Below are 288,358 nucleotides of genomic sequence, written 5' to 3'. Positions count from 1 at the left end.
CACTGCAACTAAAGTAGTGTGGCCATAAAAATTAAATAGCTGCTAAATGTTGATAGGCATCAATACATTGACTTAATCATCATACATCTCAAGTTACTAAAATTAAAAAGATGATAAGAATTAAACAAATTATAGCTTTATTTAAAATAACTATTATTATTAATGATAAAAAATTAATATATCACTTAAAGATATATACATGTTAAAAAAAAATGTGTAACAAGATTCTTGATCATGGAGATTCACCCCCACTTTATCATGGAGATTATTAATATGTAAATAAGATTTGTTACAATACTATGGGCTAATATCATGGCTTATCAATATCACATACCAAAAAATCATAACTCATTTCATATGACACTTGTTCATGTGGAAATTAAAAGGGAAAAAAACATAATTACTTTGAAAATAAATCTCAGCCTTTGATTTGTGTATACTATAAAGAATAATTTATAAATAGACTCGGTTACAATACCATGAATTAATTAATATCACATGCCCAAAAATATAACTCATTTTATAGACATTTCATGTGACATTTTTTTAATTAATAAATTGAATTAAAAAGGAAAAATAGACATAACTATTTTGAAATAAATTTCAGCCTTTTATTTATGTATACTATTAAAAAAATTCTATAAAGATTAAATACTTACAATCTATCTAATAGTTATGGTTAACAAAATTAAAATTCTAGAAACTTAATAATTATGGCTAATAAATTCAAAATTCTAAAATCCCTATTCCAAAAATCATGGTTATAGACATAATTATAATATATTCTTATCTATTCAATATATATATATATATATATATTGGTGAGTGAAAGTTAAGAACATGTGTCTCTTTTTAAGAGGTTATAAATTCAAAACCATAAATCTTCTCTCACAAATAAAAATATCTTATACACCAATTTAATATATAATTTAATCATGACCTTAAAATCTAATAATAATAATAATAATAATATATAAATGTTTAAGAACAATACATATGCCATATCCTAAATTGGGGAGGCTGCAAAGCAAGGGAATGTGCACTTACATATAACCATAATTAAGTGGAAAGGAGGCTGCAAAGGAAGGGAATGTGCGCTTGCATATATCCATGATTCATTTGGACCCTAGCAAAGTTGTTTACGGGTCAAAATACGTTTACACTCAATCTAAACTGTCAGACCATCACGAAGGGATGTCATTTAAAACCTGCATACATACCTATATCTTTTAATAATTGTTTATAAGGATCTTCGTAGTTTTGGAATTTGCATCACAGACTACAGATGACTCAGTGAGTTGGGGATAAGATGACTTTTATAACTCGGTGTTTGACACGTAGGAGACTCAGTTCGGAACGAAACCGGTGTCTACTTCTGATCACCTGTATTGTGTAACAACTGTGTACCAGTTTGATTACTATAAATACAAAGGCAGGGCAAGCCTAAATTACCATGCCAAGCCAATTCAATTCAAGCATCATGGCCACTCAAACACCAGTTGTCTTCGTCCTTTATTGCATTTTGGGTGTAAATCTTCTCATCATGTTCCCAAGTTTAGCGTTAGGTTGCACCAGCTGTGTCCATCAATCTAAACTAGCCTATTATGCTTACCAAGGGGCTGTTGATGGTATTGACTTTATTGCTATCTGATTTTATTCTTAACTATTTTCAATAATTATCCCATTCATGAAGTAATCACTTTGTTTGATATTATTGATGCAGTTGGCGCCTGCGGATATGGATCATTTGCAGAAGACCTCTATTGCGGGAATGTAGGAGGATCCAGTCGCGATCTCTACAGAAATGGCGTTGCGTGTGGCGCATGCTATCAGGCAAACCCTACAAATATTGCATAGTCCTTATTAGCCTGGAAGATTTTAGACATTCGGTGTTGCATCTGGACATATATATTATAATCTAACATAGGGATTTGCCAGATATTACAGTGAATACCTTGTTTTAATTATTCCAGATTTCATCCTGGACTTTGCAGATGAGATGCACAGACTCCAAATTATGCAACAAGTCAGGGACTACAATAGTGGTGACGGACTTCACAGAGAGCAGCCAAACAGATTTTGTTGTAACCCGCAGCACATTCTCAAGCATGGCACTACCAGATCAAGGGGACCAGCTTCTTAAGGCCGGGATTATAGATATCGAATATAAAAGGTAATTAGAGCATGGCCTTAATCTGTTTCTTACACATCCAGCCCAGTAGGGGGTTAACATGTCATTAATTAATATCTCTAAATGTATGTATATTTCTGAACCTGATTGACAGGGTCCCTTGCCAGTACGAGGACCAGAATATGTCGGTGAAGGTGGACAAACTGAGCCGGTATCCTAACTATCTTGCTGTGCAATTTCTGTACCAAGGAGGCCAGACAGACATAGTTTCTGTGGATGTTGAGCAGGTACGTAGTTTATGAGGGTGCAGTTAGTAAAGTTTTAAGTGGGGAAGTTTGGTTTTCACAAATCTTCAGTTTAATCCAGAGGAAAACTATATATATGTTTGAAAACTACTCCAGACAAAATTTCTTCAGTTGAGTTAATAAATTAATTAATTAATGCAGAGCTGTATGAATTTGTAATATGTTTATAGGTGGGTTCTTCTGAGAAGCATGACTTGAAGCGAAACTATGGCGCAGTTTGGGACATAGAGAATCCGCCAGAGGGTCCTCTGCAGTTTGGATTTGTGATATTCAGCGGGTACAATGGGAAAAGGGTGTGGCCGACAAAGCCTGTGCTTCCCTCTGACTGGAAGGTAGGGGGTGTTTATGATTCTGGACTTCAAATCAATGACGTTTCTTTGGAGAAGTGTAGTCCGTGTGATGACAACGGCGGTGGATGGGGCCACTCAGCAATACCATGAACAGACGTATAAAAATTGTCAACTGCGATCGTACATGGTTGAATCCATGGATTCAAGAAGCTAATGGGGAAACTCAGATCGCTTTGTCTTTGAATCAACGTTGTAGAGAAGTCATCATCACCACTTTGTATATGTAATAAGTGTTATAAATAAAGTTTCGCAGGTTGGCGTAATTTGTTTGTTCAACTGCAAATAATGATGGGATGAAATGCATATTAATAGTATAACTGTTATAATATTTGATGAAGTATAAATATCAATATTATAATTGTTATATTTTAAACCGTAATAAATTTGAAATTAATAATAATTTATACAAGTTTCATGGATTATAAATAAAATAACTCTCATGTATTGGGAAAAACCACATCAGCACTTCTTTTATTTCGGGCAGAAATTAGACCAGCTTGAACTTGTGAGCTCAACCTCTAATCGCTCTTTTTACTAGGGATAAATTTATTTCCTATTTAATAAAAAATATTATTTTATATATATAGCTATTCATCTGGTCCCAAAATTCTCTCACCACTTTTGTATGAAACTATTTACGGTTTTATAAAGCTCTTGATTATCTCTTATCAAGATCTTTGTTTACATGTTAATTGTATGAATGAAACTAGTTATGGTTTTATAAAGTTCTTGTTTATCCCTCAACAAGATTTTTGCTTACATGTTAACTTGGTTTTCAATGTGAATTTAATGTCTAACATCAATGTGTTTTTTCTAAGAGAAAAGTAAGGTTTTTGGCAAGATGGATTACATTTTGATTATCACAATTTAATACATACTTTTCTTGCCGCAAGTCTAGTTCTTTCATGACCCATCAAATCCAAATCATTTCCTTGCATCCCTTAGTAGTATATTTAGCCTTTGTAGTAGAAAAAACCACCACATTTTGTTAGCTTATAGCTCCTCTAAATGTGTTTATGTAACTTGTTGTGGATTTTCTAGAATCCATGTCACCTCCCATATCAACATCTTTGGATGTTTCATGAAGAACACACATTATTACTTTAGAAGCACTGATACAATATGATGATTGATTGTGGAAACCTACATATAAAAATCTATAAATCCTTCCAATAAAGTATCAATTCTTCAAAATCACAAATAATAAAATTGAGCCTTTAATGTATCACAACACACATTTAACCACATTTCAATGTTCCTTACTTGGATTTGTAAGAAACTTACCACTCACATTGAATGTGCAATGTTAGGGCAAGTGCATGCCATTGCATATATTAAACTTCATACAGCTTAAACATATCAAATCTTGGAAATTTCTTATTTTTCTTCAATGTTACAGGGGTGGTGTACTTACAGTTTTTTCTTTAGCCATATTAAAACTTTTCAATACATTTCCAAGATATTTCCTATGTGATAGCCATAATTTCTTTATTTCTATGTCAAGTATAATTTGCATCCCCAAATTTGGCATGCAACTCCTAAATTCTTCAGGGAAAAAACATGGTTTAGCTCTTCTTTTAATCCATTAATCATCAATTTATCTTTTCCAACCATCACATGTCATCAATATATAATAATAAGGTATTGAAATTGTCATTTTCATCTCTCTTAACATATACAATGATCTGCATTTAATCTTTTAAAACCATGTTCAAGCATAAAATAGTCAAACTTTTTATGGTATTGATGGGGGCTTGTTTTAGCCCATATAGACTCTTCTTTGACCTGCAAATCAAATATTTTTTACCCTTTTAAACAAAACCTTCTGGTCATTCCATAACTATCTCCTATTCCAAATCGACAGGTAGGAAGGTTGTATGAACATCTAATTGTTCTAATTCTAAATCTAGAGCAACTACAAGACCAAGTACTATTTGTATTGATGACATTTTAACAAATGGGGAAAAATATCTTTAAAGTTAGTACCTTTTTCTTGTCCAAATATTTTCACCACTAATATTACTTTGAACCTTCATTTAGTTAATCCTTTCCTTCATGTTCTATTCGGTACACTGACCTATTCTTTAAGACCTTTTAGCCTTGTGATCTTTCACCCAAATCTCATGTCTTATTGTCATGTAAGCATTTTATCTCCTCTTCCATAGCCTTTTCCCACTTCATACCATTTTCTCCTTCACATGCTTCTTGCAAAGAAGTAGGTTGACCTTCATTAACAAATCAAATATAGAGTAAGGGGAAATACCTTTGTGAAGGTTTATGTGGCATCATAGACGTGTGAAATGACAAATTTTGTAGTGATATTTTTCTTAATGGTTGATTATTTTCTTCTTCATGTTCTTCTTATTATTGTTCTTCATTTTCAATTTCCTACTCATTATTTCCATGAATTCCTTATTGTAATGTTGGCTGATTTTTGTGTTGTTCCTCAACAAATTTATGTTTCTGCACATCTTTGTTAACAACTTAAAAAAAAATTATTCGTTAGATTTTAAGCTTATGTGGTCTTCTTTTGGAAAAATGTGATTTAGATCATCACAGTATTATGTACATCTTGTCAACATTTCGAATCCCAATGGGGATCCATCTTCAGGACAAAAACTGAGTGATTGATTGAAAGAAGAGTTAACCGACCAAAAACCGAATAAATACCTAATGAATGAACAAAAATATTAAAAAACTTACTAATTCTAAAACTTAAATAAAACTAAACCTACATTAATAAAATGAATATAAAATAAATAATAATTAATTATAAACAATTAATCTATTTTAATTAATTTATAAGTAATTAATAATTTTATTTAATTTAGGAAAAATTAATAACTTTACACGATGAAATTGATAAATAATAAATTAATTTTATTTATAAATAATTTTTATTAATTGAAAATATTAATAATAATAAATTATTTATTTTATAATAAATTTATGAAAATTGGTTGAAACCTAATTCATTTAATAATAATAATAATAGAATTTTAATTTATTGTTGAAATAGATAATTATTAATAAAAATTAATTTTATTTATAAATTAATTTTAATTTTTAGTAACTAATTATTTTTTTAAGTTGTGGTTCACGATCACTGAGTGGTCGCTACATCCACGGAAAATATCGGGGCAGTTCCACCCGAAGGGATCTGCCCGTCGGCCAATCTTAACAGGCCTAGACCCGAGGACGTCGAGGAGATTTGACCCCGTGACCTCCCAACTGGGAAAGTACTTAGCAACGGAAACTCGACCAATTGAGCTATCCCTTGGGGCTTTTAGTAACTAATTATTATTAATAATAGGAAATTTATTTATTTATTTATAATTTTTTTTATAAAAATTCTTGAAACTTAATTCACTTATTGAATTGAGACTTCTGTGATCCATATCAATTTGTTGAGGAATCTTCGGCAAAAATCATATAGAAAAACTTTTGTCGACGCGTTTCGAACCAGCCAATGTGGTTCATCATCAAGACAAGTTGAATGAGCAGATCTTACTAAGCACATTAAATAGATAGGGCAGAGAATCCCATGACTTAATGGTTAACAACCAACAGCTAGAATTGATTGGATAATGGCTAGATTGACTCAGATAAAGGGTCAATTAATTTTTTTTTTCTTATTCATTTTATTATTTTAATTAATTTTAAATTAATTTTTTGTTTATTATTTTTTGGTTCTTAATATTAAAATTAAAATGTAAGGGACAATGTTAGAATTAATATATAAATGTTGTAAATATATTAATGAATATAAATTAAAATGAATTAAATTAAAAGTTTATGTAAAATAAATTAATTTCAAAAATATATTAGTTAGTAATAAATAAAAAAAGGAGTAATAGTTAATTATATTATAGTGTTATAATATTAAAATTAAAATAGTAAATTAGCTTTGAATTATAAAATAAATTAGTTCTAAATTTATTTTATGTGAATTAAAAATAAAATTAATAAACAAGAGTTTAGTTAAAAAATATTAGTTAGTAATAAATAGAAATGGTTAATATATATATATATATATATATATATATATATATATATGAATATTCGCCCAAGAAATATTATAATATTAAAAAAAAATTAAATTAGAATATTAGTTTTAAATTTAAAAAAAAAAGAAAAAAAAGAACAAATAGTTTAAATTAATAATTGAAATTAGTAAGTTTATAAATAAATCAAGATTAAATAAGAAATCACCAAAAAAAAAAAAAAGGGCGGAAAAGAAAGAAGACGACTAGAAGGAGAGGGCTGGGACCCAATAATAATTTTATTTATTTATTTATTTGTAATAAATAAATAAATAATTTTTAATATTTTTAATTAATTAAATTAATAAATTTTACTAGTGTTTTTACTAATATTTTTGTTATTAATAATTATTTATTTAGTTATTAATAATTAATTATCTATTTTTAATAAATAAATAAATAATGATTATTATGAATAAATAATCATTAATAATAAATTATTTATTCATTAAATAATTATTTTATTTCTTTATTTAATAGAATAACTAATTAATGAATTAATTTGTATGTTAGTTAAAATGTTTATATATAATTTATATATTTTTAATGAGATTCAAGGTAAGGAAATAGGGTTATACCTGGGATACTATATTTCAGAAGATCTTGAAGTGTTGATATGCCTAATCAGGGGAAGCCAATTTTCATTGATCTCATTCCCACCATCCTTGTTGAGGTTATGTGGATATTTCATAATCTCAAGTGTTTTTTTTATTTTTCTCTTTTTATAATGATCTTCCCTAGCGATAATTTTTGTGTTTTCTAAACAAACATGATGCTTGGTTTTCAAGGAGTGCTCTGCACAGGTTGAACCGCGTGATCTCCCATTATTGATATCTGCTTCGTGCTCTTTAAGTCTTTATTTAAAGAGCGCCATGTATCTCCAATATAACCTCTGTCGTAAGAACAATCAATCTTATAAACTCCCTTAAGTTATTGTTGATCGATGCTATCCTTGACAGGCCTCATTCCTTGCTTAATTGTTCCACATGTCATAAACTGAGTGAATATGTCTTTCTTTCTTAAAATATTAGTGATCTTACGTGTGACTCCTTGAATGAATGGAAGTTAAACTTTTCCATAGTTATCTCAAGAGCGCTTGGAGGACCTTTCCTTCATCTCTTTTTATATCTCTCTTAATATCCTTCTCTTTGTATCATATATCGTTAAAAACAATTTTTAGTTCTTAATCTCTTCATTAACATGATCATAGTCGAATATTCTAAGGGCCCTAACAACAAGAGTGTTAAGGACACCAAATTTTGTGGATGGATGATGGTACGAATCAGCATGAAGATAGCTTTCAGGGTAGGTTTTCTTCCTGAAGACTTGGTGTCCCAAAGTACCATCCCCCTTTTTGATAAAAAGGACATCTAAAAAAGGAATTCTGCTATTTTCTTCAAACTCCATAGTAAACTTAATTTCTGATGAGATAGAGTTAAGATGATTGAAAAACTTCTCAAGCTCAGCACAACCATGAGTCCATTTTAGGTTGGTGTCGTCAACAAATCTCTTCCACCATGCTAGTTTCAAAGGGTACGAGTCAAGGGTTTTTCTCTCAAAATACTCCATGTATAATTGGCAACATCCCTACTTCTGATAATTCTCCTTTTTAGAGGATCCCGCAACTAGTAACCTAACTCATTATCAACATATCGTAATAAAATGCATTTAAATGACTTTTGTTCCAATTGGACATTTGTTCTTTATAAATATGCACATACCCTTCACAATCAAAAAATTTCAAGTGAGTGTAGCTTAAATCTTTATTAGTCCATACCTTTTCTAGAATGCCACCATCGAGTGAATTTCTGAGAGAGCGGTGAAATTGTGAGAGAGTGATTTATTAAGTAGCATGTTGTGTGAACAACTTTTGTCCAAAGATATTTAGGAAACTAGAATTTGAAAGCATACATCCCACCTTTTCGATTATCATATGATTCATTCTCTCAATCGTTCTACCATTATTTGTTCTAATGTATCTCAATAATTAGTTAGCTTCTCTTTCAACAGCCACATGAAATTTCATAAAAGTATCTAGAACTTAATATTTTCTCTTAATAGGGAAATCCCACACCTTTTTTGATGCATCATCAATAAAAGTGACAAAATAAGAAGCTCCTCCTAGTTATTTTATATTAATTGGGACACAAATATTAGTGTATCAAATCTAATATTTGTTTATCCCTTTTATGGCTATCTTTTATAAATGATATCCTTTTTTGTCTACCCATAATAAAATGTTCGTAAAATCTAAACTATGTAGCTTTTATATCAAGCAAAAGATTTTGCTCAACTAGAACTTTTAGTTCTCTTTCAACCATGTGCCACAAATTTGTTGTGGAATCCTCCCTTATAACCACAACACCATTTTACTTTTGCAACCTTGATTTTAAGGTTTAGAGAGTTCATATTTTCTTCCCTGTTTTCGAACAAATCTTTCTTGCGAACAAGACTGATCTCCCTAGATCTAATACCCAGAAATAAAATAAAAACAAGACAGGAATACATAACTTTCCCTAAGTCTATTTCCATCAAATCATAGATGGAAAAAGAAGAGAGATAAGCTCATATGTTTTTATCAAGGTTTGTCCTCACTAGTTTCTCAAGATGTTGTAGGTTCCAACCTTGTCCTCAATTCTCACTATGAAAATACCTGCAGATAACACAAACAAAAAAGCATAAAATCACATCTAATCCAAATATAATTTGTCAAGGCTTATATATATGATCAAGGAGATATATACCAAAAACCATGAAACATATACAATGATTGTGGGAAATCAATATATAATTGTATTATCATAAAGGAAATGGTTACAACTTGATGCATTGATGCCGTAGAGTTCCCTTCCAATGATTCATTGTTTCAATACCTTGTTTTCAAAATCTTTAGGATCATAAGTTGGATACTTTAGTAGAGTTTCAATAAAAATCTTAGAGCCAAAGCCTTTTTGAAATCAACCAAGCGTTGTATCTCAATGAAATATGGTTATATTTATAGATTTAGAGGAGGATAAGAAAATAAGGTTATGATATAGTCAAACTAGGGATGTGATCCAGATCCAAACCAATCAGGATAGATGCCATCCACGAGGATTGTCTTATAGAATATTCTTGTTCTTTTTATTTTTTCTTTTGTAAAATAAATGTCACATTTTGAATGAGAAACCTATGATAGTGTCACATCTTGTAATTATGCAACGTATGACAATAAGATATGTCACACGTTATTACTGTGCAACCTGCAACATCCTCTTGAATTAGGTTTTTTAAAGGAATTTGAACAAGATTTTTCTCCTTTAGGGAGAGGATATTCTTCCATCTTCTCAAGGATTAATGAAAATAATGCTTCGAATGAGGAAGGATAGGGGTATGGCATTAATTTCCATAAATGACAAAATAACGTGGAATAGAATGACCACTAAATTATGAAGTTAGAAAGGGATTGATAATTCAAATACTTTGTCATGCAAAGACATTGAAACAATGAATGGGTCAGTTGGAAACCTTCCAACAACAATCAATGAGGTATAATATAATAATATTATCTTTGAGCTAGGCATTCCCATAGTCAGAATAAAAGTGACTAAAAGCATATTTGATGGCTTGCAAAGATCCATGTCAAATGACAAAGGTCATGGCCACAAAACATACATCGTGGATCCATGCCCACATCACTCAATATGAACATAGCCACCAGACATACACTATGGATCTATGCAACTTTCATAAATACTCAAAAGACTCCATTGTAACCTAGATGGAACAAACATAATCCAGGGTCTTCGTTGCTATCTTTTCAAAGTGAAAATATAACCATGCGAATAAATATGTTGAGGTCAAACATGGTAGAAATTGTCTGATTACGAGCCAATGATGAAAATCATTAACAGACATGAAAGAATCCACCAATAATGAAAATGGCTCTTAAGTTGCTCAAGTATATTCTATTAAGTGTTAATAGATGATATGAAGTCAAAATCTCATAGAATCATTTGATCAAAGGTCATTGATGCAAATCTATTGTCGAAGGTGAGGAACCCTACCATTAACGCATGCCAGCTCCAAGGTATTGAATGGTCTCTAAATCAAATTATCCTATAATGTGTTAAAGTCGAGAGGAAGTGATTCGTTGTAGGAGGGCCTCAATGTATCTCTTAGCAAAGACTTGAAAGAGCTACAAATATGTGAATTAAAACAAAGCACATATTGATTTAGGACTTACTCAGGGATGGCTGACATGATAGAAAGCTTAAGAACTATGAAAAACTAGCTAACTCAAGTTGAACATCTCTTGAACATATTGTCGACATGATAATTATCTTGGAAACGCTAACTCACGAAAGGGATCAAATAACAAAGTTTAATAGTTTTGAAGGAATATGATCGACAAGATACAAGCGGATTTCCCAACCTTGACACAATTAAAGAGTGAAAGGGTGTCATGTACAAGAGTGACTTGCTACCCTAAAAATATCCTCCTGGTTCATGTGCAAAGGACCCAACTCCTATTTCTTCCTTAAATTATTAGTGGTCTACAAGTCTACTAGTTCTTTTGGTCTTATCTTATGTTTTATATTGTCTCGATATAACTAGAACTTTTAGTTTTGTTTCTAAGTTTCCTTTTGGAGTATAGATGGGTTATTTTCATGGTTTCCCTAGAGTGCTTTGTAAGGTAACATAAATGCCCTTAAATATAGATTCTCAATTGGGTGTTTGTATGGAATTTTTTCCGTAAAGACTCTCGGGTTATCTGAAAATAGTTGTGTTAAGTTGGGGTGCCTCTACCTCTCGATGTATTCCCACTTAACTAAAATTCTACTCTATGGATTGGGATAGTAAAGTGGTTGGGTCCGGTTGCCTATAAATAGTAGGAGTCCCCCTATATGATAAGAAGAAACAACATTGCATGGTTGACCTACATAATTTGGATTTGAAGACATTTTGAGGAAATAAAGTTTTTTAATTTACAAAGAAAAAAGAAAGTTAAGGCATTGTGGAATGACAATAGTTGGTATAAATATTTCTAAATATAGATTATCTAAGTTTTTAAGTGCTTATAAATTTCATAGTTATGAGATTAATTTTAAAATAGTTTTTTTCTCTTTTCCAATTGCAAGTTTTTTGTGGTTTAAAGGTAAAAATGAATGAATACTTATTTATTATTGTTTTAATTATCATGGGAGGGGTGCTTATTTTAGAATATGGTTTGATAATTTTAAATCTAATTATTAATAATTATTAGGTGGATGGTATAGAATTAACCTCCACAAAATATCTATAAAATATTTTTAGTAATTGAGATAGAGGATTGAGATTTATCTCTAAATTACTAATGACTTTTTACTATTCAATTTAATTTAAAAAAATGTCATATTTACAATTGTTAGATTATGTTTCCATTTATGCTATTGAACTCTTATAATTTATTGTTACTTTATTGTGCTTTTCTTATTACATGTTTTTTTAAATGTATATATGTTTAGCCCATATATTAATTTTTTTATAAATAATAATAATAATAATAATGTTAAAATTTAATTAATATATATGATTCTTTCAAACCTTCTCAATGTTAGATGTATTTCATTTTGATGTTTACTATGATTTCATCCCTATTGATTTTTTCCAGCTATTCAATTTATATGACCACACTAATATGTAGATCATGATACTTCCAATTTTACATTTACAGGAGCCCATTGGGGGGAGCTCAAAAGATAATCACAAGTACTATGTAAAACCATGTGATACAAGGTTCAAATCCTTCTTGGGTCAAGCCAACAAAAAAAAATCTACTTTGAAAAAATGTTTAACTCTACTTTAGAAGTATGCCTAAGTTTTTTTCAAACCCACTTCTCAATATTTTTAATATTAATTTATGAATTTGTTTAATCATTCAACTATTATTTTTATTTTGTATAATAAATATCCAATTAATACTAAGATTGTAAAATGTAGATGTATATAATTTTACTATAACTTAAATAGATATATATTTAATTATTATAATTGGTAATAAATTCTTTAATTTTAAATTCTGTAATGTTAAATTTAAATTTAATTTAAATAATTTAAAATCCACTCCATTCTATTTTGGAATAGGATTTTCAGGGTTTTGATTTAATTATCAATATTTTTTTAAGAAATGGGTAGGTTTTGTTCTATTAAGTCAATATGGTTTGAAAGCTAGAACCTTTTACAGCTAATACAAAAGCGTCTTCTACTAAATCCAAAAATAGCAAAAAACACATGAGACTCCAACATTTCAGCTACATACTATTGCTATGACATAATTAATCTTATATATATGCTAGAAGGCCCATAATATTTATGAAAAATTAAATAACATAGATTAAAACAAAGAGATAAGAATAGTCTTCAACCATTGCACCAAGTGCAAAAATGACCTCATTTTCATTGTCTTCTATTATGGGAGGCACAAATTTGTGGTCAGTTCCTCACACATTTCATCAACCCTCATCACATGTTGTGTTGGTACATCTATCTAGGGCGCCCCAACCTTTGCAACTATCACTTTGTTTCCTTTGAGAACTAGTGCTTCTTTAAGAGGGATTAGTTGTTCAAGTTTAAATTCCAGATGATCAAATGTGACCTACATGTAGCCATTTTGGTCTAGAGCAGACCAATTTTCTAGTACAACATAGCAAGTTGGGTTTGCTCTTCAACATTCTTCATTTCTCCTTATCTTGAAATAAAATTATGATACATTCCATGGTGGTTATCATATGGACTACATGTTGACTGAGATCATTACCCTTTTCTCACTATGGAAACTCCATTTTGAGGCTAACACTTTGTTCCTTTCTACCTTCTACAATCATGGACAACCAAACTCGAATTTTTTTATACACACTAAAGGAAAATACTTCTTTATAATGATGCATGTATGGCCCTACTGAAGACATGCTTCTCTCATCAATTTTGTAACAATAATATTCCTTGTACATTCTCCCTTTCAAGCAATCATTTCTTGTTTTAATTCCTCTATCATAAATGGCCACCTTCATTGAACCTAGTTTCTTCAATCAAAATTACGATATATCAGAGATATGATTTGGAAATACCCCACAAGCCTCCATATTCAATAGAATTACAATTGTAACCTCACAGACCTGGCCCTTCTAGACTCATGCAACATACATGAACTTCAAGATTTGCATATCCTTTATACATTCTCCTCTTCATCCATTCCTTTCTGGAGTTAATACTTAGGCCAACTCCATTAAATTCCATAAATCAAATCAATATAGCTAGGATCCAGGGATACAACTAACAAACATTCATGTCCCTTCATATTTAACATGGTTGAAGGTCTTATTTTACTTGTCTTGAATCCTTGTGTTGGACACATGATCCCTTAATGCGAGCTCACAAACCTAATGATCAAGTTTAATTAAAGTTTGGAAAATCAATATTAGGAGGATCATTAACCCAATTTGGGATTTTGACACTTTTCCAACGAGTTTCGATGTTGAAAAATGTGCAACAAGAAATTCTAAATTTAGAAAGTGCTAAAAATAGATCTACTAAAAATAGCAGTTTGGCCACCTTGGGTGAGAGGTGAAACTACTAAAAATAGAAACTTCTAAAAATAGCATTTTTGGGTCCCTTCCTATTTTTAGCAATCCCTGGTCTAACTATAGGAAGTAAAAACGAATTTGGTCTTAACAGCAGTTTAAAATATTAATTAATTAATTCTCCATGAGTTAATTAGTTAAGGAAAAGCAAACTTGAAGTCTTTGTGAGAACATGCAATTATTTCTCCACTAATTGGGGAATGTGTCCTTGATTTGTTCCACTGATTGAGGAATTAAGGATGAGCTCTATACTGAGAGGATCAGTTGACTTAGTTTAACTTAGTCAAGTTCAGTTAGCTTAATTTAACACATTGTTAAATTAATGAGATATAGTTTGTTGATGCTTGCATGCATGTGACAACTATTATTTTCAGATAATTATGTATTCACTCATGGATAGCTGATGCATGTCAGTTCTATCAGAGACCCAGTTGAGATCAGATGTGGGACAGTGTACTATCAGTTGGATGAATATTTTTCCTATAAAGGAAGCTCATCCATGATGAGGATTTATCTCCTTCAGGTTTGTGCAGTTAGATCAGAGGTTAGTGAGTCTGTGAAGAGGCCAGTTCACACAGGTGGCAGCACTGGACCCCAAGGAAACTACACAAGGAAATAGGAGGCTTGGAGGGTAGAGGAGAAGGTTTGTGAGAAGTCTTTGACTATCTATGAGAAGTAGAGGGATTGTACTGAGAGCTGGATAGTTTTCGAGCTAAGGCTTTGTGTAATCCAGACTATATTTCCACTTGTATGATAATAAAGAGATGGGGTTTTAGGCAGGTGCTTTCCCTGGGCAAATTCTTCTGTGTTATGTGTGATTGATTACTTCTTATCAGTTATATGTGTTCTTATTGATGTTGCTCATGGTTGACTAAGCTTCTGCTAAATTGTTTGTATAAGTAGATCAAGTGTTTTGTTTTAGTACATTGCATTACTAGGTTGATCTATAGGTGGGAAATTTCTACATGGTATTAGAGCTAGCTGATTTGTAGAAAAATTTCTACATGGTATCAGAGGTAGCTGATTTGTAGAAAAATTCTACAAAATTCTACCTTTCCATGTAAGCCATTAAGCCTTCAATTCTCGTTATTGGATATTAATCCCCTATTAATAATGCTAGAGTCTATTTACTCATGAGATATATTGATCTACCCTCCTTAAACCATCTTGTTCCATCTCTCCTTGCTTGAGATTGGCTCTATGATTTTCCAGTGAATCTTAAACAGTGTTGGTATTTCTTTTGACATTGAAAAACTTAGTGGTTTCAAATTGAGGAATGTGTAGACTTATTCTATGAAGCATGGGTGATTGTAATGATGAAGGGTCTGCTTTAGTTTTGTGCTCTCGCTTCATAACCAACATTGAATCATCAAACACCATCAGATGTTGGATTTTCTATGTGATTTACAATTTTAATCCATGCCATAGGGCTAATAATTCAACCTTATTGTTATATGTAATTCCTAGGCCCATGCAAATTTAGTCTCTAATTCTTCATCGTGGTGAAAAATAACACCTCCCACTCTTGTCACCCCAATTTAATTATTAAAATTTATTAGGTGGATGGTTGGGATTTAATTTCCATATAATATTCTATAATATTCTTAGTAGTATATGAAAATCAAAGGTTGAGATTTATTTTCAAAGTAGTTTTTATTTTTTTGACCTTTCGATTAAATTAATTAATCAAAAAAATTGTCATGTGAACATGTGTCATATGAAATGAGTTATGATTTTTGGGCATGTGGTATTGATAATACATGATATTTTCCATGAGGGATTTACTCAATGAACCTCTAACATAACACGTGTGTTTGTGACATACTAAACAATACCCTTAATTTGACTACATATTGGAAAATATCTCTGAAAATTTACTTTATTTAACCCCCTACCTATAAGAACCCAAGATACCTTCCAAATTTAAAAATCCCTTACTTTCACTAGATATTGTAGGTATTCATTTTTTCATTAATATTTTTTACACCCCTTTACATTTATATCCCTTTATTTTCATTAACAATGGTAAGAATATTCTGCACCTAGAAAGAACAACCTAAATACTAGGTAGCAGAAAACTTAAAAGTTTCAATAATAAAGAGAAAGATATAAGTTGGTTGATTTACAAATACATATTGCGGATGATTTGAATGGAAAACACATATTTTTTAACTCTCAATTGTATCTATCTTCTATTGAATACCAAAACTACAATAGTTCAAAACAAAACCTCGATATCCAGCACAATGGCACACCTTTCATCTCGCTTATAGAATAGGAAGAGGAGAGAAATTATAATGAATATGGACACATGCAAAATCCTATCTAGTTGGACTTTTCCAAATCAAGCCCTAACCTGATCACCTAGTGTACTATAGTTGCATGGTAAGAGTGCCAAGTAAGTGTGTCTCCATCAAGAGATGAACTGGAGCATGCAAGCATGCATCCCTTCCTTGAGATCTGTGTTTGCTACCTAATATGGGAATTTCTCATGCATAGGTATTCTAATTGACTAAGGATCTGCAACCTCTTAGTAAGAATAGATCATGCATGCTATAAAAAAATAAAAGAAATCTCTAATAATAGAAAAACTCTATCCAAAACCAAAATTGCTAAATTTGAAACAACATCTAAACTGAAATTAACTGAAGGTATGACATGTGTGACCTTATCATGCATGCACCTTCTTCAAAACAATATTCTATTTTACTATCTCCTGTGGAATGTATGTGCCCTCAACCAAGCAATAGTCGATATCACTATCTCCTTTAGTTTCATTCAACCTATTCATCACTAATGTAAGGAAAGGGTGAAGGTGCCATATCTATTGTCTTCTCTACAACCCCATCATTGGGAGGATCACTAGTTGAGCAACAAGTAAAAAATCCTAACACACACATTAGACATAGATCACAAAGGTATTAGTAATGTGATGCATGTTTTTTCTAGAGAAAGGTTGCTTGGGAGTGGGAGCAGAAGCGGGAAGCGGGAGAAGAAGTGGGAAGTGAGAGTAGAAGCGGGAAGTGTGAGTGGAAGTAGAAGAGGGGAGTGACATTTTCAAAATCTTCCATGTCGGGAGCGATTTTGGGAGTGGATTTTATACAATATATATTTTTATATATTTTGCTTCATATATGTCAACAAAAGCATGTAGAATGATGAATTTGTGATAAAAACATAAAAACATGGATTAAACCATATAACATCATTCATCTAGTAGTTATAATCTTCATCAACCACAGGTCCACAAATTACAAGTTCTCATTTATATAGCATGTAAGGGTGCACATAACCAAAATAACATCGAGTGAAATCTATCTCTGAACCAAAAATACATCAAAAAATAGGCTTTGGATGGCCTCTAGCATCCAAAATAATCATGCTACAATAAATACCTACATATCATCAAAATCATTGCCTATCTTGGTATCTTTGTCATTAGTATCACCCTCTAAGCATTAACATAAGATAGAAATAAGGTAGCATGCCAAGTCAATATTTTGTTTAATTGACGAGTACATTTTTAGTAGGGTCATGATAGAGGAGTTTGAGGGCTTAGTTATTTTGATGAAATACGATTTCCATACCCTAGTACGTGACAAAATCCAATGGAAACATTGCAATCCCCCCGATCCTAAAATATTGAAAAACTAATATGTCTACTAGATTTTGAGTGAGATCTAAAATTCTACTTTCTCCATATGAAATCTAATGAGGTTAGAACCACTTTGAAACATCCTGAGTCATTTCATGTTAATGTTAAAAACTTAAGTAAAAGGATGAAAATGAAAGATAAGGAGAATGCCACTTTGACTTTAAGAATTTAACATTATCATGAATTGCATGCCAATATTAGGGCCATAGGCTTGAATATTAGGCTACTGTGGAGGTAATATTACCATATTTTTTTCTTTCCCCCTCCCACTCCCAATACTCCCACAATCCTCCTGAACCACTATGTCTCCAGCCCACTTTTGTTTTGCCTCCGGGTGGCCAATTTATTGTATAAACAATACCTTATAATACACATATTGATATACAACATATAAAAACTCTTTACCCCCCTATTATATGTTCAATATATTATTTCATTTTTTCCTCATTTTTTATGCCCCAATATGAATGCACGTGATATGGTATTGCTTTGCCAGTGAAGCCCCTATGGTATCTTCACATGGTATTATAACAAGACCTATTTATATATTAAAAATATCCATGATAAAGTGGGGGTTTATCTCCATTGTTAAAAATTTTGTTACATTTTTTAAAATGTATGTATTAATTCTTTTTATCATTAATAATAATAATAATAATTTTAAATAAAGTGATAATTTGATTAATTTTTATGATTTTTATTTTATTTTATCAATTTGAGATGTATAATGAAGTAAGTTTTTTTGTGCTTATTATGGATTATTCCTATCAGCATTTACCAACCGTTTAATTTATATGGTTGCACTAGTATTTACAATATTTAGCATGCATGTGTGTAAAGAGCCTAATTGGTTCTTTATGTTAATTAACCATGATATTTGTCAATCTCATGCATGGTCAATGTCTATTATGTTCTAACTATATGAGACATAATAATTATTTTACTTAATATAACAAAAGTTTGCTCTGCTGATTTATGTCTCATGGTGATGAATACAATGATATATACAACATTATGTTTCTTAAAATGCATTAAAGTTTTGTTTGTTTAGATGAATATGATTAAATGCTAACTAATTTGGATTCTACACTTCCATTAATATCCAACATTCTATACATTAGTTAATTGACAAATATTCAGGTGAGACATCCTTAATCTAAAGGGTTGAATATGTCAACAAACTAGACTAGTGTGGGGAATTGTTCGACATCTGCATATTCAATGTCTATCATAGAGCCAATTAGGACCACATATTCTTTGTCTATATTAGTATAAGAAAACATCACTTAATTATAAGAGTGACAAAAAAATTTCACTTAATTTTTATGGACCCTATCCAATTCTCAAATGTATTGGGTGTGTTGCTTAAAATTTTCCTCTTAGTCCACTATAAGATCTACCCAAAAATTTCATGAGAAATGCTTGAAGAAAATGGTATGTTTGAATTGCGAATTTGAAATTGTCCTCCTAGAACTAGATGAAGAGGGTTCCATTTGGCTACAATAGGAGGCATTTGTAGAGAAAAGATAACATTCTCTATCCGACATATGTTAGGTCCCTATAATACTGGTGTAGCCCCCTTTATTGTTATTGTTAGTGTGCCCCCCTTATTGTTATTGTTAATGTAGCCTCCATATTGTTATTTTTGTGCCCCATAAAATCCCACTATTTGTACTATTGTGCCCTTACATTATTATTTTTATGTAGGGTCTAATTATATTGTGACCCCTTAGACTCCTATATGTATAAATGAGGTCTTATCGTTTGTATCATCCAAGAATTGTTCATTTACGTGATTTAAATGAGGTTTTCCCCTCAAAGAATATAACTTTCAAGTCGTTGATCTATCTTTTCTTCTATTTCATGATCCAGTTGCATAACATTTGGTATCAGAGCTTTGGATTCTAGGATTTGATTGCTTCAAATAGGTCATCCTGGAATTTTTGCTATAACGTTTTTTCTACGAGGATTCAAAAGCTGAAATTTTTACTACATGGATCCAAAATATTGGTGAACTTCATGTAAAATTTTAGATCTTGGTTCGCTATATTTTCAGAGATATGGTCTGAATGATTTAGGGGTTTTTCAGGCTCCAGAATTCAATCTCAAACACGTGACCTAGGGAAAACGTCATAAATTTGTTTCTAAACATTGGATTTGAATTCCGTAAAAAGTAACTAAAATTGCATTGATTTTACTTTTCCTTCTATAATTTTCAGGGTTGAAGGTCAAAACAGTGACATGTGGCATTTTTTACAAGTTTTCTCTACTGAACTAGTCTATAATTAGGCCATCATGGGATATCGAGCATAACATTTTCATGAAGAATCAAATTTTGGTTTGACCTGTGCAATTGAAAAGAAGACTCAAAGGGATACCATATGATTAAATTTCAGACCTTGAAGATCGAAAATTACAAAGATATAATAGTTTCAATATCAAGCTCCTAAAAAGAAATAAAAAAGTGTTAATTTTTTAAATTTTGCATAATTGTTGTTTGAAAAATCAGTTTGAAGTGATTCAAAGGGCATAGTGAAGCATAAACATAGTTGTTTGATTCCAAAATGCCTTGAAACAAAAAAATGGATGCACCTAGTAAGCAACCAAAAATCTCTACTATGTTGCATGAAGAAGAGGAAGAAAAGAAACATGATATATCAAAATTATGAGACCAAGAGCAACAAATTTCACTCTCGCAAAGAGTAACAAAAATGAACTAGAAGCTAAGATGGATGGTTTAGAAGAAAAAATAAAAGGCAACATGGAAGGCTTTAAGGATGGTTTAGAAGTAGATATGGGAGTTTTTAAAGTAGACATGGACTTGATGAATGTCAAATTGGAAAGGTTGACAAGGTAATCTATGAAAATAATGATAAGGACAAAAGGAATATGAATCATGATTTTAGAGACTCCGATGTTGGGTTTAATACTCATCACATTCCAAATATCGAAATGAGAAAGTTTGATGGCAAGGATCCGATAACATGGATACTATAGAAGGAGCAATTCTTTGATCTACATGACGTGTCACACACAAAAAAGGTACAAATTGCATCGCTATATTTAGAACAAAACTAGTTTGTGTGGTATCGATGGGTTTGTTCTCATAAATCAATTTTTGTTTCGACAATTTTTGTGGAAGAATTGGTAGAACAGTATGAGGACATAAAGAGAAATACCTTCTTTAGCCAATTTATAAATCTTAAACAAAAGGGTTCAATGACAGAGCATACTCACGACTTCCAAAGATTGAATATCAAGTTAAATGATATTCCAGTGGAGCATAGGATTGACGCCATCATCGAGACTTTAGAGGATAACATCCGACGTGAGGTTCACCTTTGGGAACATAATCCATTAGAGAAGGCATTCAAGGTGGCAAGAAAAATTGAAAGAAAAATTAAGGCAACAAGGCGATATACCACTCACAACTATAAAGATGTAATTGTTGTTTCTCCTAGCCTCCCACAACCTAAAACATTGATGCCACAACATCTGGAGGAAAAAAAAAAGAAAAAGGGCTTTGTTATAGTTGTGATACCAAATACACTAAGGTTCATAAGTGTGTTGAGAAGAAATTATTTTACATGGATTGTGAATAGGAGGAAGAGAAGGAACAAGAAACAACAAAAGAAGAGGATCTACATCAAGAACCAACCCTATAGAAAGAAGAAATTAATCCAACCATATCTTGTAATGCATTGGAAGGAATTACCACTCCTTAAACTCTGAAGATACAAGGATATATTAAGAATAAAAAGGTAATATTGTTGATCGATTCTAGTAGTACCCATAATTTTATTCATTGTACGAAATCCAAGGAAATAAATTGCTTTCTACATCTAACACAAAGAGTATCAAGTGATGGTTGTAAATGAAGAAAGTATAAATTTATCAAGGAAGAGTCATAATATCAATCAAATCATGGGGGAATATGTATTGAATAGTCCAATGTTTTCCATTCCAATGAGTGATGTTGATGTTGTATTAGGAGTACAATGGTTCCAATATTTGGGGACAATAACTTTTAATTTTCAAGAACTTTTCTTGAAATTTTCCTAGGAAGGAAAGGAAATTGAATTAAGGGGCATTGTATGGAAACCGGGGAATTTAACCAGCTCTAATGGCATGACAAATATTTTGAAGAAAGAAAAATAAGGCATAACTGCACAATTATGCTCACTAGATGTTCAAACATCGGAATAATCTATTTCTCTAGATCTCCAAAGAATATTGGACAATCGTTCAAAGGTATTTGAGACTCCCAAAGGCTTCCCACCTATTTGTGGTCATGATCATACTATTCACTTGATTACAGGAGGTGTTCCTCCATACATAAGGCCTTATAGATATCCCTATGCCCAAAAGAGTGAAATTGAATGTATGGTTGTAGAAATACTAGAGGTTGATATAATTCAACCTAGCCAAAGTTCTTTCTCTACTCCAGTAGTATTGGTGCATAAGAAGGATGCATCATGGTGTATGTCTCCAGATTATAGGGAGCTCAAAAAGCTCACTATTAAAGATAAATTTCCCATTCTTGTCATTACTGAATTATTGGATGAATTACCTAGAGAAATTTACTTCACCAAGCTAGATCTTCGTTCAGAATATCATCAAATTAGAATGAAGACTGAAGACATTCCAAAAACAACATTAACAATTCATGAAGGTCATTATGAATTTTTGGTCATGTCTTTTGGCCTTACTAATGCACCTTCCACATTTCAAGGTTGATGAATTCCGTTTTCAAACCCTTAGAAAATTTGTGTTAGTATTTTTTGATGATATATTAATCTACAACAAGATTTGGAAGGATCATGTTCAACATGTTGACAAGGTGCTCAAACTATTGGAAGAGAAACAATTATATGAAATAACCTCCAAATGTTTCTTTGGAGTATAGAAGGTGGAATATTTAGGTCATATTGTATCTCATGAGGGTGTTAAATTAGACCCTAACAAAATTAAAACCATTAAGGAATCGAAAATCCCCACAACCCTAAAACATCTTTGAAGATTTCTCGGGTTGATAGGGTATTATCACAATTTTGTTAATAATTATGGGAGAATATCAACATCTCTAACAACATTACTGAAGAAAGATGCATTTTATTGGACATCATAAGCAACTAAGGCCTTTAAACATCTTAAAGAGGCAATGTCCCAAGCACCGGTCTTAACTACACCAGACTTCACAAAAACTTTTAGTATGGAATGTGATACCTTCGGAAATGGAATTGGTTTTGTTTTAATGCAAGAAAGAAGACCCATTGCTTTTGAAAGTCGTCAAATCAAGGGAAATTATTCACACAAACCTATTTATGAGAATGAAATGTTGGCAATACTACATGCACTAAAGTAATGGAAACCTTACCTAATGGGAAGACAATTCAAGGTAAAAACACATCATGATAGTCTTAAATACTTTTTGGAACAAAGATTATCTTTAGAAGAGCAGAAAAATGGGTCACAATGATATTGGTTTATGACTTTGAAATCATCTACAAAAGAAAAATGTTGTTGCAGATGCACTCTCAAGAAAGGATAAAGATGTGGAAGCATTTCTCTGTTCCATTTCTATTATCCAACCTGATTGGATAACTAAAACAAGGAATGAATGGGAGAATGAAAAAGAGGTACGGACACTCATTCAAAAGTTACAGTAAGATCAAAGTAGATTTGATACATTTATCTGGAAAAATGATTCATTATGGTACAAAGATTGCTTATATCTATTTAATAATTCTCAACTCAAACAAAATATTCTTTTGGAATTGCACACCTCCACCTTAGGAGGGCACTTGGGATTTTTGAAAACTTATCACATGGTCAAGAAGGAATTTTTTTCGGATGGCCTTAAATTTGACATTCAAGAGTTTGTGGCAGAATTTTTAGTTTGCCAACAAAATAAAATTGAGACAATTAAGATGTTGGGTATGTTACAACCTTTAGTCATTCCAAGTCAGCATTGGGAGGAGGTCCCAATGGATTTTATCATAGTTTTACCCAAGTCGAAGGAAAGAGTGTCATTGTGGTGGTAGTTGATAGACATACCAAGTATGCAGACTTTTGTGCATTATATCGTCCTTTTTAAGTCAGTACAGTTGCTACTACATTTATGTGAATAATTAAAAAGCTACATGAAAACCCAAAGATTATTGTAAGTGACAGGGATCCCACTTTCACTGGAAATTTTTGGACAAGATTATTTTCTTGTCTTGGTACTTAATTAGCTCATAGCTCATCTTATCATTCAAAATCTGATGCTAAAAGTGAGATAATGAACAAATGTTTGGGAGGATATCTTTGTTCTTTGTATCTGATAAACAAACACAATGGGTCAAGTGGTTACCTCTGGCTGAATGGTGGTATAACATTTCCTTCCAACTACAACAGAAAATGACTCCATTTATGGCACTTTATGGATATCACCCCTCATCCATCACATCATCTTTAAGATAAAATTATAAGGTTCAAGCAGTGGAAGATCACAAGCATACAAACAAATGTCCCTCAAGCAAGCTAAGAAGGAAAATAAATTATCACCCAAGTACTATGGTCCTTACAAGGTGTTGCAAAATATTGATACTGTTTCATGCAAATTGGAGTTGACTGCATCTTCTTGAGTGCACCAAATTTTCCATGTTTCATGCTTAAAGAAGGTTCTTGTGACAAGCTCGTAGTTCAAACAATATTTCAAAAACTTGACAAAGAATGAAAAATCATATTAGAACTAGAAGCAATCACGGAAACAAGAAACCAAGAGCTATAGAATCGATTAATTTTAGAGTATCTCATTAAGTGGAAGAACTTATCCACTGAAGATTCCACATGGGAGGATGTGAATTTTATATAGAAGCAACCAACACTACTCAAACATTGACGAAAATACTTTTCTTGAGGAGAGAGGCTTGTTAGGTCCCTATAATACTAGTGTAGCCCCCTTATTGTTATTTTTAGTGTAGCCCCATTATTTTTATTGTTAATGGATCCCCCATATTATTATTGTTGTGCCCCATAAAAGACCATTCTTGTTACTGTTGCGCCCCTACATTATTATTGTTATTTAGGCTCTGATTATATTGTGACCCATTAGACTCCTATATATAGAAAGGAGGTATTTTCACTTGTATCATCCAGGAATTGTTCATTTGTGTGATATAAAGGATCTTGCCCCCTCGAAGAGGCAAATTTCAAGTTGTTGATCTATCTTTTCTTCTATTTTTTTATTTGGTTGCATAACGACATATTATCTAAGAAGCCTTGATCGAGTAGAAGGATATGTGACTTGAATATGACACTTGGGAATTATTTGTGTTCTTACATTAGTTTTCACAACTCTCAGCCTTGAGGACACATTACTTTTGAAGGGGTAGAGCATGTTAGGGTTCCACCCTAGCTCTTATGGTTAGGGAAATATGTTGTTACTTAATGTATATTAGTCGTTTTTTAAAAGTAAGGTCTACTAAGTAGTTTATTTAAACCCATTCATGAAGGAACGCTAAATGGATAGGATTTGGGATAGATATAAACTATTTATAACTGTAGAAGCTATGTAATTGATTACTAGTTGATTAATATTGTATATGATTTCTACTTAATTAGAGGTTTCCCACTCAAAGAATAAAGTCAACATTGCCTAATATTTATAGTGCCAATAAAGATTTTCCTCTTGATACTACTTCAATACTTTGGTTTTTCTTTGATTTTTTTTTAGTTGTCAAGGTACACCACAAAGTGTTTTCCAAGGGATGAAAAAAAAATGTGATTATGTTAAGGTTAAACACATGTTATTTCATGATAGCCTAATTTGAATCAAACGCATTATCTCACAACGCAGGATTTGCCACATGAGTAGGGGGTTTCTATTTCTTAGGATCAATTGGGTCCTTCATAGATATTTAAGGTTTTTGACTACTGTTTAGAGGATAGAACCTAGTTTTTATGTTCTTTCTCTCTTTGCAATATTGTTAGTGATATAGACATGCAAGGCCCCTTATGTTATTCATGAATCCTTCATATTTCAATTTCTTCTTCATCTCACCCCACAAAAATCGTTATCTATCTACAATCCATATATCTATTATACTTGAATACCTTTCTAAGGTGTTTCAATTAATGTTTCAAATAATCACCAATGATTGTTTTCATGAAAAAAGTGATGAATATGTTAAGAACCATGGATTTTTGTAAAAGATGATGATGAGAATTAGGTGTAAATATTGATTAGTAATAGATTATTAAACGATATGTATTATTTAATACACATTTTTATTTATGAATATATGGATATAAATACATCATATGTGTAAGTCTACAAGGGGTTAGCTCAATTGGTTGTCATCAATGTTGTTGAGAATTTAGATAGCTCAAAAAAGTAATAAGAGAAAGTTAATTAAGGTAAATTTCCCTTATTAAATTTGATTATTATTAATTGTTTATATATATATATATATATATATATAAATTTGATTATTATTAATTGTTTATATATATATATAGATATATATAGATACATTTTAAAATTAAAAAAATAATAATTAAAAAAATATTTAATTAAAATGCATACATTCACATGACTATTATACATTATTTTCCTCCAGGGCTTTGGATTGATGGTGAATGGACACTTCTTGCGATACGATAGGTCACTGGTTCAAATCCTCATGGGTGCTTACCTACCAAAAAAAGACTATTATACATTATTTTAAAAGAATGCTGTCAAAATGAAATATATATAGATTTAAAAAAAAATCATTTTAAAATTACAAAAATAATAATTAAAATGTATACATTCACATTGCTATTATACATTATTTTAAAAGAATTATCAAAATGAAAAATTATTTCTAAACAATTAAATGGCATTGGTGATAATTCATTAAATTAAAATAAAGCATTGGTGATAATTCATTAAATTAAAATAAAGCTAAGGATAGAATCAAGCATATTAGATAAAATGTCCTTATGATAAGGATCGTCTTGGGAAAGGTGAGGTTGGGTAATGCCATGGAGGAACTTTTTATATATAAATAGGCCTGGGCCTCAGCTTTGCAATGATAAATCGGGCATTACAGACACTTGTGGAGAGCCCACTACCTTGATGGTTGCAAGGTAGGTGCATCAGGTGGCCCCAGGTTTGCAATGCCAAATCCTGCAATAGCAAGTCAAATTTCCTCTTTTTGGCCCCTTAAGGTGTAATGCCAATGGTTGATTATGCTCGTACTGTTCAGTGTCCAGACACTGCAATTTTTATTAAAGACTCAATTCTGAGATATAGAATTTTTAAACGTTAAGGAAGCTAAAAATATATTATAATAGATAAAGCAAAGTGTATTATAGGTCAGCTGTAAGGGGAAGCCATTATAAGTCAGGTGTAAGTGGCAAGAGGAGTGTAATGGAAGTCAATGTCAGAAAAGAGAGTTATTCCATGAAAGGGAATCTAGACTTACTCCATTTGTCTCTGTGTCATTCATTCTGGGCCAATGGTGGTCGCTTGTAAGTCAATATACGTTTAAACTTAGATTTATGGTGGGGAATGCATCTGGTTGCAACTTCGAATCCCACTCAGGGTTTTAATGCCAAACTAAACCTGCGACAATTTCGAAGGAATATTGTTTGTCACATGTAACATGCTTACATACCAATATTATTTTAAGTAGGGGGTTGGCAGATCTTTTTAAAATCTCGACCAAGGTAAACTTGATGCTCTTGACGGTGTGACGTATATATACTTATTTCCATTTGCCATTCCAAGCACCTGGTGCTCCACTTTCTTCCCTGCTAAATCAAATTAGAAAATTGCAGGTTAGAATACAGAGCATCAATGATTAGGGATAAGATATTAACATTTATAACTCATCCTCTCCTTATATTGAGAGCGATGGCGGCCTTTTAGTCGAGAGTTCTCTTTCATTTTACTTATTGGGTGGGGGGCTTATGGTCGAGCCTGCTTGCGCATCCTTACCGTCAGACGATGACAGAAGGAAGCCCTTACTGCCAGAAGAAAGAGTTTACCTTCACAGGCGAGTCACCATCACAACTTTACACATCCACCAGTGTATGGAAACCTTGATTGGTTAGACATTGTGTAAAATGAAAAGATTCAGAAAGATTGAACAACAGTTTAAGATGATCACATGACCACATGGTGTATATTAGATTTTTGAAAATACTATTATTATGAAAGAAGAAAGTTACAAGATTAAGGTGTATATTAAATTTTTGAAAATACTATTATTATGAGAAAAGAAAGTTACCAGATTAAAGTTTGAGACAAACTCAGCCATACATTTGAGTGATATTTAGTGAAAGTAAAATCCTCACCTCCATCTAATGAGATATTACACTGATAATAACCTTCCACTTCCTTTTTTAATGTTATGATTTTTTATTATCCTGCTTTAGAAAAACATTACCATACGGGGGCAGATAGAGTACATCTCAAATGTTTGCGATCCCTATGCGGGAAACCGGATTAACTCATATCTATCATTTCTGAAAATCGAATCAATAATCAAACGAAATGTGAATGGTGACATTGTGTGAATTGAAAAGACTCGGGAAGATTGAAGAATCGTTTAAGATGACCACATTGTGTGTATTAAATTTTTGAAAATGGTATTATTATAAGAAGAGGAAAGTTACAAGATTAAGGTTTGAGATAAACTCAGCCAAACAAATATTTAGTAGAAGTAAAATTCTCACCATCCTTGTAATGAGATATTACACTGATAATAACCTTCCAATTCCTTTTTTAATGTTATGATTTTTTATTATCTTGATCTAGAGAAATATTACTATATTGGGGCAAACAGAGTACATCTCTAATGCTTGCGATCTCATATCTATCATTTTTTGAGACAAACGGAAAGGAAGAAGTTGCTACATCTTTTTCGGTAGCGCGAACCTTGTTTTCTCATTTCAAATGATGATTGCTTCAGAAACGTGAAATTCCCTACCTCTTTGATCCACGATTTATAAAACGAAATACCACAGTGATGCTGTCAACAAGATACCAAAAATTTCAAAACAGAGAAGTATATTCACCATCACCAATCTCCATCTACACACTGCTGTAATTCATATGCACACAAGATATGAACACACCGCTGTAAGAGAAAGTGGGTTGTGCAGCACGTTAAAGAGTTGAGTCGGTTGAAAGAAACAGGTAGCTCTTCAGTATGTGATGGAGATATTAATGGGTCAGTGGCGGAATTATCTTCCCATGTTAATCAAGATACATTCTAGAAAAACTGCAGTTGGCAACATATCAATCACATACTGAATATACATGAGCATTATACTTGTTTATGAGTGTGGTCAGTCTTTCAATGATACATGAGCATTATAGTTGTTGTGAACTGTGGAAGAAGGGAAAGTTATATGTTTTTATATAAAAAAATTATTTTCATAAATGGATTATTGTATAAAAATAAAAAAATGTTTATGTATTTTAATTATAGTGGCCGTGGATTTGTTTATTATGATTTTCTTAATTAGAACAATTATATTAAAAGCATGAATATGATTGATATAGTTTAATTTTTTATTTGCATTTACTATTGATAAATATATATCTTGGCCTTTCTCCCTACCACATGAGTGTGGTCAGTGTTTCAATGATACATGAGCATTATACTTGTTTATGAGTGTGGTCAGTCTTCAAATGATACATGAGCATTATAGTTGTTGTGAACTGTGGAGGAAGGGAAAGTTATATGTTTTTATATAAAAAAATTATTTTCATAAATGGATTATTGTATAAAAATAAAAAATGTTTATGTATTTTAATTATAGTGGCGGTGGATTTGTCTATTATGATTGTCTTAATTAGAATAATTATATTAAAAATATGAATATGATTGATATAACTTATTGATAAATATATATTAAAAAAAATTATTACAACAAAAATATTATTATTAACTATATATAAAAAAAAACTATTATAACAGAAATATTATTATTAATTTTGATTTTACTTAACTATTAAAAATTTCAAATTTAAATAAAAAATATTGAAAAATTTCTATCCTTTATAACCAAGATATAATTTAATTTTTTTTAAAATTAAATATATTTTGAAAATTTCTAAAACTAAAAATAATTAACAAAAATAACCATAATCAACTAATATTATTAATAATTTACTATAATAAATAATCCACAATTTGTAAAACACAATAACCCCTTAGTTTATCCAGACATGGGGGCAGTCAAATCAACCACTGAAATAAAAATAGAGAAAAAATTGAAGACAAATAAATATATTCATCATCAGCAATCTCCTTCTCATGGATCCTTCATGGATATATATATGAGAGAAACATTGCTGTAAAAGTAAGTCGGTTGTGCAGCACATTAAAAAGTTAAAGTCGATTGAAAGAAACAGGTAGCCCAGCAGTGTGTGGTGTCTATATTGCTGGGTAAGTGGCTTCCCTTGTTAATGACGATGCAGTATAGAAAACGGGATTTGGTAACGTATCGATGGCGTTGACCTTTCACTGCTATAAGTGTGCTTTCAGTTCTTCAATATAAATGAAAATTATGGACTTTGCAAGAAAATATAGAAGTATGTGTTTTTTAAAATATATATGGTTAATGAATGTAAGTTGAAGAGTGGCAATAATGATGAAGAAGATAGAGGTTTGTTTTATAAAAGAGTTATTTTTGATTTTGTGAGTAACATTAAAAATTATTATAGTGGTGGTGGACGTTGCAAGAAAAGAAAGTTAATATGTTTTTGGGTATGTGTTTTTTAAAATATATTATTGTTAATGAATGTAAGTTGAAGAATGGTAATGATGATGAAGAAGAAGATAGAGGTTTGTTTTATAAAAAGAGTTATGTTTGATTTGGTGAGTAAGATTAAAAATTAAATGTTTTTAGATTGGATGATTTTGTGGGAAGAGTAATTATGTTAAAGTATTTTTAGATTATTTTTATTATATTTTGTTTTTATTATTTTTAGTGGGCAAGTTTGGTTTATCAGGCTTGCTTGCTGACTCTACAATTTACAATAAAAAAATTTGGTATAAATAATCACAAATGTTTAAACAAAATTAAATGTTATTAAAAATAATCTCAATCATTAATAAAAATATCATCTACTTAATAATTATAAAATCTATTTAATTTAATATATGAAATTAAGAATAAATAATATTAACAAACACATAATTCTATTAATGATAATATTAACAATTAAGATAAAAGGATATTATGAGAAATGATGGGGAGAATGATTGATACTCACTGCAACTAAAGCAGTGTGGCCATAAAAATTAAATGGCTGGTAAATGTTGATAGGCATCAATACATTGACTTAATCATCATACATCTCAAGTTACTAAAATTTAAAAAATTATAAGAATTAAACAAATTGTAGCTTTATTTAAAATAACTATTATTATTAATGATAAAAAATTAATATATCACTTGAAGATATATACATGTTAAAAAAAATGTGTAACAAGATTCTTGATCATGGAGATTCACCCCCACTTTATCATGGAGATTATTAATCTGTAAATAAGCTTTGTTACAATACTATGGGTCGATATCATGGCTTATCAATATCACATACCAAAAAATCATAACTCATTTCATATGAAACTTGCTCATGTGGAAAAATTTTCTAATTAATGAATTTAATTAAAAGGGAAAAAAACTTAACTACTTTGAAAATAAATCTCAGCCTTCGATTTGTGTATACTATAAAGAATAATTTATAAATAGACTATGTTACAATACCATGAATTAATTAATATCACATGCCCAAAAATATAACTCATTTCATAGACATTTCATGTGACATTTTTTTAATTAATAAATTGAATTAAAAAAGAAAAATAGACATAACTATTTTGAAATAAATTTTAGCTTTTTATTTAAGTATACTACTAAAAAAATTTCTATAAAGATTAAATACTTACAATATGGTTAACAAAATTAAAATTCTAGAAACTTAATTATTATGGTTAATAAAATTAAAATTCTAAAATCCCTATTCCAAAAAACATGTTTATATACATAATTATAATATATATATATATATATATATATATATATATATATAAAGTGAGTGAGTCTAATAGTTAAGAATATGTGTCTCTTTTTAAGAGGTCACAGATTCAAAACTATAAGTCCTTTATCTCACAAATAAAAAATTCTTATATACCAATTTAATGTATAATTTAATCATAATGTTAAAAGCAAATAATAATAATATATTAAAATTCTTATATACCAATTTAATGTATAATTTAATCATAATGTTAAAAGCAAATAGTAATAATATATAAATGTTTAAAAACCATACATATCCCATATCCTAAATTGGGGAGGCTGCAAAGCAAGGGAATGTGCACTTGCATATAACCATAATTAAGTCGAAGGAGGCTGCAAAGGAAGGGAATGTGCACTTGCATATATCCATAATTCATTTGGACCCTAGCAAAGTTGTTTACAGGTCAAAATACGTTTACCCCCAATCTAAACTGCCAGACCATTACGAAGGGATATCATTTAAAACATGCATACATACCTATCTCTTTTAATAATTGTTTATAAGGATCATCATAGTTTTGGAATTTGCATCACAGAATACAGAGGCTGAGTGAGTTGGGGATAAGATCACTTTTAAGTGTTTGACACGTAGTAGACTGAGTTCGGAACGAATCTTGCAAAACCTGTATTGTGTATACCACCCAAGTAACAACTGTGTACCAGTTAGATTACTATAAATACAAAGGCAGGGCAGGCCTAAATTACCATGCCAAGCCAATTCAATTCAAGCATCATGGCCACTCAAGCACCAGTTGTCTTCGTCCTTTATTGCATTTTGGGTGTAACTCTTCTCATCATGTTCCCAAGTTTAGCGTTAGGTTGCCCCAGCTGTGTCCATCAATCTAACACCAGCTGTGTCCATCAATCTAAACTAGCCTATTATGCTTACCAAGGGGCAGTTGATGGTATTGACTTTATTGCTATCTGATTTTATTCTTAAATATTTTCAAAATCTTATTTTTCAATAATCATGCCATTCATGAAGTAATCACTTTGTTTGATATTATTGATGCAGTTGGCGCCTGCGGATATGGATCATTTGCAGAAACTCTCTATGGCGGGAATGTAGGAGGATCCAGCCGTGATCTCTACAGAAATGGCGTTGCGTGTGGCGCATGCTATCAGGCAAACCCTACAAATATTGCATAGTCCTTATTGGCCTTGAAGATTTTAGACATTCTGTGTTGCATCTGGACATATATATTATAATCTAACGTAGGGATTTGCCAGATATTACAGTGAATACCATGTTTTAATTATTCCAGATTTCATCCTGGACTTTGCAGATGAGATGCACAGACTCCAAATTATGCACCAAGTCAGGGACTACAATAGTGGTTACGGACTTCACAGAGAGCAGCCAAACAGATTTTGTTGTAACCCGCAGCACATTCTCAAGCATGGCACTACCAGGTCAGGGGGACCAGCTTCTGAAGGCCGGGATTATAGATATCGAATATAAAAGGTAATTAGAGCATGGCCTTAATCTGTTTCTTACACATCCAGCCCAGTAGGGGGTTAACATGTCATTAATTAATATCTCTAAATGTATGTATATTTCTGAACCTGATTGACAGGGTCCCTTGCCAGTACAAGGACCAGAATATGTCGGTGAAGGTGGACAAACTGAGCCGGTATCCTAACTATCTTGCTGTGCAATTTCTGTACCAAGGAGGCCAGACAGACATAGTTTCTGTGGATGTTGAGCAGGTACGTAGTTTATGACGGTGCAGTTAGTAAAGTTTTAAGTGGGGAGATTTGGTTTTCACAAATATTCAGTTTAATCCAGAGTAAAACTATATATATATGTTTAAAAACTACTCCAGACAAAATTTCTTCAGTTGAGTTAATAAATTAATTAATTAATTAATGCAGGTCTGTATGAATTTGTAATATGTTTGTAGGTGGGTTCTTCTGAGAAGCATGACTTGAAGCGAAACTATGGCGCAGTTTGGGACATAGAGAATCCGCCAGAGGGTCCTCTGCAGTTTGGATTTGTGACACTCAGCGGGAACAATAGGAAAAGTGTGTCGCCGACAAAGTCTGTGCTTCCCTCTGACTGGAAGGTAGGGGGTGTTTATGATTCTGGACTTCAAATCAATGACGTTTCTTTGGAGAAGTGTAGTCAGCGTCATGACAACAACGGTGGATGGGGCGACTCAGCAATACCATGAACAGACGTATAAAAATTGTCAACTGCGATCGTACATGGTTGAATCCATGGATTCAAGAAGCTAATGGGGAAACTCAGATCGCTTTGTCTTTGAATCAACGTTGTAGAGAAGTCATATCACCACTTTGTATATGTAATAAGTGTTATAAATAAAGTTTCGCAGGTTGGCGTAATTTGTTTGATCAACTGCAAATAATGATGGGATGAAATGCATAGTAATAGTATAACTGTTATAATATTGGATGAATTATAAATATCAATATTATAACTGTTATATTTTAAACCGTAATAAATTTGAAATTAACAATAATTTATTCAAGTTTCATGGATTATAAATAAGATAACTCTCATGTATTGGGAAAACCCACATCAGCACTTCTTTCATTTCGGGCAGAAATTAGACAAGCTTGAACTTGTGAGCTCAACCTCTAATCGTTCTTTTCACAAGGGATGAATTTATTTCCTATTTAATAAAAAATATTATTTTATATATATTGCTATTCATCTGTTCCCAAAATTGTCTCACCACTTTTGTATGAAACTAGTTACGGTTTTATAAAGCTCTTGTTTATCCATTAGCAAGATCTTTGTTTACATGTTAACAATGTTAACTGATTTTTCAATGTGAATCTAATGATGTCTAACATCAATGTGTTTTTTTAAGAGAAGAGTAAGGTTTTTGGCAAGATGGATTACATTTTGATTATCACAATTCAATACATATTTTTCTTGCTGCAAGTCCACTTTTCCATGAACCACCAAATTCAAATCATTTCCTTGCATCCTTTAGTAGTATATTCAGCCTTTGTAGTAGAAAAACCCACCACATTTTGTTATCTTATAGCTCCTCGAAATGTGTTTATGTAACTTGTTGTGGATTTTCTAGAATTCATGTCACCTCCCATATCAACATCTTTGGATGTTTCATGAAGAACACACATTATTACTCTAGAAGCACTAATACAATATGATGATTCACCATGGAAACCTACATATAAAAATCTATAAATCCTTCCAATAAGGTATCAATTCTTCAAAATCACAAATAATAAAATTGATCCTTTAATGTATCACAACATACATTTAACCACATTTCAATGTTCCTTACTTGGATTTGTAAGAAACTTACCACTCACATTGAATGTGCAATGTTAGGGCAAGTGCATGCCATTGCATACATTAAACTTCATACAGCTTAAACATATAAAATCTTGGAAATTTCTTATTTTTCTTCAATGTTACAGGGGTGGTGTACTTACAGGTTTTTCTTTAGCCACATTAAAACTTTTCAATACATTTCCAAGATATTTCCTATGTGATAACCATAATTTCTTTATTTCTATGTCAAGTATAATTTGCATCCCCAAATTTGGCATGCAACTCCTAAATTCTTCAAGGAAAAAACATGGTCTAGCTCTTCTTTTAATCCATTAATCATCAATTTATCTTTTCCAACCATCACATGTCATCAATATATAATAATAAGGTATTGAAATTGTCATTTTCATCTCTCTTAACATATACAATGATCTGCATTTAATCTTTTAAAACCATGTTCAAGCATAAAATAGTCAAACTTTTTATGGTATTGATGGGAGCTTGTTTCAGCCCATATAGACTCTTCTTTGACCTACAAATCAAATATTTTTTACCCTTTTAAACAAAACCTTCTGGTCATTCCATAACTATCTCCTATTCCAAATCGACATGTAGGAAGGTTGTATTGACATCTAATTGTTCTAATTCTAAATCTAGAGCAACTACAAGACCAAGTACTATTTGTATTGATGACATTTTAACAAATGGGGAAAATATCTTTAAAGTTAGTACCTTTTTCTTGTCCAAATATTTTCACCACTAATATTACTTTGAACCTTCATTTAGTTAATCCTTTCCTTCATGTTCTATTCGGTACACTGACCTATTCTTTAAGACCTTTTAGCCTTGTGATCTTTCACCCAAATCTCATGTCTTATTTTCATGTAAGCATTTTATCTCCTCTTCCATAGCCTTTTTCCACTTCATACCATTTTCTCCTTCACATGCTTCTTGCAAACAAGTAGGTTGACCTTCATTAACAAATCAAATATAGAGTAAGGGGAAATACCTTTGTGAAGGTTTATGTGGCCTCGTAGACGTGTGAAATGACAAATTTTGTAGTGATATTTCTCTTAATGGTTGATTATTTTCTTCTTCGTGTTCTTCTTATTATTGTTCTTCATTTTCAATTTCCTGCTCATTATTTCCATGAATTCCTTATTGTAATGTTGGCTGATTTTTGTGTTGTTCCTCAACAAATTTATGTTTCTGCACATCTTTGTTAACAACTTAAAAAAAAAATATTCGTTAGATTTTAAGCTTATGTGGTCTCCTTTTGGAAAAATGTGATTCAGATCATCACAATATTATGTACATCTTGTCAACATTTCGAATCCCAAAGGAGATCCATCTTCAGGACAAAAACTGAGTGATTGATTGAAAGAAGAGTTAACCGACCGAAAACCGAATAAATACCTAATGAATGAACAAAAATATTAAAAAACTTACTAATTCCAAAACTTAAATAAAACTAAACCTACATTAATAAAATGAATATAAAATAAATAATAATTAATTATAAACAGTTAATCTATTTTAATTTTAATTAATTTATAAGTAATTAATAATTTTATTTAATTTAGAAAAAATTAATAATTTATAAGTAATTAATAATTTTATTTAATTTAGAAAAAATTAATAACTTTATACGATGAAATTGATAAATAATAAATTAGCTTTATTTATAAATAATTTTTATTAATTGAAAATATTAATATTAATAAATTATTTATTTATTTATTTTATAATAAATTTATGAAAATGGCTTGAAACCTAATTCATTTATATAATAATAATAATAATAATAATAGAATTTTAATTTATTGTTGAAATAGATAATTATTAATAAAAATCAATTTTACTTATAAATTAATTAATTTTTAGTAACTAATTATTTTTTTTAAGCTGTGGTTCACGATCACTGAGTGGTCACTACATCCACGGGAAATATCGGGGCAGTTCCACCTCAAGGGATCTGCCCGTTGGTCAATCTTAATAGGCCTAACCCCGAGGGCGTCGAGGAGATTTGACCCCGTGACCTCCTAACTGGGAAAGTACTTAGCAACGGGAACTCGACCAATTGAGCTATCCCTTGGAGCTTTTAGTAACCAATTATTATTAATAATAGGAAATTTATTTATTTATTTATAATTTTTTTTATAAAAAATCTTGAAACTTAATTCACTTAATTAATAATAATAAATTTATTTATTTATTTATTTGTAATAAATAAATAAATAATTTTTAATGTTATTAATTAATTAAATTAATAAATTTTACTAGTGTTTTTACTAATATTTTTGTTATTAATAATTATTTATTTAGTTATTAATAATTAATTAATTATTTTTAATAAATAAATAAAAAATGATTATTATGAATAAATAATCATTAATAATAAATTATTTATTAATTAATAATTAATTATTTTATTTATTTATTTAATAGAATAACTAATTAATGAATTAATTTGAATGTTAGTTAAAAATGTTTATATATAATTTATATATTTTTAATGAGATTCAAGGTAAGGAAATAGGGTTATACCTGGGATACTATATTTCAGAAGATCTTGAAGTGTTGATATGCCTAATCAGGGGAAGCCAATTTTCATTGATCTCATTCCCACCATCCTTGTTGAGCTTATGTGGATATTTCATAATCTCAAGTGCTTTTTTTATTTTTCTCTTTTGATAATGATCTTCCCTAGCGATAATTTTTGTGTTTTCTAAACAAACATGATGCTTGGTTTTCGAGGAGTGCTCTGCACGGGCTGAACCGCGTGATCTCCCATTATTGATATCTGCTTCTTGCTCTTTAAGTCTTGTTTTTAAAGAGCGCCATGTATCTCCAATATAACCTCTGTCACAAGAACAATCAATCTTATAAACTCCCTTAAGTTGTTGTTGATCGATGTTATCCTTGACAGGCCTCATTCTTTGCTTAATTGTTCCACATGTCATAAACTGAGTGAATATGTCTTTGTTTCTTAAAATATTAGTGATCTTATCTGTGACTCCTTGAATGAATTGAAGGTAAACTTTTCCATAGTTATCTCAAGAGCGCTTGGAGAGGACCTTTCCTTCATCTCTTTTTATAGCTCTCTTAATATCCTTCTCTTTGTATCATATATCCTTAAAAACAGTTTTAAGCTCTTAATCTCTTCATTAACATGATCAGAGTCGAATATTCTAAGGGCCCTAACAGCAAGAGTGTTAAGGACACCAAATTTTGTGGATGGATGATGGTACAAATCAGCATGAAGATAGCTTTCAGGGTAGGTTTTCTTCCTGAAGACTTGGTGTCCCAAAGTACCATCCTTATTTTTGATAAAAAGGACATCTAAAAAAGGAATTCTACTATTTTCTTCAAGCTCCATAGTAAACTTAATTTCTGATGAGATAGAGTTAAGATGATTGAAAAACTTCTCAAGCTCAGCACAACCATGAGTCCATTTTAGGTTGGTGTCGTCAACAAATCTCTTCCACCATGCTAGTTTCAAAGGGTATGAGTCAAGGGTTTTTCTCTCAAAATACTCCATGTATAATTGGCAACATCCCTACTTCTGATAATTCTCCTTTTTAGAGGATCCCGCAACTAGTAACCTAACTCATTATCAACATATCCTAATAAAATGCATTTAAATGACTTTTGATCCAACTTGCACCTTTGTTCTTTATAAATATGCACATACCCTTCACAATCAAAAAATTTCAAGTGAGTGTAGCTTAAATATTTATTAGTCCATACCTTTTCTAGAATGCCACCATCGAGTGAATTTCTGAGAGACCGGTGAAATTGTGAGAGAGTGATTTATTAAGTAGCATGTTGTGTGAACAACTTTTGTCCAAAGATATTTAGGAAAACTAGAATTTGAAAGCATACATCCCACCTTTTCGATTATCATATGATTCATTCTCTCAATCGTTATACCGTTATTTGTTCTAATGTATCTCAATTATTAGTTAGCTTCTCTTTCAATAGCCACATGAAATTTCATAAAAGTATCTAGAACTTAATATTTTCTCTTAATAGGGAAATCCCACACCTTTTTTGATGCATCATCAATAAAAGTGACAAACTAAGAAGCTCCTCCTAGTTATTTTATATTAATTGGGCCACAAATATTATTGTATCAAATCTAATATTTGTTTATCCCTTTTATGGCTATCATTTATAAATGATACCCTTTTTTGTCTACCCATAATACAATGTTCGTAAAATCTAAACTATGTAGCTTTTATATCAAGCAAAAGATTTTGCTCAACTAGAACTTTTAGTTCTCTTTCAACCATGTGCCCAAGTATTTTGTGCCACAAATTTGTTGTGGAATCCTCCCTTATAACCACAACACCATTTTACTTTTGCAACCTTGATTTTAAGGTATAGAGAGTTCATATTTTCTTCCCTGTTTTCGAACAAATCTTTCTTGCAAACAAGACTGATCTCCCTAGATCTAATACCCAGAAATAAAAGAAAAACAAGACAGGAATACATGACTTTCCCTAAGTCTATTTCCATCAAATTATAGATGGAAAAAGAAAAGAGATAAGCTCATATGTTTTTATCAAAGTTTGCCCTCACTAGTTTCTCAAAATGTTGTAGCTTCCAACCTTGTCCTCAATTCTCACTATGAAAATACCTGCAGATAACACAAACAAACAAGCATAAAATCACATCTAATCCAAATATAATTTGTCAAGGATTTTATATATGATCAAGGAGATATATACCAAAAACCATGAAACATATACAATGATTGTGGGAAAACAATATATAATTGTATTATCATAAAGGAAGTGGTTACAACTTGATGCATTGATGCCATAGAGTTTTCTTCCAATGATTCATTGTTTCAATACCTTGTTTTCAAAATCTTTAGGATCATAAGTTGGATACTTTAGTAGAGTTTCAATAAAAATCTTAGAGCCAAAGCCTTTTTGAAATCAACCAAGCGCCGTATCTCAATGAAATATGGTTATATTTATAGATTTAGAGGAGGATAAGAAAATAAGGTTATTATATAGTCAAATTAGGGATGTGATCCAGATCCAAACCAATCAGGATAGATGCCATCCACGAGGATTGTCTTATAGAATATTCTTGTTCTTTTTATTTTTTCTCTTGTAAAATAAATGTCACACATTTTGAATGAGAAACCTATGATAGTGTCGCATCTTGTAATTATGCAATGTATGACAATAAGATATGTCACACATTATTAGTGTGCAACCTGCAACATCCTCTTGAATTAGGGTTTTTTAAAGGAATTTGAACAAGATTTTTCTCCTTTAGGGAGAGGATATTCTTCCATCTTCTCAAGGATTAATGAAAATAATGCTTCGAATGAGAAAGGATAGGGATATGACATTAATTTCCATAAATGACAAAATAACATGGAATAGAATGCCCACTAAATTATGAAGTTAGAAATGGATTGACAATTCAAATACTTTGTCATGCAAAGACATTGAAACAATGAATGGGTCAGTTGGAAACCTTCCAACAACAATCAATGAGGTATAATATAATAATATTATCTTTGAGCTAGGCATTCCCATAGTCAGAATAAAAGTGACTAAAAGCATATTTGATGGCTTGCAAAGACCCATGTCAAATGACAAAGGTCATGGCGACAAAACATACATCGTGGATCCATGCCCGCATCACTCAATATGAAAATAGTCACCAGACATACACTATGGATCTATGAAACTTTCATAAATACTCAAAAGACTACATTGTAACCTGGATGCGACAAACATAATCCAGGTTCTTTGTTGCTATCTTTTCAAAGTGAAAATCTAACCATGCGAATAAATGTGTTGAGGTCAAACATGGTAGAAATTGTCTGATTACGAGCCAATGATGAAAATCATTAACAGACATGAAAGAATCCACCAATAATGAAAATGGATCTCAAGTTGCTCAAGTATATTCTATTAAGTGTTAATGGATGATATGAAGTCAAACACTCATAGAATCATTTGACCAAATGTCATTGATGCAAATCTATTGTCAAATGTGAGGAACCCTACCATTAACGCATGGCAGCTCCAAGGTATTGAATGGTCTCTAAATCAAATTATCATATAATGTGTTAAAGTCGATAGGAAGTGATTCGTCGTAGGAGGGCCTCAATGTATCTCTTAGCAAAGACTTGAAAGAGGTACAAAGATGTGAATTAAAACAAAGCACATATTGATTTAAGACTTACTCAGGGATGGCTGACATGATAGAAAGCTTAAGAACTATGAAAAACTAGATAACTCAAGTTGAACATCTCTTGAACATATTGTTGACATGATAATTATCTTGGAAACGCTAACTCACGAAAGGGATTATATAACAAAGTGTAATAGTTTTGAAGGAATATGATCGACAAGATACAAGCGGATTTCCCAACCTTGACACAATTAAAGAGTGAAAGGGTGTCATGTACAAGAGTGACTTGCTACCATAAAAATATCCTCCTGGTTCATGTGTAAAGGACCCAACTCCTATTTCTTCCTTAAATTATTAGTGGTCTACAAGTCTACTAGTTCTTTTGGTCTTATCTTATGTTTTGTATTGTCTCGATATAACTAGAACTTTTAGTTTTGTTTCTAAGTTTCCTTTTGGAGTATAGATGGGTGATTTTCATGGTTTCCCTAGAGTGATTTTTAAGGTAACGTAAATGCCCTTAAATATAGATTCTCAATTGGGTGTCTATATGGAATTTTTTCCGTAAAGACTCTCGGGCTATCTGAAAATAGTTGGGTTAAGTTGGGGTGCCTCTACCTCTCGATGTATTCCCACTTAACTAAAATTCTACTCTAAGGATTGGGATAGTAAAGTGGTTGGGTTCGGTTGCCTATAAATAGTAGGAGTCCCCCTATATGATAAGAAGAAACAACATTGCATGGTTGACCTACATAATTTGGATTTGAAGACATTTCGAGGCAATAAAGTTTTTTAATTTACAAAGAAAAAATAAAGTTAAGGCATTGTGGAATGACAATAGTTGGTATAAATATTTCTAAATATAGATTATCTAAGTTTTTAAGTGCTCATAAATTTCATAGTTATGAGATTAATTTTAAAATGGTGTTTTTCTCTGTTCCAATTACAAGTTTTTTGTGGTTTAAAGGTAAAAATGAATGAATACTTATTTATTATTGTTTTAATTATCATGGGAGGGGTGCTTATTTTAGAATATGGTTTGATAATTTATAATCTAATTATTAATAATTATTAGGTGGATGGTATAGAATTAACCTCCACAAAATATCTATAAAATATTTTTAGTAATTGAGATAGAGGATTGAGATTTATCTCTGAATTACTAATGACTTTTTACTATTCAATTTAATTTAAAAAAAATGTCATATTTACAATTGTTAGATTATGTTTCCATTTATGCTATTGAACTCTTATAATTTATTGTTACTTTATTGTGTTTTTCTTATTACATGTTTTTTTAAATGTATATATGTTTAGCCCATATATTAATTTTTTTATAAATAATAATAATAATAATAATAATAAAATTTAATTAATATATATGATTCTTTTAAACCTTCTCAATGTTGGATGTATTGTGAGGTAAGCATTTTGATGTTTACTATGATTTCATCCCTATTGATCTTTTCCAGCTATTCAATTTATATGACCACACTAATATGTAGATCATGATACTTCCAATTTTACATTTACAGGAGCCCATTGGGGGAGCTCAAAAGATAATCACAAGTACTATGTAAAACCGATACAAGCTTCAAATCCTTCTTGGGTCAAGCCAACGAAAAAAAATCTACTTTGAAAAAATGTTTAACTCTACTTTAGAAGTATGCCTAAGTTTTTTTCAAACCCACTTCTCAATATTTTTAATATTAATTTATGAATTTGTTTAATCATTCAACTATTATTTCTATTTTGTATAATAAATATCCAATTAATAATAAGATTGTAAAATGTAGATGTATATATTTTTAATTTAACTTAAATAGATATATATTTAATTATGGAGTTGTCTATAATGCGACTTTTTGGAGATTCCGGTGACGAAATCCGGCGGAAAAAATTGACGTTAAATCTTGATTTGTTGAAGTTAAAATGGTTTTTTAATTGCATATTTGGATTCAGCACCGTGAAAAACCCCTGGGACACTTTGATTGTGCAGAAACTAGCTATCAAACTTGCGATTCCAATAAATTGCTACCGGATTTTGACCGAAAAACCCCACCGGAAAGGCTTCCAAAAAGTCTCATTATAGACAACTGCTTTAATTATTATAATTGGTAATAAATTGTTTAATTTTAAATTTTGTAATGTTAAATTTAAATTTAATTTAAATAATTTAAAATCCACTCCATTCTATTTTGGAATAGGTTTTCAGGGTTTTGATTTAATTATCAATATTTTTTTAAGAAATGGGTAGGTTTTGTTCTATTAAGTCAATATGGTTTGAAAGCTAGAACCTTTTACAACTAATACAAAATGCGTCTTCTACTAAATCCAAAAATAGCAAAAAACACATGAGACTCCAACATCTCAACTACATACTATTGCTATGACATAATTAATCTTATATATATGCTAGAAGGCCCATAATATTTATGAAAAATTAAATAACATAGATTAAAACAAAGAGATAAGAATAGTCTTCAGCCATTGCACCAAGTGCAACAATGACCTCATTTTCGTTGTCTTCTATTATGGGAGGCACAAAGTTGTGGTCAATTCCTCACACATTTCATCAACCCTCATCACATGTTGTGTTGGTACTTCTATCTAGCGCGCCCCAACCTTTGCAACTGTCACTTTGTTTCCTTTGAGAACTGGTGCTTCTTTAAGAGGGATTAGTTGTTCAAGTTTAAATTCGAGATGATCAAATGAGACCTAAATGCAGCCATTTTGGTCTAGAGCAACCAATTTTCTAGTACAACAGAGCAAGTTTGGCTTTCTCTTCAACATTCTTCATTTCTCCTTATCTTGAAAGAAAATTATGATACATTCCATGGTGGTTATCATATGGACTACGTGTCGACTGAGATCATTACCCTTTTCTCACTATGGAAACTCCATTTTGAGGATAACACTTTGTTCCTTTCTACCTTCTACAATCATGGACAACCAAACTCGAATTTTTTTATACATGCTGAAGAACAATACTTCTTTATAATGATGCATGTATGGCCCTACTGAAGACATGCTTCTCTCATCAATTTTGTAATAATAATATTCCTTGTACATTCTCCCTTTCAGGCAATCATTTCTTGTTATAATTCCTCTATCATAAATGGCCACCTTCATTGAACCTAGTTTCTTCAATCAAAATTACAATATATCAGAGATATGATTTGGAAATATCCCACAAACCTCCATATTCAATAGAATTACAGTTGTAACCTCACAGGCCTGGCCCTTCTAGACTCATGCAGCATACATGAACTTCAAGATTTACATTTCCTTTATACATTCTCCTCTTCATCCATTCCTTTCCGGAGTTAATACTTATGCAATTATAGGCCAACTCCATTAAATTCCATAAATCAAATCAATATAGCTAGGATCTAGGGATACAACTAACAAACATTCATGTCCCTTCATATTTAACATGGTTGAAGGTCTTATTCCACTTGTCTTGAATTCTTGTGTTGGACACATGATCCCTTAATGCGAGCACACAAACCTAATGATCAAGTTCAATTGAAGTCTGGAAAATCAATATTAGGAGGATCATTAACCCAATTTGGGATTTTGACACTTTTCCAACGAGTTTCCCTGTTGAAAAATTTGCAACAAGAAATGCTCAATTTAGAAAGTGCTAAAAATAGATCTACTAAAAATAGGAGATTCGCCACCTTGGGTGAGAGGTGAAACTACTAAAAATAGAAACTTCTAAAAATAGCATTTCTGGGTCCCTTCCTATTTTTAGCAGTCCCTGGTCTAACTATAGGAAGTAAAACGAATTTTGTCTTAACAACAGTTTAAAATATTAATTAATTATTTCTCCATGAGTTAATTAGTTAAGGAAAAGCAAACTTGAAGTCTTTGTGAGAACATGCAATTATTTCTCCACTAATTGGGGAATGTGTCCTTAATTTGGTCCACTGATTGAGGAATTAAGGATGAGCTCTATATTGAGAGGATAAGTTGACATAGTTTAACTTAGTCAAGTTCTGTTAGCTTAATTTAACATGTTGTTAAATTAATGAGATATAGTTTGTTGATGATTGCATGCATGTGACAACTATTATTTTCAGATAATTGTGTATTCACTCATGGATCGCTGATGCATGTCAGTTCTATCAGAGACCCAATTGAGATCAGATGTGGGATAGTGTACTATTAGTTGGATGAATATTTTTCCTATAAAGGAAGCTCATCCATGATGATGATTTATCTCCTTCAGGTTTGTGCAGTTAGATCAGAGGTTAGTGAGTGTGTGAAGAGGCCAGTTCACACAGGTGGCAGCACTGGATCACAAGGAAACTACACAAGGAAATAGGAGGCTTGGATGGTAGAGGAGAAGGTTTTTGAGAAGCCTTTGACTATCTATGAGCAGCAGAGGGATTGTACTGAGAGCTGGATAGTTTCCGAGCTAAGGCTTTGTGTAATCCGGACTATATTTCCACTTGTATGATAATAAAGAGATGGGGTTTTAGGTAGGTTCTTTCCCTGGGTAAATTCTTCTTTGTTATGTGTGATTGATTCCTTCTTATCAGCTATATGTGTTCTTGTTGATGTTGCTCATGGTTGATTAAGCTTCTGCTAAATTGTTTGTATAAGTAGATCAAGTGTTTTGTTTTAGTACATTGCATTACGAGGTTGATCTATAGGTGGGAAATTTCTACATGGTATTAGAGCTAGCTGATTTGTAGAAAAAGTTCTACATGGTATCAGAGGTAGCTCATTTGTAGAAAAAATCTACAAAATTCTACCTTTCCATGTAAGCCATTAAGCCTTCAATTCTCGTTATTAGAGATGAATCCCCTATTAATAATGCTAGAGTTTATTTACTCATGGGATATATTGATTTACCCTCCTTAAACCATCTTGTTCCATCTCTCCTTGCTTGAGATTGGCTCTATGATTTTCTAGTGAATCTAAAACGGTGTTGATATTTCTTTTGACATTGAAAAACTTACTGGTTTCAAATTTAGGAATGTGTAGACTTATTCTATGAAGCATGGGTGATTGTAATGATGAAGGGTCTGCTTTAGTTTTGAGCTCTCGCTTCATAACCAACATTGAATCATCAAACACCATCAGATGTTGGATTTTCTTTGTGATTTACAATTTTAATCCGTGCCATAGGGCTAATAATTCAACCTTATTGTTATATGTAATTCCTAGGCCCATGCAAATTTAGTCTCTAATTCTTCATCGTGGTGAAAAATAACACCTCCCACTCTTGTCACCCCAATTTAATTATTAAAATTTATTAGGTGGATGGTTGGGATTTAATTTCCATATAATATTCTTTAATATTCTTAGTAGTATATGAAAATCAAAGGTTGAGATTTATTTTCAAATTAGTTTTTCTTTTTTTGACCTTTTGATTAAATTAATTAATCAAAAAAATTGTCATGTGAACATGTGTCATATGAAATGAGTTATGATTTTTGGGCATGTGGTATTGGTAATACATGATATTTTCCACGAGGGATTCACTCAATGAACCTCTAACATAACACGTGTGTTTGTGACATACTAAAAAATACCCTTAATTTGAATACATATTGGAAAATATCTCTGAAAAATTACTTTGTTTAACCCCCTACCTATAAGAACCCAAGATACCTTCCCAATTTAAAAATCCCTTACTTTCACTAGATATTGTAGGTATTCATTTTTTCATTAATATTTTTTACACCCCTTTATATTTATATCCCTTTATTTTCATTAATAATGGTAAGAATATTCTGCACCTAGAAAGAACAACCTAAATACTAGGTAGCAGAAAACTTAAAAGTTTCAATAATAAAGAGGAAGATATAAGTTGGTTGATTTACAAATACACATTGTGGACGATTTGAATGGAAAACACATAGTTTTTAATTCTCAATTGTATCTATCTTCTATTGAATACCGAAACTACTATAGTTCAAAACAAAACCTCGATATCCGGCACAATGGCACACCTTTCATCTCGCTTATAGAAAAGGAAGAGGAGAGAAATTATAATGAATATGGACACATGAAAAATCCTATCTAGTTGGACTTTTCCAAATCATAGCCCTAACCTGATCACCTAGTGCACTATAGTTGCATTGTAAGAGTGCCAAGTAAGTGTGTCTCCATCAAGAGATGAACTGGAGCATGCAAGCATGCATCCCTTCCTTGAGATCTGTGTCCCCTACCTAAGATGGGAATTTCTCATGCATAGGCATTCTAATTGACTAAGGATCTGTAACCCCTTAGTAAGAATAGATCATTCATGCTATAAAAAAATAAAAGAAATCTCTAATAATAGAAAAAATCTATCCAAAACCAAAATTGCTAAATTTGAAACAACATCTAAACTGAAATTAACTGAAGGTATGACATGTCTGACCTTATCATGCATGCACCTTCTTCAAAATAATATTCTATTTGACTATCTCCTGTGGAATGTATGTGCCCTCTACCAAGCAATAGTCGATATCACTATCTCCTTCAGTTTCATTCAACCTATTCATCACTAATGTAAGGAAAGGGTGAAGGTGGAATATCTATTGTCTTCTCTACTACCCCATCATTGGGAGGATCACTAGTTGAGCAACAAATAAAAAATCCTAACACACACATTAGACATAGATCATAAAGATATTAGTAATGTGATGCATGTTTTTTCTAGAGAAAGGTTGCTTGGGAGTGGGAGCAGAAGCGAGAAGCGGGAGAAGAAGTGGGAAGTGAGAGTAGAAGCGGGAAGTGTGAGTGGAAGTAGAAGAGGGGAGTGAGATTTTCAAAATCTCCGATGTTGGGAGCGATTTTGGGAGTGGATTTTATACAATATATATTTTTATATTTTTTGCTTCATATATGTCAACAAAAGCATGTAGAATGATGAATTTGTGATAAAAACATAAAAACATGGATTAAACCATATAACATCATTAATCTATTAGTTATAATCTTCATCAACCACAGGTACACAAATTACAAGTTCTCATGTATATAGCATGTAAGGGTGCACATAACCAAAATAACATCGAGTGAAATTTATCTCTGAACCAAAAATACATCAAAAAATAGGCTTTGGATGGCCTCTAGCATCCAAAATAATCATGCTACAATAAATACCTACATATCATCAAAATCATTGCCTATCTTGGTATCTTTGTCATTAGTATCACCCTCTAAGCATTAACATAAGATAGAAATAAAGTAGCATGCCAAGTCAATATTTTGTTTAAGTGACGAGTACATTTTTAGTAGGGTCATGATAGAGGAGTTTGAAGGGCTTAGTTATTTTGATGAAATACGATTTCCATACCCTAGTACATGACAAAATCCAATGGAAACATTGCAATCCCTCCGATCCTAAAATATTGAAAAACTAATATGTCTACTAGATTTTGAGTGAGATCTAAAATTCTACTTTCTCCATATGAAATCTAATGAGGTCAGAACCACACTGAAACATCCTGAGTCATTTCATGTTAATGTTAAAAACTTAAGTAAAAGGATGAAAATGAAAGATAAGGAGAATGCCACTTTGACTTTAAGAATTTAACATTATCATGAATTGAATGTCAATATTAGGGCCATAGGCTTGAATATTAGGCTACTATGGAGGTAATATTACCATATTTTTTTCTTTCCCCCTCCCACTCCCAATACTCCCACAATCCTCCTGAACCACTATGTCTCCAGCCCACTTTTGTTTTGCCTCCGGGTGGCCAATTTATTGTATAAACAATACCTTATAATACACATATTGATATACAACATATAAAAATTCTTTATCCCCCTATTATATGTTCAATATATTATTTCATTTTTTCCTCATTTTTTATGCCCCAATATGAATGCACGTGATATGGTATTTCTTTGTCAGTGAAGCCCCTATGGTATCTTCACATGGTATTATAACAAGAACTATTTATAGATTAAAAATATCCATGATAAAGTGGGGGTTTATCTCCATTGTTAAAAATCTTGTTACATTTTTAAAAATGTATATATTAATTCTTTTTATCATTAATAATAATAATAATTTTAAATAAAGTGATAATTTGATTAATTTTTATGATTTTTATTTTATTTTATCAATTTGAGATGTATAATGAAGTAAGCTTTTTTATGCTTATTATGGATTATTCCTATCAGCATTTACCAACCGTTTAATTTATATGGTTGCACTAGTATTTATAATATTTAGCATGCATGTGTGTAAAGAGCCTAATTGGTTCTTTATGTTAATTAACCATGATACTTGTCAATCTCATGCATGGTCAATGTCTATTATGTTCTAACTATATGAGACATAATAATTATTCTACTTAATATAACAAAAGTTTGCTCTGCTAATTTATGTCTCATGGTGATGAATACAATGATATATACAACATTATGTTTCTTAAAAATGCATTAAAGTTTTGTTTGTTTAAATGAATATGATTAAATGCTAACTAATTTGGATTCTACACTTCCATTAATATCCAACATTCTATACATTAGTTAATTGAAAAATATTCAGGTGAGACATCCTCAATCTAAAGGGTTGAATATGTCAACAAACTAGACTAGTGTGGGGAATTGTTGGACATCTGCATATTCAATGTCTATCATAGAGCCAATTAGGACCACATATTATTTGTCTATATTAGTATAAGAAAACATCACTTAATTATAAGAGTGACAAAAAGTTTTCACTTAAGTTTTATGGACCCTATCCAATTCTCAAATGTATTGGGTGTGTTGCTTAAAAATTTCCTCTTAGTCCACTATAAGATCTACCCAAAAATTTCATGAGAAATGCTTGAAGAAAATGGTATGTTTGAATTGTGAATTTCAAATTTGTCCTCCTAGAACTAGATGAAGAGGGTTCCATTTGGCTACAATAGGAGGCATTTGTAGAGAAAAGATAACATTCTCTATCCGACATATGTTAGGTCCCTATAATACTGGTGTAGCCCCCTTTATTGTTATTGTTAGTGTGCCCCCCTTATTTTTATTGTTAATGTAGCCTCCATATTGTTATTTTTGTGCCCCATAAAATCCCACTATTTTTACTATTGTGCCCTTACATTATTATTTTTATGTAGGCTCTAATTATATTGTGACCCCTTAGACTCCTATATATATAAATGAGGTCTTATCGTTTGTATCATCCAAGAATTGTTCATTTATGTGATTTAAATGAGGTTTTCCCCTCAAAGAATATAACTTTCAAGTCGTTGATCTATCTTTTCTTCTATTTCATGATCCAGTTGCATAACATTTGGTATCAGAGCTTTGGATTCTAGGATTTCATTGCTTCAAACAGGTCATCCTGGAATTTTTGCTATAACGTTTTTCTATGAGGATTCAAAAGCTAAAATTTTTACTACATGGATCCAAAATATTGGTGAACTTCATGTAAAATTTTAGATCTTGGTTCGCTATATTTTCAGAGATATGGTCCAAATGATTTAGGGGTTTTGCAAGCTCCAGAATTCAATCTCAAACACGTGACCTAGGGAAAACGTCTTAAATTTGTTTCTAAGCATTGGATTTGAATTCCATAAAAAGTAACTAAAATTGCATTGATTTTACTTTTCCTTCTATAATTTTCAGGGTTGAAGGTCGAAAAAGTGACACGTGGCATTGTGTACAAGTTTTCTCTACTGAACTAGTCTATAATTAGGGCATCATGGGATATCGAGCATAACATTTTCATGAAGAATCAAATTTTGGTTTAACCTGTGAAATTGCAAAGAAGACTCAAAGGGATACCATATGATTAAATTTCAGACCTTGAAGATCAAAAATTACAAAGATATAATAGTTTCAATATCAAGCTCCTAAAAAGAAATAAAAATGTGTTAATTTTTTAAATTTTGCATAATTGTTGTTTGAAAAATCAGTTTGAAGTGATTCAAAGGGCATAGTGAAGCATAAACATAGTTGTTTGATTCCAAACTGTCTTGAAACAAAAAAATGGATGCACCTAGTAAGCAACCAGAAATCTCTACTATGTAGCATGAAGAAGAGGAAGAAAAGAAACATGATATATCAAAATTATGAGACCACGAGCAACAAATTTCACTCTCGCAAAGAGTAACAAAAAATGAACTAGAAGCTAATATGGATGGTTTAGAAGAAAAAATAAAAGGCTTGAAGGATGGTTTAGAAGTAGATATGGGAGTTTTTAAAGTAGACATGGACTTGATGAATGTCAAATTGGAAAGGTTGACAAGGTAATCTGTGAAAATAATGATAAGGACAAAAGGAATATGAATCATGATTTTAGAGACTCAGATGTTGGGTTTAATACTCATCACATTCCAAATATCGAAATGAGAAAGTTTGATGGCAAGGATCCGATAACATGGATACTATATATGGAGCAATTCTTTGATCTACATGATGTGTCGCACACAAAAAAGGTACACATTGCATCGCTATATTTAGAACAAAACCAGTTTGTGTGGTATCGGTGGGTTTTTTCTCATAAATCAATTTTCATTTCGACAATTTTTGTGGAAGAATTGGTAGAACAGTATGAGGATATAAAGAGAAATACCTTCTTTAGCCAATTTATAAATCTTAAACAAAAGGGTTCAATGACAGAGCATACCGACGACTTCCAAAGATTGAATATCAAGTTAAATGATATTCGAGTGGAGCATAGGATTGATGTCATCATCGGGACTTTAGAGGATAACATCCGACATGAGGTTCGCCTTTGGGAACATAATCCATTAAAGAATACATTCAAGGTGGCAAGAAAAATTGAAAGAAAAATTAAGGCAACAAGGCAATATACCACTCGCAACTATAAAGATGTAATTGTTGTTTCTCCTAGCCTCCCACAACCTAAAACATTGATGCCACAACAACTGGAGGAAAAAAAGAGAAAAAGGGCTTTGTTATAGTTGTGATACCAAATACACTAAGGTTCATAAGTGTGTTGAGAATAAATTATTTTACATGGATTGTGAATAGGAGGAAGAGAAGGAACAAGAAACAACAAAAGAAGAGGATCTACATCAAGAACCAACCCTATAGAAAGAAGAAATTAATCCAACCATATCTTGTAATGCATTCGAAGGAATTACCACTCCTTAAACTCTAAAGATACAAGGATATATTAAGAATAAAAAGGTAATATTGTTGAGCGATTCTAGTAGTACCCATAATTTTATTCATTGTACGAAATCCAAGGAAATAAATTGCTTTCTACATCTAACACAAAGAGTATCAAGTGATGGTTGTAAATGAAGAAAGTATAAATTTATCAAGGAAGAGTCATAATATCAATCAAATCATGGGGGAATATGTATTGAATATTACAATGTTTTCCATTCCAATGAGTGGTGTTGATGTTGTATTAGGAGTCCAATGGTTCCAATATTTGGGGACAATAACTTTTAATTTTCAAGAACTTTTCTTGAAATTTTCCTAGGAAGGAAAGGAAATTGAATTAAGGGGCATTGTAGGGAAACTGGGGAATTTAACCAGCTCTAATGGAATGACAAATCTTTTGAAGAAAGAAAAATAAGGCATAACTGCACAATTATGCTCACTAGATGTTCATACATCGGAATCATCTATTTCTCTAGATCTCCAAAGAATATTGGACAATCGTTCAAAGGTATTTGAGACTCCGAAAGGTCTCCCACCAATTTGTGGTCATGATCATACTATTCACTTGATTACAGGAAGTGTTCCTCCATACGTAAGGCCTTACAGATATCCCTATGCCCAAAAGAGTGAAATTGAACGTATGGTTGTAGAAATACTAGAGGTTGATATAATTCAACCTAGCCAAAGTTATTTCTCTGCTCCAGTAGTATTGGTGCATAAGAAGGATGCATCATGGTGTATGTCTCCAGATTATAGGGAGCTCAAAAAGCTCAATATAAATTTCCCATTCTTGTCATTATTGAATTATTGGATGAATTACCTAGAGAAATTTACTTCACCAAGCTAGATCTTCGTTCAGAATATCATCAAATTAGAATGAAGACTAAAGACATTCCAAAAACAACATTAACAATTCATGAAGGTCATTATGAATTTTTGGTCATGTCTTTTGGCCTTACTAATGCACCTAATGCACCTTCCACATTTCAAGGTTGATGAATTCCATTTTCAAACCCTTAGAAAATTTGTGTTAGTATTTTTTGATGATATATTAATCTACAACAAGCTTTGGAAGAATCATGTTCAACATGTTGACAAGGTGCTCAAACTATTGGAGGAGAAACAATTATATGAAAAAACCTCCAAATGTTTCTTTGGAGTACAGAAGGTGGAATATTTAGGTCATATTGTATCTCATGAGGGTGTTAAAGTAGACCCTAACAAAATTAAAACCATTAACGAATCAAAAATCCCTGCAACCCTAAAACATCTTTGAAGATTTCTCGGGTTGATAGGGTATTATCACAATTTTGTTAAGAATTATGGGAGAATAGCAACATCTCTAACAAAATTACTAAAGAAAGATGCATTTTATTGGACTTCAGAAGCAACTAAGGCCTTTAAACATCTTAAAGAGGCAATGTCACCAGACTTTACAAAAAAATTTAGTATGGAATGTGATACCTTCGGAAATGGAATTGGTTTTGTTTTAATGCAAGAAGAAAGACCCATTGCTTTTGAAAGCCGTCCAATCAAGGGAAATTATTCACACAAACCTATTTATGAGAATGAAATGTTGGCAATACTACATGCACTAAAGTAATGGCAACCTTACTGTTGGGTAATTTAATTGCTTAAATTGCTTTCATTAAATTATCAACCAGGGAAACTCGTAAGCTTGTGATGATGCCAGCAAAATATATGCGGGAGTAGGCAACTAACTCTATGTCTAACTAAATTATTTACGATTCAATATAATATGCAAGGGAAGAGGCTCCTAATTGAGGAGGTCCTGGTTGTCCTTCCCTACAGTATTATAGATTGAAAAGAAATCATTGATTACATAAAACTAGAAACTTGAAATAAAGACAAGAGAATGAACTTTAATTGTTGTTCAGATTCAAATAGGGAGAAATACTAACTTAGTCTCTTGATTTTCCCCTCATATACTAATCCAAACTAAACTAAGATTCATTCATAAGCATAAGAAATGAAATGACTTGAAACATAAAAGAAAAAGAATGAATCTCAATTATCATGCAAATCAAATGGAGAGAGAGAGCCTAACTTAGACCCTTGGATATCCTCTCATATGCTGATAAGATTTTAATTTAAAACTCATTCATCAATCACAAACAAATCCTCAAACATCTAAGCAATGAAATAAGATCTATTATGAAATAAAATGTTCCTTTGATCCTTTTAGAGTGAGCTCAATTATCCTAATAACAAAGTGACAAGCTATTCCATAAATTCATATCCTACATTAACACAATTTATATCTAAAACTATATAATGGAAATTTATGTAAAATGAAGCTTTATTCTATTCCATCATAAATTGGATACATGCTCCAAGAGTCCTCCCTTTGGAATAGAGGAGGCACTCCTATTTATACAATGGGATGAGATAACAAACTCATAATGATGATCCACTAATCTCTCTTTAGTTCCATACATTTCTCAACCATCTAGACACATAACCCTATCCTCCATGATCTCCTCCATGAGGTCCATGATCTTCTCCATGAGATCATGATCTTTTCCATGAGGCTTATCTTATCAAATTCTAATTTGATCATTCAAGGCCACATAAAGATGCCCTGGAAGCTTCCTTTGTACCTACACATGTCAACAAACTCATTCTAATTGTTAGGTATAAGTATAAGCATATTATTTTCTAAAGTTTAACCATAAATGCACTTAAAAATCTTAAGAATTAATAAACTTTGGAAAATCATAGTTATAACCCAATAATGAGGTAAATGTAATGATGTGGAGGTGGAATGGAGGTGACATGAAGGTAAAATGTGAAGATATTGGTGAATAATGGGGTGAGAATAAGGACAATTTTGAAGCCCAACACTTACCTAATGGGAAGACACTTCAAGGTAAAAACATATCATGATAGTCTTAAATACTTTTTGGAACAAAGATTATCTTTAGAAGAGCAGAAAAATGGGTCACAATGATATTGGTTTATGACTTTGAAATCATCTACAAAAGAAAAATGTCGTTGCGGATGCACTCTCAAGAAAGGATAAAGATGTGGAAGCATTTCTCTGTTCCATTTCTATTATCCAACCTGATTGGATAACTAAAACAAGGAATGAATGGGAGAATGAAAAAGAGGTACGGACAATCATTCAAAAGTTACAGTAAGATCCAAGTAGATCTGATACATTTATCTGGAAAAATGATTCATTATGGTACAAAGATTGCTTATATCTATTTATTAATTCTCAACTCAAACAAAAGATTCTTTTGGAATTGCACACCTCCACCTTAGGAGGGCACTTGGGATTTTTGAAAACTTATCACATGGTCAAGAAGGAATTTTTTTCGGATGGCTATAAATTTGACATTCAAGAGTTTGTGGCAGAATTTTTAGTTTGCCAACAAAATAAAATTGAGACAATTAAGATGTTGGGTATGTTACAACCTTTAGTCATTCCAAGTCAGCATTGGGAGGAGGTCTCAATGGATTTTATCATAGTTTTACCCATGTCGAAGGAAAGAGTGTCATCGTGGTGGTAGTTGATAGACATACCAAGTATGTAGACTTTTGTGCATTATATCGTCGTTTTTAAGTCAGTACAGTTGCTACTGCATTTATGTAAACAATTAAAAAGCTACATGGAAACCCAAAGATTATCGTAAGTGACAGAGATCCCACTTTCACTCGAAATTTTTGGACAAGATTATTTTCTTGTCTTGGTACTTAATTAGCTCATAGCTCATCTTATCATTTGAAATCTGATGCTAAAAGTGAGATAATGAACAAATGTTTGGAAGGATATCTTCGTTTCTTTGTATCTGATAAACAAACACAATGGGTCAAGTGGTTACCTCTGGCCGAATGGTGGTATAACATTTCCTTCCATACTGCAACAGAAAATGACTCCATTTATGGCACTTTATGGATATCACCCATCGTCCATCACATCATCTTTAAGATGGAATTATAAGGTTCAAGAAGTGGAAGATCACATCGATCATCAACAACAAGTTCTCTAACTCTTAAAGGATAGCCTCACTTTGGCGCATAATCGAAAGAAACAACAAGCAAATGAACATCGTACTAAAAGAAGTTTTGACGTAGGCAACTGGGTATTTTTACGGTTACAAGAATACAAACAAATGTCCCTCAAGCAAGCTAAGAAGGAAAATAAATTATCACCCAAGTACTATGGTCCTTACAAGGTGTTGCAAAATATTGATACTGTGGCATGCAAATTGGAGTTGACTGCATCTTATTGAGTACACCCAATTTTCCATGTTTCATGCTTAAAGAAGGTTCTTGTGACAAGCTCGTAGTTCAAACAATATTTCAAAAACTTGACAAAGAATGAAAAATCATATTGGAACTTGAAGCAATCACGGAAACAAGAACACAAGAGCTATAGAATCGATTACTTTTAGAGTATCTCATTAAGTGGAAGAACCTATCCACTGAAGATTTTGCATGGGAGGATGTGAATTTTATATAGAAGTAACCAAAACTACTCAAGCATTGATGAAAATACTTTCCTTGAGGAGAGAGGCTTGTTAGGTCCCTATAATACTAGTGTAGCCCCCTTATTGTTATTTTTAGTGTAGCCCCCTTATTTTTATTGTTAATGGATCCCCCATATTATTATTGTTGTGCCCCATGAAAGACCACTCTTGTTACTGTTGTGCCCCTACATTATTATTGTTATTTAGGCTCTGATTATATTGTGACCCATTAGACTGCTATATATAGAAAGGAAGTATTTTCACTTGTATCATCCAGGAATTGTTCATTTGTGTGATATAAAGGATCTTGCCCCCTCGAAGAGGCAAATTTTCAAGTTGTTGATCTATCTTTTCTTCTATTTTTTGATTTGGTTGCATAACAACATATTATCTAAGAAGCCTTGATCGAGTAGAAGGATATGTGACTTGAATATGCCACTTGGGAATTATTTGTGTTCTTACATTAGTTTTCACAACTCTCAGCCTTGAGGACACATTACTTTTGAAGGGGTATAGCATGTTAGGGTTCCACCCTAGCTCTTATGGTTAGGGAAATATGTTGTTACTTAATGTATAATAGTCATTTTTTAAAAGTAAGGTCTACTAAGTAGTTTATTTAAACCCATTCATGAAGGAACGCTAAATGCATAGGATTTGGGATAGATATAAACTATTTATAATTGTAGAAGCTATGTAATTCATTACTAGTTGATTAATATTGTATATGTTTTCTACTTAATTAGAGGTTTCCCACTCAAAGAATAAAGTCAACATTGCCTAATATTTATAGTGCCAATAAAGATTTTCCTCTTGATACTACTTCAATACTTTGGTTTTTCTTTGATTTTTTTTTAGTTGTCAAGGTACACCACAAAGTGTTTTCCAAGGGATGAAGAAAAAATGTGATTATTTTAAGGTTAAACACATGTTATTTCATGATAGCCTAATTTGAATCAAACACATTATCTCACAACGCAGGATTTGCCACATGAGTAGGGGGTTTCTATTTCTTAGGATCAATTGGGTCCTTCATAGATATTTAAGGTTTTTGACTATTGTTTAGAGGATAGAACCTAGTTTTTATGTTCTTTCTCTCTTTGAAATATTGTTAGCGATATAGATATGCAAGGCCCCTTATGTTATTCATGAATCCTTCATATTTCAATTTCTTCTTCATCTCACCCCACAAAAATCGTTATCTATCTACAATCCATATATCTATTATACTTGAATACCTTTCTAAGGTGTTTCAGTTAATGTTTCAAATAATCACCAATGATTGTTTTCATGAAAAAAGTGATGAATATGTTAAGAACCATGGATTTTTGTAAAAGATGATGATGAGAATTAGGTGTAAATATTGATTAGTAATAAATTATTAAACGATATGCATTTTTTAATACACAATTTTATTTTTGAATATATGGATATAAATACATCATATGTGTAAGATTAGAAGAGCTAAAGGTTCCTCTCGAGTTGAGAGCTGCCGCTATAAGGTTATACGAGAATGTAATTGCCAAGCTAAAGAGCAATGAAGGGTGGTCGAAAGATATTAAGTGTAACATCGGAGTTAAACAAGGTTGCCCCCTCTCCCCTACCCTATTTGGAATTTACATCGATAAGCTCGAAGGCTATTTAGAGGAAGCAGGATGTGATGGCACGATCTTAGCTGGGATAGTCGTCATCCTTCTTCTTTATGCTGACGATATTGTTCTTTTGGCAAGGTGCCCGTCTGATCTTAATAAGAAACTCAGGCTTCTTAAGGATTTCTACTCTACCATGGGTATGACTGTTAACACTGACAAAACAAAAGTTATGATTATCAAATCCAAGAAGGACACTTATGCTAATTTTATGTATGACAATAATAACTTGGAGGAAGTGTATTCTTACAAGTACCTAGGAATTGATATTCATCACAAGCTCAACTGGAACCATAGCATTGAGAAAAGGATTAATGGGGGGTGTAAAGCTTACTTTGGTCTTGAAAATAATTGTAAAATAGTAAACCTTGTAATGTGGGATAAAAAGAAGTTCCTCTTTGAAACTTTAGTCACTCCTGTTATCTTATATGGCTGTGAGGTTTGGGGTTGCAGCATTTCCAGAGAATCATGGAGAAAGATTGAGCAAATCCAGAAGCGTTTTATAACTTATAACCTAAAAATTAAAAGTAATACACCCTATCCTATTCTCCTTATAGAAGCAGGTCTTTCCCCTATTGAGAGCGTAGCTATGCTTAGGTTTATGTTGTACAAGCACAAAATCAGTAACATAGACAATCATAGACTTCCTAAGCTAGCTTTAAATTCTAGCCAAAACCACCTAAGGCTCAATCGAGGGTGGCATAAAGACACAAGGGCCTGGTTAAACTATTGGGAGATCAACGAAAATGATGCATTGCAAAACATAAATAACATTAAAGATATTGTTACTTCTAAGTTCAAAGAAAAAACTGTGGTGTGAGAAAGTCTTAGAGGCTAAAAGAAAATTAAGTTATTATAAGAAAGTCATCAACCCGACCCTAGAAGATCAAAAGTATCTCTCTATTTTAACTAGCTCAAAGAAGAAAACTAATATAGCAAAGATTAGAACGAATTCTCATGAGCTCCATAGTGAAACAGGTCGTTGGGCAGTTCCTAAAACGCCATGGACGGAAAGGATTTGCCATATATGTGAGAATAGGAACATCGAGGATGAAAACCACTTCCTCTTAGAATGCCCTGCGTATAACCACATTAGATCTCAGTTTCACAATCTTTGTTACAATACTGACCTTCCTAGCCTTTTACAATGTCAAAATTATAGTGAGCTCGGGAGGCTTCTCTCCAAGCTTTTTGAGCATAGGAATAAAATCTTAAATCAACATAGATAATTTGTTTCTTTAGGTCCAATAGACCATTATTTGGTCTCAGTGGACGTTAATCATCATCATCATCATCATCAAGTCTACAAGGGGTTAGCTCAATCGGTTGTCATCAATGTTGTTGAGAATTTAGATATCTCAAAAAAGTAATAAGAGAAAGTTAATTAAGGTAAATTTCCCTTATTAAATTTGATTATTATTAATTGTTTATATATATACATTTTAAAATTACAAAAATAATAACTAAAAAAATATTTAATTAAAATGCATACATTCACATTACTATTATACATTATTTTGCCCCCAGGGCTTTGGATTGATGGTGAATGGACACTTCTTGGGATACGATGGGTCACTGGTTCAAATTCTTATGGGTGCTTACCTACAAAAAAAACTATTATACATTATTTTAAAAGAATGCTATCAAAATGAAAAATTATTTCTAACAATTAAATGGCCTTGGTGATAATTCATTAAATTAAAATAAAGCTAATAACAATGGAGAAATTATTTAATAACAAAATTACATTGAAGCAGAGCATATTTATTGAAAAATGTTTCAAATCCTTTCTTATTCTTTAACAAGTTTAATATATGAAATTTCCAAAAATCCACCTGTTACAAAGGATAGAATCAAGCATATTAGATAAAATGTCCTTATGATAAGGATCGTCTTGGGAAAGGTGAGGTTGGGTAATGCCATGGAAGAACTTTTTATAGATAAATAGGCCTGGGCCTCAGCTTTGCAATGATAAATCGGGCATTACAGACAGTTGTGGAGAGCCCACTACCTTGATGGTTGCAAGGGAGGTGCATCAAGTGGCCCCAGGTTTGCAATGCCAAATCTTGCACGGCAAGTCAAATTTCCTCTTTTTGGCCTATGTTTCTTTAAGGTGTAATGCCAATGGTTGATTATGCTCGTACTGTTCAGTGTCCAGACACTGCAATTTTTATTAAAGACTCAATTCTGAGATATATAATTTTTAAACGTTAAGGAAGCTAAAAATAAATTATAATAGATAAAGCAATGTGTATTATAGGTCAGCTGTAAAGGGAAGCCATTATAAGTCAGGTGTAAGTGGCAAGAGGAGTGAAATGGAAGGTGTAAGTGGCAAGAGGAGTGTAATGGAAGTCAATGTCAGAAAAGAGAGTTATTCCATGAAAGGAATCTGGACTTACTCCATTTGTCTCTCTGTAATTCATTCTGGGTCAATCGTGGTCGCTTATAAGTCAATATACGTTTAAACTTAGATTTACGGTGGGGAATGCATCTGGTTGCTACTTCGAATCCCACTCAGGGTTTTAATGCCAAACTAAACCTGCGACAATTTCAAAGGAATATTGTTTGTCACATGAAACATGCTTACATACCAATATTATTTTAAGTAGGGGGTTGGCAGATCTTTTTATAATCTCGACCAAGGTAAACTTGATGCTCTTCACAGTGTGACGTATATATACTTATTTCCATTTGCCATTCCAAGCACCTGGTGCTCCACTTTCTCCCCTGCTAAATCAAATTAGAAAATTGCAGGTTAGAATACAGAGCAGAAAATTGCAGGTTAGAATGCAGGGATAAGATATTAACTTTTATAACTCGGTGTTTGACACGTAGGTTCTCACTAGGGATGCCGTTTATTTAATTTCAACATCATATTCCCTGCCACAGACGAATCAGGCTACTTTTGATCGGCTGTATACTACCAGGTAACAGCTGTGTACCAATTGGATGACTATAAATATGAAAGCAGGGGAAATCAAAATTGGGACTAGAGGCCATTTCAATTCTTTCTCTCTGGGAAGAAATCTTGCATCATGGCCACCAGAACACCAAATTTCTTCCTGTTTGGCAGTTTGGGTTTCATGCTCATCGTTACAGTCCCAAGTCCAGTGTTAAGTTGCAGCAGCTGCGTCCATCAGTCTAAACTCGCCTATTACGCTTACTCTGGGTCCGTCAATGGTATTGCACAATCCCTAAAACTATATGCGAACAATATTTGACAGTGGTAATAAATTTATCATTTCCATGGTGTAATTACTTTGTTTGGTATTGTTATTGCAGTTGGGGCATGTGGATACGGATCATTTGCAGCAAAACTCTATGGTGGCAATGTGGGAGCTGCTAGTTCCGATCTCTACAGGAATGGCGTTGGGTGTAGCGCTTGCTATCAGGCATGGCATAGTCATAGTCCTTATTGGCATATTGCATATTTAAAAGTTGTTGCCATGTTTCAATAATTCCAGATTTTTTTCAGGATGAAAAGGCTAATGATATTTGTAAGACGATCTATTGAATTTGCAGATAAGATGCACGGACCCCAAATTATGCAACAAGTCAGGGACAACAATAGTGGTTGCGGACTTCACACAGAACAACCAAACAGATTTTGTAGTATCACGGAGCACATTCTCAAGCCTGGCAATCCCAGATAAGGGCTCCCAGCTTATCAATGGTGGGATTATAGATATCGAGTATAAAAGGTATACAGAGAATTTAAACCAACACAAAGTTTCAATTTTGAGTTTAATTCAATTGCAAATTTTGAAAGTATTGGTTTCCAAATTATTTTGGAATAAGATAGAAAGTCTAATTCCATTTACTAGGATTCCAAAACATTTGCAAAATCTACCATCAAAATAAAAATGGCAATTGGACATTTTTTTTGAAATATCATGATGAAACTCTTCTATTTCTTAAAAAACAGAGCATAAGTGTCTCTGAGCATATACATGAGGAACTTGATTGGGTACTGTGAACAGGGTCCCTTGTAGCTATTTCTTAAAAAACAGAGCATAAGTTTCTCTGAGCATACACATGAGGAACTTGATTGGGTACTGTGAACAGGGTCCCTTGCCAGTACAAGGACCAGAATTTGGTGGTTAGGGTGGACGGAAGTAGCCAGTATCCTCACTATCTTGCTGTGCAATTTCTGTACCAAGGAGGCCAGACAGACATAGTTTCTGTGGATGTTGCGCAGGTAAATTAGTCCATGACATTATTTTGTGAAAACTGCATTTAGAAAACTGATATGCTAATTAATTTATCATTTGTGATGTGTTTGTAGGTGGGTACTTCTGGGTGGCATTACATGACACGCAACCGTGGTGCAGTGTGGGAGATACAGAAGCCACCAGGTGGTGCTCTCCAGTTTCGATTCGTGGTAACCAGCGGGTACGATGGGAAATGGTTGTGGGCCAAAAAGGCTGTGCTTCCCTCCGACTGGAAATCAGAGGGTGTTTATGATTCTGGAATTCAGATCTGTGATGTTGCTTTGGAAAATTGTAGTCCATGTGATGACAATAACAGTGGATGGGCCGACTCACCATGAATATATATGTATGAATGCAACCAACACTCAGACGCTGTGGAATCCATGGACTGACAAATGAACGGGCTTTGCACACAGGTGATCACCACTTTCTATATATAATAAGAAAACAGAATATGTATTAGTGGCATGCACTGGTGGAAACCCTTGTACCATTTATCCATCAAATGGAAGTGCGTTTCGGTTTATTTCCTTTCATATTTATTTAATTTATTGCATACTAACGCTACTTTTAAATGAATATTCATATCACCGTTGCAATATCAAATATCAAGTAGGCTAGTACCAAATATAAAATAGACTACTTTTGTCCCGTATATTAAATAATTGTTCAGCATGGATAAGAATCAAAATATTTATTTCATAATAAATTATCAAAATAATTAATTTTTTTAAATTATAAAAATTAATTAAATTTTAAATAGAAATTAATCCATAAAATTAATTTATTGGTGATGTAAATCATAAAATTTTAAGTTCAAATCAAATATATATAAAAAAATAATGGACTTTGTTACAAGGTAATATCATGGCTTACTCATATAACATACTCAAAATTATTTTTCATTTCATATGACACATGTTAATATGTCGTTTTCTTAAATTAATCAATTTAAATAAAAAGACAGAATTGACATAATTACTTTTGAGATAAATATCAACGTTTGTTGCATGATGACTATTATGGAGCTTAAATCATTACCATACACCTAATAACTAGCATTTGCACTAGACGTTGCAAAGAAAACGCCGTAAGGCATAAATTTAGTAAACAAAATTTCATGAGATATATAAAATAACTGAATAAAATTTAGTAAACAAAATTTCATTCAAAGTTTGAAGATAAAGAGAAATCACTTACATTATACCTTTGAGAAAGATTATGAGATATAGAAAATTACTAAATTAAAATTAGTAAACAATATTTAATTCAAAGTTTGAAGATAAAGAGAAATCACTTACATTATACCAACCTATAATTAGTTAATAAAAACAAAGTGAGACTTTAAATATGTCCTTGGGTCAAGAATGTTAAAGTATGTTAGGAAGGTTAAAAAAAATTAAAAAAAAAAAAAAAAATTAACAAATGCAAGCAAATGTTTATACTTTTCTTTTAACATGGTCAACAATCTTAGTACCTGGAAGTGTTCCATAACTCGATTTTAGCAGAGCATGGAGTTTTGATCTGTTGTATTAATTATATTTTGGATATTTTTAGTGTCCTATGAATATTTATGACATAATCTCTCCTAAGATCAAATCTTATTCTTTATCAACAAATCTGAAACTATCTCCTTCCTCTGGAGAGAGCTTCTAGGGCAACTTTTCAGAATTTGAGATATCTAATCTGCACAAATATTTTAAAAATTTGGTCATCTATGTATCGGTGAAAATGGGCGGTCTATACAATAGTTTCCGGCATGGAATTATTTTATTAAAATATATAATATTTCAAAATATTCTAAGAATTTGGAATTCGTAAACACAGTGTTTAGTAAATACAAAATAAGAATTTATTTTTCTAAATATATAATATTTCAAAATATGTGAGGAATTTGAAATCCAATTAAATTCATAAACTCATTTCTAGGTAAATACAAAATAGCTTTGCAACTTACACTAGCTTTGCAACTTACACTGTTAAATTAAATTAAATTTATTAATCATTTAATTTTTTTTAAGGATTAAATTAAATAAATACAAACACATATTAATACATTTTGATTCATGGATTTGGAACTAACACGAAAAGAGGGTAGATAATTAAGAAGATATGTTTCATCCTTTGAGCGATTTTCACTTTCTTCAACTTGGAATTTTGTACATTTGAAAATTCATTCAAAATCTTCCAGAACTTTCTTTGCTAAATTAAATTCAGCTTGGACGTCCAGAGTTGGAAAGAGGTTGATTCCTCCCAGGCTATACAGTACCCCATCTGAAAAGGCTCCGAGATGAAATCGATGGGTTACTGGTAGAGATGTCCATGAAAAGTTGGGACTTCTCGTAGCATTTGCCAAACTCCAGAAGGCGAGGAATTGCCTTTGTGTTTGTTTCCAAGGAAACATCATATCTATAACAAAGCATGATTTTAATTGTATCTGTGGTGAGCAGATTGCACATGACATGAAAATAAATGTATAAGCGAAGGAATGGTATGTTTTTTTGGAAACTCATTTTCATGGAAATCGTTTATATAATATAAAAATCTAATATATAATTTCATAATAAATCATGTATAACTGTTATATATATCATTTTTTTAATAATACAAGTACCTTTCATCAAATGTTGTGGTGGCAATCTCCACTTCCTTTGTGAGAACATCGACAATATCTTTTTCAATTACCAGATTTTGTTTCATGTCTCCAGTGACAGGGACCAGTATTTTCAGCATGAATTACTGGAATTCATTGCCATGATTTTCACGCAACGAGTTGAATAGCTCAGTGTTCAATGACCATATCTTTTTCAATTCCCAAATTTTGTTTCATGTCTCCAGTGATAGGGACCAATGTTTTCAGCATGAATTCCTGGAATTCATTGCCATGAATTTCAGGCAACCAGTTAAATAACTCTGTTCGTAACTTAATTTTCAAATCATTAGAGATGAACTTAACGTCCCATAAGTCTGCATTATTAACATGTCAAAATAGATTTCTCTACGCATTGAATTGTAAGTGGTGGTACTGGGAATATGCCCACACCGCATCATGGTTTCAAAAACCATGGCCGCTTCATCGGCTCTATTCTGGAGACAAAGGGCATGAACTGCAGTGCCGAAAAAGCTCTTATCTGGAAATCAATTTCTGCTCTTCATGACATGCAGAAAATTCAATGCCTCATCGACTTGGCCTAACTTGAAAATTAAGTAACATACTAGTTACCAATGTGGTAGTCTTTGGTTCCTTGATTCCTGACTCTATGTCGTGTGACAAGGAAAGCCTCACCGTATTGGTCTTTAAATTATTATCTAATTTAGACATAAGGATGACCACTGGAAGCCAATTTTGCTTCATTATGGCCATTTGTTCTTGATACATTTCCAGCAGCATATGGCCCCACTCGCTGAAACACCACAAATGACACCTTCAATGTAATTATCTTTATACTAGCACCACAGAATACAATCAACAGAAGATAAAAGTCATGAAGATAGAAATCATGAAGACATATAATCAGTGCATGGATTGATAAAAGGATACCACTTATTCATACCGAAATGTCCACAACCCATACACCAACACAAGCTTGATTGTATGAACAACCAAGAAGCTTTCCTTCATGTATGTTGAGGTCAGCCAATTTAGACTAACCAACATCGATTGCATCATAGCATTTTAAAGGTTCCCAGGAAAACACTTGCTATCCAATGCAAGATATTTTACAAATGGCCCTTATAAGAGGATTAAAAGAATTGCCACCCCAAACATTTTAATACTAGCATAGATAAAATGCATTGCACCAAAAGAGGCCCCCACCTTCAAACTTTCATGCAATCCAGTTAACAGATTCCTTCCATCCGGATTGAAAATCAATGCACGGACTCCAATTGTCTGAAATACAAACACACAACCATTCATGGTAAACATGCAGTAGATATGTAAACTATAAAGCATACCTACATTGAAAGATCATTTGCCAAAAATAAAAACATGTATACACAATGAATTGGCAGTGTTGAACTTAAATCTTGGCTTGGTCTCGTAGCTTTGGGTGTCTACAGGTAAATGTTGTGAATGCTCTACTATTTCTCTTGTCTCCTTCTAGAAGATAACCTCTTTTCTTTTCTTCCTGCACTTCTCCCTTAGGCAGAAAACTTGTTCGCCAACTGCCCCACTCTCAACTTACCCCGGAAAATATATCATATAATAATGTTCTTATCAAGATTCCCAGTAAAATTAAATAGAGTAGACTAAAAACTGCCCATGGAAAAATCATTATGAGCCCAAATGTAATAGATTTATAACTCCAAAGATATATTATGATACAAAATTTTAGGTAAGTGCATTATTTTGATAACTGCACTAAGATACAAAAAGAGAAATACTGTACTATGATCTAGCATCAACAGATGACAGCACACAAAATACTGCATACTATCAACAGGAATAGTCAAATGTACTATTATATGCCACTATTCCACTAAAAAACAAATTAAAAATGGTAATCTTAAATATTAAATCCTTAAGCCGATAAAACAAAAAAAAACCTGGAAAACCACCTGCACTCATTTTAAAATCAGATTCCATCTGCTTGGCTAAACGAGTGATAAGGCAATTGCAAAAATATTCCATAAATCATGAAACGAGCATTGACAAGAAACAAATCATCTATGAAACTAGGAAGTGTCCGGGGTTTCCCCAAAGGTTTTCCATGGAAGTGTCTGGGGTTCCCCCATAAGGTTTTTCATGGAAAAAAAATGTCTCGTGTCAAATGACAACAAAAATACGTCAATGGGACTAAAAGGTAACAATCATACAAGGTATTGTGTAAAAGTGCAAAAGCAAGATAATCCCTACTAACAATTCTCGCTTAGAAAATATTAGGCAGGCTTATGTACTAAAGCGAAAAGACACAACTTCAATATTAGGTAATAAAGAAACTACACACATTAGCACAATTGTCATCTTGGTCAAATTTAAGAATTTTCTCTTTCTTAAAGGGCTAATGTTAAGTTGAAGGGTAAATGGGGGATCAAGGTATAATGGTGTTTCTTATTCAATGTAAGAACATTAACAAAAACATGCATTTGAATTTTTTCCAGAGAAACCAGAGAAATTATTTTTTTTTACAAAAATTGTATTCAAGGTTATGTTGAGGAAACATTTTAATTGATATGCAAATGTCCCTTTATATTAAACATAAACTAACCTAATATTTATTTATTATATTCTAAATACACAAGAAAAGGCACTCATGCCTGCCAAGTGCTTAATGTTGCAGTATATGTCAAGCACCAGGATTAATGCAAGTGGAATACAAGAGGACAGGAAAACATAGTAGAATGAAATGGGGGAAAAGAAAAATAGAGAGAGAGAAGGCAGAACAATATGATGAGAAGAAAATAGGAGATAACGGTTGTAAAAAGTTCAAGTACTTCACATAAATCTTTCAAAATTCAACTTTTTGCAGAACTTGACAAGTAAAATATACACTTTTTTCTCCAAACAAATTTAAAAATTTTGAACTATAGAGATAAGCATTCTGTACATTCATATTTCAGGGGAGAAATACGTCATTGCTTTAAGCAAGGTCAAATATTATTCATAATATCAGTGCAAATAGGAGATAACAGTTGTAAAAAGTTCAAGTACTTCCCATAAATCTTCAAAATTCAACTTTTTGCAGAACTTGACAAGTAAAATATACATTTTTTTCTCCAAACAAATTTAAAAATGATGTATTGCTCTGTTATGGAGACAAAGGGCATGAACTGTAGTTCTGAAAAATCTCTTATCTGGGAAGCAATTTCTGCTCCTCATTACCTACAGAAACTTCAATGCCTCATCGACTTGGCCTAACTTGCAAATTAAGTAACATACTAGTTACCGATGTGGTAGTCTTTGGTTCCTTGATTCCTGACTCTGTGCTGTGTGACAAGGAAAGCCTCACCATATTTGTCTTTAAATTATTATCTAATTGCTAGACAGATGGATGACCACTGGAAGCAATTTTGCTTCATTATGGCCATTTGTTCTTGATACATTTCCAGCAACATATGGCCCCACCCGCTGGAACACCACAAATGACGCCTTCAATGTAATTATCTTTATAGTAGCACCACAGAATACTATCAACAGAAGATAAAAGTCATGAAGACATATAATCAATGCATGGATTGATAAAAGGATACCACTAATTCATACCGAAATGTCCACAACCCATACACCAACACAACTTTGATTGTATGAACAACCAAGAAGCTTTCTTTGGTGAAAATTTGATTATCTCTTACAATATGCCAAAGAAATATGTTACATGCACAACCTTGAAATGAAACTGAGGTTACCCCAATGGAAGTCCTTATGCCACACCTTGCAATGCAAACTGCATGCAGGACACACTCTAAAACCATTAAGCCTGATGAATCAATAAACAAATCTGTAACATTTTTTACTTGGTAGCAAAAGCCCAAATTGATTAACTTCCTCCACTTACAAATCTGATCTCGTAATCTTGTTCATCAACATTATGAACTATTGAACGCTTGACAATTTTTCCAACTCCTAGTGCTGATAATATCTGGCCTTGAAGAGTTTAATCAAAATGATGTCCATGCATACCTCAGGAATCGACACCCTGCCAAAATGCATCCCAGTTTCTCCCATAAATGTCCATGTTGGTAATATCAACAAAATAACCCGCTAACACCTAGTTCACCTTGCCGCTGCTCCTTTCTCCACTGCTCTTCTAAAGGATCTGGACTCCTCATAATCCTCTGCATTCTCATAAAACCAAAAGCATATCTGATTAGCCATGTAGTTACACAGTGTTCATGATCTACATATTGATCCAATAACAATTTCCATAATAATGCTAACAAATGACACAACCATTAAAAATTAAAGCCTTGTACCTATCATGATCATGTCGAGCTGGATATGTTGGCATAAACTCTTGATTTTGGCAGTGGAACCTCCCTAAACCATTCATGCCTGAGGGCTTCTTCTGCTGTTATTCGCTGCACTTCATTGAACCACAATCAGTTTCAAACAGCATAATACCAAACACTATTTAGTATTTATAACTAAGATCCCCAAAATCAGTTAAGCAAATCAAAATAGAATAGAAAACAACTTAGGGTTAACTGAGAATTCTTACAAAGAATTTATATGGCAGTGAACTAATGCTGGCCCCATTTGTCTGCAAAAAATGTGGTAGAACACGAAATTGGAAGACAAGGTAGCAAATGCTCTGCCATGGAGACACAAAAGGTTTTCTGATTTCGTGCGATGAGTAGCAAACCCTCCGTCATGGAAGAAGGAGACGATGGGCAACAACTTTGCAGTTTCGACATGAATGAAGAGAGGAATCTGCACTCCTGTCGGGGCATCAAGGAGAAATAGAACACTATTAAACACATATCCAATACCAATCGTAGAGGGTATAGGGCTCTGCCTTTCCGCTCCTGTGGTCAAGCACCTGGAAGTAGAGCTGAACAAGAGCGATCCAGGTAATGCCGAGAAGGGCTAGGTTCATCTGAGCGTGCGAGTATATTTTGTAACTAAATTTTTAACTAACTTAACACTGGTCGAATGAATTGGATGGCTCAAATTATTTTAATCGTCTAACACTGAAATCAAGGGCCCACTAATGTACACGTACATTGAGAGGAGAGTTGATTTTAGAGGGGAACGCCTTACAGCGTAATTATTGATAAATAAATCAAAATTTTGTAAGGCTTATTGTTATTATTATTACTAGCAATTACACTAGATGTTGCAAAAGAAACGGCAATAGCATATAACACTAATTAATGCTTCTTTGACAATGGTTGAAATATTGAAAAATATCAAAAAAACGAAGTCCATACTACAATGAGATATTATTTTATTTTTGTTAATATAATATTATAATTAAAAAAATTTCCCACCTAATATATTTATAATTTTATTTAAGTTCCAATTTAAGATATAAAAATTTTGGGTATTGAAAATAAAATAAAATTACTATTATTCTCCTTACTTAAACTTAATTTGCATATACAATTAGATTTAAAAAATTGTTTCAATAATTATTAACCAATAAAGTCAAACTTTATAATCTTGACGTACCAACATATTTCCTCACTTCAATAAAAACTTCTATTCCCTCACATAAAAAAACTCATATAAGGATTATATGAAATTTACATACTTAGGGAGACTCCACTTGCCCTTGCCGTGGCCTTCCAAAAGAAATAAATGAGGCGCATGCATGGTAATTTTGAAATCGTGAAATTATTTAAATATATTTTATTTTATTTTATTTGAAGTTCCAAATTTATTTTATTTTATTTGAAGTTCATAAATTTAGATTAATAATACATATAATTAATTTTTTAAAATTTTAATAATAAGTAAATAGATGTAAATTTATAACAAATCAAATATCATATATATAGTTAAAAAGATATTATTATTATCTTACTTAAATTTAATTTTGTATTTACTATTAACTTTAAATCTTAATAAAATCAAATTTTATAATTTTGTCTTATTAACATTTTTCTCCACTTCAGTAAAAACTTGTATTCCTCGTATAAAGATTATATAACTAATGATAAATAAATTTAGACTAATGATAAATATAACAAACTTTCTAAAACTTTTTAATAATAAGTAAATGTAAATTTATAACTAATCAAATACCATTTATATGGTTAAAAACATATTACTATTCTCCTTAATTAAACTCAATTTTGTATATATATAATTAAAAAAATATTATTATTATCTTATTTAAATTTAATTTTGTATTTTTTATTAACTTTAAATCTTAATAAAATCAAATTTTATAATTTTGTCCCATTAACATTTTTCTCCACTTCAGTAAAAACTTTTATTCCTCATATAAAGATTATATAATTAATGATAAATAAATTTAAACTAATAATAAATATAACTAACTTTCTAAAACTTTTTAATAATAAGTAAATGTAAATTTATAACTAATCAAATACCATTTACATGGTTAAAAACATCTTACTATTCTCCTTAATTAAACTCAATTTTGTATGTACTATTAAATTTAAAAGAACTTTGAATATTTATTATCCCCTGAAAATCAAACTCCATAAACTTGAGCTGCCAACATATTTCCTCACTTCAATAAATAAAATTATTCTTCACTTTAAAAAGAACTCACATAAAGATTATATGAAAGTTGCTTATATATGGAGACTCCACTTGCCATGACCTTCCAAAAGAATGAAATCATGCATACATTTGGTAATTTTGAAATTATGAAAACATTTAAATATATTTATTGTTTTATTTGAAGTTCCAATTTTTTTCTAGCCATAATTATTTTAATATACAAAAAAATCTTATGATTAAAAATAAATTTAGATTAATGATAATTTATAAATATAACTATTTTTCCAAAAATTTTAATAATAAGTAAATAGATGTAAATTTATAACTAATTAAATGTCATTTATATGGTAAAAACTAGCGTAGATCCATCTTAACCCCAGATCTATCAAGTGCCGAGAGGGATCAAATCTCTCCAGGTGAAAACCTCTTTTTTTAGTGCAAAAGCAAAGGTTTGCACCTCGAGAGATTTGATCCCCCTCGACGCTTGATAGATCTGGAGTTAAGATGGATCTAGGCTGGTTTCAAGACACTCAAGAACCAATCCAATACTTTAGACAACTTTCCCTTGGGTCCCACTGAATTTTTGGACAACTTAAGACTTAGTGGCTCTCATGCTATATACATGATAATGTTCACAAACCCAAAGTCGCTCTCATAGGTTTGCTTGCGAGCGACCAGAGACTAATTTGTTAGTGCCATGCCAATGATCCTAGGATTTGAGCCACCTTTTCAGGCCAAGAGCCTAGGTCACTACCCAGAAGTTCTTGATACCTTCAAAACAGTAAAATAACATGGAAATGACAATGCTAAAGAAAATACTTATTTGAGACTTTGACTGCACCCCTACTAGACATGACAAACATTTTCTCAAACACTTTGTAAATATGTAACCTACAAGTGTAAATAACAAATTTGAGCATAGGGGTCTCATACTTATTTGAGATTCGCTATGAAGCATTATTTCCTTTTCACATTAGTTGTCACTTCATCCATTAGGTCATAGATACATTGTTCTTTCACATAAAAGTAGAAACATGATGAGATCCATACATAATTGGTGTCATAAAACATATAAATAACCAACATAATAGAGACATAAATATCAACGAAATCACAGCCATATACACCACATATAATCCATCATAATACTCATAAAAATAATACAAGAAACAACCTTTCATTAATGATGCAAAATCCAAACCTGGGATGGGAATTCCATGTTCCACCTGACCGTAGAGTAGCTGAGTCAAATCTCTCTCCATCCAATCACCCCCGTGCCATATTCCAAGCATGAATATGGGATTTCTTAGAACACATCAATAAAAAACCATCTATGGCTTCTAGATGCCACCCACCTCAACCCATCAAACAATGATTCCACCTCACGGTCGGACATCACCAAAACCATCATCTGATCGGTCTCTATCCCAGCCTTCTAGGGATCAAGAGCATTTGTTCCAACTTGTCTCCCATGACTAGTAACTCAACTCATGTCTGTTGCCGGGCTCCAGAGCGTTTGCCCAACCAAGGCTCCAGGACTAGTAACTCAACCCACAACTGTTGTGGGGCTTCCAGAGCATTTGTCCAACCAAGGCTTCGAGGACTAGTAACTCAACCCACCAAGGGCTTCCAAAGAATTTGTCCAACCAAGGAATATAGGACTAATAACTCAACCCAAGTTGTTACAGGGCTTCGAGAGCGTTTGTCCAACCAAGGCTACAGGACTAGTAACTCAACCCAAGCCATTACAAGGCTTTCAGAGCGTTTTTCCAACCAAGACTTTCAGGAACTAATAGTTCAACCCAAGCTAAGGAAACATGAGAACCAACCAAAAAAAATAAGGAAATAAACCCAGAATCTCCATGGCTGTCTAGGAAATGGCAAGGCTAGGAAAATCCACTGTCAATCCAGGCAATCCTCCATGCCAGTGATAGATCATAACCAAGAAACCACGTCCATGTGCCATTCATGCCAAAACTAGTGAGGAGAACATACATGCAACTCGGTACCTGCAAGCAAAACTATTGTAGCTGTTAATCTGAATGCCTTCTTGCACTTTCTTGCTCTTCCTTTGCCTTTTTATTCCAAAAATACCAGTATGCCACACCCTCCAAGAGTGCTCCAAGAAAACTCCAAGTATCCAAGAGTATGAGAGAGAGAAAATAGAAGAGAGCTCCACCAAAACCTGTCAAACGCTTACCCACTGAGCCTCATAAGCCTTTTTATCAATGAGGCCTCTATTTTCTTCATTTTCCATTATTTTCCTTCAGTTTCCTCCTCACATGCAACCTATGACCTTTCACCTCCTTTTTCTCTTAATTTCCATTATTTTCATAAATAAATGCCAATTAATGTCTCATGTCTTTCCAAAACCTTAGCCATTGTCTTTGCCAATTTTCTTAACCATAATGAACTGAATCAACACCCACTAGGATGTTTCAACATGGAATATATGTCCCATCACTCTGGCCATATATATTTTTACATGGAATTTTCATCAGGGTTGTTATAGTTGGGTAAGGTGTGTCGAATTTGGTCAGCGTTGAACAAGTGTGTCACGATTTGTGACGAAAGCTATTTTGGGGTTTCTGGTAGTGTGGATAGAGGCAGCAAAGTGCTACACGATTGTGGCACGATATTGAGAATTTGGCTAAGTGTACAAGCTAATTCAGTTAGTTTCACGACTTGCTGTAACTTGTACTTTGTATAATATTGAAGATTTTATATAACAGTTGGGCAGAGTTTACGGGAGTTGCCCCTCCCAAGTATAAATGTGTTATATTTGTCTTGATGTGATTTTCGCTGCATATTGATAAAAGATAATTGAAGAAGATAAATTAATTCTATTGCATTATTGTGAACACTTGTTTGGAAAATTGACTAAGTCTTTAAGTAGGCGTAGACCATGTATTCTAGTATTGATGAAAAGAAAGAGTATGACAATGCCGCATCTGCCTATTTGTGGTTAGAAAACTACCACCAAGATATAAACGTGACAATATCTATCATGAATATAAATTATAATTAATATTTGAATTAATCTTAATTTTAAAATTAAATTATTATTAATATGCCGTAAAAAAATTATATTAAAAATTAAAAATATAGTAATTCTAAAAATGCAACATCAATATTTTTTATATAAAAATATAAAAAATTATTAAATATTTAAATAAATAAATTATATTTAAAAAGAACTCTAAATGGATTTTGTAAATAAATTAATAATGTCTGTATTAGTGGCCAGAGTTGATTGAAACTACCTCGATTGGACACTTCAAGCGTTTATATCCAACTTGATAACAACGGAAAAGTATTTTGAGTATCTCATCACGCATGCTATGTTTATTTTTCATCAAATACTTTAAATAAAGATGAAATGATACTTTATATTTCAAGTGAGTAGATGTTACTTCATAGACATATTATTTAATATTTCAAAAGAGAAAATGCATACGCCAATGAGAGTTTCGTTAACGCTTAAGAAAAGGATCCTATAGTGTGTGATCTCATTACATATCGTTGGTCCACATTTCGTTTATATGTCGAGAGGTAATGTCTTTGTCTATTATTTAATAACTTGTTTTTATAGTTGTCGACTTTTCTATGATGACACATTTTAATGATATAATATATATATATGACGCATAATATTATATAGTATTTCATAAATATTTAGAGTGGATAGGTGTACGGTTTATTAAAGGGTATTGTATAAAAAAATAGTTTTTTTTAATAATTTAATTTTAAATATGATAAAATATTTTAGGTAAATGAGTGAATGAAAAGTTCAATTTTAAATTTTAAATTTTAAATTTTCAAAATATTTATTTTCCAAAATTTTATAAATTTTATTTAACAATTTCAAAAGTAATTAAGAATTAAATTTTTCAACTTAAAAACCAAAACAATATAACCCTACTTTAAATAAATATAAAAATGAAAATTATTGCAATGACCTTCTTATCTCAATAAAAGAAAAAAAGATAAGTCCATATTTGTAATGATAATGATAATGATAATGGTTAACGTCCACTGAGATCAAATTGGTCTATTGGACCTATAATTTTCTTAGTTCTTAATTGGTTGGCTCCTCGTATTTCTTGGCGAGATTGGTGTTGTAGCTTTCTTTCTTTTTTTCTACGGTCTTCCAACCTCCTTTCTCTTGCATCTCCATCTCTTCTGGTTCTTGGGACATTGGTGTCTTCGCTTTGCAATCTATTGTGTTCGTCCTTTTGAAGATAGTCGAAGAAGAAGTTTGGTCTAGGAGATTTGCTTTGCTGTTAAATGAAGATTTATTTTGTGCGGTATTCGAATCCTCATAACTGTTGATGCTTGAGGGGTCGTCGAGTTCACTTTTTTTTGTTGGGCGGGGTTTTCGCTCGCTTGTCTTGAGAGTTGTTTATTTCTTGCCCGATTTCTGGTGATTCAGAGTTTTCTCTAGAGTATTCTTCTTTGATGACAGTGTAGTGTTCTTTTTGTGCTCCTTCCACCATGTAGATCTGTGGTGGTTTTTTCTCGCAGAATTTTTCTGGGAGGCTTTTGGGCAATTTTTCACTAGATGACTTGTCTCAAAGCAGGATCAACATCTGAAGAGGACACTTTCATAATTGAGTTTGGTTCCGCACATAGTCTTTACTTGTTAGGTTTATTTCCGCTGGGAATCCAGCGCTGAAGACCATTTCCATACAGATGCGTGCATAGGTGGTTCGGGCATATTCTTCTGTTTCTGGGCACCTGCAGTAAAATTTCCCAATTGCATTTCCAATGGCTTTTAGCGATGAGAGATTCCAGAGATGCAAGGGTAGGCTTGGAAATCTCAGCAGTGAGGTTATGGCTGCTATTGAGGGATCGAATGATGGGTTCCATGGCTTCATGAATAGGCCCGAGTTTTCCCAAAACTAAGGGTTGGAATCTAGAATATATTGTGTGCTTTCAGGATTTTCAAAATCTACTATAAAGAAACCCCTAACATAGGGGTAGATATTAATTTCATCAGAAATGACAAGCTTCCATGCCTTCGAGATCCAATTGTGGAGAGCTGTTAACCGCAGCAAAAAACCACTGAAGTAGCAGATTAGAGCACTTTCAGAAAACTTCAAAGCCTCATCAAGTGAGGCCTAGACCACCTGGACAATGAGCTTTGGGGTTTCACTGACGATATGGGCAAGAGCTTTCCCTCTAGAAACAGACGAAATTGAGCCGGCAACTATTTTCGCGAAGGTGGGAGCCATATTTTACTTGCCTGTAGAACCCACCCGCTGAGAAATAAGGCAGAAGATTAGATCTAGATCTAGCAGCAAAAGATTGAACATGGGGTTAGTCTATGAAATAGAAGATTAGATCTAGAACCCAGTCGGAGACAAATAAGGCAGAAGATTAGATCTAGATCTAGCCGCAAAAGATTACATGTAAAACCCAACCACAGAGTCTCAGTAAGCCTTTTAATCCTAGCATTGATAAGAGAGGAAAAAACATGCCACTGGGCACATTGCCTTCATTCCAAATCACAGATGTTTGATCCAAAGCAGTGCCGCAGGTTCTGTTAAAAATTGCCGCAGAGAGAAAACATAACATACACCACAATAAAAAAAACACCAGTGAAAACCAAATTTTGATCACAGTATTAAAGAGGAGATAACATGCTTCAATCCAACCACTGTAAAATTAGCCGAACCTCCCCTACGATCCCATTGTCATAATCCTCGGATTTGAGCTGGAGCTAGACTGCATACCGCCGAGAGCGGAAAAGCACGAATAACTTCAATGTACTTTTTAAGAGTAAACTTCATAATCCTTTTTCTTTAATTAATAATATCTACCCGAAGGAATTTCTATCGTTTAATTAAGAAACCAATGTAGCATGAAAAGTGCCTTTGTTTTCCTAGCTATTCCGGATTGAGATTTGATGTTGCAGCACCTATTTGAATGAATATGCATGATTTATGTTTTAGATTTGTTGGTGCAACACTGATATGAATATAAGTGTTATCATGCAATAAATTAATCTGAAACGAAATAAACATAATTTTCATTAATCTATAATTTTCATCATTACATCAAGTGATTTCTATGCAAAGCTTATTTGAATCCATGGATTTGACCGTGTATCAGTGTTGGCTGCAATCGTATATATGCTCATCGTCATTCCGCCCATCCACTGTTATCATCATCACATGGACTACAATTTTCTAGAGCAACGTCACTGATCTGATTTCCAGTCGGAGGGAAGCACAGCCTTTCTCGCCCACAACCATTTCCCATCGTACCCGCTGCTTACCACGAAACGAAACTGGAGAGCACCTCCTGGTGGCTTCTGTATCTCCCACACTGCGCCATGGTTGCGTGTCATGTAATGCCAGCCAGGCGTGTAAAAATTCCAATTAACAGCCCAAGATTATCAATACCAAATATTTCACATTCACAACTTAATATGTTGTTTAAGATGACATACCTTGACTAACAGCGGAAGATGTAATGGCTGCCATCTTCTGTCTTCTGTCTTCTGTCTTCTTCTCAGAATTCGGTTTCTCTCCTCTTGCCCTCACTTCCTTTATGTGCTTCTTGATGGAGAAGAATGCAACTCTTGTGTGGGAGAGAGAGGACCCAATCCTTTATATATTATTTAACTCTAATCTGGTACGTCCATCATATACCAATTCAACGCTTAAGATCTAATGCTTTAGATTAGAAACTGCTTTAGTGCTTTAATGCTTTTAACGCTTTTAACGCTTTAATGCTTTAATCGGGTCACATTAAGATTTAGAAACTGCAGATTTCTAACATTCTCCCACTTGACCCGATTATTCATAATATTAAGTGTTGAACATCATACTATGATAAATTGCTGAGAGTTATGGCGGTTGTGCACTATTAATTCAATGCATTCCCTTCCATATACTACAATACCAGCAATCCATCAATTCATACTCATAATTTATATAAAACATCATAATGGTCCACATAATGTCTTATATCATAATGATTAAACATAATATCTTTATAAGACTCTTTCTTGTTTAAAATTACATAAAATACGTACTACTTCATTAAAACAAGAGACACATAATTGTATATCAGAAACACATAAAAGAGCTCAGAATGTCACACATCAATTATTATTAATACAACCAAGACCCATTCTTTGAACATGTTCCTTAAATTGTCTTGGTTGTAACCCTTTCGTCAAAGGGTCTGCAACCATAAGTTCTGTCCTGATGTGCATGATTGACACTCTTTGTTTCCGAACCTCATCTTTCACAACAAGATACTTCAGATCTATGTGTTTGGCACCTTTAGAGTACTTGTCGTTCTTTGAGAAAAATACTGCTGCAGAGTTATCACAATAGATTTTCAGCGGCTTGCTAATGGTGTCGACAACCGCAAGTCCTGAAATAAAGTTCCGCAACCATAATGCATGAATTGTGGCTTCAAAACATGCCACAAATTCTGCCTCCATAGTGGATGAAGCAATGATAGTCTGTTTCGCACTTTTCCATGATATGGCACCTTGAGCAAACATAAACAGGTAACCAAAAGTCGATTTTCTAGTATCGATGCATCCAGCAAAATCTGAATCGCTATATCCAATCACCTCTGATTCATTGGATCTTCTATACATGAGCATGTAATCTTTCGTGCCTTGTAAGTACCTCAAAACTTTCTTTGCAGCTTGCCAATGTTCCCTTCCTGGATTACTTTGATACCTCCCTAACATACCGACTGCAAAGCTAATATCCGGTCTAGTACAGGTTTGAGCATACATTAGGCTACCAACAACAGATGCATATGGAATTGATTCCATTTCCTTTCGTTCAACATCATTCTTGGGACATTGCATGAGATTGAATTTATCACCTTTCTGTACAGGAACTATTCCAGGTGAACACTTACTCATTCCAAATCTCTCTAGAATCCTTTCGACATATCCTTTCTGAGACAATCCCAATATTCCTTGTGATCGATCACGGAATATTTCTATTCCAATCACATAGGATGCCTCTCCCATATCTTTCATTTCAAAGTTCGTTGAGAGAAATTCCTTAGTCTCATGCAATATACTTAAATTATTTGCAGCAAGCAAGATGTCATCAACATAAAGGACCAGAAAAATAAACTTGCTCCCACTGATCTTTTGGTATATACAGTGATCAACCGTATTTTCCTTAAAACCAAAAGATGTAATAATGGTATTGAACTTAATATACCATTGTCGGGATGCTTGTTTAAGCCCATATATTGACTTCTTAAGTTTACACACCAATTGTTCTTTACCTTCTACAGAAAAACCCTCAGGTTGATCCATATAAACATCCTCATCAAGATCTCCATTCGGAAAGGCTGTTTTCACATCCATTCGATGTAACTCCAAATCATAATGAGCTACTAATTCCATTATTATTCTTAGTGAGTCCTTTTTCGAAACAGGAGAAAATGTCTCCTTGTAATCAACACCATCTTTCTGAGTGTAACCCTTAGCAACAAGTCTAGCTTTATACCGTTCGATATTACCACTAGAGTCGTGTTTGGTTTTAAAAACCCATTTGCATCCGACTCTTTTACAGCCATGTGGTAACTCAACGAGATCCCAAACTTCATTATGTTGCATGGATTTCATTTCTTCTTTCATGGCATTAATCCATTCCTTTGACTCTTTACTTTCTACAGCATGTGAAAACGAAACTGGATCCTTATTAATTCCAATATGATAATCTGATTCTTGCATATAAACCACATAATCATCAGAAATAGCTGACCTACGATTTCTTTGAGGTCTTCTTAATGCTACTTGTTGTGGTTCATGCATATCAGTATTATGTAAGTCATTTCCTTCAGGAAGTACTTCTTCATTTATATGTTGTTCATTATCATCATGCTGTTATACAACAACTGGAACAACATTTGGAGTAATAGTAGATGGAGGAACTATTCTAGGCAATGTAACATTTACCCTTGTTTCCTTTATTTCTACTATTTCTCTTCTAGTACTCCCACTGACTTCACCATTCTCAATGAATCTTGCATTACCAGTTTCTATAATTCTTGGACTATGATTAGGACAGTAAAACACATACCCTTTAGATTTCTCAGGGTAACCTAAAAAATACCCACTGATCGTTCGAGAATCTAATTTCTTTTCATGTGGATTATAAATTCTCGCTTCCGCTGGACAACCCCAAACATGCAGGTGTCTTAAGCTAGGTTTCCTGTTAGTCCATAACTCAAAAGGAGTCTTTTGAACAGCTTTACTAGGAACCCTATTCAACAAATAATTAGCGGTTTTGAGAGCATACGACCACAAATTCTTAGGTAGTGTAGAATCTGACATCATACTCCTAATCATATCCATTAACGTCCTATTGCGCCTTTCTGCTACACCATTTTGTTGTGGTGTACCTGGCATTGTGTATTGCGCACATATGCCATGACTTTCGAGGAATTTTGCAAATGGACCTGGACACTGGCCTGACCATAATATTCACCACCTCTATTAGACCTTATGATTTTCACCTTTTTATCTAATTGCCTCTCAACTTCCTTTACAAACGTCTCAAGGACATTCCCAGATTGAGATTTTTCATGAAGCAAATAGACATAACCATAACGGGAAAAATCGTCAATGAAAGTGATGAAATATTTTTCTCCATTAAAGGCTGAAGTGTCCATAGGTCCGCAAATATCAGTGTGTATTATTTCAAGAAGCTGGCTGCTTCTGGTGGCTCCTTTCTTATTATGTTTGGTTTGTTTACCTTTAATACAATCCACACATAATTCTAGATCACTAAAGTCCAAATTTGACAAAATTTCATTACTTACTAATCTCATCATTCTTTCTTTGGATATATGACCTAGTCGTTTATGCCACAAGAAAGCAGAATTTTCATTCAACCTGCTACGTTTACATCCAACATTATTTACTACTTTCAACAAGGAATTCACATAAGTGTCATTCAGTTTCAATTTATATAAACCATCAATTAGAATACCAGAACCAACATTATCAGTATTCTTATATAAATCAAAACAGCCAGATCCAAACATACATCTAAAACCAGAATTATCCAACTTACTTATGGAAATAAGGTTTCTAGATAATGAAGGTACATAAAGGGTACTGTATAAGTCTAATACATATTCACTTTCTAGAATTAGACGATAAGTCCCAATGCATTCAATTGAAGATTTCATTCCGTTTCCCATAAAGAGAAAACGATCTTCATTTGGATTTATGGTTCGGATCGTAAGAAATCCCTACATATTGTTGGAAACATGAGTTGTAGCACCAGTATCAAGCCACCATGTATTAATAGGAACTTCAACTAAATTTGATTCAAAACATACGAAAGATAGATATCCTGCAAATCAAAAATGAAATAACTATAAGCTCATAACTAACGCGATTCAGATGTAGACATAATAGTATAATATAGCACTCCTTTGGGTAGATACTATCTTATACTTAACATAATTAAATACCAAAACATAAGTAGGTAATAAATATATTTAATTAAATAGAACTGATATCTTTGGATGATCAATATTTATTTAATCAAAACATCTATTAAACCTCATCATGTCAACTAGTTATAGAACAAGACTTTCCTTTGGGTAAGTTCTCAGGTTCTATCATTAGTGACGCCAGTTCTTAATTGGTATTGTTATAACTGGCAATTTCTATCAATAATCATTATGTCACTTATGCACTAAATGATTATTCTGATTTTGACCACTTTGGTGATTAACAAAATCATAAATCTCATGTGCATAAATAATTTATAACACATACCTTATGCAAAACAACATTCTGATTTTGACCACTTTGGTGATTAACAAAATCATAAATCTCATGTGCATAAATAATTTGCAAAACAATCAGTCATAGAGCAATTACTTTTATGCCCAAATTTCAAACGCCCAATTGAAAGAGGACTAGTAAGGCCTGAAATTCAAGCCAAAATCTCAAAAGCTTGTAGGCCATGATACAGCCTGATCAGACAGACAGAGTTCTTGGTTTCAGCGCAACGGAATCATACAGAATTTTAGTACCTCACAAAAGCAGAAAATGCTCAGGAGTTCCATTATTTTGTCCCCACATCAATGATCCTTAGCATTAGTTGTTCCAAGGCCATGGAGTTTCAGAGGGCCCATACAACAACATTAAACCCCAATGATTTTTTGGGTATAATCTGCTGCAGAGTAGGCTTTAGCAATGTAATAGATTACAATTCACAAACACCCCCTTTCATCAGAGCGTACAATCTATACGCCCGGATCATGCTCCCAATTTCACCTGTAAAAGAATCCGTCCGCCAAGATACTAACAACATGACCTCGATCGAATCAACGCACATTTGCCCACTAACATGTGGCAAATTCATGAGACAGAAGCCTTTATCTTGATGTCTCAAATCTGGCGATTTGAATGGGAATCATCTCAGAACGAGGATATAACGATGACAAACTTAGCTGCTCTCAAATTTGGTGGGACTAGATAAATACGATACTGCAATCGTACGTTGTCTCAGAGAGTATGTGGGATTTGGCCATGGACAAATAATCGATCGGACAGTGGACAGGCGGACCCACCATGGTCATTGGAGGTAGGTACGCCCAGGATTGGCTCGCTCCCTCCACTCAATGCCGTCGTCAATTGCGCTTGACGGTAAAGTTTGAAGGTAGCGACACACACAGTACCATCATCGATATAATATGTACAGAAAGAAAGACTTTGAGACCCGGTGCTAACTTCGATATAGTGTCTGTAATTAAAATCTACGTGGGCTAAGCTCTTAACCCCTTTTGTGAAGCATGCACAAGACTTGGTTAACAACGAAAGGATGCAAACAGGGGTCAATAGGCGCATAGTCAAAGGACTCATGAATGCGTGATCATTTCATGAAACCCCCACAGTTTCCCGAAGGCTTGATCACATGAGTAAAGCACAGAACAGATCAATTGCAATCACAGGAAATATTCAGTTATTGATTGTGGCTCCGATACCAAATGTAAAAATTCCAATTAACAGCCCAAGATTATCAATACCAAATATTTCACATTCAGAACTTAATATGTTGTTTAAGATGACATACCTTGACTAACAGCGGAAGATGTAATGGCTGCCATCTTCTGTCTTCTGTCTTCTGTCTTCTTCTCAGAATTCGGTTTCTCTCCTCTTGCCCTCACTTCCTTTATGTGCTTCTTGATGGAGAAGAATGCAACTCTTGTGTGGGAGAGAGAGGACCCAATCCTTTATATATTATTTAACTCTAATCTGGTACGTCCATCATATACCAATTCAACGCTTAAGATCTAATGCTTTAGATTAGAATCTGCTTTAGTTATTTAATGCTTTAATGCTTTTAACGCTTTTAACGCTTTAATGCTTTAATCGGGTCACATTAAGATTTAGAAACTGCAGATTTCTAACAAGGCGCACCAACCTACAAACACATCACAAATGGCTAACTAATTAGAATATCAGTTTTCTTGACAACAGTTTCCCAAATTGATGTCTTGGACTAATTTACCTGAGCAACATCCACGGAAACTATGGCTCTCTGGCTTACGGAAATTCATTTTATTTTTGAAATTTAAAGGGAAGGAAAATGTATTTTATTTTTGAAATTTAAATTGATTTTTAAAAAATGACAAGCCTATACAGTTGCGGGGTTTTCTGGGTTTGCATAGACTTTTACATGTTTTTGGAATCTTGACAAACTTTTTTTTTAATTTTGATTAGTCAATGTTTCTAAATTTAAAATAATATTTCTTTTTTTTATAAAATTTAATACAAACATACATACAAATTTAATAAATGTATCTCCATTTGTTATATTTGTGGCCATATATGAGTTAAAATACAAATGAAATGGATTTTAAGTATGTACAAGTATGTAATAAAATAAATATTATTGAGTTATTTTTCATTTATGATTATATATTATTTATTAGAATTAAACGTTAAATATATTTTTATGTTTAATTTTATTATAAAATATGAAAATATTAAATTAAAATAATTTAAATAAATATTTTTTTTTATCACAATAAAATATGATTTTTTTGTCTATATAAAAAAAAATTAATATAAAATTTTATATGGTTTTGAAATTATTTATAATTTTCAGAATTTAGGATTTGAATATTAGTGCATTTGTTTTATTCATATGATTTTGAAAATGAATTATTATAAAATTACATTAATAATAAAAATTGATGAATTATTATAAAATTACATTAATAATAAAAATTGAGATTAAGACAATGGTGTAGGATTTGAATATTAATAAGTAGATAATAAATTTGTTATTGTTATATTATATGATTTGAAAATGAATCATTATAAATTTATATTAATAAAAGTTAGGAGTAATATAAATTTATAAAAGTTGGGAGTAATATAATGCTGGGGTTTTAACATTAATAAATTTGTTTTATCATATGATTTGAAAATTGAGATTAATGTTTAGCATAACATGATGTCCTTAATTTTATGATTAATGAGTTTGTTTTATTATATAATTTTAAAATTGAAATTAATAAATTTAATTTGTTATAAGATTTTAATTTTTTTTCCTAAAATAAAATTATATTAAGATAATATTTGAAAATATAAAAATATAAGTATTTTAAATGGTATAGTAAAATAATAATATGAACTATAAAATTGGAATGAATTTGTTTTATAATATGATTTTAAAATGAATCTAGTTAGAGATATAAAATTACATTAAGAGATGATTTTAAAAGATAAAATTTAAAACATTTTAAAATTTTGTTGGAAATTGAAATAATGTGAAAACTTATTAGGATATTTTAATTATTTATTTATTAAACATTTATGAAAATATAAAAATAAATAATTGTAAATAAAGTAAATTAAAAAAGCTAAACATATATATCTTCTTCCTATTTAATATAAATATTTTTTCCTATAGTTTAGATTCTTCTATAGTTGGGAGATCCAACTCTTTCTCTCTTCTTTTCACTTTATGTTAATTTATGAATTTGTTGTTTCCTTTTTTGTTTATATGGAATGAATTTTTTTTTTAATAAAATGAAAATGATGTGAAGCCACAATTTGATGGTATCGTTGGTGTATTTTTGGTGTGATTTAGTGATGCCATTAAAAGGTTTTATAAAATGCAATTTGATAACATGATGCCCATGGAGATCTAGTAAAAGTGTTAGTGCAAATGCCAATATCGTAAAATTGTTAGGGCAAAGACCAATGATATTGGCATTGTATTCCTTGAGACAACTCCAAGTTTTGTTTGATTTGGTTATCAATCCTCTATTAGTTTTTAAATTAAATTATTTATTTAAACCTATAGTTTTTCATTATAAGGACAATATCTTTTTTTCTAAATTAAGCTAAATTCTATTACTGAAAAAAATATACTACATTGAGGCTTTAGCCTGTGCATGTCCATGCCTGAGTGTGGGGCAAAAACAACAAAACAGAGTCTGGACTGCCCATGATGGGAAATCAATCCAAATCAAAAATAAGATTACCAGTATTATCTTGCTGCCCATGCAGGGGAAACCAACAATTACGCATAGTTTTTAATCAATTTTTTAGAGAAAAACAAAAAATCTACCAAATAACCAAATAACAGCAAGTTTTCTTGAAAGCCCCGTAAAAGAAACCAGAAAACATAATTCCCATAACCTGAGAATAATAGACACGTCGTAGGTTGTGTAGCCAATCAGGTGCGTTGCGGAGATGACGGGTATTCCTCAATAATGAAACACCTGTAATCCTCCATATCGTCATTTGCCTTCTTCAAAGCCTCCGTGTCATCTGCCTGCTTCGTCGGTTGTTCGTCCACGATAAAACAACAGTAAGGATCCATGTATTCGTCATCATGTTGGTCCTGGTCCGTCTCCTTCCCCTTTTCTTCATATTTGCATAGTGAATGCTCTTCTTGACCATGGCTAGCTCCGCTCTGGTGTGGAAACCACCGTCTGTGGCTTGCTCCTCCTCGTGGAGGGTGATGGAATGTGAGCTCCCCGCAACTCTCGCAAGCGTCGTTTTGGAATGGTGTCCACCCTCTGTAGCTTGCTTCTCTTTGTGAAAGGTAATGGAGATGGTGGTGGTAATGATGGGCTTGTTGAGGGAGCAGTGGTAGAGGAATTAGGCTAAGAGGAGGGGCGGCTATGGATTGGAGGGAATTCCACTGGGTGGCAAAACAGGGGGTGTCGGATGGAGAAGGAGAGGTTGTGAGTGGCCTCTGCCACTACGAGTGTTTGGGTAGTGACCTGTAGCCAGATGAGCCAAAGAGGAGGTGGTTTTAGAGGCCGCAGAAGGAGGGGGACGAGTCAATATTCCTCTGCTTCCGCCTCTGCGACTACGCATTCTATGGCGTGTTCTTTCCATCTTGACACTATGAGTATGAGAATTTCTGCAGGAGAAGGCTCAACAGGTTCAGCAGTTGGCTCAGAGGAGGAATTAGCTGCAGAGGCTGAGTGGAAGATGAAATTGCAGACTAGGCTTTGAGTAAAGTGGATTCCTGGGGCTATATTAGTGCAAAAAAGGATGTTGCAACGCCTCCCCGTAGTAGTGCGAGAGCTAGGTGTCGCGGCTGCTTGAAGGCATAAACATTGTAGAGGCAGGGAATAAGAGACAAGGGCGGTGGAGTTAATATCCCCAGAGGTCATCATTGCGCGGAGCCGAGGCGGGTAGTTGCAGGCTGGTTGAGGACGGCGGCAACTTAAATGCCATTTAAGGCCAACGTTAATACATTTTATAGACTGATGTGCAGGATTACAAAGGGCCATGTGGCATGGCCACTTGTTGTCCCATTCTGACGTCACCTTAATATCTTTGATGTGCACTCCCATCCAGGAGTTGAGCTTCCTTGTGCACCAGGTCAGTGCATGCTTTTAATTGAGTTTCGTCATTTAAGATATTGATGGTTCCTGATTGGAGTACCTAATCATGTTCAAATCCTATGTTTGCCAAAAGATCGACCACCTTGTTGTTCTCTCTCTTAACATGAATGAAGGTGGTGGCTCTTCTATTTTTCGTCCATTGCTCTATTAGTTCGAGCCAAGCCACTAGTCTCCAACTGGTAGCGACTCTCGAAGCTGGGGTTCCCATTTGTATTTGGGTAACCATGTGTATAAGGATTTGGGAGTCCCCTTCTATTATAATAGGATGAAAGTTATGTTGATGTGTTGGATTCATACCTTGCCATAATCCTTCCAGTTCCGCTGAATTATTCATGTCCCATCCACTTGAACTAAAGTATACTAGTAGAGGTTGGCCTTCTTGATCTCTGAGTATTCTGCCATGTCCTGCTTTGCCTTTTGAGGCCCCATCAAAGTTTAGTTTGATCACATTTGTTGGAGGGGGATTCCAATGTGAGGGCTGCTTGTTGATAATGGTTGCTTTGTTGTGATCATTTTGAACCTGTTGGATTCTTAATTGCCAGTTGTCCCATATACTCTGTTCCTATGCCTGAGTGGGGAAGTCCTATGCATTCCATATCGGAGTGCCAGGGATTCTTGAATGTTCTGACATAAATTGCTCCAAATGATCTCCAATGGAGTGCTTTTATTTTTGAAAAATCTTTTGTTTCTTTCCTTCCAAATTGTCTAGAAAAGGAAGCCTGGGAGGATTGTCCATAGAGCATTTAAAAGCTTGCTATTATAGGGAGCAGGGGCCCAATTGCAAATGGTTCTTTTTATATCTCTCGAGATTCTACAAGGTCACTCACACCTGAAGGTGAGTTTTTCCCATAATTGGTTGGCCATGTGGTAAGAATCCATGAGATGCTGAATAGTTTCTCCTTGTTTCTTGCAGTTAGGACAATATGAGGGTCCCTAGAATCCTCTTTTAATTAGATTGTCCCAAGTGAGAATTCTTTGATGATAAAGCAGCCAAGTGAAGGTAGAGACTTTGGGCCATATTCCAGCAGTTCAGAGACGAGTCCAAGTGGGATCTACTAGTTCTTGTGTTTGGAGCATCAACTTATATGCTTCTTTCGTTGTATAAATTCCCCTTGGAGTGTAACCCCATCTCAAAACATATTTTTCATTTGTAAATCTGATTTTCCTGTTGGTGAGTTCCTTGTGTAAATCTTTATAGTAGTCTTCAGTTTCATGATGTATTATATGTTCATTTGGTTTCCATTGCCTGAAGCCTTGATTGAAATCTTGAGTCCAGTGCTGTGAGGCATGGTCAGTTTGGTTGATGTTATTGCCATCAAGATTTGGAGGAGGAAGGACTTCTAAAATTTTTGGCCGCTATTGCCAAGAATCCACCCAAAAATAAGCAGTTCGGCCATCGTGCATCTCCTAGAAGCTATGTTGTTGTATTAACTCTTTATGCTTTTTTGCTGCATTCTAGATTAGAGATCTTGTGTCTGTAGTGGTGATTCTGATCAGTTCTTCCTGCGGACTATTATTAGCATATTTTACAGTCCATAGTTGGGCCCATGGCATATGTGGGTTTGATACCCAATGCCACCATATTCATGCTCCCATCAAAGTATTACTATGTTGAGGGTCTCGCAGTCGTAGACCCCGTTTCTTTTTTGGTGTGCATGCTGTTGCCCACTTTACTAGCGCCCATTTGTGGTTTTGCCTTGTGGAGCCCCATAAAAATTTGCATTGCAAATCTTTGATCTTTTTGATTGCCCATTTAGGCACTGTAAGAACTGAGAAGAGATAGAGAGGCATAGATTGTAAAGCCACCTTTATCAGAATAAGCCTGCTTGCCATGTGGAGAGTTCTGTAGGTCCAAGATGATAAGTGACTTTCAATTTTCTCAATGAGTTGGTTCCAGGAGGCATGCTTTAAGGCCGAATATATTAGTGGAGCACCCAAGTATTTAGATGGAAGTTTAGCTTGTGAGAAGCCTATGATTCTGGCAATTATTCTTTGGGTGGCAGGAGGAGTATGGAAAAAAAGGATTTGAGATTTAGCAGTATTAATGGTGGTTCCTGAGGCCATGGAGAAGGTGTCTAGCAGAGCTTTGAAAGCATGGGCTTCGCGAAAAAAGGGATGTCTGAACAACATATTTTCATCCACAAATTGTTGATGAGTGATGGCAGATGTTCCATGGGCAGAGATGCCTCTGAGGTCATGGGAGTGAACAACATTCTTTATAAGGCGACCCAAACCTTCTGCCATAAGAAAAAAATGGAAGGGGGATAAAGGGTCACCTTGACGAATTCCTCGGGATGGGAAGTAGGGTTTAGAGGGGACTCCATTAACTAAGATAGAGAAGAAGGGGGATGATATGAGATTCATAACCCATCTGACCTAGGTTGGGCTAAAGCTGAAGGCAGTAAGCAATTGTTTTATATAAGTGCAACTTAATTTGTCAAAAGCTTTAGAAAGATCGATTTTAAGAAGCATACTGATCCAGGTGGATATTGGTGGCCACCCAATAATTCCACTTGGATCCCCTCTAATGCTTGTTACAGTTTTTTTTCAGTTTCCTTAATTATAGCACAGTTTACTATTTTTAGCAGTTTTTCGGGTCCTAAACTTCCGGAGCCGTTTTGAGGCCCTAAACGACGTTTTTTGGGAAATCCACGCTAGCGATTTTTTTGATAAAAATCGTCTTTTCCGTCGTAGTCCTCGGAGAGATCTTTCCAACGGGCTATCATGCACGTCAAACGGAGATAGTACGACCAATTTGCGACCCCGGGAAGTTGATGTACCAACTTACCCAAAAACGGGGCCCACAATTTGGCGTTTCATCTTCTAGGGTTAGGTTTTGGAATGTGAAGGGTTTTCCATTGTTTCTCAACAATAAATAGGCCTTCGAGCGTCATTGTAAGACAGTTCAGAGGCATGTAGCCACCACATCTCTTCTCAGAGATAAGCTACCATCGCCCTAGCTGGTTCATTTCCATTTCTGTTTGTAAGCATATTTCAGTATTTTACAGTAATGAATTGAGGTATTATTTCCGCTGCATATCTGTCTTTATGGTTATCTCTATATTTTATTGCGTTCCTGTTTAAATCCGAATCAGTGGTATCAGAGCGGTCTGCTTTTCTTCTTTGTTTTTCTTTGCATGTCCCCAACAAGGTCGGGATATAAGGAGTTAGGGCTTGAACTGGTCGAACCTTTGCAAGACCAGCCTCGCAAATCCCGACGGCCTCCCATGGCGGATGAAAAAAAGACGAGGGGGCAGGAGATCCTATCAAAATCTTGCTCGAAGAAGCCCTCGAGCGACAAAGGAACGCGATGATGGACAACTTTGCCCAAATCCTTCAGCGACTACCTAGGGTCGACGCATCGGCTTCCAACAGCAACTCTGGAAATGCCACACCATTTAAGGTACAAGTTAATTTTGAAATCCCCATATTCGAGGGTCAGATAGACGCAGATGCCATCGATAAATGGTTAAATGTGTTAGAGGGTTATTTTTTGTTCATGATTTTTCCAGTCGAGAAAAGATTATTTTCGCTCTTCTCAAAGCAGCCCCCCACGTCAAGGATTGGTGGGAAACCTACCGCGAACAGAAAGATGAAAGTACAGGCTCACTATTTTCAGTCACACCGACTTGGGATTCATTCCGAGATGCCATCAAGGAGCAGTACTACCCTGTCGGAAGCTATGAGGATCAATACATAAAGTGGACCACGCTACGGCAGGGAAGGGACCAAGACGTACCAGAGTTCACCAATATTTTCCATACCCTTCGCACAAAGTTGGGTATCAAGGATACAGAGCAGCATTTGGTACTAAAATACCGTGGCTGCCTGCACAAGTACATCCAAGAAGAAATAGAATTTCTGAACATCTCCTCGCTCGGCATGGCATACCGATATGCCGTCAAGGTCGAGCAAAAGTTTAAACAGAAGAAGCGAGACTTTGGGTCTGCGAATCCGAAACAAGGGAAAGGTACCCCCAAACCGCAGAACAAAGGACAAAGCCAAGGCGGGGCGGCCCAAGGCAACCCACCAAAGATGCAAGCAAAGAACAGTGCCGCGAAGCCAAAAAAGGACACCGGAAAGTGGTGTGAGTTCCATAAGAGCTCCACTCACAACACAAGTGAGTGTCGGGCCAAGCAGTCACTGGTGGCCGAGCTAAAGGTTTCAGAATCAGATGCATGTTCTGACTCTGAGTCAGAACTCGATAAGGGGAATGATAAAGGGAAGCAGATTATCGATGCGGAGCCCAACGCCACTGTTGCCACCACGAAGATCCAGAGGAGGAGGAGCTTCTCTTCCACTCCCAGATGTGTGTAAAGGGCTCCCCGCTACAGTTCATTGTCGACAGCGGGAGCCAAAAGAACCTCATTTCGGCAGAGGTCGTGAAACCGCTGGGCTTACCGACCACAGCGCATCCACAACCATACACCATTGGGTGGCTGCACCAAGGACGGGATCTTCGCGTGAGCCAACAGTGTCGCCTTCCATACAACATCAAGCCCTTCACGGATGAGGTATTGTGTGACATTGCACCCTGGAAGTTTGTGATGTGTTATTAGGACAACCATACTTGTGGAAGCGACATGCTGTGTATGAGTCAAGACCCCGTGCTGTTATTGTTACTTTGGGAAATAAGTTGTACAGGATACCAGAGGTAGCACCGCCTACCGCCATCTCTTTGGTTACTGCAAAACAATGCAGTAAGCTCATTTCCAAAACCAGGAAGTTTGTTTTCCTGATGATACGCCCTCAAGAAAGGAAGAAGACGGTGGCCACGACCTCTAGACAGGGCCCCTCCGCACGACAACTACAGATGGACAAGGTTGTGGAGGAGTATGAGGACATCTTCACCTCCCCCGCAGGGGTTCCTCTGCACTGTCAGGTCAAGCACTCCATTGATCTAACCCCAGGTTCGCCGCTGCCCAATGGACCAATCTATTAGCGCTCTGTTCTGGAGAACGATGAAATCAAGAGGCAGATTCAGGAGCTGCTGCAAAAAGGTCACATCCATTCGAGTTCATCACCCTGTGGGAGCCCGATCGTGCTGGTACAAAAGAAGGATGGGACTTGGAGACTCTGTATTGACTATCGGGCGTTGAACAAGATCACTGTTCGTAATAGGTACCCAATCCCACGGATTGATGACCTCCTAGACCAACTAAAGGGGGCAAAATATTTCAGCAAGATCGATTTGAAGTCAGGATATCACCAGGTACCAATCGAACCCTCCGATGTGTGGAAGACTGCCTTCAAAGCCAAGGAGGGCCTTTTCGAATGGTTGGTTATGCCTATCGGATTGACGAATGCTCCTGCAACCTTCATGAGGCTAATGGACGACATATTGCAGCCATTCACCAACTCATTTGTAGTGGTATACTTGGATGACATCTTGATCTTTAGCAAGACTTGGGAAGAGCACCTCCACCACATCCGACAGGTTCTCCAAACACTGCGACAACACAAGTTATGTGCCAATTTGGAGAAATGCACTTTTGGCATGACCCAGGTTCAGTACCTTGGATACATTATTGATGAACGAGGGGTGCATGTGGATCCAGCCAAGATCCAAGTCATTCGGGATTGGCCATCTCCAACAACTCTGACAGAGCTTCGCAGCTTTCTAGGCCTTGCCAACTTCTACCGCAGGTTCGTGTTGGGATTTTCTCATATCACTTGGCCCTTGAGTCAAGTCACCAAGGGAGGAGCGAAAGCAAAAATTTTTTGGTCCGAATCTCAACAGAAGGCATTCACAGAGTTGAAAGGTCGACTCTGCACAACACCAGTTCTTGCATTACCAGACTTGCAACAACCATTTGAGGTCGAGACAGATGCCTCTGATTATGCTATTGGGGCAGTCCTTACTCAACATGGGCATCCAGTGGCATATCACAGTGAGACACTTTCAGACACAGTCCGGAAGTATCCCACTTATGACAAAGAGATGTATTCCATTGTGCAGGCCTGTCGACAATGGAAGCATTACATTTTGGGGAAGGAAACGGTCATCCACACAGACCACCAACCCCTGCAGTTCATACAGACCCAAGGGAAATTGCAGAATGATCGCCATCAGAAGTGGTCCACATACCTGCAACAGTTCCATTTGAATATCAAGTATAAGAAGGGCAACACCAATAATGTCGCAGATTGCCTCAGTCGACCACCGATCATGGCATTAACCACCGTGCTCAACTCTTGTGGGCACGAGACTTCTGATTGGCCACTGCTCTACAAAAGCGACCCGGAATTCGGCCACACATACCAGACACTCTTGGAGGGTCAACATGTTAAAGATTTTCACCTCCAGGACGACCTGTTATGCCACCTGGGTCATCTTTGTGTTCCTTCTAGCGAGCGTGCCAAGATGATCTGGGAAGCACACTACAGTCGAGCCGTTGGGCATTTTGGGGTTGAAAAAACGGTGGCTGTATTGCAGAAATATTTCTATTGGCCGAATCTTCGACAGGATGTTGGGAAGTACATCAGATCATGCACTGCTTGCGCCATTGCCAAACCGACCATCAAGAAGCAGGGCCTCTATAGCCCGCTGCCTACCCCTAGTCGACCTTGGGAATCCATCTCCATGGATTACATGTCAGGCCTCCCTTCCACTAGGCATGGAAATGACTATGTTTTTGTGGTCGTCGACAGGTTCTCAAAGATGGCCATTATGGTGGCCTGCAAGAAGAATATCACAACAGAAGCCACTGCTAAACTCTTCTTTGAACGAGTATGGGTACACTTTGGGATCCCACAGTCTATCATTTCGGATAGGGACAACAGGTTCCTCAGTACATTTTGGTCTAGCCTCTGGTCGATGCTGGACACCAAACTCACTAAGTCCACAGCCTTCCATCCTCAAACTGATGGCCAGACTGAGGTCGTCAACAGGATGATCGTACACATTCTACGCATGTACAACTCAAAGCATCCACGCACATGGGACGAGAGCCTTCCCTATGTTCAACACAGCTACAACCGGGCTCTCCACAGCTCGACTGGCCACAGCCCTTTTCAGGTGGGATTAGGATTCCAGCCACTATGTCCCATCGATGTGGCCATGCCATTTGCAGCTACTCATGCAGATTCTGCTCATGTCCAGTCTGAAACAGATAAGGCAAACAGCTTCATTGAGCACATCCAACATATTTGCCAGCAGGTCCATGACATTCTGGAGAAATCAAATGCCAAGTACAAGCAGCGACATGATCAACATCGGGTGCTACACAAGTTTCGAGTGGGTGACAAAGTCTGGTTGAATTTGCAAAAGGAACGCCTTACCGGAGCCTATCGGAAACTCAGACCACTCCGATATGGCCCTTACACCATTACCAAGGCTGTGGGAGAGAATGCATTTGATCTCAGCATTCCCCCATTCCTTGGCCTGCACCCGGTGTTCAATGTCGACCGCCTTCGGCCATACTTTCCACCATTACTAGACACGTCCGACATTGCAGAACAACTCACACCCACAGAGTTAAATCCAGCTTGCATGGAACAAGCTGCAATTGATCGGATCATGGACACACAGATCAAGCACACTCGCCAGCAGAATATCCAACTGTATCGAGTTGTAAAAGCAGGACAACTCCTTCACTAGGGCAAGTGGCTCACCAAGGACCAAGTGCAGCAGAAGTTCCCTCATCTCATGGAGGAACTCAACGCAATGGGGACCATTGCTTCCTAAGGGGGGAGGAATGATCCAGGTGGATATTGGTGGCCACCTGCTAATTCCACTTGGATCCCCTCTAATGCTTGTTACAGTTTTTTTTCAGTTTCCTTAATTATAGCACAATTTACTATTTTTAGCAGTTTTTTGGGTCCTAAACTTCCGGAGCCGTTTTGAGGCCCTAAACGACGTTTTTTGGGAAATCCACCACCAGCGATTTTTTTGATAAAAATCGTCTTTTCCGTCGTAGTCCTCGGAGAGATCTTTCCAACGGGCTATCATGCACATCAAACGGAGATAGTACGACCAATTCGCGACCCCGGGAAGTTGATGTACCAACTCACCCAAAAACGGGGCCCACAATTTGGCGTTTCATCTTCTAGGGTTAGGTTTTGGAATGTGAAGGGTTTTCCATTGTTTCTCAGCAATAAATAGGCCTTCGAGCCTCATTGTAAGACAGTTCAGAGGCATGTACCCACCACATCTCTTCTCAGAGATAAGCTACCATCGCCCTAGCTGGTTCATTTCCATTTCTGTTTGTAAGCATATTTCAGTATTTTACAGTAATGAATTGACGTATTATTTCCGTTGCATATCTGTCTTTATGGTTATCTCTGTATTTTATTGCGTTCCTGTTTAAATTCGGATCACATACCTGCTTATTTGTTGCTCTTTAAGGAATGAATAATTTCATGAGTCAAGATGATGCCATCCAAGATTTGATGACCTTCAACATAGCCTGATTGTTCTGGCGAAATGAGGAGAGGGAGTAGCGGTTTGAGGCAGTTGGTAATGACTTTCGAAATGATTTTGTCTATGACATTGCACAGAGCGATGGGCCTGAACTTCTCAGGAGTACTCAACTAATCTTCTATAGGGATGAGAGCTATGAATGTTGCATTAAGAGAAGGAAGTAGCCAATGCATAGATCTTGCTTCTTTACCACCTTCCATACTTCCTCTTTGATTAGATCCCGAAAGTGATGGTAGAAGTTAGAGGTGAAGCCATCAGGTCTAGGAACCTTCCCATCTTTCAGTTGAGTTGAAGCTAATTCTACTTCCATCATAGTTACGGGTCACAACAAGAGCTGATTGTGCTCTTCTGTTATAATTCTTGGAATATGCTGGAGTATTTCGTTTATAGCAGGTTGGCTACCTGTAGGTGGCTCTTGATGTACCATTTTGAAGAGATTAGTGAGTTCTCTCTCAATGTCTTCATGTTTCTCCATTCGTTCTCCCTATGGATTTTGAAGATGCGCAATGGTATTATTCATTCTTCTTTGGATAGTTGTGCGGTGAAAGAATTTGGTGTTTCTTTCCCCTTCTTTTAGCCATCTGAATCTTGATTTTTGTTTCTAGAGCATTTCCTCTTGTTTCCTTCTTTCTTATAGTTGCGTGAGAAGAGCTTGTTCTTGAATTACTAATGCCTCGGTTCTGCCACCTGTAATGATCTTCTTCTGTAGCTCTGTCATACTTTGCTTGAGAAATTTTTGACCTTGAAATATATTTTCGAAGGTGGTATTATTCCAGTGATTGATTTGCTTTTTGATATGCTTCAGCCTCTGTTGGAATTTATACATAGCTGAACCTCCAGAGGGAGTAAAGTTATTCCAAGCAGATTTGACTGTATTTTTGAAATCAGGGTGGGTGAGCCAAAAAGTTTCAAATCTGAATGGTTTCCTGTTTGAGTTTCCAGGTCTCGTCCATTGAAGGGAAATGGGCCAGTGATCTGAGCCTGCGATGGGTAGTATTGAGGCAGTGATGTCACCTCCCAAATGTACTGAGTTATCTGAGATGAGGAATCTGTCCAGCTTAGAGGTGATTTGTTGAGAGCCTAACGTTTTATTGTTCCATGTGAAAAGACCATTATCAAATGGTAAATCAATTAGCCAGTTCTTTTGTATGTATTCTTTGAAGCTACTGCTTTCACTATCCAACTTCCTTTTGCCTCCTTTTTTTTCCTCCGGCCGAGTGATCATATTGAAGTCACCTCCTGTGATCCAGAGTGGATGGTTTCTTGTGGAGTTGAGAGTTTCCAACGATTTTAGCAGCGCATTCTTTTGCATAGAATCTTAAGGGAAGTATACATTTGTCAAATGAGCATTTATATTGGTTCCTATGATGTGAAAAGTGGCCTGGATGAGATGATGAGAGGCATGAAAGTTTGTGAGGGAGATGTTTTGTGTATTCCAGGCTATAGCAAGCCCTCCCAAAGCTCTGGTTCCATCTATCGTGATAGTTTGGCATCCCAGCCAGGCTCTGGATAAAATAGAATCTAATGTACTAGTGTTACATTTTGTTTCCTGCATGAAGAGAATATGAGGTTTTTCATGTTGTATCATGATTTTTATCATCTTGTATTTCCTGGGATTGTTGAGTCCTCATACATTCCATGAGATGAGCTTCATGGTTGACCAGGTGGTAAGGATCTATAGTGTTTAGTCAGCTTGGAGCACCTACCGAACTCCACTAGCATTTCCCCAATGAGGATGGTGCATTGTACTTTCTTCCCCTTTTCTTTCCATCTTTGGTGATGTGTTTCCCATCCCAACTGCGTCCTTGTTGTATGCCCAGGGTTCTATGCTGGTGCACCCTTGAGAGTACCACTTCCATATTTTCGAGTTGCCTGTCCGGTATTTTGTTGAACTCTTTCTTTTTGCAAGCTTGTTCTAGACTGAAGATGTCTAGGTCTCCTAGATCAAAGCTCTCAGGTTCTTCTTCCATGTGATTGTGTTGACTACTCTCAGCCATTTGGTGGTTTGTTTTGAGAGGGTCTGTCAAAACGTTGTCAATGTCCATTCCTTTTGCGGACCATAGGGCTTTGTTGTCATCTTGAAGGGGGATAGGTTCAGAAGCTGTTGGTTGCTGATCTGAGTTAGTCTCCAAGGATGGTTGACTAAAATCATTGGTAGTAGGTACAACAAATGGTTTGGTGGATGGTGTCGAAGTTGTCTTAATTGTTTTGGAAGGGTCTAATTCTGGCATATCTGGGTTTGATAGAAGGTCAAAACTGTTGTTGGTGGATGGAGCAGCGGAGGATGGCATTGCGTTTTTTTGTCTGTTAGGGGGTTTTTGGTTATGCTTCTTTCTATTGGCAACTTTCGTGAACCCTTCAGAGTCAGATTTTTCCACATGGTCTGTAGGTTTAAGAGAGGCATTTAGTGGACAGTCACGGAATAAATGTCCATGGGCGTGGCATTTCCTGCATCTAAAGGGCACATGTTCATAATCTATGGACTGAATCCATTCAAAGTCATCATGAAGGAGACTTACCGAATTCGTAAGTGCTTTGCCTAGTCGCATGTAAACGTAGATGCGAGCATATGATGTGTTCCAATGAAGCTTTGTTTCCTCTGCAATCTTTATAAACTCTCCTAGCCCATTGCCTATAACTTTGACTGATTCTTCATCCTGGTATTGCAGAGGTAAGGAGTACATATGAATCCAGACTAGTGCCCATCTGAAGTCTTCCTTGTCTGGATTGAATCTTTCTATCCAATCTCGTAGATATAGACCTGTGGCATTGAATAAATAGGGTCCTCCATCTAGGATGCGATTTCTGTCTTCAATATAGTTGAAGATGGTCGTGAAAAATCCTTTGGGGCCTAGCTGTAGGGTAACATGTCCCTTGGGCTTCCATTTTGAGGCTATCCATCCTTGCAGGGCTTTCTCAGTTGGCTGGTAGCTTATGAATTTATTGATAAGTGCATGGTCTTTCATATATTGGATTTGTGCATTGATTCTATGGCTAGGTTGATCAATCTTGGGGTGTTCCACTACAATGGGCTTGCAAGTGGAAGATGTTGCCTTCTTTGGTTCTTCAGGTACCACAGAGGTGTTCTCTTTTCCATTGTTCAGATCTGCCATTTCGTTCTCTTCCTATTGCTGCACAGGTTGGACCGGTGGCTGTTCTGCACTCCCAGCTGAGGGATGCTTAGTTTCATCCATGTGAGGCCAGTTTCTAGTGTTGTGGGATGTAGGGGGAGGCCCTGTGGGCTCCCCCATTTGAATTTTCATTGTTTGTTTCAGTCAAGTCAGCTAGACCTGCGCTAGTAGTGATACTGCTTGATTCTGAGAGTCTGCTACCTCTGTCGCTGTGCTGTGGAAGGGTTTGTCAGAAACCCTCATCTGCCATTTTCCTGCAAGTTCATTATAAGGACAATATCGTGTTTAATTGGGGAAATCATTTGTTTAATGGTTTTTTGTTTATAGATTTTGAGTTCAAAATTTAGGAGTTTGTCGAGTTATTAAGGGTTCACTAGTTGAATGTTCAATGTGGATCGAACAATAGCATTTTGTCTTCAAATATATAGTATAAAGTGTGTTTCTTTTTTCAAAAATTTCCATAAGAACACCCTTTCAATATATCAAATGTAAATTGTATATGGCTGTGACTTATAACATTGCTTCAAATGTTTGTTTACATTGGCATATTGCATTGTAGCAAAGTTTCTTTCCATGAGAGACATCAAACTTTTTAAAAAAATCTAACATCATGAAATAGTGCATATCACACCTAAAACGACTTTGGTTATGAAAACCACATAACTCCAAAACCTTCCTTTGTGCCACATATCATGTTGCATCAAAGACTCTATATAGGTGAGACATCAAACTTTTTTGCATTGTAGTGGAATGTGTATCACACATAAAATGTTGTTAGCCACTATATAACACATCGCTCCAAACTTTCCTTTGTCACAACATGTTGCATCATGGGAACATATCATTCTATGTGATACATCAAGCTTTCAAGAACCTTCCTTGTGACATATTGCATCACTTCAATATTTTCATTATGGTAACATGTCACATCGCAATGAAGATCACATTATCACAAGATTTCCTTTACTGTGACATAGTTTGTGCCCATCTAAAATGCCTTTGGTTGTGACATAGTGTATCATTCTAAACTTTATAGTGTTATAACGTAATCACTTCGAGGAAAATTTTGTTGTTGTGCAACATAATGCATGTTTCCAAACTTGTCTTCAGTGTGAGGAAGGGAAAATTTCTAAATTTGTATTGTGTAAAGTGGTTTAATAATGAGAGGAAGTTAGAATCATGTAAAGTGAAAGTATGGCTACTTCTTCATCTACCAATGACCAAAATACATAGAAGTTTCTGAACAATCATAATCATTGTGTTTGGAAAACTTGCAAAGAGTCCAAGAGGAATTGTGAACAATAAAAATGTGAATGATCCACCAAGTTGAGCAAGTGTATTTCTTCAATATGGCTTTGGAATATTATAATGTAAAGGAGGCCTTGATAAACCATAATGAACAATAATCGGGGACTTTATTGTTTAAAAAACTTGAACAAAAGTATAGCAATATCATCTCAATGATATTTTCCTTTTAGATATAAAAATTTGTATATAAATAATAGATAATTATAGATAGCCCAAACACAAACCCAAAAGAAATAGCACTCAACTTGCAAAACAAAGACAAGGGCATGAAAGAAAAATCATTCTTGAAAGGATAAGCTAATGTAACACACCAGATTATACATAGTCTGAAAGTAAAAATCACTATTGAAAGTGAAACTAATGAATGCTTTTCGGAAAAGCAATAATCTAGTATGCAATCCAGAAATGTACAAGAAATAATTAGTAATTGAATTAATTTTCTACAAGGAAGGAAAAATACATATAATATCTAAGAAAGGAGGTGTTTAGTGTATAAAAGAGAGAAGAGACATACACAATATAAAATATTACAATCGATATATATATATATATATATATATATATATATATATATATCTTGAATATAATAATTAAAAAAATATGTTTATATTACATGAATAAGAAAAAAATGTTCAATGTAATGTTTGAATATGACTATGTTTGTAAGTAATGAATGTTATGGACTTATCTCAAACTAAAAGTATAGTATATTAATTACGTGTTATGGAAACTATAAGGAAAACTAGTTATCATTATTAGAAAGAGATGAAGTTAGAACATAAAGGATGTCTTATAATCACTCAAGGCCTCCTTATTTATGCATGATGATAGAGAGAGTGAAGGAGTCTATTATAAGTCTTTTCCATTATGTTGTTTACTATATGTTTGGATTTTAAGAGGAAAATGTTAGGAGGATGCCTTTGCTAAAAAAAGGGTGTTTCACCATTTTAGTTTTTGGTGGAAAATGAAAACCATGTTAACTTTATGCTTGCTAATGAAAAACCCTATTAGATAAGTCACTAATTGTGACCACAAAGACTATCAGAGATGAAAGTGAAAACATTATTGACTATTGGATGTAGGAGAGATATGTGAGGGTCAATGTGTTGTTTCATACCATATAGTAAATTATTGACTTTGCAAGGAATGTTCTTGGCATGTAGGAGAGAGAAGGAATTGACAAAAGAAATATGTGCTAAGCAATGATGATATACATTGTAACAAAATAACCCCTCTGTCAAGGTTGTTACATAGCCAATTTGCAAAATGTCTATAATTAGATGTGAAAAATAAGTTGGTGTGTGTTCAATTTGTTATGCCATGGTAATCCAATGCCAGAGCAATGAATTAGCTATAGCAGAAATGTTTTTCTTCTTGCATGGAATAAGGATTTTGGTTTGATCTAGGAATCAAAGTAGGGATAATTTTTCTTGAGATTTTTTTCTTTAACTCTGCATTTTCTTTGTTCGCAGATTAACAACCAATTTTTTCATGGTATTAGAATTCAATGGGTTAATGACTCATGATAATGGAAGAATTGTGGAAAATGAAAAAGATTTATAAAACACTTTAAAAATTCCAATGAATGTGTATAATGAGAAGTTTAATAGCTGGAAGATAAATACCGATGATGCACTTGTTAACCTTAGAAGCATTTGGCCCAAAAATGGGTCCAAAACACTACTGAAGGCTTCAAAATTTGCATAAGGATCATTCAAAAATCCAAACAGTCGCATGCCAAGAGCCCTTGGAAGGGTGGAAAAGCACTATCGGGAGGCAAAAAACTAGAGAAAACCATGAAAAACCATGTATCGCAGGCTTAAACAGTCCAACGCACAACAGTCGTTAGATTTGGCCGATCAACAACCCAGATCTAAGTGGCAAATCACAAATCGGCCAACACAAAGGACTTAAGGATAAATGAAGGACACCTTGATTAGCGATCTTCGATGATCGGATCGGCGGGTCGCAATCGGCAAATTAAACTAGAGGGTATCAGCACAGGCAATATAGAACTTGCGATAGCGATCGGCAATTCAACGTGGACCGTTGATCAAGCACGCAGATCAATGGCCCATGTTACATCGGAGTTTCGTTATTGGAAAATACAAAGCTCGCTAGCATGGGCTCGAGGCACTAGTGATATGCGATTGTGATCAATCACATTGGGGTAAACCATGGACTGGGGCCTTTACACAAGTATATGTGCAATGCGATAACTGGACCTGATGACATTATAAGTATTATTTTATAATATTTCAAGTTCGCGGGAAAACCTTTTTCAATGCATTTTTTGTGTATTTCATATTTTAATGAAATACAAAGGGAGCCTTGGGCAGCGACTATGCGATAGGACCTAGACCCGAAAGGGTCCAGGAAGGGAAATATATAATATTTGAAGTCCATAGGGAGCGATTTTCAATGTATTTCCCATGTTTTTTAACACATTCCGGAATACGAAGGAAGCAAGGGAACAGGCCGTGTGCAATTTGTGACAACAACCCTAAGCGCAGACCCGATAGATAAATATGCCATGTTTAAGGACTTTTGAAGTCTTAAATGATGAGAGCTTGGCGAGATTTCTCACAATTGCAGTGTTTTCTGTGTTTAACAGAAAAACAATCATTCTAAATATTTAAAGGGAAAACAGAGGCCCGAAGACCCATTCCATCACAAAACAAAGTCTGGGAGACATATTGCTGAGAAACAGAGACCAGAAAGGGAATAACAAGGGCCACAGCAAGCGCAGATCATCCCAAAATGATAAGCAGCCATGGAGCAGCACAACACAACACAACATGATGCAACCCAAAACAAACAATCATGGAGCAGACAACGCTCAACCAAAAACAACAGAATGATCATGGGGCATCTCTGGCACGAGAGAGCTCCCTGCTAACACAAAAAACTACCTGAATGTGGTTACTCTTATGTCACAAGGAGGAACCTTCGATCCCATGCTTGTCTAGTTAGGGCATCAAACAGTTAACAAGACAGGGAGGATAGATTAAGACTCCGAGCCTTTGAGAGCTCAGGAGCATTGTAAAAGGCCTATAAAAGGCTAAAAGCTAAATGTAACAAGGGTTCAACTTCTGGAGATTATTGATACTATGTTCCTTGTAGCTTCTCATCTTCATTCCAGTAATACAAGCTTCTTTTGTTGTTATATGTTCAATGTTCATTTTCTCTTCTGTTCTAAGCTTGCACTTGAACAACTTGTTCATGTTTCTTTCGTGTCTAATGCCAGATAATTGTCATCTTATATCTGTGTTGATAAATTAGATTTGCAAGCTTCTTTTACTGCCTGTAGCTAGCCATTCATATGTGTTTTATATATGCATCTGCCGCTATAGTCAGTATTCTTCGTTTACTACTTGTAGCTAGCCATTCATATGTGTTTATAAATATGCATCTGCCGGTATGGTAAGTATTCTCCATCTATCCATTGAATCTACAAACTATTTAGCATTAGTGGTCTAAAGCCTTGTCAAGCTGAGGGTGTTCATGCATGTATGGAGTGAAAACATAGTTGAAACGGTTATCTGGCTTGATCTAAACCATCATCCATTCCAATAGTTCAGAGAAAAATATTAAGATTATATGTTACTAGGAATCTTCGATCTGCAACCTAGGAGAGTTTCCTGGAATGATAACATAATTGGCGCCATTGCTGGGGAGAGGAAACTAAAGCTCAGCTTCCCTGGGAAATGACATAGATCTAACTTTGATGATGGAATAAGTCTTGGCACTTTTTTGGTTGTAATCATCTATCTAGTGACTCTACTGGAGGCCAAACCTCTTAGCGACTCCACTTCATAGTTCTAGCTCAGTTTGTGAGGCATACTCAAAGAAATCCTGAGAAGCCACAAGCTGACCGAGTATCTGATCTTGAAACAATCATCAAAGAAAGAAAGGTATTGTAGAAAGGAGCATCAGGTTTAGGTAAACCTAAACAGTCTTCTATATCTCTTCAAGAAAATCCTGCAATAGAACAAATAAATGTTGGGAGTATAGCATCTAATACTAGCAGTGAACAAAAACTCTTAGAGTTTCATAAAGCTCCTTATTCTTTGGGTTCTCCTTTTATTGTAAGCCCAAAGGAAACCTCACCTCCTATCCATCATACTTCTTTAGTCTTTTGATTCACTCCTCAACCCTCTATCATTCAGACTACCAGTACTCTTATAGCCACCACAGCTATGGTAGGCCCACAAGCACCCACCAAAATGGAAAGAATCATAGCTACTAGGTATGGACCTCTAGTACTGCCCACTCCTTTGAATTCCATGCCTACTGGAGAATATCAGAAATATAGGCCTAAGTTCACTGGGACTGAAGGTGTTACAACTGAGGAACATCTTGAGTCATTCTATAGCTATGTTGATAACCTGGACATTAGTGAATATGATGTCTGGATGAGAGTCTTTGTCCAAAGCCTAGATGGAGAGGCTAGAAAATGGTTCAGAGAACTAACCCCAAGATCTATAGCAGATATTGAGGCTTTAGATGATGTATTCCTAAAGCATTAGGGGATAAGAAGGATCTCCTCTACTGCCAAATTGAGTTTGGGAACTTAAAGAGGGAAAAAGGTGAGTTTCTATCTGATTTTAATAAGAGATTTAACCGCATGCACAACAAGATACCAGCTGAAGTAAAACCCACCTCTACCTCTGCTAAACTCACCTATGCCAGTTCTTTTGATTTTGACTTCTGCCTACTGTTGAGGGAGAGGCGATGTGCTACTTTGACTGATATGCAGGATGTAGCCTTGGAAGTAGAATCAAACATCATGGCTACAGAGAAGCTCAGTGGAAATATTGATAGAAGAAGACAGAGGGGTGAGTCTTCACCATCTTCAGATCCCAACATCGATAAAATAACCAAAATGTTTGAGTCATTACCCTCTGAGATCTCCAAATTAAAGGTTGAGTAGTACCATGGGAAAGGAAGGGTTCCTAATACCTTTTCTCCTCCAAATCCAAATCCATATAGAAGAGCAAATGAGCAGTTGTAGATTTTACAAAGAAGAAAAGATGCCAATGAAGACCAAAGGGTGAAGACACCTTTCCATAATGTAGTCATGGAAGAAGAGTAGTTTGATGAAGATGACGAGATCCATTGTATGGAAGACAAAAGCAGTGCCCCTTTTTTAACCTTATCTGCCTATGAAAAGTCATTATTCAATGACTAGATCAGCGAAGAGTGGGACGGTGAAGCTTTTCTACAAACTGAAGATCAACACAAATATAATCTGACGTCAAAGATGAATAATGCCAAGGAAAATCTTGTTCAAAGAGTTGTTGTCCCTGCAGAACAACAAGCTAATGAGCAGAAGAAACCAACAGTTGATCCTATCATCCTCAAAGCTCTAGCTCATGAGGTAAGAGGCCTTGACAAGTCTCCTTCTGCTTTCAGTTTCAATCAGAAATTTAGAAACTAAGAATACCTATGTCTCTAATTGAACTAGCGAAGAATGAGTCCTTCAAGAAATCTATCCTTGAGACCCTTGAGCCTAAAGCCATCCAAGCCTCCACTGACTATGTAAATCTACAAGATGACGAACCAGCTATTATTCTCAGCCCAACAATTGAAAATTGTGAAGATAGCTCCCCATCATTCTATATCTCTCTGACTATTCATGATAAAATCCTTCAAAATTTCCTTCTAGACACTGGAGCTAGCCATAATCTAATGCCCAAGGCTATCATGGATAAGTTGGGTCTTGACATTACCAAGCCTTATCATGACCTGTTTTCTTTTGACTCTAGAAAAGTGAAGTGTCTGGGATTAATCAAGGACATAGCCATCACTTTGCCTCAGCTGCCCATGAAGAGAATGATGATGGATATTGTGGTAGCAGATGTACCCCCCAATTTTGGCATGTTGCTTTCCAGATTTTGGATCAAGAGATTAGGTGGAACATTGCAAAATGATCTATCCTACGCTATTGTCCTAGTTTTTGAAGGTGAGAGCAGGAGATTGTACAGAGTGGCTCAGTTGGCTTATATTATCAGTGATGAAAGGAATCCCACTAATCATCCCATCTATGCTGTAGACACTGATTTTGGAGCTTGTTTTCTTCAGATTAAAGAATCTCAGTTGGCCTCCATGCATCTTAAAAAACCAGTTTGCTAGATCACAGAGGAAGCAGGCCCACAAATTTGGGACATGTTATTTGATGGGGCTTGCTCTAAGGAAGCTGCAGGAGCAGGTGTAATCCTTGTGTCCCCCACACAGGAATGCATTGATGCATCTTTCATATTAAATTTTGAGGTCAGCAAAACCTTCCAAGAAAAACATCCAAGGCCGAAAGCATACAGAGAGGAGGTGAAATATGGACCATCTCTGCCTGACAAAGTCAAATGCTGCAAAGTTTTTGAAGAGGATGATCAAATTAATGGGCTTTTACAAGTCTTTGATGGCCCAGTCAATGGGATGTTTTCGAAACTTTATTTCATTTAAGGCTTTAAAGCCTTGGTATTGTAAATATGTTTTTCCAGTTTTTATATTATGCAAAATAGACTCCATGCCCAATGGAACACTAGGAGGAAAGTTTGATTTTTTTTTACAGGAAAGGCATTGATTTGTGATTATTGAAACCTCATAGGGAGGATTTCATCCCCAAAAGAAGCTAGTGTTAGCCTTGTAAGCATTTGGCCCAAAAATGGATCCAAAACACTACCGAAGGCTTCAAAATTTGCGTAAGGATCATTCAAAAATCCCAACAGTCGCATGCCAAGAGCCCTTGGAAGGGCAGAAAAGCACTATCAGGAGGCAAAAAACCAGACAAAACCATGAAAAACCATGTATTGGAGGTTTAAACAGTCCACCACACAGTGACCGTTAGATTTGGCCGATCAACGACCCATATCTAAGTGGAAAATCGCAAATGGTGCAACACAGAGGACTTAAGGATCGGTGGAGGACACCCCCGATCAGCGATCTCCGATGATCGGATTGGCGGGTCACAATCGATGGAGGAAACCGAAGGGTATCGACGCAGACAGTATAGGACTTGTGACAATGATCGGCGATTCAACGTGGACCGTTGATCAAGTGCACAGATTGATGCCCCACATTACATCGAGGTTTCTCTATCAGAAAATATAAAGCACGCTAGCATGGGCCCGAGGCACTAGCGATATGTGATTGCGATCAATCGCATAGACGGATCGCATTGGGGCAACACCATGGACTGGGGCCTTTGCACAGGTATATGTGTGATGCGATAACCAGACCTGACGGCGTTATAAGTATGATTTTATAATATTTTAGGTCTGCGGGAAAGCCTTTTTCAATGCATTTTTGTGTATTTTGTATTTTGAAGAAAACAAAGGGAGCCTTGGGCAACCACTATGTGATAGGAATTGGACCCGAAAGGGTCTGAGAAGGGAAATATATAATATTTGAAGTCTGAAGGGAGCTATTTTCAATGTATTTCCCATGTTTTTTAACACATTCCATAATTAAGGAATTTAGACTTCTGTGATCCATAATATTGTTTAGATAATCTTCGGCAAAATCACATAACCAATCTTTTGTCGACGCGTTTCGAACCAACCAGTGTGGTTCATCGTCAGGACAAGTTGAAGAACCAATCCGGTTTAGCTGATTAAATAGAGTGTGCAGAGACTCCAACGGCTATATTCCAACGGCTAATTTGACCTAATGATCTTGGTCAAACCATTAATTCAATTATTAATATTTCTATAAATAGCTAAAACAGGTAAATTTGTTAATTATATTTAAGATCATTTAATAATATGAGTATTGAATATAATATCCATGTTTATTATTTAAATATAATGGTCATATGTTTGTTAAATAATCTATAATTATTATTATTCTAATATTATTTAAGTATAAATAATTGTCACTCTTAGAATTTTGTTATCTTAGGTAAAAATAAACCATTTTATTATTTATTAATTAAAATATAATGGTCAATCGAGAATAATATGTTTATTAATATATAGCTGTAATTCAAACCTATATACTAGTAGAACCATATAAATAGTTGTAATTCAAACCTCTAAATAGCTAAAACCGGTAAATTTGTTAATTATATCTTAAGATTAAAATCATTGGATAATATAATATCCATGTTTATTATTTAAGTATAATAATCTATAATTGTTATTATTCTAATAATATTTAAATATAAATAAATGTTACCATTTTATTACTTATTATTTAAGTATAATGGCCATTCGAAAATAATAATATATGTTTATTAATAAATCCATATTTATTTAAAAATTCATAATTCCAATATTAATAAAAACAAACAAATAGAATTCTTAATAAATATTATTATTATTAGAATAAAGCAATGTTCATGTTTATTAATACTAGATTAACCAATATTATTGTTATATCATATATATATCTATTTATACTACTATCTAATTATCTTTTAAGCCTAATGGTCATTTGGTAAACCAGGTCTCCTTTAATATTTAAATACTGATTTATATTTATTAATACTCAATATATACTCAATAATCTGTTATTCCATTATTAAAGTTAATTATGTCATTAGGTAAATATAATATTACTATAAGGTTCAAAAGGGGTTTTTTAGACATTAGTAAAGGAAGCATATTTAATCCAAATAAATGAACCTAAAGAATCTAATCCAATAATAATATATCCCATAGTATCATAAGCGGGACAAGGTTAATACCCTGAAACTCACTAGGACTAATCTGCCAAAAACGAAACATAAGGAGGAGGAAGACGGAAACCCTAAGACTAAACACAAGGGAAATGAGGAGGCTAGGAAGACAAGGCTGGGACCCAACAGCTGCTAATCTTCCAGCCATCATCCCTATTAAGATTATTCGTCCTTTTTTCAATCTCCAGGGCCTCTCTAAATTTGCGATGGTGAAACTGCGCAACTTTGGCAAACCTGGTAAAGGAGACCTGGTTTACCAAATGACCATTAGGCTTAAAAGATGATTAGATAGTAGTATAAATAGATATATATATATGATATAACAATAATATTGGTTAATCTAACATTAATAAACATGAACATTACTTTATTCTAATAATAATAATATTTATTAAGAATTCTATTTGTTTGTTTTTATTAATATTGGAATTATGAATTTTTAAATAAATATGGATTTATTAATAAACATATATTATTATTTTCGAATGGCCATTATACTTAAATAATAAGTAATAAAATGGTAACATTTATTTATATTTAAATATTATTAGAATAATAACAATTATAGATTATTATACTTAAATAATAAACATGGATATTATATTATCCAATGATTTTAATCTTAAGATATAATTAACAAATTTACCGGTTTTAGCTATTTAGAGGTTTGAATTACAACTATTTATATGGTTCTACTAGTATATAGGTTTGAATTACAGCTATATATTAATAAACATATTATTCTCGATTGACCATTATATTTTAATTAATAAATAATAAAATGGTTTATTTTTACCTAAGATAACAAAATTCTAAGAGTGACAATTATTTATACTTAAATAATATTAGAATAATAATAATTATAGATTATTTAACAAACATATGACCATTATATTTAAATAATAAACATGGATATTATATTCAATACTCATATTATTAAATGATCTTAAATATAATTAACAAATTTACCTGTTTTAGCTATTTATAGAAATACTAATAATTGAATTAATGGTTTGACCAAGATCATTAGGTCAAATTAGCCGTTGGAATATAGCCGTTGGAGTCTCTGCACACTCTATTTAATCAGCTAAACCGGATTGGTTCTTCAACTTGTCCTGACGATGAACCACACTGGTTGGTTCGAAACACGTCGACAAAAGATTGGTTATGTGATTTTGCCGAAGATTATCTAAACATTCCATAATACGAAGGGAAGCAAGGGAACATGCCGTGTGTGACTTACGAAAACGACCCTAAGGGTGGATCCGATAGATACATATGCCATGTTTAAGCACTTTTGGAGTCCAAAATGATGAGAGCTTGGCGGGATTTCTCACAGTTGCATTGTTTTCTATGTTTAACAAAAAAATAGTCATTCTAAATATTTAAAGGGAAAATAGAGGCCCAAAGACCCATTCCATCACAAAACAGAGTCTGGGAGACAGATTGCTAGGAAACAGAGACCGGAAAGGGAATAACGAGGGCCACAGCATGCACAGCTCATCCCAAACCGACAAGCAATCATGGAGCAGCACAACGCAACACAGCACGATGCAGCCCGAAACAAACAATCATACAGTAGACAACGCTCAGCAAAAAACAACAGAATGGTCATGGGGCATCTTTGGCACGAGAGAGCTCCCTGCCAGCACAACAAATTACCTGAATGCGGTTACTCTTCTGTCAGAAGAAGGAACCTTCAAGCCCATGCTTTCCTAGTCAGGGAATCAAACAGTTAACAAGACAGGGAGGATAAATTAAGACTCCGAACCTTTGAGAGCTCAGGAGCTTTGTAAAAGGCCTATAAAAGGCTGAAAGCTAAATTTAACAAGGGTTCAACTTCTAGAGACTGTTGATACTATGTTCCTTGCAGCTTCTCATCTTCATTCCAGTAATACAAGCTTCTTTTGCTATTATATGTTTAATGTTCATTTTCTCTTTTGTTCTAAGCTTTCACTTGAATAGGTTGTTCAGGTTTCTTTTGTGTCTAATGCTAGATAACTATCATCTTATCTCTGCGTTGATAAGTTATATTTGCAAGCTTCGTTTACTGCCTATAGCTAGCCATTCATATGTGTTTTATATATGCATTTGCCAGTACAGTCAGTATTCTTCATTTACTACCTGTAGCTAGCCATTCATATGTGTTTATATATATGCATCTACCGGTATGGTCAGTATTCTCCATCTATCTATTGAATCTACAAACTATTGAGCATTAGCGGTCTAAAGCCTTGTCAAGCTGAGGGTGTTCATGCATGTATGGAGTGAAAACATAGTTGAAACGGTTACCTGGCTTGATCTAAACCATCATCCATTCCAATAGTTTAGAGAACAATATTGAAGATTATATGTTACCAGGCATCTCCGATCTGCAACCTAGGAGAGTTTCCTGGAGTGATAACAGCACTCGTTAATAATGATTTATGTTTTTTTTGTTGTTTATGGCTATCCTGGAATAATTGTCCTTATCCCTCTCTACCCTCATGGATTCCATTGGAGAATTTAAGAGTTTTACAAATAAAGGGTTGCAAATTCGAAATAATATGGACACAAGAATCCCAGGTAATCAAGTAATTTTTCTTTCTCGTTTAAAGGTTTCATTTTTCATTTTGTCTTTATTGTAAAAAAATTCTTGCTCTAGAGCAGTGCACATAAGCAGACATCCAATGTCGAAGCCACTTTGAAAATGTGAACAATGTAGGTACTTGTGTAGATTAGGGAGTTGGATATTCATTCTCACGTTTCCAATAGTCCAAAGTCCATTGGGATGCTCAAGAATCTTGAAAAATTGTTATGCGCAATGAAAAATATGATATTACTGGGTTGAAAAATTTACCTGATGAATTTGGTCATCTGTAGTCCTTGAAACACTTAGAGTTAAGGGGCTTGACGGAGATTGAGTCGCTACCAAAGTCCTTTGGAAACTTGACAAACCTCCAAACTATTCACCTATTTCATTGCTACAATCTACATATGCTCCCAGATTCCTTTGGAAACTTAACAAACCTCTAAACTATTCACCTGTGGGACTAATCCCATCTACGAATGCTCTTAGATTCCTTTAGAAACTTAGTGAGCCTCCAAAATATTTACCTATTCCACTGTTCCCATCTGCAGATTCTCCTAGTATGGAAACATTGGTACCTTTGGAAAGGTTGAGAGCACGTGGTTGTGTGAAGCTGAAGAAAATAAGGGATTTATTACACTGCACACAAATTTGGTAGCTATCTATTCGTGAGAATTGTAATGGTATGGTACATGGAGGTTGGAGCGTTGCCAACAATAGTGATAACCCTGAACTTGATTGGTTGTGGTGCACTGAGGAAAGTATGAAATCTTTGTGATCTATCAAAACTATAGACAATCGACATTAGTTGGTGCCTGGAAGTGTTGAGACATTGGTATCTTTGGAGAGGCTGAAGACATATAGTTGTGTGAAGTTGAAGAGAATACATGAAGATGGATTTGGGAGCTACGTGTTGGTTACTACTTTGGATTAGAAGAGGTGGAAGGTGTTGAAAATTGTACATGGTTAACACACTTTGATGCCTCTAGATGTCACAAATTATAGTGTTCGGTGGGGGAGATATGGGAGATTGCACAAACAATCTGAAGATTCATTATTTTCAAGGAAGTCGAAGTTTTCTTAAATATTGAATAGATTATATGGTAACCAATTTCACCATCAAAGTGACTTGTGTAGTGTCTGATGAAGCTTGACACAAGGATACTGAAATTACCTTGCCCTCAGTACTATTGATTCAAATACTATTTTTTGTCATCTTGCTTTAGTGGGGATTATTCATTTTTAAGAAAAGAATAAAGAATTGTGTATTGATATTGGTGTCCAAATCTTTGAGAAGCATTTATTTTATTTGCGTAATATATGGTGGACATGAGAACCATAATGTATTATTTGAGTGAGTTTTCACATATTTATTTTTGGCGGATCAAAAGTTGAAGTAAAATTAAATCATTATTTCTAAAAGTTTGCATTATAGCAAATGCAGAATGAAGAAGGGACATCATTTGTGGCTGCAACAAATGATATCTGGTAAATGGATGAAATGTGGAATGCCAAGCTCAGATGTTGGAAGATCTTTTTCATGGAAAGAGTACCAACCTGGGTAAGGCCAAGATGACGTACCTTTTCTTCCATTTCGACACCTCATCGGCGTTCCCTTCTCTCTCCTCTTGGCATCTTCTCCCCACGTCATTCATTTTCGCCTTTGTGCATCTTTACAACTGATCTGAAATGTTGGGAAAACTTGTTAATGCTATGCAAGCTCCCTCATCAGTATAAAAAAAATGTGTTTAGGATCGTCTCAAATTAACCAAAATGTGAGGAATTATGTGTCAAGTATTGAGTGTCTTTTATGAGAAATTTATGAGGTTAATTAGCTGTTTAAAATACATATACAACAAGTAATAAGCAGAGAAGTAAAACACAACAAAATCATAAAAGAAATCTCATAAAGGAGTTCACCCCTCTTGGGCTACATCTCCTTGGACCTACTTCAATGGCTAGGCCCTCTTTGGATTAATGGTCAATTCTCTAATTTCATGCACCTGCAGTTCTCCAATCGCTTTGAAACCTACTTCATTGGATTCAGAAGACATAAAAACTATAAAAATGACTTTCTAAGCTCTGCAATTGGACTTCAGCTGATCTAGGCTTGACCTCCTCTCCTGCTGGCCCTAAGCTTCCTTAAACTTCAACGTAGAAATATAACATGCAAAATTTATTTTCTGCCTCTGAAACATGTTCCATTATTTTAATAGCATCCAAATCATCTAGGAATGACTCTTTCCGAGCCAAAATTGGTCGAAAAATGAAGAAGTTATGGTCTCTTCAATTTTCCCTAGGAAAACTCCACCAAATCTGGAGAAACTCTAGTCAACTCCGCCAAATTTGGCACAATTCAGGATTTAGCGGGCTTGCCAAACTTCCGCCAAGTTAATCCGTGGTTTAATTAGTGGATAAAAATAGTTTAATTAACGTTAATCTGTGTTTAGCGTGTTAACCACATGGTTAGTGCTAAGCATCAGCTTATGGTTTAGGTGTTGGTCACATGCTAGCCGTTACCCAATGGTTAGGCTACCTTGATGGTTATAGTAACTGTTACAGGTTAATGTTGGCACATTCACATGCCGAGGTTAAGGTTAGCACCCACCTCCTAAACCTTCAATTCTTAAAATTTAAATGAAACCTTTAGCCCATAATTGTTAAGTAACATGGTGTGACATAGTGGTAAAATGTGGGGCTTGTGTGGGCGAGGTCACGGGTTTGACTACCTAGCTTGCCAATAAAATTTTACCCAACATTTCAGATGGCATGTAGTGGCCTATGAGCTTGCCCTATGTCTTTCTCTCATTGGTCCACCAAAACTGCTTTAGACCAATAATATGCTGACATTTGTCAAATCTTGATTGAGCCACCTGTGGGAATATTTTGGGAATATTCCTTATTATTTTTTCTGACTAGGTTGTATGGATGCCTAGTCAGCATCCTAGTTAGCCGCGCTGCCAAAATTCTTCTGTTTAACAAAAAAGATAGCAACCTCTATCTTTCTAATATGAACTTTGTTTTGAGTGAAATGAGTTGCGTTGTGATCGTATCGTAGAGACAAACGTGGTAGTTTATGTTTTGAGTGATTTCGAGAGCTTTGTTTTTTGAGAATTTTTTGCCCCTAATCTAGATTTCAATCACTCCTTCCCACTAACAGGATTTTGGACCCACAAAAGTTGGTTATCTAAAGAGAGTTGAATACTCTTATCCTTCCTAAGTTCTATAAATTGATTCTACTTGGAAGAGTATCCATGACAACCACTTGGGTTCACTGACATGCCTTGCCTTGCAAATGGCTTGGCACTTCAACCAATGTTCTCCTTTTGCTGTTGACCCAATCCAACACTTTTTGACTGCTTGCTGATTAAACACCTTGATGTACGAAAGTAATCCCTCGATGCTTGGAAAGCTGAATGATGGCCTTCCCATTGAGAATCATGTTCCTCCTTTACAATACATGCATTCGATGCAAGCTTCTCCTTGGAAACCATTTTTCCAAGTTAAGCCCATCTGAGTGAACTACAACAATGAGTTCCAATATCAGTAACAACAAGAAAAGAAATGACCATTCTTTTACCTCCATGGTTCCAAATTCCACATCTCGAAGAATGCATTCACTATCTCTTTCGCTTCTTGGCGTCAACACATCAAATGGTCTACAATGGCTGCAATTTTTTATGGCATTTTTTTCCACTTTCACATTTTTATTCCATCATCCTCCAATATTAACATGCTTCTCATGTCATGATTTGAGAATGGAGGCTAATCATGAGCCTCTTGCTCAAGTGTGACCTTCCAAAATCCTATGACATCTTGTCACAAGAAACACCATTAACCTTGAAAAACACTCATGCAAGAATATAACTTGATGACCTCTTCCTTTTGCTTCTTCAAAGCAACAAACGTCACATCATGTGAACATCACCATGTACTCTTACATATTGGTATATAAATCATCGACTAAACACAAGTTGAAAAAATATGCTTCTTCAAACAACTAACTTTCAAGTCAAGAAAAAGCATGTACAACAACTTATTAATGCTCAACAAGAATTCCACATTCTCATGAAACAATTTGTCACATCTCGCTTTCATCTTTGGAGACAAAATCAACTCTTCCAATTCGATATAACATACATGTAACAATCAATCAACCACACAAGCTGACACTCATGCATGTGAAAATGATCAACATTCTTAAGTTGACAACATACATGCTAACAAAGAAATCAACCAACAGAAACTTTCATGCATGTATAACAATTCTCAACTCTCTCACAAGTACAATCACAAGTACAAGAATACCATTGGTATGTACAAGTACTTAAAGAGTTGAAATGACCAAATTTGCTGGAATAAAGTGAGTCAACATACTCCACTTTCGAACACCTTCCCGGCGTAAACATGCAAGTTCAAGAATGCAACATGAATGCAAATTTGTAGTTACAAATTGCCATCTTTACTGCATCTAAGTGAGTCAACATAACTCTACTTTTCCAACATCTTGCTTCATACAATATGTAGCATACTTTCAGGAGAAAATAAATGCATCTAAATAATAAGGAAATGCATCAATAAAGCAAGATTTTCATCAATTATCAAAAGAAATGCAAGGCCTTAATTGGTTAATAAAACTAACCATCTCTTTCCAAACCATTTCAATGGCGCTTCTTTCAGCTGCACTTCATCATGTGTATCATCTTGACCCACATCAATTATGGAATCCTCTTTTCTATTCTTGCCAAAATCTCTCTACACCTTCTTCAAATGTCGTGGATGACTTGTTGGATGCAAAGTTCAACACTTGTCTACAAGATGGCCCTGCTTATGGCAATGAGTGCAAAATAATTGCATCTTATTTTAAACACAGTTTCCATTATCCAATGGACCTTTGGCTTTCTGTATCTTTTGTTTTGAAAGTTTCCTGTGTATGGCTACCCTCTTCCAACTCCTCAAAACAGTATGGTTATTCAAACCACAAAAGGAACATGTAAATTTTCTCAAAATCTTATGTGAAGATTTACCATTTTTATCATAATCAAAAGAAACTTGATTAAAGGCAGATTTATAGCATGCACATTCACCTTTGTCACCTTCTTGAGGAGGTGAATTTGATAAGGTAGTGGCTCTCTTTGGAATACCAACGATGGTTTCAATGACCTTAGAGCTTTCAACATCCTCTTGTTTGCCATTTCCACTAGTTGCATGCTTATGAGCGTCTTCTTGCAAAGTTTGTATAAAACTTTTGCATTCCTCATCAACACAAGCTTCACAAGCTTGAGGTAATGAACATGTAATGAAAACCCTTCTTGGAACACCTTCATGTGCCTCCTTGGCTTTGGATCATTCTCCATCATGTTGTCCATAACCAAGACCCAAATACCTAGGCCTTTCCTCAACAACAATTGGCTCAACTATGCCTTGTGCATGTTTTCCTAACCATTTACCTTCATAGCCCATCTTCATCAATAATTTGGACCCTATTCCTCTATTGTGTCTTTCAAAAGCACCAAAACATTCATTTTGAGAGGAAATTGGAGATTAACTTGAATTGCATACCTCATTTTCATGCACATTCTTGGCTAGGGTTTCCTTGGCATCATGGAGTTGAATCTCCATCTCATGCATCTTTTCAAGAAGCTCTTGCTTCTCCTCCTTCATGGACATCAACTCCTCTTGAAGTATAGTGTTCTCCTTCCTATATTCATTCATCTCTTGCACCATATCTATCATGATGATAAGCTCTTGCAACATCTCTTCATCAAATAGCCTTGCTAAGGAAAATAAATTAGAAAAATCACTTGTTGAAGCTGCCATCACACTTGTAATGCATCAAAAAGATTCAAAAAGCTTCAAAAAATTTCTCAACAAAGAAGCATCTCAAACCATCTCCTTTCTTCATCTTACACACATAAACTTGCACATAATTAAATTCTCCTTGCATAAACACAAAACCAATAGCTAGTTTTCTAGCTAACCTTGGCAAACCATCTTAGGCTTAAAATGAGAAAACAATGCTTTGATACCAACTTGATCTGAAATGTTGGGAAAAATTGTTAATGCTATCCAAGCTCCCTCATAAGTATAAAAAAACACGTGTTTAGGATCGTCTCAAATTAACCAAAATGTGAGGAATTTAGATAAGTTTCTTATACAATATAATTAAACCATTTGGTCATCATAAATCATAAATTTAAAATGAAGAATTAAACGTGCAAATAGAATTCAACAAACTAGAAAGTTATATAATCCATGAGAAAAAGAATTAACCCAACATAATCACAAGTTATGAACACTTACATTTCTAGGAAGTAATTTGTTCATTTACAATAGATGCACATATATGGAAGATATGTGCATATACAAAATATACGCATATACAGAAGTTGCGCATATATGGAAGATACACATATAAAGAAGTTGTGCATATACGGAAGATACACATATATGCGCATATCTTCCGTACATACACACATATTCTGTATATGCGTATCTTATGTATATGTGTATCTTCTATATATGCGCATAACTTTCGTATATGCGCAACTTCCGTATATGCGTAGTGATGTAGATGCATCTAACCTAGGTCAAATGTTTGAATTATGTGGCAATGTTAAACCAGTGTTGTTGCTGAGAGTTGAGTGTCTTCATTAAGAAGCTTTCCTTTTCACCTTCACATGCCTTGGTGATAAGGAGTATTCAATGATCTTAAGTCTTGGATAATGGTCACAAACTAGTGTCCTTTTGCTTTCTCCTAATTGATTAGCTTGCAAGTTCAGCTGCAAGAGTATCTTTGAACATGCTTCCCTCCTTCTTCTCCTTCTCCATCATCTTTCCATGACATGATAGGGTACCTATTCCTACAATTCATTCATGACGAGATGACATCAATTCGAAAATTCCTAGCCTAAGATGATGCATTCTGATCCATAAACTGAGCCCAGAAGAAGTGATAGGCTGGGAATATGGGCTCAGTTACTGTGAAATTGCATAGTTCAGACAGAAAATTGGAAGCCTTGAGCCTTGAGATTCTACACTGCACAGTTCAGGAAGGGATGAGGAATAATATTGTGCAGTTTTCGGAGCTAGTGGGATAGGTTGAGGGGATGGAACTTGGGAGATCATATACAGAAGGTACACATATACGCAATATATGCATATATCAAATATGCACATATATAGAGGATATGCACATATGCAAAAGCTACGTATATACGAAAGATACACATATATAAGAGATGTGTGCATGTACGGAAGATATGTGCATATATGGAAGCTGTGCATATATGAGTATATGTGTATCTTCTGTATATGTGCATATCTTCCGTATATGCGCAGCTTCCTTATATGCGCATATCTTCCACATATGTACAATTTTTGTATATGTGTAACTTTTGTGTATGTGCATCTATTATATATGTGCAACCTCTTGATATGCACATATATGGAAGAAGCACATAAACAAAAATTGTGCATATACAAAAAACATGTGCATATATGAAAGATTTGCATATATGGAAGTTACAGAGCTTCTTCATATGCACAGCTTCTGTATCGCATATCTTCCGTATATGCATATGGTACCACCTACTGCTGGAATCTAGAATCTTCCGTATATGCATATGTCGAAGCTACGTATATATGGAAGATATGCACATATATAGAAACTATGTGATGCAGGTCTAACCATAGGTCCTACACTTATAAATAAACACATACTATAAAAAACTAGATTGAAACCCAATACCAAAATGGACATAAAATCTCAAATATAATTTATTAAAGATACTTCACTCTCACACCTACTTACACACCTCTACATACTTACATGCCTCATGGGCTCACATAGATTTATACAAGTGGATTAGAAGCTAGGTAGGTTCTAGATCCTAAACTAACTCCCAAAATATCTCTCATGATCCATAAAATCTCTCATCTAATCCCTTATCCCTACATAAGAGCTAACTAATCCAAAATTTCCTCAAACCTTCCAAAGTACTCTCAAATATTCTCCTATTTACAAGAATTGCCATTTTCTCCTAAAACTATAGAAAAAATACATTAATTAATTAAATCCTAACTTTGTATTTCCAACTCCCTTAGTAAACATTTCACCTAGGTTAGATGCATCTGCATCACTACACATATATAGAAGTTGTGCATATACAGAAGTTATGTGCATATACAGAAGATACGCATATACAGAATATGTGTGCATGTACAGAAGATATGCGCATATATGTATCTTGTGTATATGCACAACTTCTGTATATGCGTATCTTCCGTATATGCGTATCTTCCATATATGCATATCTTCTGTATATGCGCAGCTTCCGTATATGTGCATATATTCCGTATATGTGCATCTATTGTATATTCACAAATTACTGTATAAGACACATTTTGAGAAGGAACTATTATCATTAGGAGAACCAAGACACACTTATACAATCTATCAAAGTAGTTTGTATATATATTTAGTTTTTGGTATTCATAAGGTGTAGATTAATTGGTTTGTACGCATATATCCACAATCAATTGGCTCATGTTTTAATCTTTCTTCAAAAAATATTTCCCTATTTCATGTGAACCATATTTTATGACATAAGAATTGGGGATCACTAGCCAAGTTTCTTACCTATCTTTATGTATGTACTCTAGTGATCAAGCATTCCTCTCCATGATCTAGTCTTCTAGAGCTATACTTCAGCTCTTTGAAGGCATGATGTAATATTTGATCTATGAATTCACATCCAAAGAATAGATGTTGAACCATTTCAATTTCCAAATGGAAAAAATTACATATAGAGGGATCTCGTATTCCTCTTTTGTGTAATATGAATTTGGAAGGATTTTAACATTTCAAGTAATAACGATTAATAAAAAAATAATATAAATATTTTCCTTTTGTCTTTGTGAGGGTTTCAAGAATGATCAACGTTGAAGGGTTTGGAAATGCAGGGTTTGCAGTGATCTAAAAATCATATCTCGAGAGTTTCCTGATATGGGAGTTTCCCTATTTGGAGAGTTTATGTATACGCAGAAGCTACAGATATACAAAATTCACATAGTTTCTTTAATTACATATCTTTTGGATATGCACAACTTCCATATATGTGAAACTTTTGTATATACACATATACAAAAGTTACACATATAATGAAGATATGTGCATATACAGAAGTTGTGTATATACGAAAGATATGCGCATATACAAAAGATATGTACATAAATAGAGGTTGCACATATACGGAGGTTGAAGTTGAGAACAACTTCTACATATGCACATATATAGAAGTTACACATATACAATAGATGCATATATATAGAAACTGTGCATATATGGAAGCTACACATATTTGGAAGATGCGCATATCTTCCGTATATGTGCAACTTCCGTATATGCGCATATCTTCTGTATATGTGCAACTTTCATATTTGCGCATATCTTCCATATATACACATACAGAATTTGTGCATATCTTCTGTATATACACATATAGAAGTTGCGCATGAATGCTCATTAAATGAATTTGAATAGCTAGCAAGTCATATCCAATTAGGTGAATGAATGTACTATTGAATTAATTTGGGTTTAAAGAAAAGATAGGGGAACTACTCTATCCATATTTGTGACATGTAGATGCAAACACTTAGCTTGAGGGAGGAAAGGTTGAGCTCACCCAAATTCTTAAAGTTTGAACAACTCTCAATTTTATTCTATGAATATAGTTGGTGTTAATAGACATGTTATAAAAAATAAAAATAATTGGTCGTAGTTGGTGCTTTTGCATAAATATCATAGTCAAATAAATTATCCCTTATCCTTGATGGGCCCATTTTCTATATATTTATGGAAATAAGTTGATATATCCCTAGATCTCTTGGATTTGTGGAGAAAGGAAGTCATAGGGGACAAATTCAAAAAGTGGTTAGATAGAGGAAACTTAAAATGACCTGCAATTATTATATATCTTATAATATGGGGATCTAGTGTGCTAGGAATGCTTACCTTTCTGAAAGTCAACATATGTTAACATTTTAGTTTGCACCATATACAATTGATGCACATATACAAAAGTTTCACATATACAGAAGATATGCGCATATACGGAAGCTGCGCATATACATAAGATATACATATACATAAGATATACACATATACGGAAGATACACATACACGCATATATGCACAGCTTCTGTATATGTGTATGTTTCGTATACTCATATCTTCCGTATATGCGTAACTTCCATATATGCACATATCTTTCATATAGAATCTATCACTTCCGTATATGAATTTTTTTCGTATATGCACATGTTTTTATTGCATATGCACAACTTCTGTATATGAGCTTCTTATGTATATGTGCATATTTTTCATATATGTGCATATCAAGAAGTTACGCATATACAATAGATGCACATGTACAAAAGTTGCACATATACGGAAGCTACACATATTTGAAAGATATGTGTATATATAGAAGATATGTGCATATACAGAAGCTACGCATATACAGAAACTACGCATGTATGGAAACTGCACATATGCGGAAGATATGCACATATACAGAAGATACACATATAAGGAAGATATGCATGTACGCATATATGCACAACTCCTGTATATATACACATATTCTATATATGCATATATTCCGTATATGCACATATCTTTCGTATATCTGCAACTTTTATACATGACTTCTGTATAAGCAAATATTTCATATATGCTAGATCGCACATAGCAGACTACCTTATTTTTGTCTCTTTGGTATGAATTAGATCTCGTCAGTGCCATCAAACATTGACAGTATACCCAGTTAACTGAACTATTGAACTATAGAGCTAATCCCAATGGAAGAATGAGTAATCCATATCCTTGCATTATGGATCACAGAAAGTATATCCCCATGCAAAATACATATGTCATGAAGATAGAAAGAGAAGTAAATTTGTTTTTGATAAGCACACAGATGATGAAGAATGGGTATGGGATCAGGAGAATACAGACATGAGCCACATCTAGAAATAAATACAAGAAGAGACCTCCCCTTAGAACTGTCTAGAGTTGCACACATCATCCATGCACATATGCTCTCACATCTCTCATTTTAATAATTGAAATAAAAATTATGATTTTTTTAATTAAAAATAAATAGCATAAATAATAAATAAAATTAAACATGGACATGGGATAGACACGCAAAGTTTTCATCCATCCCATGTGCTTCTCTAGAACACCATTTTAAATTGTTTTGCAGAGATTTAAATCACAACTTTCAAAGTTGGAGGCTTATTTTCTTCATGGTTGTCTGTGAATGATGGTCAAATCAACTGTATGCTAAACCTCATGACTGCCTATGTCAATGTAGTCATTTCTTGTGGTGGAGATAAATAATGAGCCTACTACATCATTACTCATGGGTTCGTAGGAATACTGCATGATTTGTGGGAAAGTATATCCCATGCAACAAAGCATGCTATTGAGTGGTCCCCAAAGCGTAATGAGCACCCACGCCTATATTTAGTAAGTTTAACCCACTACATAGCACAGACGAACGCAGAAAGGTTGTTTCCGCAATTGACTCAGGACCCTCCTGCCAACTTAATCTTCCTAATCCAATCAAGAGAAATGGATAAGACTGCATGCACATTCCATTCCAAGTCATATGCTCCCTCTAAGACATGGAAAAAAGGTTAAGACCAATTTTTTCATCCTAGGACTCCATAAAGGGTGGTGGAACAATGAACCTACTACAGGCCTTTGCTGAAATGAGAACTTCTTGGCACCGTGCCACTTCTATTCTGGCTTAGTCCTATTTTTTGTTTTGGATTAGTCCTATTTTCTTTTTAGCTTGGAGGTGCTTAATTGTATGTTTGTCTCGAATAACTAAAAGAGTTGCCACTGGCGAATAGCAACAACATAAGAAGAGATGTTCTTCTTCCATCAAATATGCTTGAGATGTGTTATTTTCTTCAATATGAGGGAGATCAATTTGATTCCTTTGATGATTATGAATAATGTGGAGGCTTCCCAAAATACTGCAAATGTGTAGATTCCTTATTTCTTTGAGATGGAGGTGGGGTACTTGAGGTCTTCTTTTCTTCTTCCAAGAGTTCTTCCTTCAAGATGATAGGGCCTTTGTGATGTGATGACCAGATCTCCTTGATGTTATTACTCTTATATTTGGTCCTTATGTATCCTATTTCAATTGAGTGATCTTCAAGTTGCCTTTACTTGTCACCTTATCTCTGATTCTATGTTGAGAAATCTAGGGCAACTAGGATAGGTATGATTTCTCTTAACTTGAAAACTGCTTGTGATGTTCTTTGTAGTATTTATAACTAGCTTCTTCTTCTCCTAATTATTATGGTGTTCTTATCATCAAACATCTACCAAAAAATGAAGATGAATAGATAAAATGAACACATGATTGTCTAACATGAAATTCCTATTATGATTGTCTGACATGAAATTCCAGGTCATATAATTTTTCACAGTGATTTTGTACGAGGGATTAGATTTCTTCTCAAGATTGTCTACCCTGAAAGGAAAGGTAATGACAAATACACTCATCTCTTAAGGATCATTTGAGTGGGCTACTCGTTGTTTCTGATATGGTTTGTGGTGGTTTATAGTCGATCATACTTTGGAATTTCAAATGAAAATTTGACAGCGGGTTCATATAGTCGATCATGCCTTGAATTCAACAAATTCTAAGAAAACTTCATCCTTCTTCCGAATGAAGAAGATCCAACATTTTCTAGAGAAATCATCCATAAAAATTACATAGTACTTATGTTTTGTTGTGGAGGTTGTAGAAAAGGGTCCACAAACATTAGAGTGGACTCGCTCCAATATTGCATATGCTCTGTTATCTCAGCCATGGAAAGTGAATTTGACATATTTCCTCAATGTGTAACCTTTGCAGACATCCTGCTGGTCAAGGGAGCCTTTAGGGAGACTAGTGGTAATTTTCTACATGATTTTTAAGGCATCATGGTGTAGATGACCCAATCATGAGTTCTCACTCCTAAGTCAAAAACATTTATAACAAAAACATTGCAATTGGTAAAAAAAAAGGGACTGTGAGGTTATTAGTAAAGCATAATAACCTAAGTGATTGAAAAGGGTGTCAAGTTATTATGCTTTCTTTGAAGGATAACTATCTTCAGGCTCAACTTTGGCTATTATAAAAAAATAAATAAAAAATAAATAAATATATATCTATATATCTATATATATATATATAATATATATACTATATATATTCATATATATATATATATATATATATATATATAGAGAGAGAGAGAGAGAGAGAGAGAGAGAGAGAAAATAATTTGACACTAATAAATTCACATAAAATGTAGAATAAAAAAGATGAAAAATTCGAAATCTTAATGAATCCACTATCAAATTTTCATTTGAAATTCCAAAATATGATCGAATATCAACCACCACAAACCATATCAGAAACAATTGACCACTCAAATGATCCTTAAGAGATGAGTGTATTTGTCATTACCTTTCCTATCAGGGCGGAAAATCTTGAGAAGAGATCTAATCCCTCATACAAAATCATTGTGAAAAATTATATTTCAGTTACAGAACCACGTTCATATGATTTTAAACATACAATATGTCATGTGAGATGTCAAAATCCAGGTTTTCTTGAAATTCGTACAATGTTCTTTATAATGGTAATGTGGGGTGGTAGTTATTGTTTTTTCATTTGTTTTTTTTGCGTATATGAGTATCTTTTGTATATGTGCAATTTTCATATATGTGTATCTTCTGTATATGCACAGCTTTTGTATATATGATAGTTGCGCATATACAAAAATAGGCATATATGAAAGTTGCGCATATATACATATGTGCATATACATAAGCTATGCATATACGGAAGATATGCACATATACATAAGAGACTCATATACGTAAGTTGCGCATATACAAAAGATATGCACATATACAAATTACGAAAGTTGTGCATATATGGAAGATATGTGCATATACGAAAGATACACATATACAAAAGATGTGTGTATATATGGAAGATATGCACATATATGAAAGTTGCGCATATATGTGTATATGTGTATCGTTCGTATATGTGCATATCTTCCTTATATGCACAACTTCCATATATGTGCTTATCTTCCTGTTAACTCTCCTACATACTTTAGCATTTGAGGGTCAAAGATAGCCTGGCCATGTTGTTTGTGCCTAAATAAAGCTCACATCAGTCATTCTTCTCCTGCTCCTTCACTCCGTTCATACCCTCATAAACCCCAGTACCTACGTTTTTTCCTTCACACCCGGCATAAACCTTGGTCCTTCAAGCCCCAAGCGCTAAGTTTAAAACACCTTATCACCATAACCACGTGACCCCACGCTCACATGCTCGTACGCCATCATAAACCCTCCACCGCAATCTCAGTCATTGGTTTGCCGCACCCTGATCCAACAGTCCCTGACCGCGTTCGACCAAAAAAAATGTGCGCTAATCTTCCATCATCCGATCATCTCTGACATGATTGGACTTCATTCGCTCCTCCCACTCTTGCAAAATGACCTCATGTTAGCTCGCGGGGAAAGTGGTTTCTGCCTTGTCCCATCTGCCACGCGTTGCCCGACGATAGGTATGGCATGCCATGGTATGATTACCGCCCGACCCTGATAGCGGTGCGGGGAATACCACTTACTGCCCGTCCACCCGTCCCCGCCGGTTAATCTCCACACATCTTTCCCCCCAATGACCGTCGGATATGCCGCGTCCAGATCCAACGGCTCACGACTGCCCGCTCCCGCTTCTGTAGGATACCTCCCGCTGAGAGATCTCCGCCATCCATACACTTGATCTAATGGTTGATATTTGTTCCTGTTATATTCATGTGTTCGCCATGCAGTCCTCTTTCCCATAGCTTGTCCCATACTCCCAAAGTATGAAGGTGGCCAGTGTGCAGTACTGGGCGCATTTTATCTCCAACAACTGCATTCAAGAGTAGTATGACCCAGCGAGAAGGACGTGCCTCGAGTAGATCACAACATTGATCAGTTATGGAACTTCTTCTGTACAACACTCCATCTGTTCAAGAAGGACAACATAATATTAGAAAAGATCAAATTCATTTATTAAAGCAAGCAGATTGCAGCAGAGACCCATATTAGATAGTTAAAGTGGTTGGTGGTCCATTATGACCCCTCCACGCCTAGAATAGTAGAGCATTTTTATAATCAACCCGAAATATATCCAGAAGGGAGAGGTAATCAGGGTTGATAGTTGCTGTTTTGATGTAATGTTCAACTTCTGGAGACTGTAACTACTTTGATACTTGCAGCGTCTGGTCTTCATTTTCAGCTAATACAAGCTTCTTTTGCTGTTAATTGCTCACTTTCCATTTCTACTTTATTCTAGGCTATGCCTGTTATGCATTTATTCATGTGCTCTTGATATTTAGCATTAGAGGGGATGTCATCCCATGTCTGTGTTGAAGTCTAGTATGTATCATTGAATGTGTTATGCATGTTTCTATTTACTTAATGTGAGAGAGCTGTCATCCTATCTGTGCATTGGGAAACAGAATTGCAGACCTTCTTATTGGTTGCAGCCGGACATCACATGGTCCTGTGCATCTTCTGGTGTGGTCAGTATTCTCCATGTACACCTAATCCTCAAATTGTGAGTAATTGGTGGTCTAAAGACTTGTAGTCTAGGGGTGTTCACCCATGTCTGGATTTAAGCATAGTAGAAGTGGTTATCTGGCTTGAACAAGCATCATTCCTTCCATTCATCCATTTCCAACATTTTTTGAGTTTGTAATGTTCCCGAGTATCTCTAAGATACAACCTAGGAGAGTTTCTTGGGGTGATAACATTAATTGGCGCCGTTGCCGGGGAGAGGAGATTGAAGCTCGGCTTCCTTGGGAAACGACACAGTTCCAGATTTTGATGATAGACAAAGTCTGGGCACACTTCTAGTTGTAATCATCTATCTGGCAACTCCACTGGAGGAATACCAACCTTTGGCGACTCCACATCATAGTCTTGGCTCAGTTCGTGAGACACACTCGAAGAAATCCTCACAAATCACCAATTGTTCCAGTGCCTGACCCTGAGAAGATCGTTAAGAAAAAGAAAAATTCACAGAAAGGAGCATCAGGATTAGGTAAGCCCAAGAAATCTTATGTATCTCTGCAAGAGAAGGTTATAGTTGAGAAATACAATTTGAAGATATTAAGCCTAGTATTGCTAGTGAGAAAATTCCTTCAGAGATTCATACAGCTCCTGGTTCATTTAGTTCCCCTTTGGATCTTAGTCCAAGGAAAGCTTCCCATACATTCCATAACATCCCTTTGTCTTTGTCATCCATTACATTGCTTCCAACTACCTAATCTGCCAATATCCTTCCACATAACCCAGTCATGGCAGGACAACAAGCACCTATGAAGATGGAAAGAATTATTGCTGCTAGGTATGGACCCTTGGTGTTTCCTGTTCCTTTGAATGCCATGCCTACAGGAGAATATCAGAAATACATGCCTAAGTTCACTAGCACAGAGGGAGTAACAGTCGAAGAGCACCTTGAATCTTTCTATAGCTATGCTTATAACTTGGATATAAGTGAAAACGATGTGTGGATGAGAGTTTTTGTACAGAGCCTTGATGGAGAGACTAGAAAGTGGTTTAGAGAATTTCCCCCTGGATCTATTGCTTATATTGAAGCCTTAGATGAAGCATTTTTGAAGCACTGGGGAGATAAAAAGGACTTGCTATATTACCATATTTAGTTTGGTAACCTGAAGAGGGAAAATGGGGAATCATTGCTTGATTTTAATAAAAGATTCAATCATATGTATAGTAAGATACCAGCTAAGGTAAATCCTACCCTCACCTCTGGCAAACTTGCCTATGCCAGTGCCTTTGACTCTGATTTCTATTTGTTGTTGAGAGAAAGAAGATGTGCTACTCTAGCTGACATGCAAGACGCAGCATTGGAAGTAGAATCTAATATTATAGTAGCAGAAAAGCTCAGGAGTCATGCTGATAGAAGGAGGCAGAGAGGTGAGGCTTCTTCTTCCTTTGCCTCATCTTCCGAGCCTAAATTAGATAAAATGAATAGAATGATAGAGTCATTGGCTGCTGAAATAGCTAAGCTGAAGGTTGAGCAGAACTTTGGGAAGGCAAGGCTCCCAATTACATTTGCTCCAAGAAATCCCAATCCATTCAGAAAAGCAAATGAGAAAATGCAAATCATTCAGAAGGGTAAAGAAACTAACGAGGATCAAAGAGTTAAAGCTACTTTTCAAAATGTGGTCATGGAGGAGGAGCAGATTGAAGATGACGATGAAATTCATTGTATGGAAGATAAAGGTAGTGCTACCTTTTTGACATTGGCTGCATACGAAGAATCTTTGCTGCAGGAAAAAGATAGTCAAAGGTGGGACAGAGAGGCTGTCCTACAAGCTGAAGAGCAGCAAAGATATAATTTGAGGTCAAATGCAAAAAACGTCGAGCAAAATCTTGCCCAAAGAACTGTTGTCGAAACAGAGTCACAAAATATCAGACAGAGAAGACCAACAACTGATCCAGTCATCCTCAAAACATCAGTTCAAGAGGTATGAGGTTCTGATAAGTTACCTTCCTCTTTCATCTTTGAGTCAGAATTCTAGAATTTAAAAATATCTGTGCCTCTGGTAGAGTTGGTAAAGAGTGAAGTGTTTAGAAAGCCTATCCTTGAAGCTCTTGAGCTGGAAACCACACAAACATCCACTGACTTTGTCAATTTGCAAGATGACAAGCATGCAGTTGTGCTTAGCCCTATGATCGAACCTGCTGATAATAATTCTCCATCATTTTATCTCTCCTTGACCATTCATCACAAAATCGTCCACAATTGCCTGCTAGACACGGGGGCCAGCCACAATTTGATGCCTAAAGCTGTCACGGAAGAGTTAGACCTTGACATCACCAAACCATATCATGATTTATTCTCATTTGATTCAAGAAAGGTGAAATTTTTGGGGTTGATTAAAGATCTAGCCATTACCCTGACTCAACTTCCCATGAAGAGTATCATGATGGATATTGTGGTAGCAGATGTCCCTCCTAAGTTTGGCATGCTGCTGTCTAGAGGATGGATTAAGAGACTAAGTGGGACATTACAGGATGATCTATCTTATGCCACTATCCCAGTTTTTGGAGGAGAAAGCAGGAGATTGTGCAGAGAAGCACAACTGGCATACATCATCAGCGATGAAAAGAATCCATCCAATCATCCCATTTATGCCGTGGACACCAATTTTGGAAACTAGTGAATCAGGCCGAGGGAGATCAAGAAAGTCAGGTTTGGGAGATGTTATTTGATGGAGCATGTTCCAGGGAGACTGCAGGATCAGGGGTGGTGCTGATATCTCCAAAACAAGAAAGCACCCATCTGTCTTTCAAGCTGGCTTTCCAAGTCACAAACAATATAGAAGAGTATGAGGCTCTACTATTGGGGCTTAATGCAGCAAAAGACAGAGAAATCAGGAACATAAAGGTGTTTGGAGATGCTGATTTGATCATTCATCAAGTAAATAGAACATTTCAAGCAAAGCACCCAAGGCTGAAATCATACAGAGATGAGGTATGGAGACTCTAAGATTCCTTTGATAATTTCTATATTTCATATATCCCTAGAGCCAAAAATCAGCTTGCTGATTCCCTTGTTGTGTCTGCTAGCTTGTTTATCCCTCTCATGCCTCCCAGACTAGTATATGAAGTCCAAATGAAATATAGACCATCCTTGCCTGATAATGTCCAGCATTGGAAAGTTTTTGATGATGATGATGAAGTGAATAGATTCTTGGAAGTCATTGGTGAATTTTCCAAAATGCAAATTGATCAAGAGAATGAAGGCTTGCAAGAAAGTCCCCAGTTCCAGCTTAGAAATAAAATTGCCAAAGATAACATTGTCCAGCTTCCCAGCAATCATATTCCTAAGGGTTTAATTCCTTTAGAAAGACTGTTTGACCAGAATGATGTGCCTTACAAGGCTACCCAAAAAGAAGATCAATTTGCAGTATGTAAGCATGATATAGGGAGTCCAGGTTAGCCTAGATACATAAATCTGTCCATGCATCTATTTGCTTATCAATGTTCTGAATACTGCAACTTAATGAAGCAATTTGCTGATGTCTTTGCCTGGGAATATAGCGACCTGAAAACATATGATAAGAAGATTATTCAACATAAAATCCCTCTAGAGAAAGATACCATCCCTTTCAAGCAGAAGTTGAGACCAATAAATCCTTTGCTCCTTCCTTTCATTGAAAAAGAAATAAAAAAGTTGTTGGCTACCAAAATCATAGTCCCTCTTAGATATTCAAAATGGGTAGCCAACTTGGTGGTAGTGAGGAAGAAAAGTGGAGAAATCAAACTCTGTGTTGATTTCAGAAACTTGAATAAGTGCTATAAAAAATAAAATTACCCTCTGCCCAAGATGGAGCATTTGTTGCAGAAGGTCACAGGAGCCAAAGTAATGTCTTTCCTGGATGGATTTTCAGGCTTTAACTAGATTGTTGTACATCCAGATGACCAAGAGAAGATTGCGTTCACCACTCCTTGGGGCACCTTTATGTATTCCAAGATGCCTTTTGGATTGATGAATGCTAGAGCCACCTTTCAGAGAGCTATGGTTATAGCATTTGTGGGTGAGAAAGATAAGTTTGTCCTTATCTACCTTGATTACATAACAGTATACTCCAACAGCCATCAAGACCATTTGCAACATTTGAGGAAAGTGTTTCTGAAGTGCACAAGGTTTGGGATTTCAGTCAATCCTAAAAAGTCACAGTTTTCTCTGGAAGAGGGCAAGCTGTTAGGACATGTTGTTTCTGCTGCAGGTGTCCGAATTGACCCAGAAAGAGTAAAAGAAATACAGACTTTATCTGTCTTGAGATCCAAGAAGGACATTCAATCCTATCTGGGAAAGATTAATTTTGTGAGGAGGTTTGTACCAAATTTTGCAGAACTGGTGAAGCATATTACCTCCATGTTGAAAAAGGGGTCAAAAATCAAATGGTCTGATGCAGCCAGAAAGTCCTTTGAGTCCATTAAAAAAGCTATTATGGAGGCTCCCACTTTAATAAGTCTTGATTACAGCAAGGAGTTCCATATATTTTCTTTTTCCTCTAATGACACCCTTGCAGCAATGTTATTGCAAGCAGATGAAGAAGGCTCAGAGCATCCGGTGGCATTTTTCAGCAAAAACTTAAGGATGCTGAACAAAGGTATGACATTATTGAGAAACAAGCATATGCTCTTATCAAATATTTGAAAGCTTTCAGAGTTTACATTCCACATTCCAAGATAATTTCATATGTACCCTCTGCTGCAATAAAAGATGTCCTAACACAACCTGATGCTGATGGAAGAAGGGCTAAATGGATTGCAAAGTTAATTGAATTTATTATAGAACTGAAGCCCACCAAACTTGTCAGAGGTCAGGGTCTTTCCAGATTGTTAGCTGAAGAAAATTGCAAAACATTGGACATAAACCTCATAGGCTCAATTTTAGAAAATGGTCAAACAGAAGAAGAGGAAGTAGTTGAACCAGAGAGAAAGCAGCCAGTGGCAAAAAATCTAGCTTCTTGTGATTGGTATTTTGCAATAGTTAAATTCTCGCTGACGCTAGAAATCCCTTCAGGCCTTACTCAAAGTCAAGTCAGAACTATTAAGCTTAGGGCAACTAAATATTTCATTAATGAAAATCTGCTTTACTAGAGGGATCCATCTGGAGTGATTTTGAGGTGTCTGGACAAAGAATAGTCAATGGAAGTTATGCAGCAATTTCACTCTAGCATGTGTGGAGGGCATCATTATTGGAGAACTATAGCCCACAAAATTCTCAGAGTTGGGTACTATTGGCCCACCTTATTTTATGATGTATTTTCATTTGTTAAATATTGTGACAGGTGCCAGACATTTGAAGGAAAACAAAAATTGAAGTCCCTGCCCTTGAAACCAATACATACACATGGTCCTTTTCAACAGTTGGGCTTGGATTTCATCAGGGAAATCCATCCACATTCTAGTGGCTAGCACAGGTGGATACTAGTTTCCACTGATTATTTCACTAAGTGGATTGAAGCAATCCCTACCAGAAAGGCTGATCATAATGTGGTCATCAAGTTTTTAACAGAGCATATCTTCACTAGATTTGGTTGTCCACATAAATTAGTCACAGACAATGCAGAAGCCTTCAGGGCAAAAGAATTGGTGGACACGTGTGACTCAATGGGCATCAAGCTAGTTCATTCCATCATATTATCCTCAAGGCAATGGTCTAGCAGAATCTTCAAATAAAAGCCTGATAAGGATAATTGAAACGTTACTGGAAGACAATAAAAAGAATTGGGATTCTAAGCTCAAGTATGCATTGTGGGCTAATAGAGTAACCACCAAGAGATCCACGGGGAATTCTCCTTTCAAGCTGGTATATGGCACTGAGGTTGTGTTCCCAATTCAGTTAACTCTCCCTGTGGCGAAATTCCTACAAGAAGAACATAGTGAGGAAGAAGACATGGCAAAAAGGATCATGGATTTGGTAGAGGTACACCAAATCAGAGAACAACTGGTTGAAAGGTTTGCATCACATCAGAAAAAGATCAAGGAAGCTTTTGACAAAGGGACAAAATCAAATAATTTTTAGATTGGAGACTTGGTTCTGAAGTGGGATGTACTGAAAGAAAAGAAAGGAAATCATGGGAAGTTTGATGCTTTCTGGACAGGCCCTTTTATTATTTCACAGATCCAAGGGAACAACACCTTCCTACTGTAAAGTATGGAAGGAGAAGCAGTTTTTGATGGCCCAATTAATGGGCAGTTTCTGAAAATTTATGTGATTTAAGGTCTTTGGGCCTTAAAGTTGTAAATATGTGATTTATCAGTTTTTAGTGTAGGTTCAGTCAGACTCCATGCCTAATGGGACACTTGGAAATTTTGTTAATTGGTTTTCACTGGAAAGGCATTGATCTGCAGGTTCTTGAGACCTCACAGAGAGGATCTCATCCCCAGAAGGAGCCAGTGTTAGCTCTGCTACATACTTCAACATTTCAGGGTCAAAGATAGTCTGGCTGTGTTGTTTGTGCCTAAAGAAAGCTCACACCAGTCATTCTTCTCCTGCTCCTTCACTCTATTCATACTCCCATAAACCCCACTACCTACTTTTTTTCTTCACACCCGACATAAACCTATGTCCTTCAAGCCCCGAGCGCTAAGTTTAAGACACCTTATCACCATAGCCATGTGACCCTGCACTCACATGCTCGTATTCCTTCATAAACCCTCCGCCGCAATCTCAGTCGTTGGTTTGCCACACCCCGATCCAATGGTCTCTCACCGCGTCTGACCATAAAATATGTGCGCCAATCTTCCATTGTCCAATCATCTCTGACATGATCAAATGTCATTCGCTCCTCCCGCTCTCGCAAACTGATCACATGTTAGATCGTGGGGAAAGTGGTTTCTGCCCTGTCCCATTTGCCACGCGTCGCCCGACGATAGGTATGGCACGCCATGGTACGATTACCGCCCGACCCCAATAGCGGTGCGGGGAATACCGCTTACCACCTATCTGCCCATCCCCGCCGGTTAACCTCGCACATCTTTTCTGCCCGATGACTGTCGGATCTGCCGCATCCAAATCCAACGACTCACGACCGCCTGATACCTCCCGCCGAGAGATCTCTGCTGTTCATACACTTGATCTAACGACCGATATCTGTTCCTGTCATGTTCATGTGTTCACCATGCAGTCCTCGGCCATAGCCTGTCCCATATTCCTAGAGTACGAAGGTGGCTAGTGTGCAGTACCTAGCGCATTTCATCTCCAACAACTGAATTCAAGAGCAGTATGAATGAGAACGAGAAGGACGTGCCTCAAGAAGATCGCAACATTGATTAGTTATGGAACTTCTTCTGTACAACACTCCATCTACTCAAGAAGGACAACAGAATATTAGGAAAGATCAAATTCATTTATTAAAGCAAACAGATTGCAACAGAGACCCATATTAGATAGTTAAAGTAGTTGGTGGTCCATTATGACCCCTCCATGCCTAGAATAGCAGAACATTTTTGTAATCAACCTGACATATATCGAGAAGGGAGAGGTAATCAGGGTTGATGGTTGTTGTTTTGATGTAAGGTTCAACTTCTAGAGACTATAACTACTTTGATACTTGCAGCGTCTGGTCTTCATTTTCAGCTAATACAAGCTTCTTTTGCTGTTAATTGCTCACTTTCCATTTCTACTTTGTTCTAGGCTGTGCCTGTTATGCATTTATTCATGTGCTCTTGATATTTAGCATTAGATGGCTGTCATCCCACCTTTTTGTTGAAGTTTAGTATGTATCATTGAATGTGTTATGCAGGTTTCTATTTACTTAATGCCAGAGAGCTATCATCCTGTCTGTGCATTGGGAAACAAATTTGCAGACCTTCTTATTGGTTACAACCGGCCATCACATGGTCTTGTGCATCTGCTGGTGTGGTCAGTATTCTCCATGTACACCTAATCCTCAAACTGTGAGTAATTCGTGGTCTAAAGCCTTGTAGTCTAGGGGTGTTCATCCATGTCTGGAGTTAAGCGTAGTAGAAGTGGTTATCTGGCTTGAACAAGCATCATTCCTTCTATTCATCCATTTCCAACATTTTGTTGAGTTTGTAATGTTCCCGAGCATCTCTGAGATACAACCTAGGAGAGTTTCTTGGGGTGATAACACTTCCCTATATGCATAGCTCTCGCTTATGTGCATATCTTTTGTAAATGCACAACTTTTTGATATGCACATATACGGAAGAAGTGCATATATGGAAGTTGTGCATATACGGAAGTTGTGCATATACAAAAAACATGTGCATATACAAAATATTTTCATATATGGAAGTCACACAACTTCTATATATGCACATCTTTTGTATCACATATCTTCCGTATATGCATATGATACCACCCGCCGCTGGAGAAATGTCGAGGTGTCATTCAATCCTCTCCATTCTCTGGTCCAGGATGCCCATACAGTTCTCGTGTCAGTCTAAGATAGTCTATCCCAGTAAAAACTTAATATTCCAGTAAAGTTTTATAGTTTGCATGTATTGGTCGAATCGTCTAATTGTGTGTCCTATATCTGGGATCCAATAAGCCCATTCTATCATAATCTCAGTGTCTGAGAGAGTAGTTCTATGAGAGGATGCTTCTCCCTCAGATCAAGAGATTTCTTCCTAAACATTGGCTGGTGTAATCTCCTAGAAGTGAGATGCAAATATAAAAACATACCTTCTAGAAACAATTTCACAGCAATAGATATCCAACATCTACATTACTTTGGGCAATCCATTTTTTATAATGTGATTTCGGATATTTAAATTGAAGTTCCCTATGAAAACTTTGACACATAATCTCATTAAGAATTTGTACTACTATGTAACGAATTACTTCTTGTTGCAGTGATGAAAACCTTTGCCGTTATTATTGGAATTTAATTTTTTTGTTGAAATTGATTCAATACACCACAGGGAAGGTTACATTAAATAAAATAGTTTCTCCATCTTTCACTGTCATATATATAGAATAATCATGGTGTATACTAGTTTTCTTAGAAGATTTCCTCTGGAAAGTCTTTGAAATTTTTGCAACACATACAATATTTACATGAATTTTATTAATCAAGGATAATTTTAGGGGCGAATGTTCGCCCTTTGGCGGAATTAAGGGGTTTTAAATTTTTAGTGGGCAAATATTTTGTATCATAGTACATTTTTACAAATCACCTCAAATAGCCCACTTATTTTAAGGGAGAGGGAAAAAAAGGTAAATTTAGCCCTTGAAATTAGGACTTACAACCTTCCATTCGCCCATTTTCAAGAATAGGTTTTATTTAAGTGAATCCATTCGCCCATTTTCAAGAATAGGTTTTATTTAAGTGAATCCTATGGGCCAAATACCATATTTATAAAAGAGGTATGGTAAATTAATAAAAATATAAATAAATAAAACATGTTTTATATTTACTCTATAAGTCAACTTATATACATGTAAGGGGGTAAACAAATGAAAATATAAGTAAAGTGGAGGTATGGTAAATAAATAAAACGTCTTTGTATACTTACTCAAAAGGTATGGTAAATAAATAAAAATATAAATAAACTAGACGTATCGTAAATAAATAAAACCTCTTTTTATATTTAGTCCATAACCCTCGTTCTATTTATGAAGGCTCAAGAAAGAGGTTTTATTTAAGTGAATCCTATGGGCCAAATACCATATTTGTAAAAAAGATACGGTAAATTAATAAAAATATAAATAAACGAGAGGTATGGTAAACAAATAAAACATTTTTTTATATTTACTTCATAAGTCACCTTATATGACGAACACTCAAAAAATGGGTTATATTTAGGTGAAACCTATGGCCAAAATACTATGGGACAAATACCATGGACTAGATTGTTATTAATACCATGCAAAAGACCATTATTAACCCTAATATTAGAATTAATAAAAATAAAAATGGCACATGGTATTGACCCATGGTATTCACCAAAATGGCATATGGTATTGACCCATGGTATATGTAGCATATTTAAATGGGGAATTAAACCAGCATGTAGCCTATGCTAAGATTCACTAGGACTTTACAAAGTTTTATTATTTAGTGAAAGACTCTCCAAGATCTTACAAGATTTTATAATTGAGTAAAATATTCACCATGCCTGGTGAGAGATTCGCCAAAAAATTATATATACATATTATATTATTGATAAAATCGCCTTCAATTTTTCTTATATACCATGGAGATTCGCCCATTTATTATATTTATAAATTTAGGGGGGGTTCTTAAAATTTTCCATGTTATTAATGTAAGTTATAATGTATGAAAGTTAAATGTATTTATTTATTTTTATAGATGTTAATTTAAAATACTTGCTATATATATATATATATATATATATATATTGTGTGTGTGTGTGTGCATGTGTTATAACAGATATTGTAAACAAAAATGAAAAATATAACTACTTTGATATTGGGTAACTCTTTCAAACCAAACAGATCAACACTTAACATTAATAATTTGATTAGTACTAGGTGTGAGTCAACAAACCATAAGTTACAAAAGGTTTGGGAAAAAATAAAGCATTGCTATGTAGCTATTAATATTATTTAATACTTCTTATTAAAAAAAAAATATTTAAATTAATTTAATTAGGGAAAAAATAAAGCATTGCTATGTAGCTATTAATATTATTTAATACTTCTTATTAAAAAAATATATTTAAATTAATTTAATTAAGAAGCGATGGTTACACTTTCTTTAACTTCTTTTGAGGTTAGTATCTCTTTAGCCTTGGGAGTTGGTCTTCATCCTCAAGGATGGTTGGCCTCATCTTGCACTGTCAGTTTTTCCATGACCCTAGACACTATTTTTTTTCAATAATAGGTTTCAACAATATTAAAGATTTTTTTCCCACTTGTATCATCAAATTGGGTGCACTTCACCTCCTCCAAAATATGGTCCTCTTGAATTTTTTTCTCTTTTCCTCTACTTGTTACTCAATTTTTCCATTTTTCCAATTTTGTTCTCTTTCCCTCTACCAACTCTCTAATTCTTCCATTTTTCCTTATGTTTCCATAGAACACTAGCTATGCTAGTGTTTCTCTTCCTATGAAGAATGATGAGAGGGATGAGTAAAGGAGGAAGGTCATTCTTAGGAAACTCGTTTTCTTCTTCCTCTCTCCTCTCTGTTGTAGGGAATCTCTTTTCTTGTAAGCTAAAACTCTCTATAACACCTAATGATAACAACCCAAAATTTCCCTATCTTTGTCACCAGAGGGGTTACACTAAGCATAACTAACACTTTATCTAAAATCTCAAAAGATCATGTATCTTGGCACATCCAATAACCAAACTATGATAACTGAAGATATGAAGAAAAATATCCAAAGATAGAAGGGAGACTATAGTAACCATAGACCTCACACACAATGTAACTATTGAATTCTACATATAGTAACCATATACCTCTTATCTACTTATTTTTAATCAATTAATATATAGTATTATTAACAATTAACATAATATCAAACATTTAATTAATGTATATAAAACATAGTAATATGCATATATCTTAATTAAATTGTCTAAAATCTTTTCAATAATTAAATGTAATAAATACAAATAAATTTATTAATATATATAGTTCACTGGGATTTGGATACATGGTGATCGATTGCTTTGTTAAGGCACCCCTTGATTGTGAAGTCATATTCATAATCTTTAACATGGCATACTAACAAAATTAGTGGTTAAAATGGATTATATATATATAAAATGAAATTTTCATTTTTTTATTATATTTAATAGTTAGAATTCAAATTTAAAATAATTTTTTATTATGCATAAAAAAATTATGTGAAATATCAACTAACAAATTAAAATTAAATAAACAACTATTATATTGTATATTTATCTATATGTTTAAATTTTAAATACTTTTAAAATCTTCATATTATTAATTTGTTTTTTTATTGTGCCTTCTCCTCTTCTCTTTTTTTTTTTTTTAATTTAAATATTACTTCAACATAATTTGAATATCAAAATTTTATGTAATCCGTTCTACCTATGTGTGTGTGTGTGAGAGACTCTTCTAGTTGTTAAAAGTAATATTCACTATATCATATAAATCTTCAAGTAAAAGAAATATTTAATTACTCAAGAAAATTATAAAATAATTTTAAATCCACATTATTGTTAATATCAAATTAAATACATAAGGTATTATGTGATTTCCTTGTGTAGAGGATAGACATATCTTGAATACCCATATGTTAAAGTTTTAAGAAATTTCAGGTTGTTTTACAATTCCATTAGCAATTGTGTTTTTAAAAGTAGTTTTTTAACACTGACATTTATGACTATGTTTCAAAATTAGTTTATCTAGCTCATTATTAAAAAAATCATGAAAATGGGAAAGAAATTCTAAATGGCCTGCAAACCTAGTTGAATAATTTAATTTTATATTTTGAAAATTTGTTTTCATCATTGAAAAAATGTCACTCTTATAGTTTTTAAATAATATTTAGATATTGTTTAAAATGAATATTTTAATAATTTCAATAACAAAATATTTCAATTATTTCACATAAAACAATTGCTAATCACATATTTAAATGGTTTTTTTTTGCGAAAAAGTAAACCTTTTATGGACCCAATTCCCAATTATCTCATTAAGCTTTTGACATTTGCTATAATTATATTCTATGTATCACAATAAATAGTTGAATAACATTACTTCATTACCAGGTGGAAAAATCTAACACTAAATCACTTATTTATTATATTTTTTTGAATCACAATAAATGGTTGAATGACATTACTTCATTAAAAAATAGCAAAATCTATCACTGAAGCATTTATTTATTATCTTTATTCCTAATGTTAACTAGGTCAATTGAAATTAGGCTATTTCATATGTTATTAAAGTTCAAATAATATTGTAATACTAATAAAAAGTGATAGTATTTAACTATTACGTACTATGGGCAACTTATTCCTAAATATTATTATAAACAATCATCTAAAATTTACTATTTAAAACTTGTAATATATTACAAGTGCTTCATACTAAGCACATCTAGAAGGAATATTTTCTTTCTCTACTTGTTATTAAGTATATGAATTTAATTTCAATTATCTAATTTTTGAAATGGTTTAAAATTCTAAAATCTAAATTTTTATAATGAAAATTTAGCTAATTAAATAAAAGTAAAACTTTAAACAAATCCAATTATAATAGTAGAGTATTAGAAAAACATTTTAGATTATTTATTTTGAAATAAATAATAAAAAAACATTTTTAGATTTTTTATTTTGAAATAAATAATAAGGAGCTTACTTTAAACAAATTAAATAATAAAAACTCTAGTTTACTTTAAACAAATTAAATTATAATAATAGAATATTCCATTAAATTTGAGGGTTTATTTTTTTATTTTTTTAAATAAATAATAAACTAGCTCTGTATTTGTTCAGATTTTCATTTTAAAATAAGTTATGAACAAACTTTGTATTTTTGAACAATTTTACATTTTCCAAATTTTCACTAGACTTAATCAAAATAAAACAATATAAATGAAGATTACACTAGTACAGTTCACATAATCTAAACCCAAATGGCAAATATTGATATGTTAATAATTTTCATAGTCTAATCGACAGATTGTTCTCAGTCAACAAACCCTATATGCTTTAAAACTGGTCTTTCAACAATAACAGATCTCCAAAATTTATTTCAAACATAAGATCCAATTAACATAGTCCAAGATCAATTAATATTATTACAAGCTTAGGTTTCCTCTTTGTTACCATTCCCATTCCATCATTTTAATTGCTGCAAAAACATACACACATGTAGACTCATATATATTTTTACACTAATGTTTATAACAAAAATCCACCTCATTTTTGAATCGAATTTAGATACACTTCAACGTGACTTAGAAATTGTTGATGATATTTACGCCGATAGGCGTCCCTCCTATTGGAGTTGGCCACTTTAATCATTTTCTTAATTAATCGTTTTGATCGGATGGCCTAGATTTAAAGATGTCAGTATATTCTTGTGGTTGCCACTATATCAACAGATAGAATTCACACCACTAACTTACTTGCATGTCTAAATCACATGTTTAAAGCATACTTAAATTAATTTTTTACAAAGAATGATTAAAAATTACCACACCATTTGTTAATCACCACCTGTTATGATTAAGATGAAGTGGAAAGATTGAAAATGGTTGTGAAACGTACAAATCGCCATCACCATCCATTTCAATTACCTTAGGAACACCAATAGTTTCAATTCCACCTACACATCACTCATCGTTTCAATTATCCTATACGAAACGTGGCCAGAGGGATGTAAGACATTGATTTAGCATGGAAATCACTAACAGTTTCAATTGGCCTCCTCCATGCAGATGTTTCTATTGGCCTCCTCCATGTAGGCAACATTGATGTCTCATTGCCCAACAACACCGTGGATTCCAAGGCGATTAACCTCAGGAAGGGCTATGCGGAGATCAAGCGAAGACGAGATGATGGCGAGGAGTTGGAGAATGACTGAGTTTGGTGGAGGGTGCTCAGTAATGTAGAAGAGGAGGGTTGTTCTAGGAAGAAGCTTAGACTGTCCAAAGAACAATGTGATGTTTTGGAAGAAAGCTTCAGAAAGAATAGGGTGCCCAAAATTGTAATTTTCTATACATAGTATTCACTTACAGGTTACTGCTCTATCGTTTGCGTTTTGTCATGCTTTGGCTGATGTAGCTTCTTCTTCTTCTGCAGAAGGAAAAGCATGCATTGACCTTACAGTTGAATCTTTGCCATTGACAAGTTGAGGTGTGGTTCTAGAATAGAAAAGCAAGGTCAGCTCTAGTCCTTTATTGATTCATTGTATTTTTCATGTTGAAATTCATATGGAAAGTTCCATTTTGGAATCAACAGCTACATAGTTTGGCCTGTAACTATGAAGAATGACTTGGAAATCAATTGTTGTGCAAATTTATAGTTCAGAAAACTTTTGATCTGATGGAAATCCTATTGTGTTGACAATTTTATTGACTCATTTCTGTTATAGGTTAATTAAATGTTATGAATTTGTTTCAGGACAAAGATTAAGAAAATGGAAATGGACTGCGAGCTTCTAAAGAGATATAATGAGGCAGTTACAGACGAGAACATAAAAATTCACATAGAGCTAGAAAAACTAAAAGCTTTAAAAATGTCACCACCTCTCAGGCCTACATCAACCGTTACCATGTGCCCCTCCTATGAAAGAGTTTCAGCGGTTGACAATAGTAGCCACTTGACTTTGGCGAAATCTAAGTCTATGTTTTTACGCAGCTCTTTCCGGCAATGAATTTTCGGGTATTGATCAGAGTTTCTTCGCCCGTAGTCATTGTTTAGCAATGGTGGACACTGCCTCTTTGTCAAACATTTTAGGTTTTCTCTAAAGGTTCACTTTATGAAACATTTCAGGTTTCAATATAATTTTTATTAATTGACTTCAATTTAGAAAGCACTCAAGTCTCTGTTAATTTATTGAATGAGATGAGGCATCTTGATAAACCAAGGAATGTATAGATGTACAGAGTGGGAGTCTATGAAATAAACATTGTATGTAAAACTCAAATGTTGATGTGAGATCATATATTTCTCTGAACCTTCTTGTGTTTATGAATTTTCTCCTTTTTTTATTATCAATCTAAACATGTATATTAATCGTTTTCATTTATTATTATTTTTAATAAAATATGATGACAGTTTCTCTATTCATGCTCATAGTAAAAGTAAAAGTCATTGTTATCGCTAAAAGCAGTACTTATTGACTAGTCAACGCATGCATATTAATGCCTACTTAATAACTATCATTGACATGACTTTTCTTTCAAGGTTTCATGTTTGAGTTATACAACATAGGCAGGACACATGAAAATATTGTTATTGTAAAATGATTTAATAAATAAAAGACCCTCGTAGGTTATTTTATCATTATTTTAAAAATTTTATAAAATTATAATTTTATTAATCATTGATAATTTTTTAATTTTTTTTAAATTTTATTAATCATTGTTTAGTTTGAAAAATACAACATATTTATATTGATGATATTAAACCTGTTTAAAAAACTTAAAGTTTTTGTAAGCGCGAACCACTCATCTCGAGACACTTACAATGTGAGTTTTACCCTTTAGTGCCCCTGGTTCCAACCCTCAAGTCCTAGCACTTATACATGGAGTTTTGTGCTTTTTAAAAATGTTTACAGTGTGAGCTTTACCCTTTAGTGCCCCTGGTTCCAATGCTAAAGTCCCAACAGAGGAGAGAATGATTCAGAGGAGTCATTAGGGATCTTGGAATCCAGCTGAAGAATCAGACAAAGCTCTAGAGAGGAAGTGAAGTGGGAATTCACAGAGGATTGAGGCTCAGAGAGAATTGAGCAGCAGAATAGTTGAAGAAAGAAACCCTAAAGAAAAATTGAAAACACAGAGAAAACACTGAAGAATGAATTAAAGTCAATTTAAAGGGACGAACGAAGAAGTGTGGTTTCAGTATACAGGAACTGTTGGATCTTATAGATCAATGACATGACGACAAAGAGCAAGAATCACCAATCTCATAGATCGATAGTCTCACACAATGAAGGAGCATAGGAGTTAATGCAGAGAAAAGACAGGTTTATAACCTTCGCCGATATTTTGGGCAAGCAATAGATGGTAAGTGGTTTGAGCGTTGATCAACTGATTCCATACATATCACGACGCGTGGCAGAGAGTTGGAGTGGGGAAACCGCTTTATCGGGTGGTTAACCCCCATGTGTGTGGTCAACCTGAAACCAATGTGAATCGTTGGATCTTTCAGGAGAAGATCAACGACAGAGAAGTAATGCGACATACAAAGGAGTGGACCCGATGGTGTTATGTGGCATAGTTAATAAGTTTTGAGATCCGAAATCGCATTATTGCATATCGGATGCGATAGAGGTCTTTGTTAACAAAACCCACGGAGAATCGCGATTACGATAAGTGAAAAGGTAAATCTCGAAAAGCATGCCAAGGTCGTACCAAGGTGGAAAAGGTGTGGTAAGCGTATATTTCCTTGCAGTACTAATCAAACATGAATGCTAAGAAAACACTATAATTTTGTAGTGATAAAAATATTTGTCTCCACATTAAAAAATATAGTTTGATTCTAATACTCTATACAACAAGACCTAAACTTTATGTAGAAGCTAAATTAATAAAAGTTGCTAATCAAACATGAATGCCAAGAAAACACTATAATTTTGTAGTGATAAAAATATTCGTCTCCACATTAAAAAATATAGTTTGATTAGTAGAATCATTTCCAAGATTGTGAAGAACACAAATAACCAATATATACATGTATTAATCCATTTATGTATGACCTTTGGTTTCTAATTTTAACCAGATCCAATTTGTATTTCTTGATCAATAATTTTTTTAATATATATATATATATATATATATATATATATATATATATATATGACCTAGCTACAAATTTGTTTTGATAATATATATCATGTTTAAAATTAATTTAGATTCAATTTATATTTGTTGATAATAATTTTTTTAAAAGAAAAAAAGACATATTAAAATTTTCACACATTAATTCTCGCAAAAGTTAACAATAATATTTGCATTTTTTTCATAATATTTTAATTTTAATTTTATATGGTTTCATTACTTAACACATGAATGTCTTCATATATAATTATCATTGCAATTGGTATAAAGCTTATTATTTCAATGATATTTTATCAATACTTATTTTCAAAAAACTTATATGGATTTGTCACATTAATAATTAATGCATACAAATCTATATCATTGATGGTCAACCATGGTCCAATATTGCATTGTGACAAAGACTGTCTCTATATGAAAATCAACCATGGTCCTATGTCGCATTGTGAAAAATATTGTCTCAATATGAAAATCAATCATGGCCAACCATGGTCCAATGTTGCATTGTGACAAAGATTATGAGGATATGAAAATCAACCATGGTCAACGATGGACAACCATGTTCATTTTAGGGTTTATAATATTTATTCAAACATCGCATTGTCACATAGATTATATATAAAAATCAATCATGGTCAATTACACTCAACCATGGTAAATCATGGTCAACCATGGTCAATATGAAAATCAACCATCGTCAATCATGGTCAGCCATGGTCCAACATCACATTGTCAAAGAACTATCTCAACGTGAAAACCAACCATGGTCGACCATGGTAAACTATGTTTCAACGTCGCATTTTGACAAAGATTGTCTCAATGTGAAAATCAACCATGGTCCATCATTGTCAACTATGGTCAACCATGGTCAATAATCATGTTCAAATTGTGACGAAGATTGTCTCTTTGTCCAATGTCACATTGTGATAAAGATTGTCTCAATATGATAATCAATCATGGTCAATCATCATCAACCATGGCCATTCATGGTCAAACATGGTCCAACATCACATTATAAGAATTATTGTCTCAATATGAAAATCAACCATGTCAACCATCTTCAATCATGGTCTACCATGGTTAAATGCCGCATTGTGACAAATATTGTCTCATATGAAAATCAATCATGGTCAATCATGGTCAACAATGGTCAACATGAAAATAAACCATTCTTAATCATGGTCAACCATGGTCAATAATCATGGTCACATTATGACGAAGATGGTCTCTTGGTCCAATGTCACATTATGAAAACCATGGTCATCCATGGTGAAACATGGTACAACATCACATTGGGACAAAGATTGTCTCAATATGAAAATCAACCATGGTCATCCATGGTCCAACATCACATTGCAACAAATATTTTCTCAATATGAAAATCAATCATGTTCAATCATGGTCCAACATCGCATTGACAAAGATTGTGTCAATATGAAAATCAACCATTGTCAACGATAGTCGACCATGTTTATTTTAGGGTTTTTAATATTTATCTTAGGGTTTATATACCTTGGGTTTATAATATTAAACCCTTGTGTTTAATATTATTCCCTTGGGCTATAATCCCTTAGGTTTTTAGTATTAAGCCATTGTATTTATTAGTCCCTTAGGTTTATGATATTAATCCTAAGTTTTTATAATATTAATCCTAAGGTTTATAATATTAATATTAGGGTTTATATTCCTAGGGTTTAATATTAATAGTTGGGTCTAATTTTATTCCCTATAGTTTATAATCCCTCAGGTTTTTAATATTAGTCCAATGCTTTTAGTAATCGCTTTGGTTTGTAATATTGATCCTAGGGTTTTAATATTAATCATAGGGTTTGTATTCCTAGGGTTTAATATGAAACCTACATTTTATAGAATTGATCTTATGGTTTAATATTAATCTATTTAGCTTATAATCCCCTTCATTTATAATATTAATCCCTTAGGTTTATTAATATTAGGGTCTATGTTCCTAGGATTTAATATTAATTATAAGGTTTAATGTTATTCCCTTGGGTTTTTCATATTAATCGTTCAGGTTTATTAATCAGATAGGTCTCTTTGTCCAATGTCACATTGTGACAAAGATTGTATCAATATGAAAATAAACAATTTTCAACCATCATCAACCATGGCAATTCATATCTGTGGTCCAACATCACAAGATTTGAGAAATATTGTCTCAATATGAAAATCAACCATGGTCAACCATTTTAAACCACATTTAACAGTGGTTGTATATGCAATTTTATTAATGGTCTACCATGGTCCAACATTGGACGCAGGGTTACCCCTGCTTTACCCACAGTATGCATGTAGACCTATGCATAAACCATTTTCCCAGGAATAGATATGACCTATCAAGTAAAAACTTCATTAATAGTAATGGTTAAGGCCCCTTCCATTTTTTTTTCTCTGTAAAGATTAATTCTATTAAAAGGAAAAAAGAGTAAAATTACAAAGAGGCAGAAGCCTCTGACGAGAGCATTTGACTGCTTTCAGGTCATCAAAACTATCCAAAAGTTGGGAAAACCAGTTACTATGAGCAAAAATCCATACATAGGAGCCTGAATACTGCAAGAAAACCAAAATGGGGACTTGGGATAGCCCTCTTTGAAAAAGTGGAGACAAACACCTAAAGACCGAGAAGCTATACATGTCAACCATAAAACCACATACTTCCAAGCCACATAGACATAGAACTACACTGCTGAGCCGCCGAAATAGAACCAGAACAACAACACCATAAACATTCAAACCTTACCAGTGAGCTGATAAGAAAAATCTGGGAATTTGTTAGCGCTCAAATTTGCCTCAGGATGAGGAATGCAAAACTCGAGGCAACATCATACCACGCTCAGCCTCGTAGCTAGTACTACGAGGACAGGAGAGGGCTCTCTTCGGGTCTATCTCGGCGAAAAGTAATCACTGAGGCTCGAGATGACTAAAATTGCAACTGATCTTAGGCTAGGTATTAAGTGCAGAGGTTTTGATTTGGTTGTTTTTAGGGTTTTGTTGAAACAATGGGAACGACAATTTGGGCTCGGGGATGAGACACAGTTTCTACAGAGGTCTGAATGGAGCAAGGTAGGCAATTGTTTGATGCTTTAAAAGCAATGAGGTGAATATATCAGACAGGTGAGGAGCTAAGGAGAGCAAGAAAACCTCAAGGATTCTCCTTAAACAGATGAAAACATAGGATATTAGACAAACTTAAAGGCAGAGCATTACAGATTATGAATTCTACCTTAACACTTCATTTGTTCAATTGTAGAAGATGAGAGAAGGAAAATGATACACATAACAAACTTACAAGTAGTGAAAGAAGCACACCATCAAGACATAAAGCAAGAATTCCAAACAGTGCTGTAAAACCCTGGTCTTTCCTTTGCCAAAATGCTGAAGTAAAATGTACAATAAAGTCTCAAAGCCTCTTCCCCAAAGAGTCCAACCATGAAAATGACTAAGAAAATATATAATATAGGAAAGCTAACACATTCCCTTGCCTCTAGCGGTTGAGCTCATCATCCTAGGAGCTGTTTCAACCAATTCTAAACAAAGCACTACAATCTAGGCAATCAAAACAACTTGCCTCTATAAGCTAGGAAACCAATTCATTCATTAAATTTTTGCTATTTTATGAATGAATCTTCTAGAATAGGTAAATAAGTGTCATGTAAACATGAAATTTCATTAATTACATCAAGGAAGGTGAAAAATCCCTCCAAAAGTCAAAACTGGTCAAATGGTTGCGTTTTCCTGAGCTGAAGATGAAAAACTTGGAAAATACCCTGATGCGTAGCGCGCCAAACCCCTACGCGTAGTGCGCATTTCAGCCCACTTTTGAGGCACTTCCCGGCATCCAAATTAATCTCAGGTGGGCTTGTTGGAAAGGTCTGGATGTCTACTTTACAAAACAAGTGGAATTTGTCAATTTGGTGCCTATTTTCCCCTCCAAAAGTGCATTCTCCCAAGGCTGCTACCTGTGTGTCCAAAAAGGGGCAGTAAGGTCATTTTTTGCATGTTTTTTGATCTTTTGGGGGCCCAAAACTTGATGAAATGTCTTGGAAGTGGCTGAGCAGGTGTATTTCATCATGAAAAATCCAAAAATGCAAACCGTTTTTGAATTGGACCTCCCCATCTTTAGGGTAGCGCGCGGCGCGCTACGCGTTGAGGGCAAAAACATGTTTTTAATACAAAAATTTCAAAATTGACCAAAACTTCTCCAAATTTTTTGAGATTTGAGATGGGGGTGTATCATCAAGTACCATGCTCCTTCAAGGAGGCTTCGGCCAAAATTTGGAGTGGATCGGGCCTTTTTTGCTGTTTTAATTCCTTGCTCAATCGCCTCTTAAGGATCTTCATTTTCGCTTTGCAAACATGCATGCGGGCCCAGTAATGATTCTCCATATGGCGGAGCATATATTTGTCTCTGTTTGCCTTGGCTAACAATTTCTATAAATGAGTGTTCACCCGGATGAGCATAGACCCTTGCTCAATAGGTGTCAAATCACCAGGTCTCTTGCGGGCCAAGTTTCGGTCTTCTCGGATTCGCCGCAACTCATCAAGAGTGTGTTCATATTCTAGCTGCTTGTTACGCTGCTCCAAGTAGTTGATTTTCCAATTGGCCGTTTCCAATTTCTGTTGCAACAAGCGATTCTCAGCCCTTTGTTGCTGAATGATCTCCTTTAGCTCCGAGCTAGGAGAATTGATATCAAGATCAATAATATCCGTGTCCGGATCTCCTGAAGGTCCCTCATCAAATATGGGTTGCTTGCCTCTGTCCTGTACCTGTACCTATACCTGTGCTGCAGAAGGCGTGACCCTTTCCACCTGATGTGGAGATAATACTCGATGTGCCGTTGAAGAAGGCGAGACCCCTTCCACCCTAGGTGGAGATAATACTTGCCGTGCAGATGCAAATAAGGCCCTATGGCCTCTCTGATATGTAACATATGAAGGAGCACTGACATGCTCGGGCTCAGGAATGTCAAATTGATGTGAAGGCCCTCCCTCATCATGGACAATCTCGGGAGGAGGTTGTGGCACCATGAAAAAGTCGTGAGAAATGAAATCCTCCCAAGCAATAACCTGCTGTGCCAATTGATGCATCACTATGATCTTAATCAGTGCATAATGATAGATGCTCTTATGTTGTTGTGCTGGGCTCTTCCTTTGTACTATAGGCACCATCCTCTCTATGTTGCGACACATGAAAATGGAATGTTCATCATTCGTACCCTTGTGAAATGCATCAACAAACGGATATGGTACGAATATAGACGTGAAAATCTGCCCTCACAAGTGAAATACCGAATAATAAGTCTCATCAACGGTGCATATTCGTCCCTTAGGAATCTGAAAGGAAAAACAACAGTTAAGTGCCTCATACACCCGGGTTTGATATATGGCTCATAGTGAAATCTGTCTAACTGCTGGCACTTATTCCACTCCTCCCCTACATTTGGTATCCCGGTGGCCTGAGCAATAATCTCAGGTGACAAGGTGAAATCCACTCCAGCAAGGTTTACATGACCATTCTGCAAATGTAGAACAAATAAGAGAACTAGTTCTCGGTGATGTTGGATTTGTGAGATCCGCTCACAATATTCAAAACATGATTGGTACCGAAAACAGTTCATTGCAAGTGGACAAGCTTGAAAATGAACTAAAGAAGTGGGCTCCTCCTTGACATGCCGACCACCTTTGCCACCCTTGTGATACCTCCTTGGCACCTCTATTTCTAGTGTAGAATCACTGTCATAGCTCTGCTCATAAGCTGATTCGTTTTGTGACATATTGTATGAAAACAAGATGACTGGGATATATATGCTGACTGTGCACACAATTGACTGTTGTTTGACTTTTTCCTTTTTTCAAAATGCTGTTACCAAGGGGACATAAATACAAGGGAATTGTTAGGGAAAGGGAAACATGAGGGAATTAGGGGCAATGAAAATAAACAAGGAATTTAGGGAAGGGAAAGGGCATAGAAATTATGATATTGTAGGGTTTGGGGTGAAGTAGGGTTTATAATTTTGTAGAGGGATAGTGTAGAATTTTTTGAGGAATTTTTAAGGGAAATATTGGTGAATATGGGGGGAATAAGAAACACAAAAGTGGGAAAACCTTGGCAGCATATAATCTTAAAACCCTAGCAAACTAGGCCTTTGAATCCACACAGCAACTTAGGGTTTTTACATTTAGTTTCATGGCATAGCTAGCATAATTTATTTACATTCATCTTGCCAAAATGAGTACAAGGCATGGACATGAAGTCTACCTGTAGTTTGCTTGAGTTAGAAAAGGATTTGAAAACTTGCTGGCGAATTTCTGGGCAGAATTCCCAACGCGTAGCGCGCCTTGCCCAACACGTAGCGCGCCCCTGGTGCGTAGCGCACGAGTAATTTTGCACTGAAAAAACTGTGCTGATGCGTAGCGCCCCCTGGGTGCGTAGCGCGCCTCAGCTGATGCGTAGCGCGCCCCTGAAACTAGCCCGATTTGCTCAATAACTTGTAAAATCGCCCTAGCATGGATGCACTTTGCTCTTGAGAGGTGAATGGGTTGTTTATGAGGAGGAATGTCTTTATATAGGCTCCCCTTTGATTTTTACTTGACCAAAACCCATTTTGTAATGTTTGGATGTTGACACTTTTTCAAATTAATAGGCTGTGACTTTCTGTTTTCCCTTTTAAAAAAAATGGTTGAAATAATGATTTCTTCTGATAAATTTTTGCAGGGATAGCTCTGATATGCTTTGGCAAAGGAGACCAAGGCTGCACTTCCACATTTGGAGAACTTGAAATTTTGACAATTTTTTACAAAAATGAGATGGTGACTTATCTTCAAAACACAGTTTTGAAGAGAAGTCTTTATTCAGCTGTACAATGATGAAAATTATTGAAGTGATGATCTATCAAAGAAATCCCTCTGGCCTGCTGGTCCTTTAAGACTTCTCAAGACAAAATTGACTCAACCCTAGACCTAAGACCTCGAAATTTTAAAACATGATGGTGAATGACCTTCAAAGACTTTATTTAAATAAACAGACCTGAACCAGCAGTGCCAAACATGAGGGGAATAAATGACACATAATCACTCCATCAAAGTTATGGCATGCCTAACGAAATGCAGCTGATAAAAACTGATGGGACACCTAATCATGAAATGCAAAAGAGCTTTGATCTCTGATGGAGGGATAACTAGACCGACTCTAACATTGGCTCCAATGGGGATGGTATCTCCTTGGAGATACCAAGAACCGCAGATCTCTGTAAGAGCTAGACAGTGCCTTCATTCATTGGGCGATGGAGTCATTATTCCGACACAAAATCTTGAGAATTTGACTAAAAAACCAAACTGCTTTGACCAAACTGACTCAAAACTAAAAAATTTTGACAACTGACTTGACAAACTTAGACTAACTAACCTTCATTTTCAGAATTATAGCCTTCACCTCGGGCCCCAAACTGAAGATGATAAGTTAGTTTACATGTACAAAAGAATAAAAGTAAAATGATATTTACAATGATGATGAAATGAGCAGAAAATACTCAGAAGTAATATCTCTTTAACAGCCGACCATTAATCAGCCCTCCAGGATATTCATCTCCATTCATTTCTTTGAGAAGAAAAGCGTTCTAGCCATGATATGCTGCAATCTTATAAGGACCCTTCCATAAATTGTCAAATTTGCCGTGCTTTCCTTTGCCTTCATGTCGAGCATCCCATCTCAAAACTACCTCATCTAGCTGAAATGTGTCCGCCTTTGCTTTCCGGTCATAAATCTTTTTGATGCGCTCCTGCAACTTACAAGTGTTTTGAAATACCTCCTCCCATGTCTGCTGTAAATGAATCATTTGATTAATCCTTCTCTGCATAGGATCTTCCTCACTACCCGCTTCTTGAAGCAATTTGACTACCGGGACAGCAAGTGAAGTTGGAAAAACCGTGTCTGTTCTGTACACCAACTCAAAAGGAGACATACCAATAGAATTTTTCTGACTCACCCTATCAGCCCATAATGCATTTATTAATTTCTTGTGCCAGCCCTTTTTACTGATTTCCAACAATTTCCTAATGATATTGACCAAAGATTTATTAGATGACTCCACCAATCCATTTCCTTGAGGATGATATGCGGTTGAATTTCCCAAGCTGATATTGTACTTATAACAAAACTCAACCATCCTTTTTGACTTAAATGCTGCTGCATTATCTGTGATTAACTTACTTGGGCATCCAAAACGTGATAAAATATTGGTTTCAAGAAAAGAGATAATTACCGCATCCGTAGCCTGTCGAGTAGGAATTGCTTCAATCCATTTTGTGAAGTAATCCGTGGCCATCAATATCCACCGATGCTATCCTGATGATGCTGGATGAATTTCCCCGATGAAATCCAATCCCCACTACTGAAAAGGTGCGCTGACCTCAATTGGTTTGAGAGGTAAAGGCTGTAGTTTCTGTTTCCTTTCGAAAATTTGGCATTCATGAAAATTCTTAACAACCTTATATACATATGAAAATAATGAAGGCCAATAATAACCTGCCCTTAGAATCTTGTTCGCTGTGGTTTTCCAAAACAGATGGCCTCCACAGTCACCTCTATGAAAGTCTTCCACAACTCTTTTGGCTTCCTCCTCTACCAAACAATTCAACAACATTCCACCAGGATCTTTCCAATACAATGCAGAATTTAGTATGCATAATTTTGCAGCTTTCAATTTCAATGTTCTACTTTTGTTTCTAGGCATTCCGGGAGGTGAAGACAAATGCTGAAGTACATATAAAATGTCAGCATACCAAGGAGAAGAAAGAAAAATTTCAGATACCTGAACGGATGAATTCTCCTCATCTTTATCAGACATGGCAGCAATCAAATTTATGTCTAGAACTTGAAAATTTGTTTCAGCCATTAACTTGGCGAGTCCTTGACCTTTGATCAGCTTGGTTGGTTTAATCTCCACATCATACTCTAACAATGCAGCAATCCACTTACCCCTCCTGCCTTCTGGATCTGCCTGCACTAAAATATCTTTAACTGTTGCATTAGGAACATAAGCTAGAACATGGGAATGCAATAAATACACATGGAAATCTTTCAAGGCCTTTACAAGCGCAAGTGCTTGCTTCTCAATGATGTTATATTTTAATGCTCCATCTCTTATAATCCGACTGAAAAAAGCAATGGGCTTTTCAACACCTTCCCTCTTCTGCATTAATACAGCTGCCAAAGTGTGCTCAGAAGCAAATGAGAACAAAATGAAATCCTGAGTGTAGTCTGGGCTGATCAAAATAGGAGCTGAAGAAAGAGCTAACTTCAATAAATTAAATGATTTCACCGCCTCTTTGGTCCACTTTACCTGACTGTCCTTTTTCAGCATGCTCGTGATTTCTCTAAGATGCTCTGCTAGATTTGGAATGAAGCGACACAGAAAATTCAGTTTACCATTGAAGGACTGTATTTCTTTCTTGTTCCGGGGTTGTTCAATTTGCTGAATGGCTTCAACACGTGCAAGGTCAATACATATGCCATCTTTAGAAATGATGTGGCCAAGAAGTTTGCCCTCCTCCATGGCGAAAAGACTCTTTTTCAGATTCAGCGAAATGCCATATTTTCTACACTTTTAGAAAACAATTTTCAAATGATACAAATGTTCCTCATGTGAATTTGAAAATGCGGTTAAGTCATCAAGATAAACAACCAAAAACACATCTTTCTCATTGGCGAAAGCCACGTCCATTGCGCGCTGAAAGGTGGTGCCCGCATTTTTCAAACCAAACGACATCTTTGCATAATGAAACGTTCCCCAAGGAGTAGTGAATGTTGTCTTGTCACGGTCATCTTCATGTACTAAAATCTGATTGTATCCAGAATAGTCGTCGAGTAGTGACATCCTTGATGCTCCAACTACTCGCTGCAATATATGGTCCATTTTGGGCAGCGGATAATTGTCTTTTAAGGACACCTTATTCAAATTTCTGAAGTCAATACATAAACGGATCTCACCTGTTTTCTTCCTTACGGGTACCAAGTTTGATATCCAATCTGAAAATCGGATAGGCACAATGATTCCTGACTTATACAATCTATTTACCTCTTTTTCAATTGATGGCAGCAGCTTCGGATTGATTCTCCTCAACTTCTGACGAAAAGGCTTCTGATTTGGCTTTATAGGAATAGTATGTTGAATGATATTTGTGTCATATGTTTTCAGATCTGAGTAATCCCATGCAAAAACATTAGAAAATAAAGACAACAATCTAATATACTCTTCCTTTACCTTTGGTGACAATGACTTAGATAGCTTTACCATCTTAGGATTTTCAGCTGTCCCAATATTTACCTCTTTAACACCTTTTTCAGTCGGTCTTAATGTCGGTTTGCAGACCACATCATCTTGGTCAAACAGCTCCTCTAAAGGAATCAATCCCTTAGGAATAATGTTGTCTTTAAGTTGCAGCACGTCCATTTGATTAACTTGTATATTATCACTACCATCGTCATGTTCAGTATCTATTGAGGTATCTTTGAACTTACCCTTATTTTGTAGAAACTGATTGATCTCTTCATCATCTTGAAAGACTTGCCAACATCGTTGATTGTCTGGGATGGTGGGACGATGTTTCACATGAATCTCAAACTTGTTGCTAGAATTCATTGGAATTTTTAAATTGCTTGCTACCTTAGCCAGTCCATTAGCAACACCATTTTGTATGCGAGGCACACATGTCAAAGTATGATCAGAAAATAACTTCAAAATATCTAAGACTGCATTTCGATAAGCCCTCATACGAGGATGCTTGGCCTGATACTCACCCTTAGCTTGCTTTATCACCAATTCGGAATCACCATAGACCGCAATCTTCTTTGCTTTCAGCTTTCTAAGAATCTTAAGGCCGGCAATGAGAGCCTCATATTCTGCCTCATTATTTGAACAATCAAATGCTAGTTTATAAGAACATACTCTCACCTTGCTTGGAACTTTGTCTCAGGTGGAAAAGTGACTTCGAATCCACACACCAATACCAGCACCATCACTGCCCATGGTGCCATCAAAATCCATGGTCCAAAGACCATCTTCATCTTCTTCCAAGTGTTGAAATTGTGTTAATTCTGTTTTTTCTGTTTGTTGCCCCTTATCTTCAGCTGATTGCTCCATGGCAGCTGACTTTTCTTCTCTTTCCTTTTGCAGAACTTCTCTAAAATTTTCGGTAATCTCTGGTATATCTTCTGCCTGAACTAACTGACTATCTATCTCATTAAAACAATCAGCAAACAAAACAAACGACTCCAAATCTGTATGTACATAATTTACAGGATGATTGATTGGCTTCTCTTTGTTGGTTATCATATATTTCATCTTTTGCTCCCGATATAGCTTTCTCATTTGACTGAAGACTGGAATTGTAGCATAAGAAAAGTCTAACTGTAGAGTGCCCTTCAACTTAGCCCCCCAAGATCTTGAAAGTAGCATACCAAAACGTGGAGGAATGTCCGCCACAACCACATCCATCAAGACATTCTTCGCTGGGATTTGATCTAAACTTACCACCAAGTCCTTGATAAGCCTGATGCATCTTACACGGCTGGAATCAAATGAATACAAATCATGATATTTCCTTGTAATGTCTAACCCCAGCTTCTCCATGATTGCTTTCGGCATCAAATTGTGCGAAGCACCCGAATCAAACATAGCATTGTGCAAAACATATTCATGCAATCTCAAACTGATATAAAAGGGAGGAACATCACTATCAGGGGACTCACCATCCAATGCTGGCCCAAATATCAATTCTGGCCTATCATCTTCAACGTTCACCGTGTCAAACATGGGATCAAAATTCATAATTTTAGAGAATTGACCTCGGTAGCTGCTGTTTTTCATGATTTCAGTCAAAGGAATAGATATTTTTAATTTGGAAATTTCATTTTCCAAACTAAATGCTGAAACTTTGTCGACTTCTTTGACCGGAACTTCTCTCCTACCTTTGATTATACTTTCTTGATTTGTCCTTTCTGCTGTTTCTATCTTGCTAGTTGTGGGATCAATTGTCTCCTTTCCTTTTTTCTGTGGTATCGGTGAATCCATCTTTGGTGTTGTAGCCTCTTTTCTTTTTTGAATCGGATTAATAAGCACATCTCGGTTTCTCAATGAATATTGTTTCTGTTGAGTGGACAAGGCATTCAAATATCCTCTTTGGTAATCATCTAAATATGCATCATTAGCTAAAATAAAATCTTCATCTTGCTGGGCGCCTGAACTTTCTCCATACTCTTCTTCTTCAGTGATGTAAACGGGTAGATCATCAGGAGTAAAGAAGTGATTTTGGTCCCCTACTACATCAACATCTTCATCTGAATCTTGACTCACAAAATTCTGCAAAAGAGGAGTCTTGATCGGTTGCTGGGCTACCGGCTCTTGTACTCTTGGTTCACGTTGCTTAATTCTGAACTGAGGTTGTTGCTGGCCACGGTAATTTGGATTACGAATCTGCGGTTCTGATTTGTCAAGGTTGACTCTTTTGAGCAGTTTTTCCATCTCACGAAGCCAAGGCGGTTCTGATGTAGATTCTTCCTTTATAGTCACTCTTTTCTCTGCCTTCAACCATGCTCTCTTGTCATTCAGATTTGCCTCAACATTAACAGCAATCTTTTGCATATCTTCTAAAGTAGGCGGATCTCTATCCCGTAATGAATAAGCCATCTCCGAATCAAAACCATCCGGGAATTTAAGAAGAGCTTATTTTCTAGATGGTCTTAAATCATCCGGAATAGCATTATAAACTGTATTGAACCTGATATTGTAGTCTTGGACAGACTCACCATGATTGCGTTTGAAATTATTGTACTTGGCATTAATCTGAAGCGGATCCTTTCTGAGTTCCCAACGATCCAGAAACTGTCTCTGAAGTTCAGCCAACATAGGTATACTTCTGGCTCCCAAGCCTCTGAACCATTTTCTTACCTCTCCTCCGAATGTTTGCACAAACAACCGCATAGTTACATCCTCTTCATCAATCTCATATAAATCACAAAAATTTTCCATTTTGTCTATGTGCTGCTGAGTGGACACACTTTGAGGAGTGCCATCAAATAAAGGAATCTTACTCTGATAATCCGCGGGCATATCATGCAAATCTTGAGGAAGAGCGAGAGGGGCAAACCGGGCAGCCATTGCTCTAGGCGGATTTGGTCTGGGAGTAGTTGGTGGAGAAGATGTAACCGAAGTATGAGGAGTATGAGGTGGTGTAGGTGGAGGTGAAGCGATGTGGGATGAATGAGGGGAATTAGCTGCAGATTCTGAATAAGTAATTATAGGTTGCACAGGAATGGTGGGAATGAAAGGCGGTTCGGTGGGATTTTTCGAAGCGGAAGCCGTGACAGCAGATGCAATATTCTCAGATGCAGCTTCTAAGAAATCAGCAATATTTGCGGCCTGAATATCACTCTGAAGGTGCCTCAAGATAAAATTTTCAATTAATTTATTATGTTTTTCAACTTTAAGAGCTGCAGCAAAGTCAGGATTTGGAACTAAAGAATCAAGTGTACTTTCGGATTGAGTTTTAAACAGTGACAATTCAAATTTCTCGTCAAAATCAAGTTCTTCAAGATACTAAAAAATTGCAGGACATGAATGAGACTTAACCAAGGGAGTCGCCGAGCTTTCTTGACGGAGGATTTTTCGAATCAAGTTTGGATTTTCGTAAATAGGAGGTGGATTCGGATCTGGATTAGATCTCGTATGTCTTTTTGAAGCCAGTGTGTTTATCAGAAAATCAAGGAATTAAAATAATTCATCCAATCGTTTTCTAGACTCAATCATCCAAAGGTCTAGAACGATCAAAAGTACTGGGGTGATTTGCAAAACAAGTTTCACAAGCTAACCGGAGATTGACTGAAGCATCGTTTATCTACTTTCGCTAATGCAAGGCAAAAGCATTTCGAAGGCTACCTGGCGTACCTTCAGGCTCTGTCTAAGACTTGTGAAACAAAATCATCAGCAAGTAAAACATTGAGATTTCTTCCCCAGTATGGTCGCCACTATGTTAGCGCTCAAATTTGCATCAGGCTGAGGAAGGCAACATCATACCACGCTCAGCCTTGTAGCTAGCCCTACGAGGACAGGAGAGGGCTCTCTCCGGGTCTATCTCAGTGAAAAGTAATCACTGAGGCTCGAGATGACTAAAATTGCAACTGATCTTAGGCTAGGTATTAAGTGCAAAGGTTTTAATTTGGTTGTTTTTAGGGTTTTGTTGAAACAATGGGAACGACAATTTGGGCTCGGGGATGAGACACAGTTTCTGCAGAGGTTTGAATGGAGCAAGAAAACCTCAAGGATTCTCCTTAAACAGATGAAAACATAGGATATTAAACAAACTTAAAGGCATAGCATTACAGATTATGAATTCTACCTTAACACTTCATTTGTTCAATTGCAGAAGATGAGAGAAGGAAAATGATACACATAACAAACTTAAAAGTAATGAAAGAATTACACCATCAAGACATAAAGCCACAAGAATTCCAAATAGTGCTACAAAACCCTGGTCTTTCCTTTTCCAAAATGTTGAAGTAAAATGTACAATAAAGTCTTAAAGCCTCTTCCCCAAAGAGTCCAACCATGAAAATGACTAAGAAAATACATAATATAGGCAAGCTAACACATTCCCTTGCCTCTAGGGGTTGAGCTCATCATCCTAGGAGCTATTTCAACCAATTCTAAACAAAGAACTACAATCTAGGCAATCAAAACAACTTGCCTCTATAAGCTAGGAAACCAATTCATTCATTAAATTTTTGCTATTTTATGAATGAATATTCTAGAATAGGTAAATAAGTGTCATGTTAACATGAAGTTTCATCAATTACATCAAGGAAGGTGAAAAATCCCTCCAAAATTCAAAACTAGTCAAATGGATGCGTTTTCCTGAGCTGAAGATGAAAAACTTGGAAAATACCCTGATGCGTAGCGCGCCAAACCCCTACGGGTAGCGCGCCTTTCAGCCCACTTTTGAGGCACTTCTTGGCATCCAAATTAAGCTCAGGTGGGCTTGTTTGAAATATCTGGATGTCTACTTTCCAACCCAAGTGGAATTTTTCAATTTGGTGCCTATTTTCCCCTCCAAACGTGCATTCTCCCAAGGCTGCTACCTGTGTGTCCAAAAAGGGGCAGTAAGGTCATTTTTTTCATGTTTTTTGATCTTTTGGGGGCCCAAAACTTGATGAAATGTCTTGGCAGTGGCTGAGTAGGTGTATTTCATCATGATAAATCCAAAAATGCAAACCTTTTTTGAATTGGACCTCCCCATCTTCAGGGTAGCGCGCGGCGCGCTACGCGTTGAGGGCAAAAACCTGTTTTTAATACAAAAATTTCAAAATTGACCAAAACTTCTCCAAATTTTTTGAGATTTGAGCTGGGGGTGTATCATCAAGTACCATGATCCTTCAAGGAGGCTTCATCCGAAATTTGGTGTGGATCGGGCCTTTTTCGCCGTTTTAATGCCTTGCTCAATCGCCTCTTAAGGATCTTCATTTTCGCTTTGCAAACATGCATGCGGGCCCAGTAATGATTCTTCATATGGCGGAGCATATCTTTGTCTCTGTTTGCCTTGGCTAACAATTTCTCTAAATGAGTGTTCACCCGGATGAGCATAGACCCTTGCTCAATAGGTGTCAAATCACCGGGTCTCTTGCGGGCCAAGTTTCGGTCTTCTCGGATTCGCCGCAACTCATCAAGAGTGTGTTCATCTTCTAGCTGCTTGTTACGCTGCTCCAAGTAGTTGATTTTCCAATTGGCCATTTCCAATTTCTGTTGCAACAAGCGATTCTCAGCCCTTTGTTGCTGAATGATCTCCTTTAGCTCCGAGCTAGGAGAACTGATATCAAGATCAATAATATCCGTGTCCGGATCTCCTGAAGGTCCCTCATCAAATATGGGTTGCTTGCCTCTATCCTGTACCTGTACCTGTGCTGCAGAAGGCGAGACCCTTTCCACCTGATGTGGAGATAATACTCGTTGTGCCGATGAAGAAGGCGAGACCCCTTCCACCCTAGGTGGAGATAATACTCGTCGTGCAGATGCAAATAAGGCCCTGTGGCCTCTCTGATATGTAACATATGAAGGAGCGCTGGCATGCTCGGGCTCAGGAATGTCAAACTGATGTGAAGGCCCTCTCTCATCATGGACAATCTCGGGAGGTGGCTATGGCACCGTGAAAAAGTCGCGAGAAATGAAATCCTCCTAAGCAATACCCTGTTGTGCCAATTGATGCATCACTATGATCTTAATCAGTGCATAATGATAAATGCTCTTATGCTGTTGTGTTGGGCTCTTCCTTTGTACTATAGGCACCATCCTCTCTATGTTGCGACACATGAAAAATGGAATGTTCATCATTTGTACCCTTGTGAAATTCATCAACAAACGGATATGGTACGAATATAGACGTGAAAATCTGCCCTCACAAGTGAAATACCGAATAATAAGTCTCATCAATGGTGCATATTCGTCCCTTAGGAATCTGAAAGGAAAAAAAGCAGTTAAGTGCCTCATACACCTGGGTTTGATATATGGCTCATAGTGAAATCTGTCTAACTGCTGGCGCTTATTCCACTCCTCCCCTACATTTGGTATCCCGGTGGCCTGAGTAATAATCTCAGGTGACAAGGTGAAATCCACTCCAGCAAGGTTTACATGAACATTCTTCAAATGTAGAACAAATAAGCGAACTAGTTCTTGGTGATGTTGGATTTGTGAGATCCCCTCACAATATTCAAAACATGATTGGTACCAAAAACAGTTCATTGCAAGTGGACAAGCTTGCAAATGAACTAAAGAAGTGGGATCCTCCCTGACGTGCTGACCACGTTTTCCACCCTTGTGATACCTCCTTGGCACCTCTATTTCTGGTGTAGAATCACTGTCATAGCTCTGCTCATAAGCTGATTCGGTTTGTGACATATTGTATGAAAACAACATGACTGGGATATATACGCTGACTGTGCACACAATTGACTGCTGTTTGACTTTTTCCTTTTTTCAAAATGTTGTTACCAAGGGGACGTAAAAACAAGGGAATTGTTAGGGAAAGGGAAACATGAGGGAATTAGGGGAAATGAAAATAAACAAGGAATTTAGGGAAGGGAAAGGGCATAGAAATTATGATATTGTAGGGTTTATAATTTTGTAGAGGCATAGTGTAGAATTTTTTGAGGAATTTTTAAGGGAAATATTGGTGAATATGGGGGAAATAAGAAACACAAAAGTGGGAAAACCTTGGCAGCATATAATCTTAAAACCCTAGCAAACTAGGCCTTTGAATCCACACAGCAACTTAGGGTTCTTACATTTAGTTTCATGGCATAGCTAGCATAATTTATTTACATTCATCTTGCCAAAATGAGTACAAGGCATGGACATGAAGTCTACCTGTAGCTTGCTTGAGTTAGAAAAGGATTTGAAAACTTGCTGGCGAATTTCTGGGAAGAATTCCCAATGCGTAGCGTGCCTTGCCCAACATGTAGCGCGCCCCTGGTGCGTAGCGCACGAGTAATTTTGCACTGAAAAAACTGTGTTGATGCGTAGCGCCCCCTGGGTGTGTAGTGCGCCTCTGCTGATGCGTAGCGCGCCCCTGAAACTAGCCCGATTTGTTCAATAACTTATAAAATCGCCCTAGCATGGATGCACTTTTCTCTTGAGAGGTGAATTGGTTGTTTATGAGGAGGAATGTCTTTATATAGGCTCCCCTTTGATTTTTACTTGACCAAAACCCATTTTTTAATGTTTGGATGTTGACACTTTTTCAAATTAATAGGCTGTGACTTTCTGTTTTCCCTTTTAAAAAAAAATGGTTGAAATAATGATTTCTTCTGATAAATTTTTGCAGGGATAGCTCTGATATGCTTTGGCAAAGGAGACCAAGGCTGCGCTTCCACATTTGGAGAACTTGAAATTTTGACAATTTTTTACAAAAATGAGATGGTGACTTATCTTCAAAACAGAGTTTTGAAGAGAAGTCCTTATTCAGCTGTACAATGATGAAAATTATTGAAGTGATGATCTATCAAAGACATCCCTCTGGCCTGCTGGTCCTTTAAGACTTCTCAAGACAAAATTGACTCAACCCTAGACCTAAGACCTCGAAATTTTAAAACATGATGGTGAATGACCTTCAAAGACTTTATTTAAATAAACAAACCTGAACCAGCAGTGCCAAACATGAGGGGAATAAATGACACACAATCGCTCCATCAGAGTTATGGCATGCCTAACGAAATGCAGCTGATAAAAACTGATGGGACACCTAATCATGAAATGCAAAAGAGCTTTGATCTCTGATGGAGGGATAACTAGACCGACTCTAACAGAAGTCATGAAGGAGTCTAGGTGGCATCGCATGGGGTCCATTGGTTCCTCAATGATAGGGCATGCATTGCCATACCAGATTTCTCCATCCCGAACCACGACACCAGCCTCGCTGCCACCTGGAGGGTCCTCCGCTGAACGGTTGCTGCAAGAGCTGCCCGCCATGGTCATCGAGATTGTGGCATCATGTGAGATACCACCTAGTGGTTGAGCTTTGCCTGGATTGTCACCCTCCCCTTGCTAATCACCACGCCTTTCCGCCAAACCTTCTTCTGCCAGATTCTGCACGCCCGCAGTTCTGTGAACACCCTAAGGATGATCTGCCATAGTACGCGCAGGAGCTTGCATATGAGCTTCTTCCTCAGAGAAAATAATGGTGATATTTGCCATAATGATGGGCCTGTTCAGGCTACTCTGGAATTTGAAATGAGTGGTTTGGAAGGCATTGTGTGGGAAAGGTCTACTAGAAGGGTTGGGAGGAGGAGAATTCTCATGGGATGAAGGCGAAGAGGCAGGGGGCAGAGGCTGATCAACTGATTGAACCATCTGAGGCCGTGTGTGACCACCATAACTCCTTCCATGGCAGCTTCTCATACGATGATGCACCATGGCTGAGCGGCGAGGGGAAAGTGCAGAATCACTGGAAACTTTAGGGGGGAGCCGAGACTTTACAGAAAGCTTCTGAGAAGGGCTCAGAGAGCAAGGCTGAAAAAGGGAGAAAGACAAACCAATACCAAAAGCAAAAGCCAAGAGGAGCCAGCAGCGAGTGCTTAAAATTGTTCTGCTGCAAAGGATTCCTGCAATGGACGGGCAGAGATTTGAGAACAGGGAGCAAATAATGAGTTTGAAGGCCGAAGGCTCCATGAATAATCCAGCAGCTGCCTTGTCTCGGCCAGTGTGAACATTAATATCAATCTGCAGGCGGACCTGCTCACGCCTTGTGTGAGCTAGCATGAGCCAAGTATGGGCTTGGAGGATCGAGCTAGCCAGCAATTGGCATGGCCAAGCACCGTCGCTATTGATTGTCACCATTAATGAGCATTAAAACCACCCGCATCCAGGTGTTAATGCCCTTTCCATTATCTCTGATGTGGAAACATATTAATAGACTAACCCAAAGTCTAAACCCTCATTATTGGGACTTTAGTCACCCCTTAACCTTCATTCCCTTTAATATCGGGACTCATACAACCTCTCTAAGCCATTATTAAATCCTTATTCCACACCATATACAAAAACCTATTTTAAATTTGGGTTATAATTGTGCTTAACCTTAAAATCCTTCTATCGTGCTTCAATCCACTATAAACCCTTTATAATTGATAACACATAAAACCACATACATCATACATTTTTCCGCCAATCCTCGGTCTTTACACACTTCCTAAGAATCACCTTTATCACAATCACTCATCGCCAGTTATCATGGTCATACCACATACATACCTTTATCCCCCTCTAACTCCGATATGCGACTATCATAACGTTTGAGTAACACTTTTTCATAAAACCCCTCGGCGCAACGCTTTATAGAAATACAAAGGAAATACATTAAATTTCTGCTCCGGACAGTATAAGCGGATCTCAAAATTTATACATCCACATTTATAAACATTGTCAGGTCCACTCATCGGCCTTCACATTATCCTTCGCCATTGATCTCCTCCTGCAGATCCAACGCTTTACAGTGGTTTCGGGTTGCCAACACACACGGGGTTTAACCGCCCGATAAAGCGGTTTTCCCACTTTGCTCACTGCTACATGTCAAACACTAAGTGGAATCGGGTGCTCGCCCTCCGATACCACTTACCATTCTTCCTTTGCCTGATAATCCGGTTACACTGTTTAAAAACCACTCTGACATGTATTATGGACCCGATGGGGTTCTAGGGTTCATTTGATAAGTTTTTGGTTCCGCTACATATCGCATGTTGCAATCGCTTCCTCCTTTTTCAAAGATTGCGATGCGATCTCGATGTTCCACTTTCTGTGATTTGATTCCGGCCATTGATCTATGAGATCTAATAGTTGCTGTTCAATTATACTTTACTCCTCTGCTACTCTGTTTACTTATGTTTTACGCTATTTCTTCAATGTATCTGTGGTTTTGGGGTTTCTTCAGGTTTTGGTCCTCCGGCTAATTATTGTGCACTCCGCCTACATATATGATATGCAGAATACACTACTCACTCATAATTCGCCATCGATGCTTAACAACACACTTATATATTAATATTAATATTGATTAATATGAATACCAACATTAATATTACTTTTAATATTATTAATATTTATACTTGTTAAGTTTAATATTAGTTATTAATATTTATAGTTACTAATTATTATCATAACATTTAATTAACAATATTAAAATTACGCTCAACCATCGTCAATCATGGTCAGCCATCGTCCAACATCACAATGCGAAAGAAATGTCTCAACATGAAAATCAACCATCTTCAATCATGGTCTACCATGGTCAAATGCTGCATTGTGACAAATATTGTCTCAAATGAAAATCAATCATGGTCAATTGTGGCCAACCATGGTCAATATGAAAATCAACCATGGTCCAACGTCCCATTGTCACAAAGATGTCTCAATGTGAAAATCAACCATTCTTAATCATGGTCAACCATGGTCAATAATCATGGTGAAATTGTGACGAGGACGGTCTCTTGGTCCAATGTCACATTATGAAAGCCATGGTTATCCATGGTGAAACATGGTACAATGTCACATTGAGACAAAGGTTGTCTCAATATGAAAATCAACCATGGTCATCCATGGTCCAACATCACATTGCGACAAATATTTTCTCAATATGAAAATCAATCATGTTCAATCATGGTCCAACATTGCATTGACAAAGATTGTGTCAATATGAAAATTTGTTGGGTAGCAGAGGTCCCACGTAACAGTTTTGGAGCTTAGAGCCTATAAATTAGGATGAAAAAATTGTAAAAACTCTGAAATATGTAGAGCGCGAAATGTAATAGATAGAGTCAAAGGGTTGTCCGCCCAAGAAATAATATAGAATAATAGGAAGTAAGTTGGCTTGCCCATGGTCCGCGAATCATAGGAATGTATAAATAGAGCGAGGCTCTATGGGTAGAAAGTAGTTTTTGGGGATGTAATTTTGGATCTGAAATGTAATGGGTTTTTGAGGAGCAAAGTCTTGAAGCATCTATAAGTCTGAGTCAAGGGTGTTGGTAGGTAGATAGAGGAGTTGTAACTGTGTGCGTAGAGGCCTAGTAGAGTCCGCAGTTGTGTGCGCGGACCCCTGCGGCTGAGTGCGCAGGGTGGATCTGGATGTATTGGTGAAGGAAGTGAATAAAGATAAGTTGATTATGAAATTCTGTGTTAAATCTGAATTTTTGCGGATCTAGCTAATTTATGGTTGATGTAACTGTTTGATCTATGTGCTTATGCTTATGTTATGAGTTTATGTAAATTTTTATATTTTCTGGGTGCACGAAGTGGTTATTTCTTTTAAATGTTTGCTTAAAGACCATAAAAGGTAGATCTAATCTATAAACATCACATTAATAATTAGGAAGGATTTTCCTGGATCCGGATCTACGCGAGGTAGAGTGGCGCGAAGCCACAAAATGGCATTCCAACCTTCCAGACCACATCAAGACATCCCCACGGTGCGAAAACCTGGTTCCAACACCCTCCCCTGCTACCTCAGGTGAGAACTCAATCTGCGCTCCGCGGGCTGTTGCCGAAAGGGTTGGTAGCTGCAGGATTTGTTTGGCTAAATAACTCTTCCGAACCCGGGTCAGGCCCATATAAGCCAACAAATGGTTTTATTACCGGGACCGGGATCTGCCTAAGGGATGTCTGATGTCAGAACACTAGAATCCTACAAAGAAAGAGCTTGAAGATTGATTGGATCATGAGCAGTACGAGTTTATAGAACACCGATGCACAAGCCAAAGGTTAAGAATGATGAATGTGATCCAGCTATCGATATTTAAAGGAGCTGGAAGCTAGGATCCAGAAATATTTTGGTTCATGGTAGCAGTGGTATGGGAAGTGCATGGAGTTACAGATGATAACGTCAAGAAGGCTACCTTAGTTAGCGCGTTGCAAGACTGAGCGCTGACATGGTATATAAAGTACTCAAGCGATAACCTGAATGCAGGAATAGCGGAGATCTGGACTGAATTAAAAAAAGAGTTTAGTTGACCGAAATCAGAAATGCAGTCGATCACAGGGTTCAAGAAATTGCGATGATGCCTAGTGAAACTCCATGGGATCTAGATCAGAGATTGAAAAGTACAGTCCGTGAGGCAAACATGACGCTGTTGGATGCACAACATTGCGTGTGGTTTGTGGCATCATTGACACCACATTTGAGGACGAGTCACAACAAAATATCTCAACCTAGGTTGAAGCATTAGAGACAGCGATGAGGTGGCACAAAACTCCGATATAGGATTTAGGGTTGGGAGTTTAGCAAATCCACGTGCAAATACAAAACCTGTGTTTAGAAATGTAGAAGTTAAAACAAGAACAGGCACCCCGCCTATGAGCCTGGGAGGAATTATGGTGTATAAAGTGTAGAAGCCAGGGTCATGATAAAGATCACTATCTAGTCTTTGCGAACTATGTGGCAGTGGGGGGACCAACATCGTTGCGACTAGAGGCATAGGAAGGGCCAAGCTCAGTGCCCGCACTCTGGTGTGCGATATGTCAGGAGGGAGGAAATCATCCCACAGACAACTGTCATCTATTATATAACATGAGACAACCCCCCCCAAGCAGCTATTTTGTAACTTCTGTAGATCGATGGGCCACAAGGAACGAGATTGCCATAGTTATCAATTATTGATGGACTAGTCACCTACTTACAGAATGCAGACTGAAGTGCGACATCAGGATCTAGCCACAGCGATAGTGCGCGATGGGTTCCAGGGACGTGGATGAGGACGGGGAGGAATGGGGCAAAGATGGGGTCGCGAGCAGTTCATCTGTTACAACTCCAGAGGACCAAGTCACTACACGTGGGACTATACCAATTCGACCATAATATTGTGCCGTTACTGCAAACAATTCGACCATGAATTGATAGATTGCCCCACACTACTAGCACAAATTCGTGAGAAAAGGGCATCATAACCTACGATGACAAAGAACGTCTAGATGATGAGGGCCGAACCACGCGAGGAAGATCCCAACATAAATATGGTGCTCAAAAGTGGCACAGTCATAGGAAAGGATAAGGGGAAACCAACTAAGGATGACGTAGGAGTCTGCAAGGAGACAGGTCTGGAAGCTAGGGATAGCTTCGCGGAGGTCTCTACCCCAGGTAGTAGGGATCAATCTGAGCTAGAAAGGGATTCCTTGATGTTGACTACCTTTTTAGAGACATGCATGAAATTGCTTCGCGACAATAGAGCAGTTAAGGGCTTGCAAGAATTGATAAATAGGTGCGCAGGGTCAAGTGAACCTTGCGTGATCCGAAAATTGGGGAAACATGCATCGCAGACTGGGCGAGAAATGCAGTTAATAGCACAGATTGGTGATTATGAGATGGATCAAATCATTCTGGACCTGGGCTCAGATGCAAATGTACTACCTAGACAGACGTGGGAGCGCATGGGCAAGCCCATGCTGTAATGGTCTCCTATTTAATTGAGGATGGTGAATCAATAGAAGATCTTGCCCGTGGGAAGACTGCAAGGGATTACGGTAGATATAGAAGGTGTGAGCACCTGAATAGACTTTGAGGTAATCAAAATTGTGGATGAAAGTAACCCTTACCCTACGTTATTAGGAATAGACTGGGCCACTGACCTGAATGGAGTTATTAATTTAAAGAAGCGGAAAATGATCTTTGAGAATAATTCACTCCGCGTAGTCATTCCGTTAGACTCTGCTGAAGGACCGTGTTACACTAAACCCGTGCAAGATGAAGGAAGTGATGATGAATTAGATTGTATTTACAAAATCACTGCATGACATCAAGTGGGGGACAATCCAGCGACGGAAGGAAGAATATCATGGAAGCATGTAGACTCTTGCACCGATGATTCATAGGAAGAAGAGGAGCGATGACATAACCGAATGAATGGGGTAACCATGTTAAACTGCAATATGGTGACTAAATCGTTGTGTTACGTTAAAGCTCAGGATCATGAATTACCGATGTATGATGGGCTAATAGTAGTAGATGAATTCTTGATCAAATTTCAAAGCACGGTACCCGAGCACCAGCGGTTCGATGTGTTGAAATGGGAATTATGCACGATGCTTGTGTGTTGGTGGGGCACACATGAAGGAACCTTCGAAAATTGGCGTCACTTTAGGCGCATGATGCAGATACGATTTTGGAGGCCGGAACTATGCATAATGGAGAAATACGATGGACGTGATGATCCACGCATGCACCTAACTAGATGGGTGCAAGCTTATGGAGAAGATCCTCAACAGGTGTGGGTACACTTATTTTATCATACCCTGGATGTCATCCCAAGGAATTGGTATACTGAAACATAGCTCCGACATGGCACAGGGAAATGGGATATCTTGCGCGAAGGGTTTTTGTCAACTTTCCTCTTTGAGGATCAATGGATGGATACTGTGGACGACGTGTTGCAGGTGGTAAAGGTCACTATATTCAAAATACCATCGGAACCAGAAGAAATCATCTAGCCAGAATGGTCATGACAGTTGATCCAGGCCTTGGAATGTTACAATGTGCAGGTAGAAGATGATAAGGACGACCCTAGAAACATCAATATTCTACAAATAAAGGGGAGTGATGAGGTGCGCGGACCAACAATAGAGGATCCAGACATCACCGCGCTAATGAAAACAAAACAAGTAAACATCGGAATAGAGGAAGAGCCAAAGTATGCAAAACTGGGAGACTATTGGGACGATGCCACAGTGGAAAAGGTGGTCGAGTTGCTTCGAGAATATCAAGACTTATTCCCCACAAAAATTACCGTGGAGCTAAAAGGAATCCTCGGAATGATGAAGATAACCCTGAAGGAGGATGCAAAGCCAGTTAAGCAATGGCCTTATCGGTTGAATCCAAAATACATAGCAAAGTTCCATGAAGAGTTGGATAAGATGCTTGTAGCAGGAATAATTGAACCAGTAGAAGAGTTTGACTGGGTAGGTCCTATGGTTGTGTAGGAGAAGAAACAAAAGGGTGAAATTCACATCTGCGTTGATCTCAGAAAGCTCAATGATGCATGTGTCAATGATCCCTTTCCGACGCCATTTACAGACGAGGTACTGGAGAATGTGGGAGGACAGGAAGCCTGCTCCTTCACAGACATTTTCTCAGGTTACCACCAGATCAAGATCACGCCAAAGGATAGAAGTAAGAAAACTTTTGCTATCGAATAGGGATGTTTTTAGTATACGGTGATGCCCTTAGAGGTATCTTGATGATTGGACCATATTTGGGCTAGTTAAGAAACATACGCGAGCTTACGATTAATGCTGGATACTTGCCGACAACACCAGATTGCGCTAAATCTGAGAAAGTGTACTTTCCTCATCCCCTTCAGGAACCTCCTCGACCGTGTGGTTTGTAAGAAAGGTTTGATGGTGGATCCGGTGAAGATCGTTGTCATACTCAATATGCAAGCACCACGAAGTGTCAAACAACTGCGTGCCACACTGGGACACACTGGTTACTATCGGAAGTTCATAAAAAGCTATGCACAGATCACGACACCAATGGAACAATTGCTGAAGAAGGATGCTACTTATTGCTGGAATGAGGAATGCAACAGAAGTCTGGAAATGCTTAAGGAAAATATGGCATCAACCCCTATATTGGTCTTTCCGAAATGGGAGATCGAATTTCATGTGCACGTTGACGCATCAGGTATTGCATTGGGCACGGTACTCACTCAAGAAGGAGTGGAGGGAATTTATAATTTGATCGTGTTCGCAAGTCGATTATTGTCAAAAGGTGAGAATAACTACTCCACTACTAAGCGAGAAGGATTGGAGATGGTATACATGCTCCACAAATACCACCACTATCTGCTTGGAGGACACTTTAAGATGTATACTAACCACTCAGTGCTAAAATAACTAGTGAATAAGCTTGTGTTGGGTGGGTGCATTTGTAGGTGGCTGCTATTGTTTCAAGAGTATGACTTCAAAGTCATCGTAAAGCCAAGACATCTCAATCCAGGCCCAGACCACCTATCTCAAATTGATAACGACGAAGAGCCCAAAAAATTGGAGGAAGAACTATCGGATGCACAGATGTATGCAGTGAGCATCGCGGATGGCCATTTTGAGGACATAATTCACTTCTTAATCATAGGAACCGTGCCACAGGGATATTTTGTTTAGAAGAAGAAATAATTGGTGATACTTGCAACAAACTTTACTATTATTGTAGGACACCTCTACGAGATGGGAAACGATGAAATATTACGTAGATATATACCTGAATTCGAGCAAGGATAGATCTTGGCCGAAGCACATGGAGGGGTTGCTAGAGGACATTATGCGGGTCGCGCCATAGCACAGAAGATTCTTCGTGCAGGACTATGGTGGCCAACTCTACATCAAGACTCGAAAGCATACTGTCGGGCTTGCGACGTATGTCAACGGATTGGGAAACCGTCGCGTAGGGATGAAAAGCCACTCAATCCATAGATGACACTACAACCATTCTAGAAGTCAGCAATCAGTTTTGTGGGACCTATTGTACCTCAAGGGAAGATGGGTGCGCACTATTTTATCACCACGATAGAATATTTGACCCAGTGAGCAGAAGCACAGCCAGCTAATGACTGCACGACTACTACAGCGACAAATTTTTTGTTCAAGAACATGTCGACACGTCCCAAAATTCTAATCAGCGATCGGGGAATGCACTTTCTGAATGAATCAATCAGCACACTCACTGAGGAATTCTAGATATTTCATCAACAAAGTACGCCATACCATCCGCAAGCGAATGGGACTGTCGAAGCATTCAAAAACATTTTGGAGATTGCATTGATTAAGGTCTATAACGAACAGTGAAACGATTGGGACTTTCGCATCCCTGCTGTGCTATGGGCTTACTGAACCACGTGCAAGAAGTTGACGGGCCAGACACCTTTCTGGTTAGTCTATGGTAAGGAAGCCATTATTCCCATGGAATATATTGTACCCAGTTTGTGAATCGTGGTAATAACAGGCATGGCCAACCGCGGGGCTTTGGAGGAATGGCTCGCACAACTGGAGGAACTTGAGGAGGAACAGTTTTTGGCTAGATTCCATCAGCAAGCACAAAAACAATGAGAGAAACGTGACATGATCGCCACATCAAGGTGCGCACTTTCAAGTAGAATGATCTAGTATTACTATATGACAACAAGTTCGAGAAATTCCCTGGCAAGCTCCAAATGCATTGGTTGGGTCCCTATGTAGTCAAAGAAGTTACAGATGGAGGCACGATCTAGCTTGCTAAGCTCAATGGAGACCCATTCCCGGGAAGAGTAAATGGCAGTCACCTGAAGCTCTACACAGGTGGGTCGACCACCTGACTAACTGACAGATGGATAGTCTCACTGTTCCAGCCAGTTGAAAGAGAGCATGGGTCAATAAAGCAGTCTGGGGGGAAGCTGCATGACCACCGGGGTGCACATGGATATGGTTTGTCATAAGGGTTGCGGTTGCGCAGAAAGGGATGCGCTGCTGTGTTGACAAGCAGAGAGGTGACCGTTGTTGTCAATATTCATGACAAGATGTTTGAGTTATGGCAAAAGGGAGCGGGCAGTGAGAAATTAAGAGACAAGGTACGAACCGAATCTCAAACGATCTACCACAGGCTTAACATGCGGACACTGGAAAAAGCAGGAGCCAACGAATTTGAATTTCGAAACACGAACCTTAAGTTATTATGCTTTCTTGCCACTATGAAACTCTTCATTATCTATGCTCAAGGAGTAAGGCCGAGAGTTGTGATATGGCTAAAGATGTCAGGCTTTCTAAAGAATACGATGTGGATAGCAGCGGGCACCACGCAGAGTTCAACATTGATGGGAGGGGATGTGCCAGAAGTTTATAGACACGAAGCAGAACTGGTCCAGATGCCGATGCCTTACCCATGGGCTAGTCGACGAACCATAAAGGATAAAGGAAAAGCTGTGAATATAGAGCCAATTGGTGGAATTGCAGTTAACAAGTCATCTTTGGTGTATCTTGAAGATTGGGATCTCACGGACAGCAGCAATGGTCTTGCAAAATTGCAAGACAAGCTGCAACAAACAGTGCGAAGAGAAGATACAAACTTAGAAATTGGTTGTGTTGGTATGAGGTGGTCCTGTATGTGGCACCCCAACAAGAGCTAAAATCCCATGAGGGGGTGTTTTGTGTTAACCGAGTCGAGCAGAATGAGCATTATCAGTTGCGAGAATTGGTAGAAACCACGAAGCACTAGCTAGAAGAAGCCTTGCAGGAGACAAAGAAGGAGCAACCGAATGAAAGATGTCACTCATGGGGACATGAACCGGGGAGCCTAGGCAACGCATCTTGCTGCATCGACGAGTGACTTGAGACAAGTCACGATGATTGTGTTGGGGGCCTGTTGGGTAACAGAGGTCCTGCGTAACAGTTTTGGGGGCTTAGAGCCTATAAATTAGGATGAAAACATTGTAAAAACTCTGAAATATGTGGAGCGCGAAATGTAATAGATTGAGTCAAAGGGTTGTCTGCCCAAGAAATAATATAGAATAATAGGAAGTAAGTCGGCTTGCCCATGGTCTGCAGACCATGGAAATGTATAAATAAAGCAAGGCTCTATGGGTAGAAAGTAGTTTTTGGGGATGTACTTTTGGATCTGAAATGTAATGGGTTTTTGAGGAGAGAATTCTTGAAGCATCTGTAAGTCCGAGTCAAGGGTGTTGGTAGGTAGATAGAGGAGCTATAGCTGTGTGCGCAGAGGCCTAGTAGAGTCTGCAACTGTGTGTGCGGACCCCTGCAGCTGAGGGTGGATCTGGATGTATTGGTGAAGGAAGTGAATAAAGATACGTTGATTCTGAAATTCTGTGTTAAATCTGAATTATTGTGGATTTGGCTAATTTATGGTTGATGTAACTGTTTGATCTATGTGCGTATGCTTATGTTATGAGTTTATGTAAATTTTTATCTTTTCTGGGTGTGCGAACTGGTTATTTCTATTAAATGTTTGCTTAAAGACCATAAAAAGTAGATCTAATCTATAAACAACGCATTAATAAGTAGTAAGGATTTTCTTGGATCCAGATCTACGCGAGCCAGAGTGGCGCGAAGCCACAGAACGATGTGCGAACCTTCCAGACCACATCAAGACATCCCCAGGGTGTGGAAACCTAGTTCCAACACCCTCTCCTACTACCTCAGGTGAGACCTTAGTTCGCGCTTCGCGCACTGTTGCCGAAAGGGCTGGTAGCTACGGGATTTGTTTGGCTAAATAACTCTTCCGAACCTGAGTTAGGCCCATATAAGCCAACAAAATCATAATATTAACAATCCCTAGGGTTTATTGATCCATTAGGTTTATAATATTCATAGTCATGTGGGTTGATCAATCCGTTGGGTTTACAAAATTAATTCTTATTAATACCATGCCATTTTTTATCCCTTTGGTTTCTAATATTTTACCCTTGGGTTTATTAATTCCCAATGGTTTATGATATATAATTATTGGTTTTCTTTGTTCTTCAACTTTTTAATTTTAGTAATTCCTTGGGTTCATAATCCCTTGAGGTTTTAGTGTTAATCCCTTGGGTTTATTATTCCTTTGGGTTTATTATATCAATCCCTTGGGTTCATTATTCCCTTGGGTTTATATTATTAGTCCCTTTTGTTTAATAATTTTGCCTTAGGTTCACAATCCCTTAGGGTTTTAGTATTAATCCCTTGGGTTTATATTATCAATCGCTTGGGTTTATTATTCCCGAGTCAAACATGGTTTATTATAATGTTGACCATGCTCCAACATGGAATTGTGATAGGAATTGTCTCAATATGTAAATCAATGATGGTCGATCATGTTTATTTTAATGTTTATAATATTTTTCTTAGGGTTTATATACGTTGGGTTTATAATATTAGTCCCTTGGATTTAATATTATTCCCTTGGGATCTTAGTATTAATCCCTTCGTTTTATTATTCCTTTGGGTTTCTCATATTAATCCCTTGGGTTTAATATTCCCTTATTTTTATAATATTGATCATGGAAAACCATTATCAATCATAGCCAAACATGCTTGAATGTCACATTGTGACAAGGATTGTTTCACCATGAAAATAAATAATAATCCCTTGGGTTTATTGTTCCTTTGGGTTTATTATTCCCTTGGTTTATATTATTAGTCCCTTTTGTTTAATAGTAATTCCTTTGGTTCATAATCCCTTGGGGTTTTAGTATTAATCCCTTGGGTTTATAATATCAATCGCTTAGGTTTATTATTCCTGAGTCAAACATGGTTTATTATGATGTCGACCATGGTCCAACATGGAATTGTGATAAGGATTGTCTCAATATGAACATCAATGATGGTCGATCATGTTTATTTCAATGTTTATAATATTTGTCTTAGGGTTTATATATGTTGGGTTTATAATATTAGTCCCTTGGGTTTAATATTATTCTCTTCGTTTCATAATCCCTTGGGGTTTTAGTATTAATCCCTTGGGTTTACTATTCCCTTAGGTTTATAATATCAATCATGGTCAACCATTGTCAATCATAGCCAACCATGGTCAACCATGTTTGAATGTTGCATTGTGACAAGGATTGTCTCACTCTGTTTGTAGTATTTATATTTGGGTTTATCAATATTGGGTTTATAATATTAGTCCCTTGGGCTTAATATTGTTCCCTTGGGTTCATAACCCCTTGGGGTTTTAGTATCAATCCCTTAGGCTTAATATTATTCCCTTGGGTTCATAATCCCTAGGGGTTTTAGTATTAATCCCTTGGGGTTTTAGTATTAATGTAAATAAGTTGGGTTTACTATTCCCTTAGGTTTATAATATGAAAATGAATGATGGTCGATCATGTTTATTTTAATGTTTCTGTTATTTTTCATGGGGTTTATATATGTTGGTTTTATAATATTAGTCCCTTGGATTTAATATTATTCCCTTGGGTTCATAACCCCTTAGGTTTTTAGTACTAATCCCTTCGTTTTATTATTCCTTTCAGTTTCTCATATTAATCCCTTGGGTTTATAATCTGATGTAGGAGCATTTAGCCCAACAATATCATTGTATATTAGTAGACATAGGTGTTTTAGGGAAGTTGGTTTCCTAAGTATTGAATTAATGTAAATATTTAGGCCTTGAGTGATTTTCAATGAGAATAGGAATTAATTAGATATTGTGAGACATGCTTGTAAATGTTCTTGAATGTAGGAGAACATGAGAGAATTAGGATTAGTTAGGAATTAGTTTGAAGAAACTGTTGAGCAACCATAAAGAAACTGCAAATAATGTATTGAAAAGGAAAATAGAGAGAGGTTGGAGGAGTTTGTTAGCCAGTTAGCTAGCCAGCCAGCCAGGGAGAGTGTGATTTGTAAGCCTACGAGTAGAGTGTGAAACAGAGGCCATTGTAATTAGAAGATCAGGTCAAGATAGAGGAATTGTATTGTTTTGTGCTTATATATTCATAGATTAATTCAAGACTGTGTGAAATGTATGTTTTGAGTATCAAATCATAAATTGTGTGTTAATAAGAGAATTGCATAATAAATATATGCAGGTGGCACTTGGCGAAATACAAATAGAGGAGAAGAGGAATGATTCAATGGAATCATAAATGGATCGTGAATCCATTCGAAGGATCAAATAATGATCTATAATGACATTGACCAAAGGAGCATGTAGAGGAAAACCCAGGAAGGAGTTGCACAGCAAGAGGGTGGAAGGACAAGAACCCTGAAGAAACCCGAAAACCACAAGAAAACTGAAGAAATAGCGTAAAAACATAAGTAGTGGGAATGGTGGAGAAGTGAAGTATCCATGCAAAGTAGCCGTCGGATTGGGAAGATCGACAACCAGGATTAAATCGCAAGAAGGGTAAAATCAAGATCACATCACAATTTTTCAAAGGGAGGAAGTAATTGCAACATGCGATGTATGGCTGGACCCGAAACCTTATTGAATGCGACTTAGAACCCATCGAGTCCGTAAAAACATGTCAGATTAGAAGTATTAAAGTGTAGGGATCTTGCAATAGCCGATAGTGATAAGCGCTGATCACAGGAGGAGTAGTGCAGCGGAAGGTTTATATGGAGGGGCGGACCCGACAATAAATATAAGTGCGAATGTATAAATTCTGAGTTCTGCTATATGGTTCGGAGCGGAATTTTATTGTATTTCCTTCTTTTCATATTAAAATGTGGTTTAATTGTTCCGATAGTTGCATATCGGAATCAGAGGCGCAACAGAGCATATATGTGATAAGACCGTGGGTAACTGCGATGGCTGATTGCGATAAAGGTAATTATTGATAACTGTGCTAGGCTTCTGAAAGGCGGAAAAGGTAAGTATTTGCGTGTTTGGGGTTATTTCCTTTGTAAATGTTTTATGAAGGATTAAAGCGCCGATAGAAGGGTTTTATGGTTTAGTCCAGTTATAACTCAAAGTTTAGAAGGGGTTTTTGTTTATATATGCGGTTAAAGGGTTTTATAAAGGTTTTAGAAGGGTGTAAGTTTCCTGATAGTAACGATAGGAAGGATTTAGGGAAGGGCTTTAATAAAAGGGTTAATGAAGGCTTGGGAGTTGATTTAATTCCCGATAGTGAAAGAATATGAAGGGTTAGACTATGTGCTAATAGATGAATGTTCCCACATGAGTTCTAACTAATGGGGGTCACCATGTAATGTATTGAGGATTTAACTCGGCAGACAGTTAACAATTCCTGGGATGAATGTGATTATGCATTGTACATGCATATTGTGGGTAAAGCAGGGGTAACCCGGCATAATTATTCCCTTAGGTTTATAATATCGATCATGGTAAACCATTTTCAATCATAGCCAACCATGGTCAACCATGCTTGAATGCCACACTATCACAAGGATTTTCTAGCCATGAAAATAAATGGTGTTTATTTTAGTGTTTGTAATATTTATATTTGGGTTTACAAATGTTGGGTTTAAAATATTAGTCCCTTGGGTTCATAATCCCTGGGGTTTTAATATTAATACCTTGGGTTTATTATTCATTTGGGTTTATAATATCAATCCCTTGGGTTTATTATTACCTCATGTTTATAATATCAATCATGGTCAACCATGGTTGAATGTCACATTGTCAAAAGGATTGTCTCACCATGAATAAATCATGTTTATTTTAGTCTTTCTAATATTTATATTTGGGTTCATAAATGTTAGGTTTATAATATTAGTCCCTTAGGCTTAATATTATTCCCTTGGGTTCATAATCCCTTCCGGTTTTAGTATTAATCCCTTGGGTTTATTATTCATTTGGGTTTATAATGTAAATAAGTTGGGTTCACTATTCCCTTAGGTTTATAATATCGATCATGGTCAACCATTGTCAATCATATCCAACCATGGTCAACCATGTTTGAATGTTGCATTGTGACAAGGATTGTCTAAAATAAACCATGTTTATTTTAGTGTTCGTAGTATTTATATTTGGGTTTATAATATTAGTCCCATGGGTTTAATATTATTCCCTTCGGTTCATAATCCCTTGGGGTTTTAATATTAATCCCTTAGTTTTATTATTCCTTTGAGTTTATAATATCAATCTGTTTGGTTTATTATTCTGTTATGAAACCAGCTCAAGAAAAGATAGAAAAGATAAATCAACGCTTTAGAATTCAACCTCTTCGAGGGGGCAATCTCCTTTACATTACATAAATGAACAATTCTTGGATGATTCAAATGAAAAAACCTCCTTTCTATATATAGGAGTCTAAGGAGTCACAATATAATCCAGCCGACCTAACAATAATAATATAAAGCCACAAAAATAACAATAGAGGGATTCTATGGGGCACATAAATAACAATATGGGGGTAATAGGGGCACAAAAATATAAATAAGGGGTATAACTACAATAGTAATGGGGTAATCACTAGTATTATAGGGACCCAACATGCCCCTCTCCTTCAAAAAAGTGTTGTCCTCAACGCTTGAGTAGTTTTGGAAACTTCTGCATAAAATTCTCATCCTCCCATGTGGAATCTTCAGCGGATAAGTTCTTCCACTTGAAAATATACTCTGAAATTGATCGATTTCGTAGCTGTCAAGTTCTTGTTTCTGTGACTGCTTCCGGTTCCAATATAATTTTTCCTTCCTCGTCAAGTTCTGGCAATATTGTTTGAATTGGGAGCTTGTCGCCTATAACCTTCTTTAAACATGAAACATGGAAAACTGGGTGCAATCGAGAAGCTGCAGGAAGCTCCAATTTGTATGCCATAGTACCAATTTTTTGCAACACCTTGTACAGACCATAATACTTTGGTGATAATTTATTATCCTTCTTAGCTTGCTTTAGGGACATTTGCTTATATGGTTGTCGCCATAGGAATACCCAATCACCTACATCAAAACTTCTTTCACTGCGATGTTGATCTGCCTGTTGTTTCATTCTATTTTGTGCCAACACGAGGTTATCCTTTAAGAGTTGGAGGACTTGTTGTTGATGTTCGATGTGATGTTCCACTGCCTGAACCTTAGAATTTTCCCTTAAATATGATGTGATGGATGGTGGTTGATACCCATAAAGTGCCATAAATGGGGTCATTTTTGTTGTTGTATGGAAGGAAGTGTTATACCACCATTCAGCCAAAGGCAACCATTTGACCCATTGTGTCTGTTTATCAGATACAAAGCAACGAAGATATCCTTCCAAACATTTGTTTACTATCTCAGTTTGCCCATCAGATTGAGGATGATAAGATGAGCTATGAGTTAACTGAGTACCAAGACAAGAAAATAATTTTGTCCAAAAATTTCCAGTGAAAATGGGATCTCTGTCACTTACAATAATCTTTGGGTTTCCATGTAGCTTTTGAATTGTTTCCATAAATGTAGTAGAAACTGTACTGGGTTTAAATGGATGTGATAATGCACAAAAGTGTGCATACTTGGTAAGTCTGTCGACTACCACCATGATGACACTCTTTCCCTCAGACTTGGGTAAACCTGTGACAAAATCCATTGAAACCTCCTCCCAATGTTGGCTTGGAATGGATAAAGGTTGTAATAGACCCGGTGTCTTAATTGTTTCAACTTTATTTTATTGGCAAACCAAACATTCCGCCACAAACTTTTGAATATCTGATTTAAGGCCATCCCAAAAAAATTCATTCTTAACCCCGTGGTAAGTTTTTAAAAATCCTGAGTGCCTTCCTAAGGGAGAAGTGTGCAATTGCATAAGAATCTTTTGTTTTAGCTGGGAATTATTACAGAGGTATAAGCGATCTTTGTACCATAATGAATCATTTTGCCAGCGAAATGTATCAGAAGTACTGGAATCTTGTTGTCGCTTTGGAATAAGTGCCCACACTTCTTCGTCATTCTTCCATTCCTCCCTCGCTTCGTTTATCCAATCTGGTTGGATAATAGATATGGCACACAACAATGCTTCCACATCCTCATCCTTTCTTGAGAGTGCATCTGCCACCACATTTTGCTTCCCTTTTATGTATATGATTTCAAAGTCATAACCCAACATCTTTGTGACCCACTTTTGTTGCTCTTCAGAGGATAATCTTTGTTCTAAAAAGTATTTAAGGCTATCATGATCCATTTTTACCTTGAAGTGTCTTCCCATTAGGTAGGGTCGCCATTTCTTAAGTGCATGGAGTATTTTTTTCCAAGGAAAAAAACCGAACTTTTTTATAAGGAATAAAAAAGTTACAATCAGATGAGTGAACATTCTGCAAAATCTGCATGAGAAGGAGAATAAACTCCTCTGTGTAAAAACAGCAGCACGCCTAAATCAACTATGATTCTCCTGTACCCGGCCTGAACAGCCAAACCAAAAACTATAATCAAGTTTGTCTCAAGGAACCTGGGTCTCCTTTCAAAGGAAAACAACCCATAGTGTATACACAAAAAAACAAAGAACACTTCACGCTCTATCAAAGCAGAGCAAACAGATAAAAGAGAGACACAGTTTTTCATATGCTACCAGTATCAGATAAAAAATACAGTCCACTGATAAGCTAGAGCATATATATATAGAGGCAAAAAAACATTAAGTGTATGGAGGAAGATCCGACACACGGATCTGGTCCTGGTACTGCTCTGTTATTCTCCATGTGCCCACAGCTTGCTGCAAACCTTCTTTAGAAAACCTGTCTGCCTCTTCATTCCTGTCCCTGTAAATGTGATCAATGGAAAATACATTAAACTGAAGCTTTAAATTTTGGATTTCTTCTAATAATGGCATCAACATGTAATGCTGGCATCTATATTTTCCGATGACCCAGTTAACAACATTCAGCGAGTCTCCAAAAATCTGAACTGCGAGGATATTCCTGTGAATGAGCCAGCAAAGGAGTAATTTTAAGGCTGAGAGTTCTGCAAAGTTATTTGTACCCGTCCCAAGACCCACTGAGGCTTTTAGTGAATGAGAGGGGCTTATGTGGATAATAATCCCGGCTCCTGTGATGTTATTTTGGGCTGCCCCGTCAAAGAAAGCCCAAGGAATCCCATCTCTAATATGAAACTCCTTCCGATGGTCTGATTTTAAAGGCCCTTCCGGCTCAGGAATGCTGGCGAGGATGGCATTGCTTTGAATTGCAATAGCTGCCGCTGGGGTGGATTTTTCTCTAAAGATACTTCGATTCCTGGCGATCCAAATGCCCCAACAAATAATGGGGGGGAGGTTCCTCAGATTTTTCTCAGGGTAATGGTTCCACCAGTATTCCCAGGCAGTGGAAATAACTTCCCCCTCCCACCTTACTTTGATGTTCAAGAGCTTTTCCGCTTCATTCCAAACTTGCCTTGTAAAAGGACATGCGAGGAACAGATGAGGGATGGATTCTGAGTCTGCGAAACATAAGGGGCATCTTCCAGGTCCCTGCTTAAAACGAGATTGAAGAATATCCCAGGAAGGGATCTTATTTTTTAAAGCGCACCAGAAAAAAATTCTAGCTTTTTTGGGACACTTCAATTTAAACAAAGGCTTTGCCCACCAAACAGGAGGGTCCCATCCCTTTTTCTTCATCAAAAAGTTGTACCCAGCCTTTGGGGAATATAAACCTGTCTCAGCATGAGCCCAAACCAGGGAGTCTGGTCTGTCCTTTAATCTAACATTTGATCTTTTAAGCTCCTGAAGAAAAAGCTGCCATTCATTCCTCCATAAGGGATCTATGCCTAAGTCCTCTTCAGTTTTCCATGACTGTCCCCAGATAGAAGACTGCTCCATATTTGCTATCTGATTTAAACTTTTGATTCCTTTATCGTCCAGGTGAGTGAGCAGAGCAGGGGATAAAGCAAAAGCTTCGCTGCACCCTACCCACGGATCCCTGCCAATCCTCAAGTTTTCACCATTTCCTACCCGCCAAGCCAAACCTTGTTCAATTACTTTAAAAGCCTCTGTAGTGGCTTTCCAAATAACAGAACAGTTCCTTCCTTTTTTATTTGGGCTCCTAATCCAGTCTTCAAGAGGAACGGGGTCAATATACTTTCTTTTAACAACTCTAGTCCAGAGATTCTCCGAATTTATAATTCGCCAACCTGATTTTGCTGCCAAAGATTGACTGAAGTCAAAAGGACTCTTTAAGCCCCAACCACCCCATTCTTTTGGTCTAGCAATTTTATCCCAAGCCACCCAGGGGAGAACTGTGTCCTCCTTAGACCCTGACCACAGAAACCTACTACAGATCTGTTTGATTTTATGAAGGATTCCTTTGGGAATCCAAGTCAGAGCAGCCCAAAAAACCGAGATAGCCTGTAGAACAGAGTTTACCAGAGTAAGTCTACCTGCCCGCGATAACCACTTGAAACTCCAATGGGAAATTTTTTGTTCGATCTTTGCCACCAACCAATTCCAATCCTGTTTTCTGTATGAGGATGGTTTTAGCCAAAACCCAAGATATTTGAAAGGCTGATCCATATTACAGATTTCGAAAGGCAAATAAGATGCAATCAGGATCTCCTCTTGTCTACTGAACCCTTCAAAAATTAATTGAGACTTCCTAGAGTTTATTTGAAGCCCTGTAGCTTTCAGGAACAGATCAAGAATGATTTTAATCTCTTTAATTTCATTTAAGTTCCCATTTGTGAATAATAAAATATCATCAACAAAAAGTAGATGAGTTATGAACAAATTTACAGCAACTTCCAAACCTTTGACCAAACCTGATCTCTTGGCATTTGAAATCAACCTACTTAGTCCTTCTGCTGCTAGGAGGAAGAGCAAAGGAGAAAGAGGGCATCCTTGTCTCAAGCCTCTTTGGCTTTTGAAGAATTGAGAGGCAGCCCCATTTATCAGAACAACAAAACTTACATTTTGGATGCATCCCATGATCCAATTAATAAACTCCACCTTAAAGCCTAGATGTGTCAATAGCATCCTTAGGTATGTCCAGCTGATCCTGTCGTAGGCTTTTGATAGGTCGATTTTAAGCACAACCCCTTTTTTGTTTGCTTGCCTGATACTGTGAATAGTTTCCTGGGCCACCCCGATAGCTTCATGAATTTGACGACCGTCCAAGAAGCCAAATTGCTCATTTGAAATACATAAAGATAAAATAGGTTTCAGGCGAACCGCAATGATTTTTGCAATGATCTTGTAAATAGTATTGCACAGCGAAATAGGCCTGAAGTCTTCAAAAGAAGCCGGGTCCTCTTTTTTTGGAATGAGAGCAATGAAGGTTGTATTGAAGGGACCATAAATTTCTCCTTTCTTCCTTGATTCCTCCACTACTTCAGTAAGCTCTGCTCCAATTGAATCAAAGAAATGGGAGAACAGCTCGATGGTCCAACCATCCGGCCCCGGGCTTTTATCTTTAGCCATAGATTTTATAATACTTTCCACTTCCTCCTTAGTCACTTCTCTGAAGAGTTCTTCAGCATCCTCCTCCTCCACAAAACGAGGGAAAGCTTGGGCTGTTCTGATAATTTCAGCTAAAGAAATCCCCCCAGGGTCAGAGAAAAGAGATTGAAAATGGTTCTTTCCCATGTTTGATAAAGCCTCAAAAGATGAGGCCTCCCTACCTTCAGAGTCCTTCAGCTTCCATATAGTATTTGCATTTCTCCGGCCCTTTGCATAGTTATGGAAGAATTTTGTATTTTCATCCCCCGCTTTCAGCCAAATAGCCCTACTTTTCATTCTCCACTCCTCTTCTCTATCCAGTAATATCTTTGCTCTACTCTTTTCTAGAGCCAGAATTCTTTCTTTCGACTCCTGGGATGAATAAGCATCAGCCTCTGGATCTTCTAACACACGAAGGGCCTCATCAATAATGGCCAATTCTTCATTTTGTTTTTTCCTTCTGGCTGAGGCCCATTCGATGGCTGCTTTCTTAAGTCTTTTTAAATTTTCCATAAAGAGGGCTCCTTTATTCTCCGATTGGCCAATACCCGAATGTCTCCAGGTATCCCTGAAAAGTTGAATGAAAGAGTCCTCCTGTAGCCAAGAGGCGTTGAATTTGAACGGAGCGGCCGGCTTTGGAGGGGGCTTAGAGAATTCAAGAAAAATGGGGAAATGGTCCGAATTCCCCCCATCACCCACCCATTGTCTGAACAAAGGGATATTGGACGCCAACCTTTCACTGATGAGGAAACGATCCAATCTTTTAGCAATTCTATCCTCCCCCGTTCTTCTGTTCCTCCAAGTAGGTTTTGCTTTTATGATATTTACATCAATCAATTTATGAGTATGAAAAGCATTTGTGAAAAAATCAGACAGAGGATCTTCCCTCGCAGATGGCCCCCAAGCTTCAGCGATCCCCAAAGAGAAATTTAGATCTCCCCCTATTATCAGGTTTTTATCCTTTATCAAATCTTTTGAGAGGAAGTCGTTCCAGAAAGGAACCCTTCCCTGACAGGGTCCATAAACATTGACAAACAAAAGAGGAATCTCGAAATCAGGAGAGACAATCTCCATACCTAGAACATTAGGCAGACCCCAGAAATTTAAAATCTTCAATCTTCCTTCCTTAAATCCGATAGCAAGCCCTCCCGAATGACCTGAGGCATCAAGAGCTATAAAAACCCATCCCGGAAAAGAGGAGCGAAGGGCAGATTCAATATCGGCACTTTTGCCCAAGGTTTCTTGAAGAAAAACAATATCCGGGTTGTGACGAGAAATAAGGTCTTTTAACGCCAGTTTTTTGGGTTTACTGGCTAAACCCCTGCAGTTCCATGAAGGAAAAATCATTTTATGACCGCCTCAGGGGTTTTAGCTGCTCTAAGCGCCCCAGGAATCGACATTTTTTTGCCATCAACCACATCACATTTTGCTTTAACTTGGGTTTTTGAGAGAAGAGATTTTCGACCTCTACCTTTTTTAGTTAAACTCTTAGAAATCTCAACACCTAACCCACCTACAGACTCCAGAACATCATTCGAGCAAACAGACTTCTTACTGAGGGATCTAAGGTTATAATGGCAGGCAGGAGGGGAAGAACCAGTATCCTGACTCTTCGGGGGATAATCCTCACAGTTCAGATTTAGGGAGGGAATAACAGCTGAAAGGTTTTCAATATTTTGAATGACATCATTACAATTGTTTAACAGGGAACTACACCCGACGATTGATTCAGAAATAAAGGGAGAAATGATTGGGGAAGACTGCATACCGGAAGGGTCACCTTCAGGAAGATCGGCCGGATCATCAAGAGGCGTTTCCAAGTGAGGCTGGTCTTCTGTAGCTCGAACCGGGTCCCCGTCCTCCCGAGGCACTCCCTCCTTTGTCTGATAAGATTGATCTTCCATAGGTTTTTCAATTGGAGAAGTCCCCTCCACCGGATTCTCAGCTTTCCTCAAAGAACCCTCCCACTCCTCTTCTTTGCTTTGAGTCCTCCTTCTTCTTTTCCCCAAAGGGCAATCCCTCGCCAGGTGCCCATGCTCGTGGCAACGGTGACAACGAAAAGGAAGGAGTTCATAATCCAGAGGCTGTTCGAAGACATACTCCTTATACTGCAGCGTGATCGATTCTGCAAGTCCTTCCTTTGGATTGAGCCTTACTAATATCCTCGCCACAACTTTTTCATAGGTATGGAGAAAAGATCTATCAGCATCCAAATAGGTGCCCAGAAGATTCCCAATAGATTTGAAGACGGAATCCACCCATAGAAAAGGGGGCAGATTAGGAGCCCTGACCCAAATAGGGAATTCATCGACCTTTTCCTTTGAGGCATCAAAGAGGGGGGACCATCTTTTAAAGAAAACAGGATGATTCCCGAAAGCCCAGTTCCTCCCCTCGACCCATTCCAGAGCCTCCTTACTGTCAAATCTAACCATGAACCAACCCTTAACCAATGTGTTGGTCTTGAAAGAATTTGCCGGGGTTTCCAACCACTGACTCTCCGCCCACTGCTTTAAGAATTTACCAGAAACAAAACGCCCTCTAACTCTGCCCACGAGTGTACACTCTGCCACTTCCAGAACATCCTCTACCTGCACGTCCATACCGAGGACCAAATTCGCAAACCGCTTTTTCTTCAGAGGTTTTGCCTTCTTCCTTTTTTCCCCTGCCTTCTGCGGTTCTGGCTCAGAACCCCTGTCTCCGAACTCAGGGTTTGTAGTTCCTACAACCCTTTGCGAACCACTTCCATTTACTGCTGACTGATCAACATCAATTCTGGGAGGGGTTTCAATCAACCCTTCTACAGGGCTCCCCGCTTCTCCTTCAGCCGAGGTCCCACCCTCAATCACCTTACCGGTACCGAGGGTATGAACCAAGTTCCCCTGATTTGCAGCCTTACCAAGTCCTGTGGAAAACCCCTCCGCCCCTACAAAACTCTGAGTGGAGTCTTTTGAAAATAGAACCCTGTTAACAGCCGAAGGATTGCTTTTGCCACCCACATCTTTCCCAGCAAATTGAATACCCCCTACAGGCCTCCATATCCCTTTGTTTTGAGAAAAGCTTATAATATCCTCAAGGCCGCCAGACGGACAAAAAACTTTTGAAGGGGAGAGAGACTTACTGTCAGGTGAGGCGTTAAACTTGTCTCTCCAAGCGCCTAACTTAGCTTGAGGGATTTCCTCCTCAGAACCCTTGCCGATTTTGCCGAGACCGCCTGAAAGTTCCCAGCTCTCGTCCAACAAACCTTTTGCGATGTTAGAGCTTCGCGAACCTCCTCCCGAGAACAATGCGGACACATGACTGTCAACTTCTCCGAAGAACTTGCCGATATTCTGCTCAGTGACCTCCTTCCCCCAAACCGAGAGGATATCTTCCGGGGTTGGGTCAAGTTCCACCGTTTCGTTGGGAATTACCATGGTAAAACAAACCCCGTAAAAACTGTCACCACCTCGCTACCGTTACCTGGGGAAACAGCTGAAACCGCCTGTAGGCAAGAAGTTTGACCTCGCGAAGGGAACATAACAGAAAACGCCTAGAAGGGTTTTCAAAATAGAAACCACCAGATAAAACGACCCAAAAACGCAAACCGTGACAGTTTCCCGTCGCCAGACTGAAAGAGGAAAATTTTTAACCCAGCTGTCTTCTTCTCCACTTGCCCACCGGAAAGCGACCTCGGTGGATCCGCTAGCAACCAAAACTCCCGTACCTGCGTGTCCTTTCCTGCGCCGTCTACATCACCTAGGCCTAAGGCCTAGGGTTCCCGGATCAAACCCTACTCCCTCCATAAGCCATGGTATTGCAACAAAGTTTTCCTAAGTGCATGGAGTATTGCCAACATTTCCTTTTCATAAATAGCTTTGCTTAAAAAATTTCCCTTGATTGGACGACTTTCAAAAGCAATGGGTCTTTCATCTTGCTTTAGAACAACACCAATTCCGTTTCCTGAAGCATCACATTCCACAATAAAGGTTTTTGTGAAGTCCGGTGTAGCTAAGACCGGTGCTTGGCACATTGCCTCTTTAAGATGTTCAAAGGCCTTTGTTGCTTCCAGAGTCCATGAAAATGAATCTTTCTTCAATAATGTTGTTAGAGGTACTGCTATTCTCCCATAATTCTTAATAAACTTGCGATAATACCCTGTCAACCCAAGAAATCCTCGTAGATGCTTTATGGATGTGGGGATTTTCCATTCCTTAATGGCTTTAATTTTGCTAGGGTATACCTTAACTCCTTCATGAGTGATCCGGATTTAAACAGGAACGCAACAAATTACAGAGATAACCATATACACAAAGATGCAGCAGAAATAATACTTCATTTCATTAATGGAAAATACTGAAATATGCTTACAACCAGAAATGGAAATAAACCAGCTAGGGTGATGGTAGCTTATCTCTGAGAAGAGATGTGTTGGATACATGCCTTTGAACTGTGTTACAATGAGTCTCTAAGGCCTATTTATTGTTGAGAAACAATGGAAAAACCCTTAACATTCCAAAACCTAACCCTAGGAGATGAAACGCCAAACTGTGGGCCTCGTTTGGGGTAAATTGGTACATCAACTTCCCGCGGTCGTAACTTTGGCATATGATCTCCGTTTGACGCGTACAATAGCTCATTAGAAAGATATATCCGAGCACTATCATTGTTGGAACAGGCAACATCGGTCCATGGACCCATGTTGCCCCCGGATTCCCCAAAAAACGTCGTTTAGGGCCTCAAAACGGCTCCGGAAGTTCAGGACCTGAAAAACTGCTAAAAATAGTAAGTTGTGCTACAATTAAGGAAACTGAAAATGCTGAGAAAGACAATGGTGGGGGTCCAGGTGGACTTGGCAGGTGGCCACCAATATCCACCTGGATCATTCCTCCCCCCTTAGGAAGCAATGGTCCCCATTGCGTTGAGCTCCTCCATGAGATGAGGAAACTTCTACTGAACTCGTTACCTGGTGAGCCACTTGCCCTGCTTTGACAACTCGATACAGTTGGATATTCTGTTGGCGAGTGTTCTTGATCTGTGTGTCCATGATTCGATCAGTTGCAACTTGTTCCATGCAATCTGGATTTAATTCTGTGGGTTTGAGCTGTTCTGCAATGTCGGATGTGTCTAGCAATGGTGGAAAGTATGGCCGAAGGCGGTCCACATTGAACACTGGGTGCAGGCCAAGGAATGGGGGAATGCTGAGCTCAAATGCAATGTCTCCCATAGCCTTAGTAATGGTGTAAGGACCATATCGGAGTGGTCTCAATTTCCGATAGGCTCCAGTAAGGTGTTCCTTTTGCAAATGCAACCAGAATTTGTCGCCCACCTGAAACTTGTGTGGCACCCGATGTTGATCATGTCGCTGCTTGTACTTGGCATTTGATTTCTCGAGAATGTCATGGACCTGCTGGCGAATATGTTGGATGCTCTCAATGAAGCTGGTGGCCTTATCTGTTTCGGACTGGACATGAGCTGAATTCATGTGAGTAGCTGCAAGGGGCATGGCCACATCAATGGGGCATAGTGGCTGGAATCCCAAACCCACCTAAAAAGGGCTATGGCCAGTGGAGCTGTGAAGAGCTCGGTTGTAGCTATGCTGAACATAGGGGAGGCTCTCGTCCCATGTGCGTGGATGCTTTGAGTTATACATGCGCAGAATGTGCACAATCATCCTATTGACAACCTCTGTCTGGCCATCAGTTTGAGGATGGAAGGCTGTGGACTTCGTGAGTTTGGTGTCCAGCATTGACCAAAGACTGGACCAAAATGTGCTGAGAAACCGACTGTCCCGATCTGAGATGATAGACTGTGGGATCCCAAAGTTCACCCACACTCGTTCAAAGAAGAGTTTAGCAGTGGCTTCTGCTGTGATATTCTTCTTGCAGGCCACCATAATGGCCATCTTCGAGAACCTGTCGACGACCACAAAAACACAGTCATTTCCATGCTTAGTGGAAGGAAGGCCTGACATGTAATCCATGGAGATGGATTCCCAAGGTCGACTAGGTGTAGGCAACGGGGTATAGAGGCCTTGCTTCTTAATGGTCGGTTTGGCAATGGCACAGGTAGTACATGATCGGATGTACTTCCCAACACCCTGTCGAAGATTCGGTCAATAAAAATAATTTTGTAGTACTGCCACTGTTTTCTCGACCCCGAAATGCCCAGCACCCCGACTGTAGTGTGCTTCCCAAATCATCTTGGCATGCTCGCTTGAAGGAACACAAAGGTGACCGAGGTGGCATAATAGGGCATCCTGGAGGTGAAAATCTGCAACATGCCGACCCTCCAAGAGTGTCTGGTATGTGTGGCTGAATTCTGGGTCGCTTTTGTAGAGAAGTGGCCAATCTAAAGTCTCGTGCCCACAAGCGTTGAGCACGGTGGTCAGCGCCATGATCGGTGGTCGACTGAGGCAATCTGCAACATTATTGGTGCTGCCCTTTTTATACTTGATATTCAAGTGAAACTATTGTAGGTATGTAGACCACTTTTGATGGCGATCATTCTGCAATTTCCCTTGGGTCTGTATGAACTGCAGGGGTCGGTGGTCTGTGTCGATGACCGTTTCCTTCCCCAAAATGTAATGCTTCCATTTTCGGTAGGCCTGTACAATGGAATACATCTCTTTATCATAAGTGGGGTACTTCCGGACTGTGTCTGAAAGCGTTTCACTGTGATATGCCACTGGATGTCCATGTTGAGTAAGGACTGCCCCAATAGCATAGTCAGAGGCATCTGTCTCGACCTCAAATGGTTGTTGTAAATCTGGTAACGCGAGCACTGGTGCCGTGCAGAGGCGATCCTTCAACTCCTTGAATGCCTTATGTTGAGATTCAGACTAGAAAAATTTTGCTTTCACCCCTCCCTTGGTGACCTGACTCAAGGGCCAAGAAATATGAGAAAACCCCAGCACAAACCTGCGGTAGAAGTTGGCAAGACCTAGAAAGTTGCGGAGCTCTGTTAGAGTGGTTGGAGAGGGCCAATCCCGAATGACTTGGACCTTGGCTGGATTGACATGCACCCCCTGTTCATCAATGATGTATCCCAGATACTGAACCTCGGTCATGCCAAAAGTGCATTTCTCCAAATTGGCACATAGCTTGTGTTGCCGCAGTGTTTGGAGAACCTGTCGGATGTGGTGGAGGTGCTCTTCCCAACTCTGGCTAAAGATCAGAATGTCATCCAAGTATACTACTACAAAGGAGTTGGTGAATGGCCGCAAGATGTCATCCATTAGCCTCATAAAGGTTGCAGGAGCATTCGTCAATCCGAAAGGCATGACCAACCATTTGAAGAGGCCCTCCTTGGATTTGAAGGCAGTCTTCCACACATCTGAGGGTTCGATTGGTACCTGGTGATATCCTGACTTCAGATCGATCTTGCTGAAATATTTCGCCCCCTTTAGTTGGTCTAGGAGGTCATCAATCCGCGATATCGGGTACCTATTACGGACAGTGATCTTGTTCAGTGCCCGATAGTCAATACAGAGTCTCCACGTCCCATCCTTCTTCTGTACCAACACGATCGGGCTCCCACAGGGAGATGAACTCGGACGGATGTGACCTTTCTGCAGGAGCTCCTGAATCTGCCTCTTGATTTCATTGTTCTCCAGAACGGAGCGCCGATAAATTGGTCCATTGGGTAGCGGTGCACCTGGGGTCAGATCGATGGAGTGCTTGACTTGACAGTGCAGAGGAACCCCTGCCGGGGAGGTGAAGATGTCTTCGTACTCCTCCACAATCTTGTCCATCTGTAGCTGTCGTGCAGAGGGACCTCGTTTGGAGGCCGCGACCACTGTCTTCTTCTTCCCTTGAGGGCGTATCATCAGGAAAACAAATTTCCTGGTTTTGGAAATGATCTTACTGCATTGTTTTGCAGTAATCAAAGAGATGGCGGCAGGTGGTGCTACCTCTGGTATCCTGAACAACTTATTTCCCAATGTAATAATAACAGCACGGGGCCTTGATTCATACACAGCATGTCGCTTCCACAAGTATGGTTGTCCTAGTAATACATCACAAACTTCAAGGGGAGCAATGTCACACAATACCTCATCCGTGAAGGGCTTGATGTTGTATGGAAGGCAACACTGCTGGCTTACGCGAAGATCTCGCCCTTGGTGAAGCCACCCAATGGTGTATTTTTGTGGATGTGCTGTGGTCGGTAAGCCCAACCGCTTCACGACCTCTGCCGAAACGAGGTTCTTTTGACTCCCGCTATCAACAATGAACTGTATCGGGGAGCCCTTTACCCACATCTGGGAATGGAAGAGACGCTCCTCCTCCTCTGGATCTTCGGGTTCATTTTTCTGGATCTTTGTGGTAGCAACAGTGGCGCTGGGATCCGCATCAATGATCTGCTTCCCTTTTTCATACCCCTTCTCGGGTTCTGACTGAGAGTCGGAACATGCATCTGATTCTGAAACCTTTAGCTCAGCCACCAGTGACTGCTTGGCCCGACAGTCACTTGTGTTGTGAGTGGAGCTCTTATGGAACTCGCACCATTTTCCAGTGTCCTTTCTCGGCTTCGCGGCGTTGTTCTTTGCTTGCAGCTTCGGCTGGTTGTCTTGGGCTGTCCCGCCTTGGCTTTGTCCTTTGTTTTGTGGTTTAGGGGCACCTTTCCCCTGCTTTGGATTCGCAGATCCAAAGTCTCGCTTCTTTTGTTTAAACTTCTGCTCAACCTTGACGGCATATCGGTATGCTGCGCCGAGCGAGGGGATGTTTAGGAATTGTATTTCTTCCTGGATGTACTTATGCATGCAGCCACGGTATTTGAGTATCAAATGTTGCTCCGAGTCCTTGATACCCAACTTTGTGCGAAGGGTATGGAAAAGATTGGTGAACTCCGGCATGTCTTGGTCCCTTCCCTGCCGCAGCGTGGTCCATTTTATGTATTCATCCTCATAGCTTCCGACAGGGTAGTACTGCTCCTTGATGGCATCCCGGAACGAATCCCAGGTGGGTGCGGCTGAAAATAGTGAGCCAGTACTTTCATCCTTCTGCTCGCAGTAGGTTTCCCACCAGTCCTTGACGTGGGGGGCTGCTTTGAGAAGAGCAAAAACAATCTTTTCCCGACTCGAAAATTCATGAACAGAAAAATAATCCTCTAGTAGATTTAACCATTTATCTACGGCATAGGCGTCTATCTGACCCTCGAATATGGGGATTTCAAAATTAAATTGTACCTTAAAGGGTGTGGCGTTTCCAGAGGAGCTGCTGGAAGCCGATGTGCCGCTTCTGGGTAGCCGCTGAAGCATCTGGGCAAAGCTGTCTATCATCGCGTTCCGTTGTCGCTCGAGGGCTTCTTAGAGCAAGATTTTGATGGGATCTCCTGCCCTCTCGTCTTTCTTCTCGTCTGCCATGGGAGGCCGTCGGGATTTGCGAGGCTGGTCTTGCAAAGGTTCAACCAGTTCAAGCCCTAACTCCTTATATCCCGACCTTGTTGGGGACATGCAAAGAAAAACAGAGAAAAAACAGACCGCTCTGATACCACTGATCCGGATTTAAACAGGAACGCAACTAATTACAGAGATAACCATATACACAAAGATGCAGCGGAAATAATACTTCATTTCATTAATGGAAAATACTGAAATATGCTTACAACCAGAAATGGAAATAAACCAGCTAGGGCGATGGTAGCTTATCTCTGAGAAGAGATGTGCTGGCTACATGCCTCTGAACTGTGTTACAATGAGGCTCGAAGGCCTATTTATTGTTGAGAAACAGTGGAAAAACCCTTAACATTCCAAAACCTAACCCTAGGAGATGAAACGCCAAACTGTGGGCCCCGTTTGGGGTAAATTGGTACATCAACTTCCCGGGGTCGTAACTTTGGCATATGATCTCCGTTTGACGCGTACAATAGCTCATTAGAAAGATCTATCCGAGCACTATCATTGTTGGAACGGGCTCCGGAAGTTCAGGACCCGAAAAACTACTAAAAATAGTAAGTTGTGCTACAATTAAGGAAACTGAAAATGCTGAGAAAGACAATGGTGGGGGTCCAGGTGGACTTGGCAGGTGGCCACCAATATCCACCTGGATCAATGAGAAACAATATGACCCAAATATTCCACCTCCTGGAGTCCAAAGAAACATTTGGATCTTTTTACATATAAATGTTTCTCCTCCAATAGTTGTAGCACCCTGTCAACATGTTCAACATGATCCTTCCAAGACTTACTGTAGATTAGTATATCATCAAAAAATACTAACACAAATTTTCTAAGGAATGGTTTTAAAATTGAATTCATCAAACCTTGAAATGTTGAAGGTGCATTGGTAAGGCCAAAAGGCATGACCAAAAATTCATAATGACCCTCATGAGCTCTAAATGCCGTTTTCAGAATGTCTTCAATCTTCATTCTGATTTGATGATATCCCGAACGAGGATCCAACTTGGTGAAGTAAATTGATCCATGCAATTCATCCAGTAATTCATCAATGACAGGAATGGGGAACTTATCTTTAATAGTGAGCTTGTTGAGCTCCTTATAATTCGAACACATGCACCATGATCCATCCTTCTTGTGCACCAATACTACTAGAGCTGAGAAAGAACTTTGACTCGGTTGAATTATACTAGCCTCTAGCATTTCTGCAACCATATGTTCAATTTCACATTTTTGGACATAGGGATATCTATACGGCCTCATGTTTGGAGGAACACTTCCTGGAATCAGATGAATAGCGTGATCATGATCACGCATAGGTGGGAGACCTTTGGGAGTCTCAAATACCTTGGAATGATTGTCCAGGACTTTTTGGAGATCTAGAGAAATAGATGATTCCAATGTGGAAACATCTAGCGAACATAATTGTGCAATTACACCTCTTTGCTCCTTTTTTAGAAGCTTAGTCATGCCATTAGAGCTGATTATCTTTCCTGGTTTCCCTACAACACCCCTTAATTCAACTTCCTTTCCTTCCATAGAAAATTTGATGAAAAGTTCTTGAAAATTAAAAGCTATAGTACCCAAGGATTGTAGCGATTGGACTCCTAGTACAACATCAGCACCTCCCATTGGAATGGAAAGCATTGGGCTAGTCAATACATATTCTCCCATGGATAGCTTGATATTATGGCACTTTCCAGAGCAATTTATTGTTCCTCCATTTGCAATCATCACTTGACACTCTGGTGCTAGATATAGGAAGCAATTCAATTCTTTTGCTACCCTACAATGAATAAAATTGTGGGTGCTTCCTGAATCAATCAACACTATTACCTTTTTCTTCTTGATTTGTCCTTCTATCTTGATGGTTTGAGGAGTGGTAATTCCCGCCAATGCATTACAAGATATGGTTGGATTTATTTGTTCTTCATCTAGGCTTTGTTCCTGGAGTATATCCTCTTCTTTTAACCTTTCTTGCTCCTTTTCTTCTTCCTCTTCACAATCTATGTAGAATAATTTCTTCTCAACAAACTTATGACCTTTTGTGTATTTGCTATCACAACTGTAACAAATCCCTTTTTCTCTTTTTTCTTCCAATTGTTGTGGTGTCAACCTTGTAGGTTGTGGAAGACTAGGGGCAACAACACTTCCATCTTTATAGTTGTGAGTGGTATGCTTCCTAGTTGCCATAATCTTGCTTTCCATTTTTCTTGCTAACCTGAATGCCTTCTCTAATGAATCAGGTTCCCAAAGGGGGACATCATGTTGGATATTATCCTTTAAAGACCCTATGAACACATCAATCCTATGCTCCTCTGGAATATCTTTTACCCTTATGTTCAATTTTTGGAATTCCTCAATGTGCTCCATTATTGAACCCTTTTGTTTGAGACTTATCAATTGGCTAAAAAAAATGTTGCTTTTTGTATCCTCATAATGTGCTATCAATTCTTCTGTAAAAATTGCCCAAGTGATAAATTGTTTACGAGAACAAAGCCATTGATACCATACAAACTGATTTGGTTCCAAATATATAGTTGCCATACGTACCTTTTGTGCGTTTTGCACATTATTGAGATCGAAGAATTGCTCCATCTGTAATATCCAATGTGGCGGGATCCTTGCCATCAAACTTCCTCATATCGATTTTTGGAATATGGTGATTCTTCAATCCAACATTAGCGCCTATGGAATCATGATTAACATTTCTTTTGTTCTCATCATGAGTTTCCTTACTACCTTTTCACCATTAGTAAGTATTTCTTGTAGAAAATTTGTCAAATCTGTCTTCAAATCTGCAATGCCTGTCTTCAAATTTGTGTTCAAATCCATCTTCAAATTGTCCATCTTAGCTTCCATGCCATTCATCCTAGCTTCCACGCCATTTATCTTAGCTTCTGTTAGCTTTTGTGAGCGTGACATTTGTTGCACTTGTTCTTGTAATTTTGATATATCATGTAATATTTCTTCCTCTTCTTCATGAGTCATGCTAGGGCTTTCAGGTTCCTTACTAGGTGTTTTAATTTTCTTTCCTCGGGGCATCAGTTACCGATAATAATCCTTTACTATGCCCTTTAATTCCGTTAAACCAAGCTTACACAAAAATTTAAAAAAAACTACACACCTTTTTTCACTTTATAGAAGCCTGATATTGAATCTGATGTATCTCTGTAATTTCGGATCATCCAGTTCTGAAATTGCGACCTGTAGTAGCCTTCTATGTCCTCTTTCCAATGCCAGAAGTCTGACCCAAATTGGATTCTCCAAGGAAGAGTTATGTGAAATCTCCCACAGTGACTTGCTTTTAGACTAGTTCAGTAGAGCGAACTTGTACGACGTGCCATGAGTCACTGTTTCAACCTTTGGATCTGAAACACGCATACAAGAAACTACAGTCTATTCTCTTTTTGTACCTTCTTACAAAATTTCAATTCGATCCCCAGAGAGAAAGTTATGACGATTTTCCCCAGGTCACCTGTTTTGAATGTAATTCAGGATTCTGCAAAAAGACCAACTTCCTCAGATCATATCTCCGCAAATATCTTGCAAAAAGCTTTGAAATTCAGACCCAAGGTTCAGCGTGATTTCTTCTCAAATGGGTTTTTTTTTTGACTTCTGAAACTTCACAGAAAAAAGTTATAGCGAAAATGCGACGATGACCTGTTTGGAGCAGCGAAACCCTAGAATCCAAAGCTCTGATACCAAATGTTATGAAACCAGCTCAAGAAAAGATAGAAAAGATAGATCAATGCCTTAGAATTCAGCCTCTTCGAGGGGGCAACCTCCTTTACATTACATAAATGAATAATTCTTGGATGATTCAAATGACAAAACCTCCTTTCTATATATAGGAGTCTAAGGAGTCACAATATAATCCAGCTGACCTAACAATAATACTATAAAGCCACAAAAATAACAATAGAGGGATTCTATGGGGCACAGAAATAACAATATGGGGGTAATAGGGGCACAACAATATAAATAAGGGGTATAACTACAATAGTAATGGGGTAATCACTAGTATTATAGGGACCCAACATATTCCCTTAGGTTTATAATATCAATCATAGTCAACCATGGTTGCTTCTCGCATTGTAACAAGGATTGTCTCACCGTCAAAATAAATCACGTTTGTTTTAGTGTTTGTAGTATTTATATTTGGGTTTACCAAATTTGGGTTTATAATATTAGTCCCATGGTTGAATGTCGCATTTTGACAAAGATTGTCTCACCATGAAAATAAAACATGTTTATTTTAGTTTTTGTAATATTTATATTTGGGTTTACCATATTAGTCCTGTGGTTGAATGTCCCATTTTGACAAATATTGTCTCACCATGAAAATAAATCATGTTTATTTCGGTCTTTGTAATATTTAGATTTGGGTTTAGATTTTTGGTTCTATAGTAGTAGGCCCTTGGGTTTAATATTATTCCATTGGGTTCATAATCCCTTGGGGTTTTAGTATTAATCCCTAGGGTTTATTGTTCATTAGGGTTTTAGTATTAATCCCTTGGGTTTATAATATCAATCCCCTTGGGTTTATTATTCCCTTTAGTTTATAATATCAATCATTGTAAACCATTGTCAATCATAGCCAAACATGGTCAATCATGGTTGAATGTCGCATTGTGACACGAATTGTCTCACAATAAAAATAAACCATGTTTTTTTTTTCCCCTGGGAAAAAGTCGTAATTTCTATTAAAATTAAGAAGTTACATTTTGCATATGCCGAAGCATTCATATACAGGCAGCAGTGCCTAACAAGATCAGTCTGTGGTACTATATAAACAAAAATTAAAGCAGGTTGTCTCCTCGCAGGGAGCAGTCCAAAACTGTACACTAGTAGTGTTCAAAATAGGAGTCCATTGCTCTATGCAGAGAGCCATATATATCAAAGATAAAGTGCTGTGTAGTGCTAAGTATGTAGAGATATATACAACTATTGACAACAAAAATAAAAATGTGAAAATCTGTAAGTGGGCTTTTATAGCCCATTATCCATCCGATCATCAAAGGGTCTATGATAATGTTGATAGAATGACCCTTCGATTTCCTCCTGTATCAGCCAATTGTCTCCTTGTCTGTGCGCTGCCTCTTTGGAGAGTTGATCTGCAATGGTATTTTGTTTCCTGTAGATGTGACGACAAGCAAATGATTCAAAGGAAGTAGTCAGTCTCTTTGCCTCATCTAATATATGCCTCAACGAAAATGCATGACAATGAGATGCATCAGACAGCCAATTGCAAACTATTTTAGAATCACCAAACAACTGGAGATGTCTGCATTGTTTTTGTATGGCAAAGTGAATGAGATGCTTGGCAGTGCACAGTTCAGCATAGTTATTAGTTCCTCTGCCTAAATTTATTTGAATTTTGAAGCTGTGTGTATCATTGAGATATAGTACTGCTCCTTGCCCACAGCCCACCTCTTGTGCAGAACCATAAAAAAAAGCCCATGGTTTGGATTTGTCAATATCCAATTGTTAATGATGCGAACAGGACCTATGGATTCTTCATCAGGTATCATGTTATAATCTGCAATGGTATGAAGAAGGATAGTAGGCCAGTGGGGGGCTTTAAGATTGAAAATACCCTGATTCCGGGCAATCCAGATTGCCCAGCATGCAACAAGAGGAATATTAATGGCCTTCCCCGAGTGTTCTTGGTTCCAGTTCTCCCATGCCTCCATTAAGCTATGACCATGCCAATTTTTCAGCTGCGGGAGATGAGAAGTGAGTTCATTCCAAAAATGTAATGTGATGCTGCAGGTCAAAAATAAGTGTAAAGTTCTTTCTTCCTCCTGGTGACAGAGATGGCAGCGGAAGGGTCCATGGAAGGATCGCTTCATAAGATTGGTGCCCGTAGGTACTTTGTCGAAGAGTATGTTCCACATGAGCAGTCGAGTACGCGGGGCTGATTTGAGTTTCCATAATGCCTTCCATGTGGGATGGATAATTTGAGGCTTATGAGGCTCCATGAGTTTTAGATAGCCAAGCTTCGGGGTATATGCTCCATGTTTTGCAAAAGCCAAAATGATTTCATCATGTCCTTCAGTAAGTCTGATATGAGCTTGTGTGAGCGCATCCGTGTACTCTGCCCATTCATTGTGCCACTGTGCCGGAATATCTAATACTTGTGCGCTGGTCCAGGCCTGATGGAGGAAGGAGGAGTTTGCTTGATCGCCAATATGCATTATGTATATGATACCTCTGTCATTAAGATGTCCAATGAGGCCATCTGAGAGTCTGTGAGTGTTTCCACATCCGACCCATGGGTCCAGTCCTATTCGGACCGCATTACCAGCCTTGATGCGCTAAGTTAATCCTTCTCGTAGTAAGGGTAGTGTACCGATGATAGCTTTCCATATGATGGATATGTTGTGATTAGTTCCTTGTTGACTGCATATCCAATCCAACACATTCAAGGGCCTGATATACTTTGCATATGCTACCCTGGTCCAAAGGCCATCAGTGGTAAGGAGTTGTCATCCAAGTTTGGTAGCCAGGGCCCTGGAGAATAGGTCGAGCCTTTTGATACCCCAACCCCCCCAGCGTTTGGATTTTGCAATAGCATCCCATTTCACCCAGGCAAATATTCTTCCTGGCTGGTGGCCCTTCCAAAGAAATTTGCTGCAAATACGCTGTAATCTGTTGAGTATGCCTTTGGGTATCCATGTGAGAGCCATCCAGTATACTGGAGTGGCTTCAATCACAGCTTTAATAAGTATCAGTCTGCCAGCTCGAGATAGGTATCGGTGGTACCATACTTGAAGTCTCTTTTCCACCTTGGCTATTAGCCATAACCAATCAGCTATTCTGTATCCATTAGGTTTCAGTCTGAAACCAAGATATTTAATACCTTCTGACAAGGTCAAGTTGATATAAGGGAATCGCTTATTAGCATAAGCTATTTCATTGATAGAGCAGCCAAAAGTAGTGATGGTGGACTTATTGACATTAATCTTCATACCAGTAGCTTGCTGAAAGAGTAGAAATGAGTTATGGAGTACAGTGGAGTCTCCAACACTGCCATTCAGGAAAATAAGGATATCATTAACAAATAAGAGGTGAGTGAGGAATAGATGGTCTGCAAGTTTAATACCAGATAACTGATGTCTATCCCATGCAGATGAAATAATTCTACTCAACCCTTCCATAATGAGTAAAAACAGTAGAGGGGAGAGTGGACATCCCTGTCTGAGACCCCTCTCTGAAGTGAAGAAGGAGGTAGCTTCCCCATTTAGTAAAACACTGTAGGATACATCAGTGATACAGCTCATGGTCCATTTGATGAAGTCATAAGGGAAGCCCAGGTGAGTGAGTAACAGCCGTAAATATAGCCAGTTGGTTCTGTCAAATGCCTTGGACAGATCCACCTTGAGGATCATTCCTTTTTGTTTTTTAATCTGCAAGGTGTGCATGAGCTCTTGGGCAGTAGCAATGGCCTCATGGATCTGTCTATGGTGCAGGAAAGCAAATTGTTCAGCGGATATATGATGCGATAGAATGGGCTTAAGACGGTTGGCAATGGTCTTAGCTATAATCTTGTAGAGGCAGTTGCAGAGTGATATAGGGCGGAAGTCATCAAAAGTGCTGGGGGCATTCGATTTGGGGATGAGAGCTATGAAAGTGGATTTAATGGCTGAGGATATACGACCTCTCCTTCTACTGTCTTCGACTATATTCAGGAGGTCATTGCCCAAAAGATCAAAAAATGCAAGATAAAATTCAATGGTCCATCCATCTGGACCAGGGCTCTTATCTTTTTTGAACCATTTCAGAGTAGCCTCCAATTCTGCCATAGTCACTTCCTTCTGCAATTCCTCAGCATCTTCTTGTTCAATATATCTGGGGAAGAGCTCAGCTACTCTCATGATTTCCAAGATATTAGCTTCTTCAGGAGCCTTATAAATTCCTCTAAAATGCTCTGTAGCCAATCTGGCCAGATTCCGCTGTGAGGAGACAGTGACCCCTTGATCATTCTTTAATTCCCAAATAGTGTTTATCACTTTGTGGCCATTTGCAAACTTGTGATAAAATTTGGTATTTGCATCTCCTTCGGTGAGCCATATAGCTCTGCTCCTAAGTCTCCAGCTTTCTTCCCTTTCCTTCAGGATTTGAGTGCGCTTAGAAATAAGGGAGGTGAAATTCTCCTTGCTTTCAGGGGAGGGGAAGATCCCATTTGATGATTCTTCAAATTCTACAATGACCCTTTCAGCCTCCTTTAATGTCAGATTATCCTGAATGTGTTTTTGGTGAGCCCAGTTCTTGGTGATCTGTTTGAGTTCTGTGAGTTTCCTTACAAAGCCCATTGAGATGTCCTCTCCTTCTCTGATGGCATTGGATTGCCAGAAATTATGCACCAATTGTATGTAGGATGGATCTTGTAACCAAGAGGCATTGAATTTGTAAGGGCTCTTAATCTTATGGGTTAGGTCTTCGGCTTCTAAGAAGATTGGCCGATGATCAGATATGCCTCCCGTTCCAACCCATTGCCGAACTTTGGGGAGATCATTAACCAGAGATTCCTTGATAAGGAATCTGTCCAGTCTTCTTGCAAGGCTTTGGTCTCCACTTCTGTTATTTGACCAAGTATATTGGAGCTTAGCAGACGGTATGTCTACCGAGTGATGATCCTCTAGTAGGCTGGATATAGTATCAGTGAGGGAATCGACTTGGGCTGAGTGCCCCCATGACTCACTATATCCGAGCGAGAAATTGAAATCACCTCCAAGTATAATGTTGTCTGCTTAGAATAGCTCAGATTCAAATAATGATCTCCAATAGTTGGTACGGTCTGCACAAGGGCCATAAACATTGATAATCCTGATGTCTCTTACAGCAGAATGAGCACTGATATCAAGACCTATAAACCCTCTACCTCCAAAAGTATTCTTGATCTCCGCAACTTTGTTATTCACCCCAATGGCCATTCCCCCAGATCGTCCAGACGCATCCAATGCATGGAAGGTCCAGGAAGGGAGCCAGACAGAGAGATTTTGAATGAGGGGTTCGGCTTGACAGAGGGTCTCTTGAAGAAATATGAAGTCCATCTGAGATGATAGGAGTAGTCTCCTAAGTGCTAGTTTTTTGGCAGAACTAGAAAACCCTCGGCAATTGAAAGAGAGAAACTTCATGAGGGGAGGGGGGACGAGCCATTCCTCGCTCTAAGTGCCCGGAAGATAGTTTGTTGTCACCCTAGGGCGACTTCTTCATCAACAATATGCCTTGCCTTGGTAATACGAGAGGGTCTACCACGGGAGTTCTTGAGGGACAAAGGCATGCGATTCAGGTCAAGTCCAACTGCATCCGGACCCCTGTCCTTCAATCGGGGGCGGAGGGAGTAGCGGGGGGGGTGATGGTGATGAGTTTAATGATAGGGTGGCCAGAGTCGAAGTGATTCTGGAAGGAGGAGCCACAGGTGAAGGGAGTGGAAGGGAGCATGTGAGCGTGGAGTGATTGTGATTATTCAATGGAGGGGATGCAGAAGATGCAGAGGATAAGATAGAATGGATGGATGCAGATGCAATGAATTGAGATGATATGCCCAGAGACATGCATGAAGGTGGAAGAGACGGAGAATAGATAGCAAACTTACCCGATTGCTCCAAGTCCTCTTGATCAGATGATGGCTACATGTGTGCTGGCGAAGCCGAAGGCGGATTAGTGGGATCCCCAACAATGTCAGATGGCTCGGTGCGCCGTGGTTCCTCCGCGATCTAAGGGCGATCCTGTTCCCCGGAGGTCTGTGTATGATGTATCTCAGAGGGTATGTCCTGTGTCTGTGGGACTGCTTCCTCCGAGCCATTCGATACTGATTTCTTGAGGAGAGGGCAATCTCTGTACAGGTGGCCTACTTGGTGGCATCTGCGACACCTGTATGGGACGCCTTCATAATCTATGATTTGCTTGCGCTCAGTATCCCTCCACTGTATTGTAATATATTCCAGCAATCCGCCTCTCGTGTCCAGGTTGATGAGGATCCTGGCGTAGGCCATCATACCCGTCTGCTGATAGGATTTGTCATAGCCCATCTATTCGCCAATGGCGTTGCCAATCCTCTTGAAGATGTCTTCTGACCAGTATTGGAGTGGAAGCCCTGGAAGCCGAATCCATACCGGTCTGATGCCAATCTGCTCCGTCTCAAGGTCAAATAGAGGAGTCCATCTCTTCAGTAATACCGGAGCATGGTCAAAATGCCAATAAGATGATAGGACCCAGTTAGTATGATCAGCACGCGCGAAACGCAGAGCGAACCAGCCCCGCACGAAGGTCTGCACAAAAGGGATATCCACCAAATGGTGGCCCCAAACTTCCGCTGCCCATTGCTTCAAACGTGCTGCCGAGTAACTTCGGCCCCTGATGCGACCGACCAAAACACGATCAGCGAAATCCATGGCCTCCCCCCAGCGAATGTTTTCTTCCAATCTGAGAAATATGTCCTCCTCCCTTGATTTGAAGCACTTGTATTTCCGTTTAGGGCCCCGAGGAGGGGGATTGCGATGGGGGTGACCAGTGGGTGGGGGGGTTGTTTGCTGCGATGCCGGGATTTGGGGTGAATGAGAGGGGCCGTGAAAACCTGAAGACGATGGGAGGCCTGTGAGCGGAGGTACGGCGGTGAAACTGCCGGAAGTGTGCCTGATGGAGACAGGGATGCCAATAGAGGGTCTGGGGAGGGAGGGGTTTTGATAATGGAGGGGTAAAGAGCCCGTGACCAGAGGAAGTGAACCAGGGTTAGGGTTAATGCAGCTTGAAACGAACCCTAGGGTTGCCGGAGAGTGCGGGGGCGTGGTAAGAGCAGGCCAAGTCGGCAGGTCGTCCGGGAGGACAACAGGAGGATGCAAATGCGGTTCACTAAACGGAAACGGCGGAAATTGTTCAGGTAAGTCCGAGCTGTACATACCTCCGGAGTATCAAGTGGGGTGCGCCAGAAGGAGACCCCTTCCAATGCGTCCACGGAGTAATCGACGGCCTCAATATCCTCCATTGCCAGCTGCTCCTAGGATCTGCAGACACCTCGGAACGGAGAGCAAAACCGGGAGAAAACGACAATTGCAATATGGAAAAAACGGTCCGTGCAGCTGTTGGAGTTCCGTCACAGGGCGCGCCGTTAGTCACGGTTCGGTGTTCGGTACTCCGAGAAGTTACCAGCCGGTAAAAACTGCAGAATCACGGTTAGGGTGAAGACTGTAACAGGGATAGACGGACGCGGAGACGGAGGGTTCGTGCAGACTGCAGAACCTGAAACCCTAACCGAAGCCCTTTCTTACCCTAGATCGCCCGGTCGCCATCCCTCCCGCCGAAGTATTAAGTAATATTATAAAAATAGATCCCAAAATAAACCATGTTTATTTTAATGTTTGTAGTATTTATATTTGGGTTACCAATGTTGGGTTTATAATATTACTCCCATGCTTGAATGTCACATTTTGACAAAGATTGTCTCACCATGAAAATAAAACATGTTTATTTTAGTGTTTGTAATATTTATATTTGGGTTTATGAATATTGGGTTTATAATATTAGTCCCTTGGGCTTAATATTGTTCCCTTGGTTTCGTATTTGCTTGGGGTTTTAGTATTACTCCCTTTGGTTTATTATTCATTTGGGTTTATAATATTAGTCCCATGGGTTTAATATTATTCCCTTGGGGTTTTCATATTAATCACTTAGTTTTATTATTCCTTGGGGTTTATAAATTAAATGCCTTGAGTTTATTATTCCCTTAGGTTTATAATATAGATCATGGTCAACCATTGTCAATTATAGACAACCATGGGCAACCATGGTTGAATGTCACATTGTGACAAGGATTCTCTCACCATGAAAATAAACCATGTTTATTTTAGGCAATCTAATATTTATATTAAGGTTTACCAATGATTAGGTTTATAATGTTAGTCCCTTGGGGTTTTAGTATTAATCCCTTGGGTTTATTATTCCCTTAGGTTTATAATATCGATCATGGTCAACCATTGTCAATCATAGACAACCATGGTCAACCATGGTTGAATGTGACATTGTGACAAGGATTCTCTCGCCATGAAAATAACCCATGCTTATTTTAGTCTTTCTAATGTTTATATTAGGGTTTACAATTATTGGGTTTATAATATTAGTCCCTTGGGTTTAACATTATTTCCTTCGGTTCATAATCCCTTGGGGTTTTAGTATTAATCCTTTGGGTTTATTATTAAGTTGGGTTTATAATATCAATCATCGTCATCTTTATGTTTCTCTTGTGTTTGTAATATCAATTCCTTGTGCTTCTTGATCCCTTAGGTTTTTAATATTTATCTGTTGGGTTCACTAATTCCTTAGGTTTATAATATTAAAGAGTTGGGTTTATTAGTTCCTTGGGTTTATAATATTAGTCCTTTTTCTTTAATATTATTCGTGTTGGTTCATAATCCCTTGGGATTTTAGTATTAAACCCTTAGATAATAATAAACAAATGGGACTAATATTATAAACCCTAATGGTTAAAAGCATGTGTTGTCTCCTAAGAGGTCACAGGTTTAAAACGAGAGCGGGGTAGAGTATGTATCCCTTCGTAGACTTAGCAGTCAAATCGTTGCGCAAAGGTGGGTCCCTTGTCCCAAAAACAAGCGGGTCTCATACACCAATTTCGTGTCTGACTTGGTTGTGACCTTAAAAATGGATATTATTATTATTATTATAATATAAACCCAATGTATACAAACCCTAAGATAAATATTATACTTAAGCCTTAGCCTAATAATAATAATAATAATAATAATAATAATAATTATTATTATTATTATTATTATTATTATTATTATTATTATTATTATTATTACGAGTTTATATTATTATAATAAAATTCATAAAATAATCATAAATATATAAGAATATAGTTGCTATTATTTGTATAGTTATTAATTATCATAAATAATAATATTGATTATATTATTATTATAATAATAATTATATTGGTATATTATTATAATAATATAATAATAATATAATATTATTATAATATTATAATCAAATATTAATATTAATATTAATATTATAATTTTTATTATAATAATAATAATACAATATAATTGTTATTATTATTTTTTATAATTTTATATTATTAGATTTTTAAAATAATATAATGATAATTTAATATTATTATGAGCTATTCTTATTATTAATGAATATATATTAGGAGTTTATATAATTATTATAGTATTAATGTAATATTTATACAGTAATATATATAAATATATATAAATAATCTGGTTGTTAATATTTATATAGTTATTAGTAATCCTAAATACTGATAATAATTAACTCAATGTACACAAACCCTAAGATAAATATTAAAAATACTAAAGCCTAAAAATAATAATAATAATAATATGAGTTTATATTATTATAATAATATTAATATAATAATCATAAATATATAATTATATAAGAATATAGTTGCTATTATTTGTATAGTTATTAATTATCATAAATAATAAATAATTGGTTTTTATTGTTCTTATTATAATAATATTGATTATATTATTATTATAATAATAATTATATTTGTATATTATTATAATAATATAATATTATTAAAATATTATAATTGAATATTATTAATAACTATATAAATATTAACAGCACATTATTTTTATATATTATTATATAAATATTATAATAATAATATAAACTCTTAATAATATTGATTATATTATTATGATAATATGGTAATAAGGTGCTGATTTGATGCTACTTTGGGGCCTGTCCACATTCATTTATGATAATAGAGGAAGGCATAGTACTTTAGATGGTTATTTCAATTATTTTTGGATCTGTAGTCCTGCTGGTATAAATAGTTACAACCAGCGTTAGAGGTTCATGAGGGAGTTAACTTTAATGATTACATGAAGGGCACCCTCAATGAGGAGTTACATTAGGGTGACCTGCTGGAAAGTCATTATTTACTTGAGTTATGCCAACCAGGAGGGCACACTCCTTGGCTGTTACTTTAGATCTGATAGCATTTAACTATGAGAAATATTTTAATTGAGTGACAAAGGCATTTCTCAACTAGTTGTAAAAGAGGAACTTAAATGCATACTTAATAAAGCTTATGACAATATAGTTTTGTTCTAGTGTCATAAAGGAGTTTCTGTGATGTGGGAAACAAATTCAGTTGCTGTAGATTGGAAAACAACTATTACAAGTTTTATCACCAGAAAGTCCCCCAAGGCATGCTTAGTATTTGTATTGAGGGAATTAAAATATAAAACTCTTTCAATAAGAAAATTCGATTCGTTGTTTGAGAAAGGCATGGAGAATTTTTTTTTGTGTATCTACATGGGTCTGGAGTGTGCATGGCAATAATCTTGGATATTTGATGAGGAGCTCTACTGATCTGTGGGTGTTGTAGGTCTACACATTGTAAGGGGTGTTTTTTTGTGGCCTCATGAGATTCTTGAATGTTATTTTAATGGTCATATCATGTTTTTACTATAAAGTATTGATGTTCTGTATTAATTTAATAGTTGATTGGTTATAATTAATTGTTAAATGATTGTAAAATAAAATTGTTTTAATTGAATATATATAAACAGTTACCCTACGTAACAGCAGAAGTACATTGTTCTTTGAAATTCCAGATAAGCTAGGCATTCCAACTCCATGTCTAAAATTCCCAGCTTACAAAACACTGCCAACAAAGATTTCCAACAATTCACACAAGTATAAATCCTGTAAAAGCTTCCTATTATTAGTAAAACCTTGAAATAAATTAGAATAATAAAATATGTTACAGCTGTCAGCTTCTTCCATTCCTTAGGTAGAGTGCACTGGTTCAAAATCTCCTATTTCCATGGCTTCAAAGAGCTTCCACACAGTGTCTTCTTCCTTGATTTCTCCAATCTCTACAGAGTCCAAGTTTATGTGATTGGAAGCACCTGAAATATCATTCTGACTTTACTGTGTGCTTCTTAGGAAAGCACATTCCATTTCCAACTGCATCACCCTTTGGTTCAAATGGCGCAGAATCCTCATAATAGTATCATTTTGTGAAGAAATTTGGTCTCATGAGTCTGTAATTTCATTGTAATTGTGCCAAGGGCATCCCTGTTGTCCTTGATTAACTGCTTGTGCACCTGAAAGTTTCGCTTTACCTCTTGATTATAAATATACATGACAGTCTAAGAATTGATGTGCTCAGACAAAGGAGAATAGGCCTGAAAATGCAGAAAACCTGACCCAACTTATATGAGGGTTTGCCACTACAAATTTAAGTCTCCCAATGCAGGATGGGATGCCACAGATAATGCCAAGGGGCAAAGAATGGAAAGATTCCTATAGTAGTGCAATAAATTAGAAAGAAAACATGGAAATTCTGAGGAACTTGTAGTCAAAATGAGTTAGAGGTGAAATGTACTGAGGTAGCGAGAACTCTGAATAGAGCTTAAGATGAAAAGGATAGAATCCCACTTGAAACCAAAGCCTAGTTGCAGAGGATGACGAAGCAGAGTTATTTTTGTTGGTGAAGAAGGGGAAGGTAGATTATTCACGTAAGGGGGTATGTGATGACAAGTATGCAAAAGGGTAGAGGCTATAAAGAAGAGATTAAGGATTTTGAATATGGAAGAGCAAGCATTGCCTGCCAACACTCTAATTGAAGCACTTGATGCTTTAGAAGAGCTCATAGAAGCAATATTGAAACAATGAACCCAAATGAGGTGTGAAGTTTTACTTTCTTGAGGAGATTTAAAACCTAGATGTAGTAATAGATTGGGTTCAAGAAGCAATAATTTGACATTGAGGACATAGTTGAAGATTGACCCAGAAGAGTAAAGTCTGTTGAGAAGAAGATTAAGTCCAAGACAACGAGTTGAGGGAATTATTAGGCCTTGTTTAGGTGATTTTATAATTTAAAACAAAAGGATATGTCAGTGCAAGAGTATAGAGAGTAGTTAATGAAATTGCAAATTTTAGGGGAGGATAGGTAACCTATACTCATCAGGGCCTTAAGAAATGAACTTGAAAGAGAATACAAAGTATGAAATATCTTTTGAATGGATGGGACCAAAATCTTGTGACTTGAATCATGGGAAATGGAATTAAGTGATAACTCTTATCGATGAGAAGTGGGTTCCTTTATGGGACTTGGATGTTGCACAACTCACATGAATAGAAAGGATGCCAATAAGTTTAGAAGGGAAGTAATGGCTGAAGGGGTTTAGATTCCTTCTTCACCATATATGGACTGTCTTCTAATGGCAGAATTGGATCTCTCTAAATAAGAAGGAAGAGACAATACACCTATTATGTGGCCATGGACGACCAAGGAAAATGTTGGATGACGAAATTTGGTGAAGCAAGAATACCTCTATAACTAAGTTGCATGATATGGGGAAATGGAAACCTGAATTTGAAATGGAAATGTGACCCCTAAAATTAGGAAAGAGGGAAATTTTGAGAAGATATGACATGGGAGTGATGATACTGGGAGAGCTTTGTTTGATTAAAAGAATGAAACACTTACATATGATAGAGCTTGGCATGATCTTGTGTTATGTGACTTGTCTTGAATGGGACAAGACATGTTTAGTTTTCTAAAATTTTCAGTAAAATGCATAGGTTCTGCAAACTGTTAAGTTTAAAAATTGAAATGTTTTTTTAGACAGTATACATGGTACTTGCCACAATATTTGGAGTGTATATATCTTTGGATCGATTTTCAGGCCCTTTGCATAGTGCAGCTACCCCAACTGCTAAATATAAAACCTTGGGCATTGGAGGTTTTCATTAGAAAGATAATATAGCTGCTAAATAGACAGCTACAACGTCGGTGGCACTAGGATGGGTTGTAGCAAGGGCGAAGGCACATCAATTTCTTATCAATGCAAATAAGGTTTTTCACAAACCTCTTCCTGTATGAAAATGTCATTGTCATAAATAAAGAGCTAACTAGCCTGCCATTAAATAGACTTGCTAAAAAGGAATCTATAAGTAGCAGCATTTATTGACATAAGACTAGAATGAGTACCTTGAAAATTTTCTCGAAGCAAACTGGAATCCCTAGGACAAATATGATTGCCCCACAGCCCTGACTGGTAACAACTGTAAGTAGCTTTTTCGTATGATGGATATCAGAGTCAACCAAGATGCTGCTTGAGCAGGTATTCTCAATAGAGAGCCTAAAGAAACCCTGAAATGCAGAATCGCACTGGTGGAAATCCAAACAATCTGCAACTACCTGGCAAACAACCCTATATTTAGATGAACATAAAATATTGGGAGAGAGGACAAAATTAAACAAATTAGAAGTAAGAAACTAAGAAATATTTAGTAAATAGTTCTAAATAGGAGTGGACTCCATTACTCTGGCCATGGGTCATTTTCTTGACACAGATAAGTGGAAATTCTACATTGGAATATTCACTAAGAATCAAAACCCTGATTGAAATTTATCTAGCACGGTCAGCTGAAAGGCATTTACAAACATTATATCAAGCGATTCTTTCAGTGTTTCATGAATACGAAGAATTAGGGAATAGAAGACACTGACACAGAGATATGATATCACCCTAAATTGTGAGATATGGCGATTCTGTTGCCAACATTAATCTGTATAGAAAACCCTTTGTAATGTGATCTCAATCCGGAATTCATGGATGTTACATACCTACTTGAAAGTCACTAGGTTTATTTTTTCTTTCAATACCAAACTCAGCCTATAAATCTACAGACAGACTCCAGCATCTAATCTGCATAGTAGAATCTTTGCAATCAGCAACAAGCCCATTTGTTGTTTCCCAATTAATTTCAAAAAGCAAAGGGCTAACGGGGACTGACAGTATAGATCTTGGACCTACCAGAGTCACAACTAGTTTGGCTTTGGTCAATAAACTGATGGGTTCAATGATGGACGCTCTGTCCATCCATAAACAATGACTAAAATTGGAAGAAACAAAATGAGATTTTATGATATTGAAATGCAAATTAGAATACAGCAAGAATTGTCAGCACCTTGATTCATAACCTAGCTGCATCAATGCCTTTGGCTTATCTGTCTTGTTGTGCCTTCTTTCACATTAATGGCCTATCTTGCCTTGCTATGCCTTTTTTCACGGTAATCAGATCAATGATGGATCCATCTTCAAATCCACACAACACTGAAGTATCTTACAGTACCGTAATAATGAAATTGCATGACCCTTTCCACGAATGTTTTCTGTAATTCAGATAAACATGTTTTGCTTGGGAATTTAAAGGAATTTAGAACGCTCCCTGAGACTTTTTCAAATATTTCTTGAAGGTAAATCCAATTGTTTTCTATAATGATGTTCAACGATAGTGGGGCTCGTATTTGCACAGTTGAAGCCACCAACAAGGCGCGCACCGTAATGAATATTCCAATGTAGCTGCGAGATGCAGTGTATGCTCGAGAGGGGTTGCAAAGAAGCTTCGACGGGAGCACGAATGGATCAAATGGCTCTTTGGCGGGAGCGTTCGTTTGAAAATGCGCCAGCACAGTGGGTGCCAGCTCGGAGGTGGTGGGTCCCCCGTTCCCGGAAAACGTTTGATGCGATGGGCAGTCGAGCTCCCGGAGAAACGATGGATGGCGGATGGAAGGGCATGGGCATGGATGGTAAAGGGGGCCTCCATACGGGCATTTAATGCCCTATGGCAGGCTGGTTAGCTCTTGCCATAATCTTTGCTTTCGGGGCATCTGGGAGTACAGCAAGGGTTGTCCTATCCGTCAGCGCTTAGTATGCATTAAATATAGGTTAGTACGCATTAAATATCTTATAGGGTTTGGAAATATTGGTTGCCCAAATTGGACAGCATGATAGCGCTTAATATCTATTAAATATCTTATAGAGTTGGAAATATTGGTTGCCCAAATTGGGCAGCAAAATAATAAGGATACTTGCTACTTTCGTCCACCTTCACCACCGTATTCTGACCATGGTAGTCGCAGGGGACCACGTTAACATTACCCAATCAGTTTACATAGAAGTTTAGCATAATTCAAACAAGAAATAACCATGTTTCCCAGAGTTTTCTATAATAAATGTTGTACATACCTTTTATAATTTCACCCTTGAGAAGCTCAGGGCCCTTATTTGTGACTGCCAGGCTCGAGAATGTGCTCCGGGACACTACAAAATCTGTTTGCTTGTTCTCTGTGAAGTCCGTAACTACTATCGTCGTCCCTGACTTGTTGCATAATTTGGGGTCTGTGCATTTTATCTGCTAAAATTCAACTGATCATCCTACAAATATTATTTTCGTTTTCTTCATGAAGAAATCTGGAATTATGGAAACATTGTGTTAACTTTTAAATCTGGAGTATGCAATGCTTATAGGGCTTTGCGTGATGGCAAGCGCTACACCCAACGCCATTCCTGTAGAGATCGGAAGTAGCAGCTCCCATATTGCCACCATAGAGTTTTGCTGCAAATAATCCGTACCCACACGCCCCTACTGCAATAAAAATACCAAAGAAAGTAGTTACACTATGGAAAGGATAAATTTATTACCACTGTCAAATAGTATTCCCATATAGTTTTAGGGATCGTGCAATACCATTAACGAACCCAAAGTTAGCGTAATAGGCGAGTTTAGATTCCAGCTGCTGCAACTCAACACTGCACTTGGGACTGTAACGATGATCATGAGACCCAAACTGCAAAAGAGGAAGAAATTTGGTGTTCCGGTGGCGATGATGGAAGATTTCTTCCAAGGGAGAAAGAATTGAAATGGCCTCTAGTCCCAATTTTGATTTCCTCTGCTCTCATATTTATAGTCATCTAATTGGTACACAGCGGTTACCTGGTACTTCCATCTGTCCTGCAAAGTGGAGATGAAAGTGTGGCTCTAGTGCATAGTACGTCACCATGCGAAGAAGAATATTCCTAACAAGGCGGAGGAATTGTTTGGGTCAAAAGCGGTTAGATAGATAAAAAAAGTTTCAAAAAATATTGTAGAGGTAGTGTTTAAATCTTTTGATGGTGGAAATGGTTTCAACATCATCTGTAATACACCTAAAATTTTGAAGTTTAACAACTATTAGATTTATAAAAATTCTTGCAAATTTTTCTTTAAATATAACCAAAATTTCCATAACTTTCCATGAGCCTGATTACACTAACCGATACGCGATATAAAATGAACTACTAACCCTTATCTAAAACTCTAGTATGGGATTGTGTGCAGGTCTAGTATAATACAGTGATACTTTGTACTTGTCGAAGGTTTGGATTGGCCTTAAAACCCACTCGAACACAAAGATATGTTCCGTGGGCAATTAAAAAGAATTATCTTCTGTGGAAGATTTGACGTTGGAACCCGGGGCCACCTGAGTTAGTTACCTTGCACCCTTTCAAGTAGTGCACTGTCCACAACTATAATACCCTATTTGTCATCGCAAAGTCGACTGCAATCTCTACGGACGACGATATTTGTAGAGCCCAGGCCTATCTACAGACGACGTAATATCTTTAAAAATGCTTCGATGGGGTAGCCAACCTCAACACTTTGGTTTATAAAAATCTTTAAAAGGTGCTTCCATGGCGGTAGCCAACCTCGACACTTTGATCTATATTATATGCTTGATCCTATCATTAGTTAGTTTTTTTAAATTAGAAAGTGTTTAAAACTTCTATCAAACATATGCGAAGGCAAATTGAAAAACATCACTTCGCAGAGTTCAATGTAATTTTATTATGACATTTATCATTGCTTTTTTCTGAATATAAATAACAGCTCAAGTAATTAAACATGTCAAGTGGATATTTCCACATATATATATATATATATATAAAAGTGATTGGGTTTGTTTTACTTTAACATGGACATGGAAATCAGATATGAAGTAAATATGCTTTTATATATATGATTTAAAATATTAAAAAAAAAATATTATTATTTTTATTCAGTTTTTTTTTATATTTTTTTCACATTATTATAAAAAATTAATAATAATTCAATTCAATTAAAAAATTTCCAAATGGGGTAATGATAGGGTACTTCTAGAGGCAGCGCCTAACCAGTCATATATCGCGTATTCAATGCACCCGGAGATGCACGCGAGATAATCCGTTAACATACGAATTTGAAAACTCGTCACTAAATAAAAAAAGGCAATTTGCGTATTAACGGGCTATGTCCCGTGCATCTCCGGGTGCATTGAATACGCGATATATGGCTGGTTAAGCGCTGCCAGATACATTCTATGCATGTGTAATAAATGATTTTCGGAATAGATTTTATGCATGTGCAATGAATATTTATATTAGGCATCAGGATAAAGGATAAATTGCTAGTTCTCGCATTCTGTATCCTGTAAGGTGTGGGGATCGATGCAGTGTGCGAGCGTTCATTCCTCCTCCACAGGAATGTGTGCCCCCTCTGCAAGAATGTGTGGTCAGTGGGTTAATAATGGGATCATGGGATGTTATATTGAGTTGACAGTGGGGAGGTTGGGAGCAGTGTTAGTCTGTCTGGATTCTTCTATATCGACCTCTGCAAGAATGTGGGGTCAGTGGGTTAATAATGGGATCATGGGATGTTATATTGAGTTGACAGTGGGGAGGTTGGGAGCAGTGTTAGTCTGTCTAGGTTCTTCTATATCAAGTTCACAGTGAGGACATTAGGACAAGTGTTAGTCTGTTTGGATTCTTCAGCCCGTGGGTAGTGTAGGAGTGGTGGATCGCTAAAAGTCTGCAAAAGCTTCAAGTTCTTCTGTCTGTACTTGGTTCTTTGCTTTTTGTTAGTGGATTGAGGACCATGCTTTGCTTTTGTTAGTGGATTGAGGACCATTGGCATGGTAAGTTGACCAATCTTTGTGTCCCTCTATGTGTTGTTGATAACTTTTCCCCTGAATTTTCTGTGGTTGAGGACCATTGGCATGGTAAGTTGACCAATTTTTGTGTCCCTCTATGTGTTGTTGATAACTTTTCCCCTGAATTTTCTGTGGTCGTTGTTGATAACTTTTCCCTTGAATTTTCTGTGGTTGGCATGGTCTTTGGCTCTTTTGTCCACCGGTAATCTTCTGGTTTTTCCTCCTTCTGAGCTTTTTCTGAGATTTTACCGGTTGAATGTTTCCATTCTTTGTCATGGCTCGACAAAGTAAGCCCAGCAGGTAAACATACTTCCGTGGAAGATGGTTGATTTGCATCAGGCTACGGCTATTAGTGAGGGTAGCGAATTAAACAATGTCAAACAAAGAACAACTCCTTGACAGGGGTCTATTGGAAAGCTTCACATAGGGCTAGGGTTCGAATGGTGCTTCATAGAGGACTAGGGTTCGAATGCCTGGATACTGCGAGAGGGAAAGGGGGAGGTCATTACCTTTGTAACGTCCCAACAAAATTCAACGGCTCAAGGTTAACCCTAAAGATCCACCATTAGATTTTCGCCAGCAAACAACCTGCAAGGCACAAAGTGAATAATTTTCGTGCATACAGATTGGCTCTCTAGAAAGTCCGGTAGGTAAAATTATATAAGGATGTAGTGAGCGAGAAATTGGGATGAGGACCCGTGTATTATAAAAATTTAAGCTCTATGGGCCAAAAATTTAGTACAAACTATAAATATTATATTTACGTGGATAGGCTCTCTCCTATTGGAGTTGGGCACTTCAATAATTTTACTAATAAAAAAAATTGATCGGATTTTTTGAATTTAAGAATCTTCGTTGCCACAATGTTTATGGATCTTTTGAATTTAAGAATCTTCGTTGCCACAATGTCAATAGATTGAATTCACACCACTAACTTCCTTACATATCTAAATCCCATGATTAAACTTTGTTTAAATTAATTTTTTACAAAGCTTCATTAAAAATTTACCATGTCATTTGTTAATTGACATCTATGAGGATTAACCATAATGATAACACTACAAAATGTAACACACACCTTACACATACACTTGGCATAGTAGTGGGAAGGTGTATTTTCGAATCCGTTTCAAACCATTGGTAACATGTGTCCAATTCTAAATAACAAGTGTCCGTAATTTAAAAACTAACTTGGGAAGATAAATGGTGTTTTCTCCTAACAACATGTTTAACACTTCTTTAAATTTCCTTGTAAAATAACTTACTATACATATAGTTAGAAAGGAGAATTTTTCCTTAATCTCTTTCTTATTAAGTTAGAAAACATATGTTATCATTTAATCTTTAATTTTTTCCCAGCAATAAACTTTGTGAATGTAACTATATTCACATTCTTTTAGGATGAAAATTTACAATGCCAATTAATTTGTATTTTTTTTAAGAAGGATTATTCCTAGTATGCATGAGTTTTTTTGGCATTCACTCATTTTATGAATCTCCTCATTTCAATTGACATTTAATAATTTCTTTTCTGTTGACTTATATTTTTCATTGTACCAACTATTACAAGCCATCTTATTGTATATTTTTGTACCTATCTTGAAAGCATTCTTTCTTTATCCACACATAGGTAAATTTCACTATTTTCATTATTTACACATAGGTAGATTTCACTATTTTCTCATAATTTACTTTATAATAAAATGATTTGTAGCATATAAATTATGTAATTATAAAATTACTTCAAATATAATATAAAATATAATTAGATATTGAGATAAACTAATGATAAACTAATTACTTCTCTTATGTTTTAAATTTTGAAATAGAGTATAGTAATAAAATTAAAGATCAAAAATATTTAAATACAAAAGAATTAGGTTAAAATATATTACTTAGTTTAAGAAGTAAAGTTTTGGTTTGGAAAACAGTGGAAATTCTTATATAATTTTGATAAAATCTGGTAAAATTTTTAGGAAATTTAGGTTACCATTGTGAAGTTTTAGAATTTTGGATACTTTCTGATTTTTGATAAACAACTTAAAATATATTTTATAACCAACTATTTAAATGTGAAATTTAAGCTTCAGAATTTTGGGTGCCTTTGGGATTTTTGATAGACAACCCAAAATATACTCTATAACCAACTATTTAAATGTAAAATTCTCTTTTTTATGAATAATGTTATGAACATATATTGTAACTTTTGTGACTGAATTATGGTGGATGTATGATGCTTCAAAGTGTCATTTTGAAGTTTTGTGATAATTAAAAAAATACAAAATTCTCCATACCCTGATCAACAATTATTGGCAATAATATCAAATTCTAATTACACAAAATTAATATATTAAGAAAAAATAAAATAATTTTTTAATAATAAAAATGATTGATTATTAATTTTTTTTATAAACCAACAACAAAATTGAAGTCCAAAAACTATATATTTGTCTATCATTTTCAAATATTTGCCAAAATCTCATAAACAATTTTAGAATTTGTTTCAAGCTCCATAACATCTATTTCAACTCAGATAAAGATTTTTGTACCAATTTAAAATTTGGATATAAAAATATGTGTTTTTTTATTTTTAATCTTGTAATAAGCTCATGATCCATTTGAAACCATTGGTGACTTGTCCAATTCAAAAGGTTTCATTAAATTGTACATTAATTTCACCCTTTCGTGTTGTCAATAATAACTCCAAAGAAAAGGTGTCTCTATAACTCAAAAAAACCCATCAATTTCATCATTCTAGCAATTAATCCTCAATGGAAATAATAACTCCAAAAAATAGGTATCCATCAATTTCACCATTCATGATTTTAATAATAACTACGTGACTCCATCTCTGATTGTAACGTGGAGAAATAATAGAATAATTCTCCCACTCCATGCCCAATTGTAACCTTCAGCAATAATAGAATAACGCCACTCCATCTTGAGCATTTCAAATTGTCATTAAATATTTATTGTACTTATTATTCATTACCATTTCATCTATTATAATCAAATGTTGCGTGGATGCATGCATTTCTTTGTTAGCACTTGGGTTGTTTGAAATGTTGAAGGATGAGGAAGGATTACTCTAACGATTTGAAGGGCTTCTCTCGGGTTCTATTTGCTAAAAAAGGTGAAAAATCTTTCATAGCCTTCCTTTTCTCTACCTAGCCTTTTTCCAAGTTTCCCTCAAGATGCATTGGAGAAACAATTTCGTAGTGATTGGGTTGTTGGAATTGTTGAAGGATTACTGGAACAATTGTGCAACGATTACTAGAACTATTTGAAGGAGCTTCTCTCTACTTCTATCTCTTAATAAAGGCGCACAATTTGTTACCTAAATTTGTTTTCATTATCATTGAAGTCTTGTTGAATAATGCATACAAAAATAAATTATATATATATATATATATGTGTGTGTGTGTGTGTGTGTGTGTGTGTGTGTGTGTGTGTATAGATATAGATATAGATCTAACCCTAAACATAAACATAGCTAGCCATTTTTGACTAGATTGTATGCACAGAAAATGTGGCTCCATGATTCCCGCTCAACCTCAAATTTCTCACCATTTCGGAGTGAGAAGCTGATATCCACTTGCGTTGTATATTATACACATATTAAATCAGAAATTTGGCATAGCTTCAAACTCTTTTGAAATGATGTAAATATTCGGCCTATAAAATTTCAGAAGTAAGCGAAATTCTGCACTTTATCAATCATGGAGGTTTACCGGTTTTAAAAAATGTCTGTCCATCCTTATGGAGGTTTACCGGTTTAAAAAATGTCTGTCCATCCTTATGGAATTCTTTTTATTATCCAAGTTTAAATTATAATGATCCTCACGGGAACTTATGCAAATGTGGTTTTTGTGGGCCATTCTTGTCAACACTCCCTGTGCCCCTTCATGTCTATGCTTGTTGTGTGGTGAGTTGAGATTTTAAATTTTGAAAGTTAACTCAATGATGTCAAGGACAAGAATAGAAGACCAGAGGAAACAATTTCATGCATCGTCTCTTTCTTTATTGAATCAATTAATTGATTAGGTCTCAAACACTTTGTGTCCCTTTCACACGCGTTTTGTGTCCCGAGGTTTGGGTTCTTCTCATCATGTCTCCCTGTTTCAATACGACCTCACAAACACCATATACATTTTCAAGGCATGAGTAATTATTTGATCAAATACAGCAGTCCGGCATTATCAAAGCCAAAGAACGTAAATTAAAGAATTATTTACTTCCGCCTGCTTTTCATTTGATAACCTAGCCTAACTCAAGATCATTTAACCTCGGTAGAAGGGATGGTTAGGTTACTTGTAATGACCCCAAGATATGTAAATGTGAAAGTTTACTGTGGTAAAAGACAGTAATACAGTTGTTGTTATGTTTTAAACAAAACTGTGACAAACTATTTCTTTTAATTAAAGTAATTTAAATATTTCTTGAAATGCTGGCAGCCTCTAAGAGGTGAATCTGAAAGAAAGAGATCAGTTGTGATAACTGATGGAAAAACTACCCTCCAAAACAGGAAAAGTCCTGACTGAGGGGGAGGTTCTGTGTTGTGAGGATAGACAGAAGAACTTCTTTTCCAAGAACATGAAAGAGAGGAAATAGAAAAGAAAAAGGTGGTTAAGTCTGGTTATGATCCGGATTTAAACAGGAACGCAACAAATTACAGAGGTAACCATATACACAAAGATGCAGCGGAAATAATACTTCATTTCATTAATGGAAAATACTGAAATATGCTTACAAACAGAAATGGCAATAAACTAGCTAGGGCGATGGTAGCTTATCTCTGAGAAGAGATGTGATGGCTACATGCCTCTGAACTGTGTTACAATGAGGCTCGAAGGCCTATTTATTGTTGAGAAACAATGGAAAACCCTTAACATTCCAAAACCTAACCCTAGGAGATGAAACGCCAAACTGTGGGCCCCGTTTGGGTAAATTGGTACATCAACTTCCCACGGTCGTAACTTTGGCATACGATCTCCATTTGACGCGTACAATAGCTCGTTAGAAAGATCTATCCGAGCACTACCACTTTGGGAAGGGCAACATCGGTCCATGGACCCATGTTGCCCCCATATTTCCCAAAAAACGTCGTTTAGGGCCTCAAAACGGCTCCAGAAGTTCAGGACCCGAAAAACTGCTAAAAATAGTAAGTTGTGCTACAATTAAGGAAACTGAAATTGCTGAGAAAGACAATGGTGGGGGTCCAGGTGGACTTGGCAGGTGGCCACCAATATCCACCTGGATCATTCCTCCCCCCTTAGGAAGCAATGGTCCCCATTGCGTTGAGCTCCTCCATGAGATGAGGAAACTTCTGCTGAACTTGTTCCCTGGTGAGCCACTTGCCCTGCTGAAGGAGTTGGCCCGCTTTGACAACTCGATACAGTTGGATATTCTGTTGGCGAGTGTTCTTGATATGTGTGTCCATGATCCGATCAGTTGCAGCTTGTTCCATGCAATCTGGATTTAATTCTGTGGGTTTGAGCTGTTCTGCAATGTCGGATGTGTCTAGCAATGGTGGAAAGTATGGCCGAAGGCGGTCCACATTAAATACTGGGTGCAGGCCAAGGAATGGGGGAATGCTGAGCTCAAATGCATTGTCTCCCATAGCCTTAGTAATGGTGTAAGGACCATATCGGAGTGGTCTCAATTTTCGATAGGCTCCAGTAAGGCGTTCCTTTTGCAAATGCAACCAGACTTTGTCGCCCACCTGAAACTTGTGTGGCACCCGATGTTGATCATGTCGCTGCTTGTACTTGGCATTTGATTTCTCAAGAATGTCATGGACCTGCTGGCGAATATGTTGGATGCGCTCAATGAAGCTGGTGGCCTTATCTGTTTCGGACTGGACATGAGCTGAATTCATGTGAGTAGCTGCAAGTGGCATGGCCACATCAATGGGGCATAGTGGTTGGAATCCCAAACCCACCGGAAAAGGGCTATGGCCAGTGGAGCTGTGAAGAGCTCGGTTGTAGCTGTGCTGAACGTAGGGGAGGCTCTCGTCCCATGTGTGTGGATGCTTTGAGTTATACATGCGCAGAATGTGCACAATCATCCTATTGACAAGCTCTGTCTGGCCATCAGTTTGAGGATGGAAGGCTGTGGACTTCGTGAGTTTGGTGTCCAGCATTGACCAGAGACTGGACCAAAAGGTGCTGAGAAACCGACTGTCCCGATCTGAGATGATAGACTGTGGGATCCCAAAGTGCACCCACACTCGTTCAAAGAAGAGTTTAGCAGTGGCTTCTGCTGTGATATTCTTCTTGCAGGCCATCATAATGGCCATCTTTGAGAACCTATCGACGACCACAAAAACACAGTCATTTCCATGCTTAGTGGAAGGAAGGCCTGACATGTAATCCATGGAGATGGATTCCCAAGGTCGACTAGGGGTAGGCAACGGGGTATAGAGGCCTTGCTTCTTAATGGTCGGTTTGGCAATGGCACAGGCAGTACATGATCGGATGTACTTCCCAACATCCTGTCGAAGATTCGGCCAATAGAAATAGTTTTGCAGTACTGCCACTGTTTTCTCGACCCCGAAATGCCCAGCAGCCCGACTGTAGTGTGCTTCCCAAATCATCTTGGCACGCTCGCTTGAAGGAACACAAAGGTGACCGAGGTGGCATAATAGGGCATCCTGGAGGTGAAAATCTGCAACCTGCCGACCCTCCAAGAGTGTCTGGTATGTGTGGCCGAATTCTGGGTCGCTTTTGTAGAGAAGTGGCCAATCAGAAGTCTCGTGCCCGCAAGAGTTGAGCACGGTGGTTAGCGCCATGATCGGTGGTCGACTGAGGCAATCTGCAACATTATTGGTGCTGCCCTTTTTATACTTGATATTCAAGTGAAACTGTTGCAGGTATGTAGACCACTTCTGATGGCGATCATTCTGCAATTTCCCTTGGGTCTGTATGAACTGCAGAGGTCGGTGGTCTGTGTGGATGACCGTTTCCTTCCCCAAAATGTAATGCTTCCATTGTCGGCAGGCCTGTACAATGGAATACATCTCTTTATCATAAGTGGGGTACTTCCGGACTGTGTCTGAAAGTGTTTCACTGTGATATGCCACTGGATGTCCATGTTGAGTAAGGACTGCCCCAATAGCATAGTCAGAGGCATCTGTCTCGACCTCAAATGGTTGTTGTAAATCTGGTAACGCGAGCACTGGTGCCGTGCAGAGGCGATCCTTCAACTCCCTGAATGCCTTCTGTTGAGATTCAGACCAAAAGAATTTTGCTTTCGCCCCGCCCTTGGTGACTTGACTCAAGGGCCAAGAAATATGAGAAAATCCCAACACAAACCTGCGGTAGAAGTTGGCAAGACCTAGAAAGCTGCGGAGCTCTGTTAGAGTGGTTGGAGAGGGCCAATCCCGAATGACTTGGACCTTGGCTGGATCGACATGCACCCCCTGTTCATCAATGATGTATCCCAGATACTGAACCTCGGTCATGCCAAAAGTGCATTTCTCCAAATTGGCACATAGCTTGTGTTGCCGCAGTGTTTGGAGAACCTGTCGGATGTGGTGGAGGTGCTCTTCCCAACTCTGGCTGAAGATCAGAATGTCATCCAAGTATACTACTACAAAGGAGTTGGTGAATGGCCGCAAGATGTCATCCATTAGCCTCATAAAGGTTGCAGGAGCATTCGTCAATCCGAAAGGCATGACCAACCATTCGAAGAGGCCCTCCTTGGATTTGAAGGCAGTCTTCCACACATCTGAGGGTTCAATTGGTACCTGGTGATATCCTGACTTCAGATCGATCTTGCTGAAATATTTCGCCCCCTTTAGTTGGTCTAGGAGGTCATCAATCCGCGGGATCGGGTACCTATTACGGACAGTGATCTTGTTCAGCGCCCGATAGTCAATACAGAGTCTCCACGTCCCATCCTTCTTCTGTACCAACACTATCGGGCTCCCACAGGGCGAAGAACTCGGACGGATGTGACCTTTCTGCAGGAGCTCCTGAATCTGCCTCTTGATTTCATTGTTCTCCAGAACGGAGCGCCGATAAATTGGTCCATTGGGTAGCGGCGCACCTGGGGTCAGATCGATGGAGTGCTTGACTTGACAGTGCAGAGGAACCCCTGCCGGGGAGGTGAAGATGTCTTCGTACTCCTCCACAATCTTGTCCATCTGTAGCTGCCGTGCAGAGGGACCCCGTTTGGAGGCCGCGGCCACTGTCTTCTTCTTCCCTTGAGGGCGTATCATCAGGAAAACAAATTTCCTGGTTTTGGAAATGATCTTACTGCATTGTTTTGCAGTAATCAAAGAGATGGCGGCAGGTGGTGCTACCTCTGGTATCCTGAACAACTTATTTCCCAATGTAATAATAACAGCACGGGGCCTTGATTCATACACAGCATGTCGCTTCCACAAGTATGGTTGTCCTAGTAATACATCACAAACTTCAAGGGGAGCAATGTCACACAATACCTCATCCGTGAAGGGCTTGATGTTGTATGGAAGGCGACACTGCTGGCTCACGCGAAGATCTCGCCCTTGGTGAAGCCACCCAATGGTGTATGGTTGTGGATGTGCTGTGGTCGGTAAGCCCAACCGCTTCACGACCTCTGCCGAAATGAGGTTCTTTTGACTCCCGCTATCAACAATGAACTGTATCGGGGAGCCCTTTACCCACATCTGGGAGTGGAAGAGACGCTCCTCCTCCTCTGGATCTTCGGGTTCATTTTTCTGGATCTTTGCGGTAGCAACAGTGGCGCTGGGATCCGCATCAATGATCTGCTTCCCTTTTTCATACCCCTTATCGGGTTCTGACTCAGAGTCGGAACATGCATCTGATTCTGAAACCTTTAGCTCAGCCACCAGTGACTGCTTGGCCCGACACTCACTTGTGTTGTGAGTGGAGCTCTTATGGAACTCGCACCATTTTCCAGTGTCCTTTCTCGGCTTCGCGGCGTTGCTCTTTGCTTGCAGCTTCGGCTGGTTGTCTTGGGCTGTCCCGCCTTGGCTTTGTCCTTTGTTCTGTGGTTTAGGGGCACCTTTCCCCTGCTTTGGATTCGCAGATCCAAAGTCTCGCTTCTTTTGTTTAAACTTCTGCTCGACCTTGACGGCATACCGGTATGCTGCGCCGAGCGAGGGGATGTTTAGGAACTGTATTTCTTCCTGGATGTACTTGTGCAGGCAGCCACGGTATTTGAGTATCAAATGTTGCTCCGAATCCTTGATACCCAACTTTGTGCGAAGGGTATGGAAAAGATTGGTGAACTCCGGCACGTCTTGGTCCCTTCCCTGCCGCAGCGTGGTCCACTTTATGTATTCATCCTCATAGCTTCCGACAGGGTAGTACTGCTCCTTGATGGCATCCCGGAACGAATCCCAGGTGGGTGCGGCTGAAAATAGTGAACCAGTACTTTCATCCTTCTGCTCGCAGTAGGTTTCCCACCAGTCCTTGACATGGGGGGCTGCTTTGAGAAGAGCAAAAACAATCTTTTCCCGACTCGAAAATTCATGAACAGAAAAATAACCCTCTAGCAGATTTAACCATTTATCTACGGCATCGGCGTCTATCTGACCCTCGAATATGGGGATTTCAAAATTAACTTGTACCTTAAAGGGTGTGGCGTTTCCAGAGGAGCTGCTGGAAGCCGATGCGCCGCTTCTGGGTAGCCGCTGAAGGATCTGCGCAAAGGTGTCCATCATCGCGTTCCGTTGTCGCTCGAGCGCTTCTTCGAGCAAGATTTTGATGGGATCTCCTGTCCCCTCGTCTTTCTTCTCGTCCACCATGGGAGGCCGTCGGGATTTGCGAGGCTGGTCTTGCAAAGGTTCAACCAGTTCAAGCCCTAACTCCTTATATCCCGACCTTGTTGGGGACATGCAAAGAAAAACAGAGAAAAAGCAGACCGCTCTGATACCACTGATCCGGATTTAAACAGGAACGCAACAAATTACAGAGGTAACCATATACACAAAGATGCAGCGGAAATAATACTTCATTTCATTAATGGAAAATACTGAAATATGCTTACAAACAGAAATGGCAATAAACTAGCTAGGGCGATGGTAGCTTATCTCTGAGAAGAGATGTGATGGCTACATGCCTCTGAACTGTGTTACAATGAGGCTCGAAGGCCTATTTATTGTTGAGAAACAATGGAAAATCCTTAACATTCCAAAACCTAACCCTAGGAGATGAAACGCCAAACTGTGGGCCCCGTTTGGGTAAATTGGTACATCAACTTCCCAGGGTCGTAACTTGGCATACGATCTCCGTTTGACGCGTACAATAGCTCGTTAGAAAGATCTATCCGAGCACTACCACTTTGGGAAGGGCAACATCGGTCCATGGACCCATGTTGTCCCCAGATTTCCCAAAAAACGTCGTTTAGGGCCTCAAAACGGCTCCAGAAGTTCAGGACCCGAAAAACTGCTAAAAATAGTAAGTTGTGCTACAATTAAGGAAACTGAAATTGCTGAGAAAGACAATGGTGGGGGTCCAGGTGGACTTGGCAGGTGGCCACCAATATCCACCTGGATCAGGTTAGGACCAGATAACCAGGCATAGAGAGTGCACAAATCTTGTTGAGGGCTGGAGGCCTGCAGGATGGCTCGGGGGGAGACTTCCATCTGAGGGGTGGATCTCATGGCTGGGTGGACAAGCAGAAATAAAGCTCAGGTGACTTGTTTTGTTGAGAACCATTCCTGACTCTGGCGAACCAGGTACGGTCTCAAACTGTAAAGTCTCTGTTTGGAAATATTATGTGATGGAATTACAGTAGGCAAAACAGGAAAATATGCCTTTCAATTTTCCCTGATACTGTAATGTTAATGTAAATTTATACCGAAGTAGCTCTCAAGCTATAGGACGGACTGTCAGTTTATAGACAGAGTTTGAAGTTGCATTGCAGTAAACAGAATACACATAGTTATTAGTCAAGAAAGAGTATTGGCATAAGAGGGGTTAACCAAGATCTGGCTACGAGGTAGCAGACCTGAAACACCCTTAATAATGGAAACAAATACTGGTAATAAACGAAGGGTTAACAGTCAACAAGAGATAATGAATACTAGATAGAAAACAAACCCTTGCTGTAACCTGTCGACGGAAATACGGAATGACCTCTGAAATCCGAATACAAAAGAACCAACTGTGGTCGGTTGCTACCCTCGACGAGGGAATTACAAACCCTGCTGTTAACAGGGTAAATAGTTGACATAGAAACGAATATACAAGTTGCTCTGGATAAGCAGAGTTTATTGATAAGCCATACAACAGAGAGCAAGAATCATTAAATATTTCATAACCCATGTGTGTAACATCAGAGGACATTATGACCGAGAACTAGTTCACTAGAATGACAAGGAAAAGAACGTACATTTACATTCATTTATATAGTTCCTATGTATGTAACTGTGACAAGGGTTACATTCATCTATATAATCTTGTGCATGTGACCGTGGAAGGGTTAAATTTATTTATATAACTCTGTGTATGTAACGATGACACGGTTATGTTCATTTAAATAAACCTGTGCATGAAACTACCAAAAGGATACATTTAGATATACAATCGTGTGCATGCAAACCCGAAACGGGTCGTATACTATGAAAATGAGAAAGATTGTGCATATAACCGTAAGAGAAACCTCAGCTATAGCGACATTTCCATAATAAAAAGGAAAGAATAATTTAGCAGACAGTCTCTAAGTGCATGCCGTGAACAACTTTCAAATATGAAGGACACATAGTAATGATAGAAGCGAATCTGAAGCTATCATGGTAATCTAAGATATTTGTGCTATTGCAGTCATCTAAAACAAGCAACAATCGCAAAGATAAAGTAAACCCATATTCTGAGCCTGGATTAAGGATGAATCGAAAACAGAGTCATATAAATACAAGTGAAATGCTCTGAGGCTTAAGCAGATCTGCAATATTACGACTATGCATAAAAAACGCCTGAAACTTAATCGGTCCATCAAAACAGAAATCGAAATTACACATACAGCATCAAATGGTAAACCCTGAAGAGTAACTGTCTATACATATTGTTGAGTACAAGCGTCAGAGGGATTGTTGCCGGATCTGAGCATTGATGCCGATCCGCAACCAACATTTAAGAGCAGAGGCATCAACCCATTTCGGGAGTGCCTTAAACAAAAACAATACTGTATGTTAACAAACTAAGAACATTTGTAAAGAAACCAGGCGCCTCTGAACATAACTTAACCATGATTTACTGCTAAGACCAGACAGTATAAGGATGCAAACCGTGAGGGCTCTTTACAGAGAATACCTCAGCGAATGAGATAAGGAGACCCGCGTTGGAGCGGCGGTTTGCATCAACCATAAACCATATCTTAAGATCCGTGACCTCGAATTCGATATGCAGGCAAAGTATTGTGCATTTCAACTTACCTGTGGACGAGGAATTTGAACCGCCATAGATAGCCAGCCTTGCTCTAACCGAGGGGTTCCAGGAACCGGCTGCACCTCATAGTAACAAAAAAATCAATCAGTAAGAAACGCATTTCAATTTAACCAGAACAGATATTGAGCACAGTGAAATTATTAAACAGAGACCAGTACCTAAGATGGCTGGTCGATGAGCTTGCTCGGCTTCTGGGCGTTTACAGAATGAAGAAGTGCTGTCGATGATAGGAAATCCGAGATGGAATGCAGAACCGGAGCCGAGAGAACTAAACCCGCGAATGAACCCGAAACTGTAGGGAAGTGCTTAAATATCAACATAAACCCTTGAACGCATAATAACCCTCCGATCTCTGGAGGAGATCCCAACCGTAGGATCAAGGCGGGAACCAGAAGTGGTAAGACTGAGAACAGCGTTTCCAAGGTGTCACATGGCCAAAGGAGCCAGGCCATGCCACCTGCCCCAGTAAGGACGGCTGTAGTAAAGACGAGGGTGAGCTGGCTCCTGTGGAAACTGCGGCAGGACCATCACAGGCCGTGCCTCATTAATACATGTTAACGTTAACAAGTCTATAGTAAGGTGGGTATGGGGTCGGGTTTACACCAAGCACCCCATTGATAACACATTACAATGCTGCGTGATGTTATACGTATAACCAAGGTTCAGAAATAAACTCATGACCAATGACTTTATATATATGTTGTATGATGTATGCGTAAGGTCAATAAAAGTATGGTGCAGACTTAATGCATGAATAAGCATAAAGTGCATAGCTAACGTGATAAGTTAGGCATATATAATTTTTTTTTTATGTACATATGAATATAGGTGTGACAATTGGTATCAGAGCCCAGTTTCAACACTGTGGCCTCAGGCAAACATGTTTCACTGTGAAAGCCTACATCATGCACATGTAAGTGAGTTAATAATTCATCTAACTGTTGTTCTGTTTATGAAGGGATAAAATACAGATTTACAACAGTCAACAGTTACAAACCAGAAAGGTGACAAAATGCAAGGAACCGGCAGTAACCCTCAGGAGAACCCGGAGCTGTGGGTACAGTTGGGTGAGGCAACACGAAGTACCAATTTGGCAATACTGGAAACTGTTCAAGAATTGAAGAATGAGATGGCACGATTGCGAGAGGACAACGCGCGTTTAACAGTTGAGCAAGAAAGGATTCTGAAGAGCTTGTCGGACAGGCAGAATCCACCTCTATCTAACCCCAGCGCGGAACAGCAGAGGATGACAGAAGAACAAAATTATCAGACTGAACCTGAAATTTCCGAAGGCAAAGAGGATCATTCAGACAATGTACCAGAGCAGCAAACTTCGAAACGTCAGAAGATGGAACTGCAGGGAGAATTCCGGAAGATTAAACCCCCTCATTTCGATGGCGAGCAGGAGGAAGCTGCTGAAGCCTGGTTAATAAATATGAATAAATATTTTCAGTTGTATGAATACGACCATAACTTGAAAGCGAGACTAGCAATCTTCCAGTTACAAGGTAAGGCAACCTTGTGGTGGGAGGAAATCAAGATTGTCAAGGGAGTCAGCGAACAGACCATTACATGGGAGAAGTTCCAGAAATACTTCAAAGAAAGGTACCTGACTGAGCGCTTCTATGATGAGAAGGCAAGGGAATTTCATGACTTAAGACTAGGACAGCAGACCATGGACGAGTTCGTTAATCGTTTTACCTCCCTGCTACGTTATGTACCTTACATCAAGGAGGAGAAAGCTAAGGTCCAAAGGTTTGTGAGCAGTTTACCTGCGTATATAAGAGAGAGGATTGAGTTTGACAATCCTAGGACCATGGATGAGGCTATTCGTAAAGCAAGGATCTGCTATCAGCAGAGTAAGCAGAAGGGGGATACTTCGAACAAAAGATGGAATGAGAAAAGGAGCAGTCGGATGGTTGGCAGCGGCAAGGGAGGTCGCAGCAATGGAAATAAGGGAGCTGGTAAAGGATTAAACAACAGATCTGTAACAAGAAGTGCGCCCCGAACTAGACCAGGAAGTGAAAACAGAGTGAGTGAGCAGCCTGCTAGACCAGAAGGTGAGGGAATGACCAGACCTCCAGTTCAGTGCTGGGGCTGTGGAGGGCCTCACTATGTTAAAAACTGCCCACAGCGAAAGGGGACAGATCAGATATCCCAGATTCATGAAGCATCGACTATTGGGGACGTGGCACGTAGTGTACCCAGAATCAATGCAGCGTTGGAGGACCGCCAAGCGGAGTACCAGCCATCTATGGTTGAATTTGAAGGTAAAATTTCAAACCTTTCTATAGCTGTTCTTATTGACCCAGGGGCTACTTTAAGTTATGTTAGCCCAAAATTAGTGGAACAGTGTAAACTGCAAGCTGAAAAGTTCAGGAATCCGTGGCTGGTCCAACTAGCTACAGGAGCCAAGAGACGAGTCTTGGCCAAAGTAAATAATTGCTCCTTAACCATAGCAGGACAGCCAATAGTGGCAGATTTGAATGTACTACCGTTGGGTTCCTATGATATCCTGATTGGGATGGATTGGCTGGAGAAACACTGGTCCTTAGTGAATTGCAAGACAAAAACTATTTACTATAAAGATGACTGTGGGGAGCAGCAGGAGTTGCAAGGAATCAAACATCCTGTACAGATTCGACCCATTACAACAACTCAGTTAGCTAAATGCATCAGAAAGAAATGTCAAATCTATGCTATTCAGGTGGGTTACGCTAACCAGAAGGATAAAACTTCCATGTTGGGTAACATTCCGGTGGTGTAGGAATTTGCAGATGTTTTTCCCGAGGAGGTACCGGGATTACCACCTAAAAGAGATGTGGATTTCACCATTGAACTGATTCCGAGGGCAGCACCTGTATCACGGGCACCCTACCGTATGAGTGTACCAGAACTAACAGAATTAAAAATGCAACTGCAGGAGCTGTTAGATAAAAATTACATTCGTCCCAGTGTATCACCCTGGGGAGCCCCAGTGTTGTTTGTCAAAAAGAAAGATGGCACCTTTCGGATGTGCATTGATTATCGTCAGCTGAATAAGCTCACGATCAAAAATAAATATCCTTTGCCTAGAATCGACGAACTTTTTGATCAGGTGAAGGGAGCAACGGTATTCTCTAAAATCGATCTGCGATCTGGTTACCATCAGATCAGAATTAAAGAAGAGGATATCGCTAAGACCGCTTTCAGAATGCGGTATGGGCATTATGAATTCGTGGTGCTACCTTTTGGGCTGACCAATGCACCTGCTACCTTCATGTGTTTGATGAACAGTGTGTTTCACAGGTTCTTAGACAAGTTTGTGTTGATATTCATAGATGACATTCTGATCTACTCCCGATCAAGAAAGGAGCATGAGGAGCACCTTAGATTGGTGTTGCAAACTTTGCGAGAACATCAATTATATGCAAAGTTTAGTAAGTGTGATTTCTTTAAAGAGGAAATACAGTACTTAGGCCACGTAATCACAAAGAAGGGCATTGCAGTTGACCCTGAGAAAATCAGGACTATAATGGAGTGGCCCATACCAAAGGACGTGGCAGATATCAGATCTTTTATGGGGCTAGCAGGTTATTACAGAAGGTTTGTGGAAGGCTTTTCTAGAGTAGCATACCCTATCACCTCTTTACAAAAGAAGGGAAAGGTGTTTAAGTGGACCTCAGAGTGTCAGCGGAGCTTTGAACAGCTCAAGCACCTACTCACCACTGCGCCCATATTAAGTATAGCTGATCCTAATAAGGATTACGTGGTCTGTACTGATGCAAGTAAAGAAGGTGTGGGAGGAGTGCTGATGCAAGAGGGAAGAGTAATTGCATATGAATCAAGGAAATTGAAGGAACATGAGCATAAATATTCTGCTTACGATTTGGAGCTGGCAGCCGTTATTCATGCGCTGAAAATGTGGCGACACTACCTCTTAGGGAGGAAATTTTTGCTGTTAACAGACCACCACAGCTTAACAAATTATTTCAGCCAACCCACTTTGAATGCGAGACAAGCTCGTTGGGCTGACTTTTTAAGCGGGTTTGATTTTGAGATTAAACATTTAAAGGGAAAGGAGAACCGAGTAGCTGATGCACTGAGTCGGAAGGTACAATGCGTGTGCAAGATTTCGGTTAGTAAATGGCAGAGTACTCTACTTGAGAGGATAAAAACAACAGCTGATCAAGATGTTGTTTATCAGCAAATTAAACAGCAAGTACAACAACGTTTTGGTAAGGAAATACAACAAGGGTATGAGCTAGATGATGCCGGAATGCTGCATTTAAATAAAAGACTGTATATACCCAATGAAAATAGTCTTAGAAGACTGATTCTGGACGAATTTCATACCAGCCATTATACCGGGCATCCGGGGTACCAGAAAATGGTTACCGCTCTTCGAAAGGAATATTACTGGCCAAAAATGAAGAAGGAAGTAGCGGAGTATCTAGCGCGATGTCTAGAATGTCAGCAGATTAAGGCGGAGCATATGCATCCAGCAGGGTTGTTACAACCTCTGCCCATTCCGGAATGGAAATGGGAGACTATTTCCATGGACTTTATAACCGGACTGCCTCGAACAAAGAAAAATAATGATTCAATTATGGTGGTAGTGGACAAGTTAAGTAAGGCAGCACACTTCATACCTGTACAATCAACGTATAAGGCTGTGCAAATTGCTCATATTTTCATGCAAAACGTGTTCAAATTGCATGGACTTCCGAAAGTGATTATCTCTGATCGTGATGTCAAGTTCACATCAGCCTTCTGGAGAACATTGTTTGCTGAACTGGGAACACAGCTGAACTTTAGCACAGCTTATCATCCCCAGACCGATGGTCAAACGGAAAGGGTGAATCAGGTAGTGGAGGACATGCTGAGAGCATGTGTTATGATGAAACCAACTCAGTGGGAGGAATACCTCCACCTAGTCGAATTCGCTTATAACAACGGATATCATTCCTCAACACAAATGAGTCCTTTCGAAGTTCTGTACGGGCGGAAGTGCCGCACGCCCTCAAGTTGGGGTGGACCTGAGGATAGATTACGAATTGGTCCTGAGATGCTCAAGGAAATGGAAGACACCGTAAAAAGGGTGCGTGCTAACTTAAAAGCCGCTCAGGACAGACAGAAAAGTTTTGCTGATCGAAAAAGAAGGTTCAAAGAATTCCAAGTTGGGGATCATGTGTTTGTTAGAATTCAGCCCAGAAGAAGTACCTTGCAGTGGAGCGGGTGTGCCAAACTTGCACCTCGCTATTTTGGACCTTTTCAAATCTTGGCAAGGGTGGGGCCGGTAGCTTATCAACTCGCTCTACCAGGCCATATTAGGATCCATAATGTCTTTCACGTTTCCGTATTGAAACAATACGTATACGATCCTAAACATGTAATTCAATGGCAGAATGTTCGGGTAAGAATTAATCTGGTCACTCTAGATAAGCTTTGTTCCTGAACAAGAAAATAACTTAATCTATTGCTGATTGCAGGTCGAGCCGGAAGGCGAGGTTCTGGTCGAACCACTGACCATTCTCGACCGGAGAGAAGTGCAGCTGCGGAAACGGGTTATTTTCCAAGCTAAGGTGCAGTGGCAACATTATGGGCCTGAAGAGGCCACTTGGGAGGATGAAGAACTCCTTAGAGAAGCTTACCCGAATTTGTTTAAGGGTGACAGACATCGGGACGATGTCCAATCACAGGAGGGGGAGATGTAATGACCCCAAGATATGTAAATGTGAAAGTTTACTGTGGTAAAAGACAGTAATACAGTTGTTGTTATGTTTTAAACAAAACTGTGACAAACTATTTCTTTTAATTAAAGTAATTTAAATATTTCTTGAAATGCTGGCAGCCTCTAAGAGGTGAATCTGAAAGAAAGAGATCAGTTGTGATAACTGATGGAAAAACTACCCTCCAAAACAGGAAAAGTCCTGACTGAGGGAGAGGTTCTGTGCTGTGAGGACAGACAGAAGAACTTCTTTTCCAAGAACAGGAAAGAGAGGAAAGAGAAAAGAAAAAGGTGGTTAAGTCTGGTTAGGACCAGATAACCAGGCACAGAGAGTGCACAAATCCTGTTGAGGGCTGGAGGCCTGCAGGATGGCTCGGGGGGAGACTTCCATCTGAGGGGTGGATCTCATGGCTGGGTGGACGAGCAGAAATAAAGCTCAGGTGACTTGTTTTGTTGAGAACCATTCCTGACTCTGGCGAACCAGGTATGGTCTCAAACTGTAAAGTCTCTGTTTGGAAATATTATGTGATGGAATTACAGTAGGCAAAACAGGAAAATATGCCTTTCAATTTTCCCTGACACTGTAATGTTAATGTAAATTTATACCGAAGTAGCTCTCAAGCTATAGGACGGACTGTCAGTTTATAGAAAAAGTCTGAAATTGCATTGCAGTAAACAGAATACACATAGTTATTAGTCAAGAAAGAGTATTGGCATAAGAGGGGTTAACCAAGATCTGGCTACGAGGTAGCAGACCTGAAACACCCTTAATAATGGAAACAAATACTGGTAATAAACGAAGGGTTAACAATAAACAAGAGATAATGAATACTAGATAGAAAACAAACCCTTGCTGTAACCTGTCGACGGAAATACGGAATGACCTCTGAAATCCGAATACAAAGGCACCAACTGTGGTCGGTTGCTACCGTTGACGAGGGAATTACAAACCCTGTTGTTAACAGGGGTAAATAGTTGACATAGAAACGAATATACAAGTTGCTCTGGATAAGCAGAGTTTATTGATAAGCCATACAACAGAGAGCAAGAATCATTAAATATTTCATAACCCATGTGTGTAACATCAGAGGACATTGTGACCGAGAACTAGTTCACTAGAACGACAAGGAAAAGAACGTACATTTACATTCATTTATATAGTTCCTATGTATGTAACTGTGACAAGGGTTACATTCATCTATATAATCTTGTGCATGTGACCGTGGAAGGGTTACATTTATTTATATAACTCTGTGTATGTAACGACGACAAGGTTATGTTCATTTAAATAAACCTGTGCATGAAACTACCAAAAGGATACATTTAGATATACAATCCTGTGCATGCAAACCCGAAACGGGTCGTATACTATGAAAACGAGAAAGACTGTGCATATAACCGTAAGAGAAACCTCAGCTATAGCGACATTTCCATAATAAAAAGGAAAGAATAATTTAGCAGACAGTCTCTAAGTGCATGCCGTGAACAACTTTCAAATATGAAGGACACATAGTAATGATAGAGCGAATCTGAAGCTATCATGGTAATCTAAGATATTTGTGCTATTGCAGTCATGTAAAACAAGCAACAATCGCAAAGATAAAGTAAACCCATATTCTGAGCCTGGATTAAGGATGAATCGAAAACATAGTCATATAAATACAAGTGAAATGCTCTGAGGCTTAAGCAGATCTGCAATATTACGACTATGCATAAAAAACGCCTGAAACTTAATCGGTCCATCAAAACAGAAATCGAAATTACACATACAGCATCAAATGGTAAACCCTGAAGAGTAACTGTCTATACATATTGTTGAGTACAAGCCTCAGAGGGATTGTTGCCGGATCTGAGCATTGATGCCGATCCGCAACCAACATTTAAGAGCAGAGGCATCAACCCGTTTCGGGAGTGCCTTAAACAAAAACAATACTGTATGTTAACAAACTAAGAACATTTGTAAAGAACCCAGGCGCCTCTGAACATAAATTAACCATGATTTACTGCTAAGACCAGACGGTATAAGGATGCAAACCATGAGGGCTCTTTACAGAGAATACCTCAGCGAATGAGATAAGGAGACCCGCGTTGGAGCGGCGGTCTGCATCAACCATAAACCATATCTTAAGATCCGTGACCTCGAATTCGATATGCAGGCAAAGTATTGTGCGTTTCAACTTACCTGTGGACGAGGAGTTTGAACCGCCATAGATAGCCAGCCTTGCTCTAACCGAGGGGTTCCAGGAACCAGATGCACCTCATAGTAACAAAAAAATCAATCAGTAAGAAACGCATTTCAATTTAACCAGAACAGATATTGAGCACAGTGAAATTATTAAACAGAGACCAGTACCTGAGATGGCTGGTCGATGAGCTTGCTCGGCTTCTGGGCGTTTACAGAACGAAGAAGTGCTGTCGGTGATAGGAAATCCGAGATGGAATGCAGAACCGGAGCCGAGAGAACTAAACCCGCGAATGAACCCGAAACTGTAGGGAAGTGCTTAAATATCAACATAAACCCTTGAACGCATAATAACCCTCTGATCTCTGGAGGAGATCCCAACCGTAGGATCAATGCGGGAACCAGAAGTGGTAAGACCGAGAACAGCGTTTCCAAAGTGTCACATGGCCAAAGGAGCCAGGCCATGCCACCTGCCCCAGTAAGGACGGCTGTAGTAAAGACGAGGGTGAGCTGGCTCCTGTGGAAACTGCGGCAAGACCATCACAGGCCGTGCCTCATTAATACATGTTAACATTAACAAGTCTATAGTAAGGTGGGTATGGGGTCAGGTTTACACCAAGCACCCCATTGATAACACATTACAATGCTGCGTGATGTTATACGTATAACCAAGGTTCATAAATAAACTCATGACCAATGACTTTATATATATGTTGTATGATGTATTCGTAAGGTCAATAAAAGTATGGTGCAAACTTAATGCATGAATAAGCATAAAGTGCATAGCTAACGTGATAAGTTAGGCATATATAATTTTTTTTTTATGTACATATGAATATAGGTGTGACATTACTCTCAAGAGAAGGAATGGATCAGTGGGCCATGGCCATAGTGAGAACGCATTCAACTGTGGCATGATATTTCGAGGTGGAAAAACGTCCTTGAAAAATCTATGTATTTTCGATTAATAATTTTTTTCGGAGCCCATTTAGAGAGATGAGAATATACCATAGCCACCTGCCCACAGCCAGCAATTAACAATTAACGGAATATTTTGGAACTCGAGTTAATTTAATGAAACCAAGAAAATTGATCAAGTTGCGTTTTGGTCATTTCAAATTTATTCTAACATCACCCATCATGTACTTTTCATTGTAGATTAAGTTGCATTCACTTTTTCAAGGATTTTTATTTACAATTTATGAGGTGTATTGTTGAATTTTTTTAATAAATTTATGACACTAAATTTGTAGTTTTATGATTTTGATAAGTTAATAAGTTATTAAAATAAAATGTATTAAAAATATTTTAAAATTAAAGATTTTTGATAAAAAAAAATTATTAGGTATTTGATTTATATAATTAAACTAATTTCAATTTTAATAGTTAAACTAATATGATATCAATTTTTTTTAAATATAAAGTTATTTATTATCAAATATTTTTAAAATTTATTCAATTTTGTTTTCCAAGTCAAAAAAATATATAATTATTGATTTTTTTTAAATTTATTTAAATTATCATTTTTTGTTTTTAATAAATCTTTTAATATTATAATTTCAAATAATAGAAAGACGAGTTTTTTTTTTTTTTTTTAGTTTTAAATATCTTATAAAAATTTAATTAAAACATTTAATTAAAACCATAGTATCTCTTTAATATTATGAAAGATAATAATACATCAAATAAAAAATATATAAAATCAAATAAAAATGAGTAACTAAATCAAAATGTGAATGAAATCACGTAATTCATTTAAATAAATAAATAACTTCAAATTTCTCACCATTTGGGAATGAGAAGCTCATCTCCACTTGAAATTTTGTTCATCTCTCTTGAAATAAAAAAAAAAAAAAATTAAATAACTATACAAAACATTTAAATAAGGTAGATTCATACAAAAAATTATACCTCAAGAAATTACATTCTTCTCAAGAAATTGAATCTTTCTCTGCACTTTAGATCTACATTTAAGATAAATATATGCTGATTAAAAATTCATTACATCTAAGAAAGAACCAAAAAACCATCTTTGCAATACTAGGTCTCATTTATTTATATTAATTTTAATGAAATTAATTAAGTTTTGTAATAATCGTTAAAAAAGTATTTATTAAATGAGAAATTGTTTAAATTCTAAATAATTAATAAATATATATATCAAAATTATTTATTAAATAAGAAATTGTTTATTTACATACCTAAATTAGTATAAATTAATCTTAAACCTGAAAACTAAAACATAAAATTAGTGAATTACTCATAAGCTAAATAACTCATAGTTAATGATATTTAGTCATAAATCTAAGTTAATTATATTTCATGATTTATTTTGACAATGATCTTAATGTTTATAATGATGAAATCAGATAAGTTTTGCTATAGTGATTAAAAATGTATTTATTAAATGAGAAATTGTTTAAATCACAAATAATTAATAAATATTTAAAACATAACTATTTACTAGAATTATTAGAAATTACTCATAAACCTAAAAATTGAAAGATAGAATTAGTCAATTACTCATAAACCTAAATAAACCATAGTTACTTATAATTAATCATAATTATTCATTAATCTAAATTACTCATAATTAACCTAAATTAATTGTTCACTATAAATTAAATATGTAAAGTGGAATATGTTGTTCTATTAACTGTTCATTGCAAAGAATGTCACACCTTTTTCTACTTGTTTAAAAGCCTTGTAAAATATTTTTTTGAAAAAATTAGATATAGCTCTTAAACACTATTCTATTCAATTGGATGGATGTCTTACTCCTGAAATTCTCACATTGCATCTATTAGCAAGCCATCAATATATTTAAATTTAACCTCCATATACCCCATAATCATAATCAAGTGGATAAGGAAATCCAACTTTTCTGCTAATTGATAATGTCAAATCTTGTGTGTGTGTGGTTGCTTGATTGAGGAAATTTTGTTGGATTCAAAAAAAGGGTGTGAGGTATAATTATGAATATTTACATGTGTAGTGATGAATAAAAATTTCATTGACTAATGAACAAATATTGGTTTTAAATGTAATTGGTTGTCATTAATATTGTAGGAATTTGGATGATGTATATGTGTAATATGGGTAATGTAATTGGTTGTTATTAATATTATAGGAATTTGAATAATGTATATGTCTTTAGCTCGAATGTATTAATTTAAATAATTAAATGTATTTAATATGTTATTGAGAATTGTTAAAGAAATAGAATAATATAATTAGATAACAGAAAAATGAAAAATCTCTTCTCATTATATTACATACATATTACAATATGTTAGAAAAATAAGATATGGATTTTATAGAATTCTATTATAAAAAGTTATATTAAATCTCTTACTGTAACCCTTTTTTTTCTTTCATAAATTATAATTACATAAAAAACATTGTATAATAAAAATATGTATAAGAATAGAATAATTCAATAAAATAAATATTTTCAATTGTTTTAGAGAAACTTTAAATACTTGTTTTTTTTTTGTTTTTTTTTTCTTTCATAAATTATAATTACAAAAAAAAAATTGTATGATAACAATATGTATAAGAATAGATTAATTCAATAAAACAAATCTTTTCAATTTTTTTTAAAGAAACTTTAAACACTTACTTAATATATGTTTAAATTCATGTGTTTCTAGACTTTCTATTGCTTATAATTTGGCAAAAATGGTATGGAATTACAAGTTAATTTGATTCAACAAAAAAAAAAAAAATTACAAGTAAATTTGACCAAAGATGGTTTGGAATCACTAGTAAATTTGGCAAAGATTGTTTGGAATTACAGGTAAATTTGAGTAAACAATTAAAATTAAGATTGAGTCAACAAAAAATGTAGTTAGTTCGACTGAACATCTACGTGTTAGACAACCCATTAAAAATATTTATAAAGACATAAAATAAAAATAATAATTCAGTTTTAAGATTAAGATCAAGTTATATATCATAAATTTTTTTAAACAATGGAGACATATAGAATTAATTGTTTTAGAAACACATTTTCTTAATGTTTAAGAACATTTAAATTACAATTATTATGATTAGTGTATGATTAAAAATTACATTATTAAATAAGAAATACTATTTTAATAAATATTAAGAAATTCAAATAATTAAAAAAAGTTATAAATATGTAAAATTATGTTGAAAAATCTCACCAACATGAAACATATTACACTTTTATTATTTAAATTTCCTAATATTTATTAATTTAACCTCCATATACCACATAATCATAATCATGTAGATATTAATGTAGTCCATGAGAATGCTTAAGTTGTGATATTAATGCAGTCCATTACAAGGATTATCTTATCATATTAACAATCTATTGTTTCATTAATAAATAAGTAAAATGATTTTAGATTAATTTTAAATATGAAAAAAATTAATGTATACAAATGTGTTGGTTTAAAAATTTAGTAATATAATTTTAATTTGATATTTTTGGATTCATTATGATTGAGCCATTTTTTTTGTCAAATTCCAACCAGAAATTATTTAGGTGATTCACATTACATACATAATTAAAACATATAACTAAAATAAATTCACTACTATCCAAAACAGGTAGCCATGTGATCTTGAATCTAGAGAAAAAACCAAGTTGTTCAACAACTATTTTGTATTAGTTCAAATTTCACTCTTACACAACCATTAACATTTTTTATCCTTAACAAAAAGGAAAATTGTGTATGGTAAATTATGTATTTATGTTACTTTTAATTTTATTCAACATTAAATTGTTTTGTTGATATCCAATGCGTTTTTTTCATTGTTAAATGATTTCATTGTTTCATCATGTATCCACCTATTTGGAGTTGTCTTCCATTCGAAGTTCTTGAACTTGTCTTCCTGTGTCTCCCTTTATCGGTTGTGATAAAGTTTAGCACTGTTTGTAAAAAATGGAATAATGCTTTGCAAAACCCTTCTTTATTTTTACGTTGCAAGAATGTCTCTATGAACGAATTTAGATTTCTCGTTCCTTTCCTCAATAGTGAAGACAATTGTTTTGCGACTCAATACCTTAATCAGAATGGCCACATATCTTAATTCATTTGGGATTCATAGATTCAAGATACAAAGTAGAGTGTATTGTTGGACCAATGCTGGTTTTATCCTTACCAACAGAATGCTCCAAAAAACAACTATTTTGTAACAAATCCATTTACAAAGGCATTTAAAAACATAGGGCCAATACGAATTGGAGACTCGGGATTCTTTTCATTATAGGTAAATATAAGCAACAGAAAATATGACTGGGTTGTTCTAAAACATATCTATGATAGAATGCAGTCTAAATTTTATGTTTGTAGTAGTTCTGATAGGGTATGGCAAATGGTCGCTGTTCCATTTGGTGGCACTTCACCCCCTAAGAATGTAGTGTTTTATAAAAGTAAATTGTTTTTGTTGTATCTCGACAATGAGTATGAAGATTATCCTCGGTGCTGGTATACAATCTACTGGTTTGACGTAATAAAAAATGAGTGGGGTTTTTCATTTGTTCAAATCAATGACATACATTGTATGTCGTTAGAAATATACATGAATTAGTTGATATGCCTTGTCAATGATGGCTCCACTTCTGTATGGTCAATTGAAGAATTAGATCATTTCCAATTTGGTCAACCATGTGTTGAACGAAGAATTGACTACTTTGAAGATGATTGGGGTTTTAGATGGAAGTTGTTGGAAGAAATTTTAGTAGATATAAATAGCAAATGTCCTGGTTATCTTCCATTTTGAATAGTCCATGGTCTGGTTCTTATGTGCAACTGCAGTGAAGTTCCCTTCCTATTATATGACATGATAACTTGCATATGTTTTCCAATAGATATTGATAATTAAACTAATGATCAGATGTCTCGTTTTTGGTACCCAACATTGGAGGATTGTAATGATTTGATTGAGTATGGAGATGTTTTTGCAATTGCTCCCTGTATGGATTATGTTGATGAGATTCCACCATTGGATATGGCTATGGATTCTTAGGATATTAGTATTCTTAGGAGTTCCTATAATATTTCCATTTTATATACTCTCTATGGTTATGGAAAATATTTCCATTTTGGTCTCTATACATACTATGGGTATTTATGGTAATACTTTAAATTATGTTTGTACCGATCTTTGTGACATAAAATATTTAATATTGTATCCCCTAAAGTTTTCTTATTTACATGTAAATGTTTCTCGATGTTTTGCATTTTTCTTTGTTTGTATAATTATAATTTCTATGAGTTATGTCATACATATTATTTGTATTGGTTTTTGTCATTGATTCTCAAACAATGTTATATGTTTATGTTCATTTTAATATTTATATTTATATTTTGATAGTATATAGTTCCAAATTTTTAGATACACTTCCAATTCATATAATTCTTAAAGTATTGTGTCCCAATAGTATGGGTTTCATTTTCATTATAATATGATACATGGAAATTTAGACTTTTTTTTTTAAGCCATGTGGAAGAATTCATTTCGGTTTTTTGTCATTTTGAAATTTTTTTGTTTTTGTTTTTAGCCATTTGGAAAAAACCTTATACATTTTGATAAGTTTATATGGTTGGAAGAAAATAGCATATACACTTTTTATGTTTTTCACGACTTCCCAAAAAAAACTTGTGCCTTTTTCATTCTTTTTTGTTTGTTTATATTAGATATTTGTTATTTCCCATGTTTATGATTCCATAATGAATATTTTATTATTCATTGTAGACATGTCATCTGAAGGCACAAGCAAGCGTACAAGTAAAATAAATTTGTCACCAAAATCATGTGAGAGGTCTAATGAAAGTCGTCGTTTACAGTATCAACAAAATAAGGATGCCATAAATGAGCATAGGAGAGCTACATATAATAGAAAAATGAGTGAAGCCACTCTTGAAAATGATTTTATAATTCCTCGTAAGTATCGTACTATGGATGATATAATGGAAAGAACATTTCATATTGATAGTTCATTATCAGGATATGCTCCTCGTCAGCATAATCTTGTTGTTCGATGCTCTTCTGAAAATGTTCATAACATTGGGGAAACATCTTGCAATCGGGAAGAATGCCATATCAATGTTGTGGATGCAAATGTCCACCCCAACCCTTCCGTGTCTCCAATTGCATGTTTTGATGACCAAAGGTTGCAAAAAATCCATGGTGGAGGTAATGATGACATTTTGTGTGATTATTTGGATGATAGTTTACTTGGCCATTTGTTTGATAATTTGGATCTAATTGCTCGAAACATCAGATCTTCAAATCCCGCTTCTCAAATTAATGTGGTCCCACCAAGAGAATCAGTCCTCCCTAATAACATTTTGCATGGAACAATGGAGGTAACACAATTATATTTTGATTTTTGCTACAATAGTGGTTGTTTTATTACATTCCTATATTTACAAAGTTTTGTTTACTAAACTTATGTTATTTTATTCTCTTCGAATAGGATACAACTTGTTTTAATAGAGGTCTAGAAATTAACTCCCAAAGTGTTCCATCTACTAATCTGAGAAGTGAAGATGAAGCATGTCATAATCTTCTTGTGCATTCTCCTCGATGATCAAATTGCCAGACTAATGTAAATTTTCAATGTTTTTTATTTGCTTTTCATTTTTTAAATTTCTAGTTGCTTGGACATTGAATTTTATGGCGTATTTTATTTTCTTTGAACAGGACACAAGTCATTTCAATAGAGGCATACAAATTAACTTTGTAGATGTTCCATCTACTGATGTTAGAAGTGAAGAGGAACCATCTCATAGCATTCATCCACATCGCCAAACAAATGTAAATGTTGAGTGCATTTGATATTTTTCTCATTTTTTCATTTACAGTTGCCTAGAAATTGTATTTTGTAACATTTCATGGAGAAACCATGATCTCATCTCATTAGGTTGGAGAATTGGAATCCAAAAAATCAAATTGTAAAACTAATGTAGATGTTCAATGTATTTTATTTATTTTCAATTTTTGAATCTTTCTTTTTTGGAAAGTTAATTTATAACGTATTTTATTTTTTTGAAGCAAGAAACAACTCATTTGAATAGAGTCATAGAAACTACATCCAAAAATGTTCCATCCACTGATCTTAGAATCCAAGAGCAACCATCTCATAACCCTCATCCACATGAAGACACAAATGTAAATTTTGAATGCATTTGATTCTTTTTCATTTTCTTCATTTATAATTAGTTGGAAATTAAAATTTAAAGTCTTTTATGACAAAGAGACCTTTACATCCTCTCAGGTTCATGAAATGCACACCATAAATTTGGAATGACATTCTCATAGATCCATTCCACATGCTTCAAATTTGCGAAGGGAATCTCATGTTCTTGAAGATGAAGTAAATGTTAGAAGAAATTTTACTCATCCAAATGGTTTTCAACATGGTTCGACTAGTAGAGTTCATATTAATTTTGATGAAAACATGATTGCAGTGCATAAAAGGTTTCGAGGAAAGATATATAGCTTGTTAATTCTCCAAATGTGCAACATTTTCTAAGAATCATATCCTGGAATCCATGTTATGAGACATTCTGAAGGACCCGTATGAAAATGATGTATGAGTTAAAGATGAGCCCATCGTTTTTGTCGATATAATAACATGGATCCTGGTGAGCAACCTGATATTTTAAGAGTTCTTACTCAAGTTGAAGAAATGCTAATAGCACGTGTGTATCCTATTTTGCAAGCGACACATGCTTGAGGTGGGCAATGTAAGTATAATGGTCATACAATTATCTTTCCTCAAGATATTTCTACAATTGTACAAAGCCTTCCCCAACATGTTGAAGATATTGACTTTCTAATTATGAGGAGACATAATGCTCAATCTAAATGTTATGAATGTTATTTCAAAATATCTCGAGTGATGGCTACATTGCTTTTCAAAATCCAACATGATCAATATTATCGAGATGTTGTAATTGATTATGATTTAATGAATGTTCTGCCCGAAAGATCAACAGATGTCTCCTCCAAGCTTAAATTTGTTGATTGTGATATTGAAGAATCTGAGATCAATGAAACTAATAATGAAGGGTTTCTTGTTGAGAACTCGCCCTCTCATCCTTCTTCTTTTGTTGCTCAGCTACCAAATGAACGAAGAGAAGTGGAAGAAATTAGAGCATTTCTTGATAATGTTGATTCTTCACATGTTCAAGACATGGATTGGCCCGGTATTGGAACCTCTCCAGTGAATGAATATAATACAAAGGGGTTATTAGATATGGCATTCCCAACATTGTTCCCCAATGGTGATGTTGATTGGTTGCAACCACGTATTTGTAGTGTTGAACTTCATGAGTATGCATTGCATCTTCTTAGGTACTATGATCAGAGATTTGGAAGCCATCCTTGCTTTTGATATTACCTATTAAACATGATAATGCGACATCGAAGCCAAGCAACTGCTGTAGTTTTTGCAAAGAAACATTTACATGATAACTCACCTACAACAATTGAGGAGTTGCGTCACCAACTATTTGATTTACCAGATAATAAGTTGGTTGAGCATCTTATGCGGTTTGGTTCTTCTCTGAGAGGTACAAGGGCATACTGGACTAAGTGTCGATCTAAATTGACAGACATGATTACTTAGTTAGGATGTCCATCTTTATTTTTTACTTTGAGTGCAGCTGACACAAAGTGGCCAGAGTTGCATAACCTCATGCCCATACATTCACATTCTCGTTCTTCAAATGAGCATCATATGAAAATTGAGAATGTTATCCAGTACCCTCATATTGTTGCGACATTTATGCACCACAGATTCAATATTTTTCGAGAGGAAGTTATCCAAAAATATCTTAAAGCTAAAGAATTTTGGTACAGGTTTGTGTTCAATTTTTTTTCTATACTTTTTCAACTTTTATTATGATTCTATTTATATTGTTTGTAGTAACTATATCTTCATTTTTTTCAGATATGAGTGGCAACATAGAGGTTCAGCACATATCCATGGTTTCCTATGGTTAGAAGGTGCTCCTGACATGGAAATACTTGATTGGTCAAATAGTTCTAATGTACAACTTGCAAAGATATTCTTTGACAAATATGTAACTGCATGGAATCCGTGTGATATACATCGTCGCAACATAATGGTTCCACGAAGCCTGAATGCTGACCCTTGCCTATTGAATAATAGACAGATTTCCTCTTCTAATCCTCATAATGATTACAAAGAATTTTTAAACCGTGTCCTAAGGCACACAAAGTGTACTGTAGATTCTTGTTTGTGCAAAAAGGGCACTATTCTGACATGTCGGTACAATGCTCCATGGGATCTTTATGATGAATCAAGATTGTTCGTAGATGATCAAGGAAGAAAAAAATATGAGCCAACAAGAAATGATGATAGGCTTAATGTACATAACATTAACCTTCTAACAATGTGGCGTGAAAATGTTGATTGCTAGCCAGTGCTTTCTCGCTATGCTGTGTTGAAATACATTGCTAAGTATGCATCGAAAGCAGAAAAAAGGTCTGAAAGTTATCATCATATGTTAACTAGAATTTCAAACTCTATTGGCTCTAAGGATCATGCTTTATGTGCATATACAAAGTTGCTTGCAAAAACGATTGTTGACTGTGACATTGGAGCACAAGAAACATGCCATATGTTGCTTAAGCTACCTCTTGCTGTTTGTAGTTGGAAATTTGTTTCCTTAAATGTTGGAAGAAAGGTTTCTAGAAAAGTATCAAGGGATGTCCTGGAATGTTCATCTAAGAATACTTTTGTTCAACATTATCAGAAGAGACTTTTTTTCCTTGAACATCTATCTTTGATAGAAACAGCAAGATCTTGGACATTTGATAGCAAGCGTAAACAAGGTCCATGGAAGCCTAGAGATGTTCATGCTATTGTTCGGGTTTGGCCACGGTTTTATTCTATTCTTGGTGAGGCTTAAGAGGAATTTGAAACCTTTTGCTGGATAGAATTGCTATTGTACAAGCCATTTCATGACATTCCTGCATAAATTGGCCTTTCAACTAAAATTATTATTGGAAAGTGGAGGAATTTTCGATATCAAGCATGGTTTTTTGATCGACATCCATCAATTATAGACAATATTGAAGATCAAGAAGATGGTGATTTTTCTAACCAGGAAATGAATCTTGAAGATGATTTTAAGGAATGGCATATTTTCTCTCGCTTGGTTCCACTAAATGATGTGAATGTTTTTGATCTTCACACACTTGGTCGAAGGGAATTTGATATATCCTTTGACTGGGAAAGTACAACTATTTCTGATGATGTTGCAGAAGAAGATATTAATTTTATAAGGAATGAAAAATCAACGGGTGATATTGTTGACCTTTCAAACATAACATTTGCATCTCCAGATTCTTTGTCAGAAAAACAACGACTTTCTTTTGAAATTTTCTTAAGGTACTTTGCTGAATATGAGATTCACGAAGCTCTTCTTATGATTATTCAGGGCACTATCGACATTGGGAAGTATTTCCTTATCCATTGTATTTTTGAAGCTCTTTCTAATTCGTTAAGTAATGGAAGAAGTCCTTTGCTTCTTCTTGCCCCAATAGGAATAAATGCTTTTAATATACATGCAAAAACAATACACTCAGCTCTAAAAATTCCAATTAAATATATGTAGCCACTACAGGGGCAGTCACTTGCAGTATTCCAAGAAGAAATGCGACATGTTAGATATATATTGATTGATGAAATGAGCTTTCTAGGATCAAGGTTGCTTATGAAAATAGATGCTCGATTACGAGAAGCATTTCTAGAGAAAAAAAAATTGTCCTTTTGGTGGCAGATCCATCATCCTTGTGGGTGACCGTGGCCAACTGCCTCCTGTGAGAGATAAGCCTTTGTATGCAGGTAATACAATACGGAAAGTCTTGTGTATCAAATTCAACATTTTTGTCACTCTTAACACAATATTTCGCCAACAAGGGAATAATGAGAAACAATCTTGTTTTCGTAGAGTGCTCAATAACATAAGAAATGTAGAACCTATTCTTGAAGATTGAGAGTTTCTTATGTCACAGGCTAATATGAGGTTGCATCCTAGAGAAAGAGATTTATTTAATGCAGAAGTTCACATGTTTCCAACAAATAATTTGGTCTCTTTCCATAATAGGCATATGTTAAAATCATTAAATTCTCCAATTGCACGATGTGTTGCTGAGCATTCAAGGCATTAAAAAATCAGTGGTGTTGATGATGATCAATTGGACTATGAAGTTTTGTTTTGTCATGGTCAGCGTGTTATGTTGACATGTAATTTATGGGTTGAAGCTAGCTTGGTGAATGGTGCACTTGGTTATGTTAAGAATATATTCTATCCGCCTACCTCTAAGCGCCTCAACTTCTAATGTTCACAACAATTGTTTTTCATAAGTGTGTTGGTGTTCCATTGGATGCAAGCAATCCAAACATTGTCCCTATGATCCCAGTGATAAGAGGAAATCTAAAACAAATTCCTTTGAAAATGGCATGGGCTCTTACAATCCACAAGCCACAGGGATTGACTTTAGAATGAGCGTCAGTTGATATCAGTAATAAAGAGCAGCAAGGCCTTACATTCACAACCATATCAAGAGTGAAATCAATAGATGGTTTACGCATTGCACCGCCTTTTTCTTTTCAACGTTATGCCAAGATGAAATATAGTGCATATGTTACAATTAGGAAGAAGGAAGAGGAGCGATTGAAGTCCATATCACTATGAAATACAACTAATAACATTTTGACCTTCTTTATAATATGTTTCTTGAATTGCTTTTATTATCCTCTTGAATTACTTTTAATATAATAATCATTTTCATATATTTATTATATTAATAAATTCATCATATTCATAGTAATATTTGAGAAAGTTGTTTACATCGTTTTTCATGTTGTTCATTTTACTTATTTAATTTTTTAAGTGCCTATTGCTCTTTTCTTTGCAACAGACCATTCAAACATAAACAATGAGTTATATGAACCAATCATTCCAAATCATTTCTATAACTGGTTCATATTGATATTAATATTGTGGATTCATATTACATCATGAAATGAAAAAATGGAGGTTTTGAATATTTGCCACGGTTTTATTCTATTTATACAGTTTTTTACATTGTATTTTGAAATGAGGCTTATATTTGTAGATTTTTTTATATCATTTGGTTCATGTAACACTAGATTGTTTTTTTCATGTAACACTATAACATTAATTTTTTTAACATAAATAAAAATGGGGTGTTATGTTTTATGTATATACATATATGTGTGTGTGTGTGCGCTTATTTATTTGTGCATGTCTTTACTGATTTTTCTTTTGTTTTTGTGCCTTTCAAATGCAGATATGGACAATAATGATGTCATCTATTATTTCAAACAATATGCGATATTGTTGGAGCTATAAGCTTTCTTTCCTATCTTCAGAACAAGTTTGATAGAAAATATGGGTTCCATTCTATATTTATTGATGATCATATTCGTGAGCTAGATCAAACAAAAACACATGTAAAATACTTGAAACATGTGCACCAGAGGGAGTCTTCTAGGAGAATAAGAAGGAATTGGTTGTAAAGTGTTAAGTATTGTGATCATTATCTGGTTGATTTGAATTGGTGTTGCTTTTGTCATCGGTCTGGTTGTGTTTTGGAAGAGGCTGTTCCATAGATGACCTTTGAAACATTGTATGAACTTCAATTTTGTAGTGGAATTATTTGATGTAAATGAAACAAAAAATATACGTTGAGACTCAATGTTCTTTCTGTGGTTGCAATGTTGGTTAAATTGATTATTTTAAACACTAATGTTGTTTTTATGTACAAAATTGTATATCTCTGGTCTTAAAATGTCCTATTATGTTGTTCTTCTTTAAATCCAATGTGTGCAATTTAGATGTGTTTTTTTCATTTATGTTTCTTTGCTCCAATGGCAGTGTTACTATTTTATATCTTTCTCTTGCATTTCTGATTGTTGTGGTCTTTTGTGTGGATCCCTTCACTTTGTTCACGTCTTTCATAAATGAAAATATTGTTTACATTTATAATATTATTGTTGGGATTTCATGTTCTAGGTGTTTATATATATATATATATATATATATATATATATATATATATATATATATATATATATATATATATATCCTTGAGATTTATACTATTAATACATTCATGTATTGATATCAATGTATTTATGGCTTAAATTCTATTTATTGTTTATAATGTAGTGATATAAATGTGTTATTATTAATGTAATGATGATTTATCATGTTTTAATGCTTTATGGTTTGCAATGTGGTTCTTATATTGGTTTTGGTTTATGTTTTTTTTTTATGTGTTATAGCATTATTTATGTTTATAATATTGATGCCATGGATTTAGGGCTTAGGTTCAGTTTACTATTTCCTTGGGTTTATAATATTAAATTATTAGGTCTATTTGTTCTTTAAGTTTGTAATATTAATAATTCTTTCAGTTTATCATTTATTCCCTTTGTTTTATTAATCCCCAATATTAAGGTTTAAATAATAGTCCCAAGGTTTAATATTAATCCCTTACATTTACAATGTTTATCCCTTCAATTTATTAACGTGCTACTTTCATAATATTAACAATCCCTAGGGTTTATTGATCCATTAGGTTTATAATATTCATAGTCACATGGGTTGATCAATCCATTGGGTTTAAAAAACTAATTCCTATTAATCCCTTCTGTTTTTAATATTGATCCCTTGCCTTTTTTGATCCCTTTGGTTTCTAATATTTTTCCCTTGGGTTTATTAACTCCTAATGGTCTATAATATCAAATTATTGGGTTTCTTCGTTCTTAAACTTTTTAATATTAATAATTCCTTGGGTTCATAATCCCTCGAGGTTTTAGTGTTAATCCCTTGGGTCTATTATTCCTTTGGGTTTATTATATCAATCCCTTGGGTTTATATTATTAGTCCCTTTTGTTTAATAATATTCCCTTAGGTTCATAATCCCTTTGGGTTTTAGTATTAATCCCTTGGGTTTATAATATCAATCGCTTGGGTTTATTATTCCCGAGTCAAACATGGTTTATTATAATGTCGAACATGGTCCAACATGGAATTGCGATAAGGATTGTCTCAATATGAAAATCAATGATGGTCGATCATGTTTATTTTAATGTTTATAATATTTGTCGTAGGGTTTATATACGTTGGGTTTATAATATTAGTCCCTTGGATTTAATACTATTCCCTTCGGTTCATAATCCCTTGGGGTTTTTAGTATTAATCCCTTCATTTTACTATTCCTTTGGGTTTCTTATATTAATCCCCTAGGTTTATTATTCCCTTAGGTTTATAATGTCTATCATGGTAAACCATTGTCAATCATAGCCAACCATGGTCAACCATGCTTGAATGTCACATTGTGACAAGGATTGCCTCACCATGAAAATAAATAATAATCCCTTTGGTTTATTATTCCTTTGGGTTTATTATATCAATCCCTTGGGTTTATTATTCCTTTGGGTTTATATTATTAGTCCCTTTTGTTTAATAGTATTCATTTTGGCTCATAATCCCTTGGGATTTTAGTATTAATCCATTGGGTTTATAATATCAATCGCTTGGGTTTATTATTCCTGAGTCAAACATGGTTTATTTTAGTGTTTCTAATATTTATGTTTGGGTTTACGAATGTTGAGTTTATCATATTAGTCCCTTGGGTTTAATATTATTCCCTTGGGGTTTTAGTATTAATCCCTTGGGCTTAATATTATTCCCTTGGGTTCATAATCCCTTGGGGTTTTAGTATTAATCCCTTGGGTTTATAATGTAAATAAGATGGGTTTACTATTCCCTTAGGTTTATAATATCAATCATGGTCAACCATTGTCAATCATAGCCAACCATGGTCAACCATGTTTGGATGTTGCATTGTGACAAGGATTGCCTCACCATCAAAATAAACCATTATTTTAGTGTTTGTAGTATTTATATTTGGGTTTATCAATATTGGGTTTATAATATTAGTCCCATGGGTTTAATATTATTCCCTTTGGTTCGTAATCCCTTTGGGTTTTAGTATTAATCCCTTAGTGTTATTATTCCTTTTGGTTTATAATATCAATCCCTTGGGTTTATTATTCCCTTAGGTTTATAATATCAATCGTGGTCAACCATGGTTGAATCTTGCATTGTGACAAGGATTGTGTCACCATCAAAATAAATCATGTTTATTTTAGTGTTTGTAGTATTTATATTTGGGTTTGCCAAATTTGGGTTTATAATATTAGTCCCATGGTTGAATGTCTTATATTGAGAAATATTGTCTCACCATGAAAGTAAATCATGTTTATTTTAGTGTTTGTAATGTTTATATTTGGGTTTACCATATTAGTCCCATGGTTGAATGTCCCATTTTGACAAATATTGTCTCACCATGAAAATAAATCATGTTTATTTTGGTCTTTGTAATATTTGGTCTTTGGGTATGTGATTGTTGGGTCTATAATATTAGGCCCTTCAGTTTAATATTATTCCCCTGTGTTCATAATCCCTTGGGTTTTAGTATTAATCCCTTGGGTTTATTAGTCATTTGGGTTTTAATATCAATCCCTTGGGTTTATTATTCCAACAAGGTTTATAATATCAATCATATTCAACTGTGGTTGAATGTCACATTGTGACAGGGATTGTCTCACCATGAAGATAAATCATGTTTATTTTAGACTTTGTAATATTTATATTTAGTTTTATGAATGTTGGGTTTATAATATTAATCCCTTTAGTTCATAATCTTTGGGTTTTAGTATTAATCCCTTGGGTTTATAATATCAATCTCTTGGGTTTATTATTCCCTTTGGTTTATAATATCAATCATTGTAAACCATTGTCAATCATAGTCGAATATGGTCAACTATGGTTGAATGTCGCATTGTGACAAGAATTGTCTCACCATCAAAATAAACCAAGTTTATTTTACTCTTTCTAGTATTTATATTTTGGTTTACCAATGTTGGGTTTATAATATTAGTCCCATGGTTGAATGTCACATTTTTACAAAGATTGTATCACCATGAAAATAAAACATGTTTATTTTAGTGTTTGTAATATTTATATTTGGGTTTACGAATATTGGGTTTATAATATTAGTCCCTTGGACTTAATATTATTCCCTTGGGTTTATAATCCCTTGGGGTTTTGGTATGAATCCCTTGGGTTTCTTATTCATTTGGGTTTATAATATCAAAACTTTGGGTTTTTTATTCTCTTAGGTTTATAATATAAATCGTAGCCAAACATGGTGAACCATGTTTAACCATGTTTGAATGTCTCACTGTGACAAGGATTGTCTCACCATCAAAATAAACTATGTTTATTTTAGTGTTTATAATATTGATATTTTTCTTTACCAATGTTTGGTTTATAATATTAGTCCCATGGGTTTAATATTATTCCCTTGGGTTCATAATCCTTTGGGTTTTAGTATTAATCCCTTGGGTTTATTAGTCATTTGGGTTTATAATATCAATCCCTTGGGTTTATTATTCCCTTTGGTTTATGATATCAACCATGGTAAACCATTGTCAATCATATCCAAACATCATCAACCATGGTTGAATGTTGCATCGTGACAAGCATTGTCTCACCGTAAAAATAAACCATGTTTATTTTAGTATTTGTAGTATTTATATTTGGGTTTATCAATGTTGGGTTTATAATATTAGTCCCTTGGTTGAATGTCGCATTTTGACAAAGATTGCCTCATCGTGAAAATAAACCATGTTTACTTTAGTGTTTGTGATATTTATATTTGGGTTTACAAATGTGGGGTTTATAATATGAGTCCCTTGGGCTTAATATTATTCCGTTGGGTTCATAATCCCTTGGGGTTTTAGTATTAATCCCTTGGGTTTATTATTCATTTGGGTTCATAATATCAAAACTTTGGGTTTTTTATTCCATTAGGTTTATGATATAAATCGTAGCCAAACATGGTCAATCATGTTTGAATGTCGCATTGTGACAAAGATTGTCTCAGCATTAAAATAAACTATGTTTATTTTAGTGTTTGTAGTATTGATATTTGGGTTCATAATATTATTCCCACGGGTTTAATATTATTCCCTTCGGTTCATAATCCCTTGGGGTTTTAGTATTAATCCCTTCGTTTTATTATTCCTTTGGGTTTAGAATATCAATCATGGTCAAGCATGTTTGAATGTCGCATTATGACAACAATTTTCTCACCATTAAAATAAAACATGTTTATTTTAGTGTTTGTAGTGTTTATATTTGGATTTAACAATGTTGGGTTTATAATATTAGTCCCATGGGTTTAATATTATTCCCTTGGGTTCATAATCCCTTGGGGCTTTCGTATTAATCCCTTAGTTTTATTATTCCTTGGAATTTATAATATCAATCTCTTGGGTTTATTATTCCCTTAGGTTTATAATATCGATCATGATCAACCATTGTTAATCATAGACAACCATGGTCAACCATGGTTGAATGTCACATTTTGAGAAGGATTCTCTGACCATGAAAATAAACCATTTTATTTTAGTCTTTCTAATATTTATATTAGGGTTTACCAATGTTGGGTTTATAATATTAGTCCCTTGGGTTTAATATTATTTCCTTGGGTTCATAATCCTTGGCGTTTTAGTATTAATCCTTTGGGTTTATTATTAACTTGGGTTTATAATATCAATCATGGTCATCTTTATTAATCTCTTGTGTTTGTAATATCAATTCATTGTGCTTCTTGATCCCTTAGGTTTTTAATATGTTCACTAATTCCTTAAGTTTATAATATTAAATAGTTGGGTTTATAATATTAGTCTTTTTTGTTTAATATTATTCCTGTTGGTTCATAATCCCTTGAGATTTTAGTATTAATCCCTTGGGTAGTAATAAACAAAAAAGACTAATATTATAAACCCAATGTATACAAACCCTAAGATAAATATTAAAAATACTAAAGCCTAAGAATAATAATAATAATAATAATAATAATAATAATAATATTATTATTAGTTTATATTATTATAATAATATCAATATAATAATCATAAATATATAAAAATATAGTTGTTATTATTTATATAGTTATTAATAATCATAAATAAGTGGTGTTTAGTGTTATTATTATAATAATAATTATATTTATATATTATTATAATGAGATATTATTATTATTATTATTATTATAATTTTAATAATATAATGATAATCTAATATTATTATGAGTTATTTTTATTACTAATTAATATATATTGGGAGTTTATATTATTATTATAATATTAATATAATATTTATATAATATTATATATAAATAATTTGGGTGTTAATATTTATATAGTTTATGTATTCAAGCTTCTATGATCTATAATGAATTAAATAAAGTCTTTTGGCAGAAATCACATGAGAAAAAACTGTTGCCAAAAAATTCTTCCATGTGATTTCTACCAAAAGAATTTGTTTCATTTATATGGTTATTAATAATCCTAAATAGTTGGTGTTTAAAAATATACCCATAATAATTATTAATGTGGTTGATATAAGCCTATATGCATATATCAATCACATTTTTCAATGTGATTGTATATATGTTTCATATAAACCTATCAATGTTTATCAGTTACATTAATAAATATGATTATGGTAGTTACCAACCCTTCCTTTACTCCGACCCAAAGAGTCAAACATGGTTATGCATGACTTGTAACAAATAGACATTTATATTAAAGTGTTAGGATAAACAATATTGCTTGATTTATGCGTTGACCATGGGAGAAATTAAAAATTGTTGTTATCTTCGGTAATAGTAGTCATGAGAGATGTTACAGCCACACCTGGATACCCGATTCCACAAATCTCAGTTGTGCAGAGAACTTAGAGGAACATTTAGCGAATTGAGCGCACAGTTTAAAAACAACCATCTGGTGCCATCGATCGTACCAGGTAATTCATACCATGCTCAGTTGTCTTTTTTGAAAAAAAATGAATATTGAGAGGTAGCTGTGGAATTAGTTTAGATATATCAATCCAAAATTTCATACTCAAGACTTCATTATTTTAAAAATGATATTTTGAGATCACGTTTTGAATTTGTACGAGGAGTTTTTCAATATCCTTTTTAGGTTAAATGTTGAGGGGATGCTTTAAATTTTTTAATCCATGTTTTGGTTAATTAAATTTTGTTATTTATTTTAACAAATAATCATATTATAAATAGTTAAAGATTATTTATGTTCTCGCTGCATATTTTAAATATTTTCTACACTTTGTAACGGATAATCATACACTAAATTTTTTTTGTAGGCATACCACGCAGTTGTATAATATCATAAAAATATGGTACTCTGTCAGCACTTAAATAAACTTAAAAGTTTACACTAAATTTTTTTTGTAGGCATACCACGCAGTTGTATAATATCATAAAAATATGGTACTCTGTCAGCACTTAAATAAACTTAGAAGTTTTTTTTTTTTAAATAGGAGCGTTCTCAAAGAAGCATTTATGGATTTTTTTTTGTACATATATATCTGTCAGACAAGCTGACATCAGTCACATCTGGTTATATTCACATTACAACCACATTGAAACTTATATACACTGTAGGGCAGCATTACAAATCAGGGTTCAATGGCTGTTGGGGTGCATGGCAGCAGACTGCCCCAACCAGGTCTGGAATTTGACGTTCCACAGAACGTTTTCTCGATTTCTAAACGTATTTGACGGCACATTTTTTTTTTCCAAACGTATGAAATGACAGTTAAAAAAAATCTCAACCCGTGAATTTGACGTTCAGATATCTAGGTTGCCCGTCATAAATTTTAGGGGGAATGAGAGAGTACAGGCTCAGTCAACCTCACCAGACCATTGAATACTCGCAGAAGAAAGGACGGCTTTGGTGTAAATGTTAAATGATTTCTTTTGTAAAATTAAATAAAGCTCCGTAATTCAACTTTAACCGCTGAAGGCACAGATTTCTTATTTTCTAGGGCGATGTGTATATATTTTTAGCTCCCAATTTTTTGATTTGCAGACTCAATCTACTCCTTTGATCTTCGAAAACAATAGAGGTGAGTTTTTCTATTCTTTTTGTTGTTCTTATTGTTAGTTTTACTTTTGAATCTTTGCGAAGTCTAGGTATGAATTTAATCTGCAACCCTTTGAAATGTGTGAATTAAGATTTAATTTAAAAGTTCGCTAACTGCCGATTTAAATTAATTTTATAATTTGGTGAATTCTGGATTTAAATTTAATTTAAAGTTTCATAGGCTAGATTTTGTTTCATGTCTGCCTGCCATGACATTTAAGTAGGAACACTTGCATTTAAATTTAGATTTTCATTGTATTTTTGAGTTTTTTTGGTAATGTATTTGAATTGAAACATCTGTTGTTTTTTAGTTTTTAAATGATACAGTCCACAAACTTTCTACCTTTAAATGTGTTTACATTGGTCACTTTCATGTTTTTAGAGATGTACAATGGCCGTGTTCAGCTTCATGTGGGAGTTATTTATGGGAGGAACTTGATTTTACGAGTTGGATGATATGCATTGTCTCTGGTTTGAAGCTTGCCTTTTTGCATAAATTGATTTCCATTGTAGTTTAAGATTTTGATCCTTGTTGTTTTCCAGCCAAAATTGTGGCTTCCTTATAGGACAATCCTTAATATTGTCCCTTTGGCCCATCCCATTATTGTGTCATCTCAACATAGTGAAGAAGAAATAGAAATTAAGTGCGCCCTTGCCACTGAGATCTGGTCAATGATATTCCTATTTGTGGTATAAGGAGGATTTAGAGTTTAACGTTAATTAATTACTATAACTTTGGGAGTTTTTTTATTGGTATGAATTTGTACAAACAATTTTGATTAGTATTTTCTAATTTTATTACAAAATTTTAAAATATTTATAGTTTAAAATTTAATTTTAGACATATAAATTAATTTGTCTTTTTTTTTAACTTAAATATTTAATTTATGCTAAGTTCATGGTTAAATTTATAATTTGATTTTTTAAATATAATTTCATTAAATTTGAAAAGGAAACCGTAAAAACTTCAAACATTGTTTTTCATTTCACATGGATTGTTTTTTTTATACTGTTTCATGCAGTATTTAAGTTGAAATTTTTGTATGATTTTTTGTAGTTAAGCATGATTATATAATTTTTGTATTTTAATATTTCTTATTAAAATAATATTTTAAATAGTTTTTTGGCTTAAAATATTGTATATTACTTTATGAAATTAGAGATATATCATATACTAACTAATGCTTAGAGGGAGGAAGCAAATCTCGACCTCTAAAGTAGTATGACTCTATTATAAACTGACAACATTGGACTCCTTGTCTAAGGATGGGCAGGTTTTATAAACTCTCTTGTGTGGCCTTCTGCTCTCTTGTAAGAATACAATTCACAATTCAGAGTTGGTTTCATCTATCAACTTTCAGTCTTGTTGAAAAGAAGGGATTGGACTCTAGACACAACATACATTCCAACTTCCCAAGTCCAACAAATGCTTTAGCCCATAAACTTAGCATTCTCTTCTTTCTTTACTCCTCGCATATTGAAGTTCTTTTCTACATTACCCCTAATTCTAGGCCGGGTTGAGACTCAAAGAGGTATTACACTCATGGCCTCCCATATTGACACAATCACAGACTCACATAGGACACAGCTGGGCTCTATTGAATGAACTTTGAGCAAGATTTTTTTTTATCCAACGGTATTTTCTGGAACCTTAAATGTTCAACCTTGACAAGGAGTGGCTTATGTAACAATATGCTTTTGACTTTTGGAAAAAAATTAATTTTCTGAATCTTTCTCATATATTTTCAATCTACTTTCATATCTGCACAAAGTATGACAATTCTTTCATATCTGCACAAAGTATGATAGTTTTCGTTTTTCATATCGGAAAAGAGTTTTCTCTGAAGCCCGCCTACCTTTGAAGCATGAAAATGTATTCCTCAGGAGGTCTCAAATTGCAAAAGTTCACCACAATCCATGTGCATGTTCTTAGAAAAAAAATTAACTTAGCATTTCTTCACACTATTGTTCGTATCGTTAATAAAAGGCTCCTCAATTAGTTGTAAAAATTATCATAATTCTGCCCTTGGCGTCAAAATAAATAACCCTCACTGCCTAGAATCATGCTTATCAAAAGTTAGCAATGTTAGTACAAACATTTCACAATGAGGATGATACTTTTGTCCACTTCATTGTTGTAACAAACTATTTATTTGTCCCATGTTGTAGATGGAACTTACCAAATTTGAGAGAGATCACGTGCACAAAGTTTAATACGAAAACCATTAAAAGTATGAGTCTATGTCTTGATGGTTGCATTAACAATATACATAATTATTGTTATTTTAAATACAAGTTATCATAGATTTTAGCTAAAAGATCAAAGGTGTCATGATTGGGCTTAGCCAACAAATCATTTGCGATGGGCAATGGTTCTTCAACAACTAATTACTTCCATTTAGTATTTTTCTCTTGATGCAGGTTTTCCACGTCTAATATGCTTAGAGGGATGCATAACACCATCTCATCCAATGATGGTTGAGGATCCTCATCATCCTAACTATGTGACCTTCGTTGGTTCTTTTCACATATTAAAATTTAAGTATATAATCAAAACTATTAACCCAGAACGCTGAAAAGCCTTATAAAACCTTAAAGGTGTGGTTGTATGCTATTTCGAAACACATATGCTAACTTAGGAAAAAACAAGGCACTTTATGAGAGATTAGAGAAAGTTGAGATGCAAGAGTAGTTGAAAGAGAGTTTCCCTATAAGAGGAAGTTGACACTCACAACTTTGCATAGAACGTATAATGAAAGGCATGAAAAATATAAAAACGTCATTAAATTTTCATTTGATGGGCAAAGGGGATTTGAAATTCCAGGCCTGGCCCCAACCATTGATCCATGCACTCTTGTGCTTAAATAAACCTAAAATATTTAGAGAAAATCTGACAATGAATTTTGTAAATGCAAGTTATTGTTGTTAAACTTCAAATTTCTAGGTGTTCTAGATGTTTTTGATGGTGCTGAATCCATTTCCATCGTCAAAAACACGATTCAAACATTGCGTTTAAAGTTTTTTAAATTTTTTTTGCCAAGATTCGGCCACTAGACGACTCCAAAGTTATATAATAAGATAAGATTCATAAGCAAATTAATAAACTGCCATTATATTTTATCAACTCTTTAACTCTTTAAACACTCAGATATATAATTAATTTTTTTTAGATATATATTGGATTATAAACACTTAAATTTGAAACTAAATTTAAAAAAAAAATAAAAACCCAAAAAAAAAAATTCGAACCATCATATAAATAAGTTATATAATAACAGAAGATTCTTACGCAAGTTAGTAAAATGGCATTATATTTTATCGACTCTTTAAACACTCAGATATATAATTAAATTTTTAGATATATATTTGATTATAAACACTTAAATGTGAAACTAAATTTTTTAAATAAAAAATAAAAACCATTAAAAAATTTCTAACCATCGTATTAATTTATAAATGATTTTAGATCATACATACTTGAGCTTCTTCTTTTAAATTTAATTTAAAACTAAAATTAAATATAAAATTTACACACTTATAATTGTTATTATAAATAGATTTTTTTAAAACATAATTATCCTAAACTCTAAACTTTTAAATTATAATAATACAAAATTAACACAATTACTATAATTAATACTATAACTAAACTCTTTTAAAACATAATTATTCTAAATTCTAAACTTTTCAATTACCATAATACAAAACTAACACCATTATTATAATAAATATTATAAATAAACTCTTTTAAAACATAATTATCCTAAATTCTAAATTTCATGATATTTATTGCTGTAAAAATTATGTAATTGTCAGCCTAGCATATCCGAATAAACTTAGAAAAATAAATAAATAAAAAGCAACACCATATTTTTAATATTTATGGGGGTAAAAAATTTATATTTGTGGCTGTAAAAAAATATGTAATTGCCAGTTTAGCATATCCAAATATAGTTATAAAAATAAATAAAGAGCAGCATCATATTTTCAATAAATTGAAGGTACTAATTTTTAATAAATTTAAAGCATTTTTAATCGCAGATTTTATTTGCGACAAGGTTTATTAGTACAACCAAAGTTTTACTAGTACAGTTAGTTGAGAATGGGTCATGTTAAAGTCTTACTAGCACCACTAGTTGAGGATAGGTTTTGTTAACAACAAGGGACCAGAATCAAATCTCATGGAGGCTGTTGTCAAACCTCACTAAAGTTGTTGTGACTATACTAAGAGAGAAGACATGCTAAAAAATCCATTCAGCTTAGAGCTAGTGTAACCCAAACCAACAAATAACAACTTGAAAAACCAAAAAAATAAAAAACACTAAATTTCATCTTCCAATTCTTCTGTTTCATTAATAACTTCCACTTCTCCTTCTTTCAAGAGTCCACTATTCAGCATATTGGTTTGGAACATAACCAAAATGCAAATCATGTGTCCAAATTGGGTCTTTTGGTTGAACCGGATGATATGAACTTCTATGAAGGCTAGATGTAGGAATACATCTTATTGTTACACAAAACAAAGAATGCTACATCTAGAAGAGATAAGTGAATAATATATGTTTTTTTTGTAAAATAGTTTTTTGGTGTTTTAGTACATAGCTGAAAAAGTTTTTCTTTATATTTATTCCTTAAGATACACATTAGTGACACAAATTATTGATGAGTAGATTTTATGAAATGCATACTTAATATAAAAAACTTCCAAAATGTATAGATTATGTATTGTTTTAGATATAATACATATTGGTAATAATACTTAATTAATTATGTAAATAGCTGACAAATTAGTCAGCAGATTTTTTTATTAGGGTGTTCAGTGCTAGTAATTAGCTGTAGTGTTAGTAGATTTGTTTTAAAGTTGATTGTTAATTATTTTAGTAATAATTTTAATAATAATTTTACTAATGTAATGAATAGTTTAATTAATATATGAAATTTACAACAATTTTTAGCTCACAGAATAAATGTATTTTATTTATTTTTTATATATATTTTTCTTTATAATTATGTTAGATTATAAGCTTAAATAAGTCATTCATATTTTACAACACAAAATAGAAATTTAAAAAAAAAAACAAAAACTTCCCACCAACGAATTCTTATTCATATTCCTTTAATCAATATAAAATTGGAACTTGAAAAAGTTTTTCAGCTATTCGAATTCATATTGCTTTAATCAATAGACAATCGGAGCTTGAAAATTACTTTTGCTTTTTGAGCTATTCCTGTTTCAGATTTGATGTTGCAGCACTGATCTCAATCTGCCTGCGAAAAAAATGTGAAAATAAATAAACCCAAACGCACCTCTATTGGAAATGGAAGGAATAAATAAATAAATAAATATATAAATATATATATATATTCTCGGGCCATCCACTGTTATTGTCATGACATGGATCACAATCTTCCAAAGAAACGTCACTTATCTGAATTCCAGTATCGTAAACACCCCCTGATTTCCAGTCGGAGGGGAGCCCAGCGTCTTGGCCCACGATCGGAACTGGAGAGCACCACCTGGTGGCTTCTGTATGTCCCACGCTGCGCCATTGTTGCGTGTCATGTAATGCCACCCAGAAGTACCCACCTACCAACACATCATAAATGACAAACTAATTAGCACATGAGTTTTCTAAACGCAATTTCAGAAATCAATGTCGTCGACTATTTTACCTGAGCAACATCCACGATAACTATCTCTGTCTGGCCTCCTTGGTAAACAAATTGCACAGCAAGATAGTAAGGATACTGGCTACTTTCGTCCACTTTCACCACCATAATAACGTTGTTTCCCAGAATTTTCTATAATAAATGTTGTGTATACCTTGTATATTCGATATCTATAATCCCACCCTTGAGAAGCTCAGGGCCCTTATCTGTAACTGCGAGGCTCGAGAATGTGCTCCGGGACACTGCAAAATCTGTTGGATTTTTCTGTGTGAAGTCCGCAACCACTATCGTCGTCCCTGACTTGTCTGTGCATCTTATCTACAAATTCAATAGATCGTCTTACAAATATCATTTCCCTTTTCATCATGAAAAGAATCTGGAACTATTGAAGCATGCTAACAAATTTTAAATATGCAATATGCCAATGAAGACTATGCCATGCCTGATAGCAAGCGCTACACCCAACGCCATTCCTGTAGAGATCAGAAGTACACCCAAAGCCATTCCCGTAGAGATCGGAAGTAGCAGCTCCCACATTGCCGCCATAGAGTTTTTCTGCAAATGATCCGTATCCACACACCCCAACTGCAATAATAATACCAAATAAAGTAATTACAGCATGGAATGGATAAATTTATTACCACTGTCAAATATTTTTCCCATGTAGTCTGAGCGATTGTGCAATACCATTGACGGCCCCAGAGTAAGCGTAATAGGCGAGTTTAGATTGATGGACGCAGCTGCCGCAACTGCACACTGTGATTGGGAGTGTAATGATGAGCATGATACCCAAAGTGCAAAAGAGGAAGAAATTTGGTGTTCTGGTGGCCATGATGCAGGATTTTTTCCCAGCAAGAAAGAATTGAAATGGTGCGTGGTCCCAATTTTGATCTTCCCTGCCTTCATATTTATAGTCATCTAATTGGTACACAGCTGTTACCTGGTAGCATAAAGCCGGCCAGAAGTAACCTGTGGTGTTGCTGGACCTGGTAGCATACAACCGATCCACCGATCCAATTGAAAGAATGCGGAATCAACAAATCCAAGCCAGAAAGACAACTATTATTTCCATATTGGCAAAATTGGGTCTAAAGTATGCTATATTTGTCTCGAGTTTTCTCATAGTCAAGCTTGCAACCAGAGTAACCTAGAACATGACACTTTTATTGAGTCCCTAACACATGAGTAAGATAAGCTCATAAAGATGGGTACATTGAAAAATTCAGAGCTTGTGTACTTGTTGTGCATGAAAGGGGCAAGTCCAACTTAAAATCCAATCATGATTCCAAAGGCAAAGGATTGGAAAAATAACCATATCCAAGAAAGGGAGCCAATCCCAAACCTCCACATGAATCTACTAGCTTGAAGGAAAAGAAGGGCGGGAAGGGGAAATCAAAATGAAGCTATTGCAACCATGGTTACCATCTAGAATAATCATGCATGAATAAGACAATTGATCTCATGGCGCAGAGTCTTCAAAAGAACAACCTTGGCAATTGTATTCTAGAAAGTGCTAGGAAGAAGCTAGGAGAAAGAGCACCAAAAACAACAAGAGGGAATACATGTGCATTAATTGCTATTAATTCTTCTCCTAATGCATGGATCATAGCTTTCGAAGTTTCACATCACACAAGCACCACAAAATATGATCTCCCATCTTTAAAACCATATGTCACTCCTCCTATTCTCATGGGAGACAATTCTCCAATGGAGACAATTGGACAAGGGAGGGTAGATCTTGGAGATGGAAGTTTTGAGAATGTCCTACATATCAAGAACATTTTATTCAATATGTTCTTTGTGTATTAAATGATACATATTGGCACCTGAAGGAGAGCTGAATTCACCTCATATTCAGTGAGTATATATGACATGCAAAATAACTCCAAAATTACAATTGGTAAGGTAAATCATTAGTCTCATCTATATATTTTTCTGAATTTGTTCCTTAATGAGACTCCACATTATTACTAAGACATGCAAATGCCAAAAGTAGAATTTGGTATGAAAGTTTTAGACACTTAAATTTCAAATACATGCAACAACTTAGCAAATAGGGAATGGTGAAAGGTCTACTTGGCATAGAATTTTCTAATGGAGTTTGTGAAGGATGTGCTCTTGGAAAGCATCCATAAAAAGAGTTTGAGAAGGGGCATGCATGAAGGGCCTCGTCTCCCTTGGAGCTTTTTCATAATGATCTTATGGGGCCATTTCAAGATTATTCCATAAGTAAACCTAGATATCTACTCACATTTATAGATGATTGAACAAGATACACATAGGTGTACTTTCTCAAACTCAAATACGAAATGTTTGAGCATCTAAATATTTTGAAATCGCATGGAAAGTGGTAGTATAGAAAGACAATCAAGATACTATGTAAAGATAATGGGGGGAAAGTATGTCAACTAGGATGTCCAACATTTTTTTGATGAAGTTGGAATACAACTACAACACACAATTCCTTACACTATATCGCTATATGAGGTAGCTAAGAGGAAGAAAAAATCCTTGTAAAATATGGTGAGATTCATATTGCTTGCAAGGCCCCTTTCTTCCAATTGTGGGTTGAAGCAACCAATTGTGCTTTGAATACATAAAAAATATATGCTCTAAAATCTATTATAAGGGAAAATTTTAAGAACCACCCTAAATTTATATGTATAATAAATGGGCTAATCCCCATGATACATAGGAAAAATGGGAGGCTTATCAATATATATATATATATATATATATATATATATATAGATATTGGGAACCTCTCACCAAATTATATTATCTTGTACAGTGATGGAGAATCTTTCACTGAATTATAAAATCTTGTAAGGTCATTATAAAATTTTGTAAGATCTTGGCAAATCTTTTACTGAATAATAAAACATTGTGAAGTCTTGGTGAATGTTTTGTTAAAGTATGAAACCATATATGATAATAAGAAAACATATTCATTAAACTATAATATACTAACATACATGTTTGGAAAAAAGAAACATAATTTTCTCTTCCTACAAACAATGTTCCAAGTTTCAATGTTTGTGTTTGTCAAGGTTCCATAGACTCCAACTGAGCGATAAAAAAAAAACACGTCAAGTTTGTTTACCCCAACACGCCAACAAGTAGCAAGCCCCAACTATATTATATAAGAAAGTATTAGGTATCCCAAAGGCTTGAAGGGGATCTAATTGAAAGAAGTGACCATTGTGAGAATCCTTCAAATCAATATATGAATATATAAATGTAGATTTATTATTATTTTAATTGGAAATCTTCAATTAAATAATAAAATTTAATTACGTCTCTCCCAATCTAAATTGCTTATTAGCATAATTCACTAACCTCATAAGTCTCGCATTTTTTAACAATGTTGTAACATGTAGATTAATTTCCTTTTTGGTGAACAATCTCCACCTTTTAGGAAAATATGGTGCAATGGCTCCAACCCCTATAGATCATTAGGACAAACTAACAATAGCACAAAAGATCAAAGGTTATACAAACCAGCTTATTTTTCAAACAACTAATTCAACATCAGTACCTAAACTTTTTCATGAAGATACCATATTGAGAATGTTTAAAAAATGGTGAGAAATCTTCTGCGAGGGTGATGCGGAAAGAGTGATAAGGTTTCATCGTTTTGAATTTTTTTTGTTAAATCCGAAAAAGTTAAAAACCAATATTAATGGAGATATTGGTATTTTTTACTAAATTTTGTGAAGTGACTAAATGTAGCTTTAACCATTAAACTTAAGATGATTTTACAATATAATTTCTTAAGTCTATTTAATATCTTCATTATCATAAAAACCAACCTATATCCATCTTAACTCCACATCTACCACTCTTAGGGGGATGAAATCTATTTATCCCTCTCAGCACTTGGTAGACCGAGAATTAAGATGGATCTAAGATGATAGAATTTCCCCTTTAGTCTATGCTCACATGAATACCATGCTATTACCATGGGTCAATACCATGGGTTATGCTAGCTTAAAAATTAATATTAGTAATTTATAAAAATTAATAAAATTAATAATTGGTTTTATTTTATTTTTTATTTTAACCAAGTTAAAATGTTTAACATACATTAAATTACAACATCCATTTTTACTCTTGATCCATCAAGCCCCGAGAGGGATCAAATATTTTTTCACATTATGCTAGTTTGCATATCACGATATTTGATCCCTCTCGGGGCGTAGATCCAGAGTAAAGATGGATCTATATTGGTTTAATTCCCCCATTTAAATAGGCTACATTCCACGTGAATACCATGGGTCAATACCATGTGCCATTTTTATTTTTATTAATACTAATATTAGGGTTAATAATTTTTTTTTCATGTATTAATAATAATCTAGCCCATGGTATTTGGCCCATAGTATTTTGCCCATAGGTTTCAACTAAATATAACACGTTTTTTGAATGTTTGTAAATATAAGGTGACTTATGGAGTAAATATAAAAAAATGTTTTATTTGTTTACCATACCTCTCGTTTATTTATATTTTTATTAATTTACCATACCTCTTTTACAAATATGGTATTTGACCCATAGGATTCACTTAAATAAAACCTCTTTTTTGAGCCTTCATAAATAGAAAGAAGGTTATGGACTAAATATAAAAAGAGGTTTTATTTATTTACCATATGTCTAGTTTATTTATATTTTATATTTTTATTTGTTTACACCCTTGCATGTATAGACGGTGACTTATGGAGTAAATATAAAATGTGTTATTTATTTACCATACCTCTCATTTATTTATATTTTTATTAATTTACCATACCTCTTTTATAAATATGGTATTTGGCCCATAGGACTCACTTAAATAAAACCTGTTCTTGAAAATTAGGGCGAATGGAAGGTTGTAACTCCTAATTTCAAGGGCTAAATTTACCTTTTTTACCCTCTCCCTTAAAATAAGGTGGGCTATTTGAGGCGATCTGTAAAAATGTACTATGATACAAAATATTCACTCACTAAAAATTTAAAACCCCTTAATTTCGCCGAAGGGCGAACATTCGCCCCTAAAATTTTCCATGGGAAAAACACCTTTTGAATCATGGAGTGGCATGCAACCGGAAATCACACATTTTCTCATTTTGGAATCTCATGTGTGGGATCATATTCTTGCAGAAAAGAGGAAGGATTTAGAGCCTTAAATCAAAGAGTACATCTTTGTTGGATATCCAAATAGTGTAAAGGAATCTAGGCTATTATATCTTTCAACAAAAAATCTCTTCATTGAGAGGAGTGTCTACTTTTAAAGGAAATATCCTAGGTGCATCTAAGGAAATGTTGCACATAGTATCGTTAATGATGACAACCCAGTGTCATTGATTTCAAAGGGGATGCCTAAGGAAGCAGGAATTTCATTCATGAATCAAAGGAGGTAGTATGAGAGTTTGGTCTCTTGTATTCCCTCATCAGGTGAAGTTAGATATTATGGTTGAATACTCCCATTCGAGACCTTTCAATCAGTATATCATACTTGGAAAAACTCCTACCAGATGAGAAGTTTTGGTCGTTTGAAGTTGCCTCATGCTATGAGGACCACAAACACCAAATTCATTTCATAAAAACAAATTTATTAAAGATCATGCATATCTTGAGTGGATTTATGAACCTATGGTGAAATCTACGACAAATTCAAAGAAACCCTGCACATGGTTTAATATGTTAAAGATCATGCAACTTTTTGCAGAATCTTTCCATTGAAATTATAATGTACAATGGATAAAATGTAAAAATTCTTGAATTTTATCAAAAGGTTTCCCTTCCATGCTAGCCTAGTCCATTGTGCCACGTGGCATGGATATATTTGACCCCTCAATTGAGAGCCATGTGGACCCACCTACACAATCATTGATGATGAGGCAGTGATGAATCACATGTGGATAAATGACGATAATGACATGTGGTCGTTGGCCCAAGATGGTCACATGGTAGTTGGCCCATATCAACATGCCATGAGGAACCATGATAGTGCATGTGCATACGGTTGGTCACATGTTTATATGGGCATGTCGATATGGTCACATGGCAGTGCATGTGAATTGGTTGGTTGTTTGGCAGATTGGATCATGGCAATACAAACACCTTTTGGACATGGATAATTAGCAATGCATATGATTATCTATTTATATTGTGGAAATATTGACATGGATCGAGTAGTGCTTATGCTTAGTTGTTGGGAGTGAGCTAAACATAAAAATAAATATTAATTCCCTTAGCCCATATTATGACGTGGAGAGCTCATTTTCCTAGAATGTGGATTGATGACATAGGTCTCGACCAGTCCCAATAGTCTAACATGGAAACAATATTAATAAAAATAATATTCTAATCCTACACGAAGAGCCTTGCAACATAGTTTCTTGGTGTGTGCTTGTGTCTTTGTGAGGTCGAAGGTTTGAGCTTGTAAATAGGTAGGTTATTTTTTATTATATTTTAGTTTGTAATGGAGAGTTATTTTGTCAAATAGTTAAACCTTTCGAAGGTAGCCATTTTTTAGAACATCGGCTGAACCTTGTCCTTTTTTAGAACATGCGCCAGTGGAATGAATTTTTAGAACAATTAATATTTTTCAATGTTTTGTTAGTCAAATTCACTGCGAAATGATTTTTAGAAAAGGATTATTGGTTTGGTTTCTTTATAATTTAACTAAGGGAAGTTGGAAACAGTTGTTGAGACTTGGGAGGTCATGATTATTGGTAATATAAGTAGGTAAAATTGTTTTTTATATATGAATATAAGGTAAGTTGATTTGATCGTAATTTGAACTTGCAGATCTAGTATGAATTATTGTGAAAATTGGTCCACTATAGGTTGAATAAGGAGGTGGGTTCCTCCATCAATGTTGGTGCCTCAACTAAGATTCTTCCTATTGCAAGTGGTAGCTTGCACATTTTTTAGGTTGGTGTCTCAATTAGGCTGCTCCCTATTGTAAGTGGTAGATTGCACACTTTTGAGTTTTGTGCCTCAATCAGGTTGTAGCCTATTAAAATTTTGTGCTTCCATAGCATTTCGGTGCCTAAAAATTAGAAGAAGAAAAATAATTTGTTGTTTTCTCCCACAAGGGTTTCCACATAAAATAAAATAAAAAATCATGTACTGATGTGATGATGGTTTCTTGATGTGCTATTTCATTCATTGTTCTAAGGCATTTTATTTCCTGATGAACTGATACATATCCACTTATTGATGAAATCTTTTGAAATGATGAAATTTCCATTACATTGATTCGCCCTACCTCTCAATGTGATATTTTGTCTAAAAAGTGGTATTAGTGTGGGTTCCTTTAGGAATAGCCAATTGATAGAAGGTAGATCTCAAGGGAAAATACCACTATAAAATCATCAAGAAAACATGCTCAATTTGGTGGATCCAACTATGCTTTCTGAAAAATAATAATGGAAACCCACCTCATTTCCTTGGGAGTTGACGCTTGGGTAACTCTAGAGAACAATTATCAAGTTCGTGATACGCCTCCTACAGATACCATTGATAACTCCCTCTATACATCTAATATGATAGCTAATAATGTTATTTTGACTGGTTTGTCAGATACGTGATTTTTCAAAGTAATGCATTGTAAGCCAACTCATGATATATGGAACAAACTTAAAAATTGTTATGAAGAGGAAAAGAAGGTAAAGGAGGCCAAGCTACAATTTTATTGGGATCAATTCTAAATTTTGAAAAATGGAAGAGGATGAGGATATTGCTTCTTATTTCCCTCAGGTAGACAAAGTTGTCAAGTCTATTGCAAGTCTCAGTGAAGAAGTCAATGATGATACTATCATTTGAAATTTTTTAGGATATCTACTTCCAATATTTAATCCAAAAGTACCACCCTTGAAGAACTATCATACAAGGATAAGTTGAACATGGACATGCTTTATGGAAGACTCACAACATATGAACTAAGGACAGATAAGGAAAACTCGGGAATCAAAGAAGAAACATTTAAAGCATCTAAGTAAGGAAGAAAGCAGAAGAATCAAGCATATTCCAATCATCAATCTAATGAAGAAGAAGCCAAGTTCATCATACAACTGAAGAGGGGAAATGAAAATTTCAATGTTAAGATTCCTTTCATATGCTTTGAATGTAGAAGAATAGGAAATTCTGCTTCTAAATTTCCTTAAGTAAAAATGAATAATAGTGATGATGAACTAAGATTCAAGTATAAGTGATTATGAGAGAAATGAAAGAGCTACTCATGATGGGAGAGGTGAAGTATTGTTCTTCATTGAATCATAAGTAGAAATAGACTATGAAGGCGTACTTAGAAGTTCATTGAAAGAAATAAAAACCCTTAGAAAGAGGGTGGGTCAAATAGATAAGAAACTCCAATAAAAATATCAAGATGGAGTCCATTATCTCTCTCAAGGTTTAGCTAGAAGAGGCCAAAGGATATAAGATTTTTTGTCAGAAAAACTAAATAAGAAGGAAGAAATTTGTGAAATATTAGAAGAATAATGGGTGTTTTTGAAATAATAATTCAAACAACTTAAACAAAACTTAAAGCTTCTCAAAGGATCTGATCCTCTGGATCATATTCTCAGCATTCAAAGATCTCCTCTCATAAAATCAGGCCTTGGTTATCAAGAAGGTTGTGAGACATCCAAAGATAAATATCTTTTAAAAATATCAAATAAATTTCATCCCAACAATTGTGATCAGGCATTCATTGCATCCAAAAAAAACTCATTTAATGGTCCTAAGTAGGTGATGAATCATCCCATGCATGTAGACTACAACATTTCTGATGATTCTTAGATTGATGCCAAGAATCAACAAGACACATCAAGTTCACTTATGAAAAAAAACCAAGATGAAGGTATGAAGCTCACCATGATAGAAAGCCTTCAAAGAGGATCCACAAGGAACAATGGAAAAGAAGTCAACAATCAGCAAAGGGATGAATATATTCCATGAAACAATTTCATAATATATGTCACATCAAGACCCCCCTATACCACCAGGTATCAAAAAAAGGTTTTTGGTCGTTGTCTTTTGTCTACAAAATTTAGACACAAAGCATAAGATTAGTGACCTATGATGTTATTAGGTATAGAGGATATGATCAAATGCACAGGTTCAAACAGATGGATCATATTAGAAGACATGATAACAAATCATATGGGTCATTTATGTCTATCTTCAAGTCCAACTTAGAATGTTAAATTTGTCATAATGAAGGGCACATAACATGTGATTGCAAAATCAACTTTAGGCGGCACAATGGTGAGGGAATCTCTATGAACCCAAGAATGGATTTCGAGTGGAAAATGAAATAGGAAGAACCAAGGTTATGTTTGACCTCTCAAATATAATTCATTGGTGACAACTTATTCAAGAGTACAATTTTTTTAAATGAAACTTAAAGAATAAATATTATGTAGGCAAGATGATCATTTGCCAAAAAGACAACCCTTAAAGAAGATCAAGGAAACTTAGGGAAGTATTTGCAACAACATGGGAGGATTTATACACATGGGAAGTAGGTCCACCATTAAAACAAGAAATATTGAACCAATATTTATTGAAAAATGAAATCATCCAGTGCATGGACATATGTTAGAAGATTTGTTGGAGGAAGAAAATCAACATAGCCAGAAGTATATGCAAAAGACAATTTTTTGACAAGAAGAAGATTCACATAGTAAGAAGAATGGTCTCAAGGGGAGTTTCCATTTACAACAGGATCAGGTCCATAGGAGATTTCAAGAACAATCATGGAGCATTACTGAGAAACCATGCATGTTTTCCACTAATTTCAAAGGGGGAGAGAGAGAAGACATTGAAAGTTGACCTTGAAGTTGTAGGAGTAATTTGAAGACAAATAAGATATTGAAAAATACAAAGCAGGATTGAACATATGGAAGATAAGAGAGATTAGGAAGTGCAAGGGCACTGAGAGGGAAAACATAGAACGAGGGTTTGGACCAACAGGGGATTGATGGTTACCATGGAAGGGTAAGGAGGGGGGAGTTCTACTCCCTCCTACAGCCATGTAGTGGTGAATAAAAACAAGGAGGCGGGTTTGAATCACTTCAAAAAGCCAATGGAGGTAGGAATGGAGAGGATCAACATAGAAAAGCCAAAAAACAACAGTTCTCATGAGCAGGAAAAGAATCATGAGGAAGTTGGAGGAGAGAAGAGAACAAAAGACAGTAGTAAGAAAGCTAAGAATAGGAGTGTGACAAGAATCTGCAAACCCAGGTCAGCCATTAAACCCCGGGTTGTTTTAAGTAATCTCGTGCTACAGGAGCACAGGGATCACATGGCGACATATGCAGTTATATGTAAATTCATGGGGATATGGAAAACAGAGAAGGCGTTGCATGTGTGGATAAGAAACCAACGGAAACCTAAAGGGGAAATAACCCTCCACCTTGGGTCCAAGGGTTTCTTCCATTGGTATTCACAAACCTAGAGGACAAAGACCGAGTGTTCGAAGGAGGACCATACTTCTATGTTGCGGCTGGCCTCTACATGCGACCATGGGTAATGAATTTTGTCTCAGAGCTAGAAACATTCACATTAGTACCGATATGGATACGACTCTATTCCCTACCTTTAGATTACTGGCTGCCTGAATCCTTAAAGGCCTTAGGAAATAAATTAGGTCATTTTTTAAAAATATCAGAGGCAACTCTGCGAGGAAAATACACCTCCTTTGCGTGCATATGTGTAGAAATGGACCTATCAGGGGCACTTTCGAATGAAATCATTCTAGAAGTTTATGATGAAGAATGGGTGTAGGTAGTGGACTATGAACATGTCCCATTCAGATGCTGCAAATGTCATGAGCATGGGAACCTCATTATAGATTTCCCTTTAAACAAACTGGAGGACAATATGAAAAACAACAAAGGCAAAGACCCCGAAGGCTTTACCAAGACGGGAGGAAAACGCAAAGGAGGAAAAAATTACCAAAGGAAAACTAGCGAGGATAAAACCCGAAGCATAACAGTTTCAAGATTTTAGAAGAAGAAGATGGGAACAATGCGATGAACCAAGCATTGGAGGATAATCCTGCAGAGAAGGAAAAATATGCTAACATGGAGGATGTACTCGAGAATAGAAAACTAAATGAAAATATGCTAAACATCATGGAAGTTGGCAGGGACCATGAGATGACCACAAGTGAAGTTAAAACAGAGGACCATGAACTACAGGACATTCTTGAGAGGGATAATATCTATCTAGAAAAGTTCTTAGAGTAGGGAACCACCAAAGGGGTTGATTCTCTACCACAAGAGGAGTTTGACAGAGTACAACAGCTCTTCCTCTGGAGATCTCAAGCAAAGGGTTCTGGAATCAAAAGAAACCATGATAGACAGGAAAATAGAGGGGTTAAAACAATGGAGACAACATTAGGACACTCTTCCAAGAACCCAGGTAGGAAAAGAGGAAGGCAAAGACAGAATGAGTTTTTGACATAGTGTGGGACACTCATGATTAACTTAGGTAAGATGAAAGATCTTACTAGTTACTCATTTACAAATATTTCATAATGAAGCTCACAACCTGGAACATTAGGGGTATCGAAAGAAAAAGGAAATAAAGAAATCTTAGCAATAGAATAAAAGAAGAAAAACCAAACATGGTGTTTATCCAGGAGACAAAATGTTCAATAGCTAAAATTAGAGAGATACATAGCAAATGGATCATTAAGTATGAGTATCTAGAAGTGAAAGCAGAAAACACGGCAGGTGGGATTCTCACTCTTCGAAATCCCCAAAAACTTGGAATCATGGATGTTGAGGCATCTAGAAACTACCTTTCAATGGTGATCCAACCTTTGGGTGATAAGGAAATATATATGATCACAAATGTCTATTGTCCTAAAAAACTAGGAGACAAACTCAGGCTTCTCACCTCACTGGAGGAGTTGAGAGGGAGACATCCTGTTATGCCCTGGATTTTGGGAGGGGACTTTAATATGATCAGATCTCTTACAGAAAAAAAAGGTGGGACTAGAATACTAGGTAGAGACTTCATTGCCTTCCAGAACTTCCTAATCGACATGAGGCTAGTGGACACAGAGACAATAAATGGTACTTTCACATGGAACAATAAGAGGGGAGGGGCTTATATAGTTTCCTCTAAACTAGATAGATCTATAATATCGGAGGACCTCTTTCTCACTGGACCTGACTTGACTGTATCAATCATTCCTTTTGGAGGCTTAGATCACTAGCCTATCCAACTTGAAGCTTCTTTTATAGGTACTCCGAGGAATAGACCTTTCAGGTTTGAAAATGTCTAGCTCACTCACCCTGATTTCATTAGTAATATTGGTAAGTGGTAGATGGAATATTTTCTCGTTCAAGGAACTAATATGTTTCTCCTACAACATAGATTGAAACACATCAAACTCAGGCTTAAAGAATGGAACAAGAAGGAATTTGGCAATATTTTCAAAGCTAAAAGAGAGGTTGAACAAAAACTTCAAGGAATCAATCAGATCCTTATCACAGATGGCTTTACCGAGGAAAGAAAAATGCAAGCTGACACTCTTCAATAGATGATAGATGCCAGCAAGAGGAGATCTTATGGAGACAAAAATCAAGAGTGCAATGTCTTAAAGAAGGGGACCGAAACACCAAGTTTTTTCACAAGTCAACCATGGATCACAGGGCACATAATAGGATTTCAAAACTTATAGAAACTCAAGGGAAAGAGCTCAGCACACACAATGAAATGGAACGTGCTATGTTATAACATTTCCAAAGAATAGAAGAGGATCCTCTCAGAGACAGATCACAATTTATCAACAAATTCACAAAGTATATTCCAAAGCTTGTAACTATGCAAGAAAATTACAACCTTAACAGGCCAGTGACTGAAGAGGAAGTTACTAAAGTTATTAAAGAAATGCAAAATGGGAATGCTCCACGACCAGATGGGTTCAATGTTGACTTCTTCAAAGCATGTTGGGATATAGTCAAACAAGATATCCTTGAGGTTATGGAGGACTTGAGAAGACCCAAAACCGTTTTGAGGGTGATTAACACTTATTTCATAGCTTTGATTCCAAAGGAGGAAAATGTTATGGCACCAGATAGATTTAGACCCATATTTTTATGCAATGTGGTGTACAAAATTATTTCCAAAGTAATTGCAAACAGACTCAAGCCCCTACTTCCAACGCCTGTGTCTGAGGAGCAAACTGGTTATGTGGAAGGAAGGAAGATTCTAAACAACATAATTCAAGCTCACGAGGTGGTTCATTCTCTTAAGAGCAATAAGCAAGTGGGGATGATCATGCAGCTTGACGTAGTGAAAGCTTATGACAAGCTCAATTGGTCATACATAAGGGAAGTACTAAAAGCATACGACTTCGACTACAACTGGATATGATGGATAATGGCCCTGGTTACTATAGCTAATTTTTCATTCCTACTTAATGGCTCTTCATCCAGAACCTTTAGGCCTTCGAGAGGCCTTAGACAAGGAGATCCGCTCTCCCCCTTACTCTTTATTCTCATGATGGAAGGATTAGGCAGAGCCATTAAATCTGCCAACATAGAAGGAAGAATCTAGGGTCTCAAACTCACCCCAAACGGGGAAGCCTGGACTCGTCAACAATTTGTGGAAGACACCATGCTGCAAGGTACACCCATGGTCAAGGAAGCTAAAGCATTCAAACAAATCTTGAATGACTTTGCTATGGTCGTTGGTACAGAGGTAAGCCTCACCAAATCAAAAAATTTCTTTTTTAATACTGACATTGCTATTCAAATAAACCTCTCCAGAATTCTCAGCTTTCAAAGAGATCGGTTACCATCCAAATATATGGGAATAACTCTCACTGATAAACCTCTAAGCAAGGAAGTTTGGGAGCCAGTGACTAATAGAATGCACAATAGAATCAGGAAATGGATAAGCAGATCTTTGAATTTAGCTAGACGACTAGTGCTTACAAAGGTTGTCCTGCAAACTATTCCCACCTTAATATTTTCAGATCTTCCTACTCCTAAAGGAGTTTTGCAACTCATTAGAAATATTCAAAGAGATTTTCTTTGGGGCGAAGGGGAAGATAAAAAGAAATGGTCTTTGGTAGCTTGGGATAAGCTATGTAAACCTAAGAACCATGGGAGTCTGGGACTTCATGACCCTGAAACCCTTAGAAAAGTCTTGGGGGAAAAACTTTGGTGGAGATGACTAAAGGAGTCGGCAACCCCATGGGCCAAGCTCTGGAAATAGAAGTATGCAAACAATTGGAAAGAAAGGGATCATATTCTAATGTTTGGGCACACCAAAGGCTCCCACATTTGGAACAGTGCTTGGGAAAATAGAGACATAGTTCAGAAGCACAATTTTTGGGAGATTAGAGATGGAAGCCTAGCATGGTTTTGAGAGGATAACTAGCAGCAGGAACCTAACCTGTGTAGGTAAGAATTAGAAAATATTAAGGATGACACAAACAATAAGATTTTACTCAGAGTAAGTGATTTCTGGGACCAAACAAGATACAAGGATAACTGGACAACATGGAAGAACCTGGGACACAATGAAGAAACCCCTTGGAAGGCCGAAGCAAAAGCTCTTGCAGTCATCTTGGAACAAAGAAAGATATTAACTTCAACATTTTCTAACCAACTAAGATGGGGAAGAAACAATGAAGGCAACTTCAACCTCAAAGAAGCCAAAAGAATTGCCATTGGGCTTGACTTTCAAAACCCTAATAAGATATGGAAGGACCCATGGCAGAACTCGCACTGGATGAAAATTAAACTGTTCATGTGGTTTGTGCATCATAAAAAGATTCTTACTTGGGAGAATCTTCGGAAAAGAGGTCTAGTTGGTCCATCTAGATGCTAGTTGTGTGGTCTATAAGAAGAAACGATGGATCACCTACTCAACCTCTGCTCATTCACCTTGTTGGCCGGATAAATTGATCTTGTGGACAAGACCGATCTCCCTAGTATCAGAAGATAGTGTAGCAACAAACAGACAAACAAATCTATCTTTCTCTAGACATATGCAATTTACAAATAAAGACTATAAAGGTGTTAAGATCCTACCTTAGATCCAACGCTTGTTCGTTGTAGTCATCCCTCGATCATTCGAAAGAGTTATCTTTAAGGACCTGCAATCACAAACAAGAAAACATTAAATAGCACTTGCATAGCAAATATCATGAATCATGTCTATTATGGTGATCAAGGAATCCATAAAATAAACAATTAATGAACAGCTTATTGAGAAAATCAAACTTATTTGTATTAACTTTGAAGTAGAAGAACCTTACAACCTTTTCAGCCTTGATGTTGAACAAGCTCTTCCTGGGGTCCGAAACAAGAGTTTCCTTTAATTTGACAAGCCTTGCACTCTTCCAAATGAGATCTTAAAGGTATGTAATCTCTCCTCATAAAAACTCAACTAAAGAAGACTAAGTTCCAGCAGCATTTCACCTCAAAAATATTCAGCTTCCAACCTCCCAAGTAACTAGACCAATGCTTCATTTTATAGTGCAGAGGAGGAGGTTACAGGTCTATCTATGAAGGGATAGAATCCTCCTTCAATGGGATAAGCTCCTCACATCAAGGGGTTAGCTCCTTAAGGTATGGAGTGCATGAACCTTAGAAGAGAAAATTTGCCACCTTAAGATTCCTTCCAGAAGCTTCTAGAAATGACTGAAAGTGAGTTTTTAGAATGTACTCGTGCCTTTTTAACTTTTACAGCGGTCTACACCAATAACATTGGGACAGAGCGGTGAGGTGCACAGGGGGACATGACCATTAGGTGCGGGACCGCAGGTAATTCAAAGGGAAAGTGCGGAACCAGAGATTTAAAGACTTTTATGGCTTTTATCTTACTTTCAAGGCTTGATATGAAGAAATGAGGATTTAGACTTGAAAAGGAGGAAAGTATGAGTGGTAATGGACTCACACATATTGCAGAATGTCAAGGTGACAATTTTTAGTGCAACAGATTGCCCCCTAAAGTGCGAAGTCTATAATAGATGAAGATAGAGTCTGTCATTTATGAAGAGTGAAGTACTTTATCATTTTGAGGATGATCCTATGGACACCCTAGTCAGAACCTATAAAAACATTCAATGCAATATATATATATATATATATATATATATATATATATATATATATATATATCATCAATGAGGTAGGCATTACCATACTCAAATCAAAACTGACAAGAAAGCTGACTAAACTGTTCTGATATAGGAATGATTTTTTAATACATCAAGAGTATAGACATGTATAGACACAGTATGGATGCAACCATCTGTTTATTAATAGTCCACTATATAATGAATAACAAAATTCCTTGTAGCCTGGATGGTAGAAACTAGATCCAGGGTCTTGATTTCTGCTTCCCGAACTAGTATGATTCTATCCGTGTGAATGAATATGTCAAAGTTGAACATGGTAGAAACCACTTGATTACCAGTCAATGATGTGAACTGTTAACAAGTGTGAGAGAAACCACCAGTAATGTCAATGGCTCTCAAAGTACCCAGTACAATCCATGAAATGTGAATAAATGAGTTGAAGTTGAACATGTCATAGAATCATTTGATCAAAGGCCAATGATGCAACCTATCATCGAAGGTGAAAAAACTGCCATTAGGGCATGCAGCTTTCAAGGTACTGACGATTTCTAGATCAACTTCCTAGATAATCAGCTGAATTTGATAGAAAGTGATCCGTCGTAGGCAAGCCCACAACACAAAATCATAGATCAAGTTTTGAAGAAAGATATTGGCAAGGACTGACTCAGGGATAGTCAAAATGGATGACATATATTTTGCAGATGAATGGTTTGTTTGAAATGTTTTCTTGAACACATAATGACACTGCAGATGGTTTGGTGACAACTGACCCAAAACTAATACCCAGAAACTAGCTGAAGACTTTCAATGTGGTTTGATTAACTGTTAGGCAAAGGATTTTCCCAACCCAGGTCAACAAAAAGTGTCATGTTCAAGAGTGGTTAATGAATTTTTATAAAACAAAGTGTGACAAATAGGTTAATTTTTCTCTCTTTTCCCCCACCATTTCTGGCAAGTACCTCTTTATTTTTTACAAGCTTGAGGAGGATAACATTTTCTTGTTTATAAGCTCATCCTTTATATGAGTCCAAGTTAGTTTAAAATTTGAACCCTAAGAAGGAGTGGTTCATTCCTGTTTGAAATTGAACAGGTCCTTTACTGTTAAATTTTAACGAGTCCAGTATAAGAAAAACTCAATGTTTTTCAATTTTAGGGAGTCAGAAGAAAAACTTAAGAAAACTCCATGGGGGTACTTTTTCATAAAATAATCCCTTAGGCCCAAAAAAGGATAAAATAATACAGAATGGATGACTTTTCAGTACTTTAACGAGCTGAAAAAGACAAGCGCTCGAAAATCTTTTCATATTTAACGAGTCTGAAAAGGGTTTAAAGAGGACTCTATTGACCGTATTTAGTCAACGTGTACCTTTTTCGTAAATAGTCCATTTCAGTCCATAAAATGGGTAAACTTATACTGAAGGGATGATTATTCATTTATTTTAACGACTTCGAACAATCAAGTGCTCGTTAATCTTTTCAATTTTCGAGAGTCTGAAAAGAGCTTAAATAGGACTCCAATGTTTCACATTTTCGTAAATTTTTGAAAGAGTCCGAAAATGTTGGGTCCCTATAATACTAGTGATTACCATGTTGGGTCCCTATAATACTAGTGATTACCCCATTACTATTGTAGTTATACCCCTTATTTATATTGTTGTGCCCCTATTACCCCCCATATTGTTATTTCTGTGCCCCATAGAATCCCCCTATTGTTATTTGTGTGGCTTTATATTATTATTGTTAGGTCGGCTGGATTATATTGTGACTCCTTAGACTCCTATATATAGAAAGGAGGTTTTGTCATTTGTATCATCCAAGAATTGTTCATTTATGTAATGTAAAGGAGGTTGCCCCCTCGAAGAGGCTGAATTCTAAGGCGTGGATCTTTCTTTTCTATCTTTTCTTGAGTTGGTTTCATAACATTTGGTATCAGAGCTTTGGATTCTAGGGTTTCGCTGCTCCAAACAGGTCATCGTGGAATTTTCGCTATAATTGTTTTTTTCTGTGACGTTTCAGAAGTCACAAAAAAAACCCATTTGAGAAGAATTGGTGCTGAACCTTGGGTCAGAATTTCAGAGCTTTTCGCGCGATATTTTTGGAGATATGATCTGAGGAGGTTGGCCTTTCTGCAGACTCCTAAATTACATTCAAAACATGTGACCTGGGGAAAATCGTCATAACTCTCTCTCTTAGGATCGGATTGAAATTTCGTAAAAAGGTATAGAAAGAGGACGGACTGTAGTTTCTTGTATGTGTGTTTCAGATTCAAAGGTTGAAACAGTGACTCGTGGCACGTCGTACAAGTTCGCTCTACTGAACCAGTCTAAAAGCAAGTCACTGTGGGAGATTTCACATAACTCTTACTTGGAGAATCCAATTTGGCTCAGACTTGTGGCATTGGAAAGAGGACACAGAAGGCTACTACAGGTAGCAATTTCAGAACTGGATGATCCGAAATTACAGAGATACATCAGATTCAATATCAGGCTTCTATCAAGTGAAAAAAGGTGTGTAGTTTTTTTTTAAATTTTTATGTAAGCTTGGTTTAACGGAATTCAAAGGGCATAGTAAAGCATTATTATCGGTAACTGATGCCCCGAGGAAAGAAAATGCAAACACCTAGTAAGGAACCTGAAAGCTCTAGCATGACTCATGAAGAAGAGGAAGAAATGCTACATGATATATCAAAATTACAAGAACAAGTGCAACAAATGTCACGCTCACAAAAGCTAACAGAAGCTAAGATAAGTGGCGTGGAATCTAATATAAATGGCGTGGAATCTAAGATAAATGGCGTGGAATCTAAGATAAAGGGCATGGAAACTAAGGTGGAGGATTCGATGGTAAATTTGAAGATAGATTTGAAGACAGACATGGAAGAATTGAAGAACTTGCTACAAGAAAGGGTCACTAATGGTGAAAAGGTAGTAAAGGAAACTCATGATGAGAACAAAAGAAATGTTAATCATGATTCCATAGACTCTAATGTTGGATCGAAGACTCACCATGTTCCAAAAATCGATATGAGGAAGTTTGATGGCAAGGATCCCGCCACATGGATATTACAGATGGAGCAATTCTTCGATCTCAATAATGTGAAAAACACACAAAAGGTACGTATGGCAACTTTATATTTGGAACCAAATCAGTTTGTATGGTATCAATGGCTTTGTTCTCGTAAACAATTTATCACTTGGGCAATTTTTACGGAAGAATTGATAGCACATTATGAGGATACAAAAAGCAACACTTTTTTTAGCCAATTGATAAGTCTCAAACAAAAGGGTTCAATAATGGAGCACATTGAGGAGTTCCAAAAATTGAACATAAGGGTAAAAGATATTCCAGAGGAGCATAGGATTGATGTGTTCATAGGGTCTTTAAAGGATAATATCCAACATGATGTGCGCCTTTGGGAACCTGATTCATTAGAGAAGGCATTCAGGTTAGCAAGAAAAATGGAAAGCAAAATTATGGCAACTAGGAAGCATACCATTCACAACTATAAAGATGGAAGTGTTGTTGCCCATAGTCTTCCACAACCTACAAGGTTGACACCACAACAATTGGAAGAAAAAAGAGCAAAAGGGCTTTGTTACAATTGTGATAGAAAATACACAAAAGGTCATAAGTGTGCTGAGAAGAAATTATTCTACATAGATTGTGAAGAGGAAGAAGAAAAGGAGCAAGAAAGGTCAAAAGAAGAGGATATATTCCAGGAACAAAGCCTAGATGAAGAACAAATAAATCCGACCATATCTTGTAATGCATTGGCGGGAATTACCACTCCTCAAACCATCAAGATAGAAGGAAAAATCAAGAAGAAAAAGGTAATAGTGTTGATTGATTCAGGAAGCACCCACAATTTTATTCATTGTAGGGTAGCAAAAGAATTGAATTGCTTCCTATATCCAGCACCAGAGTGTCAAGTGATGATTGCAAATGGAGGAACAATAAATTGCTCTGGAAAGTGCCATAATATCAAGCTATCCATGGGAGAATATGTATTGACTAGCCCAATGCTTTCCATTCCAATGGGAGGTGCTGATGTTGTACTAGGAGTCCAATGGCTACAATCCTTGGGTACAATAGCTTTTAATTTTCAAGAACTTTTCATCAAATTTTCTTCGGAAGGAAAGGAAGTTGAATTAAGGGGTATTGCAGGGAAACCAGGAAAGATAATCAGCTCAATGGTATGACAAAGCTTCTAAAAAAGGAGCAAAGAGGTGTAATTGCACAATTATGCTCGCTAGATGTTTCCACATTGGAATCATCTATTTCTCCAGATCTCCAAAAAGTCTTGGACAATCATTCCAAGGTATTTGAGACTCCCAAGGGTCTCCCACCTATGCGTGATCATGATCATGCTATTCATCTGATTCCAGGAAGTGTTCCTCCAAACATCAGGCCGTACAGATATCCCTATGTCCAAAAAAGTGAAATTGAACGTATGGTTGCAGAAATGCTAGAGGCTGGTATAATTCAACCGAGTCAAAGTTCTTTCTCATCTCCAGTAGTATTGGTGCACAAGAAGGATGGATCATGGCGCATGTGTCCAGATTATAGGGAGCTCAACAAGCTCACTATTAAAGATAAGTTCCCATTCCTGTTATTGATGAATTACTGGATGAATTGCATGGATCAATTTACTTCACCAAGTTGGATCTTCGTTCGGGATATCATCAAATCAGAATGAAGATTGAAGACATTCCAAAAACGGCATTTAGAACTCATGAGGGTCATTATGAATTTTTGGTCATGCCTTTTGGCCTTACCAATGCACCTTCAACATTTCAAGGTTTGATGAATTCAATTTTCAAACCATTCCTTAGAAAATTTGTGTTAGTATTTTTTGATGATATACTAATCTACAGCAAGTCTTGGAAGGATCATGTTGAACATGTTGACAGGGTGCTACAACTATTGGAGGAGAAACAATTATATGCAAAAAGATCCAAATGTTTCTTTGGAGTCCAGGAGGTGGAATATTTGGGTCATATTGTATCTCATGAAGGAGTTAAGGTAGACCCTAGCAAAATTAAAGCCATTAAGGAATGGAAAATCCCCACATCCATAAAGCATCTGCGAGGATTTCTTGGGTTGACAGGGTATTATCGCAAGTTTGTTAAGAATTATGGGAGAATAGCAGCACCTCTAACAACATTATTGAAGAAAGATTCATTTTCATGGACTCCGGAAGCAACAAAGGCCTTTGAACATCTTAAAGAGGCAATGTGCCAAGCACCGGTCTTAGCTACACCGGACTTCACAAAAACCTTTATTGTGGAATGTGATGCTTCAGGAAATGGAATTGGTGCTGTTCTAATGCAAGATGAAAGACCCATTGCTTTTGAAAGTCGTCCAATCAAGGGAAAGTTTTTAAGCAAAGCTATTTATGAGAAGGAAATGTTGGCAATACTCCATGCACTTAAGAAATGGCGACCCTACCTAATGGGAAGACACTTCAAGGTAAAAACGGATCATGATAGCCTTAAATACTTTTTAGAACAAAGATTATCCTCTGAAGAGCAACAAAAGTGGGTCACAAAGATGTTGGGTTATGACTTTGAAATCATCTACAAAAAAGGGAAGCAAAATGTGGTGGCAGATGCACTCTCAAGAAAGGATGAGGATGTGGAAGCATTGTTGTGTGCCATTTCTATTATCCAACCAGATTGGATAAACGAAGCAAGGGAGGAATGGAAGAATGACGAAGAAGTGTGGGCACTTATTCGAAAGCTACAACAAGATTCCAGTACTTCTGATACATTTAGCTGGAAAAATGATTCGTTATGGTACAAAGATCGCTTATACCTCTGTAAGAATTCCCAGCTAAAACAAAAGATTCTTATGGAATTGCACACTTCTCCCTTAGGAGGGCACTCAGGATTTTTAAAAACTTACCACAGGGTTAAGAAGGAATTTTTTTGGGATGGCCTTAAATCAGATATTCAAAAGTTTGTGGCGGAATGTTTGGTTTGCCAGCAAAATAAAGTTGAAACAATTAAGACACCGGGTCTATTACAACCTTTATCCATTCCAAGCCAATGTTGGGAGGAGGTTTCAATGGATTTTATCACAGGTTTACCCAAGTCTGAGGGAAAGAGTGTCATCATGGTGGTAGTTGACAGACTTACCAAGTATGCACACTTTTGTGCATTATCACATCCATTTAAAGCCAGTACAGTTTCTACTGCATTTATGGAAACAGTTCAAAAGCTACATGGAAACCCAAAGATTATTGTAAGTGACAGAGATCCCATTTTCACTGGAAATTTTTGGACAGAATTATTTTCTTGTCTTGGTACTCAGTTAGCTCATAGCTCATCTTATCATCCTCAATCTGATGGGCAAACTGAGATAGTAAACAAATGTTTGGAAGGATATCTTCGTTGCTTTGTATCTGATAAACAGACACAATGGGTCAAATGGTTGCCTCTGGCTGAATGGTGGTATAACACTTCCTTCCATACAGCAACAAAAATGACCCCATTTATGGCACTTTATGGGTATCAACCACCATCCATCACATCATATTTAAGAGAAAATTCTAAGGTTCAGGCAGTGGAACATCACATCGAACATCAACAACAAGTCCTCCAACTCTTAAAGGATAACCTCGTGTTGGCACAAAATAGAATGAAACAACAGGCAGATCAACATCGCAGTGAAAGAAGTTTTGATGTAGGTGATTGGGTATTCCTACGGCTACAACCATATAAGCAAATGTCCCTAAAGCAAGCTAAGAAGGATAATAAATTATCACCAAAGTATTATGGTCCGTACAAGGTGTTGCAAAAGATTGGTACTATGGCATACAAATTGGAGCTTCCTGCAGCTTCTCGATTGCACCCAGTCTTCCATGTTTCATGTTTAAAGAAGGTTATAGGTGACAAGCTCCCAATTCAAACAATATTTCCAGAACTTGATGAGGAAGGAAAAATTATATTGGAACCGGAAGCAGTCATAGAAACAAGAACTCGACAGCTACGAAATCGATCAATTTCAGAGTATCTTATCAAGTGGAAGAACTTATCCGCTGAAGATTCCACATGGGAGGATGAGAATTTTATGCAGAAGTATCCAGAACTACTCAAGCGTTGAGGACAACACTTTTTTGAAGGAGAGGGGCATGTTGGGTCCCTATAATACTAGTGATTACCATGTTGGGTCCCTATAATACTAGTGATTACCCCATTACTATTGTAGTTATACCCCTTATTTATATTGTTGTGCCCCTATTACCCCCATATTGTTATATATTGTTATTTTTGTGCCCCATAGAATCCCCCTATTGTTATTTGTGTGGCTTTATATTATTATTGTTAGGTCGGCTGGATTATATTGTGACTCCTTAGACTCCTATATATAGAAAGGAGGTTTTGTCATTTGTATCATCCAAGAATTGTTCATTTATGTAATGTAAAGGAGGTTGCCCCCTCGAAGAGGCTGAATTCTAAGGCGTGGATCTTTCTTTTCTATCTTTTCTTGAGTTGGTTTCATAACAGAAAAAGTGATAAAAGTATGCTCTTTGTTGAAAAATGATAAATTTTCCCAAAAAAATCCAATATTCTGCACAAAAACTCAAAACATTACACATATCTGTTTAAGATAAATAAAAATGATTTAAAAATTTCCTTTTTAAAGTGAAAAATAAATAAATTAAAAATTCATTTATTCAAAAAAACATATAAAAAGGGGTTTTCCAACTTCATTTTTACCATTTGAGTTCAGAGTGAAAAGTGAGAGCTTTTGGGTAAGAAATTTCTTGTGAAGATTCAGGAAAATCCGTTCGCCAGAATCGAAAACCATCAGCTCCAGGTAATCCACAACCTCCTTATCTTGCATTTCATCCATTTACATTTTGATTTTAGGCTTTAGATTTAATTTTTAAGGGAAAAATTGGTTTAGAAATTTGCTCGCGGGGGTCTGCAGGTGCAACACACGGCCCCTGCGGACCCCAACTTTTTTCTACAAAGAAAAAAGTCGTGGGTCTGCACCTGTTGCTTACAGCCCATGCGAACCTATGCACTATTTGTAAGTGGCAGGTGCGGACCCCGCGAAAATGAATTTTAAAATTTATTTTTCTCCATTTTTGCCCAAAATTTTTCAAACAAGGTTGTCCTAATATGTTTTTTTATGCATTGTAGGACATTCAAAATTCTTATTTGGTGAGAATGCGAGCATGAGGATGTATATTTTTCCGCGCTAAATCATATGCCCACAATGCAGGCATTGAGAGGATGTGGATTGCTAAAGTTTTGGGGCATATATGGTATGAGGGCCCAAGTAGACCTCTTGCAATTGCTGGTAGACAGATGGAACACACAGGACTAGTGTTTCGTGATTGGTGGCCACCGGCTCAAAATTGAGTTGGAGGACATATATTTTTTTACTGCTTTGTCCAAGAGGGTTGAACAATTATCTCTTTTTGAAACTAGGGCAGGTGGCTAGTTTGTCGCTAGTCTCCGATTAGAGTTTTGCGATGATCAAACGAAGGACAAACAGATTGATATTAAAACTATCAACCATCGTGAGCTTAAGGTCATTGCATTCACTGTTACCAGGCTATGTGGGAGTGCAACATTGCATGTGGCTACTGGATCCCAGATGCAAATGCCAGTAGACTGTTTTCGAGGTAGAATATTCAATTGGTGCGAGGTTGTGTTGACAAATGTGAAAGGCCAACTAACCAGAGCAAAGAACGGACAGCTGAAAATTTTTGGATATGGATTCATCGTCGTCAGCTTTGCTCTAGAGAGGATCCCCACGTTAGCCCCGCAGCATATTCCTTTTGATGTTGGTCTTCCTCGAGAGCCTAAGATAGTTCGTTGGGTTGCTTTGATGGACCGCCACCCTGAGGAGGGTACAAAGGTTGTTCGATTTCCGCCTGAGTACTTTCGTTGGTTGAAAAACTAACTTTTTGCGATTCAGTATGTTCCATACGCTGGGATGGATTATCATGGTGATCCAGACATGATTCTTCCACCAGGAGAACAATGGGATGATTCAGGTAAAATCATTTTCAACACTTTCTAAGTTCTAATAATTTTAATTTTTAAATCGTCCAAAACTGACAATCAAAAGTTTAAATCTAGATGTGCGTCCACGATGACCAACCGCTCTCCAGCCTTTCGAGAGGAGACACCCAGTTGTAGTAGCACCACCCGCACATGACCAATCAGTAGAGATCCTGACCGATTTGTAGCATCTTCTAGAGCGCTTGACGCTAGATATTCCAGAGACGGATATAGATGATATTCCACTTAGGTTACAGAGATATGTGATTGGGGTCCCAAGACCTTTCAGGAGGTTCCTATGTAGGGTGGCTCGAGTAGTAGTTTCTTATCTTGATCATCACCAGGGATAGGATGATCGATTTTGTAGGCTC

The 288,358-nt window shown here is 36.1% G+C and overlaps 5 protein-coding genes and 2 pseudogenes across 5 annotated transcripts; 5 read left to right on the top strand and 2 right to left on the bottom strand.

The window, feature by feature from the left end:
- The first annotated feature begins 1,427 nt into the window (after positions 1–1,427).
- On the top strand, positions 1,428–1,880 carry LOC149206260 (expansin-like A2). The gene is made up of 2 exons (XM_089395376.1): positions 1,428–1,628; positions 1,724–1,880. Exons 1-2 carry the CDS (start codon positions 1,454–1,456, stop codon positions 1,855–1,857), a joined length of 309 nt encoding a protein of 102 aa, XP_089251502.1. The 5' UTR covers positions 1,428–1,453; the 3' UTR covers positions 1,858–1,880.
- Positions 1,881–1,972: 92 nt separating this feature from the next.
- Positions 1,973–3,049, top strand: LOC149206259 (expansin-like A1). Its single transcript, XM_089395375.1, has 3 exons — positions 1,973–2,173; positions 2,286–2,418; positions 2,607–3,049. Exons 1-3 carry the CDS (start codon positions 1,995–1,997, stop codon positions 2,874–2,876), a joined length of 582 nt encoding a protein of 193 aa, XP_089251501.1. The 5' UTR covers positions 1,973–1,994; the 3' UTR covers positions 2,877–3,049.
- A 29,802-nt stretch (positions 3,050–32,851) lies between these two features.
- On the top strand, positions 32,852–33,329 carry LOC149206258 (expansin-like A1). Its single transcript, XM_089395374.1, has 2 exons — positions 32,852–33,063; positions 33,174–33,329. The coding sequence occupies exons 1-2, from the start codon at positions 32,865–32,867 to the stop codon at positions 33,305–33,307; spliced, it is 333 nt and encodes a 110-aa protein (XP_089251500.1). The 5' UTR covers positions 32,852–32,864; the 3' UTR covers positions 33,308–33,329.
- A 95-nt stretch (positions 33,330–33,424) lies between these two features.
- Positions 33,425–34,504, top strand: LOC149206257 (expansin-like A3). Its single transcript, XM_089395373.1, has 3 exons — positions 33,425–33,623; positions 33,736–33,868; positions 34,063–34,504. The coding sequence occupies exons 1-3, from the start codon at positions 33,445–33,447 to the stop codon at positions 34,330–34,332; spliced, it is 582 nt and encodes a 193-aa protein (XP_089251499.1). The 5' UTR covers positions 33,425–33,444; the 3' UTR covers positions 34,333–34,504.
- A 26,849-nt stretch (positions 34,505–61,353) lies between these two features.
- Positions 61,354–63,567, top strand: LOC149206256 (expansin-like A2). Its single transcript, XM_089393662.1, has 5 exons — positions 61,354–62,010; positions 62,113–62,222; positions 62,353–62,531; positions 62,896–63,028; positions 63,116–63,567. Exons 1-5 carry the CDS (start codon positions 61,866–61,868, stop codon positions 63,377–63,379), a joined length of 831 nt encoding a protein of 276 aa, XP_089249788.1. The 5' UTR covers positions 61,354–61,865; the 3' UTR covers positions 63,380–63,567.
- A 14,754-nt stretch (positions 63,568–78,321) lies between these two features.
- LOC149206255 (expansin-like A2) lies at positions 78,322–228,685 on the bottom strand (annotated as a pseudogene).
- Positions 228,686–262,507: 33,822 nt separating this feature from the next.
- On the bottom strand, positions 262,508–263,864 carry LOC149206254 (expansin-like A2; annotated as a pseudogene).
- Between the last annotated feature and the right edge of the window lie 24,494 nt (positions 263,865–288,358).

The sequence above is a fragment of the Pinus tabuliformis genome, chromosome 1_2 (genome assembly GCF_031772625.1).
Source record: "Pinus tabuliformis cultivar Carrire ecotype Pingquan chromosome 1_2, CPIR1, whole genome shotgun sequence".
NCBI classification, from domain to species: domain Eukaryota; kingdom Viridiplantae; phylum Streptophyta; class Pinopsida; order Pinales; family Pinaceae; genus Pinus; species Pinus tabuliformis.
This window is presented reverse-complemented; position numbering and strand designations above follow the sequence as displayed.

Coding starts and splice junctions, on each gene's coding strand:
- LOC149206256 (XM_089393662.1), top strand. CDS start 61,866: ATGGCCACCAGAACACCAAATTTCTTCCTGTTTGGCAGTTTGGGTTTC. Junction 62,011..62,112: donor TTACTCTGGGTCCGTCAATG/GTATTGCACAAT, acceptor TTGTTATTGCAG/TTGGGGCATGTGGATACGGA. Junction 63,029..63,115: donor TTTCTGTGGATGTTGCGCAG/GTAAATTAGTCC, acceptor ATGTGTTTGTAG/GTGGGTACTTCTGGGTGGCA.
- LOC149206257 (XM_089395373.1), top strand. CDS start 33,445: ATGAGATGCACAGACTCCAAATTATGCACCAAGTCAGGGACTACAATA. Junction 33,624..33,735: donor ATAGATATCGAATATAAAAG/GTAATTAGAGCA, acceptor CCTGATTGACAG/GGTCCCTTGCCAGTACAAGG. Junction 33,869..34,062: donor TTTCTGTGGATGTTGAGCAG/GTACGTAGTTTA, acceptor ATATGTTTGTAG/GTGGGTTCTTCTGAGAAGCA.
- LOC149206260 (XM_089395376.1), top strand. CDS start 1,454: ATGCCAAGCCAATTCAATTCAAGCATCATGGCCACTCAAACACCAGTT. Junction 1,629..1,723: donor TTACCAAGGGGCTGTTGATG/GTATTGACTTTA, acceptor TTATTGATGCAG/TTGGCGCCTGCGGATATGGA.
- LOC149206259 (XM_089395375.1), top strand. CDS start 1,995: ATGAGATGCACAGACTCCAAATTATGCAACAAGTCAGGGACTACAATA. Junction 2,174..2,285: donor ATAGATATCGAATATAAAAG/GTAATTAGAGCA, acceptor CCTGATTGACAG/GGTCCCTTGCCAGTACGAGG. Junction 2,419..2,606: donor TTTCTGTGGATGTTGAGCAG/GTACGTAGTTTA, acceptor ATATGTTTATAG/GTGGGTTCTTCTGAGAAGCA.
- LOC149206258 (XM_089395374.1), top strand. CDS start 32,865: ATGCCAAGCCAATTCAATTCAAGCATCATGGCCACTCAAGCACCAGTT. Junction 33,064..33,173: donor TTACCAAGGGGCAGTTGATG/GTATTGACTTTA, acceptor TTATTGATGCAG/TTGGCGCCTGCGGATATGGA.